The 278,470-nt window shown below is 47.4% G+C and overlaps 14 protein-coding genes and 1 long non-coding RNA gene across 42 annotated transcripts; 9 read left to right on the forward strand and 6 right to left on the reverse strand.

The window, feature by feature from the left end:
* Positions 1–6,182: 6,182 nt before the first annotated feature.
* Positions 6,183–43,664, reverse strand: SPPL2B (signal peptide peptidase like 2B). Of its 7 annotated transcripts, XR_012677584.1 has the most exons (17): positions 43,584–43,664; positions 31,993–32,112; positions 27,901–28,083; positions 27,113–27,202; positions 26,834–26,973; positions 25,851–25,993; positions 25,120–25,216; positions 24,847–24,963; positions 23,262–23,343; positions 22,481–22,555; positions 22,285–22,347; positions 20,717–20,816; positions 19,674–19,751; positions 17,163–17,323; positions 15,644–16,140; positions 13,079–15,235; positions 6,183–13,048 (listed from the first exon to the last, which is right to left on the reverse strand). XR_012677584.1 is itself a non-coding variant. In XM_075175774.1 (15 exons), the coding sequence occupies exons 1-15, from the start codon at positions 43,638–43,640 to the stop codon at positions 15,853–15,855; spliced, it is 1,794 nt and encodes a 597-aa protein (XP_075031875.1). In that variant the 5' UTR covers positions 43,641–43,664; the 3' UTR covers positions 6,183–15,852. The 7 variants fall into 7 exon arrangements, 1 of the variants encoding a protein (XP_075031875.1); XR_012677585.1 differs by having other exon boundaries at positions 6,183–15,235; positions 15,702–16,140; XR_012677583.1 differs by having other exon boundaries at positions 13,079–16,140.
* Positions 43,635–48,045, forward strand: LSM7 (LSM7 homolog, U6 small nuclear RNA and mRNA degradation associated). Its single transcript, XM_075175803.1, has 4 exons — positions 43,635–43,850; positions 44,219–44,309; positions 45,836–45,907; positions 46,924–48,045. Exons 1-4 carry the CDS (start codon positions 43,806–43,808, stop codon positions 47,064–47,066), a joined length of 351 nt encoding a protein of 116 aa, XP_075031904.1. The 5' UTR covers positions 43,635–43,805; the 3' UTR covers positions 47,067–48,045.
* Positions 48,046–48,134: 89 nt separating this feature from the next.
* Positions 48,135–53,022, forward strand: LOC142093997 (kelch-like protein 23). Its single transcript, XM_075175784.1, has 3 exons — positions 48,135–51,058; positions 51,791–52,202; positions 52,421–53,022. The coding sequence occupies exons 1-3, from the start codon at positions 50,080–50,082 to the stop codon at positions 52,731–52,733; spliced, it is 1,704 nt and encodes a 567-aa protein (XP_075031885.1). The 5' UTR covers positions 48,135–50,079; the 3' UTR covers positions 52,734–53,022.
* A 2,619-nt stretch (positions 53,023–55,641) lies between these two features.
* Positions 55,642–67,564, reverse strand: LOC142093671 (ceramide synthase 4-like). The gene is made up of 10 exons (XM_075175064.1): positions 67,398–67,564; positions 65,531–65,648; positions 63,742–63,860; positions 62,472–62,529; positions 61,887–61,937; positions 61,036–61,128; positions 59,573–59,701; positions 59,156–59,262; positions 56,946–57,090; positions 55,642–55,862 (listed from the first exon to the last, which is right to left on the reverse strand). Exons 1-10 carry the CDS (start codon positions 67,562–67,564, stop codon positions 55,785–55,787), a joined length of 1,065 nt encoding a protein of 354 aa, XP_075031165.1. The 3' UTR covers positions 55,642–55,784.
* Positions 67,565–70,675: 3,111 nt separating this feature from the next.
* CERS4 (ceramide synthase 4) lies at positions 70,676–117,153 on the reverse strand. Its single transcript, XM_075175195.1, has 12 exons — positions 117,068–117,153; positions 113,643–113,697; positions 98,165–98,338; positions 90,551–90,668; positions 87,851–87,969; positions 85,577–85,634; positions 83,040–83,090; positions 78,262–78,354; positions 77,253–77,381; positions 76,866–76,972; positions 76,279–76,435; positions 70,676–72,654 (listed from the first exon to the last, which is right to left on the reverse strand). The coding sequence occupies exons 3-12, from the start codon at positions 98,335–98,337 to the stop codon at positions 72,463–72,465; spliced, it is 1,197 nt and encodes a 398-aa protein (XP_075031296.1). The 5' UTR covers position 98,338; positions 113,643–113,697; positions 117,068–117,153; the 3' UTR covers positions 70,676–72,462.
* Positions 116,794–153,667, forward strand: LOC142093685 (uncharacterized). The gene is made up of 3 exons (XM_075175079.1): positions 116,794–116,881; positions 147,950–148,807; positions 152,256–153,667. Exons 1-3 carry the CDS (start codon positions 116,794–116,796, stop codon positions 152,378–152,380), a joined length of 1,071 nt encoding a protein of 356 aa, XP_075031180.1. The 3' UTR covers positions 152,381–153,667.
* A 2,452-nt stretch (positions 153,668–156,119) lies between these two features.
* Positions 156,120–164,561, forward strand: LOC142093686 (uncharacterized). The gene is made up of 3 exons (XM_075175080.1): positions 156,120–156,156; positions 158,844–159,701; positions 163,150–164,561. The coding sequence occupies exons 1-3, from the start codon at positions 156,120–156,122 to the stop codon at positions 163,272–163,274; spliced, it is 1,020 nt and encodes a 339-aa protein (XP_075031181.1). The 3' UTR covers positions 163,275–164,561.
* Positions 164,562–172,527: 7,966 nt separating this feature from the next.
* On the forward strand, positions 172,528–177,160 carry LOC142093687 (signal-transducing adaptor protein 2-like). The gene is given in 12 exon segments (XM_075175081.1): positions 172,528–172,620; positions 173,120–173,203; positions 173,785–173,848; positions 173,851–173,876; positions 173,978–174,144; positions 174,264–174,404; positions 175,114–175,183; positions 175,830–175,926; positions 176,535–176,683; positions 176,685–176,736; positions 176,812–176,883; positions 177,102–177,160. Coding segments are annotated over 12 exon segments (1,074 nt in total).
* Positions 177,161–177,464: 304 nt separating this feature from the next.
* FSD1 (fibronectin type III and SPRY domain containing 1) lies at positions 177,465–182,837 on the reverse strand. 3 transcript variants are annotated; one of them, XM_075175197.1, is made up of 13 exons: positions 182,759–182,837; positions 181,745–181,840; positions 181,503–181,613; positions 181,324–181,425; positions 180,655–180,677; positions 180,324–180,445; positions 179,607–179,816; positions 179,332–179,430; positions 179,039–179,198; positions 178,870–178,949; positions 178,404–178,655; positions 178,007–178,095; positions 177,465–177,903 (listed from the first exon to the last, which is right to left on the reverse strand). In XM_075175197.1, exons 1-13 carry the CDS (start codon positions 182,768–182,770, stop codon positions 177,793–177,795), a joined length of 1,467 nt encoding a protein of 488 aa, XP_075031298.1. In that variant the 5' UTR covers positions 182,771–182,837; the 3' UTR covers positions 177,465–177,792. The 3 variants fall into 3 exon arrangements, with proteins under 3 accessions (XP_075031298.1, XP_075031297.1, XP_075031299.1); XM_075175196.1 differs by having other exon boundaries at positions 181,503–181,634; XM_075175198.1 differs by lacking the exon at positions 181,324–181,425 and having other exon boundaries at positions 181,503–181,634.
* An 832-nt stretch (positions 182,838–183,669) lies between these two features.
* On the forward strand, positions 183,670–185,527 carry LOC142093688 (uncharacterized). The gene is given in 6 exon segments (XM_075175082.1): positions 183,670–183,712; positions 184,209–184,429; positions 184,431–184,563; positions 184,794–184,817; positions 184,921–185,013; positions 185,391–185,527. Coding segments are annotated over 6 exon segments (651 nt in total).
* A 702-nt stretch (positions 185,528–186,229) lies between these two features.
* SHD (Src homology 2 domain containing transforming protein D) lies at positions 186,230–189,349 on the reverse strand. The gene is made up of 6 exons (XM_075175364.1): positions 189,119–189,349; positions 188,387–188,477; positions 188,060–188,272; positions 187,375–187,513; positions 186,737–186,856; positions 186,230–186,502 (listed from the first exon to the last, which is right to left on the reverse strand). The coding sequence occupies exons 1-6, from the start codon at positions 189,347–189,349 to the stop codon at positions 186,316–186,318; spliced, it is 981 nt and encodes a 326-aa protein (XP_075031465.1). The 3' UTR covers positions 186,230–186,315.
* Positions 189,350–190,636: 1,287 nt separating this feature from the next.
* On the reverse strand, positions 190,637–196,858 carry YJU2 (YJU2 splicing factor homolog). Of its 2 annotated transcripts, none has more exons than XM_075175848.1 (8): positions 196,769–196,858; positions 196,121–196,221; positions 195,652–195,796; positions 195,163–195,297; positions 194,630–194,811; positions 193,964–194,084; positions 192,820–192,985; positions 190,637–191,680 (listed from the first exon to the last, which is right to left on the reverse strand). In XM_075175848.1, exons 1-8 carry the CDS (start codon positions 196,790–196,792, stop codon positions 191,595–191,597), a joined length of 960 nt encoding a protein of 319 aa, XP_075031949.1. In that variant the 5' UTR covers positions 196,793–196,858; the 3' UTR covers positions 190,637–191,594. The 2 variants fall into 2 exon arrangements, with proteins under 2 accessions (XP_075031949.1, XP_075031950.1); XM_075175849.1 differs by lacking the exon at positions 190,637–191,680 and adding an exon at positions 191,853–191,943.
* A 220-nt stretch (positions 196,859–197,078) lies between these two features.
* LOC142093745 (uncharacterized) lies at positions 197,079–197,911 on the forward strand. Its single transcript, XR_012677507.1, has 2 exons — positions 197,079–197,219; positions 197,621–197,911. It is a non-coding gene; the product is annotated as an uncharacterized LOC142093745 (long non-coding RNA).
* A 1,317-nt stretch (positions 197,912–199,228) lies between these two features.
* HNRNPM (heterogeneous nuclear ribonucleoprotein M) lies at positions 199,229–225,602 on the forward strand. Of its 16 annotated transcripts, none has more exons than XM_075175182.1 (15): positions 199,229–199,421; positions 203,835–204,004; positions 210,743–210,799; positions 211,734–211,827; positions 214,293–214,490; positions 214,885–215,038; positions 216,125–216,174; positions 216,486–216,546; positions 218,551–218,652; positions 219,238–219,282; positions 219,710–219,784; positions 220,263–220,361; positions 223,149–223,930; positions 224,230–224,281; positions 225,169–225,602. In XM_075175182.1, the coding sequence occupies exons 4-15, from the start codon at positions 211,750–211,752 to the stop codon at positions 225,330–225,332; spliced, it is 1,860 nt and encodes a 619-aa protein (XP_075031283.1). In that variant the 5' UTR covers positions 199,229–199,421; positions 203,835–204,004; positions 210,743–210,799; positions 211,734–211,749; the 3' UTR covers positions 225,333–225,602. The 16 variants fall into 16 exon arrangements, 8 of the variants coding, with proteins under 8 accessions (XP_075031283.1, XP_075031278.1, XP_075031279.1 ...); XM_075175181.1 differs by having other exon boundaries at positions 199,268–199,421; positions 211,734–211,851; XR_012677518.1 differs by lacking the exons at positions 203,835–204,004; positions 210,743–210,799 and adding an exon at positions 224,790–225,076 and having other exon boundaries at positions 199,242–199,429; positions 211,734–211,851; positions 225,169–225,255.
* Positions 199,815–256,938, forward strand: TIMM44 (translocase of inner mitochondrial membrane 44). 4 transcript variants are annotated; one of them, XM_075175187.1, is made up of 13 exons: positions 199,815–199,876; positions 229,829–229,936; positions 230,439–230,609; positions 231,110–231,190; positions 233,814–233,963; positions 236,470–236,609; positions 237,111–237,196; positions 239,033–239,125; positions 239,475–239,599; positions 241,218–241,268; positions 243,013–243,102; positions 248,163–248,273; positions 252,025–256,938. In XM_075175187.1, the coding sequence occupies exons 2-13, from the start codon at positions 229,847–229,849 to the stop codon at positions 252,142–252,144; spliced, it is 1,308 nt and encodes a 435-aa protein (XP_075031288.1). In that variant the 5' UTR covers positions 199,815–199,876; positions 229,829–229,846; the 3' UTR covers positions 252,145–256,938. The 4 variants fall into 4 exon arrangements, with proteins under 4 accessions (XP_075031288.1, XP_075031286.1, XP_075031289.1 ...); XM_075175185.1 differs by lacking the exon at positions 199,815–199,876 and adding an exon at positions 227,498–227,551; XM_075175188.1 differs by lacking the exon at positions 199,815–199,876 and adding an exon at positions 227,503–227,551 and having other exon boundaries at positions 230,444–230,609.
* Positions 256,939–278,470: the final 21,532 nt, after the last annotated feature.

Here is a 278,470-nt window from a genome sequence, read left to right on the forward strand (position 1 = left end):
TTAACAGTCCCATATGGCCAGTGCGAAAGTCCAATGGAGAGTGGAGACCAACAGTAGACTACCGTGGCCTGAACGAAGTCACACCGCCACTGAGTGCTGCCGTGCCGGACATGCTAGAACTTCAATACGAACTGGAGTCAAAGGCAGCCAGGTGGTACGCCATGACTGACATCGCTAATGCGTTCTTCTCAATCCCTTTGGCGGCGAGTGCAGGCCACAGTTTGCTTTCACTTGGAGGGGCGTCCAGTACACCTGGAACCGACTGCCCCAGGGGTGGAAACACAGCCCTACCATTTGCCATGGGCTGATCCACACCGCACTGGAACAGGGTGAGGCTCCAGAACACCTGCAATACATTGATGACATCATCGTGTGGGGCAGCACAGCAGAAGTTTTTGAGAAAGGGGAGGGAATAGTCCAAATCCTTCTGAAGGCCGGCTTTGCAATAAAACAAAGTAAGGTCAAGGGACCTGCACAGGAGATCCAGTTTTTAGGAATAAAATGGCAAGATGGACGTCATCAGATCCCAATGGATGTGATCAATAAAAAAACAGCCATGTCCCCACCAACTAGCAAAAAGGAAACACAAGCCTTCTTAGGCAATGTGGGCTTTTGGAGAATGCATATTCCAGATTACAGCCTGACTGTAAGCCCTCTCTATCAAATGACCAGGAAGAAGAACGACTTCAGATGGGGCCCTGAGCACCGACAAGCCTTGGAACAAACTAAACAGGAGATAGTTCAGGCAGTAGCCCTTGGGCCAGTCCGGGCAGGACAAGATGTGAAGAATGTGCTCTACACCACAGCCGGGGAGAATGGCCCTACCTGGAGCCTCTGGCAGAAAGCACCAGGGGAGACTCGAGGTCGACCCTTAGGGTTCTGGAGTCGGGGATACAGAGGATCCGAGGCCCGCTACACTCCAACTGAGAAGGAGATATTGGCAGCATATGAAGGGGTTCGAGCTGCTTCGGAAGTGTTGGTACTGAAGCACAGCTCCTCCTGGCACCCCGACTGCCGGTGCTGGGCTGGATGTTCAAAGGGAGGGTCCCCTCTACACATCACGCAACCGATGCTACGTGGAGTAAGTGGGTCGCGCTGATCACACAACGGGCCCAAATAGGAAACCCCAGTCGCCCAGGAATCTTGGAGGTGATCACGAACTGGCCAGAAGGCAAAGGCTTCGGAATATCCCCAGAGGAGGAGGTGACGCGTGCTGAAGAGGCCCCACCATATAACAAACTACCAGAAAATGAGAAGCAATATGCCCTGTTCACTGATGGGTCCTGTCGTCTTGTGGGGAAGCATCGGGGGTGGAAGGCTGCTGTATGGAGTCCTATACGGCAAATTGCAGAAACTGCTGAAGAAGAAGGTGAATCGAGTCAGTCTGCAGAGCTGAAAGCCATCCAGCTGGCCTTGGATATTGCCGAACGAGAAGAATGGCCAGTACTTTATCTCTATACTGACTCATGGATGGTGGCAAATGCCCTGTGGGGGTGGCTGCAGCAGTGGAAGCAGAACAACTGGCAGCGCAGAGGTAAACCCATCTGGGCTGCCGCGTTGTGGCAAGATATTGCTGCCCGGGTAGTGAACCTGACTGTAAAAGTACGTCACGTAGATGCTCACGTACCCAAGAGTTGAGCCACTGAAGAACATCAAAACAACCAGCAGGTGGACCAGGCTGCTATGGTCAAGGTGGCTCAGGTGGATCTGTACTGGCAACATAAGGGTGAATTATTTATAGCTCGGTGGGCCCATGACACTTCAGGCCATCAAGGAAGAGACACAACATACAGATGGGCTCGTGATCGAGGGGTGGACTTGACCATGGACACTTGCACAGGTTATCTGTGAATGTGAAACATGCGCTGCAATCAAACAAGCCAAGTGAGTAGAGCTTCTTTGGTATGGAGGACGGTGGTTGAGATATAAATATGTGGAGGCCTGGCAGATTGATTATATCGCACTCCCACAAACCCACCAAGGCAAGCGCTATGTGCTCACCATGGTGGAAGCAACCACCGGATGGCTGGAAACATATCCTGTGCCCCATGCCACCGCCCGGAACACCATCCTGGGCCTTGAAAAGCAAGTCCTATGGTGACATGGCACTCCAGAAAGAATTGCATCAGACAACGGGACTCATTTCCGAAACACCCTCATAGACACCTGGGCCAAAGAGCATGGCATTGAGCTAGCTCCGAAAAATTGAACCATACAATGGACTGCTAAAGACTACACTGAGGGCAACGGGTGGTGGGACATTCAAGCTTTGGGATACACATTTAGCAAAAGCCACCTGGTTAGTCAACACCATGGGATCTTTCAATTGAGCTGGCCCTGCCCAATCAAAACCCTTACGTATTGTAGAGGGGGATAAAGTCCCTGTCGTGCGCATAAAAAATATGCTGGGGAAGACGGTCTGGGTTATTCCTGCCTCGGGCAACGGAAAACCCATCCGTGGGATTGCTTTTGCTCAAGGACCTGGATGCACTTGGTGGGTCACGCAAAAGGATGGGGAAGTCCGGTGTGTACCTCAAGGGGATTTAATTTTGGGTGAAAATAGCCAATGAACTGAATTGTAATGATGTTAATTGCTACATAATACCGTATGTCATGACTTCTATGGTTGCTATATGTCACATCAATGGTATTGCAGTAAGAATCATGCAGATTAATGAAGAATGAACTCTGATGAAACCAAGCAAAGTGCAACAATAATAGAACCGGACGAGCGCAGTGATAATGGAACCAGAACTGGCCTCAGCATGCAACAGTCCAACACCACACACCATCTCTCCTGCCCTGAAAGATTGTTATGACAGATGCAGCCCAAAGTCATGGACTAAATGAACTCAATGGACATTTTAGAGGGATGGCCCATAGACTAAGGGAATGATATCTGTATGTGTACATATCAAAAGGCAGGAAAAGTGGTGGTGATTAATTGGAATGTATTGGAAAATACAGAGAGACCTGGTCATGACGTAGATGGTATAAAATAAGGGGTGGATACTGTCCTGGTTTCGGCTGGGACAGAGTTAATTTTCTTTCTGGTAGCTGCAGGGTGCTGTGTTTTGGGTTTGGTATGAGAGGAGCGTTGATGGCCCATTGATGTTTTGGTTGTTGCTGGGTGGTGCTTGCACTGGGGACATTTTGGCTTCCCATGCTCTGCCAGGTGCATGGGAAGCTGGGGTGGGAGGAGCATAGCCGGGGCGTCTGACCCAGCTGGCCAATAGGGTATTGCATACCATGTGACATCATGCGCAGTATATAATTGTGTGGAGGTATGGTCTGGGAAGGGGGAGCTCTCCTGGCACGGCACGGGCTGAGCGTCAGTTGGTGGGTGGTGAGCAGTTGCATTGTGCATCGCCTGCTTTGTATATTCTATTATTGTTGTTGTTATCATTGTTATTATTACTGTTCTACTTTGGTTTATTCCCATTATTAAACTGTTTTTATCTCAACCCGGGAGTTTTCCTACTTGTCCCCTCCTGATTCTCTCTCCCATCCTACCGGAGGTGGAGGGGGTGAGCGAGTGGCTGCATGGTGTTTAGTTGCTGGCTGGGGTTAAACCACAACATAAGGAAAAGAGGATTTCCCCTGCCCCACACAGAGGAAAACATGGAACATTTGAATGGCTGGACTATATGGCTATGCAGTAGCAGAGGATACATACGTACTTGACCATGATGAGGCTAAAGACCATATGAACATTTTGATGGATACCTGGGAAAGAACAATGGGAGATCATTTGCCCTCCTAACTTTTTTTTCCCTTAAAGCATCTAGATTTTTTATAGAAACCTCTTATGCAAGAACTAGTAACAGCTGTCCTGATTTCATGCGTCAACCCAAAAATAAGATATAACAGTAGATTACTGCTTCTGCTCCACTGCAGTTAACCAGTGAGGCAAAAGCTAAAAAAAGCAGTCCTTTAAAAATACCTGAGAAGATTGGAAGATTCCCCTGGGCGAGAGCCAGGGGTTGTTTTGGACTTGCTCAGAAGCACGCGCTGGGAACAGGATGATTCCTAGGACCCACTGGAGACCCATAGCACACCTCTTCCCAAAGCTGAATCTCTTTCCGAGGAACTTTTCTACAGAGAGAGTATGCAGAGGTGATCTAGAGAGTCAAGTCTATCTTGGAGATGATACTGAAGAGAAGGGATGTGGAGACTTGACAAACAAGAGTTTTATTTAAACAAAAAAAACTGAGATAAAAATTCAAAAATTTGCCTACATACAGTTCCCACAAAAAGAAAAATAACACAGATTCATACCTAATGTTATGCTTAAAGGCTAAAGAAGTTCAGAGCTTTGTATTTTCACTCATCATCACTATTTTTCTGTTGAGGTAACTTTCTTCCACCTCCTACTACACAACAGCACTGGGCCTATGAATGCCAGAAGTCTGGGCTGCTGCAGTTCATTATAGTGAGTGAAAAGCTCTCTTATTTGCTATGTATGATATGCAATCTTCATTCCCTTCTAAAATAGCAAAAAAAAATTAAAATAATTTGGGATATGTGGCAAGAGCTATGGAACTTGTTACAAGTTAGCTGTGAGTATGAAACTCAAGTGTGTCTTTTAGTTGTGGTATAGCTGGGGATCAAGGTTGTCCCTGTGTGCACAGCCAGTGCAGCTAAGTCATCAAGTCCCTAGGTGGTCCAGGAACTCCGTACTTAATCATCTGCACAGGTGAGATAATGAACTGTTTTGAGACAATGAACTGACTTGAAACTACCCAATGGACTGAAGATCTTCACAAGAAAGTATTTGAGCAATTGGTGCAGGGGCTCTCCAGGTGGGAATTTCAGTGTGCCCTGAAGACAACCTTCAGGCAGCACCTGTGCATAGACCAATTCCTGTGCTTAAATGAGCCATCGTCCTGGGTGGGGAATACAGCCTTTCTTTCCAGACTCCCTGAGGGGGTTCTTGCTGCAAAACTGAGCAAGTTGTACGTAGGTAAGATGCTTGTAAATAGTCAAAACAAACTGTTCCTACAGATGCAGAAATGGTCAAGTAGGACAGATCTTTGGTAAATATGTAAGATGGTTGGTAGATGCTTTGAATGTAAATAAGAAAATCGATGGTGATAGATCATGCACGTGTGGAACTGGTGGTAGAACCACGGGACAGCTCTACTGTAAGAATTCAGCGTAACAGCAGTTTAGGGTCTCACCCAATCCAGATGAAGACATCCTCCTGTTTGAATTATTTAATTCCCTATTAGAACATTACTCTGTGCCAAGACCAATACTTTAGGGTTTGGGTTTTTTGGTTTTGTTTTTTTTTTTTTAAAAAACCCAAATGCTCTGTCCATGTCTATGCAACAGATACAGTAATATAAAAGTCATACAACTTGTTCATTATGCTAATTTTGTTCTAGTATACAGGTGCATGTTTAAATCTAGAATACTAGTTACTGTTTCAACTAATATAGGATGAGGTTTAGAATACCTTAGGATGAGCTTTGTGGCCAGACTGTATCTTAATATTTACTACCCTTTATTTAACACAAAACCAGTCTTTCTGGTTTTGAACCCTCTTTGTCAGAATGGAAGTAGCAACAGCCCAAACAGAAAGGCTGTCTTGCTGCAACTTGTTTTTTTTTTTTTTTTTTTTTGGAAAGCCAGGTAACACAAGAAATTTCTCAATTTTTGTCTTCCTGGCTGTATTGCATAAGTGAAATGCAGGGCATACTGAAAACCATGGGCACAAAAACAGAGAGGGGAAATGTACCTGTTTCCAGTTTGTACCGTTCTGGAATACATCCATGACTTGCCTTGTAGTTCAGTAGGAATTCACTATTTTTTAAAAAGAGGGACTGTTAGTAACTACCTTCCTTACCAAGCAATAGCACAACAACATGCAACAGATTTGTCAAAACTGATTGTATCAATACAACGATCACATCAGGGTTATAAAAGCAGGAAAAAGAGATGACTTGCGTCATCTGCTTGGGGATATGAAACACTGTTTCGGGTATCAAACAGGTATTAACAGAAAACTTGAAAAAGCCACGGGCAAATTTTAAGAATTTTGCATGGAATCCAGCTCAAGACGGAAGCTGTGCGCAGTGATCTTTTAAATCACAGAAGACATTTTATCGCATCCTGGTGCAAACAATAAAAAGAAGTAAACAACTGGATTTCAAATGTAAAGATGATACAAACCAGCAAAATTCAGTTAAAAAATTAAGTATCTTTATTTTACAGTTTTAGAAAATTTTTACAGTTTTAAACTAAAACAGGCTAAAGGAAAGTAAATTCCAGTGTTTTTTAAAAGCAAAATAGAAGAAAAAAAACCACTGCAATTTCAGTTGACCAGTCATTTTCAAGTTTGTTTTCTTTCACCATATCTATGTATGCCTGAAATAGGGTTAGTTACTCCATGGAAAATTCACTCTGCAGAAACCCTTGGGGTATTTCTCATCTCTTGTCTTAAGATTCTGTTCCCCCAACTGTTAATTTTGAAATAGGGTTTTCCCCATGTTACATCACAGAAGGAAGAAGCAAATCTACATTTGGTCACTGGAGATGCTATGTATTACAATGTATTTACATATAAAAAAATATATATATATAATGATATGCTGTGCAATTGGATACAAGATTGTAATTCAGTCAGAGGGAGGGCAGATATCAAAACCATGAAGAGCTATATAGACATAGGGTGGAAAGAACTCATCCAGATTGAACTAAAATCTGATGCACGCATTACAGTAAGACGTACAGTTTTGGAAAAACAGAAATTGTTACCAAAACAGAAATGTTACCAAAAACATCTTTTACTACTTGAAAACGACATTACTTTTTTTCTTGGTCTTTGTAATGGCTCTATCCTATTGTCAGCACAGGAAGATATTAGTAAGGTGACATGTTCAGTTCTTTCTTATTATTTGCAAACACTAACCAAAAAAAAAAAATCTTACTTGTACCATGGATATAAGATACTTATATCATAGATAAAAGTCACAAAATTACGGATTTATCTATCCTTGTAGGTACCATGCACCAATTTTGCAAGTCATTACCTAGCAAATACTACACCTTCCACAGTCTGTGTGAAAGGAGAGTTACCCTCTTCACACAAGGGGGTGTACAATTCAGCAATCCAGTGAACTAAAACTATGAAACTAATATGCATAGCGTATGTGATTAACTGACAAGGTAAATGAGATACAAGATAAAAATCAGGGAAGGATATTCATTTTATCAGCATTCCTGACACAGCTGTTGATGACTGACTACATCCTTACGGAGAACTAAATCCCTCATTCTTTACATCCCATCTGCACTTCATTTCGTTTGGCAATAGTAGCCCCTGTGCAGGAAAAATACTTGAACTGAGTTTTCACACCAGTCTTCCTACGCTGGCCAACTCTCTTAGCTGGTGGGGTTTTTTTGTGTGTGTTTTGGTTGGGGTTTTTTGTTGGTTTTGTGGGGTTTTTTTTGTAAAGGGCCAAACTGCACAGATCTTAAAATAGCAAAAATATATCACAGGTTTTGGATCACAAGAAAATCTTTCCTTCAGCACCGTATGAAATGAGCTTAAGAAATTTATTCCTTATGCATACATATGCAAAGTTAAACGTATGCATTCGCAAGCGCTAAAATTAACAACCTTTAGAGTTTGCACTCTTCGTAACACTAGCCTATATACTATTATTTGAACATTATTACAAAGTCCTCCCACAAAGACATCAGACATTTAAAACTGTTCTACTTATAATGTTACCTCCCAAGAATAAACTTCCTCACTAAAAGCAGCTACTATCAAGCATCCAAGAAACTAGCATTAAGCAAATAGATATCTTACTTTCATCTCATAAATCCTCTTTATACTGCTCTAAATTTTCGCCTCCAGCCTCCCATCTGATCCACATACAAAGTACCACTAATTCAGTTTTAGTGAAGTAACACTAGCATTGTTCAAACGGGACTTGCGCATTGCTAGGATGTTACTAGAGCCTCAGGTTCTTCCAGCACTGGGCTAGATGGAGAAACTGAAAGAACATGGTTCAAAACAATGAGCAGACCATCCATGGTCAGGGCTGTAAATCCATATTTTTCTTTAAACAGTTAGGTTTTGCTTTCATACGTTGCTAGGCTGAAAGTATCAGAGCTCATACTTACTGTCAGTGACTTCTAGCATCAAAAACATTAATTTTTAGTGTTAAAATGTGACACCCTCCTACGATGAATGCAACACATGATCCAGGCATCAGGCTGGGCTACGGTGACCGATTCCCAGTTGCACACTTTTCAGACAGCACTAGGAGTGCACTATGAAAAAGAGATTTCTTTTTGCTCTCTCACAGCCTCTGCTGGCTCTATGAAAGTTTGAGAATCAAAAGGTTGTTGGAGAGGACAAGTGACAAAGCATGAGTTGAAGACAAACAGACAATAGATGTTCACACCAGCACATGCAGACCATTGCCATTAACTGGCAATTAGAGAGAAATAAGGTGCTCTCTGCCACGTTAGAGTTTGTGGTCACATCTGTGATACACTCATTTTTTTTTTGAAGTCTCTACCGTCAGCTATGAAAAAACCAGATTCTGACCCAAACCAGATTGAACTCCACTGTGGCTTTTTTTGTCAAACTAAATCTGAACCACTTCTTTGCAGTTTTTGTTCAACATGAACTGGAACAACTTCAGTCAGAGCAGAATAAAAAAACCCAAACTACTGGTTTCTTGCTGTGGAAAATGCATATCAAGGATTGTGCTCCTCCCAGACATCACCAGCTTCCTACCATCCCAGCCAATTAAAGCTTGGATCCACAATGAAGAAGTGGCAGGTTTATGGCATTTTCCTGACTACAGCTACACCTTTAAGATGGAAATAGCTATTCTATCCTTTACAAACTTCTGGCTAAGGAAAAGGTTATTGTATTGGAAAGAATATCAGCTATAACTCTTGTGTACAATCCAACACTGAAAGGCTGGTCTCCTGGAAGCACCACTGAACTAACTGCAGAGACTGAACAGGGTATTGCTGTTCATAAAGAGCGTGACACTCTCAGTACTGGAAATCTTTCAGCAGTACTTGACTATTAGGTGTTGTTTATCTGGTACTGCAGGGCACCTTATCAGCTCCAGTCACTAATTTTTTTTAGGAGCTATGATGTGCTTGTTTACTTTGAGACCCTGTCTCTGCATATTTTCAGCTAACCAACGTTTACATTAAACACCCAAAGAAAGTTCACAACATACAGTGCATGTGTGTCAGCAGTAAGATCATCTCAAAGATCTCCCAGAGATAAACACCTGGATTAAGTTTGCCATCTGGAGCTAAACTTGCATGCTAACATGCAGGAAAATATTGTGAGAAACTTGATAAACTGTAATGCCGCCTTCAGCTAAGGAAGGTGGCTCCAAATTATCCCAGGAGTATGCGCACTTGTAACCCTTGGCTACCAGCAGATCAACACCACGACCAAGAGTTGTAATATTCCCAACAGCTGCTGGGAAAACAGAACTGAAACCGAGTCACTGCATCACACAAAGTTAAGTCCTCTACTAATTCCTGGAATTACAGATTACTTTGTGTACAATATACTAGTTCCCAATTCAAGAAAATCCAACTTAAGCACATTATTTATCATCTATCACTAATCTATAGATGGCAAAACGTCATCTTTACTCCACATAATTTGAGTATTTACCTGCAAAACTGGAAGAGGAAAAGACAAAGGTGAAACACTCACGGAAGAGCGCATAATTGATAAATGCAGAAGATAAGAGGATCAGTGAAGACACAATTCTCTTGTGCCAGTGTCAAAGGAAGCTTCTGGTAGCACACAAAGCTGTCCTGTTCCGAAAACGTTCCAGGGTCCCAGAAACATTCAAGGCAATTCAACAAATTAAACATACATTTAAAAAACATTTCTTATCTCAGTAGAAAGAGCACTGCATCTATTTAACATGTGCTTTGATGTGGTTTCTTTCCAGAGGATTTATCGTCTTTAAATTAGCAAAACAAAACCAAAAGAGTCTTTGTAATACAAGATCTGAATTGTCAGTCACAATGCCTGCAAAACTCCATTACAGCACTTGTAAGATATAAACTGACTGCTACGTGATAAAGTTCATGCCATGATGGCATTGAATTATAGAAAGCCTGACCTTCAGACTACACCTGGACTAAAGTGGGCCAGGGCTTGTTTGCCAGTCCCTAATGCAAGTGGCATGACATGGCTTTTGTCTATGTGGTTAAATTCTTTACTCTCAGAACAAGATGAGCTCAGCAATAGCGTTGCGCTGGAAATAGCCCTACCCCGTAGAGGTTTCATACGCTTCCCATGGCTAACCACTTAAGTTGTTAGCCATTCTTAGAGATTTTTCTATCACCAGCCCCATAATTCCCTTACTGTAATTTAAGTCTATTAATTCTAATGTCATCCCTACTTGAAAAAGAAAAAAAAAATTTTGTTTGTTTTTCCAATTTGCAGTAGCATTTCAGATTTTTGGATATCTACCATATATGCCTTAGGTAAGATATATACTCTATCTATCTATGCCCTTAGGTCTTCTCTTTGGAGTAGTAGTTTTGGACCTCTCTGGAGTAAACTCTTCCATTGCCATTCTTTTTCAGTGTCTTCTCATGCTTTCTGAGCCACCTTCACTTTTTTATCTTTTCCCTCTCCATCTTACCTAGCACCATTGGCATAGAGCCTAAACTGAAAAGCCAAAGAGCTTGTTAATGCGACTCTGCTTCATGTGCTGCCGGCCAGCTGGGAAACCACACTCTAGGTAAAATACCTAAAGATTAATCTTTGCTTGCGGCTGATGTTTTCTGGACCTCTGATCATAGTTCCTGTTCTCTTCTGGACTCTAATAATAACGTCCTCATTTTCCTGAAGACGCAGCCCTTACACAGATTTTATTTTAAAACATCAGAGATTACATTTGTCATGGAAAAAGGCACCATCTCTGCAGGCTTTGGACAAATATTTGGATCTGCTGATATGTCTATATTTCAAACACTTACTTGTGTCAGTGTGATATGTGTCAAGTGTTAATATGCACTAGTTGAACCTTACTGCTTAGCCAGCTTATTTACCCATGAACGTACTACAAATAACATGCCGAAGGATGAAAGGATATATAAAATACTCTGTTTTGTTAACTGATAATCAACAAAGCTGCCATTAAAAAGAAATATTACAGGGCTTTACATCCTAAGCAGCCAGTGTAGTGCAAGAAACCAGAAATATATGCACTACCCAATCATGGGGCTAAAGAGAAGACAGACAAGAACAAAACTGCAGGATCTTGCACTAACATAGCTCCATGTAAGCATTTACTTCAAGGCAACACTGTTACCAAACACCCAATATAGGCTGCTGCTTTTTTTTTTTTTTTCCCTTTTTTTTTTTTAAAAAAAATTGTCTAGCCAGGAAAAGTTCTATAAACTGTAGGGTGAGATATCCAGGAGACACGGAGCATATATGTGGACCCAAGTATTGTGTTTTGAAAGAGCTTTCAAAGCAAGAACCTATAGGAGAACATGGTTTGTGGTTAAGTAGAAAACTACCTTTAAATTCTCTAAGCATTCTGTTGCCCATCAGATACTAGAGAACAAAGTAAGAGCTGCAGGTAAATACCCAGCATCTCCCAAATGGCATATTAATTCATTAATGAATGCAGCCACATTCTTAAAGCTCAAAATCGTATTATTTCAGTACTGTTTACTAGCTTTTTTTTTTCTGGCTCCACAGCCAATGCTATTTCCCAGCATACTTAGAAGTCTACAGGCACTACCATTATAGTCATGATATGTTCTCAGCCTGAGCAATGCATCACGGATGCAAAAACCAAATCTGAAACACAGAAACGTGCATGTCTGAAAAATGCTATCAAGACTTGCAAGGCATTCTTAACTAAAGGCTACCGTAAGAAAATATTCAAGATGTATTTGTAAAGTGCTGAGAACCTGTAAAGTCACTTCAATACAGAGGTGCATCATCATTCCAGTAATGCACAAGCCCCAAGAAACTGAAGCATGTGCATAGCTTTTAGTCCATGCAAAGTCCCACTGAAGTCCTGAGAAAAAAAGCTTCTGAAATCAAAGGGATTATCCAAGTTGCTAAAATGAAGCCTGTCAAAGCTAGGCACCCTGTGGAAACAGGTCCTGGAGTGAGGCATAGCCATTCATCCTATTCCCATTCATCATATTGCTTTCATTTCACACAGTGTGGATGAAATGGAGTCCAGTGCTCCACTGACAGATAGACCTCATGTTCATGGGACACGGTTTAGTGGGCATGGTAGTGTTGGGTTGACGGTTGGACTCAATGATCTTAGAGGTCTTTTCCAACCTTAATGATTCTATGATTCTATGATAAAAGAGCAGCTTCTGAAGGAAAAGCTTGACTGATTATCTGAGATCAAGACATCACATGAAAAGTTGAAGAAATTTGGTAGAGTTAATATAAAAGAAGGAGGAAAAAAATGAAACCAACAGTTTTCTAAATGAAGCTTTCTATTAGACATGTTAATAAACCTATTGGAAAATATGCTGTGCTGCAGATGTTTTGTCTTCTGGCATTTGTCCAAGTTTAGAGAAGACATTAAATATTTTCACAAGTATAATTCTTACGTATTTGGATGTGCTCTTTTTTACTGCCACTGGTAAAAACAGAATATGTTTTTGAATACATTTTTCCTGTTTCTTTTTTATATATTTCATTTAAAATGCTCTTCATTTGTGACAAGAAAAAAGAAATTCCCCAAATTAAAAGAGGTTTTGGGATACTTCTCCCTTACTTGTCACCCTTAGTAAAGTCTTTCAGGCTGCATTCTACCTTCAGCTGCATTTGTGCAACACTTGATCCAACACACTGATATTTAGTAATTTCAGACGCAGGAAAGAATCTGATCCTCACTACTGTGAACCAAAGAGGTTTTTTTGGTTTTTAGTGGGGTTGGTTGTTGTTGTTGTTTTGGGTTTTTTTGTTTTGTTTTGACTAAAACAAGTACTTTGCCTGAACACATAAGTTTTCAGAAATAGAATCCTTATTATTGAATTTTTAGATAGTTAGCTAAAGGCTTAGTACGTGAAAGATGTAAACAAGAAGCGCATCAACATTACTTTTAACATTAACATTACTTTCATTACTTTGGTGTGGGATGTGTATCTACAATCATCAAATAAAATCAGAGGCAGCTACACTGTACTTATCAACTGCCCAGAGTCCAAACAGTCGCAGCCAAACTGGTGCACCAGGGTTACCTGATTTGTACAGTACTGGAATAGTCAAAGTATGTAACTCATTGCCAGTTTACAGACTTTAACTGGAGATATTGCATTGACTAGCTATTGGGTTTTTTTCCACATTGATCTTTGTAGTTTGGGGGAAAAAAAAACAAACACAAAAACAGATGGAAAACCCCAAGAAACATGACGTGAAACATGTGCTCCAAGCAGAGCTATCTAGAATGCAATGTGAACAAAGCAACTGTTAAATGCCTACAAGTTAAGTTTTATGAATTCTTCCATTTTAATTGAGTTATAAACAATTTGAGAAAAACTGTTTCCTAATCCACAACATATGAGAACAAATGTTAAAATACACTTTCAAGTAGGTGATAAAACTTAATGCTTCATCATCAGAAAGCCACCAGCTTTTAAGTATATAAAAAGCTATTCCAAATAACATTATGACTGAAAGACAGTCAAGGCAAAAAAACATAGAACTTCGAGTCAGTCAGCCTCCAAACTTGTTTTCCTACTATTTGTCAAGTTCATTATTTAAACACAAGATTGCTTTCTTAATTTAATATACATACTCACACAATGGCTTAAATTAAGGCATAATCCAGCTGGCTGAAGTAAAATGTCTCTGTGGATTTTTATTAGTAATAATTGGTTCAGATTAATGCTGGCAAAAGTAATGTAGTCCATTAAAGAGGAGACTGAAAAACAGATCTCTTTAGTATTATCTTCCATTAGGGTGATTTGTAAATTAAATGTAGTGCAGGCCTTTGGACTCAGGAAGCCTTTCAAGAAACTCACCATTAAAACAACTTATCAGACAGGGCTTGAGGCTTTAAGCAGAAGCTGGTAAAACTCTGAAGCCATAGTGTGGTTTTACAGAAAGCCTTTCACATTCTAGAGGAAGAATACTATCCACGCAATGTGAAACAGATAAGAACAGAAGTTATCATCCAAAAAGCACAGGGCAAACTTTTGGAAGACCTAGCCAAAAAGACAATGGCTGAAATTTAACAGACGGACATTAAAGAAGAGCCCTTCAGAATCCAACTCAACGTGCCAACTGGTGACTCTTAATTTAAAAGCATTGCCTCTGATTGTGACACTATGATGATACTTTTGTAAATGACACTTTGGGCTCTCAAATACTCTGAAGAGTATTTCTTCTATACAATTTGGAATCATATTCTAGGATCCTAGAATACTTCCATGTTCTATTTAAGTTTTAATGTGAGGTGTTTGAGGCTTTCTGGGATTGCAATTTAAGTGTAGAACAGACACCTTTGATAAAGCCTAATGTTCTTAGAATAAATAATATGCAAATCATATCATCCCTCTCTGTGTACTAAAGTTGATGCATAAAAGACTCAATCATGTTATACAGGAAAAGATACAATTTCAGGGATATAAAGTAAGACCAGTTGCACCCCAAAAAGTTTTAAATTCATAAATTTAGTCCATCACAATGTCATGTAGCAAGAGGTGCAAAATAATAGGCTAGATCACAGCCTCCTTCCAGAACCTGACAAGCCATGCTTTGCCTACTCTTGGGACAAAGACAAAACATGACTGAGGCAGTTGATTAGTTACTGAGCATCAAGTAGCTTTAAATCACACCTTACTATAGCACCACATGTGCTCCATTGGGAATGAAAACACCAGATTATTTTCTTCAGAATTAGTAATTGCAATTATATTCCTTAAACAAATAACAAGTAGAAGCTCAAAACCCCAAACATATGAACTTTTACTGCTTTACTTTAATATTTTCCCAATGAAAATACTGCCTATTAAGCTTAGTATAGTGCTACTACCTATTTTCTTACCTATTTGGCTTGTATTTTATTCTAAAACATTAAACGTTCTTAATATGCTTTTGCTTCCAGACAGGGTTCTGTGACAAACACTGTTTATTTTCAGAGACAGCCCCTAGAGTTCATACGAGTGCTTAGAAAGCTTCCTGTAGCTCCATTCATCCTCCCTTTTAAACTAGACTAGTAGCCAACCCAGGTACCTGGAAGTAAAAATAAAGACAAAAAAAAAGTTAAGAGATGCATTTAATGCACCACGGTAGTATAAATCCTTTCAGAGGCTGGTAATTTAACCATTCTCTGCATTTCCTGAATGTCAGTTGATACTAAAGCATTCCCTTGTATCAATGGCTTTGACAAGTAGGGAAAAGTAAAGTAAAAGGTGACAATAGGGGAAGTGCTAAAAAAAACGATCATGTTCCTCTCAACTAAGCATTGTAACAGACTTGTTCAATGCTTTTCCTCCATGTTAACCTACACTATGCTAAAGCAGCAAAATAGCCACACAAACAGAGTACTGTGTAAATAAAGACTCTTAATACTACCCCTGGTATAATGAAAATGGAACGGTCAAAGGCATTCACTAATAAAATGATCATTGAAATCCATACATCAAAACCCTTGTAGAGCACCATATTTCAGAAAGATGTTTGAAGTGTATAGCTGTACCGAAGCTGGAGGCCGAACGTTCGTTGTTGGATTTGATGATCAGACTCCCAGTGAGGTTCCTCAATGAATGCAAACACTACTAAACCAGTCCTAAATACATACTGGTTTTATATGGATATGTTTGTAAGGGAAAATAACGAGTTCTTATCACTTATTCCAGCTGCTGTTGCTCTGCATTTAGGCATTTGCTTTCACGGTTGTCCTTATTCTGACCAGCTGGTTCCTCACTCTGTGCAACAGAAATTTCTGATCGGTCCATCTTTGTGTTGGTATCAGCCAGCTCCTCTGCAGCTGAGGTGGTGCCATGCAGCTCTTTCACATGGAGGGTAGGATTGGTCATTTGCTCTGTGTCTCGTTGAGAGGCTGGTACATTGCTATCTTTGGGAAGCTCAGGGCAGTTGACCGGAGCTATCACCAAGGGAGGCTGAGGTAGGTCTTTCTGTAAATGGAAGATCACAGTCAGAATGATGGAAAGCAGAAATTACTGTGTCCAGTTATCAGGAGTGATGGCCATACAAGATGAAGATTAAAAGTCCATCATCTCCAATATCATTCTCCAGTAGTGGACACACGCATACACAGTTATCCTGTCTTTGTGTTTTATAGTACACAAGGGGATTTTTCTTCCAGAAATGCGTTTAATTGCTTTCTGCCTGATCGTTCCTTGCTGATTTCAGATGCACTCTGCTGATAACACAGGAACAGGCAAACAGCAGCACTTTGGTACTTCGTCATTCTCTGGTTTTGCCCACCTTTACTATCAGTGTACAACAACTGGCAACTTTTTCCATCACATTTCAGATGATCTCAAATATTTTTCCAACCATTAAATTCAGTTCTCTAGAGGAAAGTTATGAAGGTTATCACAAATAGTTGAATAACAAAATAAAACTCAGTGGGGGGAACCTCTAGCTTGATAGATTTGCTCTTCAAGTAATTATTCGAAATCTATAATAATGCCTCACGATAGAAATTATTCTTTTTGGAATCAAATTAATTTCACTTGTATCACAGTGAAACAAAGTGATAATTTACTATATTGAACTAGATTTCTACCTTCATAAGCAGTAGGTTAAGAAAAAATATGAAGAAAAATATTTTAAGGATATATTTTATATAAGATTATAAAACATTATATTTTATGTAATATTTTAATATTTTACTCCTAATAATAACAACAACAACTTTCAACAGAGATCAAATGAGTAAAATTATGGCAGAATCAAGAAGGATAGACAAGGTCTACTTTACTTTTCATTAGCCAGTTTAAGTGGCCATAAACATTAAAAAAAGAAAACCTTCCTGAGGCAAAAAAAGTATGTAAAAAAGCAAACAATCAAGCAAAACAAAAATCTTTGGTTTTGTTTGATAATACTGCAATATTTTACTCAACTTTAATTCTAGTTAGGTTTTTATAATATTAGCATTTCTTGAAGACACTCATATCAAACTGGTATTCACCGCAAAGCCGCTGCCCGTCCAGAACATTGCAAGCTCCCTTCTCCAAAGAGCCACAGCTAAGCTTGTGAGCAGAGTACAGGGCACCAAGTAGAGAAGAGCGGGCTGGCCCATCTGCATCAATGCCAAGGCAACAAAGGTCACAAGAAGGCCTATGCCGTATGCTGGAAGGAAACAAAACCAGCAAAAACCAGTTATTCAGATATAGCTCTGCTCAAGAACAACTAAATAATTAGCTAGATGAGCATTCTAACAGGAACTTTTTTCAAGTAATATGTAAAACAACATCTCCAGAATTTTTTCAGGCCTCTTTAGACACAAGCATTATACACACAATGTAAACTTGGAATAGTGCTTTACTTAACAGAGATACTACAATCTTTCTATTGATAATAACATGTTGTGAAAGTAGTGTGATTGGCTTAGTCCACACTGTGCAATTAAATCATTACCTTAAGCAGTTTGAGAAAGGCAAAATAAACAAATTAAATATTGTGCCTCATATTGTATTTATGAATTCAACAGATACAGACAATTATTTTGACCATTATAACAGCTGCTTCTTGTTTGACTTGGCTTTGGCTGTTTCTTACTATCCTGCAACACCACTACAAAAAAACCAAACAAGCCATCTGTATGTTATAATTTGTTATTACTTTCTATTTAATTTCTGCATATATTTTGCAAAAATTATTAGGTAGGACAAAAGAGCAGCTAGGATTTCATATTGTAATTATTTTCAATTACATTTTCAGAACAATGAAGCTAAATCCGACTGATTTTTATTCAGGAACCAGATGAAGAAAGATATTGAGGTGCTGGAGCACATCTGAAGAAGAGCAATGAAGCTGGAGAAGGGTCTAGAGAATAAGTCTTATGAGGAGCGGCTGAGGGAACTGGGGTTGTTTAGTCTGGAGAAAAGGAGGCTGAGGGGAGACCTTATTGCCCTCTACAATTACCTGAAAGGAGGCGGTAGCGAGGTGGGGTCTCTTTTCCCAAGTAAAAAGTGATAGGACGAGAGAAAATGGCCTCAAGTTGTGCCAGAGGAGGTTTAGATTGGATATTAGGAAAAATTTCTTCACTGAAAGCGTTCTCAAGCATTGGAATAGGCTGCCCAGGGAAGTGGTTGAGTCACCATCCCTGGAGGTCTTTAAAAGGTGTGGTGCTTAGGGACATGGTTTAGTGGTGGACTTCGTAGTGTTAGGTTTACGGTTGGACTCGATGATCTTAAGGGTCTTTTCCAACCTAAATGATTGTGTGATTAGAATACTCAATACATTTTTACAGTTCTTCAATTTTTTTTTTCAGGGCACATTATGTTATTAGTGAGAGTTCCTTATATCTATATTTCTTCTTGTGACTTAAGTCCATTGCCTCCCATCTTATCCCTGCGCACCTGTATGAAAAAATTACGTGTCTTCTCTGCATCCTCACATTAGGTAGCTGTGGACAGCAACAGAATCTCCTCTTTGCCTTCTCTTCTTTTAAAATCATGCGTTTCCAGCCCTCAGCCATCTTGATGGCCTCCACTGGATCTACTCCAGTATGTCAATGTCTGTCTTGCACCAGGGATCCCCAAGCTAGATACAGTATTCCAGACTCAGTCTTAACTGCCAGATTAAGGGGAATAATCACTTCTCTCATACTGCTGGCTCAATCTTCCTAACACAGCCCTGTATGTAGTTAGTTTTCATTGCTGCAATAGTACACTGCCATCTCTTCATTGATACAACATTTTCTTATCAATTTCTTTAAACATGTTTTGAAAGTACCAGGTAAAAAAACAGTTTCATTTAAGTATATATGAGAGGAAATTATTTAAGATTTGGTACATCGAAATAAAAGCATCTCTCTAACCCTGCTATGTGTCCCAGAACCTAGCTATTTTTTCAAAAGTATTTCTAAAGCAGTTTTTCATTAAAATTTTTCATGACATTAACTGCAAGCATTTTAAGTCTTTGCTAGCATAAATACTTTGTAACAAAGCCAACAGAAATCTGCAAGATCCTATTTGTCAGTCGTCTTTAAGTCCATGACATGTAACTCTGTGGATTCTACAAACTAAAGAAGAAAACTAATTTGGAGGTGTTGCAGCCATCATAATGTAATTTGTTGTATTATAGGTCACGGATTTTTAGAATACACAGAAAGTTAAGAACAAAGTCAAAGGAAGATATCCCTGAACCTGAATTCTCATACGCAATAAACTCAAAGATTCATGAATCAAGAAACCAGAATGAGTAGCTAAGCATGTAAGGGTTATATAGTGAGACAAACCACGGTAACAAGAAGCTCCCCTTATATACAGCAGACAAAACAGCTTAGGAAAATGACATTAGATAACTTGGTGATGCAAGCTCTAGCCTCGAAAGCACTTTGCTAAAATATTTCTGTTTAATAATAAAAGGAGGAGAAGAATAAAAAAACCAAACTAGGTAATATGAGATCGATGGTATGCTTTTAAAGGGAGCAACTCCTGTAGTTATTGTGTTCAAGTGTTACTGTTATACGTACCTATTGTGCAAGCTACAAAGTAGACTCTGGATGACTGCACCTGAATATCAAATCTATGGCAATAAGCTACCAGTAAGCCTAGGAAAGGAAAGAAAAATTACAACGTGCTTTCAACCCATTCACGTATGAAGATACACAAAACTATCAAATTATCTAGGAACTTTTAAGATTTTTTTTCAACACTTGGGCACCCCAGTGTTTAAAGTACTATGACAGCATCATTCAGGAGGCTGCACAGCTTACAAAACAGTTATATGATAACACAAGGCCAGTACAAAAGAAGCACTCTAATAATAAAATTAACATCTACAAATACACAGATCCTAGATAAAAAATGTCATCCCATCCCTAATAAACAGTTGTAAAAATACAGTGTTCACAACAAGAATAAGGGTAAGTTCATCTCTTCCAGCTCCTGGTAAAGACAGTAGAAATTTATGGTTAATGACTATACCTATTATAGGTTGAGGGGGGAGTGGACACAGATGGGGATGACAGTTCATATTTCCCAAAATACAGGAAAATAAACAAATGATTTCTCAGAAGAAATCTGAAAGCCAGAAGATACATACTTGTTTTCACCTACAGTGGTGCCAGGCATACTTCTCCATAATATCTAAAGTCAAATTTGAGAGAAGGTGTGGTAGAAACACTGGATGTTGTGTGATTAACAAAATTATGAAGTTTTGAGTGGTCAGGTATGTGTGTACTCAAATAATGTACAAATGGACAAATAATTTCCTCTATTACCACACTATTAAAGATGTTTCACATTATAAAATTAGTTGCTAAATCAAGTCTTGAGATTTCTCTACATTTCTTGACATCACTGCATGTGAAACTGAACCATAAGATTAATGTGCATTTAATTTCTTACGGAAAAAGTGAATAGTGCAGAAAAAAGGACATAAAAGATATACTTACAAATTTATCAGGTTTATAGAAGTCAAATCGAACTTCCCACTTGAAGCAGAAGTACAAGAGGAATAAACTAATATGACACTGCAACAAGTAAAATTTTTAACATGCTAAACAAGAAATACCTGGAACTAGAATGTCTCCAAATCCTAGGAGAGAAAAAGGCCTGTCACACAGAGCCAACGGGGAGGAGTTCAGTCGTGGAACCTTCAGAACCATTGGGAGCTTGGAATGAGAGACATATATGCCTTATGACAAGCTGTTTTCTCTACATACTGATACCATCTACCAGAACTTGTTCCTGTTGTACTGAAACTGCAGACTTCAAATAGAGCAAACGTATCCTTTTTTACATTATAGATCCTTATGTTTATTATTAACATTACTGACAACTAACAAAACGTGTTTAAGATAGGAGTGATGAAATACTTTCTAAAAACAAACAGCCAAGACAAGTCCGCATGACACACATCTCAAAACACTATATTAATTTCAAAGTCCTCACATGCAATAGGGTATCAACTCTGCTTTAACTGCAGGAACATAAAAAATTTAGGTAAACTGCCATAGGCATAAGAAATCACCATTTATATTTCATTCTACTGGTTGCAATGAAAGTCTCAAAAGAGTAAAGACTTGATTAATTTTAAAAAGTGATTTTTCAAATCACTTTAAATACTTTTTTCCCCAAGTGTTCCTATTTATTACACGATTTGCAGTGTTGAGGCACAGTACAGCAAGGTTCATTGCAAATGTATTCTCTTTAATATAGTACATTAAAGAAACTTTATTTTCTTTTTTTTTTTCCTTATGTTAGCACCAGAATAATTTTATGTACTTAAACTATCATTATTGTTCTATACAATTCATTCGGTGCATAAAACTGAAACTAAAGGGGTACTAACGGGGTACAAAAAGACAAGAACATAAGAAGTTGAAGAAATTAGTATGGATTGTATGGATTGATCCACTCGTAGTTCATCCTGCAAACAACTATTTTCTTTACTGTATTTTCCCATGCAACAGTATTACATTCATTGCTGAAAAGAGACCAAACATCCTTAAATTAACGAAACCAGTTGTCCTACAGATTCATTTCTCATTTGTTTTCCACGCTGTATCTCACTATCTCCTACTTCTCACGTACTTTCCTCCCTGAGTAACAGCCACGTCATGTTGTACAGCTCTGTGCATGCAGCTGGCTGCTGTCAAACGGTACAGAACCACTGAATACTGACTTCCGTCTTCTGTCTCCAATTCATGTTTCTCTCCTTTGCCTATAGCCTCAGCTTTTCATAAAGCAATTATCAAAACAGGAGAGGAAAGGGAAGAGACAGATCGATCGTGTAAGTTTTATCTCTTTAGGTAAAAATGGATACGCTTCATTAGCAGTAAGTTATATTTACCAATGTGGTCACATGTTTTTGTGAAGTTGAGCTAACCAGCTTCCTTATACTGAAACCCTTTTAAAGCAAGATAAAGGAAGACCAAAGCTGTTGTGATGAACCACTAAAAGTCTGCTTTGCCCCCTGTGTTTGGTGTAGATTTCCAGAGAGCTCAGGAGTGCTTATCTCCACATTAAATTCTTTTCAGACTGGCAACTCCATTTCAGTTTTGTGGTCTTTGAATTTTAGAGAAGTTGAAAGTGTACTAGCTGGAAGGTAGTGCCATATTTTCAGACTACATACAGTACCTTTTCATGAGTGGCAGAATCAGATGGGCCTGCAGCCACCTCCACCATTATGCTCTCCCCAGTCTAAAGAAAAAAGGGGAAAATTGTAAATCAGCACTTCACTCAGCAGGTCTGGGATCATTTAGGAACACACAGAGAAACAGGTCATTACACTTTTCTCTGTGAACAGCAGGCATTAGAGAAATACTTTACTTACCTTTGTTAAAAAAGGTGTGATAAATACAAAGAATACATCATACACAAAAAGAACCAGGAGCAGCAAGGTACAACCCTGAAGGAAGAGACAAGATACTTGGTATTTACATACTACGCATTAGTAAACAGCAAAGAATTAATAATTAGCAACTTAAGACTATTCAAGGCAAAAGCTAACAAGGACTAAAACAAGTCACCCACATATTTTTCTTAATTCCTAAATGGAATTCCTTAATGGAATTTTTAGCTGGAGGAATTGGGTCTCACATGCACCATATAAAAGAAAGTAATTCTTATATACAAAATTACATGTTAGTCCCTAAAGTTCTTTATCTTGTAAAATCTGGAGATGGTGCCATTTCAGTTTGTTAGGAAATATTAAGAAGGTCTGCATTTTCTCTGGAGGATGCTAAGCACAGCTTGAAACAGTATCTGTACAGGGAAACAAATTTATAGGTGAAGATAACTTGAAACAGAGTTTGAAGAGCTGCCTAAGGAGCAACTAAATGACTAATACTGATTTTTATTTTAGGATACTGAATAAGTATTCTGGAATATTTGAAAAAACATCAGAATGAGGCATCAATTGTGTGTCAAATTTACCAAACACCCTGCATAACAATCTCATGCCACTTATTGGTCTACATTATACTCATTAAATCACTCTTTTCCAAGCTACTTATGAATGGAAGTGCATTTCCAAGCCAATGTACATAAGTAGCTCCTCTGTTCAGCTAAATACAGGCAAACATCCTCTTTTTACATCTGTTTAACTTTCATACCTTAAATGTAGGCAGGCGAATTGTTTTCAACATGTAAAGACAGAAAGCAATTCCTAAAGCATCTTGCAGAACCCAGGCCCACCTAAAGAAAGAGGAGAGTAACATTTTTTGCAGGAAACAGTAAGAAAGCCAGACCAAGCCTCACTAAGGACCTGCTTGGGACAAAAAACTTCTTTAGAAGTACTTGTTTGAAATCAACATTGTTGTCAGCATGGATTTGCAAATGGGAAGTTGTGCTTGATAAACCTGATAAACTTCTGCAATGAAATTATTGGTTTGGTAGATGAGGGAAGAGCAGTGGGGATATTGTCTACCTAGACTTTAGTAAGGCTTTCCACTGAGAATATCCCATAAGATCCTCATAGAGAAACTGATGAAGTATAGGCTGCACGAGCAGACAGGGAGGTGGATTGAAAACTGGCCGAATAAGGTCAGTGGGTACCAAAATGGGAAGTGCTGGGGTCCTTTGGCCTGTTGTATGTATGTACACCCTTGTGTGCTGATCGAAGCCTACAGCTGGGGCTGTTTCTTGATTGTGTTTTGCAAGTTAGGTATGGAAGTACCAAGGCTCTTTGCTTTACTCTCGATTGCTAGGATCAAACAGAAGTAGGATTAGAGATACAAAACACTAAGGTTTCCCTAAAATCGCTACGGTCTAGATGCACATGAGAGATTATGCTGTTGTGATCAATACCTGAGCACTTGCTGATGGAGCTTTGTGCAGGGGGACATTCAGATCCACTCCAGCTTTGAGGCAGAAACTGGGTTTCCTAGATCTAAATATCCCAGGTTGGAATAGCTCTATAGTACTTCTGTACTCATCAGTCTGACACTTATTTCTCTAAAAGGTGTTTCAGAGTTGATGCTTCCTGGATTTATGAGTTCTGTCAGTGAATGATCCACAGCCTTAACACAGAAAATGGACCCCACAAAGGCAATAACAGGCATTCAAGGCAGAAGCAAAACATCTTTGGTACCATAAGCAGAAACACTAGCCAGCATTTCAGATCCAACACAGAATCCCTGATAGAGGGACCAAGACGACGAACACATATATATGGGGAAATTAGAGCATCTGGGAGTGAGGTAAGGGTTAAAAAAAAAAAAGATATCTCTAACAAAAGTGGTAAGAATAACATGCTATAATTAGGTACCACAACAATACTAGACAAAGAGAATTATTTACTCATACCAGACAGTTGAGGGAAACTAAAGATCTGACAAACTTCATCGTTATTATTCGCTCTGAGCAAATGCACATGCAGACCATCACGCTGAGACAACTTGTGTCCAACTTTCCATACCACTTCTGAAAAGCTGCCTTAAGCCAAAGACATCAGAATATGGACTGGGACTCAGAGAAATTCAAGCTTAACATGAGACAGTTTTCTGTAACTTAAACCAACAAGACAAAGATGAAGTATGTAAGGAACAACTAAGGAACAACAAGAATTTCTGCCAAAGTCTCTAGTTTCTTTCCTGTCCCTCCTAAATTCTGGATAAGTTTAGGCTTCTACAGATGTCAGTTACTTATACTATACAGCATATTACAATTTCTAGCACAGAAACTAAAATATACACTTACTGATCTTCGTTTCTGAAGATTCCCCAGACTACGCTGACAGAGATAGAAAATACCGCCAATAGCAACATCCGGACCTGTGGACGCTTGTGAAAATAAGGCAAGTTGTTGTCTGGGATTCTGAAAACGAAACACACCAAAGCTACAGTTGTCTATGTAGTTACCCTCCTCCTTTATAAACATTTTGAAGTATGAAACCACCTTGTAAATCCCACACCTACCCAACATTATAAAAAATTAATTTTGCCTATTAAAAATTTAGAAGTTGCCACATACCTACACTTTCCCAAGGGGAATCTTCTTACAAAGGGAGACAGACAACTGTAAATACCAATTGAGGCAGCCAGGCAGAATATTCCTATGATAACATAGACTGAGAAAGAAAAAGTACTAAGTCCAAGTAGGATAAGATGCTTTTTTTCATATCCTAGCTGAATAAAGATCAGACAATCAAAAAGCCTGAATAAGAAATAAGGCTTACATTTCAACAGTGGAAGTTAAATTCAGAGAATTCAAATGATTTTGATTAGATTTATGCTCTTTAAGTATCTAATTCTAGCTCATTTTACACAGGTGTACTTTATGCAATAGCTACTTCAACAAATCAAAACCTATTTAGGTTCAGTAGAAACTTATCATCTTTATAAAGATAAAAAAATTGATCCTGGATCCCATAACTTAACTTCAAATTGAACAACAACAGAAAGACGAGTATAGGTTTGAGAACACCTTTGACAAAAATAAAAGGTAGAAGACATTAGGTCTCTATCTACTTAATAGGCTTTAACGTTTGAAGGAAGCTCTATGATCACCTAATGCAACCTCACTAAAAGTAGGTATAGAAATCTACTCTGGGTTTTCTTACAGGGTTTTAAATCATATTGGGATGAAAAAACATGGCACAAGACAGCCATTTCATAATTATTTTCACAGTAAAAATGTTCTTTAAACAATGGCAGCCTTGTGATATTGAAGATGTATCAATACAAATACAACTTTAAGAGTACCTAATTGGTCATAGAAGAAATAAAGGAGGACCAGCATTGAGCAGCACATCACTACAAACACACAGATCATTATTGGAGTCACATCAACTGTTTCATCATCATGTTTCTCTGCCCCATCATCACGTTTGTGCTTCATGTACCGCCTGAAAGAGTAACATGGCTATAATCAGTCCATTCCTTCTGCAACAAAATATAAAAAGGGCACTGAATCTTCAGCGTGAACTACATGGGGTTGGAAAACATGACACGACACCAATGCCTGCATTGATTTCCACTCAAGTCAGCAGAACTCCACATTTTACATGGATGTATGAACATCAGATATAACACACTGCATAAAACAGTAAATCGCTCCATTGGTTTATCAAGAGTACTATTTTTCATTCACTAACAACTCAACAGAAGCCTGAAAATTACTGCAGAATAATTTGCTGACTTCAGAAGAAATCCTAAAGTCAGGTTGTGTATATAAAGTAAATGTTAGAAATAAGTGTGGCACAGGCGACCTCCTCCCCCCAACTCCACTTACTGGCAAAAAGTAACCACAAAATTTCAATAAAAGGTTCACAATAAACATAGTATATGTTAGCCATCTAATCAGTTTGGTTTGCACTATACTAGTAAAAACAATTTAAATTATTTTTTTATAAAAGATTTTTATGGTGAATTTTTGCAAAAGCCCAAATAGGAAGCCTATTACTATCCAATTTTCTTTCTGAGCTTTTCAAATGTTTGGCTTTTTGACAAGGCAAAATACTAAAATACTCTACATGAAAATTATACTCAATAATTTCATACAGTGACAAAGCCAATACAAGACTCAGGGCCTTTCAAGTGGCACATCAGCATTTTCCCATTCTGGTTATATAGACAGTCTCCAAACCTCACTAGCAGAGCCACCAGGTGATCTTTAGATAAATACCATGGGTTTTTTTTCTGTGAAAAATACAAGAAAACTGAAATACTACATTCCAGTTACTCACTTTTTCACATCTCTGCTTCCTGCCCAGTAGCCTCCAATTGCAACTGTCCCCACAGCCATGACAAATATAATCACCATGTTATAGTCTAGCACAGGCTCATTTGGTGCATACATCGCCCCTTTCACTGAGCTGCCGAAACTCTGCGGAGGTAAGTACAAGTTACTTCATGCGTACAGCTCTCTATAGATTCAAAGCTCCTAAGATGGACTTCAAATACTGTTGAGCAATGACTCATTTAAATGAGATAATATGAATCAGAGCATTTAGTATCAAGTTTACCTTGCCAATATCTAACATATCAGTATAGCTGAGCAGAGCCACAGGAATATCAATTTCTTCATATTGACTCCTGTTACCCCCTGGAGGAACCTGAAAGACAGTTCAGACCAGGTAAGAATACATTCATTTCTGCAGATACTTCTACTACTTCAAAAGGGTTAAAGTTGCAAGTTCTGTTTCTGTTAATTTGGAAAATATTCTAGAAAAGAACATAATGACAGCAAAAAATCAAAGTCAAAACGTATGCCTGTTTCCAATAAAACGTTAGTCATTAAAGACTGTTAACAGCAAAATGCAGCAACGAAACTTCAAGTAGTATCTTTTGCACATCAGGGTCATGGTTTTATGACTGATGTGTGCCTCTAGTATTGCTACAGCATTCAAAACTAATTTTACAAAACATACACTGGTGATGCTTCAGCTGAATCTAAAGCACTAGATTCACTGTGCTCTAGATCTCATTGAAGGTAGCAATATGGGTCAAGAAATCAACCTCCTTCTTTGATTCCAGTATTTCATAAGGATAATTCTGAGCCTTTGACTTGAATGTTACATGAGGTCTATACAGCACACTTCCTACTTAAATGAGTACCTCCTCTTGTTTCATTAATCCTTCCTTCAGCTGTATTATCTCCACACATAGCTATGCAATGTACGTACATGCATGAACACACACATATATATTATTTCTTTTAAAGAAAAGCATTAAATACCAGCAATAAGCACTGAAAACAAGATATCTAACATCAGAGGAGTATCAGCAAATAGAAAGACAGAAAGAGTCTTACCAGTCTCTCTCTACTAACAATGAGCAGCCCACGAGCTCCATTTATCTGAGCAAGCCTCACTTTCTCATAGAAGGTGCAATTCCCTCGCATCACCATGGGGATTTGATTATTAAATCCCCCATCAGGTACATCAGAAGGAGAACACAAAACAGATGCTGTCTGATCCTGCAATTGCAAAAGTGACTGAAAAGAAAGAAATTAGTTAAATATATATATATAAAATAAAATTATAAAAGAAGTCAAGAGCAGAAACCACAGAGTTTCTAAAGGGTAATTTAGAACTTTCAAGTAATGGAGTGATAGAGTATTCTCAGAGAAACTTGAAAGCTGAAACAGTGCTGCCCTCTCTATAATATAGTGTCCTGCCTTGCTTCACCTTATTGTACAGAATTCTGCTGGTAATAAAAGTTGGGTTATGATCTGCACTTGCATTTGTTTTCTTCAGCACTGTTGCTGTTCTGATGCACGCATCCAGGATGTAGGAGGAGTACAGCAAAGTGTTATAATTGCTAGGGTGGCACAGAACGGCAGGCTGTGATGATGTAGGGTATGAACAGTTAGAAACACAAACACAGGCTGAGGTGAAGTACAAAAGCATGGACAACAAAAATACGCTTCCATTCTGAAACCAGCCATATCCAGTTAGGTGAGATTTTGGATCCTAAGCACCTGGATACTGGATTCTAAGCTGCTTCTCTCACTGCTTGCAATTCAGAGATGTTGTAGGCCTGCCCCAGTTCCTTAGTTTTGGCCCTCCTCAGACCCAAAGACATCTACTCTGGTATGTTTACACAGGAACAGCCCAAAGACACTTGAAGGTTTTAGAAATAACATCAGCACAAATTGTTCCTTGCAAAACCTAACAACAACGACCATCTTCGCCCAGTTCTATTTGCAAGTCACCTGAAAAATGCAATTATCTACCAAATAACTGATTCTTAGTGTGAGCTGTGCTAACAGAAGCAGGTTACAGCCCCACTCTTGCTAGGAGTTGAGCTGTTAGGTTTTAGAAGTGTCAGGGTGAAGTTTTAACTTGAAAAGCTGACACATGTAACACTTTGTATTAGAAATCCACGGGTACGTGATACAATACCAAATACCTGTATAACTGACTCTACTGCTTTAGGAGGGAAAGGTAAGGGTCAAGCTGTTAGTAGCTCCAAGCCTATTCAGAAAACTGCTGTCTCCAACCTGGCTCCTACTTTAGAGACAGTAAAATGTCTCTACACACATTTCCTGGTTGTCCAGGTTTCAGGAAAGCTTATCAGCTCTATCAGAGCACAAAACAAATGCAGAATGAGCTCAGGCTAGTGCACTGCATCACCTCAGTTAATAAATGGCACTGCTGGAGGACTGGAGAGAAGGAGGGAGAATGTCAAAGAAGGAAAAAGCAGAGGGAGAGCTGAGGAAGGAAATAGGGATAGGCAAGGGATATAGCATAGGCAACCCAAGTGCTCTGTGGAAGGCAGATCAGAACCTGTTGAGTGCTTCAGTTTCAGTTCAGTGCAAGCTATTCTGGACCACGTTAGCTCCTGCAGAGCTACCAAAAATGTCTCCAGTGAATTTTTATAAGACTGGTTGAAACAGGATGTCTAGAGTACAGTCCCCAGCTCTCACAAATCCTACAGTCTAGAATGCAGGAGGCTGCCTGGATCCAGTTGGATGAGACCCTAAGCCTCTCAAACCAGCTTTATGCACTTCTGCGTTCCCACTTCTGCTATTGAAGCAAAGGGATACAGCGCAGGTGAGGTCAAGTGCAAGAGTTACACAGAGTAAGGTCAAGTGCAAGAGTTTATTAGCTGGGTCTACACAAGGCAAAGGCAGCTGCAGCGTCTGAGTTATTTACATATTGTCCTGGTTCCGTCTGGGACAGGGTTAACTTTCTTCCCAATAGCTTGGGGGTGTGCTGTGTTTTGGGCTTAGTGCGAAAGGAGCCTTGATGGCCCATTGATGCTTTGGCTGTTGCTGGGTGGTGCTTGCACAGGGAGGGGGGAGCACAGCCGGGGTGGTGGACCCAGCTGGCCAATGGGGTATTCTATACCATGGGACATCATGCTCAGTATTAAAACCAGGTGTGGAGGGGGGCTCCCACAAACCCACCAAGGCAAGCGCTATGTGCTCACCATGATGGAAGCAACCACCGGATGGCTGGAAACATATCCTGTGCCCCATGCCACCGCCCGGAACACCATCCTGGGCCTTGAAAAGCAAGTCCTATGGTGACATGGCACCCCAGAAAGAATTGCATCAGACAACGGGACTCATTTCCGAAACACCCTCATAGACACCTGGGCCAAAGAGCATGGCATTGAGCTAGCTCCGGAAAAATTGAACCATACAATGGACTGCTAAAGACTACACTGAGGGCAACGGGTGGTGGGACATTCAAGCTTTGGGATACACATTTAGCAAAAGCCACCTGGTTAGTCAACACCATGGGATCTTTCAATTGAGCCCCCCTGTCCCTTACGTATTGTAGAGGGGGATAAAGTCCCTGTCGTGCGCATAAAAAATATGCTGGGGAAGACAGTCTGGGTTATTCCTGCCTCGGGCAAGGGAAAACCCATCCGTGGGATTGCTTTTGCTCAAGGACCTGGATGCACTTGGTGGGTCACGCAAAAGGATGGGGAAGTCCGGTGTGTACCTCAAGGGGATTTAATTTTGGGTGAAAATAGCCAATGAACTGAATTGTAATGATGTTAATTGCTACATAATACCGTATGTCATGACTTCTATGGTTGCTATATGTCACATCAATGGTATTGCAGTAAGAATCATGCAGATTAATGAAGAATGAACTCTGATGAAACCAAGCAAAGTGCAACAATGATAGAACCGGACGAGCGCAGTGATAATGGAACCAGAACTGGCCTCAGCATGCAACAGTCCAACACCACACACCATCTCTCCTGCCCTGAAAGATTGTTGTGACAGATGCAGCCCAAAGTCATGGACTAAATGAACTCAATGGACATTTTAGAGGGATGGCCCATAGACTAAGGGAATGATATCTGTATGTGTACATATCAAAAGGCAGGATAAGTGGTGGTGATTAATTGGAATGTATTGGAAAATACAGAGAGACCTGGCCATGACATAGATGGTATAAAATAAGGGGTGGATACTGTCCTGGTTTCGGCTGGGACAGAGTTAATTTTCTTTCTGGTAGCTGCAGGGTGCTGTGTTTTGGGTTTGGTATGAGAGGAGCATTGATGGCCCATTGATGTTTTGGTTGTTGCTGGGTGGTGCTTGCACCAGGGACTTTTCAGCCTACCATACTGTGCCAAGTGCAGAGGAAGCGGGGGTGGGGGGAGCATAGCCAGGGCAGTTGGCCCAGCTGGCCACTGGGGTATTCTGTACCATGTGACATCATGCTCAGTATAAAAACTAGGGGGGGGAGAGGAGGGCCCTCACGCATGCGGGACACGTGGTTGGTGAGCAGTTGCATTGTGCATCGTCTGCTTTGTATATCTGTTATTGTTGTTATTGTTATTATTACTGTTCTACTTTGGTTTATTTCTATTATTAAACTGTTTTAATCTCAACCCGGGAGTTTTCCTACTTGTCCCCTCCCGATTCTCTCCCCCATCCTACCGGAGGTGGAGGGTGAGCGAGCGGCTGCGTGGTGGTTAGTTGCTGGCTAGGGTTAAACCACGACAGCAGCAAAAGCTTGACACAGTTTCTGACTACTTATTCTTACACTTGACAGAACTATGAACTAATGAGAAAGCACTAAAGGTCACAGTTCAGTATATTAGCAAGGCCACGTGGTATCTTTTTGTATCATACTGACATACAAAAACTCCTTTCCAACCATAGGTAAGTCCAATTTTCATTTAATTGATCATGTTGTGCAAAAGGAAGATTTTTGTTTTGAACCAGAAATAGTCATTACTTCTGCATGCTGCTTGGAAAATAATATTGCATCATAGCACTGCCTAGGATATTCTTAACAGATAAAAATATTTTCTAAGTAGAGCAAACAAAGTAGTTGCTTCAAACTCTACTAATCCAAGTTAGAAATTAGAAGTTTCCCTGTAATAAAGGCATTTTTGAATACATTCTTCTGTCATTGCTTGGCTAGGTACTTACAGCTTTACCCAGATCATGTGGCAAATGGGCCCACTGAGAGTTGAAGAGGATACAGTAGTCTTTTCCTTTGCTGCTCCCCTTCTCTGAAAGGACATGTACCATCCCATACTCACAGTACACCTGAAAATGCAAAAAAAAATTCACTACAAGATTTTGGGTCACATGAAATAGCAGACTGATGGGCGTAACTTGCTGTTGACTAGCCTGCTTTATATTTTACAGAAAACGAAAGATTCTATAAAGTTTCAGTATCTGTGCAGGGAGTACAGTCGAATTTGTTATTTCCATCATACTTCAAAGACTTAGATACATTAGGCAGATTCCCTCCTACACAGGAACTGGTCAAAGAATCAACATCAGTGAGGTTTCATTTACTGGATATGTTTTTTAAAAAAAAAAAAAACACAAAACAAAACAACCCCAAACAACATAGCCAGAATGGCGCATATATGTATATAACCAAAGCAATAGAAAGAAGCTGGACTACTGCAGAACAGATAAGTGAGCTAGAATAAGAGGCCTGGCCCCTACCAACTGCTGAAAGTACAGCCTGAAGTAATGACCAATTCTAGATTCACAACGCTCCAAAATTCAGCCTTGCACACCTTTGCTGTAGGTCTGACGACCCCACAGCATCATCGGCTCTCTTTTTCTGTCCTAGGTAGCACATGTAGATTCTCAAGACTACATACTGCATATACTTTTCCCTGCTTCAGTGACCAGCAGTCACTGCTGTCAAACTCCAACAATATCTGCTACAAGTAGTGAAGATTACATAGCTAAGAGTTATAATTACAGGCCTGTACTGGGTCTGGCTGGGATGGAGTTAATTTTCTTCATAGCAGCTGGTACGGTGCTGTGTTTTAGATTTGTGACCAAAACAATGATGATAACAAACTAATGTTTTAGCTATTGCTGAACAGTGTTTGCACAGTGTCAAGGCCTTCTGTTTCTCACTCTGTCCCCCCATGAATAGATTGGTGGGTGCACAAGAGGCTGGGAGGGGATACAGCCAGACAGATGACTAAACAAAGAGACATTCCATGCCATATAATGTCATGCTCGGCAATGAAAAGTGAAAAGAGTGGATTTTTAAGGAGGTTAGCCATCTTTTGCTCAGGAACTGGCTGGGCATTGGTCTACCAATGGAGTTGGTGAGTGACTGCTTTTGCATCACTTGTTTTGTTTTCTTTCTTTCTCTCTTCTACTTCTCTTTTGCTTATTAAGCAATTTTCATCCCAGCCCACAAGTTTTCTGGCTTTTACTCTTCCTTTCTTCTCCCCTGTCTCAGTGGGGGTGGGAGGGGAAGTGAGCAAGTGGCTGTATAGTGCTTAGCTGCCTACAGGGTTAACCTACAAGGTCACAGAGGCAGAATGTGACAGCTTCACTCCAGTTGTTTATGGGTAAAATTCCTTAACATGAATAATGAATCATGAACTTTGGCCACCTTTAACTTGATGTTCATCCTCTGGAACAGAGCTCAGTTACAGTGGAAGGACCATCTGAACTCTACACTCTAGTACAGCCCAGGCTGCAGTCCTGAGTTGAAGAACTAGGAACACTACACTCAAAGCTGCGCGTGCACCTCATGCACAGTTAGTCACAAACTGGGTTTCAAACATAACAACCTGGCCTGCCATTCTTCACTCAAAGCTCTCTTAAAACTATTACCAATTCCTCAAAGCTTCAAAAGGTTAAAAAACAAACAAACAACCCCCCCCAAAACAACAACAAAAAAACCTGAAAAACAAACCACTCCACACGAAGCTTGAGTCTTCACCTAATCAAGGCATGCTTGTGGCATAAGTTACTTCCAGTTCGTACGCAGCCTGGCTTCCAGTTGGAGCTACACCAGCCTTTACTGCAGCTGCCTCAACACTGGGAGCAGCCCATGGTAGTAAGAATAATCCTAGTTGGCTTAACCATGGAAACATCACAATTCTCCTGAAGAACTCCAGGAAACTGAAGTAACAAAACCCAGATCCCATAGGAATTTGGAGAAAGAGAACAAGGACAGCAGAGAAAAGTAAACATAGTAACATCCAGCAAATACACCAGTTTAAGACATCTTCTCAATTGTGATAACACTGTATGTAGTCTGTTTATTCAGCTAATTGTTCTAACCACAACTGCAAGTCCTCCTTTTAACACAAATATTTTCAGCTTCCCACCCCTGCAAAATAATACATAGCTGTCGTGGTTTAACCTGGCAGCAGCCAAATACCACGCAGCCGCTCGCTCACCCCCCCTGCCGGGTGGGATGGGGGCGAGAATCAGAAGGGTAAAAGTGAGAAAAACTCGTGGGTTGAGATAAAGACAGTTTAATAGGGAAAGCAAAAGCCGCGCACACAAGCAAAGCAAAGCAAAGCAAGGAATTCATTCCCCACTTCCCATCGGCAGGCAGGTGTTCAGCCATCGCCAGGAAAGCAGGGCTCCATCACGCGTAACGGTTACTTGGGAAGACACACGCCATCACTCCGAACATCCCCCCTCCTTCTTCTTCACCCAGCCTTATATGCTGAGCATGACGTCATATGGTATGGAATAGCCTATTGGCCAGCTGGGCCAGCCGCCCTGGCCACACTCCCTCCCAGCCCCCTGCACATCTGGCAGGACATGAGAAGATGAAAAGTCCTTGACTAGCGTAAACAATACCTAGCAACAACCAAAACATCAGCGTGTCATCAACATTATTCTCACACTACATCCAAAACACAGCACTATACCAGTTAATAGGAAGAAAATCAACTCCATCCCAGCCAAAACCAGGACAGTATCCACCCCTTATTCCATACCATTTACATCATGCTCAGGTCCCACACTATCCAATACATTCTCATTACCCACCATCCCCCTTCCCATCTTTTGATATAATACACAGATATCATTCCCTTAGTCTATGGACCACCCCTGTAAAATGTTCATAAAATATCCATAAATGTCCACAAAATGTCCACTGCGTTCATTTAGTCCATGACTTTGGGCTCCATCTGTTATGGTGGTCACTCAGGTCAGCAGAGGTGGTGTGTTGCGTGGAGTTACTGGGCACCAAAGCCAGCTCAGGTCGGGTCACTGCTGCACCTGCGCTGCTTCTTGTAAAGTTTGTCCTCCGTTGGTTCAGGGGGTTCCTGCTATAGTAATTCCTATAACATGCAACTCAAATCATGGGTTTCAACAATTTAAAGGTATATCCATTACAATCTCCACCCCTGGTCCCTTTGGACCAGACCACAGGTTTAACATTGCAATGAACTCCTCCCCTTGCCCCTACTCCGGCTTGGACTCAGCCACAGGTCACAGTCCCTTCGACTCGAGTTCACACTGCAGTTCCAGCCTGTCCAGCACAGCAGCACAGAAGCAGCAGCGATGCCCTGGCCATCTGCCAGCCCAGGCACATCCCCATTGCTGTTATCAGAATGTTCCCAGGCACAGCACAGTAAGACGATAAGCAGCGCAGCAGTACAGCAAGCAGCGAGAGCAAAAAAGCAGCCACTAATGAGCACAAGACTCTTAATACACAGTAAGGCAAGCAAGCCCCATGGCAAGCACAAGAGCCTGCGAATTAATAGCTAAACAGCAGTAACAGCTATAAATTCAACCTAGCACATTCCAATCAAACCTGTCGTTATCTCGAACCCTTCGAGCCCCACGTTGGGCGCCAAAAAGGACTGTCGTGGTTTAACCTGGCAGCAGCCAAATACCACGCAGCCGCTCGCTCACCCCCCCTGCCGGGTGGGATGGGGGCGAGAATCAGAAGGGTAAAAGTGAGAAAAACTCGTGGGTTGAGATAAAGACAGTTTAATAGGGAAAGCAAAAGCCGCGCACACAAGCAAAGCAAAGCAAAGCAAGGAATTCATTCCCCACTTCCCATCGGCAGGCAGGTGTTCAGCCATCGCCAGGAAAGCAGGGCTCCATCACGCGTAACGGTTACTTGGGAAGACACACGCCATCACTCCGAACATCCCCCCTCCTTCTTCTTCACCCAGCCTTATATGCTGAGCATGACGTCATATGGTATGGAATAGCCTATTGGCCAGCTGGGCCAGCCACCCTGGCCACACTCCCTCCCAGCCCCCTGCACATCTGGCAGGACATGAGAAGATGAAAAGTCCTTGACTAGCGTAAACAATACCTAGCAACAACCAAAACATCAGCGTGTCATCAACATTATTCTCACACTACATCCAAAACACAGCACTATACCAGTTAATAGGAAGAAAATCAACTCCATCCCAGCCAAAACCAGGACAATAGCTAACATAGTAATTTCCTCTTTATTTTGGTTATGTCAGATTGTATCAGGCCATTTTCCAGCAAAACTGAAAGACCTAGCGGCTACATAGGGTGACTGGTCATCACAAGAATTACTTAAAGTTATTTGCTATAGCAGGTACTAGCAAATACTTCCTTATTACAGAGTTATTCTTCAATCTTCTTATTCTTCATCATGAGCTCTGTTCTTCTAAATATTTCCTCCCCCCCTTCCCTTCCCTGCGTATAGTGACACAATTTTGTGAGTACCAGATATATTCCTCATCTTCCACCCAAAAAAACAAGACCAAAAATGCCTACAAGACTATATATAGAACCCGCAAAAGTAAATATTTTTGTGGAGTTGACGCAGTTGTCTGCTTGTACACCAAGTCTTAGTAGGTATTTACCCAGGCAACCAGAAATCAGGAAGACAAACAAAGCAACCATGGAAGTACGTGCAACTTCCCTACCACTAGTGGCGGTTTTATTTAACTTTAATTAGTGGTGACTTCATTCTCTTATTAACTGAATGAAAATAACTGTAAATCCTCCCTGCCCTCAGAAATTGTTGAAGAAACACAAAGTATATCATGATATCTACTGTTACTGTTCTTGCAGTATAAGGGCTCTGATACAAATCCTCCTTCCTTCTTCCTCCCATTTCTAAGTGGCAAATGGGTGCCTTGTGTTGCTTCATTCTCTGACAATAGGGTCTTTTCCTTGCTGGAATGAGAAGGCGTGCAGAATTTAATTTTAACATCATGCAAGTCACCATTAAGTTCTATGGGACACTTCTATGCTCTATGCAACAATGGGGTTGCAGGCACTGTCTTGAGAGTACTGTCAGGCACTATCTTCACTAGTTGTAAAAGAACTCTTTGCTTCATTGAAAAAACTGAACTTCAGCTCCTTGGTACCAAGCCTGCTCACGTGCATTCTGCGACCCATCTGGTCAGGTTTCAACATCACCACATTAAGAATTCAAATTAAGATTAAGATCTGACCATTGCACAGTTGCAGCAAGAAGCTTTAAATGCTTCAGATAAAAAAAGTTCAGATACAAAAGAAATGCTCAGAAAGCAGGACAAACACTAACTTTTGAGGGTTGTTTCTTGGTTTGGGTTTTTTTTGTTTGTTTCGTTTGGTTTGGGGTTGGGTTTTTTTTCTTCTTTTTAAACTCAATTATACAAATCCAAATCAATGCTTCTTTTTGAAGAAGGAGAGTCTTGCTGATCTTTAATTACTGCTTCAGAGCCTCACAGTCCTCTTACAGAGCATCTTCAATGTTTAAATAGTGCTGTCTGGTAATAGACTATAAAAAGATGATGCTGAGAGCAAATGCAAGTTATATCTGTACTTAGCTTCATATGAGCTATTAGATAGTCAGGAAAAAGTTGACCACATATTAAATGTAGCATTCTGAAAATACTATTTTAGCCCAGTGATTTGGGAATCCAGTGCTTAGGAATACCAAACATTGTTAATGTAACTGGATTCTTCCTATTATCATTTCTGTGTTCCAAGAGCATTTGCTTCCTATTGTAAGGGGAAATTTCTCCATTTTACCAGCATTTTAAGTGAGAACTCACAATCATCCTTACTAGCACTTAGCACTTTGAAATTTGTTTTAAAAAGAAACCAACCAACCAAACAATCTGAAACATGTACAATAACTGACCCTGCTCTCACCTTAACTAGTCACACATTTTGTTTCTGGTGGAATGCTGCCCATTCATTAGTGACCCCAACACACAGGATGAGCAGAGACCATCAGTTCACCACCACCAACAGCAGCAGGTTCAGAAAAAAAAACAACTCCACCTCCCGCCCCCAAAACAAACACCCCCCCATCTAACTATCTTATCTTTCTACCACCCCTCTTCATGTCCTACTGTCCTCTGCCCGCAGACCCAACTCCTCCCTTCCCATTCTTCTTTGATTCTTTCTCCTGTCCAGCACTGTTAAACAAAACTGAAGTCATTGACTGAAGACACGATTAATTGCTCTGTTGCTCAGATTTAGCTTTCCCCAAGCAAATCACTTTGTGCGTACCAGAACTGGTGAAACCTTGTTCTGGAGAGGAACACAATGTAATATCCCTAACCATCGCTGCTACTGAATTAGACAGAAAGTTGTGACAGGCTAATCTGTCAACATCTAGTTTAACATTCATAAGCTAAACAGACTAATGATTTGATAATTATACAGTTACACTCTTACAAATACATCTTACACATTTGTTTCTCCAGGTAGCAGCTGAGAAACAAGATGCTAAAGATGACTGGAGGCAGCAGCAAAGTTGTGTCTTGATGTGTTTGTTCAAAAATACATTAAAAGAATCCATCATTCTCATTTCTCCCTCTTTACTTCAAACCCCACTACACAGAAGTTACCTGCAGCCCTAGGAGATACTCAGGGTAAAAACATGCTTTTTGGAACACTTCAAAGAATCGTCCTTTAAACATAAACTATCTCCACACTGCCTGAAGGATAAATGATGCCATTCCACTGCAAGATGTCAGCAAAGCAGTAAAGAAACATCATCCTAAAAATATACAGGAGATAGAGATTTTTATATTTAGCTCTTTTGTATATAATTGGTCTTTGATAACTCATGCAGCAACTTTTTCCTTTTTTTATAACATCAGTGTTCATTCAGTGCTCTAAAATCTATTACATTTGTCCTGAAGTGTGCTGGGCATGGCAGGTTACACTATTTCAGTGCAGATTAAAGCCACTTGAGCAAAGTGCAAGTTTACAAGATACAGCTATTTGTGGAGGAAGAGAGACACTATTGTGCATATGCAGTGAGGGAAAAGTGTGTTTAGCAAAAAACTCCAACTATTTGCCATAGTGGACTTTTTAAGTATCTGAACTATCCAACCATAGAACCTAAAACCCTTTTAACAAAAGGAAGAAGTATTGAAAAATAATCCATTATTATTATTATTATTATCATCATCTTGAATTTTACTTTCAAGAGTAACAAGCCACAGAGACCCAAATACAGACACAGTCCAAAGACCAGAACAAAAGTGCTTCCTGCTTATTATTACAAGATCCGATGGGGCTTAAAAAAAACCATTGAGTAGCTCAGTTTTGAATATTATGTGTACGCTGCCTCCAAAAGCTTCAGGTACTTTTGCAGGAGCTAGCTACCTGTAATTGAACAGCTTTATGCATTTGAGAAACAATCAATCTATACAGTTAAAAATTTTATGTTTATAAGTTACACATCTTTAAAACTAGAGAATAAGTATAGCGTGTGTTGCTACATTTCCATTTAGATAACCATTAGTGGAACTCAGTAATAATCCCCAAATGGCACACTGAAGCCAGTAACGCACAATTATGCTTTCTGAGCAACTTAACGGATGTTTTTTAAAGAAATATTAAGGGAATAAAAGGTTCCTAATGTGAAGTGCTCAAAACATTTAGAAGCTATGTGTTTTTGTGTGCCAAAAGCCAAGTAAAAATCAAGGATGAGAGGAATTAAAGGGAATATGAGCAGGGCTAAAAGCAGAAGAGGGTGTACAGTGTTTTAGAAAGTCCACGGAGACTGTGGATTAACAGACATTTTTACAAAGCAATTATCACTTAGCATCAAAGCATAGTTCTGAAGTCTGTTAACAGCCACTACAAGTTTGTTGTTATCCTCCCACCTAAGCAGAGCCATAGGCATCAGTTTCTTGTTTCAGTACCATAGGGCTTTGATGCTTCCAGTTTTGTTTTTATTTATGTCACTAGGTATCAGACAACAAAAGTAAGTTCAAAGCAGTGCAGGTGATGCACTGGGATGGTGGCAACATTTATGATGGTTCTTAGTTCCTAGAGATCACTCCATATTCTAGATTAACCCATAAGAAAATGTAATCTCCTGTGCAGATCCTATACAATGTTCCTACAAACTCCAAGGGCTCTTTTCCAAGTGTTTGGATATCAAGCCCAGCCTTTTTCAAACACTGACAGAAAAACAACAGCTGTTGTGACAATAAGGTGTTTTATGATACTTGCTTCTTACAGTACACATGATTAAGAAAGCAATACAACAAGCTTCAATAGTAATGGGCTTCCTAGCCTCAAACAACGGAAGTAACTTCTCCCAGTTAACTAGGGAATTATCTATTTTCCCTATATTAATAAGGTGAGAGTATTTGTATTTAAACATTGTTACCAATCAGGCATCCATATTCAACAACAGTGCCATGTCACAAGCAAGACCTCTGCAAAGCTGGAAATCTGCTAGAATCATAGCTTTATGAAGATTGTTGCATAATTAACATAAGTGAAGTGTTTTATATAAAGCTGCAAAACAAGAAAAAGGTTTTCACACAACAGAAGCTTAAAGTTTGAGGGTGCAACTTAACAGGCAACTGAGCCAATCTAATTGTTTGTGGCATTAGAAGAGCATGCTTTTTTGCTCTGAACCTCATCAGACCCTTCCATGGTTTATTGAATGCATTAAAAGAGCAGAACACTCCCCAGTTTTTTGCTAAGTTTTTTTTGTCATGTTGGTGAATTATTGCAGCTCAGAGACAAGCACTGGGGCTTGCAAGTTAATTATGGATGAAGGTAGAGAGGAGGAATTCAGCTCACCCATATTGCAGGAAACTGCTTGAGTGACTGAGCCAACCTAGTGGCTCATTCTTGTTTGTTCCTCCCTGCCTCTGTCCCCAAACTCACCTGGATGCCCCGTACACTTTTTCCACTTTCATTAGCTCTATCAGCTGATTTGATCACCTGAATTTCAGAGAGATTTAACAGACACTACAAGCTGTGTTCCTTGAAGAAGGAATGAACGAGCTATGCCTACTCTTACAGTATGTATCAAGCAAGACGCATAGAACAGCTCCCAAGAGCTGGGGTGCGTTCTTTCCCATGAACTGCACTGACCAATTTGGAGACCAGCAATAGCAAATTTGCACACAAAGAAAACACTGCTTCAACAAACACTGTACAGTGGAGAGAGTTTCCTATTCACAATAAAACAATTCCATGAGACTAAGTTGTCAACTACCATCTTAATCCAGAATTTCAGTCTTTTCAACTCTTTGGACCCACATCATAGAGTGCTCTGATTTTAAATACAGAAACCATCACTTCAATTCAATATTCTGCTGAAAGCTACATCCAACACACTCACTGCAGATCATGTTACTATATTCTTCATTAGTCAAAGGCTCATGTATATCTGCTATTGTTACAGGACAACGGAGAAGTAGCAATGACATAACAGAATGGTTAGAATGAGAGGGAAGTTAAATGAAAAGTGAGGACTCGGATACCAAAGCAAGACCTAAGTGCAGATTGTACTTGGATCTGTAAGGTCACACCCCTCTTCAGATGTTCCCAGATGAGGACCCAGATCTGAGAGACTCATGCTTCACTAGCCAAGGTGTTCCTTCTCCCTATATAAATCAGAGTTTAGAAGCAAATGTGGACACTACCTCCCCCTGCTCCAAGGAAAAAAAAAAATCCTATAGTCCACTCTCAAGGAGGGAGACAAAGATACATTCCAAATATGCCCAACAGCACTAAGACAAGAGTAAACCATTGATAATGAGCACAGGTGGTGCTCAGCAAATGCACACAACAGCTCATTGTGAGAGTTGTCAGCTTTGTCCCCCAGAATAACACCATCCATCAGTAATTGGTGTATCACGGTAGTACAAATGTATCGGAGCACTCCTCTCTACCTCAAGCTGAGGATGACGTACTACCTAAAACCATATCGACAAGTACAAGCACAAGGGATGTAGAAGTATTGCAAAATATGAGGTATTCAAACAAATTTTAAATGAGCCAGCTTGGCTAACAGAAACATATTAGCAACATACAGTAAATTCGCTTTTTGCTGCTGCAGCAGGACTGTTTCAGTACTCCGGCCAGCCTGTTCAAAGCTTGCTCAAGCACATTAACACTATTCCACTGCACAAATATACTAAATGACTTGCTCACAGAAAGGAAGTATGCTGCAATGCACGGAGCTGAAGCCAAGATCTCCAAGTATCCACCAGTGGCCTATCTTACTCGCTGTCCTTCCACATGGTGATATGCTCACCTTTTCCAAACTGATGGATCAAACTGACTCCATGCCAGTCCTTGACCATTCTTATATCTCATTAATTTGTGGGGCCTACACTGGCACTACCATTTGAAGCATTAATAGAGATGCCAAAATGTGGCATGTGGGGAATAAGGAAGGGATGATTCAGGAAAAGATGATGGGGGAAAAGAAAAAGGGGATGATGCAGAAATAAAAAAGAAGTTAACTGGCAACCAGACCATTCTGTAACTGAAGATCACTGGCAAGGAATCAGTAAGTAGATAGGTACAGAAGAGGGAAAAATTAAACTCTCATGTTAAGGTGTTACACCAATAATACTCAAGAAGACATACTAGCCTTCAAATTACCTAATAAACAGTTAAGAACTTCAAATGACACCTCAACATTTTCAGAACACAAAACACTTAAACTTAAAATACAAAAGCTATGCACCATGCAATGCAATAGCTAAAAATCCACTCCCCCCTTATCAGGATTACATGCCTAGTTTGTCACACCCTTAAAAATTTATCCCACAAAACTTATTAGTATTGTAAGTAATAAGAATGCAAGAAAAAAAGACAGGCTATGGGGTTAGGTTCAGGAGAAATCCCCTTTCTTTTCTGCTGGCTGCTTTCTCAGAGGGAGTTTGTCAGTCGGGATGAACCCAAAGCCAAGAGCCGCCTCTGCTGCGAGGATCCCAGCCCCAACCCCAACTGCTGGCCTGCGCACCCTTCCTGAAGGACTGCTTGGAGAAGGCTGCCGGCCCAACAGGGACCCGACGTTTTAAGAACTATGCGGAATATGCTGTTAACCATAGAAAGAAGAAGAAGAAAAAAAAACCCCAAGCAAACACAAATATATATACATCTATAAATACTGCTAAATGGCGGAGGACACCACACAGATGTGGGGGCGCAGCCTGGGGTACGAACGATGATGTCTTCTTTCCTCCAGAAAAAGCGGGCCGCAACTTGGTCATTAACACCCTGCGGGCGGCCCCCCTCCCGCTACGGAGGGCTGCGGCACCCTCCTGCTGCTGCCGGGCAGCCCAGGCTCTGCTCTGCACCGTAACTAGCCGTGAAAGGCAGCTCTCGGACCGAGAAACACCGTCCGACCAAGCGAAGCCATCCGCACCACAGCACCCGCCAGGGCCCTGGGACCAGCGTCGGGCCGGCGCCCGGCTTTGCCCGTGATCGCTCTCTGCCCCGTTGCTGCCCCCCATCCCAGCAGGGCTCCCCGCCCCAGGCGTGGGGCCCAATAGGCTCCGAGGGCCGGCGCAGCCCCTCACCTGCGGCAGAAAATGCAGGAGCAGCCAGACGCGGAGCCGGGCCCGTCGCGCTGCCATACCGGGCCCGCTACGCCGCCGCCTGCTTTGTTTCTGACCAGGCCGGGTCGGGCCCTTCCGCACCGGGTAACCCAGCAACTCGCCCCGGAAGTCCCGCCCCGCGGTCGTGAGCCGCTAATGGGCTTCACCGGGGGATAAACGTCACTTCTGGCAGCGGCGAATGAAATGGCGAGCGTCGGTGGAGGTGGCGGTGGCGCGAGCAAGATGGCGGTGAGGAGCGGGGTTTTCACGGGCGCGTGGCCTCGTGCGAGGCGGCGATCGGGGCCCGGACCATCTCCTGCTGATCGTGGCCGCCCAGGGGTGGGCCCGGCCCGGCCCCGGGGGCTTTTATGGCCGCGGGTGCCGTGGCAGTGCTGCACGGGCCCGCCCGTCCCGTGATGCCGGCCTGCCGCCGTGCTAGTCAGCCCTGTCCTCTAGCTCTTCCTTGGTGTGGAGCTCTGCCTTGGGGCGGTTTCCGTAGCCGTATTACAAACAGCGTTATAAAAAGAAGTGTTATGGAGTATATATGTAACTAGGGGGAAGGGCGGGGCAGGGGAGGGTTCTTTTTAATTCAGATTGCCTTTGCTCCTCTCCTTTAGGATAAGGAGAAGAAGAAGAAGGAGAGTATTTTGGACCTCTCCAAATACATCGACAAAACAATCCGAGTGAAGTTCCAAGGTGGGAGAGAAGGTGAGCCAGCGCTCGGCCCCGGGTCGGGGATGAGACATGTGCCTCTGCAGCGTGAAGCTTACTTTGTATTTTGGCGTTTTTCCTCGCCCTTTGCTTGTCGGCTTTTGTCTCCTGTGTGGGCACGTTGCTTTCTTTCAGTGAGAGACGATGAGTAGCGAGTGCTTTTATTTGTTACTGTTTGCTGTTACTCGTGTGAAGCTTATCTCCTTTGACTTCTCCATTAAGCTTCTGGCTGCAACTTTATGTTTCATCCGTGCACCTTTCTTTCATCTTTTATTAGTTGTCTTCAACTGTCTTGTTTCTTTTGGCTTTTTTTTTGACATTGCAAGGGTGCACTTAAAGCAGCAAAGAAACATTTATGGGTGTTACAATGAATACACCTGTCATCCCTTTCATCTCTTAACACGCTAAACGTGCCTGGAGTTTATAGATAGTTTCAATATATTTCACCATGTCTTTTCATCATTTTCGAGGCTTTTACGTCGTTTCCCCGACTTACTTGCTCCCTTGCCGTATCTATAGCTGTCCGTCCTGATGCAGCTGATAGTGCCACCTGCAGACTACTTGTTTGTCTGAAAGTTAACAGCTGCGTGAGAGACGCTCGGCAGATGCTTTTGCTAAAGCAAACTCGGTTTGCTTTTAAAAATCTCAAAACTCCACTGGGACCTGATGCTTACGATATTTTGGAAGTTACTTGGATGCCTTACTGATAAATGTGGGGTTTGGGGTTTTGGCGGTTTTTTTTTTTGTAGTTTTTGGGCAGTTGACAATTCCATTCAATCTATTGGTTTAGATTTTCTTCTCAAAAAATTCACGCTGAATTCCTTTATGATCTTCATATAACACCTGGGATTGTAAGAGTCTCTTCTTTGATTTGGGCTGTTAGCAATGATAGTAATGCTGATAATCAACAAGTATTTTTCAAACTGGGAGATCATTCTGTGTAGTCTTGCGATTTATTTAGTGACCAGTCTTGTGGAATCATGTTCTGTTTTAGGACAAAGTGCATGTCTGTCTGCAGTGCATTCCTATGAAGGCAGTGCTTATGCTAAAGAAATTATGTTCCAGGAGGGCACCTGGAAGATGGTTTTCTGAGGAAAACACTTCAAAATATTACAGTCTTGCCTCATTTTTTTGCCATACCCCTTCGCTAAGGGTATTTATTTGGTTTTGGGGTTGGGTTTGCTTTTTTTTGTGGTGTGACTTGTATTGATTTGTTATGCTGAAGTACTCTTAAAATACCCCTGAAATTGGCTGAAAACAAAAATGTTAGTGTTTTCAAGAACATCTTGAAGAATTGGTTGAAAAACCTTTAAGTTTCAGTTCGCACAACACAAACTGGGTTTTCGTGCATTTGCACTTTGATAAAGAGGGCACTGTTTAATATCTCTGGGCTCATTTGCTTGATAGCCTTGCTTGAAGGAGGGAACAGAGCTGGAGAGCTGAATGTGTCCTTCATGCAGTCTTGTGTTGCTGTATACCTGGGTTTGGTCTCTAATCATTGTTTTGTGTGTGGTCTTCAATAGCAAGTGGTGTCTTGAAAGGATTTGACCCTCTTCTGAACCTTGTGCTTGATGGCACCATTGAATATATGCGAGGTAAGTAATATGCTATCTGTGTAAAAAGCTTCCTCTCCCCCCTTCCCCCCCCACCAAGAATAATTTTCTTAACAGAAATCTTACCGCTCTGTGAGTGAATAACCAGAAACTGCAGGTTGACATCGTCTGAACTGAGACATGTTCGTGATAACTAAGTTGTAAAGAAAGGGATAAGGTAACAGAAGTTAGGTTAAGCACATTCCCTGTGGTGGAACATTCTTGGTAGTCCTTGCTTGAGCTCCTCTGTAAATCATTTAGTGCTCTTGTCCTCTAAAACTTGAATAAAGTACTTGTGTCTCTTCAGATAAGGCAATTGCCTTTGCCTTTGTTTATACTGCTGGAGGGTTGCCGGTTTGCTCAAAGCGGGAAAAGCATCTCAGCAAGAACTAGTATCTTACTGTCTTAAACTCTGCTGTAAATGCAATCTTTGCATTTCTGTGGAACTAAAACCTTCTATAGCTTCTTAGAGCTAATAGAGCTGTAGGGTTTTTTCTTATTTTTTGTTTCTTTTTCCCATCCAAGGATAAATACTACCATTTCCCTTTCTCCCTTCTGAAACGAAATTTATCATATGATAGCATAGCGTTTTTGAAGAGTTTTCTCATGCCTGCTTACAAGGAAGCACCTGAAGTTTTAATTTTGCTCTTAGAAGGGAGTTTTAAAAGATGAATGTAGTGCAATTTTATCAAATATATTGACATCTCAAGGAGGGTAGAATTGGCTATTGCTGTGTTAAGTGTTTGTCTGTCTGTCCCCATCCACAGCCTTGTTTGGCTTGGTCTAGGAAGAGACTAGTGCATCTTTATTGCTCACTGTGGCATGTGCTATTTTGAAAATTAGTAAATCAGTAATGTCTTCAGATATTACTGTTGCATCACTTTTTTAGTCCATATGTTCAACAAAACAATGCAGAGACGCTTGGAAAAAAAAACGGTATGTCTGTGCCTTTTGAAGTTGATGGAATTTGGTTTCTTTTCCTTGTGTTGCCATTGTAACTGTGGAGCTCTGCTTTTCAGATCCAGATGATCAATACAAATTAACAGAAGACACACGTCAGCTGGGACTTGTGGTCTGCAGAGGGACTTCTGTGGTTCTTATTTGTCCACAGGATGGAATGGAAGCTATTCCAAACCCTTTCATTCAGCAGCAAGATGGCTAATACTTTCTTTGGATTGTCTCTGAAGACTTCAAGGGTGCAATCATCGGACAAAACTATCATTGTGTGAGAAGCTTCCTGTTTTGGGGGAGGAGTTTGAATGTGTATTTGTTAGTGTGAAAGAATGGTCAACTTTTATTTTTGTGGCTTTTCATAAATGATGAGAGGATGGGGCATGGTGTGTAAGAAGTAAGTTCTGATTTCCCCCTCTCTCCCCACCCCCCACCACCCCCAATAAATGTGTAACTACATTGTTTAGAGCTGACATATTAGCTGAACATGATATATTAGGAGAGTATATTGTCATGGAATTGTCTGAGACCTTCTTGATCTTGTGAGTTTTGAAACAACCACATAAAATTAGTAAAAAAATGCCCTGAATATTGGTTATATTATTTACATTTTTAAATACATTAAAAATGTATTTAATCTAAATTGATCTAAAGCCGCAATACATTAGAACATATTTTTCTTCCTCTTAGATGTCAGTAGTCAGCTGGGAAGCATTGTGTTGTAGTCTTCCTGCTGTTGAGTTCAGTCTCTTTTGCCTGCTTGCTCCAGCACATGCAGGAAAATTACTTTCCTTGTATAGTACCTTGTCATCACCTGTACAAGCTGTGTAGCTAAGAAGATCTTTTCTAGCACTTGTTCCAGATCCTGTGGGCTGTGATCTATGTATCAGAAGGCTCCCACATTTCTACAGAAGGATTGGACTAACTTCTAGGATGATTCTTGGCTGAGTGACATGAACCTTACAGAAGTCTCTATTCGATAGTTGGAATTTTAGGGGAAGAATATTTGAGATCCTAATGTTCAGTTGTAGGCAGTGTCTGGAAATACTGCATATTTTTATATTGTAGCTATCTACTTGTGGTTCTGCTTGTTATAACTTGATTTGTAAGTAAACATTTTTATTTCTTTTATACTGCAGAAAGAGCAAGATTTGAGGAGTTTTGAGTGAATAAATACAAATTAATCTGTTCCTAAATGTCTGGTTTTTAGTCTGAAAAAGTGCTCTACAGCTGACAGTGCAGTTCTCCATAGCTGTAAATCTAAATGAAATTTATTCAGGAGGTGCATAAACACAGCAAAATCAGGAGGGACCAGATCAGAAGCTGTGCTCCACTCTAAGACAGGAAATCAATGAGAAATGACTGAGAGCATCTGGTCCCTTTTCTGAGGACTTGTGTATTTCTTTTAGGCATTTTAAAGACTGTCCAGTAGACGATATGTGCCCGTAGGCTGTATGTCACCTGCTTCTGCCACCTGCTTTTTCTGAGGACCCTTTATGAGGAGGCTGTGGCAGAGTAAATTGTTTTGGTGGCAGCAGCAGTCTTGTTCCTAGAGGTTGTCAAGAAAACATGCTAAGGACAGGTTGTATTGGCTGTTCATTTTGGCAACAGCACCATACTGCCATTCATAGCCTTTCCTGGGTCGGCTCTGAAATGGATGGGAACTTGAAGTAAATAAATTCCAGTTCAGTATACCTGACTTTTCCAGGAGGCTGTGAAACTAGGAACCAGTTGTCTTACATGGCATGTTGCCTGTGTAAACTTGAGTGCTTCTGGATTTTAATCTCCTAGGGGTTCATTCTTTAAATGTTTCACAGAGTCATGCTCCTTCCAACATAATTTGTTTCTAACACTGCAAAACTTGTTCTTCATGCAATTGCACAATTCAAAAGACATTCCTTTATTTAGAGTGTTTGGAGCAGAATTTGCTCACCATCGGCAATGTTGAACTGTCCCTTAGGTGGGAGAGAGACTGATGGTGATTGATACCAATAACACGCTGCACCATCTCTGCACTCTCTTGTTTTCTGAGTGTAGCATCAGAAACAGACCTATTGAAGCTCTCTTGAGTGGATTCCAGGCTCTAGATGCAGAGGGTACAGAGAGATCTGCCTGAAGACATGTCAAGTGCATAAACTCTGGGCATGTTCCCAGCATTTCCTGCTAAGTTAATAGGTTGCTCAGTCTTCATTGCAAGATACATGGCTGTCCTTTTCTGCAGTGCAGACTTCTGGGTTATATTTGGGAGTCAAGTACCTGAAAATAAGAATATGAAAATGATAGCTGAATTTTAAATGTGTATATGCTTTTTAAATTGGTTGCATTCCTAAATGTGACTCTCTATAAAACCATTTGTAACAGCAGTTTTGCAGAAGCCTCTTCCAGAAATGCAGGAGGGAACCTCCGGGGGGAAAAAAGGTTTTCTTGATCCAGGTAGCACTGTTCTGCTTGCTGCTCACCGAGAAATGGGACTGAATCTTGCTGGGAATGGGCTCTTTGGGATAAGGGGTGCTAGTTCAAGGTCACTATGCAGATCTGTGCTATGCAAGGTCACTATGCAAATCCAATAGCTTGTTCTAAGCACTTCGGAAAAATTCACTGTGTGGAATCAGTGAGCTGTTGCTTGTACTATGACTATATTTATTTAATGCATTGAGATTGAGGATGACCGAATATGTGACAGCCATCTGAGTTTGAATGGCGGCTCATTCTTTCCCTCCATCTATTACTAAAGTATAAATACTGAATACTGCAGGCAACCTGGAATTTGATATTAAACTTGAACTGATGAAGGATGTGGCTTTGGGGAAATCTGTTTTTTTTCCCAGGAAGTCTCAAGCTTTCCTATGTTTTTGATTTGCAGAAGTGAAAAGTATTGTAATGGCTACTTTTTTCCAAATGGGTTCAATATTCTTCTACAACTTCTTCATATTTAGTCAGTGCTTTGGAAGGTTTTGGTTGTTTCTCCTCTCTCCTCCTCATAGTCCAGGATCTTTGCCTGGCTAACAGCTCCCCTGATTCACTGTGGTCTTACCTGACTAAGGTAGATGCTAATTAAATCTGCGTTTTTTTGGTTATACAGCTCTCCTGCTATTGCTGCTCTGAAAGCAGCAGAGAAAGACTGAAGAGAAAGCAGGAGGGTAGAAAACATTCTATTTTTAGGACAAGATTGGCTTATCTTGTATTAATCCTAGCAAGGGGGATAATGTTTCCAGAGACCTCGTATGTGTAAAGGCTATATAAGGGCTGAGTTAATTTTAACTGCCTGGCAGTCAGCAAGCATGGAGCCTGCACAAGAACCAGAGGAGCTGGGACCTCAGACAGAAATGATTGCAGACACAATTCTTGAGGTTGGAGAGAGACTCTTTCAGGTCAGCCGTAGGGTACTTTCAGTACACAGTCGTTATTTTGAAGCCATGTTTTTTGGTGGGGCAAGAGAGAGCTCTGAACACCACATAGTGATCAGAGGGATTGATGCAGTGCCTTTTCAGGCGCTACTTGAGTTCACTCGCACAGCCCAAGTGCTTATAGGTCAAGAAAATGTGACTGGCTTACTGGAAACAGCTGATTTTTTTCAGTTTGACAGGGTGAAACTGTTGTGTGAGAAATTTTTGGAGAGAGAGCTGCATGTTTCCAACTGCCTGGGCCTGATGATCTACTCGCAGCAATTTGCCTTTATAGAGCTGTATGTGACTGCTATGAATGTGGCTCTCACTCACTGGGGGGATGTGATGTGCCAGGAAGAATTTAAGGCACTGCCCAAAGAAATGCTGATGCAGCTCCTGAGAAGTGATGACCTCTTCGTTCCACGAGAAGATGTGGTTTTTGACAGTATTATGAGGTGGATAATGGAGGACCCAGCAACGAGAGAGGAAGACTTTCTGGATTTGGTGGGCGAAGTCAGGGTCACTTTTCTAAGTTTATCCTTCCTCAATATCTTGGTGAAACGCAGCAAGTGCCCTGGAGAGACAGAAACCTTTTCCAGATTAATAAAGAAGTTAGACAGCTGTCCTCCACCCAGCTGGCAAAATATGGAACTGTGTCCTTATGCTGGTCGGAGCTATGACACCTTATATGTCCTGGGAGGAAAGCATGACAAGGAACAGCAAGAATTATTTCTCTTTCAACCTAGAACAGGGACATGGCAAGCCTGTTCTCCACTGCAGCGCAGGAACCTCACCCAATATGCAATGGCAGCAGTAGGTAACTTACAGAGAAGTGGAACTGAGCAAATACAAACAGAAGTTGAGGCTTAGAGACACAAATGCAGGGATTTCAGCTGCTTCTGTAAAACTGCGTTGTTCAGCGTTGCTGAAACCTCATTCATATTTGTGTTTATATTCGTTCAAAGAATGGTTTTGTTTTCCTTAGTTCTGGGAGAATGTTAGACAAAGCTGAATATTTCTTTTCATATAGCAGAAACTATTGAACACCTTACATTAGCTTTATCTGGAGTGAGTCTAATGACTTCATTTTAAGTAGCATTTTTTTTTTTGGCCTTCTCTTTCATGGTGGTTTTGACTGGTGACTTCTGATTTATAGTTGCCATTAAGTAAAACTTACCACGAATGTTGTGAAATCTTCATGCTTGGAGACTTTCAAGACAGCTCAATACCATGGCTTCCCTTGGTGTTGGTGATAGTCCCATTTCAAGTGGGAGTTTGGACATGAGATCCCCAGAGGTTCTTTCCAACCAGTGTTTCTGTGATTCTGTTCAAGAGTGGGAGCAGACTTGAAAGGACTTACCGCATCCTGTAGACCCAGCATATCTGTGCAGATGAGGAATCAAATACTGCAAACTGATACAAAGAGCAGTAATTTCCTCTGCTGATCTTGCACTTCATTGGTACAGCCCAGGGAGAAATGAGAACCCTAGTTCTCGGGAGCAATTTTGAGCTTTCATGTAACTGATACTTTTCTCTGCTGTCTTTCCAGGGAGCTTCCTTTTTGTGACAGGAGGATATTTTCGGGATGAGTTTGTGTGGTATAGTGTGGATTGGGTGCTTATCTACAATTGCTTGGACAATAGTTGGATGGAAGGGCCTGCCATGAAGAACTCCCGCAATAGCCATTGTGCAGTAGGAGCAGGGCTCTACTTGTATGTACTTGGAGGGAGCACAGATGAAGGGATAATCCCAGCAGTTGAGCGCATGGCTTTGATGGAGTCGGAGTGGGAAAGCATGAGTCCTATGGCTCAACCTGTGGAGAGAGGAGATGCGGTCAGTGTGGGAACCAGGATCTATGTGGTCTGTGGCCTGGATAAAAACGGACACGTATATGATGGAGTGCAAAGGCTGAACACAGAGACGGACATCTGGGATGTCATCTCATTCTCCCCGCTTCCAAGGTAAATAATCTTCTGGGACCTGGCAGGAGAAGAAAGGTTCTAGTGTTGGTCCTGCTCCAAGAACAGGTTGGACTGGAGAAATCCAGAAGTCCTGTCCCACCAATACTTCTGTGATTCTCTGTTTAAATGGGACACTTGATATGAGGACCAAGTTGCACTGAATATTTCAGGGGCTAGATCTTTCTATTGATTCTGATCAAGGGTTTCTTCTCTCCCAGGTACGACCTCTGCATCACATCACTGAATGGTGCTCTGTACACCATAGGAGGGGGAGCTTTTCGATTTGATGTGGAGACAGATGAATGGACCCAGGTGGATGAGGAATGCTTGACCCAGAAGTTCTTCATGGGATGCAGCACTGTGAATGGACGAATTTATCTCCTCGGACAGAGGAAGGGGAACAGTGCCCTGCCTGTTGTAGTCCTCTTTGATCCCTACGTTGATATGTGCCAAGTCATAGATAACAAACTCCCTTGCCCCCTTCCTATTCATGGGTGTGTCTCTGTGCGAAGATTTGATACATGGGCATGAGTGATGCCAGATCCAGCATAACCAAAAAGAAAAAGTCATGTGCTTTACAGCTGATGGGAGTTAGATTGTGTCACGTTTTGTCTGTGAAATTTTTAATTTTGAAAATAGATCTGTTCCTTGGTAACTTTGTCTTTTTTTCTATCTGGCAAATGAACTTGAAGCAAAAGCCAGTGAAACCTTTGTGTCTACCCAAAGGTTGCAGGTCATTATTGGAAATAGTGGTCAGTGTTATTGTGGTACATGAACTCCTCAGGGTTGATGCTAAATAAAGGGCTGCTCTGACTTGTAATCTCGGTGGCTCTCTGTCCTTTGAATAGCTGGGAGAGACAGGAAAGTCAGTGCATCAGTGTTAGAAAGTATTGTAGGAGTAAAATAATAAATCAAATGTGTGTCAAGGGAATGTTCAGCAGGATGTATGATCTCCTAATGCTGTAGGACAGAGCAAAATAAAAAAAAAATAAAAAAAAAAAACACAAACAACCACTGCAGTCAAGCCATACCCAGTATCAGTATCATTTTAGCCTGAAATAAGCAGGTTTCCCAGGTTATGTAATTATGGCTGAAATTACCTTTATTCCAGGCTGGAGAGCACCACAGAAGGAGGGAGGCTTTCTGGATTTATGCGTTCAGGTATGTGACGATAACCATTTGCAAACTGGGACATTTAAGAGTCTTGCTTCAGTTTCCTTAGTCCCCTTTGGGTTCATTGCTGTACAGACCCAGAATAAAAATCCCCATCCCAACGCACTGAAATGAGGTGCAAGGAGCAGGGACCTGCATGTGGCCTTAATTAAAGACTGCATATGAGGAAGAGGGTTTGATGGGCAGGACTATGGACTTAGCACAGCAATAGGGGATAGATCTCCAAGGGCGCTCAGGGCTCCCGAGGATGGACCAGCTGAGAGAATGGTTGCCACACGAGTCTGCTTGACTGGACGAGAAGGGGAGAGTGCAACAGCACCGACCTGGGAGGTTAGACTACAAGCATTACTGTCATCTGTGTTAGCAGAGTCTGTTCTTTCATGTGCAGCAACACTGAAAGGAAAATGCACTTAAGAGAGTTCCTGAGCTGAATGATTATCATCTCTGGAGAATGGGGGAGGCCTCAAAAACCGAGAGGTGTTGGTTAAAAGCAACCCTACCAGTGAGAACTATGTCAAGATGGCAGGAGCTACTCTATCCAGGTCTGCAAATGTGGAGCCCTCTCAATCCAGGCTGGCTTCCACTCCTTGGCTCTAGTCCATCTATCAGCCTCCAGCCAGGCTGTGGCATTGCCAGCTCCGTGAGCTGAGAGCAGAGTTGATGCTTCCCCCGTGACGAGGCTGGCAGCAATGGAAGGCTGGGTCTGTTCTTTGAATCGGATGGCCAGTGGTACTCTTGTGCCCTGAAGCTATATAAATCTTTTAAAAGCTGAGATTCTTGTGTATCATTTGGGGCTTTAAAAGAAAGCAGCATCCTTGATGGACAGGGTGAAATAATTCCTGGACAAACTCCTACACCCAACAGGTATTCTAATGAAGGGTCTTGCACTCCCAGCAAAGTACAGTTAATCAGGGCTAGGCGACATCCTTCTCAAGGCCAGTGTACCACTGAGATAGGTGGCTGGCTGCCTTTCAGCATTGCTTCCTGCAGATCTGAATGTCAAAATCCTCCAAGGGAATGCTGGCTCACTTCCTTCTGCCTTTCTCTCGCACATCTTTCCTGACTTCATTTATATTTTGCCTTGCGTAGGTCAGATGTGGGAGATGGACCATGGTTCTTCACAGCAGTGTATTGTAGTTACACCAGCCTTCATTCTCCACCTCTTTGCATTTCTCAGAAACAGTTTCCCCTAGTACCTGTGTAAAATGCGTCAGACCCCTTGGAAGCATACTTAAAGCCTGAGTAGAAAACATGTTTTAAAGACAGTGTTTGCAGGTTTCTGTATATTGTTTATGGACATATATGTATATGTAGATTTATCTGTCCTTTGTATTTTCTGAGCCTTTGAGTTAGCAGTGATGTCACACCTCCAGCAAGTTTCTAAGAAGATTTCCCTGCTGACATAAGATCTGATGTTCTAAAAAACCTTCTGTATCGTGCAAAATCTAGGTAAACCGGACTCTTTGGTTTAGATGTAATTCATTTTTACATTGACTTTAAATTTTATGTTCTACTATAAATTCTGAAAATTACATCAGGTAGAATATATTGCAAGGTGAAAAGTCATCCAACCCCTAAACTATCCCATTGAAAAATATTAGTATTTTAACACTTACTTTCCAATTTTGAAAATGAAACCTCAACAAAATGAATACATCCCTATGGAAAGTTTCCATTTAGACTAAATTATAATTTCTGGTGGAAAAGTCTGCTTTTGGAAGAGTTTCAGTTGCTTTCAATTTTAGGAGCCTTCTCTCTGAGTAGATATTCAGTTAGCAAAATCTTTCAGACACATGAGCTATTTTGTATAATTCATACAGCAAACGCAGCTTGTATTGTATTGTCTTATTTGCAGAAATGGTTTATCATTCCCCAAAGCCTGACCATTTTATACTATACAACTGAAAACTTATTTGCCACTTAAGCTAGTGTCTTTCACAGGCAAGTCCTTTCATGAGGTGGCTGGCAATGACTGCCAGTATCTTCTGAAACTGCAAGTCAGTTAAATCTTCAGCAGTTGTGATTTGTTATCTCATGAACCTATGGGAAGGTTTTGAGATAACCACAGTTAGGTGATAGGTCATAACTTCAGCAGCTTGTTCAACCCCTCTTCTCCTGTTTACAGTGAGACTTTGGCTGGTAGAGCTTTTTTCCCCTGGATAAATGATCATAGAGTAGTAGTAAAAGAATGGTCCCAACAGGAGAAGTGAAGAAAACATCTCCTAAAGTGACTTAACTGCCTGTAAAAGCTACGATGAAATTAACTTCCTTCTAGACATTGGATGATGCCTCAGGCAGCCTGCTGTGAAGCCATCTGTGAGCCTGTCTGGCCCCTGCCCCCAGGTCCTATTTTGCTACGCCGCTTTTAAGAGTCTGCCCGGCTCTTGGTGTTCTGCAGCGAGACCTGCATTACTCTTCGTTATTTGCCAGATCCTCTGCTTCGCTCCTGTCACTTTCCTCCGTGTCACTTCTGGCATCTTTTCTTTTCTGTGGGAAAGAAAGGCAATTTAAGTGAGCTGCAAAACCTGTATCATGGTATATATTGGAAGGGACTAGTCCTGTTTTCATTCACAGCACTGGTGTGTTAACCTGACAGCTAAACTAAAACTAACAGGTGTGATCATGTCCTCAAAGCCAGTGTTGCAGTTGTCCCTGCATTGGGAAGTTGACTTAAACTGCCAAAGGTTGACTTTGTTATGGTTTCACCTAACTTTTGAATGCTTTTTTTGTCACCCTAATAATGTTCTTGTAATGTGACCTTCTGAAAATAAGTTAGTATTTATTCTACATGTAGTTATTCTGCATATTTTCCTGTGCAGTTTATTACTGTCGAAGCTCTGAAAGTCAACACTTATTTGTCCAATGATCATATGGACTGGTCTCCTCATTTTGCAATCATTTACAAACTTGGTGAGAGTATGCTGCATCATTTCTTCCAGAAAAAATGTTTTTTATCTTAATTTAGCTTCAATGAAGGGGTAGTTCAACGTAAGCTGAAGGCATAACACCAACACTGCAGTGGGTTTTTTCCTGGCCATGGATCCCCAAAGCCTTCAGAAATCTATTCAGAGGCTACTAAGATGCCATCTGCTTACATTAGCAAGGCAGGCCAGGGAACTGGTGTCTCTGATGACAAGGTTTCTTCCAATGATCCCTGGCATGCATCAAAAGCCTGTGGAATGCACCCAAAAACTCAGATGTGCAAATACACAGCATGCTGTCTACCAGGCTTACCTGATTGCTCCTTCCTTACTCCGCTTTGGACATACCAACAGGTTCCTATTCTCCCAAACCGCATACAGAGAAGCTGTTAAGCAGTGAGGAGAAAGGACTGTGGATGGCTCCCATGTCAATAGGACACAGCTGCAAACTACAAGTGAGCTGCTGCTCTGATCTCCGTGAGTAAAGGTATCCACAAAACTCCCACCACGTGACTTAAGAAGCTCTCGGGCTGTTTATTGGGCAGTTCCATTTCTTCCACCCCTTCCCTGCAGATATGCAGGAGTCACCCTAGATCTCATGGTCTCTCATGAGTAGTGGTAGCACAGAGAAGACAAAGATTTTTCATACCGCACCATGGAGGATGACACCGAAGATCATCTGGATGATTAGATAGGACCAGAAAATGTGTAACAATTGCAGGATCATCAGGAAAGTGTTTATCAGACAGGTTATGAGAAACAATGGAAATTTTGTCACAAAGTAATAGTATGTGCTGCGGGAAAGAGAGAGGGAGAACAAATCAGAAGACACAAGACTAAAGCAGGCCAAGTACCTTCACACTTACAAGGTTCAAGTGTCTTTCTGGACAGCTACTTGGCTCATGTGTCTCCAGGGCAGAGCTGAGCTGTGCTAGGACTGCACCATCAGGCTTCATGCTCTGCCCAGCTCTTGCAAAGCATGTCCCAGGTCCCAAGGACCTGCAGAAACTCTGTATTACAATCACCAATGATGTGATAGTCTTTGCAGACAGGTTGGTTATCGGAAACCTGCAATGCTTCCCAGAACGAGCAGGAACTGGCAGCATTTCTCCTAAAATAAGTCTGGGGAGGAGCAATGGACAAAAATTAAACCATAAGGGGACCCGGCCACTGGCACTTAAATAAAAAGATTATAAATGAATTTTTAACGGTAGGGAAGAGTTGAGGGTACAGATGAGCAGTTGGGCAGGGCATTATTTTTGGCAGAAGTCACAGAAACTCTGTATCATCAGTGACGGGGACAGAAGGGAGGAGAGCACTGGTTTGGAAATGGAGAGCAAACAGAACAGAGAGCAGTTCAGTGCAGGAGAGAAATGACAAATGTTAGTATGTGTCCTCCTCCTCAAGTTATCTCAGACACGAAATCTAAGACATGTTGGAAGCTGGGAAATGTTGTTGGATATAGTGTGTATTTGCTCTGCTCTTGCCTTCCTAGACATCTGCTTCTTGCTGCTGATGCAGACAGGTGCTGATCTAGATGGACCCTTGGTCTGATCTGGGACATCTGTTATCTTCTTTGTCCTTAGGCTGTGATACAGCAGGTTGAGATACTGGGGCTTGACTTTTTGCAGTGGAGACAACTGAAGTCACGGTAATTCTAGTTTCTTTCTCAGGAAAGTTGCCTCAAGCTTTTATTGCTTTTTTCTCTAAGGGAGCCGTTTCATCACCAGAATCTGGGACTCGTTATGCAAAGTCAGCCTCACAGGCATCCAAACTAAATGGCAGCAGGACCAAAATTCAAAACTCAGCATCTTCAGTGCTGATATGGAGCCAGGGCAGGAGAACAGGACAGCAATGCAGACTTGTCCCTATGTGTGTATAACATGTCCCATTTTAAAAATTCTTCTGGGTGTAATAAATTAAATGTTTGGTTTTCAAAGAAAACAGAAAGCTTAGACTATAATGCAAGTGTTGTGGAATGAGTTTCTGGGAAGTTAACTGGGATCTGCTTTTCCAGGCGACTTGGCAGTGGTAAAGAAAGGGGAACAATTTCAGCATAGTTAAAGGCTGGGAGTGTGGTTAGATGTGTGGAGGCAAAAGCCATTCTCCAAGATGGGTGCCTGTGTGTGGCTTCTGGAGGTATTATTGCTAATACCCTCCCAGCATGTCAAGTATCCTACCTCCTGAATCCTTAGCTTGTACTTGATTTTCTTGTTTTATTTCAAATAGCTGGTGGGTCACCTTAAATTACTACGCCATTGTTTCTGTATTAATTTTATCTTAATAGAGCGTTGAGCACGGCTTTCTTAGTCTGCTAAGAAATTCTTAGGAAATTCTAACCAGTACAGTTTGCACCTTCTTTCTCTTGTAGGAACCAGTGTTTGCAACAGAAGGAGGCCACTTCCTACACACTGGGAATGTCTTGAGCAGGAATAGAGGAGAAGGAGGATTAACCTCAGACTGTGGTGGGGATGGCTTTAGGAGGATGGAGAAAGACAGTCCTAAAACATTCCCAGTGCCACTGAGCTCGTGAGAAGTCAACTGCTGTGGCTGCATGTAAGCATCTCGTCACAGCATGAGAGACAGCCCCAGGTGAGAGTCCCTGCCTAGGAAAGACATGGGAATGGAAGGGCAGAGGCTGTGGCTCTAGATTAATTAATATAGTTAATTAATTAATTATTATAGTTAAAACCATGGGGTTTTTTTCTTGGGTTCCTCAGTTCCAGTTGGATTAATCTTTGAGCTTACCTGTAGTGTCCTGTTCCCTACTTTTCTTCCCCTCGGCCCGGAGGGTCATCTATCCAGAAGCATAAATAGTGCATAACACCCATGTTCAGAGAACATTAAAATGTAACTCACATTAATGGGAAAATGACAAGCCGGGAGATGATGAAAACCACAGCGAAAACAATGAAGACTGCTTCACAGACCCGCTTCCATTTCATGTAATGGAGCATCTTGGCAAGCTGTAGAGAGACAAATTGCCGTATGTCCTGTGTGCCTGTGTTCTCCTTCTAGGGGGCTGAGGGGTTTCCCATGTCCTGCAAGGGTTACCAGGCTTGTGGGGATGTGTCCCAGTCCCTGTGCACTCGCTTACTTTTCCCCAAGAGCAGTAAATCTGATATTTCCTAAATGCACTGGCACTATAGTACACGTATAGCACAGTATTGTGTGGGCCACCGCGTCCACACGCGTCATGTGTAGTGAGGCACACAGTTCCCAGCACTACCCACAGACATGAGCACAGATCTGCATTTCCTGGTGAGGGTAACTCACCTCTAAAATATAATCGGAGGCATCATGGACCAGCATAACTATCATCCCAAACCGTATAAGATTGGCACAGTAGGAGACAAAGATCAGAGTGATGGTGGAGATGTGGTGGATGATCTGTTCCTTAAAGTCCTGGCATGAGAAGAGAGAATTGTGTGTCAGTCCTGTTCCTGGATGCTGCTGCCTCATGAGGACATGTCAAACACCTCGATAAAGCATCAGTGCTCCCCACTGTGCTACAGCTTTGTGAGGTCCTGCACAATCCCAAGAAGAGTGAACATCTTTATGCCCAGTTTATGGAAATACCGTAAATATTTATGGATATATACCAGTGAGGTACACATAGATGCAAACATGCTAGAAGACAGATTTTGTAAATTTTCCAGGAATCAATCTGCCCTTACAAAGTTCCTTTCTTAACCCCCCATATTTTCCTCCCAGACCCCGCCACTGTGTATTTAAGAGCTTTTTGTGAGGACAGTAGATTGCCCTTGGCCTGAGGCAATTGCTATCCACTAGCCATATCGGAAGCAGCTCTTCAACCTTCCTGTGCTGCCCATGGAGAGGGGCCAATGGAGATGGACTGGAGATACTACAGGTGGGAAATATGCCTTCTCACATGCCTCATGTAACAAGAGGACCTTCCTGGGTGGTTCATGCCTGCATGGACAAATCTGTACATGCAAAAAGGCAATTCTTTGAGGTATGAGAAGATGACTCTGAGTGCTCTGTGGAGGGATCGGGAAGGGCAGCTCTAGCTCTGGTCCAGGGAAGATCACTGCCAGGCGGTGCGTTCCTGCTTCTTCTGGGAAGCATTGCAGGTATCCAATAACCGACCTGTCTGCAAAGACTATTGCAGTGTTGGTAATTTTCACACAGAGTTTCTGCAGGTCTCTGAAGGGAGATGTGATTGTCAAATTAAACAATCAAATGAAGCTGAGGTTGAACCTCAGCTTGTGCAGTTGAACTGCACAGCTCTGTGCAGTCTCCACTGCAGAACGAGGTGAGGGCAATGGTGGATGCTGGATCCATGGGTCCCAGGAGGTCACCTCATCCCATGCTGCCACACATGCATCTACAGGACCCTCATCACAACAGCCCAGCTCCTTCCCAGCAGGAGGACACAGCCATCTGGTTCAGGCAGCACCTGAGACCAGAGCTGGGAAGGGCCACGATGCCATGTCCACCCAGCAGCTGTCCCTTGGCCAGGCGTGGGGACCCCCATGTTAGCCCCCAGCGCTTCCCCAGCCTAGCAGGCAGGAAGGCCACACTGCACACGAGCAGGACCCAACGTAAGGTGCAATGGTGCGATATGGGAACTGCAGGGAACTCATGTGCTCAGGGGTCTTCACAGCAGCATGTGTGCCTTGTCCTTTGCACTCCCAGGGCACTGACAGCAGGAGGGGAGACGCTCATGGCGGGGGCTGACCAAGCCAGTGGGTTGCAATTGTGCTGCTGTCACTCACCTTCCTCTTCATGTCGAAGGGCAGGGTGGCCACCAGCGAGCAGTAGAAGGAGAGCTCCAGCAGGTAGTACCAGCCCAATGCGGGCGGGAGAGGCTGTGAGACAAGCGACAGGCAGCATGACATCCCTGCCTAGCCCTGGGGGACGGGAGAGGGGAAGGGTCTTCCTGGGCAAAGCCCCTTCATTCAACCCACGTTTGGGACAGCAGGGCTTCGTCATGCCTAAATTTTCATGTTCCCTATGACTGAACTGTTTGCTGATGCACTGTGAAGCCTGGTCCAAAGCCAGGACCAACCCTGGCCAGTCTGCAGAGGGACAGAGAGGAGCCAGGGTCTCCCCTCTGTAGCGGGTCAGACACCTCTCATCTCCATCCCTGCTTCAAGAGTTCAAGGAATGTCCTGACAACCTGGTCCCTTTTGTGGCCACACACAGAGAGCTGCTTCCAGCCAGGCTGGGGTTACAGAGAAACTCGTTGAGAAGATGTGCCTGTTCAGGGCAGAGACTCTCCATCCGCTATCATAAGGAGTGTCTACAAGGAGCTTGTCAAGAGAGCTAAGCTGTTCACCATAGTGCATGGTGCGAGGATAAGTGACAGCAAGCACATGTTGAAACAAGAGAGGTGGATGCAAGGAGAAACTTTTTCATCATGAGGGCAGTCAAACAGTGGAATAGGTTGCCCAGAGAGATTGTGCTGTCTCCATCCTTGAAGGTTTTCAAAAATAGACTGGAGAAAGCCCTGGCTAACCTGGTCTGATCTTGCAGCTGAGCGCTGCGAGCAGGAAGTTGGACAAGAGACCTCCTGGTCCCCCTTCCAATATGAATTATCCTGGGATTCCACGTCCTTGCTGCTCACCTGTTGCGGAAATCTCAGCCAGCACACGGTGTGGTCCCAAAACCAGGGTTTCTGTGCAGAGAGAAGGCAGCAGTAAGAACCCATAGCCTTTTAACGACACGTAGTGACCCTGTGAAGAAGTACTTCAAGAAGTCAGTGTGCCCACGTTAGACCCAATCCGCCTTTGAGCTTTGGAAAAAGTGGTTGGCAAAATGCATTTGTCATTAGTGAATGCACAGGATGTCACACAGAGGGTCTCAATATGGGCAGCAGCCACAGCCAGGACAGGGTCTGCTCTTGGCTGAGATGCAAGGGCTGTGTGTGTGTATCAGTGGGGAACCACTTACGCAATGATCTAAGACAAGGAGAAAACCATGGTAACATCACTGACACCTAGCCAGGGAAAGGGGGATTGTTCTGCTGGATCAGGATTGCGGATGGTTCTGCTCCATGCCCCTGAATTTGTCCTTGTTTGGCTTTGGACCCATAGTCATGGCCACACATGATCTTTGGATGGGCTGTTTGAAATGGCGGGACCTCATTTGCGATGAACAAGGAACCCTTGAAAGGTGTCACTCTACAGCGTCATCCTGCTCACATACTTACATCATACAGGAGAGCCAGCCCAGAGAAGAATGAGGTGAAATAGAATGTAAATCTCCAGCTAAAACAGAAAAAACAAGGCATTAAAACTTCCTCCAGAATTGGAATAGCTCCCTAGGCTGTGCCCAGGACACTGCAAAGCCCACAGGGGAACCTACACTTGTTTGGACAGGGATTTGCAGAACCTCAGCTCTGTTCGCACATGCATGCGCGTCCTGTTAAGGCAACAGGGTATCCACAGCCCACCCAGGCTCTGCTGTGATCCACGCTCTGCCCAAACTCCTGGCATACTCCATCAGCATTAAACAGGATGCAGCATGACTATCAAGATGCCTCTACCTGTTTCCTTTCGTTATGTGGGTGTTTGTAGATCACCTATGCAAATACTTATATACCACAGCCTGTGGAAGGCACCTAATTTTTCCCAGTGGTGGCACAGAAATACTGGGGGTTTCATTAATTTCCTCAGAAATGCTGCAGTGTGGAGCATTGAGCAAGCTTTCAGGAGGAGAATATTTTTTAAAAAGTGTAATAACAGGATTCAAGCACTGAATAATTTACTTTTCAGAGGGAGAGGGAGAGTAGATCTCATACCTGATGGGGGTCTTTGTGTACATACAGCATTAAACCTCAGGTTGAGAACCTGAGATAACCTGATTCTTTTGATCGAGACACTTGGTGACTCCTCCCTCCACTCTGACTGACATATGCAGGGAGATTTCATATGAGAGCGCAAATAGCTTGAGGAAAAAGAATGCTATGAAAATTTCCGTGCTTTCTGGTGTTTTTCAGTTTTTACCTCCCTCTGTTCATGGCTTGCACTGCCTACTAACTGCACTTCATGGAATTTATTTTATGCCCAACGATCCATGCTGAGAATATTTTAAAATTTTAATTTCGTATCAAGATCATCTTGAAAAGAAGTTTGATGCATTTTGCAAATGGTGTTGCTCCTCAAAATCCCTCCAGCATCTGAGATTTAAACCTGATCTGCATCAAGGCCAGTGGATTCTTTTGAAGCAACTTTAACTTTTTAAAGTTAAAAGTGAAAAGGAAGGAAGGATGAAGCTGGTGGCGCTGCATGGTGGCTCTGTCGCCAGCGCCTGCAGTGGTGGGACCCAGCCTCATGGTACAAAATCTCCTTTCGCAGCTACAGCTGCAGTGGGCTCCTCTGGGAGTGTGTTTGGGGCTAAGGACAGGGCAGGGGGTGCTGATGGTGTGCAGACCTTGATGGAGGTCTCCATCACCAAAAAGCCTCTGCTGGCCCACCTACCTGGTCTCACAGAACTTCTTCATCAAGCTGGGCCGGTCCTGGGCCCGCCGGTGCTGGAACCAGGTCTTTACCTTTTTGACCGGCAGGTCACTTTGCTTGGCCAGTGAAATCAGGTCCCCCTAGAAAACAGAGCAGGGAAGCAGGACTCAGCCTTCCTCAGGCTCTGTCCCCGTGTGGGTGGAAGAGCTCCGTTCCTGCAGGCTGCCTCTGCTGCTGTGGGTCCATGTTTCCCCGAAGAACACCTTTCTTTGGAAAAAAAATCCTATCATCAGCTCTGTTTGCATTTGTGAACTACCAAATAATTTTGGCCATTTTAAAACTCCAATTCAGCCATATCTAAATGCAGGTTCAGAAGTAAGCACAGGCTCTCCCTGGTTAAATTTTGCCAGCTGTACACAATGGGATTCAATGTCTTTGCTATAAAAGTCTAAATAATTTTTTTTTTCCACTTCTGATGCAATTTTGACTGATAATTATCAACTACAGATAGCAAACTTGAAGATAAAAGAAGTTTTATCTTGTGATGATAAAGAAACAAGCACATAGTTCACTCAGTAATGTCAGAAAAAACATCCAGCTGTTTGAGTGACTGCACAGTCACAGGCTAAAAAGCATCATTTCCAACATGCTCTATTTTATGCATGAATAAAACTACCTAGCCTTAAGATTTATAAACTGTGATTAAAATTAATGTAAAGATGAGCTCATGAGCATTTTTTAATTAATCTGACAAAGCTTCGTACAAATTTAAATTAAAAATTATTTTTAAAATCCATGCATCAGTGTGAGTCATGATCCGGGCCCAAAGAGTTGTGGAATGGAGTTAAATCCAGTTGGCAGCCAGTCACAAGTGGTGTTCCTCAGGGCTCAGTGTTGGGGCCAGTTCTGTTTTATCAATGATCTGGACGAGGGGATCGAGTGCTCCCTCAGTCAGTTTGCAGATGACACCAAGCTGGGCGGGAGTGTTGATCTGCTGGAGGGTAGGAAGGCTCTGCAGAGGGACCTGGACAGGCTGGATCGATGGGCCAAGGCCAACTGTATGAGGTTCAACAAGGCCAAGTGCCGGGTCCTGCACTTCGGCCACAACAACCCCAGGCAACACTGCAGGCTTGGGGACTGGAAAGTGCCCAGAGGAAAAGGACCTGGGGGTGCTGATTGACAGCGGCTGAACATGAGCCGGCAGTGTGCTCAGGTGGCCAAGAAGGCCAACGGCATCCTGGCCTGTATCAGAAATAGTGTGACCATCAGGACTAGGGAAGTGATCGTCCCCGTGTACTTGGCACTGGTGAGACTGCATCTTGAACGCTGTGTTCAGTTTTGGGCCCCTCACTACAAAAAGGTTATTAAGGTGCAGGAGCGCATCCAAAGAGCAACAAAGCTGGTGAAGGGTCTAGAGAACAAGTCTTATGAGGAGCAGCTGAGGGAACTGGGACTGTTTAGCCTGGAGAAAAGGAGGCTGAGGAGAGACCTTATTGCTCTCTACCTGAAAGGAGGCTGTAGCGAGGTGGGGATTGGTCTCTTTTCCCAAGTAACAAGCGATAGGATGAGAAGAAATGGCCTCAAGTTGTGCCAGGGGAGGTTTAGATTGGATATCAGGGTGCTGGGATTGCAGCTGTTGAACATGTTGGAAGATGCTGAAATATCTGCTTATATATTTTCTTCCCTGGAAGGGTCGTTAACAGTAACTGCCTTGCCTATCAGGCTGGTTTGGTTGGGCTGAGGTGTCTGGACAGGGAGAAGGTGTTGCTGACCTGGGCTCTTAGGACACTGGGACACAGGGGACACTCACCTCCTTTGGGGTCCTGCCCAGCAGAACGTAGAAGCCTTCCAGCGTGGCATTGGGCTGAACTTTGGGCCTCAGCTTGTCATTCACACCCAACCTCCTGCCCAAGGGCAGAGCTACGGTTCTGCAAGAGGAGAGTTCAGCTAGGAGAGGACGTGTGTGCCCGCGCTGTAAGCCAGGGGCAGCTAACAGCAAGATCCTACCAGCGCTGTATCCTGTGCATGGATGCACTGCAGCAAGGGTCCAGCACTGCCCTCGGTGCTCACACATCCAGCCCAAGGGGTCCAGCACTACCCCAGCTACGCATGCACAGCCCAAGGGACCCAGTACTGCTCCAGGGGCACAAATGAAGCCCAGTACCTCTGCCAGGTCAATGCTCTTTCTTGAGAGAGACGCAATGGCACCAAAGCAAAGGTGAGGAATGCTGGATGTGCAGTGGAGACAACAATAACATCTACGAAGTAAGCAATAATTAATTCTTCTGCCAAGGCCCTGAGACACCTTGCATTTCTGTGTGTTGGAGTGCATGCTGGTCCCCTTTAAAACATTCCCAAGCAGTGCCGACTGTGCAATGAAACCAGTCTGCAAGTGTCTGAGTGCCCCATGTGCTCTGTGCCCAGGGTACCCAACTACTGGCTGCAGCAGGAGCCAAGGATAGAGCACATGGGGATATGCTGGTTCCTGCAGGAAACACTAGCTTTGCAGGAAACCCCAGCAAGGCTCTAGTGGGAGGGACTGGTTTCTAAAATCTTGTTTCTGGGAAGCCAGACAAGTGCATCTTTGAGGGAAGACCTGATGACCCTGGAATTAATTCTGGCTCTTCCTACAACCCATGTCTGCCACAGCTTCTCACATGGATGTGCACAGCAGGCAGAAGCCAGCTCTCCGGGGAGATGGCCCGGTGCTCTCCCAGCACCTGTAGGCCACAGGAGAAAGCCCACATCCCAGCTGAGGGCAGGTTTGCTGAGCACAGCCTTGCTGCTTCACTCCCCCCCCCCGCCTGAAGTCCTGCTCTGCCTGGTGGGGAAGCATCTCGCAAGTGTGCCCACACTAGCACACCGCCCCGCTTTAACTGATCAGCTCCCCGATTTCCTGTGTGTGAGGGTTGGTCTGTACCTCCCCACGTGTCAGTCTCTGTGTTCCTGGAAAAGGGGCCCAAAGACCAGTCTGGATCCATCTCCTGTGCTGAGCCATGTGGACCTGCCTCATTTCCACACGAGTCCTGCGGAGATGCCAGTTGGTCCTCAGGCTCCCCTGGGGAGTGCCATTTCCCTCAGCTGGGTGAATGCCCACAGCTAGGGCATTGGAGTACATCATCCCTGATTGAACTGGGGACCCCTGGGGCCGGGAGGAGAGAGCAGGGCAGAGCTGGGCAAGGAGGAGTGGTGTGAGCAAAGTGGTCCCACAACGAGCTACAGGAGCCATGGTCATCCCCTCCTTCTGCTTCTGTGCTTAGAGTGGGGGCTCACATGGCACCTTTGGGAGCATGCTCTAGGATCAGGCTGAACCCTGGCTCAGCTGGGGCTCCCAACACTGATGTATCCAACAAATCCCTGATCTGTGTTGCAAGCTCCCACTTGGACTCTCTCCAGAGGGACCCTCCACTCACAGCTGAGGTGTGACTGAGTGACGGACTTGTCTTTTCACACCTGCTGGTACAGGTTATGTTACAGGTACAGGAGAGAGGGAGGGCAGGGCAAAGAGCTGCCACGCACATACCATATACCACAAAAAGCAGAAAGATTCAGTATTCTTGGGGACAATCCTGTGTCCCCTTTGTAGTGGTCAGGAAGCAGGTAAGGATTAGTCTGGAGCAACCCTGCAAGACACTGGTGGCAACCAGCACAGGAGAAACCAGATTTGCTGCACTCACCTTTCAAAGACACACCGGACAATGATCAAGAGCAGGGCACCGGGGATGCAGAGTAAGAGGTCCTGAGCCTGTGGGTAGCAGATGTCTGCAGACTCCTTCATGTCTTCCCAGGTAGCTCCAGGTGGCAGCCAGTATTCATGGTGCCAGAATCCCTCTGACAATCCCATCCTGATCAAGATGGTGGGCACAAAGATCAGAGGCTCCAGGACTCAGCAAGCAGGTAGCAGTAATGCATAAAACTCACTCCTAAATCAGGATTCCCAGCTCAACAGCTCATCATTCACGCTCCCCACCTCTCACTTGATCCCATGAGTATGACTTCAGACTATTTGAAATAGCGTCACTTGTTCTGACCTGCCCGTGAGCTTGGAGGTGGGGTAAGATGTCCTAGTACAAAAAAGTAATTTAGTGGGTGTCAAAGAGGTGCCTAACTTCAATTACACTCTGCTGCACAGATGACTGAAGTCCCTACCTGGTGACAATAACAGCAGGGGCTTCTCTCTTGTCCCCTCTTTCTACCAGCCTTTTCCAGGCTGCAAAGCTCTCACCCATTAATCAGCTCTGACACCTGGCAGAGGGTGTGGATGGAGGTCCCAGGTGAGACTGGTCACATCCAGGAAGGTCTTCTGGCACCCTTAGGGCCCCAACAGTCTCAGTTTTGGTTCCGCCATCTTGCCCAGCAACATCCAAAATCCCATTTGCATTTTGAACCATCACATACTGAGCACTATGTTGATATACCGCTCCCCAAAACTATTTTGAAGTGCTAACACTCAGCCCAGCACTTGAGGAGACTCACTCATGTGCACCACATTGCTCTCCATATTCAATTTCACTTGTGTTTTATCAATCAGTCCCTCAGTACCATAAACCCTTCTGCAGCTGATGCAGTCAGTCAGTCTGCATCATAATCATCATCAAGAGTAACTTTCATTTTCAGCCAATTTTGCCGTCTGCCTTTCCCTCCCCCTTTTTGGAGCACCTGCAACAATACATAGCAGCAAAAAATCCCTGTTGGTCTCTCATGGTAACCTCAGGTGGATTTCTTTATGTCTGTGGTGAGGAACCTTTCTGAATGCTTTTGCGAAGCTGAGTAGGTAGCAGGCTCTCTCTGCACGTGCTCACTGACTCTTTGGGATAACTCCAGCAGAATGAGATATAATTTCCTCATATGCAACCCATGGGGATTCTTTCCTATAACAGTATGTTTATATGTGTTTCCACAAATTTCATCATTTATTACACTTTCTATGGGTCTGACCAGTCTGGATGTCAGACTACAGATGGCTGTAGCTCCTCACATTCACACTTGGAGCCTTAAATTTTTCTGATAACAAGATAATTTGAAACAAAAAATGGCATTCCACAGTTGGTAGTTTAACTTCTAATGCGAGTTTCCTCCTGATACTTGAGTGAACGCCACCCAGGTTTGAAGGTTTGCTATTATTCAGTCAGTCTGTTTGCTACACAACATCTTCGCACCCATCGGCTTGAGATGGATCCCCTTGGGATGTAGCCTCAGCAAGATGTCAGGTATTGGACCCCCTCTGAGCTTCTAAGCATGGAAGTCATATGCAGGCAGCTCATTGAATTTTTTGGCTGTAGGTTGATCTCAGTGTTCTTGCTATATGCCTCAATTATATATGACTCCTGCAGTCTTTCCAATGTTTCAGAGATTGCTATTGCCTTTCAAGTGGTTTCTCAAGATACTTCTTGGCCTACTTTATTGCATGTTCACATTAATCTGCCAAAGTTACATGTCCTTTCCACTTCCCTTGTTTAGACATGACTTCAGCTTTTTGAACAATGCCTTGCTGTTTCCCTTACCTGCAGGCACTGTGTCTGTTGTACATGTGCGAATGAGAAAAGCAATGATGTCTTTCTAAATGTAGCCATCCAAGTAAAGGTTCCCTTGGGTATATGTGTCTAAATGAAAAAAAAGGTGGTGGATGCACATCTCCGCTGTTTCCCGAGCACGTACAGGGGGAAGGGAACAACTGTGCAAAACTGCTCTTAAAACAAGATCCAAAAAGGCACTAGATGTCCACATCTACTGGAGTCAGCAGATTCATCTCAGCCATAATTTTGGGCTAGGATGGCCAGATGCCAGCCTGAGGGCTATGCTTTGCCCATCCTCGACTCACCCAGCACACAGCAGCATGGGAGCACCAGTAAATGTTCTTTTTCTCATAGTTCACCTGAAGCTGCACACCTCATCTCCCACAGTTGCTTGATAACATTATGTGATGCATGCACTCTGCGATGCACGCCTCCCCTGTGCACATGGGGTAACAAAGATAAGGGGAAATATAGATTCAGATTCTGCTGCGGTGCCCAGTGCTCCATCTGCTCTACTGGGTTTTTCAGCAGAGAAGTGACAGTCTTTCTGCAGGTTTTCTACAACAGCTTCTCTGTGTTGGGGGCTGCGATGGCCCTAGTATGGAGGGGGTGGAGGGAGTTGATACACTAAATTCATAAATACTATCACAGCACTCACAAGCTTCCCAACACTGGAGCAGATGTAAAGAGAGAAGGTGGAGCAATGTGGGGAAGAAGCTGATTACACACAGCTGCTTTAAGCCTTAGCAACTTGATGGCAAGAAAACAAATTCAGCAGATGATCCGCCCCAGTGACTCACCGCTGTCATAAAAGCAGCACTCAGTAGCATCCTTTCACAAGAACCAGATTTGCCTCCTAATGAGCTTATCTCAGTCTTCAGGGGGACAGCAAAGCCCTGAGGATAAAATTCAGCAGGTATTAACGTATGTCTGCACTGGCTCCACAGTGCATTGTGCAGTCTCTGGGAAGCATTCTGTTCCTCAGGTGAGAGGTGGTGTGATTTTACAACAGGGATCTTTCCTAGGCTTCTAAAACCTCATGAAAAAGAATAGACATTAATTTCTCTCCTCCTATCCTTGCAAGTCCAAAGCATCTCCCCAGTGCTGCAATTCTGGACTTGCTACTGCCCTGGCAGTACCAAATAACCTGGCCCGCCCCTAGGTCCAGTGTAGGGGTGCTCCGAAGTGTCCCTTGTTCCAGGGTCAAATGCAGCTTTACCTAGTAGGAGACAAATCGGGCAGCTGCAGTTCTCTACTGGCATGGCCCAGTATGGCTGCATGTCCTGGGTATGCAACATCCTCTCCATGCATGCTGCATGTTTATCGACCTTGGCAATGGCACCCATACGTGTCTCCCTCATCACACATCCACCTATAAGGTGCAACTAGCCAGGTTACCTCCTGCTAGTTAAGGAAGTAGAAAAGAGCCCAGACAATCAAACCTTTCAAAAGTAATTTATAAAGAACGTTTACATTCAGTAGTAGAAAATGATATATAACCATCCCGCCTGAACACATCACCTGCAGAGGAATGGCAAGCTTGTATACTCAGATTAAAGAAACATGACAGCATACAGAACATGTATTTTGAACTTCAAATTAGCTCAAGGTTTCAGAGACAAGCTACCTTCAGCAAATACAAATTTAAATGACAATGCAGGAACAGATGCTTTCCTCCCAGAGCATGTTACTGCCCTGGAATCACCCGCGCTGGAACCACTTTTTCCCCTCTGAAATTATCTAATGTATTTTGACTGAAACCTAAGATGAGCATATACAAGCTCAGAACACAGCTCTCTCAGTCACATCTCAGATGAACTGAGTGGATTGCTGAAAACTCTCTTGCCCTTCTATGCTGTCACTTCCTTTTAATTTTAAACATGTGCACCACCTCCTCAAATCAGGCATTTCCTTGGTCCATGTTCCCCCGAGGCAGCACTGGCCCTTACTGGGCACATATGGGGAAGTGTCTGCATGGCCTTGGCAGTCTAAGTGCCTGCCCTCATTACAGTGAATCTGTTAATACTTTGGTTTCATAGATTAATTGATCTATAAAATTCATGTCATACTAATTTAACTCTTTTAAGGGATTACAGAATCCAAAGTCTAAGACTACACAGGATATAAGATACAGGACATCTAAACAAGTTGAATCAGAACTGCATCATGACTTCATGGACTACTGCTTTAAACTATTGCTATTCTTGATATATCTAGGCAAAGGCCCTAGAGTTAGAAGGCTATGTTAAAGCATTATTCCATAAGGTTCAGCAGATCTTCTCTGGATCCTTTTCCTCTGAGGATAGGGGAAATGCATTCCCTTCTGGCCACAAGCTGACTCTGTAAACATTTCCCACTGTGCCAATCACATTAGGTGAAAACATGAGCACTTAATCAGTGTTGTCTTCTAGATTATCTAGTTTCTTGTCACCTCCCTTCTTCTGACTGCATTTCCTTCCAAGACAGGTTTAAAGGATTACCTGACACAGTTGAGACACAGCTGTCTGGATTTTCCAGCTCTGCCAACTATGATTTGGGTGGGTACTCTCTCCAATCTGGGTTTTGGAGTTCCCACCTTTGTGACAATAATGCTGACAACAGAAGGGACTGAGAGCCATACCATTACAAAACTGGTCATATGGCACACAGCAGCATTTCCTTTGAGAAGAAAATGTTTTCTCCTATGTCTTTCCAAAGCTTTCATTCCACTATGCTCAGTTTCAATTTTCTGAGTGTGTATGGGGCACCTGTCTTCCCAAAGAGGTGTCCCCATGTTAAGATTTAGTCTCACTCTTACTTGTTAGCCATAATAATTAGTGGCAATGGGCCAGGGCCCCCAGAGACTGATCGAGGCTAAACAGATTCCTACCAAACAGCACTAGGTGGTTAAGACTTGACGTTGCCCGAGTTTATCCACCTGTTTTTTAAAGTATTTTTCATGATTAACACATTTAACAACAACTATCGTACAGTCTAATACAAGTTAAATCATTTTGATCCCTTTCTATCTGCTTCAAGGCTACAACCTATAGTAAGCTTTTATTGAAGAAAGACCAAAACCTTCCTCCAAATATCACTGACTATAAACACTTCTGTTTACAGGAAGCAGGAATTCAGCTATGATACTGCAATTGCACTCCGTTTTATCTACACAACGAGCAAAACTGTTTCTAAAGACAGTGGACTGGATTCATTAAAGACCAGATCAGAAGGACGTGAACAGTAGCTATCTTTCCTTGACATGGCCATTGGTGAGACGGGTTCTGTTGTTCAGTGGCTCAGATCCATTCCTCTGGATATAATTGTTGCTTGTGACGTTGCTGAAATATGTGATCCCATTTTTCTCCTTTTCCCTAATCTTTTCTCTTTCTTCATCCTTGTCACTTTCTTCTGTGTCACTTCTCATGTCCTTTTCCATCTACAGAAAAACGTAAATGAGAAGCAATACAAATAGAATTCTGCACAAGAAGCAGTGCTAGCTGAGCCACAGGCCAAACATTCATCTGCTACTTCAGCCACTTGCCTTTGGCACACAGTTCTACCATGTCCTTTCAGCTTTTACATCACCTTTGGAAATAGATTCTCTCTGTCTCTTTGATTTCAGCCTCAGTGGAATCCTAGCTGTGATCCTGATAAACATTAGGAATTACTGTACAGGTTGAGAAGCAGCACCAAACCACTGATGCCCAGGACCGAGGACAACTGTGTAAGACTGAGGAGATCCACATTGCTGCTTTGGGCATTAGCACGTGGAAGAAGGATGCGGGGAGGCAGTTAATCAAGCTCTTTTACATTTTCCAAAAGGGACAAGGACATAGCTTCTGACCACACTTGGCCTGGTGGCTGCAGGTTGAGCACACTGCTTTGGACAGTTTGAAAGCATACGCTTTCATACAAACCAATAGCTCAATGCAAAGCCACTCAACTCTGATTACATTCAGTTTTATGTTCAGGTTTTTCCTCTTGCTATTGACTAAGGGATCTGTAATCCACTTTCGTAAATGTTTAATTCATTGTTTTAAAAGGAAGACAAAAAAGATACAATGTGATAAAATGACAGTTTAGAAAAAGCAGCCTAGCACTTGGTGGCTTCCCAGACTGTTTCTACTCTGCAATACAAGATGCCAAAATTGGGGACAAATTCACAGTGTCACACTCCTTATTGGAAAGAGTGCTCTGTGCGAAAGCAGCAAATCCCTTCTGTACCCTGAGCTTTGGAAACTGCTCAGGGGCGTGTCAGTTGGTGCATGGACACCTGTAGTCTCCATTTACTCTTGGATATCTCTTGGATCATATTAAGAAGTCTATTTAGTCTGATGCTCTTTCTAGAGATCACCACACCCAAATGCAGACAGGATTTATAAGAATCTAAACTTGCACTGAATTCAAACTGTCTCCAAGGAGAATATGGGTAGGAGATGCTATCTTCTGTGAACAACCTGGACCTCATATCATTCTGGAATTGGCAGTTCAGGAACTATGCAGGAGTCTTGATCTGCAGCATAAGGACAAATAGTAATCAATATTCCTAAGTTTATCCATTCACGGCCATAGAATGTGGCTGAGGCCTTAAACCTAGCAAGATTCACAAAGGAACTATATAGCTGCATGAATTGCAACGATGCATCTCAGGTTGCCTGTATGAAGGAATGAAACTTGTACTTCAGGATCTAGGCTGAGTTCTAATTACTGGGGATTAAGGGACACCACGTGAGGTGGTGGTGCAGATAATCCTGTCGCCAGAGAGGAAAACTGTGGAGATCAGAAAAGCCCATGAGAAGAATGTGAACTTCTGACTGGAGCGAGGATTCAGCGGCTCTCAAAAAGGGGAGAATGGCCTATATTCTTGCTGATACTGCTTTGGGCTACTAAATATCATCATTGAAACACCTGTTTAGGACGATTTTTCTTTGCTGTTCACTGCTCAATATGGAAAGCTCTCAAATATATTTTTGCATCAAATGTGGCAGATGATTTTTAGATCAAATAGGAAAAATTCTGGATATGCTTCAGTATTTTTCTTCCTGATGGTTCATTTCTTTCTAATAAAGCTATTTATTACCTCATCATTTTACACTGTAATAACTGCAATGGTAATTCAGCCCACAGTAGAATTAGGAAAACAATAAAAGGGTGTCTTCAGTTGCATCTTCATTTTCTGCCCTGTGTGAAGTTTCTGTTTCCTAATTTGCAAGTAATTTGCTCTGTGCTACCTTAGGGAAGGCAGATAAAGAAAATGGGGACAATATGGATGAAGATGAGCCTTTAATGCTTGTTCTCAGTTCCCATAAGACAGAATTCCCCAGTTGGATACTAATAAAACAATTCATCCTGGACTACTCCCACAAGGCACTGACTTGTTACTCCTGGCCTGTGTCCTTGGCATGTGGCCAATCTAATGCCTAACTTCTTTGATTTTTGGGAAGAATTTCATGCTGAGCAGCAGTTTGGTCTCACAGCAAATATCACAGGCTATCGTCAGAAAGAGTGGGATGCATTTCACTTAAGTTTATACAGCTGCATCTCAGACATTCATCTAGGGTTGCTCTATGACTGATAGAGATGAACAGCACTACCTGGGTGCAATCTTGAATGGATTACGCTTTGGGTATGCCTGTTTACCTCTACTGCTACGAAAAGAGTCCACACAGTTTAGACAGAAATATCTACTCTGTAGACATCTACAGCACTGTAAGACAAACCATACGAAACATGTGTTAATGATCTGGATGATGAGGCAGAGTGTACCCTAAGCAAGTTTGCTGAAGACACAAAACTGGGAGGAGTGGCTCATATGCCAGAGGATTGTGCTGCCATCCAGGGGGACCTTGACAGGCTGGAGAAATGGGCTGACAGGAACCTTGTGAAGTTCAACAAGGGGACGTGTGAAGCCCTGCATCTGGGGAGGAACAACCCCCTAGCTGGGGGCTGACCAGCTTTCCTAAGAAAAACCTGGAGGTCCCCAGAAGACACCAAGCTGAACATCAGTCAGCAATGTGCCCTTGTCCTTCCTGGCCTGCATTAGGAGTGTTGCCAACAGGTCGAGGGAGGTGATCCTTCCCCTCTACTCAGCATTGGTGAGGCCACACCTGGAGTGCTGTGTCCAGTTCTGGGCTCCTCAGTACAAGAGCGACATGGACATACTGGAGAGAGTCCAGCGAAGGACTGCAAAGATGATAAAGGGACTGGAGCACCTCACATATAAGGAAAGGCTGAGAGAGTTGGGACTGTTCAGCCTGGAGAAGGGAAGGCTCAGGGGGATGTTATCAATGTATATTAACTGAAGGGAGGGTGTAAAGAAGACAGAGCCAGGCTCTTCTCAGTAGTGCCCAGTGACAGGACAAGAGGCAATGGGCACAAACTGAAACACAGGAGGCTCCCTCCGAACATCAGGAAACACTTTTTTACTGAGAGGGTGACCAAGCACTGGCACAGGGTGCCCAGAGAGGTTGTGGAGTCTCCGTCCTTGGAGATACTCAAAAAAGCTATCTGGACAGAGTCTTGAGAAATCAGCTCTAGGTGACCTTGCTTGAGCCAGGGAATACGGACAAGACTTTCAGAGGTACCTTCCAACCTCAGCCATTCTATGATTCTGTGATCTCAGTAACGCTGTAATTAAAAATCCTGTACTACAAGGGAAGCACTTTTGCACTGGTCTCACCAATCATGACAACTTTCCCTGCCTTGATTTCTTAGTTTTGTTACAAATGCAAATCATACTGCACCAAGTGTTGGGATCCTTCCTCAGATGTCACTGTCTTTGTTCACGGAAATCTCCCTTGGAGTCCAATCCACATTTTTCTTGAATACAAGCATCAGAAGTGGACCCAATATTGTAGTGACTCATAAAAATTTTACTTTTTTTTGGTCAACTTTCCCAATAATATTGAGTGTTCCTTTCATCTCACTGATAGGAATGTACATGTATAATTTCACTAGGGCAAGGAGGAATCCATCCCGGATGAACCCCTGTGCTCCCAAGCAGTCTAGGTGGACCCTCCCTCCCCATGTGATGTACAGGTGACTACAAACTGATCCATACCGTGCCCTGGAGGATGAACTTGTAGACCATGTGAATAATTAGGCAGGACCAGAAGACATGGAGCAGCTGCAGAATTATCAGGAGAGCGTTCATGAAGTAGTATCCAAAGAAGGGTTGGAATATCTCCATGGAGTAATAGTAGGTGTTATAGAGCACTCTGCAAGAGAGAGAGAATTGCAGTGGAGGGAAAGCGTGTTGTTAGTAGGGCCATAATTAAGCTCTGTGACTAGAAAGCTCTAGTCACAGAGGAAGTTTCAGGTCAGTCACCTCTTTCTTACATATAACACATGTGAGCCAACTCTCAGTTCCCCACCAGAAATAAGCAGAGTAGAGCCACAGGCCGGGGACTCCTCCTCTGCAGTACACTTCAGGACTTTAAGACTACTCTATGAACTCCAAGGCAGACCACCCTAGTTTACCCCAAGGCAGGTGCAACAGCCATGTGGCACTGTAGCCTATGCAAAGGGCAGGGACATACGCTCAAGGATTGAAAAGCAAAGGCTGCAGCAAAAGATTCAGCACCCAGCTGAATTATCCTGTCTCTCAGAAGGCAGTTTTTCCATTTCCCTTGACTGCAGCAGACTCACGTGTAGGGGAAAATGACCAGGCGGCTGATGAGGAAAACAGCTGAGAAGATCATAAAGAGGCTGTCACAAGTTTTTTTCCACTTCATGTAATTGAATATCTTAGTTGGCTGGAAAGAGAAAGAACAATAAAACAGCAGGCCAAGACAGTGCATCTGCACATACTCCAGGAGGCTAACGTGCCAGATACGATACAATCTGCATGCAGGTCATCATGCCTCTTCCTGGCTCTCTGCGGGGCACCCTAGGCTGGGTCAGGAGATCAATACTGAGTTATCTGTGAAACACCATAATGCTTGGCCTGTACTGTGCTAGATCAAAAGATACCCTTTGGCTGAAGAGCACCATTGCTAACCAGGCTTTGCCTAGCATATAAGTTGTGGAGCTCACCTCTAGGAAGCAATCAGAAGCATCATGAATCACCATCACCAGTGTCCCAATGCGGATGTAATTGGCACAGTATGAGAAACTGATCAGGAATATGGTTGCAGCATGATGGACTATTTGCTCCTTGAAGTCCTGAAGAGAAAGGGGACAGCATAGAAAAAAATACATAACGTACCTTCTGCCCTGGTTAACGCATGCCTCCTGCAGGTAGCAATGAAATCTCTCTAACCAATGACTAAGAAACCTCCCACTATAAGGTCTGACCCGTATAACTCTTTTACCAAACACATTCTAGAAATGTAGGTAACCAAGAGACCCAGGAATGAAGAGTTTATGGTGTAAACTGAGGATCTCACAACAAAGAGAGAAAACTCCCTCCACCAGTCATGGTCCAATGATGGTGCAAATCAGAAGACAGAAGAGTAAGAGCCAATGATTCAGTACAGACAAATTCAACATAGAGAGCTTCCTTTCTGTCACAAAGCAGTGCCCATATCTATCTCTGCTCTGTGCCTCTGTACATGCCTACCTGTTTGCACAATCATCTCATACCCCCAGGCTCCCTGATGGAGAGTCACAATCACCCTTTACTTATAGGGATATATGCGCAGCCTCAATGCACGTGTATGCCTATGGAACCACGCACCACCCCGCCTGTCGGGGCACTGGCACCTAGGAACACATGCAGCTTAACTGGCAGAGAATCATCTCTTTTCCTGTCCCTACGATCAGTGCAGCCTAGAAGAGTCCCAGAAGAGCAATTTTTAAGTTTGGATTTTAAGTTTGGACTGAGAACTCTGCAGTATTTTGTACCTTTCTGTGTCAGGGTTTGTGTTCTCCACTTCCCAGAGGAGAGGAAAGCCATTAACTGGGAATGGAAATTCCTGGGAATGAGCAAGGACAGGACCAAAACCTCAGACTAGCACTATACAGGTGCTTTTGAAGATCAGTCTCCTGAGTGTTCAGCTTAAGTCCTGTTTGTGCTTGATTCTTCCCTGAGGCTGCCACTCACCTTCCTCTTCACATCAAAGGGCAGGGTGAAGACCAGTGACCAGTAGAAGGAGAGCTCCAACAGGTAGTACCAGAACAGGGAGGGTTGGAGAGGCTGTGAGAGAGGGAGAGACAGTGAAATACCCATCAGATAAAGTAGAGCAAGGGCTGGAAGTGAAGACTCTTTCCTAGGCAAAAGAATATCGGACAACCAAACCAAAAAAACTGGTTCTTGCAGCTTCAAGGGGAAATACTTCAATTGAACAATGTGGTTACTTACTAAATGTCATCTGTGCTGAGGCAAAAGCAAGTAGCAGGGGAAACCTCACTTTGCTGCACTATGTGGAACATTTAGGGAACCATTGGGAAGATCCTGAATATTTTTAGGATTTCTTCAGCACTGTGCAGGTTCCTGAGCAGTCAGTATAGAGCTTTAAAAACTATGTAAAACATTTCACTATGGTGAAATAGGTAAGTAGTAGCTGAATAAATCATTCCCTTTTTAGGATTCAAGGAGATGCTTCAGACACCTTGTACTTTATCACAGATTTTTCAGTTTAATCAAAATAATGGGGGAAAGTGCAATCCCAGTATGGTGTTCCCCAGGGCTCAGTTTTGGGGCTGGTCCTGTTCAATCTCTTTATCAACGATCTGGACGAGGGGATCGAGTGCTCCCTCAGTCAGTTTGCAGATGACACCAAGCTGGGCAGGAGTGTTGATCTGCTGGAGGGCAGGAAGGCTCTGCAGAGGGACCTGGACAGGCTGGATCGATGGGCCGAGGCCAATGTATGAGGTTCAACAAGGCCAAGTGCCGGGTCCTGCACTTGGGCCACAACAACCCCAGCAACGCTACAGGCTTGGGGAAGAGTGGCTGGAAAGTGCCCGGAGGAAAAGGACTGTGCTGATTGACAGCCGGCTGAACATGAGCCGGCAGTGTGCCCAGGTGGCCAAGAAGGCCAATGGCATCCTGGCCTGTATCAGAAATAGTGTGGCCAGCAGGAGTAGGGAGGTGATCGTGCCCCTGTACTCGGCACTGGTGAGGCCGCACCTCGAATACGGTGTTGTTTTGGGCCCCTCACGACAAGAAGGACATGGAGGTGCTGGAGCGTGTCCAGAGGAGGGCAACGAAGCTGGTGAAGGGCCTGGAGCACAAGTCTGATGGGGAGCGGCTGAGGGAACTGCGGGTGTTCAGCCTGGAGAAGAGGAGGCTGAGGGGAGACCTCATCGCGCTCTACAACTACCTGAAAGGAGGTTGTAGCGAGGTGGGGGTTGGTCTCTTCTCCCAAGTAACAGCGATGGGACGAGAGGGAATGGCCTCAAGTTGCGCCAGGGGAGGTTTAGATTGGACATTAGGAGAAATTTCTTTACTGAAAGAGTGGTCAGGCCTTGGAACAGGCTGCCCAGGGAAGTGGTTGAGTCACCATCCCTGGAGGTATTTAAAAGACGTATAGATGAGGCGCTTAGGGACATGGTGTAGTGGGCATGCTGGTGTTGGGTTGACGGTTGGACTCGATGATCTTAGAGGTCTTTTCCAACCTTATTGATTCTATGATTCTATGATTCTAACAGTAATCTGCATTCTTCTGGGTAATTTTTCTGGGGTTGGTTTTACCGCTCGAAAACTAAAAGCTTAGACCCACTCAGCAAGATATGTGCTATTTAACAAGTAATTTATCACTGTTGTGGCACTATATGGTCTCCTTAAACCTGAACCTATTTGATAAAAAAGAATTACTATGACTAAACGGGCTTTCCCACGAGGATTTTGAAAGAATCATGGAGTATGGTACTCCCAAATACCAATTTATTTGGGTTTTCTCTACCCAAAGTGTTGATTTATGGCCTTCATAGATTTTAGTTTGTTTTCCTTTGTAGCACAAGAGGAAGCACAGCTGGATGCACTGGTGCTACCAGGGGGGATATTAACATCTCCCAGGCTGTATGTGCTGTTCACATTCTGAAGGTTATCCAAACAGGAGTTCTGGGTCAGAAGGGATTTTTTTTCCCCCCAAAGATAAGATTATTTGGGAGAATTGGCATTTCTTTTGTCATCGTCTGTAGAACAGGGCATGGTCTGTTTAGTAGAAATTGTATTTAATACATTCTTTGCTCCTCCTAATACACAACTTTGTCCTTGACCTTTCTTGCTCTTTGCCAGTTGGACATTACAAACTCTGGTTTTGGTCTTTTCTGTTAGTTACAGATGTTGGAAGGTGCGTGTATTGGGTTTAGGTGGCAAGGTTTTGATAGCGGGGGGGGCTGCAGGGGTGGCTTCTGTGAGAAGATGCTAGAAGCTGCTCCATGTCTGACAGAACCAGTTCCAGACAGCTCCAAGACGGACGTGCTGCTGGCCAAAGCTGAGCCCATCAGCGACGGTGATAGTGCCTCTGTGATAACATATTTAAGAAAGGGTAAAAAGTGTTGTGCAACAGCAGCTGGGAGAAAGGAGTGACAATATGTGAGAGAAACAGCCCTGCAGACTCCAAGGTCAGTGAAGAAGGAGGGGAAGGAGGTGCTCCAGGCGCCAGAGCAGAGATTCCCGTGCAGCCCGTGGTGAAAACCATGGAGATGCAGGCTGTTCTCCTGCAGCCCATGGAAGTCCATGGTGGAACAGATATTCACCCTGCAGCCCATGCAGGACCCCATGCTGGAGCAGGTGGATGTGCCCAAAGAAGGCTGTGACCCCATGGAGACGAGCCCATGCTGGAGCAGGTCTTCTGGCAGGACCTGTGGCCCCCGCAGGAGACCCACACTGGAGCAGTCCGTTCCTGAAGGACTGCACCCCATGGAAAGGACCCACAGTGGAGAGGTTCGTGGAGGACTGCCTCCCGTGGGTGGGACCCCACGCTGGAGCAGGGGAAGAGTGTGAGGAGGAAGAAGCGACAGAGACAATGTGTGATGAACTGACCACAACCCCCTTTTGCCATCCCCCTGCACCACTTGGGGGAAGGAGGTAGAGAAGTCAGGAATGAAGTTGAGCCCAGGAAGAAGGGAGGGGTGGGGAGGAAGGTGGTTTTAGATTTATTCTTATTTCTTGTTATCCTACTCTGATTTGATTGGCAATAAATTAAATTAATTTCCCCAAGACAAGTCTGTTCTGCCCGTGATGATAACTGGTAAGTGATCTCCCTGTCCTTATCTCGACCCACAAGCCTTTCATCATATTTCCTCCCACCCGTCCAGTTGAGGAGGAGAGAGACAAAGCGGCTTCGTGGCGGCCAGCCAGGGTCAACCCACCCCAGTGCGGTTATGATGGCTTGGATTGTTTTTGAGAAGACATGTACTCCAAATATACAGAACAGGACGCAAGGACCCGAGTGATCCTTTTAGTCTTACATTCCTATTCAAGCACCACCTGTTTGTATGGTTTGACTTTTACGTTGAACTACAGATTTGCCCCTAAAATTTCTGCCTTTGAGCAACAGCAGACTGTTTGGAGTCTTGGCTTCAAAGATATTTCCTCATTCTTCATTCATTTGTTCTGTTGTTTTTCCTGTGGCTCACACTGTTGAAATTGTGCATTGCATTTCCCTTCATGGGTTTGCAACCTTGATGTACAGTCACAGGGTCTTACTCTAACTTTGACTGTCAGACCAAAAAGCCCTGGAACATAGGCAGTCTTCACTTTGTCTTGGTATTGGGATCAAGTTTCCTTCAGCCTTCAATGAATGAAAGATTTTATTTCCTACCCAGGAAATTCTAGTACTGTAAAATCCTGTGCATGGAAGCTCCCTACATGATAAAACAGGAGATTACTATCCTGCTAGAAACACTTACCAGCTGCTCTCATAGGATAGAGGAACCTCTTCCGAAGTTGGAATCAGACTTTTCACTTTAATGAAATTTAGCTCTCTTTACTACGTCTGCTCTGGCATCCACAGCAGTGTGATATAGGAAGGCTCCTGCTATAGAACAGGCAATAGTCATCTTCTCTAGAGAACTCAGAGCACATAAAAACATAAGCGGAAAGTCAGAGCAGGCAATAGCTCCTGGGTGCTCAGTGGGTGAAGCCCCTTTCTAACTCTTTCAAACTTTTCAAGTTATAGGAGTAGGAATAGCAAGGGAGGCAGCTGGGCAAAAAAGTACTTGGCTTTTGGTTGCTATCTTTGCTCCTTGTGTTGGTGAACAAGGAGCAGATTTTGTGCCTATCTGGCAGTTTTCATTGAGGTTATTCTGGTCTGGGCTGATAAGAGATGTATGCTTTCCAATCCACTGGACAGCTTCTCACAGTGCTGTTGTGAAAAAACTCAGAATATACATTGTAAAACTATAAGAGAGCATCCTCCAAACTTAATGGGAATGATGCTGTATTGCTACTGGCCATACTGCCAGTTCCACTGGGAAACAAACTCCTTGGGGAGTACTGTGGACATGATTCTTCAGTATAGCTGAAAGTACACAGTATTCAGAGCATGTCCTCTGCTCGACATACTCTCCACTGAAGTCTTCACTTCTCCTCAGGCAACACGTCCTTCTCTGGCCTCAGTCTCTTCTACAAACTAAACAACCTTGGAGCATTCCCATTTTTCAGTTTCTTGGCTCACCTGGTCAGAACTCTTACCTTCCCTTTCTTTCTGCAGTCTCCTCCTGTTTTCTTGACTCATCCTCTGTTGTTTTTAGATTACACCAGATACAAAGATGTTCTCCCTTGACGAGGATCTGGCTTTGAATTCTTAGAGCTCCTGAGTCTGAATTTAATTCAGTGCCCTCTCTTTTGTCACTAATATAACCTGATTTTCAAAAGATACCGAAAGACAACACATGATTTATAACAGCAATTTTCCCTCTTGCATGACTCACCTGTTGTGGATATCCTGTCCAGCACTCTCTATGGTCCCAAAGCCAAGGCTTCTGGAAAGAAAATGCAACATGATTGTGAGAATGTCAGAGGAATTCTTATCTTATCAACTGTCTAACTCCTTTAGTTTGTTACTTCTACAGACTTTGTTGTGGTTTATTACGGGCAGAGCTGGTCGCACTGTCTGGAATTCAGTTGCCACGAGATTTCCACTACAGGAACTTTCATTTGCTTGTGGCATTGTCAATTTATGGCTATTGCGCTGAAACTTCACATGCTGTTTAGCCGAATTCCAAATAAAATAGCTCAGGGAATTTTTCTACCAACTTGCTGCAGCCTTCTACAAGTTTGGGGGGCTGGTGGTTATGTTTTGAATATATTAAAATATTCTTACAACTATTTCATTAAGAATCTCTGTGGTTTGGAAAACACTTAAATGTGGTAAAAAGGCTGAAAACTTGTGTGTCAGGAACATGGTTTTTCCTCTAACGGTGAGGATCATCCTGCAGTCTGTTAAGTAATGAACCTCTGAAAAGATCCTACTTCGTTCACACTTCATATAAAATTGGTAGTTTAGAACTTGGTAGCTTAGAAACTTTCACAGAAACATGGCAACTAAAGTCCCCAAAAGTTCCTCCTGCATGGAGCATGCTCTGACCCTTCGCTGTGCCCAGATTTGATCAGAGCAAGCATGTCCTAGAGCATACAGTGATGGAACATAGTCTACGTCACATCTGTAAGGGTAATTTTCTGTAACAGTTCTACAAGGCTCCAGATATCAGAGCTAAGAACAAGAAGACAACATTTCTTGTTCTCTCACTGAGCACCTGCTGGCGCACGAGCAATAGGGAAGGGAAGCAGGAAGCAGTGTTTTTTATGAGCAGTGGTAATTAGGAGTAGACACAGCCTCCTGCTGGGAGTAGGATTTACAGTAAATACAGGTACAGAACCAGGAGAGATGTGTGATATAGAATCAGAGAGGACAAAGCAAAAACTCTGAGACAACTATGGCACACCGTGTTACCTAAACTAGAAAGGAACCCCGGATCCCTGAATTTCATCATTCCTCTACTTAGCAAATAAAGCTGTTTTCTCATGGCCTACTGTGAGATAACTTTCTATTGCTACCTGCTATTTCACTGATTCATGGGACAGAGGTTTTTGCGGTCAGTCTAAAGCTACTAATATAGAATTTAAACATTTGCTTTTTTCTAAAGAAAGAAGGGTGTTTCACAAAAACAAATGCATGTTAAAATACTACTGACATTACAAAGTAAAGATGCAAAAGTCAGGAAATGTCACATGCAAATACGCCCTGTCACATCAATTTTTTGTCCTTCTTTTTAATGTAGCCATTTTGGTACAATTTTAGATAACAGAATAACATGCTATTTGTTATGGGATCTAGAGGTGCTGTCCGTAGGACAGGTGCCTCCTCTTTTTGTGAAAATTGGAAGATGTGTACTGAATAAAGAAAAGACTTTCACAAAAAGTGAAGATTATCTTTCATTCCTAGAATGATAAGATAACATGCAGAATAACAGGATTCTGCCCTTTCTGTTGCCACAGGGGTCTTGTACTATGTTAAGCAGGTCATCCATACCAAACTTTCATAGCTGGCCTCAAAGAATAGCCTTCTATTCTGATGTACAGATTCACAAAACACTGCAGTTGGGATTTAGATACCTTCACTCCTCTGCTAGCTCATCCTATAATCCTATACTCCTACAGTACCTTAAATTCTGACTTGCAAGTCAGTGTAAGTTCAAAAGTTCTTCACTTGTTACAATAACGAGAAGTTACAAGCATAGTTTGTGCCTGCTGCCTTGGGATCTGCAGGTTTTCCATTACTTAACCCCTCAGAAGATGCCAGTGTAGAAGACTTTTGCAAAGCTCACCTAGTGAACTGAATTCAGCAAAAGAGCCAGGGGAACCTTTAAAACACAGCCAGAGGATGACCAGGGCCCCTCGTCCCAGCTTAGTGAACAGAGCTCAGTGATTAGAGCATATGCATGACTTCTATTACTGCTTCTGCCTGTTGAGGCAGTTCAATTTGTATCAAGAGAAATTATTATTTATCAAATCAGAGAAAAGGCAGAGGCATGAGCCTGAACCAATCACACCTTGGGTATGGAAAAGAAAATTCATAAATAAAATTATTAAATTGCAGTCCATGCTTCAAAGGAAGCCTGAGTTTTTTTACCTTAAACAGGTATTGGATACAACACATAAAAAGGCCCAGCAGCTTCCATATCAGGTAAGTGTTTCAACTCTACCCCACAGAAATGTATTTTCATACAATCCCAATTGTCTTCTGCTTTGCCAGAAAAAGAGGAAACCTCTTGGTTTTAAGCTGGAGTTTTTAAAATAAGCACGGTCCAATATGTTCGTGGTCTCATAAGTGTGCTGGGCAGAGGATACACACTGACCTGGTGGGAAAACCTCTATTAGAAGGTCTGAAAGGACATGTTTGACCACAAAATCTGCCATTCTTGCAGGCACTGGCAGGAACAGCAGGTGGCACCGCTTGTGTACTCACATCGTACAGGACAGCAAGTCCAGTGAAGAAAGAAATGATGTAAAATGTAAACCTCCAGCTACAAACAAACAAAACAAAGTACATTAGAATCCCATTCATTAACCACCAAGCTGCAATTCTATGTATCAATCACACTCGTTCAAAGAATGACACTGTTAAGGCAGACATATATGAATAAGTTCAAGGTTTGCCCAGATCATAACAGGAGTGGCTCTTTGCATGTCACTAGCACACCCGACAGACTTCACAAAGAGCAATTCTTCTGCTTTAGAGATGGCAGAAAATACAAGAATCCCGCTGACTAAAATCACCCAGATAATCATCCCAAACCTTCCCAGCACTAGCAGATGCATGGGTAAAAGTCAAACAATGCCAATCTCTCTCCTAGGCTTTTGGAGATTAGGCATGCTAAATTCATTATCATGTAAAGTAATTAATTACTGTCATGTTTGGTCTCAGTCAGGAGCTGACAGAAGTATATATGAACTGTTTGCCAAGTTCAGTGGACAGAGGCAGGTCACAGTGAATATACACACATATAGTAAGGAATGAGAGGAATTGCACCCCAACAGAATAAACAAGTTGTTAATAGACTAAACACAGGAAGTCTTCAAAGGAGTAAAACTGTCTAAATTAGTACTTTAATTTCCACAAATCTCCATAACAAATCAGAAGTAACTACATTTTGAGAGACTCTACCTGTCAATGAAACCCCCAGGAGGTCCAAGACAGACATAAACTATACAAAGCTACTACAGTCACATCAGAAAGACATTCTCTCTACAGACTGCAAATGGTGATAGAGGGCAGGTGGAAGTACACCATCCTCGGTGAGTTGAGTCAGCAAACTATTTACTGTTTGCTACTATTTACTGCAAGTCAGCTGAGTGCAGGGAGAACTTAGATTTCATCTTGATGGAAGCAGATTAAGCATGGTTGCTTTACAACTCCTTGTCCACAGATTTTGTAAATATTTCTAAGTGCAACTACCTGGAATATTATAAATAAATAACACACATCCTTTTTTTTTTTCTTTTTTCTTTTTCAATTAGGATTTTTAGGCAGGGGTTTTGAATTAGAGGTTGAGTGCTAAATGGAGCATGAGGTGATTAGCTCAAAGCTGATGCCTACCCTATGGATACACAGTTTTACACAGATGAATAGCACTGCAGGTATTTAATGATTTCTTTCATCCCTGTGGCTTTCCTGGGAGAACCTACTTCCTTACACGAATAGCAGAGCAGCCACTCATAAGTGGTTCAACCAAGCTCAGGAGAATCCTCCTTTTCTGTAGAAAGCTTAGCCAGGACTAACATTCACAGAACTGGCTGATGTGAGATTTCTTTTGTGCCTCCACATAATAAGGAGGATTTCCACAGCGCTGTTTCCAAGAAGAGTTTTGCTCTTTGGAAAACACAAGCTTTCACATAGGCCCCTTTTTCTGCCACTAAAAGGGTGCTGGTTTTTGACTTTCAGGATGCTGAAGTTAACTGACAGCAGAATACAATCTAGTCTGTGACTTTTGAAAGCAACAGCATGCAGAACAGTTGCAGCAGAAGGAATCAGCTTGCAGTGAGGCAAAGGGAAGTCATGGCAAAGGCAACAGAAAGGCTGACTATTTTGGAGGCACCGAAACAGAAGCAAAGCAGCAAGAAGCAGTAAGATATAAAACAATAGGGAGTTTTTCAGGTACAATTGTGTTTCAAAGCAGAATGCCAGTCTTAGAAAGTCAGAAACAGAGGCCCTATAAGGAATAAAGGTGAGAGAGGAGTAAAAGGAGACTTGGGAGTGAAAATAAAGGGGAAATGCAAGGAATGTTTCAGTAACTGAGCAGCAGCAGAACAAGGTGGGGCAGGGAAGACCTAGGATGCTCTCTGCATAGGGGTGGAGGGCAGGCTGGGAGGCAGCGGAGCTGGGATGCTCTCTGCGCAGGGGTGGAGGGCAGGCGGGGAGGCAGCGGAGCTGGGATGCTCCCTGCGCAGGGGTGGAGGGCAGGCTGGGAGGCAGCGGAGCTGGGATGCTCTCTGCGTAGGGGTGGAGGGCAGGCTGGGAGGCAGCGGAGCTGGGATGCTCTCTGCGTAGGGGTGGAGGGCAGGCGGGGAGGCAGCGGAGCTGGGATGCTCTCTGCGCAGGGGTGGAGGGCAGGCTGGGAGGCAGCGGAGCTGGGATGCTCTCTGCGCAGGGGTGGAGGGCAGGCTGGGAGGCAGCGAGCTGCCCGCGGAGCTCAGCTCCGGTGAAAGGCCTGTGCTGCTCACGGCTTGCGCTCCCACTCACCAGGCCTCGCAAAACTTCTTTGACAGGCTGGGTCGGTCTGTGTTCCTCCGGCGCCGGAACCACCTCTCCACCTTCCGCACCGGCAGGTCGCACTGTTTGGCTAAACTGATCAGCTCAGCCTGGAAAACAGGTGAGGCAGCAGGGTTCAGATCCAGGTCTGAAGGTCAGAAGGGGCATCTCGCCTGACCCTCCACAGAGCCCAGCTGGAGGCTCCGGGCAAGACCTAATCTGTTCAAGCTAAGGCATCTTTCAGAAAGCTGTCCGTTCTTAGTGTAAAGACCTCAGATAGTAGAAAATCTTTCCATTCCCCCCGTAAGGAACTGGTTATTAATGCTAAATGTTGAAACTTTGTATTTTTATGTGAACTTCTCCAGTTTCAACTTTCAAAATCTGGTCTCGTCTCCTCACAGGAGTTTGCTGTCAAATCACTTCCTCACTCTGTCTTCAGGGACTGAGTCCCTTAAATCTGGCACTCCAAGAAAGATTTACTGCAGCTTAAATAATTTTTAAAGTTCTGCACCAAATCTTGTCATGTCTTTCAGCATTCTGATGCAGTATCAGCCAATAACCTGACTGACGTCATGAGCAGAGGCAACACCATTTTCCTTCCGGGTATTCTCTGTTGTGGTAAACCTGTTAGGGATAATTTTTCAATAGGTTACCCATAGAAATCCTGCAATTACCTCCCTTCTTGTCCTTAGGTTCTTAAGAGTTTGGCATGTGACACGAAAAAAGTTTGTCATGTTTTATATTCCTTCTGGAAGTGTCACCATGGATAGCCTTATTTTTTAAGTAAAACAATAGTTTTTCATGGAATGCATTTACCTTAATGATATCACGTGAGAGTGACTTTTACATAGTCTGAGCATGTTGTACAAAAGTATGTTCACTATCATGAATTTTCAGACGTGCTTCTTTCCACTCTTATTTAGTGACTTCTGTTCTTGTGGAGGAGACAAATGGAGACACTGATTTATATTCTCAACTGCTCCATAATGTGTAAGGCTGCTGAGAACAGCAAAATCTCATCTTGTATTGGACAAGTAAAAGCTGATTCATAAGCAGGTGTCTGAGAGCACATGGGAGAGGGAGGGAGCTAGAAGGCTGGCTGAGGTGCAACCGGTGAACGGAGAGAGCAAGGCAGCAGCCAGCTGCACAGCTCTTGCTCCACATCACACTGCTGTCAGGAGTCTCATGGTGAGGATATGCTCTGGTATCACAGATTCTCTGGGATAAAAGTGCTGGCTTTAATGCAATGTGAGTGCAGGGAGAGCTGTGGGGAAATCCTGCTTGCAAAGCTAGGCCCTGAGTAAGATCTCTGCGGCAGAAATAGTCTTACTGAGAAATGTGTGGATTTCGCAGACAGACAGGCAAGAGGAAGGTCAGGGACCACCATACTGGCAAATGTTCCTGAGAACACTCCTTCCCACTGCAGGGGAGAAAGGCTGGCTGCACAACCCAGATGAATGCCTGCATTTTTATTTTTGCCTCCATTCTTTTACTTTTAACCTGGTACTGAATGTCCTGCAGCTTCACATGCCCCACTGCACTATGAACCATGCCGCAACAACCTTGTCAAGGCAGCAACATGTTCATGCTAGGACTACCCCTTGGGACTGGAACCCCAGTCTCCTGTTCATACACCCTTGACAAGGGTTAATAGCTATTGCTTCAAGGCCAAGAAAGCCTACAAAAAGGAGCTGAAAGAAAATCTGATTCCTCTCCCTGCCACAGGGGTCACATCCAGGGACTTCACTGACAAGGTTAAATGCTAATATTGCCTGACAATTCACAATGCTTTTTCCCTCAGCAGCAGCCATTATAAGTCCGGATTATCCCGCCAAGTTCTTCAATATCACTCTTTTTATCTCTCACGGGAAAACTACCCACCAGTGTTAGCAGTTTTCTGATGCTCCTTACAATCTCTGTGATGATGGCCAAGGCTTTAGTTGGCTTCCTGAAAGGCCAATCTCAAACTCATGGATTGCACAGCAACAGAACGACCCACCCCAGAACTAGGAGCATCAAGCAATTCACGCCTGCTGAGCTGCAAGGACTAGCAACATGGGAGTCAGTTCGAGGCAGATGTGACAGGGATTTGCTGATGTATGAAAAGAAGCCATTACAGAATCACAGAATGGCTGAGGTTGGAAGGGACCTCTGGAGGTCACCTGGTCCAACCCCCCTGCTCAAATAGGGCTACCTAGAGTTGGTTGCCCAGGACCATGTCCAGACGGCTTTTGAGTATCCCTAAGGATAGAGACTCCATAATCTTTCTGGGCAACCTGTTCCCAACACCCTCACAGTAAGAAAGTGTTTCTTGATGTTCAGACAGAGCCTCCTGTGTTTCAGTTTGTGCCATGTAAAAGGCAAACACAAGAGGGAACAGGAGTTGTCATTATTTCCTTTGGGAGAACAGTTTTCTGTCCGCAGAAGTTTGGGATTTACATTTTTTGAATGCCACCTATAGGAAGCTGCTACTCCCACATGTTCAGAAGCAGAACTGATAGCTGATGGGATTTGCAGAATGGCCCCTGTGGCCGGCTGGTCTCAGGTGGCCAGTGCATAGTGGTTCCTGCTGCTTTGTTGAGCTTCCAAATATGAGTGGCATTGCCAAACTTCAGGATTCCAGATGTGATTTTATTTGGCTAAAGACACAAGGGCTAAATCTAGAGGAAAGCAAAGGAAGAAAAGACTCACCTCTTCAGGGTTCTTGCAGCACGTACTGTAGAATGTTTCCAGCATGGGGTTGGGCTGAGCTTTTGGTCTCTGCTTGTCTCTCACACCCAGTTTGCTACTGAGGGGCAGGGCTATGGCTCTGCAAAAGAAAAGACAGAAGTTCAGCCAAAATAGAACAGTGATTTCTGACATTGCAGCACTGTTAAAACATGATGTAGCACATAACGGCTGTCTCCCACATTTTGAATCTATGCACAAGTATCATGTCAAGCAGATAAGATACATAAAAAAAACTGAGAAGAAAAAAACCCAAACTTACAGCAGAAACAGTGTATTCTGTATTCTACTGTCCTGAGCTCTGTGCTGTAATATCCAAAATTACATGAGGTTGGGAAATGCTATATCCTGCTTTGTCAACTTCTGAATCCACTGTGCTTGGGTGTCCGGGATTATGGCACAAAGCCCAGGCTTGCAGAGACAGCCATGATACCTATCGCTGGTCCTTGGCTTGCTTGCAGCTTAGGCAGAGTACCACATTGATGATAGGCCTAAATGTTTTTCACTGCTCAATCTAGAATACTGAATACACACGGCATCCACTTGAACTAAGGACTTGGCTCAGGATCAAGAGGGAGGCTCTATCAGATGTGTGGTATTAACGCAGAAGAAATGTCCTGCTGAAACAGGAGGCCACTTGGTCTTTACTGGAGTAACTTACCTCCATTTTTCCTAATGCAAGTCAAACATCGGTTGTAAAATGAGGACATAGCAACTAGAAACTTAGTCACAAGGAATGGATGCTTACGCTACCTGTGCATCTTCAGTCTTTCACAGTGAAACAATGCAAAGAAAAAATCTGCATAAATAGAAAAAAGTTATCAAGGGGCAACAAAACTGGGCATAGAATTGCTGTGCTCAACAATTCAACTCCTACACTACAAACACTCTTCTCTCTCTCGGCAGTAGGAAACAGCCTCATAATGGTGTGAAGTGAGGTCCTGCAGGGACACTGCACAAACAGGAAACTTGGCAAATCAACATTTAAAAAAAAGGCCCAAATTAACTGCATTCTCCTTGAATTTCTGGAGAATTAGTTATTCCTTATTAATTGCTACCTTTTACACACTGCCACTGGCATGCAATTAGTCTCATTAGAAAAAATTGCCTAAAAGCATTTTTCAGCACTTGCTAAACACCGAACACGCAACATCTCTGGAAAACCTTATCTCTGCATTTTGGAGTAAAAGTTTTTTGCTTAAGGTGCTAACAGCTTCCCTGAACAGTTATTGGGTTATCAACTCTAAATTGGTGTTGAGGGTGGTTACGAACTGACGAATACGATGTAGAGGAAGCGAGCGTGGAGAGCCAAGCCTGCTCTGCCGGGTCAGTCTTCACGCTGTTCAGGCAGGTCCTCTGATCAGTTATCCCTAATGATTCAGACACAGAACAAGATTTCTTTTTTTTTTTTTTCTTTTTTTTTGCTTTGCAGCAAAAAAGCTGCGGAAGCTACTTCACTATGTAGGTGTTTAAAGATGTTTTACTTAAAAATAGTATAGGATATATTTATGACTGTGATTATATGGTGTGGCTACCTGTGGTTTCTTCGAGCCATACAGCCTATGCTCCATATGCGCATGTGCTTAGGGACTATTCTAGATCAAGTATCCTTCCAGAAGGGTCTTTTGGAAGTTTTCTTTTCAAGAACCCGTTCCTTAATTTAATTAACAGGTACCAAAAGCAATTTTATAAACAGACCACCTACCTAAGGAATGTTGTAACTTCTATTATATTAAGGCATAAAACAGAATGGTTACACATTTTGCTCACTCGTGTAACAGCTGATTTCCATCTTTCTTTTGCACAGCCAGCCCACTGGCCTGTATATCACTTGTTCTTTTTCATCATCTCTGGGAAATTCCTTTGGCATCACTGGCTACAGGAACATTCAAAGATGTACCCAGACCAACTAAACAGATAACATTTCTGCCATGAGGAAAGGCCAGGGGTAAGTGTGCTTGCTAGCTACTTTCCACAAGACACATCGTTATCACAAAAGCTATGTGTAAGTGTTGATTAGTTTCAGTGAAATTCAGCAGCACGCTGGCATTGCCGCAACTGGCAGACTGCTGGATGGCAGAGGAATATAGCCATCATTGGGAATTTTGTTTTGTAGCTTTGATTGCTCTTAAGAAATGTTTCAATTATAACTTATGATTTGTTTAATATCAAAGGGGTTAACAGTGACATTGGACCAGCAGGTCCTGTGCTAAGAACAATGACACAGTATTTCAATGACACCCATAACTATACCAAAATTGAGAAAACATTTACCTTAAGCTCTGCACTAGGTCTTGGTTCTTATATTAAGCGGTTCCTTGAAGTGGGCCTGATCTTTCTTTTTCAAAGGTAAGTCATTCAATCCAGGCTCCTCTGAAGAGGAAGATGTAATCAAGTTCTGTTGTGGAAGAACCTTATTGCAGCTTCTTATCAGTCCACACTGGGAACTGAAAGGTCTGAAATTTTCCGGACACATTAAAAGGAAAGAGAATGTTTCTGCCAGGTGTCAGAGCAGCTTGCCAACAAGTTTTTTATTGAAAAACTATTTAAATTATCCTGATTGATTTCTTAATTTTGTTTAATCCCTGTCTTCTCTCTCTTTCCTGCTGGTTTGTTATGGTCATAGCATAAAATCCTACTATAACAGAAACAAGCCAGTTGCAGTTGATGAAGACAGGGTATAATTAACCAAAGTTACAATTACTTTGTTGTTGAGGTTTTGAGTTTAACCATGAATTATGGGACCAATCCTACTTTTATGAACATCATTGGGAAATCAAGGCCTGACATTCTTCCTACGGGACGTTTGTACATGTTGGATGTATGCGCTGACTCAGTTTTCAGTTAAATCTTTTTCCAAGCACAACCCTAAGCGGATGATGCTTGTACTGATTTCAACATCATAGATTCATCATCTCAGCTGCAGGGATGGTCTCATCATGGCAGTTTATCAGCTCTCTGGAAGATAGAAGGAGAAAGTCTGAGGACTAAACTGTACCACTCTCCACAGCTAGGTAAGGCAAGACACAGTCAGTGAGATGATTCTCATCTCAAGCCTACTTCTTCATCAGTGAGCTTCTCTCACTTCACGGTTTACACAGGAAAGTTCACGCTAAAGCATTTTATTCAGTAATCACCAAAGAACAAACTGTCTTGTGTGAAACCTGCTGAAGTTGAAACTAAATGGATTAATCGTGAAGGGGCATAAATTGACACTCCCCCACCTTGCAAGAGTGGGCTACACTCCTTCTGCAGAGGCTTTCAGAGTTAGCATGAGATACAAGAAAGAATTTAACTTTGGGGGGTTTTGGGGTGGGGTTTTTTTCCACAAATGCTTTTGAATTTATAAGGGTGCCACTCTGCAAGTATCTTCTAGTACTAAGAAATGCAGAACCAGTGACAGCAGCAACCAGAACTTCTATTCTTTGAACTGCACAATCTCTTTCAGCCTCATGCTTTCCTTTGGCAGAGGGCTATCCCTGTGCTCCTGGAATAGTCTCTACCTTCTCTTGCTTACAGGGGAATGCTTCACATCGAAGTTAAACTGACTGTTCCATTTGATACAAGATCTCAAGTCACTACAGCGCTACTGTCGAAGCTGAGTCAAGTCAGTTCACAGTTTTCAATTGAATACTACAATGTGTCCCACATCTTTGCGCAAAAGATGCCTATAGGACCTAACAGGAAGCTGTTTTCAGATCCTTCCTGATTACTGATCAACAAAAAGTCTCTGTGCAAAATGAATTTCAGAAATAAAATTTCAAAATAAAATACTTGAAAAGGGTGTCCTCTTCTATCTTTCTTCTGGTTCTGAGTTCAAGTATTTGTTCCCTGCAGATCAATAGTATCCCTTTCTTTTAACATACAACACATGGCTCACATACTGTCGTAACCCTCCTAAGAAAAGACTTAATCCTTCTGACTAAAATAGTGCAATTTGGGAACTATTTGGATTGAAATTCACTGACATTGGCTTTCAGTTCCCCAACATCCAAAAATGACTAGTCAAGTCCAAAATCAGACGACTAAATTGGATGTAAATTCTGTTTTTCAACTTTCTTCTTTACTAACCCTCAAAGTACTTCAGCTTCCACATTTCCTAACCATACAGGCAAGAAACACTTTGCAATAGAAGCTGTGATTCCTTCATAATCACAGCACTCCAAGAATCTGATTTTTATGGAAAAAGGTCTCAAACATTATAGTACTAGAAGAGAAGCCGACATCCGTCCTTGCAGGTATATGTCAAGGGAAAAGTTCTGATACAGGCGCTCAAAATCAGGCTCCAATTTATGGGTGCAGGACATATCTCCTAATCACAAGCACAATCTGGAAACATTAAGGAAGGGGAGAGGTTCCCAACTTCTAGGTCCTCTCTTTTGTCAGGACATCATTACCTATCTCCCCTAGCACCTGCTTCAGTATTGTGGCAAAGACTAGGAGCACTGCAGCGGTAACATGCTTTCTGCTCTCCAGCACTGAATGCCCTGATTTCCCACCTTCCCCAGAGCAAACTGGCTCACAGAAGAGTTGCTTCAGTGAAGTGTGAGCTGTTTCTTCTTCCCCAGGGCTGCACCCACAATCTCTTCAGCTCTCCCGGCCCCACCCAGCTACTGCACGTCCTCTTCCCACAGCCACCACCTAATCCACAGAGTAACTGGTTGTTAAAAGGATGTCACTCTCAGTTTTTCCCAGTTCAGCCAGCAGGTGCCAAGGAAAGTAAAATCCATGCTTGAGGAAGTGAGGTCTTCCCAGGTTTAATCTCCAAACCAAGAAGATAGAACCATTGGCCCAAGCACGGTGGCTGATGCAGTTGCTGAATGAGGGATTACAGAAAATCCTCTGGGCTTCTCCTGCCTTTTAGTATTTTCCTGGAGTTCTGACACAGATAAATGACATGAACACATTACAGCATTTCTGAAATCCCAGAGGAGGCACCACCAGGAACACAAAGTGTACCTAGAGAAAAAGATGCTTTGCACCCGATGCACAGTTGCGAGTAATAGGTGAGGGTAGAATAAATTGCTAGAGGCCAAGCTAAAGCCACCAAACTTGTATACTAGTTACATACACTCATTTTGACCCACGGACCAGATGTACAAAGCTACAAAGTTAAGGCCATCTACACGGAGAATGAGAAATAACACACACATCCTTTCAGTCTGCAATTCTCAAACTTTGTGCAAATTATTTTAAACAGGGCGAGTGCCACCATACACACAAGGTAACGGAGCAACAGAGGAGTTGATTCATACCTCCCATTCACTAGGGGAAGCTTTCTTCTCCAGGATGAACTGAACGTGAAACAGTAATGATTGAGAATGAGAGAATTTTGTGCTGAAATAAATGACTGCAGAGAGTTAGGACAAACAAGAATACAGCTCAGAACACTGGCTTGTAATTGGCATGGGTAAGATAGTGGTATGATTATAGGTTTCCTGGACCTGTAAAATGGGCTTGTGATGTTATCTTTTTTTTAAGGGTGTGACAAGAAGCTTTTATTTAATGAAGTCTGTGAATCAAAACAGCTTTAAAAATAATGAGTAGGACCAGGCCTGTGGAAACTCTCCCAGCGGAGGCAGCACTTAGATGGGAAAGAAAAAAATGTTTTTACCTGGCCACCGGCACCTTAAAGCAGATGGAAAAGATATTTAGATTGACTAAAGGTGGTATGGCAGGAGGAAGGGGAATAAAGGGACAGAGTCACAGAAACACAGAATCGATGCTGAAACATCTCTGGAGATCATCCAGCCCGCCTGTGCTGCTCAAGCAGGGTCAGCTACAGCAGGCTGTGGCGGGCTCTGTCCAGCTGGGTTTTGATTATGTCCACAGATGGAGACTCCACTCCCCCTCTGGGTAACCTGTTCCAATGTTTCACCACCTTCACAGAAAAAAGCATTTTCTTATGTTCAGATGGAGCATCATGCATTTTTGTTTGTGCCCACTGCCTCTTGTCCTGTCACTGGGCACCACGGAGAAGAGTTTGGCTCCTTCTTCTTCCTGTTCACGCCTGTACTGGGGAGCCTAGAACTGGACAGTCCTAGTCAATGCAGGACATGGAGACTAATCTCCAGCTTCACATTGCAAATGTGTCCAAGTCACTGACTGACAATGCCTACCTGAAGGAACACTGTATCCAGCCACGTCTTGCAGATCAGCAAGGAAGAACTGTGAGTCACTTGTGTTTTAATGGTTACCTACAGCACCTGGTTCCCACATCAGTGGAGGTAACAGAGACACCTCTGTCCCCAGGAAAGAGCAGGATAAAATCCATGGAATTTATGGAATGCACACTAAACGTATTGTTTACAAAGAAGAGATCTGGATTCCAATTTTGTATCATCATAAAAATGATTATTTAAAGAATCATTCATGCATTTGTGTTTACGCAAAAATATTGGTCACAATTTTTTTTTTTTAATTAAAAACGTTCTCACAGCAGAGTTCTGAATCATCTCAACTTCTATAAACTTTTCCAAGCTGTCCTTGTATCACAGAAAATCTGGAGAAGAAACATCTTTCTAGCCTACAGAGGTCTGCTTCCATTTTCTTGTGCAGCCACTTTTTTAAAAAAGATGACAAAAACATTTTAATTGTCTTTTTTCCCTCTTTCTAAGCTTAAAACCACTGTAGATTTGACTAAACTATTTCAAAAGATTACCTCTTCAATCAGCAACTAAGAATAGGGATTTTTCAATCCACTGAAGACCGCTTTGAGGAGTATTCAAAATCATGAAAGGGGACTTACTCTGCAGTACTGACAATGGCTGACACTATGGTAAATATCAGTTATCCACCAGCAAATCATGTTGTGTTGCAGACCACGCTAACTATCGACTAAACTGCATAAAGCAACAGCACCAGCTCAGGACCTTTATGAAACTCAGAGTCAATGAACCCTGCAGGATTTCTAGCTATACCTTTGCCATAACCTCCAAATTTTCTCTGCTGAAGAGTAATATGCAAAACACTCAAATGGCTCTGGCCAGAAAGAAACAGCTACAAATGTTTCTACATAGCACTCCCAAGGAAATGACACTCCTGAACCCAGAGCAGTGGTCAGTGAAATGCGCACGTTCATGTGGCTATGCAGTGCTGATTCTGAGGTCAGATGACTCAGCCCAATCTAATGCATCTTATTCAGACTTGTCTGTCAGGTGCGATACCCCAGATCCCCATTACCCAAGATAAAGGAGACTTAACTGTATTTGGGTAGCCTAAACACTATTTCTGCTGCACTCAACCCAGAAACAGCAAGTAATGTGCAACAGAACACAAAACAGTGTGTCTGCCTTCTGAAACACAAGCACAAACCTCATCTAGGGCCCGTCTGTTTTAAGTGTAGGAAGTCACATTGCTTATAATTAGCCCTTAAGGGTAGGGTTTGTGTGCCATATTCAACACACTTCTTTAGCCAGCACACAGGGCTGGAAACAAAGAGCTGAAAAATGTACCTCAGCAGACTTTATGACCTGGAGTTTTTTCAGTCATACATTGGCACAGACAATAAAGCCAGCTTTTGGACCCAAACTGCCAGCATTATCCCTAAAAAACCCCAAACAGTACCAAATAACTTACCTTTCAAAGGCACATCGAATAACAACCAAGATGAAAGCAAAAGGGATACTGAGCAGGAGATCACGAGGCTGAGGGTAATGGACATCTTCAGACTCTTGCATATCCTCCCAGGTGATTCCTGGGGGCAGCCAGAACTCGTGCTGCCACAGCCACGCATTCAGAGAGCGTGCCATCCTGGAAGGAAGAGAGACCAGGACAAACTGAGGACAGCCTCACACACAGCAAACCCGTCAGCACAAGCCAGTGAAGGATTACACCCTCGCTGAGGTTGCATCTGGCTGTGAAAGCAGAAGAGGTGTGGAACGCATCAGTGCCCAAGGAACTGATAACCTGCTCGCAGATTTTTATCGGGTGCTCGGTGACTGCTGACTCCTGGCACAGAATCAAAAAAGGACTAAAATGAAGATAAGTGCCTTGGAATTCAACAGAACATTAGTGTCATTCTCAGCAAGATATATCAGAAAGTTTTAAGTTTAATACTGCAGCTTCTCAGGTTCATAGGTTCCTTTCTACAGGACTGACAGCTTGGTATCATGAGGATGTGGCAAGTCTGCTCCAGGGCTGGCTGCCAGCTGTCCTTTCACATGTACATATCCTTATTTTTTAGACTTTGATCTTCTGTATTTATTTGTTTCTGTTTACACATTGGAATTCCACTGTATGCATGTGTCTGTATGTATGCATTATAATTAATATTATTCCGAGACTTCACCTTTAAAAAAAAAAAAGAAAAAAAGATCTACTGCTTTAAATTATTAAGGAAAGTACTTCCAGGTAAGAATTTTTGTGCTAAGTGGTAAGCTGGATTCTTAATGTAATTTTAAAGACCGTGCCTGAAGGTGGGATTTACATGATCAGACAATTTAGCGGCATAAAAGACTGTGGAATGGGTGTAACAAGGCATTCAACATGAAAATACTGTTGCTAGATAATTCTATCTCATACACAAATATGAGCTGCACTGCCCTCCAATACAGGCTGCTCGTTCTAGCCGGTAACAACAAATATCCCAAACACAAGCCCTGAACAGAAGTCAAACAGACTCTCTGCAGGCACAGAACAAGGAAAAGGGAAGCGTGGGAATGAGATGCCCACTGAGATCATCTGAACAGCACACGGGAAATGCCACCTTTCGAAACAAAGGGAAAAAGCACATAATTTAAGTGCCTGACCTGAGTATCATAAAGCATCTCACCTAGTGGAGGCCCAAACCATGGCCCATTTTCTGCAAGGAGAACTGTCTAAGAAATCGAAAATTAATCATACATTTGATTTTGAAGATACCTTTAATTCAGAAGTAGTTTCTTTGTTACTTAAACTGAAGATCTGCCTTATTCCAGAATTTTGCAGAGTCTGAGGGATATTGTCTGAATCACAACGTTTTTTCTTGATTTGGACTTTATTATTCATCTCAATGTGTCTTTTGATCTGACTACAACAGGGAAGAACAGGACCCTATTTCTTCAAATTTGACTGTCAGATCTCCTGGAGCATGCACAGCCAATTCAGTATGAAGGCAAAGCTGATTACAAATACAGGTGTAATTGATACCAAGTGGATGCAAACTTTCTGACCATTTAAGAAACACAAAGCAGGAAAACACCTTCCCTGTTTCCCCCAAAGAAAAAGGAACACTATCTTACTAAAAGTGCATTCTTTTTCTCCTCCCTGCATTCCCCGATTTCAGCTTTTGATACCAAAACCCACAACATAAAAATACTATCTAAAAATCAAGAGCCTGATTGTCCTGGTTTCGGCTGGGATAGAGTTAAATTTCTTCCTAGTGCTGTGTTTTGGATTTAGTATGAGAAGAATGTTGATAACACACTGAAGACTACAACCAGAAGAAGTAGCAGGAAGGCCAATATCCAACTTCACTAGCACTGAAAAGAACATCCAGGTCTTTTACCACCTTTCAGTTTGAAAATAATCACAGTATTTTCTTTCTGGTGCAGCTTCTGGGCTCTGGAAACTGCGGTTTTGCTCCCACTTCAGGAATGGGCTGTTCTCCATTCCTTCTGCTAGCTCTCTTCAAGTGCAATGTCTGGACAAAAATCATTGGCACATAAAATGATGATGAACAGGGTTTACAGACTCTTCAAATTCTGTTTTAAGAGCCTGTCAATCAAGATGCAACAGTTTTTAAGTTGCCTGCCAAATCTCGAGTCTCTACAACTCTCTGGGACCTAGAGTATAACCTAATCTCCCTCATCAAGGCTGTTTTAAGGTGGGAACATCTGCTACCCACTATCTGTCCCTTCTTCCTCTGGCTGGGCTGTAGGATCCTTTAGCGCTGGTTCCCTTTCCATCTTGCCTTTGGTGATTCAGCAAAGGCACCTGAAACCAGGACCATGGGAGAGTGGTGACAGGGCTCGCTGCGCGTTAAAAAGAGAGAAGGTAGCTGAAGCACACATACATACATGCTAGAGAAAGCTTTTCAGACTCCTCAATAAACATGCTGTTAACCAGTATAGCTCCAGTTGGGTGACACAGACATAAGCCCATGGGACAGGCTGGCTACTGTGCTGAACCTCAGAGCCTCGGAGAACCAGGTTTTCAGCATGTCCCTGAGTCTCCTGTAGACTGTGTGAACACAGGTTTCTGCACAAAACTCTACCGTTATAGAGCAGAAAGTGTCTACGTAAAAGCAAAGTGTACGCGTATGGGCTACAATGAATTCAACACACTGTCACTATGAAGCGTGGTGACAGTGTTCCAAAACAGCTTGTGCACTTCAGGTAAGTACTGGATACCAGCTTAGAAAAGTCAGATAACCTAAGCAAGGTGTCTGAATTACAAAGACCTTTACAAGACATGAAAGACACCAACCTCAAAAGTGTTGGTAAACTTTCTTAGCTGTTAAAAATCTCAGCTCCAGTCAGGAAAAGCATTAGGACATCAGGAATACTTAGGAGAACTACAGAGAGAAATTACACTTCCTCCCTGCCTCAGCTCTTCAGAAAACATTTCTTCAGTACCACAGGGTTACCCCACAGTGCAGAGACAGCAGGGACGCTGTCATAGTAGCTAGCTTTGCAATTACACAACCAAGGATTCTCCCTCCAGAACTCTATATATCTGGCAGCAACACAAAAAGATGCAACACGCACTTGGTAGAGGACAGCAGCTGAACTCTGCTGAGGGCTCTCTGTGGCGAGTATATAAAATAAGTCTTCCAATTTGCTAAGGGGGAATATTCTTAGATTCAAAGTGCTAAGGACGTAAACAGCCATTATCTAATCTACTCTCATGTGAAAACTATATACAGTCAGGATCACCTTCCTAGAAGATTTCTTTATCTCTGCAGCTATCTTTATACATCGCAAACATATAGAAAAGGGTACAGTATGAAGCAACATATTTCTCTTTTGCAATTTACACAGGCCAAGTTCCCAAGCTGAAGCAGCTGGAAAGCTGAAGACAATGGTGCATCTAAAATGCCCTTTGAGCACCCACAGAAAAGCATAAGCGGGCCCATTTCTTTCTCAAAAGTTCTTTATGCCTCACAGAGCATCCTGCGTTATTAGTTGTAGCTTTGTAATAACATAGAGGATGAAGCCCTCCAGCTCTGAATACCAGTGTAACAGAGAGACAGCCTCTCACGCAAAGAAGGGTTCAGCGAGAAAAAAGGAAAAAACCAACACTGCAAAACACTCTCCCATACCTGACACTAAACAGATCAGCATTAGGATTTCACAAACAGTAAGCAAAATAGTAAACGCTGAACAACATTAAGTTTGTTGTAGAATATACATGTAAGGATGAAATCAAGAATAGAGAAGTATCACAGCTACGCCATGGGGATAGGGAGGACAAGGCTTCAGCACTTACCAAGCCTATACTGTGACAGAATCAGGCACTCAATATATAATCTAACAAAGCTCCTTTAAGTTGACACAGCTAGAAGATCTTGAAGCAACTGGACTTTGTGCAGCCCTCCAGCCCTGTCCGCTGTATTTACTTTGTTAAATCTTGCCTTTCCTGATTTTTTTTTTTTTTTAATTTTAAAACTTGTTGATTTTATCTGAATCCTTAGAGTTACAAAGGTCTCTGCTGCCAGGCTGCCCTGAGATGCTCCAAGGAAAGCAGAAATTGCTGTGCTGGCCAGCAGGAATGCACCTGCAGTATCTGCACACTGCAGCAAAGACCAGCACTGCAGGGCTCCCTGAACCCTGAGCCATAGATCTGGAACACTACTATACTTAAACCCTTTAGGGACATATTTATATTCAGTTTCACTTTCAAAGCAGAACTCTTTGAGAAGAAGCACGGCTAGAAAGGTTACTCCTTGTCTCACAGGTAAAATGGCTAAGCAGGTTTACCCAGAAAACATAACTGTTGCTTACATCTTCAAAGAGTTATTCTGCTGCTTCACTTACAGAACCCATTCCCAAGCTAAACATTAATATATAGGTACATGAATACTCATGTAAATTTACACATGTGAATATAGGAGATAAGGGTGGAGGAGAAGCAGAGCGAGAGAAAAGACGCAGAAGTCTTCATAAAGAACTGGGTAATTACCGTCTCACTCTGAAGATGACTAGGTGTAGGTATCTGCCCTGCAGTTTACAGCTACAGCGTTATGCTAGCCATTACTGCATTAGCCACTGTTCACTGCTTATACTGTTAAGATAATATAAAGATCCATCATAAAAGATTACACTGGGGTTTTCAATTTGCTTTTAAAACAAGAAAAAGATATATAATTTTTTTTTTAAAAAAGCTTGCACTGGAGTTTTTAATTTGCTTTTTGACTAACCAATATTCCTTCCCCCAAGCCTCCTCCCCCTGCCTTAACCTCAGTGCAGCAGATCCTGGTAACATTGATGTGATGGTAATTTTGGTCTTTGCTGTAGGAATTCTGAACCCAATAGCACAGAACTTCCAACTTCTTTCCAAATTCCAACATACAAATCGCTGAGATGTTTCCTCCTCCTCTCAGGAACCTGTTAATTTTAGGAATAGCCAAGACTTCACTGGGCCACTTTCAGCTTTTTGCTATGACAGGCAACAATAATCCCTTCAATAAGGGTACCAAACTGTATTAGAGGTGTCTCAATGTTTTTGCATCAATTGCTCATACCTCTGGTGGATACAAAATAACCACAATAAAGAATTTTAATGCCATTTGTTTTTGCATTTACACTGGGTTTCACCACAAACAAGTTCTTCTTACTGTTTATAGAACAATACTTTTCTCTCATAGTTCATTGGCTAGGCTAAACAAGTCCACTGCTTCTAATCCTATATAATATATTGCTAATACAACTACCTATAGCCAGAGAAATGGAAAACCTTTCTTTGCACATTCCTCTGTTTCTCACAAGATTCTGTTTCTGAACAGGATTTGAGAGGTGGGCCTAGCATTAACACCCACATTTTTTAATACAAATTTCTGCTGTTAGTCCCCAAATACACAACTCTGCACACTGTGCTATTCAAGGTCACCACATTCCTCTTACTCTACGCTAGGCTACGAAGGCCTTCCAGTTCTTGATTATACCAGAGATGGTCCATTGTCTGCAGGCAGATTATACAGGTTTGTGGGTGGACAATGCCACAGGTACAAACATCCCCAAATTGGCTCTGGGCCAAGCCATTTAGGCCTGCCAAATCTTATTAGCTTAAGTGCAGCATCATGCTAATGACATCAGTGCCAGAACCTGCACAGATATTCCTGCAGAAGACTTCCTGGTATAGCCAGTTTTCCCAGGACTTAATTAACCACCAGCAGCACAGTCCTGCCACAGGGGAAATTATTAGTTAATGTGGAAGCACACCACAAGGATGCACTTACATTGCTTCTCGACTCAAGTTGCTTTATTTTTGACATGGGGCTATGGCTGAAACAATTAAAACAAAAAAAGCCTCTTAAATCTTGATATGCTGGAGAGCAAAATGGAGAAGCTTGTCCTATCTTTCTGAGAAACGGTTGGGGTCAAGAAACAGAGTCCTCTGCATATTTATAAAGGTTCCCTGTTACTTCAAATTGGAAGAGCCATTGTATTCTAGTCCTACTCTGGTCCACACTTCCTGAATTTGGGTTACCACTGCATATTATGCATTTGAACCTTTAACTAATTTTGCTAAGAAATCAATTATTCAAGAATTCCATGGGTAAATTCTCTCCTGATAGCTCTTCTAGGCAATTTCTTACCTATTTGATACTTCCCATAATCCTGATGTCTTCCACTTTTAACTAAAACTATCTGTTACAGCTACACAAGAGAAGTTACGAGTTCAGACATGAAGTTTACTGCACCTCTCTCACACAGAAATAAGTAATTTTAACAAAGAAAGCTCAGATTAATGTGACATAGTCTATCTTTTGAACACCCATATTATATTTAATCTCTTAATCTCAGTCTCTAGGATTTTTTTGTCCTCTTTTTTGTTTTCTGTAAAAACTTCACACTAAAGATCACAATATTGGGATTATAGTTGCTGGGATCATTTTTTCTTCATGTATTTTTTCTAACATTTTTCAGACATTTTTTCTAATATATATCAAGTATTGTCACTAAAGATTTGGTAAAATGTATAGATAAAAAAATCTTTACTCCAAAATTCTTAATTACATGTACTATTATTTTCAGCATGCTGACACGGAGGTTAGCTAGTTCCTGTCTCCTGCCTGAAGGGAATACATTAACCTTTTCAAATTTCACTTCAGCTTTGATATGTTCATTTCCACTTCCTCATCCCTGTTAGATACCCTGGTGTCATACCTGCTTTCTGATATTGCCTTATCCGTAACAACATTTCCTTTGCCTGAGATCCCTTCTCTTTCCCTATCCCTCTGTTGGTTCTTCACCATTTTAAGGCTTTTCTTATCATAAAGCAAATTTAACCACGGATGGAAGTGTCCAAGGGACTCAGGTGAAATTTATCAACTAAGAAAAATGCCTCTCTAACAATGTCCTTCCATGGCAAAAAAAAAAAAAAAAAATCTTTCCTTACGGTTCCAGGCCATGAACCACCTATTGACCTTCACTCTCTTGGCATGCCTTCTCCTCACTTTTTGTCAAAGTAACTTTACTACAAAACCCACCACCCTCTACACCTCCATTGCTTTGAACTTCTTTTGGAGATTACTATAAGCCTGCTTGCTCTGGCCATAACTGATGCAGAATCTCCAATCACATGGACGGATTCTGGTATGAATCTTGAGTACGAATCTCTTTTTACCTGCAGCTAATTCTGCTTTATTTATTTCTCCTCTGTTCCCCAGCTTTCTCATCTCCTTCTCTTGTGATTCTGAATGCCCTTATCTTTTCCCTTAACCCGCAACTTCTGGCAGAATCTCCCCTTTGTTTTTGCATGAAATAAGACTGTTTTTCAACTCTGACTAGTAGTGAAAGAAACAAAACCACAACCTCTTTCCCTTTGTAATCATCAACACTATGTTCTCCAGGCTCACTCTCCTCATCCAGACTTTGTTCTCCACATCCTCTTCTTTAGAAGCTGGCTGAAAATTTGAAATTGTTTGTGCAGCCTTGTTTCTCCACCAATGACCAGTTATCCTCAACTTCCTGGCTTTCAGATGTTCTCCTCACTTAGATCTACCAGCTGACATTTCCTATCAAATTATTTCACGTCTGCTGTCCACCCAAGAATAAATTCAAAAGGTGTTCAAAAACCACCTTCTCTGTTATGCCAGGTTCTCTCTCATCCAGCTTCTCTCCAATGCAGGCAATGACTCCAAGGCCCTCAGTTAGAGCATGAGCCACCTTCTGCCCAATCAACTCATCAGACTCTCCAAAAACATGCCTTCGCTCAGAGTGGCCCAGGATCACCCATGTGGCTTCAATATCTTTGATCATTGCTGGGCTGATTTTGCAGTTCTTTAACTTTTCAAGAAACTTTTCACTATTTGTTTACTTCCACTACTAGTCCAACAGAAGCTTGATTCTTCACTTCTAACTTTAAAAGCAGAAAGGCAAAATTAGCCTCCACAACCCCCTGACTAAGAAAATATCTCTTTTCAGCCCACTAAGACAGCGGGGTTGCTCTGCCTTGGTTCCTAGACTTTCCAGCTTTTCACCAACATTAACCCTAGCTCATACTTTGCTGCAGGCTGGTCATGTGCTGCTCTGTCCAAAGGCAACAATTTTCATATACATCCTCTTTTGGGAGACCTCTGTCCCAGAAAAAGCATAAAATGCCAAACAAACGTTAGAAGCTGCAAATAAAAGTTCAGCAAGCAGACAAACTTGCTTACCTAGATCATCTTTAGCCAGTATAAATTACTTACTAACTTCCATACCTTGTGCTCTGCTTGCCAGCTCCTTCGCTGCTAGGCTGCTCTGACTGCTGAGTGTTTGGCTCCCAAGCAGACTGCCAGGTATGACCGACAGCACAGGTTTCAGGCTGATGTCACTCATCCACGTCAGAATGCAAATCAGACAGCTCTTCTCGATCATCCCTCATTGAGGAGGATGAGTACAACTCCTTGGTTTTGCTCAGTAAAAAACAAGTACTGGTTTAACCAGTTAAAAACAAGGCCAGAAAAGGCACTGAGTACCTCCGGCTTCACCATGTCTTTGGTCAGGAGGTACTAAGAGCAGTGGGCTCAAATTTTTCTTAGCCTTCCTGTTGCTGCCAATGTACTTACAGAAGCCCTTCTGGTTGCCCTTCACATCCCTCACTGCAGCTGAGCTTTGGCTTTCCTACCTCTATTCTTGTACGCTCAGGCAACACTTCTATATTCCTCCCAGCCATCCATCCCCACTTCCACCTTCCTGATACTTCCATTCTGTGTTTGAGCTCGATCAACAGTTCCATGTTGCTGGCCTCCTACCATTTTTGTTTGCCTTCTTGCATGTTGCAATGGACTACACTTGTGCTTGGAGTAGGCTGTCCTGGAAGATCAACCAGCTGTCTGGGCCCCTTTGCCTGCCAGGAGAGTCTCCCATAAGATCCTGCCAAGCAGATCCCTGAACAAGCCAAAACCTACCCTCCTGAAATTTAAGAAAAACCCCAAAACATTCATGCACGTTTTGAAATACCACTGGGGCAAAAAGTGTAAAAAGCAGCAGAGACAAAAGCTGAAGACCTTTGCAGGCTCTGTCTGGCACTTACTCCATGGCTGTATTATTAAATGAAGTAACATTCCTTTATTACTTCCAGGGCAGGGTGAGGTAACATAAATATCATTTTCCCGACACTTGGGAACAATCAGTATTCTGCTACTGAACGCTAACTCTACAAACAAAAAAATTTTCAACAAAAAAACTGGAGACCGCACGCTGATTGTTTTGGTAAGGCACAAGTACACCAGGTTCTACCATCACTGTGTAAAACACTACAGACCATACTACATCTTAGAAAGAACATCAGACACGACTAGTGTCCAAGTAAGGCAACTAAGGCACCCAAAGTACCAGCTAGAACATCTCCACTAAATACATAAAGACACGTATTCCCAGATCTACGTGTGTTTCTTGAGAGAGACAAATGTAAAATGCAAGAAGGAGGCATCTATAAAATCCAAACGAGCTACTCAGCAATTTCTTTGGATTTTTTTCCTTCATTCTTTTTTCTAATGCCTGCTATTTCCTCCAGTCTTGCTGTAGTCACTGGCTGACATCACTTGATAGAGCTGAGGAAGAAAATCAAGTTATTGGCCTTAGGCCACAGTAAGCTAAGAACAGAGGTTGGACAAAGAAATCAAGAGGGAGCTTACTTCCACCTGAACTGCTCATCTCTCCTTTCTCTGAACTCATCAGTACCAAACAAAGCAAGAGTCAGGCAGTCTTAGTGAGACCTTCTCCTTCAAACCGAGTTAAGAGACAGTAAAAACTGCCAAAAAGCCCTCTAAGCAGAAATGCTATTTATCGCCAAAGACTGTACTAACAAGCAGTTTGTACACCAATAAAAGCATTTTTTCACATATTTTGGAAGAAGAAAGGGACAAAAAGGAATCACACACTGTAAGAATACACACTGAATAAGGTTCAAAACTTTAAGCATGAGCAACAATAACTTTGTGAGATCCTCAAAACTCTTCCAAAGGCAAGTTCTGGCCTTACAACCCAGGTCCTGAGGTTCAGGAGAAATAGAAAATATTTGCCCAGACCTTTCAATACGATACATACCCCAGACATCTTTTCTACTGCCGACTGAAATTTTTCAACTTATTATCACTCTCCCTATTACTCAACAATCACATATCAGGCCTCAAAAAGTTTAATTCTAACTTAAAAAATGGGAAAAATAAAAAGCAGGTAGTAGGTTCAAGTTTCCAAGCCATACTCAAGTCACATTAAAATACCGCACAGCTCTCAATAAAGTCTCTTTCACATAAGCTCATGGGACAGTGTAATGCTTGTCCAATGCATTACCTGATTCTTCAGCCCCTTCAAAGCATAAATATTCCTAAATAGTCGTATGATTCTGGTCTGATGGCCCTCTCCTAATCTGTCCTCTAAGAATCACCCTTTGGCAAGCCTTTCTGTTCCCTTCCAGGACAGCTATTGCTCTTCTGCCCTGCCACCTCTGGCCACGTGCTTAATTCTGCACTTTGTAGCAGCCCTCAGAAGCTCTTCACCCCCAGCTTCATCTAGAATTCCTACTTACTTGCAGTCCAAAGCTTCATCATTGCTCCTTATTTGTACAGTCAACCCCTACAGCGAATCAAGCACTCGGTTATCCTTCTCTCTCCCATAAATGGGCCATTTTCCCAAAGACGTGTTTTCTAATTCATCACACCAGCAACCGTGAGCATTCAGCTAAGTGAAGCACTGAACTCCTGAACTGCTAATCTTAGGTTAAAATGAGAGAATCCCTTGTGATAAAATAGGAAGACAAACGGACAGATGTGCGTGACTCCTCTGCCACAGATCTAGCAAAGATAAAACATCAAAGTGGAATTGGATCATTTTGAATGCCAACGCAGATTAGAAAAGCGCTTATCTATCAGTCAGGATGAATTTGTTTGCATGAAGTTGAGGGAGACATCCTATATTACAGCCTAGCACACCTACAAGATGCGGAGCATGACTTTTCACACAATCCTCGTTCTCCTCCCTCATGCAGGAAACACACAGGCTTTAATTACTCTGTATGAGCTGGCTTTGAATTTCCAGTTCCATCAGTTTCCCACGTATTTGTTCCCACAAACTCCCCAGGCTGTTCCAAAGCTTAGAGAAAAAAAAAAGAAATTTAATTAGTCTAAAATTAAGATTTTTTAAAATGATACTCTTATACCTCTAAAACTAGTGTTTTATTATTTTTCATTTCAAAACGCAAAACTTGAAACCTTATCTGAGAATGACATCTACATTCCCAACATTACCACAAAAGCAAAATACATTAAAAACACTGAAAAAGAAACAGCAACTGATAGAAAGATTTCCCTTTCTCCAAGATTAAAAAAATTGTGACTCACTTTTCACAATCATTACTGCTTAATGAGTAATGCAATCTATCATATGATGATGCGTATTTAAAAAGAAATTGAATATGAATTATTCTTGATTAGCACAGATAACTTAAAAGCCCTGTAATATGGATAGCTTATAAAGCAGAATTAAAACTCAAGTTCTTTCAACAGGTACTGTCCTTCTGTGTTTTTTGCTGGAATAGTATCTAACATCAAGAGAACCTGTCTCCAACTGAGCTTTACCTATTACATAATCAAATCATTATGGGACAGTATATTATTTGTCTTGATACTGAAGGCTGCAAGTGTTATTTATCCAGCAATTTTGGCGATAGGGGATAGTTTCTGAATTTGATGTACAACGGGACCATTTTAATGAGCGATCCTGCCAAATGCAGACAGAGTGTTTGTTTCAGATTCCTTAGCCTAGGTGGTCTTCTCGGTCTTCTCCTTATTAATACGATCACTCCTTAAGCTGCAGATTCCGCCTTCTGCTCTGCTAATGAGGAGTCCCTCTGTTATGCTGCAGGCGTGAGGGGACTGTGACAGATAACTCAAACACCGCATTTATTCCACACTGGGCCAACCTCTCTACCACATATATTAATTTACTTTCACTGCAGCCCTTTGGTCTGCCCTGCCTGAGCTGAGACAATTACACCTACACCAGCTGCAGAGGGGGAATACGCCAGCCCTGAGCACAGGCCAGAGTGATAGCCAGAGCCATTTGGATCCCCCTGCACAAAGTCATCACCTCCGGCTCTCACAGCACAGCCCTGATTCATGCTGGTTGAGCTCAGGGTTTATTTTTAAAATAGAGATATTAAGGGTCACCTTCTCCTTGCCTCAATTCACCACAAATAACTTTACAAGAAAAATCACATAGAAATTACCATTTCGGGAATTCTGCCTTCATGCTTTTACTTCAGCATCATCTCTAAACAGAAAAATTCCTCTCATCTTTTCTTTGAAAACATTAAACACAAAGTCAGACATAACATCTTTCAAATCCTCCAGAAGGAGGCTATCTTTCATATATGTATGAAGAAAGCCAGATGAACAATAAGGAAGCAGTTGCCCAAAAAGCTCCGATTTTTTTTTTTGCCTTACCTATTTTGATTCAAAGCCTTGGCACTTGTTCAGTTGGAAGGCGTATGCCATACTCGTGTCTGTGGCCATCTGTGCAACAACCTCACAAAGCAAAATATTTGCAGAATTTCTTGATTTTTGGAACTGACTTTTAAAACAAAGAAACTAGTTGTTATCAAAACCAATTTTGGTAAAAGCTGAATCAATCTTGAAGGTAACGGAATTACTGCAGTTGGTCCTCTTTGAGCATATTTCCTATTTTTTCAAATGAACGCTACTCTTGAATTAATTAAAACTAAAGCATATTGGAAAAAGGAGTGGGGAACATGCACCGGATTCTTGACATTGCTGTGTAATTATGGACAAATGTGCTGAGGTGTACTCCTCAGTAAACATGAATACACCACAAAAATTACCCCCAACAGACCAAACAGCCTTCAGCGGATTTTCAAAACTGGGAAAATGACAACATTTCATTTCTCTCTACTTAAGAAGAACCTGTCATGGAATGCCAGTGGAATTAAATATTAAACCTTCAATACAGATATACTAAAGGTGCAAACATGCATACAATAGAGACCCACAATAAAATGAAATCCTTTTTTTGAAAGAGGAGGGTGGTCAAGGACATGGAACAAGGACTTGCAATATATTTCAGCAATCTGTGGAAAACAGCCTACAGGTAGAAAGTCAGTGTGCGAGGCAGGACCACCACTGAGTCACATCATGAGTGTGTAGCAGGATCAAGGAGAATAGCTGTCCTATTCCTTTGATGGCAAGGATGCAACTGGTAACACTTCGCACACCTCAGCCCTTTATGGTAGCTTTGCACCAGACATCAGTCTGGGCTGGGTAATAGCTCCTGGAACTGATCTCCCCGACATAACGGAACAAGAACCTGCATTGTATATGCTGGGGCTTTATACCCTGCTGGGCAAGCATGCCCCCAGCTCTTGGCAGAGTTTCCTATATACCTCTTTATCAGGTGTACTCCAGGTCGAGAGATGCTGTTAGCTGGAGCTTTTACAACACAACCTGCAGTGTGTTGCACTGCAATGAAAATCGTGGTATAAATTCTAAACCTGTGACATATTCCATTGAAGTGTTCAATTACTCTATTAATATTAACTAGAATGAGGATAATTAATTTTACTAGTAAGAAATAATTTCACGATTTTGGCTTTCTAAAGAGCAATCTATTTTTAAGTAAGTTCTTGTATCAGATAAAGACTTGGCTTCCCCTTTCCCTTTAGATGAACGCATGGGTTTTCTCCTACAGGGAAGAAATCTGGAACAGACATTAGAAATACAAGCAGGAGAGAAAACACATAGAGCACAATAAGCAATCCTGACCCTGGAAATCTTATTATACTTTTGTTCTTATCAACAGGCTCTAAATTCACAGCTAAAGTAGAGTCAGTTCAAAACTGCACTCCCCTCTTTACATTGGATTTTAGTGTGTACTTGTTATGTCATAGCAATGTTTGGATGCATCCAGAGCCCAAATTTTAAAAAATATGATTTTCCAGACAGTGCTGTGAGATACAGACTCAATTTTCAGCATTTCAGAAGTACATGTTAGTTACAGCCCACAGTACAGAAGATCAAGACAGACTATTTGTTTTAACTTGTGGATGTTAGTCCTTTGAGATTCTGTAATTTCATTTCTTGTAAGTTTGCTTTCACCTGAACAAAGCCAAAGACTGGAGCACAGGCGACCACAGCGAGGAAAGAAACAGATGTGTTTCCTTTAAGATTGTATCCATGGGTGGAGAGATCCACTACAACCCTTAAAATGAAACTGCTGCTCCTTCCAGCATGAAAAGATTCCCCTGCTGAGACAGGTTCCTTATAACTTAGAGCCAGAGTAAACCAACACTGCCATCAAAGACTAGACCCTCCACCCATTCCGGACCAGCATTCCCACTTCATTGCCACTACCTCCCCGTACTCAATACAAGGATTTGTGAGGCTTCACAGAGAATCAGGCTGAAAAAAAGATTTGGGCTAAAACTTAAACTGTTTTTCTTTTTACTCGGGGTTGATTTTACCCCACACCGGTTCCTCAGTGCAATTCACTACCTGGCTTCAAAATCATTTGTGCAGGCTCAATGCAAGGTACAAGAGAAAAGCACAAGTGGCTTGGGGCAGGCAAAGGTGTTACTTCTTAGAATCATAGAATCATTAAGGTTGGAAAAGACCTCTAAGATCATCGAGTCCAACCGTCAACCCAACCCCCCCATGCCCACTACACCATGTCCCTAAGCGCCTCATCTACACGTCTTTTAAATACTTCCAGGGATGGGGACTCAACCACTTCCCTGGGCAGCCTGTTCCAAGGCCTGACCACTCTTTCAGTAAAGAAATTTTTCCTAATGTCCAATCTAATCTCCCCTGGTGCAACTTGAGGCCATTTCCTCTCGTCCTATCGCTGTTACTTGGGTCAAGAGACCAATGCCCACCTCGCTACAACCTCCTTTCAGGTAGTTGTAGAGTGCAATAAGGTCTTCCCTCAGCCTCCTCCAGACTAAACAGTCCCAGTTCCCTCAGCTGCTCCCCATCAGACTTGTTCTCCAGATCCTTCACCATCTTCATTGCCCTTCTCTGGTCATGCTCCAGCACCTCAAGGTTCTTCTTGTAGTGAGGGGTCCAAAAGTGAACATAGTATTCGAGGTGTGGCCTCACCAGTACCGAGTACAGGGGCACGATCACCTCCCTGCTCCTGCTGGCCACACTACTTCTGATACAGGCCAGGATGCCATTGGCCTTCTTGGCCACCCAGGCACACTGCCGGCTTATGTTCAGCCGGCTGTCGACAAGCACCCCCAGGACCTTTTCTACCAGGCAGCTTTCCAGCCACTATTCCCCAAGCCTGTAGCGTTGCCTGGGGTTGTGACCGAAGGGCACATTTCTCTCTATAGAAATGCAGCTCAAGCTGACCAAACTGTACTGTTGCAGAAAACGCCTCCGCTGAGCTCCAAATGTCCAACTGCTACACCATACCTGGAAATACTTGGATCCACGTCATCAGGTCCTTACTGGCCTCTGCAAAAGGAACCTGAAAAAAAAACCCAAACCACAAAATTAAGCTGAAATATATTATATATATAGCCCAAGGCAATTTCTGAGTGTACATATGCAACTAACCTGTAGGGACCCTCAGCATCACATCACATAAAACACTCTGTGCCTGTGTTTCTCCCATATTTCTCTTAAAGGTGAGTAGCAAGCTTATAAAACTTTCCCCTACTCATCTTAGACCTGAAAGCAGTGTACGATAACATTCTAACTGCTTTTTACTCTCTTGCAGAGAAATTGGCAATGAATTAAGATCTGAAGATTCCCTGAAAGATCTTTCGTTTAAAACAACTGCTTCCAAAGTCTTGACAAACCATCATAACCTGTACACGTAGCAACCCAGCTGCTACAGAACAGATGTTAGATCACTTGATCTGCTGCAAGCAGTTGTCACAAACCAAATTCTTTTATATTAGTTCTGTGTGCGGTGCTCTCCAGAAAGAAAAGTCCCATGGTTGTAACTACCTTGGAGGAAAATGAGGTAAAGCTCAGAAGTATGCCTAGATGGCTATAGCCTTACCACCTGCAGGTGCATTGACTAAACACTCATTTACCATAATGCCTATTCACAAGTAGAAATAACTGGTTTGCAGTTTAATTTTTGTGTATTGAGCCCATATATGCTGCTTCTTAGAATGAGACAAAGCTAAAATACATGATCTACAGAGGCTTTCAGTTCCTTCCCTGGCCTGTGAAGTATTGCTCTCTACCGTAAACATTTCAGAAAAGAAAAATCTGTCTAAATCTATGAGCCTGAAAGCATTTTTTCCCCCAAAAGCTCTGCAGGGAAGAGTTTAGAATATTATAGAAGCTGGTGTTATAATTCAGAATAAAAATTTAGAAAAACAGTATTAATTTTCTTGATATATATCTCAAAGGACAGAAAGCAATCAGACTTTCCTGGCACCTTTTTGCTTCTTGAGCCCTCTTGGGCTCATGAATATAATCAAAGATCCTCATCAGCTGCCTTTCAGAAAAATTCTCAGTTGCAGGAATGACTGATATAGTTGTTTTCCTGTTTACTGGACACTGCTAGACCTATAAAAAATTGGCTGTTGTTGTGATATTGACTCTTCAGACCTCGTGCTCTCCTTCAGGCCAGATACCATTTAAGTTCTGCTCTCAAAAGGATGTCAGAAAACTGCAAGTAGCCTTCAAAAACCACAATAAAAATGCCTTCCATCAAGCTGGTGATCTCATGAAGAGAAGAAAAGGAACTCCCTCAAGTGGACAAGTTTTTAAAAGAAGCCTTCTTTAGCTCTATTTCTGCCAAAAAAGTGCATACTAGAAAACCGAACTTTTAACTCTGATGATGTCTGCACGAGTACAGAACCTCAGGGCTTCAGAGTTCAGACAGGTCGGTGCCCCCAGGTAGATATGGGAGGTAAGAGCAGATAGTTTAGAAATCCCCAACCACCACTCTTGGGGTCTCTCTTTCTTGGTAGAGCAGGGCCTCCCCAGACGCTGTCTAAGAACTTGAGAAAAGGGCACCAACTCAGAACAGACATTCTTATTTTGATTAGAGCTGAAATACAGCATTAGGTCCTCAAGCATAGCCTGTAGAGTTGGCAGCAGAAATCTCATCTTTGCCACATGTGAACAGAGAAGCCAAGTCTCTCTGAATTAATTGTGAGACAGACTGCAAAAATAAATCCAGTTTCTGTGGATTTAGGTGGCCTAAAACAGAAGGACAATGTCATAATCATTTTTCATTGCAGGTATTTTTTCTCCTTCCTGCCTGGAAGCAGTTACCAATCTGAGAAATCTCTACTCTCTGCTTTATCTCCGTAATATAACTCTAACACGAGACAGGAATTAGATTAACAAAATTAATATTTTATACGAATGTCACCAGTTTGTAACAGCTAATAACCAGAACAGGTATTCCTCACTCAGCAGCATTGATTCAAGGTAAAAAGCACTTTTGGCTTAACATCAGATGCACTTTTCGATTTTGCCAGCTTCTTTGCTGCTCTGAACACAAGCATCTCACAAAGTCCGTAACTTTCCAACATATAACCTTAGGTTAACAACATAAAAGCTTCCTCCTTTTTTTTTTTTTAAACAGAAATGGGAAGAAAGCTCCATTGCATTTTTAAGTCTCCGTAAGTGTCCTGACTATCTCGATAAACCTGAGCTTGTACATACATCAATCACCAGCACAGTCTCACGTATCACAACCAGTTGTCCCTGTTGGCCAACGGAGAGATTGGCTCCTTTGGAGGACAAACATCACCGCGTTTGTCCTCTCAAACACACCTTCCATCTGACTTTTGCAAAACTTACCTCATAAAACTTCACATTACACTTGCAAAACAAGGAATTACCTTTAGATGCTGATACATGACGTAGATAAATAAGCAAGCATTTTCACATCTGGCTAGCTAAAAGTCAGATGTCTGACTTCAACACTAAGCACCATTATCTACCCCAGAAACACTCACCTCATGCTCCGATACCTGACTTTAGTCTTACTTAACTGCCAGCGCTTCCTAAATCCTACCATCCGACCTGGCTTTAAACAACTCCAAACGTGGAATTCACCATCATGCATTTGGTTTGGGTTTTTTGGCAACTTTAACCTAAGATGAATTTTTTTTGCCCTTATACTACTTGAATTTTGACCATTACACACATCTTTTTAAGAAGAATCATAATCACGAACACATTCTTTCAGCCTCGTGGCCAGCTTTGCCATCCTTTTCTCTGGCAACAGTCTTCATTGCCAGCAAGAAAATCTTCCCTCAATTTCATCATTTTTCATGCAAAGGGTTACGAGGGAAGTACTGAAGACTCAACTAAGAGCTGCCCACAGGAAGACAGAATGGCTTCTCAGAAAGTACCACTAGGCCGCCTGTAAGGACAGCTCAATATAACCCTTTATTTCTGTATGGATTCCATACGATCCGGCTGCGCCGTGCCAGCGGCGCAGAAATTCCTCTGAAAGAGCTGCGCGGAGGGTTTTTCTTCTCCTCCAGGTCGGCGCAGCCAACAAAAGCCCTCCCGGCCCCTTCCCCACCCCGCCGGTGCCCCTCGGCAGGCGGGAGCCAGCTCCTCGCAGCTCTTCCCTCGCAACATGTCTCCACCGGGGCGGGACCGGCGTGAGGAGCCGGGCCCCGAAACCCCCCTTCCCACCGCGGCTTCTGCAGACCGAGCGGGACCCCGTACCCCTCAGCAGCGCTCACAGCCCAAGCGCCACAAGCCCGCCACCCCCTCCCTCCTCGGGCACCGCCTGCTCCCCCGTTATCCTGTCAGGCAGCCCCCGCCCCGCCAGCGCCGCCTGCCCTCCCGGCACCGCCAGCCCCACGGGCTCCCGCCGTTACTTCACCCGCCGCCTGCTGCCCGCTTACCTCCAGCCTCCCCCGCCGGGGCGGCGCCAACCCGCTCTCCGCGGAGACCCGCACCGCCTCCGGCCTCTGCGCGCCCCGGGCGGAGCGAGGAGGAGGCGGTGGCCGCGGGGCGGGGCGGCCCAGGCGCCGCTCTGCGCCCCCCCGGCGCCGGCCGGGCCGGGCCTCTCCTGGCTCAGCCCTGCCCGCCGCCTTCCCGCCCCGGCCCCCCGGCCTCAGGGCGGCCGCCGCGGGGGGGTCTCGGCGCGGGCGGGAGAGTCCTGAGCTGAAAGCCCTGCGGCCCCCCGGGGCGCGGTCTTCCTCAGGCGTGAGGGCTTTGATGGGCCCCCAAAGCCAGCGGGCCATGAGCAGGGGCACCCAGGCCTGCTGGGGACGGGGCACGCAGGGGGTTTGGGAGGACAGGCAGGTGCTGGTGACCCTGGAGTGCTTCACCCTGCCGGAGCCTTGCCAAGAGCGATGGAGCACGCAGGAAGGCCCGGGTGTGTTACGATATTAAAGGAAAACTCGGCCTGTTCGCCTTCCCCCCGAGGATTCAGATGTCTCGAGGAGAAGGGCTGGAAGGGACTGCCCTGCTAGGACATGTGTGAGGTGACATAAATGACACGGCAGCCCTGATAACAGATGGAGTCTCGGCAGAACAACGTCACCAAAGACCCTGTTTTCTGTCATATGTCACTGCAAGGTAATACTGCCATTTGCCGGGTGCCATTTATAGCTGGCAGAGTGAGAATGAAATGCTAATGAACTGGCCTAACAGTTGTTTTATATGCACCTTTCATGAGTGCAAATGAAAAGATAAAGAAGGTGAATCTTGATCGTGAGACCCTTGCTCCTGTTGCAGTCTGGTGGAAGAGACAAGCTTCAGCCATCCTGCCGCTGCCCTGCTGAACCAGCTTCTGCTCCTTTTCTTGTCGTGCATGCTTCCCCCCCTCTTCTTTTGCCTATAACCGTCTTCTTTTACCTCCATTACTCTCCTAAAGCTCTTTACAACAAATCTGCTAATTTCATGTCCAAGCACCCGCTCTATCACTTGTGTAAAATTACATTTTAAATACAAGTATGAATGCATGCACACACAATTATGTTCTAAAATCTAAACATCATGCATCAAGCAGGACATATAGCAGCCTATAAACACTTGAGTGGATGGTGCTGGAACCCATCTCTGCCACTCCACATTTCATCTTTTGCCAGCAATGAATGTGTTTAGTTTAAGCCAGCATTTTCTTCACAAGTGAAGAAAAAAGGAAAAAAAAAAAGGTCCTTCGGCAAATTGCAGCTGGTCTTTATATGGAAAAACAGTGGTTAAAGTACTACATATTATTTCAGTCAAAACAAGGAGAAAGAGCTAATACTGTGGAACACAGCTTTGGAATCACTGCAGTACAGCTGTGTAGATTTTGAGGCCAGAAAAAAAGTCCTTAAGATGATCTACTCTGTCCTCCTGTGTTACATACGCCAAAAAAAATTCCACCCCATCGTTCTGGCTTTCAAGTCTTGGGACTACAGATCATGTGTACTGTTATTGTTTGCCAGTGTGCTATAATGCATTCTTGGAGCACTTAAGACTGTTCTCTCATCTTACTAAAATGCTGTCCATCAGCTCTTTATTTCCAGGCTTTTCTAAAGCCGTGGTCAGCATGGTTATGATGAGCATGGTTATAAATACCTGTGCAGGTAGAAATGTTAACAATTTTAAAACAAATACAGTCACTTGTTATAGCACATTTTAGTCCACATGCTCTGTTCCAATCAAGCAATAGACAATCAAGCTCATAGCAAACTGATGGCTTGAAAACAGTTTCTGCTCCAGTAGCCAGGTTGCCATGAACAGAGTAGTATCTGGGCAAATGTAGCAGTGAATATATTTGCATGAGGTAATAGGGGCCTGGAGTTACAATCATGTCAGGAATCTCTGGACATATCATAGCCCCTTGGGGGGATCCCATGGCTCCTACGTGCAGGTGGTGGTACTGTAGCTCATCGTGTGGCATCACTGAAACCAACTTAAAATAGTGCTTGACCTGCAGTGTCTGTATTTATAAAGCCAACTTTTCTGGGTCTGATCCAAAGCCCACTGACGTCAATGAAAAACTCCCACTGACTTTCAAAGGATTTGGATTGGGCCTTCCATGACCAAAAATCTGGACATTTCAGTGTGTGTGGAGGGGCAAACAAAAACATCTAAGACCACTGGAGCAAAGGAGGGGGCTGTGTTCAGGGTGTTACTTGTCTTTTTTTTTTCTTGGGTTAGTTGTGACTCAGTTACAGAAGTGTAATATGAGTCCTGCCACTCAGGAGGAGCAGTCTCTGCGTAATCACCAGAGAGGCACAGCACACAGACCCGCAGCATCGTCAACGCACAGCACAAACCTGCAAGGCTCCACACAGCAAAGCAGCTCAGAACACAAAGCCTTGGTGAGGAGCCCTGACCTGGTGCACAGGGATATGACCCTGTCATGCCTCGTCAGTTGTATAAACCATGGTGAATTTTGAACTGTGACTATGAGTGCTGAACACTGCCCCTCACTCCCACTGTAGGGAGTGCTCCCTTGAAACTGTAAAAATTACAAGTCTTTTTGGGATATGTACCTCGAGGCATCCAAAGGCGTCTGAAACACAGAGATGGACACACAGTCTCTAAATATCAGGCTTCTTCAAGCTGTTTCATGAAATAATTAGGATTTGAGGTACTTAAAAATCAGTTATCATTTTAGAACATAGGCTGCTGAACCCCTGACGGGTTAGTATTTATATTACAATACATTTATGAGTAAGAAAACCAGGTTTTTTTAAATGTAATCATTTATCCACCAGCTGCCCACTGCGAGCAGGACAATATTGTGTTCAGATGTCCAACAAGTCCTCTAGTCATAGTCTATGAAAGAGTCACTGTCTGAAATCCTGTTCAACAAGTCCAAATAAATCTCTGACCGGGCCTGATGGTCAGTTTGGCTATGATCTCTGGTGCGATGCTGGGTTATTATGTGCTCTGCTGGAAAACCTGAAGTGTGGCCTTTGCCAATGTGGACGGCACCCTCGTGTGGACAACCAAAGTTCCTGCACACCCAGCCCTGACTTGGTATAATCAAACTCCAAACATAAATGAACGCTGATAAGCGTGCAGCTGAGTGTGCACCAGGGTCGGTGATGGTGAGGTGAGTGCTCCTGCGTGATGTGGCACACGGTGTCGGACAGAGCTGATGGGGACTGCAGCCTTACTAGTCCATGTTCCCACCAACAAATCTCACCTCGGTTATAGTGTGGAAAATAGTTGGATTCTTACATTTGAGTTCAAGTCACACTGAGTCATGACTTTCTCATGACACCTCATCCTACATCTTCTTCATGCACCTCTCAATCCTAAGGATCCCAAAGCCATTATAATTCAAGACCAGGACACAGCATATCCATGGGAGTTATTCATCCACTCCTGAAATATATCCTGTTATGAAGAAAGAGGGAGGCTGTCTTCAGTAGATACTGCAATTCCTCAGACCTGAAGAGGGGACGCTGTGAGACAGTGTCTAACTGGAACTGCATAGATTGTTCAGGGAAGAGCATGCAATTATTTACACCTGAAATCTGACAAGATGCTGTTGCTAACTTGACTCTCCTTTTGAACATGCCTTTCTGATTATCACTTCATGTCTCTTTGTCAAAGCAGAGTATGTTGGGAATTTGGAAGGAGTCATCAGAAGCAGACAAACTCAGAAATCTACTTCCCTGTAGACTATGGTTAGACATGTGGTTATGGTCAGACAATGAGGGTGACAGTAGATAGATACTATGCTTCTCAAGAGGAGGCCCAACCATTATTAACTGCACCAAACCTTCCTTCAATAATTGCTCTTGTTCTAAATTGGTGACATTACTTATGCCAACACTCCTAACCCTAACAGGCTAAGGAGTCTCAAAGTCTTTATGTCATCAGCTAAGTTAAGTAATTCAAAATAAATCCTCATGTGTCTTCACAGAAAGCAGATAACTCTGTTCTGCTGGCAACCCCTTCTTTAGAGACTATGAATTCTAGTTCCACTTGGGTGCCTCCACATCTGCTTGGTCACTACACTTGACTTGGCACAGTTTCAGCATTGGCTGGGGTCAGTAGAGTAATGGGCATTTACATGATTAAGGCATACCAGAAGGAGTCCAGCTCCATTTGCAGTTCAACAAAATACAATGCAATAATATAATGCACTGCACACGTATATGTCTCAGATCCTGTTTCTCTGAAGGCCATCGGAACCTGCACATTACAACAGCAAGAGCTTAGTTTTACTTACAGCACCTTTACAAAGGACAACACACAGGTTGTTCTGATAGTGCAGTTGGTTTCTCCAGCTACTGGATGTTCACCATGCTGTCTTGCACTGGAAGCACTGACTTATATATAGCATGTGTTGTGGTTACATTGAAAAATCTTCGATTCAGCAACTTATACCCAGATCCTTGACTTATTTTTATATTCTCACAAAGTATAATAAGCAACATGAACACACCAAGAAAAACTCTTTCATGTACCCTCCTAGACATAATGTGCTTAGAGTGCTTTGAGCAGGTCTCTGCCATCTTAGTTACCCTGAAATACAGAATAGCTAGTGGGATTTAAACAATGTCTTGATTAGGAAGAGATTACATACATTTGCAAACCTTCTAGGTCCCTTTCTCTCTCCATCCACCAATAGCTATTCCTGTAAAACCAATGTCTTCTATGAATTTCCTGAAATTACAGCTCCCTTTTAAGGGTCAGCACCATGCCAAGAGATTCCAATACTATTGATCACACTATTCACTAGGAAGATAATGTGTAGCTCCCTGTTACCACCATTGTATGGATATTTTTGTTAATGTGTCCTGCTTTCAGCTGGGATAGAGTTAAATTTCTTCCTAATGCTGTGTTTTGGATTTTGTATGAGAAGAATGTTGATAACACACTGATGTCTTTAGTTGTTGCTAAGTACCCTGCTAGTTAAGGACTTTTCAGCTTCCCATGCTCTACCAGGTGCACAAGAAGCTGGAAGGGAGCATAGCCAGGACAGCTAACCCAACTGGCCAATAGGGTATTCCATACCATATGATGTCATGCTCAGTATATAAATAGGAGGCATGGTCCAGGAAGTAGCGATCACTGCTTGGATATCAGTCGGTGGGTGAGGAGCAATTGCATTGTGCATCACTCATTTTGTATATTCTACCATCATCATCATCATCATCATCATCATCATCATCATTATTATTATTATTATTATTTTCCCTTCCTTTTCTGTTCTATTAAACTTTATCTCAATCCACGAATTTTTCTTTTTTTTTCGATTCTCTCCCCCATCCCACTGTCAGGGGGGGAGTGAGCGAGCGGCTGTGTGGTGTTTAGCTGCCTTCTGGGTTAAACCACAACAATCTGCTTTCCTTTTTCCCACTTAGGTCATCCTCAGCTCTTGGTGCCATTCAGTTTCTTCACTTGTTTCAAGCCCAGTACAGAATTTTTTATTCGGGGACATTGGGTCCTCCCTTATCTGTCTCTCAGCAGCTATCAGCTACCTAGACTCTGCCGTAAATCCTGCCCGTGACAGATGATGGCCCATTGACACAGCTCCACTTCCTCTCTTTCCCACTGCCATCCCCACTCCAACCTCTGACATAGGTGTCTGCCCTTACTGTGCCGTTTGGTTTCTCAGCTCTAATGTTTAGGATGAGAGAGGGGCCTCAGACGCACCGTGCAGAGACAGCACGTCCTGGTGCTTATTGCAGTCCACTTACCCGCTTCTGCTGCCGGCGTCCACTGCGCTGCCTCACTCACACATTTTTCTTGCCGTGTATCAGCCCGGCTTGGCTGTCCTTGGGTATCCTTACAACCTCGGGTATCCAGAGAAGGTGGCTTATTGCCTGGTGCCAAAATTCAGTAGCCTGAGCTGAAGTTATGGCTTTGTGAGTGTAATAGAAAAAAGAGAGATGCAGGCACCATGAGCACTCTTGGATGCCGTGCAACCCCCTCCCCCCAATCCCAGGCCCTGTGGGGAGGCACATGGGAGCAGCTTTGTTCCTATTTTAAGTACAGAGCAAAGCAACCAAGAGCCTTTTTGTCTCCCTGTGCAGCCTGGCAGGATTTGTGTTACAAACCTCAAAGGACTGCTACTGCGTGTGCTGCTCCAGGGGATTACAGACAGGAAAGCTGTCCTGGGATCTCCGTCCTTCTTGAAAGGGCATCCAAAGTATACGATCTGTGGCTAATATTAGACACTGCAACTTCAGCAAGCAATCCAATGCCCTTTCTGTACTGCTTGGCTCTGCCCACTCCTGCTGTGATCTCAGCTTGCAGCACCATTTTCAGGGTGAACGTCAGGACCCCAGGACTCACGTCACTGGGCACTTAAGGGTCCCTTGCTGAGGTCCCTGCTCCTCCAGCCCCCTGCTCTGCACACCTTGAAGAGCGGGAAGTGTCCTGAGAGAGCCCAGCAGAGTGTCAGAGCATCTCCCCCTCCCCTTGCACAGACTGTGCAGCAAATCTCAGGGTGATACACTGAATAGGTGATTTTATTTTAAACAAAACTGCTTTCATTCACACTCATTCTCTCTTGAATGTCATTCACTGGTTCTCTGATATTCACATACAAGTACTGTGATGGATGTGTGCAAGTGGTTTGGCCAGGGTCACTTGCCATAACACCGAGTACAGGCAACACTAGTTGCTGAGTCCTCATCACTTCTCTCAGTTCTTTATGAATTGGTGGCCATGTGCTGTATTTTGCATACACCTTTCATACCCACCACAAGGCTCTTCCTCCAGAGAGCGCCAGGGCTTTCATCGGGCTTTGCCATGGCCCAGGTGGGACCCTGCTGCCCTCCAGAGAGCCCCAGGACCTGAATAGAATAGAATATTTCAGTTGGAAGGGTTCTATAACCATCATCTAGTCCAACTGCCTGACCACTTCAAGGCTGACCAAAAGTTAAAGCTTGTTATTAAGGGCATTGTCCAAATGCCTCTCAAACACTGACGGGCATGGGGCATCGACCACCTCTTAAGGAAGCCTGTTCCAGTGTTTGAACACCCTCTCAGTAAAGAAATGCTTCCTAATGTCGAGTCTGAACCTCCCCTGGCATAGCTTTGAACCATTCCCAGGGCATAAGCAATCCGGGAGGTTCCTGGAATGCATCAATGATAACTTCCTTCTCCAAGTGGTAGAGGAGAAAACGAGGAGAGGTGCTATGCTGGACCTTGTTCTCACCAACAAGGCGGGGGCTGGTAGGGAATGTGAAGCTCAAGGGCAGCCTTGGCTGCAGTGACCATGAAATGATGGAGTTCAAGATCCTCAGGGCACCGAGGAGGGTGCACAGCAAGCTCACTAGCCTGAGAGCAGACTTTGGCCTCTTCAGGGATCTGCTTGGTAGAGTGCCATGGGACAAAGCCCTGGAGGGAAGAGGGGCCCAAGAAAGCTGGTTAATATCCAAGGATCACCTCCTCCAAGCTCAGGAGCGAGGCATCCCAACAAAGAGGAAGTCGGGCAAAAATGCCAGGAGGCCTGCATGAATGAACAAGGAGCTCCTGGACACACTCAAACACAAAAAGGAAGCCTACAGAGGGTAGAAGCAAGGACAGGTAGCCTGGGAGGAATACAGAGAAATTGTCCGAGCGGCCAGGGACCAGATGGGAAAGCTGATAGAATTAAATCTGGCCAGGGACGTCAAGGGCAACAAGAAAAGCTTCTATAGGTACATCGGGGATAAAAGGAAGACTAGCAAAAATGTGGGCCCTCTCCGGAATGAAACGGGAGACCTGGTTACCCAGGATATGGAGAAGACGCTGGTACTCAATGACTTTTTTGCCGTGGTCTTCACTGGCAAGTGCTCGAGCCTCACCGCCCAAGCCACAGAAGGCAAAGACAGGGACTGGGAGAATGAAGAGCCACCCACTGTGGGAGAAGATCAGGTTCGAGACCATCTAAGGAGCCTGAAGGTGCACAAGTCCATGGGACCTGATGAGATCCATCCGTGGGTCCTGAAGGAACTGGCGTATGAAGTTGCTAAGCCACTATCCATCGTATTTGAGAAGTCGTGGCAGTCTGGTGAAGTTCCCGCTGACTGGAAAAGGGGAAACATAACCCCCATTTTTAAAAAGGGAAAAAAGGAAGACCCGGGGAACTACAGGCCAGTCAGTCTCTCCTCTGTGCCTGGGAGGATCATGAAACAGATCCTCCTGGAAGCTATGCTAAGGCACATGGAGGACAGGGAGGTGATTCGAGACAGCCAGCATGGCTTCACCAAGGGCAAGTCCTGCGTGACCAACCTAGTGGCCTTCTATGATGGCCATCAGTGGACATGGGAAGGGCTATGGATGTCGTCTACCTGGACTTCTGTAAGGCCTTTGACACGGTCCCCCACAACATCCTTCTCTCTCAACTGGAGAGGTATGGATTTGATGAGTGGACTGTCTGGTGGGTGAGGAATTGGTTGGATGGACACATCCAGAAGGTAGTGGTCAATGGCTCAATGTCCAGCTGGAGAATGGACACATTTTAAATTTCTTGGAAGCAGGACAAAAAAACCCAAAGATGATGTTGTGATTTATTGTAAAGCGCATCAAAGTGGAAACTCAAAAGTGATACAAGGAAATTGAAAGGCAGATGAAGCTGTCAAGCATGTGGCGCTAAATACTCCTATCTATGTTTTAATTCCATCAAAAGAAATTCAAAGAGAATCCCCAAATTATAATGAGAAAGAAAATAAGTTGGCTGAGCTATTACAGTGCAAAAAGAATGATCAAGGATGATGGATTACTTCACATGAGTCGCAAATGAGTGGTTTAGAGGCTGCTTAAAGAATCACCGTCAAAGAAATTAGCAGAAAGTGATTTTAATAGAGATTTATAAAGGTGCGACCTAATAGAATTCGATGGCAAGATTCACTCTATTACTTATTACATGGGTGAAACATATAAAGGAAAATCATCTAAGGGTTTGTATTTCAGGGGCAGTCTAGGTTTCATTCACAATCTAGCAACACTTAATTATCAACTAATCATTAACTAATTCAATATTTGCAAAGTGAGTTAGTAAGTCTACTACAATCACAACTTAATTACAGATTATGCTTACTATTAGTTCACACACACAGAGAAACATATATATATATAAATATACAGAAGGTATACCTGTTAAAAATTCCCCTCGATTTCAGTGAAGAAATATTCACGTCGAATGTCTAGGCATTCCCTCTCAACGGGCGAAGGGTTGAGCTTCGAAAGGGACTCACCCAGGACCCAGTGGTCCTCCAAATATCGTAGGTCTGAAAGGTCGCGAGCTCTGAGAGGCTCCCACTCAGAGGGAGATGCTGGGTGCAGCCGCTGCGGTCCAGGAGAGCTCAAAGGGCCTCACTTAGGACCACCATTTATAGATTCGCAAGACGGTTGACTTTAGTCGTCTGTAAATTTCCATCCTGGCCACAGTCCCAGATGGTAATTACTAAAAAAAATTCTCCAGGTTTCGGTGTTGTTCCACTGGACACCTGGGCCAGGCAGTAGGAGGACGTTCCCAGCCTCAGCTACGCAGAGTTTCTGATACAGTCAAGGAGCGCTCAGCTGCCAGACTCAATACACCAAGGCCGAGGTTTCATGGAAATTTCTGAGATCAACAAGCGGCCCAAATAAACAAGTGGCCCAGGGAAGAAAGGGGGGGTATGAATGCACCACCACAACATGGACAATATATAATAACTCCCGAAATCGTGAAGAAATTGATGGTCACAACCCATGGTGAGACACATATGGGAGCAGAAGCAATGGTCGAGTTGGTAAAACGATATACAATAGGGACTAAAAAGTTATTGATGGCTAAAAGTGTGAGTAATAAATGTGAGATTTGTCTTAGGAACAATCCGAAAATACAAATCCGACCCCCTCCTGGAGAGGTAAGGAAAGGCATAACTCCCGGTGAGTATTGGCAAATAGATTTTCAGAATTACCAAGGTGCAACCAATACCGATATTTATTGGTATTGTTAGATACCTTCTCTGGATGGCCAGAAGCTTTCCTCTGTCGAACCAACAAGGCAAAAGAAGTAACAAAACGCTCAGGTGAAATGGACTGAAGCTTTACCACTTGCCTTGTTAAGACTTAGGATGACCCTGAGAGCTAGAGAAAAAATAAGTCCATTTGGAATTCTGTATGGTAAACCTCATAATGTCAATCTAACAGGAAGGTTTGAACAAATGCACATAATAGAAGAAAAAGTGTTAACTGAATCTCTCTTGTCTTTGAGTAAAATAGCGAGTTCTTTACACAAATATGTTCTTTCGAGGACACTTTTACCCCTTGAATTTCTGGTACAGTCATTCAGTCCAAGAGACCAAGTCTACCTGTGAACGTGGAAGGACGACGCCCTTGAAGAAAAGTGGAAAGTACCCTTCCAAGTGTTACTGACAACAAACAATGCTGTAAAATTAGAAGGCGTAGACTCTTGCATTCATTACACCAGAATAAAGGAAATACATCCTAGACTGTGGACATCTATACCTAAGGGACCATTGAAATTAACTTTAAGGCGTACTTGATGAGTCAAGTGCTGGGTCTTGTGGGTGCTGGTTGTGTCCAGGTGCTGGGCATGTGCAGATGCTGTGTGCTCAGCACTTGGGGTTCTGGGTGGTGGGCAGTGAAGGTGCTGAGTGCTGGGCGCTGGTGATGCTGGCTGCTGCCATGCTGGGTGCTGGGCTCTGGGGCTGCTGGGTGCTGGGCATGTCCAGGTGCTGTGTGTTGGCGGTGGGTGTGTTGAGTTGTGTGCATGTTCAGGAATTAGTGCTGGGCCATGGGGGTGCTGGGCCCTGGGAGTGCTGGGTAATGGGCAGTGGGATTTCTTGGTGCTGGGTGGAGGGTGTGATGGGTGCATGTCATGGTTGAACCCCAGCCAGCAAATAAACCCAACGCAGCCGCTCGCTCTCTCCCCCTGCCACCCTGGTGGGATGGGGGAGAGAAACGGGAGGGCACAAGTAGGAAAACTCGCGAGTTGAGATAAAAGCAGTTTAATAATTGAAATAAAATGAAGTAGAACAGTAATAACAACAATGAGAAGAACAGCAATAACAGACTATACAAAGCAGGCAATGGACAATGCAACTGCTCACTACCGCCGGCCGCGTGTCTCGAGCGGGTGGGGCGTAGCCCCCCCCAGACCCCTGGTTTTTATAGTGAGCATGATGTCACATGGTATAGAATACCCCATTGGCCAGCTGGGTCCACCACCCTGGCTGTGCTCCCCCTCCCAGAGCTTCCCCTGCACGTGGCAGGGCATGGGAGGCCGAAAAGAGAAAACAAAAGTCTCCTGGTGCAAGCACCGCCCAGCAACAACCAAAGCCTCAATGGGCCATCAAGGCTCCTCTCACACCAAACCCAAAAGCCAGCACCCCCCAAGCTACTGGGAGGAAAGTTCACTCTGTCCCAGCTGGAAGCAGGACAGTGCAGTGCGCTGGCGTTCTGAGTGCCGGGTCCTAGGGGTGCTGGGTCCTGTGTATGTGCGGGTACTGGGCATGTCTGGGTGCGGGGTGCTGGGTACTGGGCACTTGGGGTGCTGGGTGGTGGGGGTAGTGGATGCTGGGTGTTGGGTATGCTGTTTTCTGGGCACAGGGGGTGCTGGGTGCTGAGTGCTGGGGGTGCTGGGCATGTCCAGGTGCTATGTGCTGATCACTGGGGACATTGGGGGCTGGTTTGCTGGGTTCTGGAAACTTGTATGTTGGGGGCTGGGCACGTTTGGGTGCTTGGCATGTCTGGGTGCTGGGTACTGGGCACTGGCGGTGTGGGGCAGTGGGATGCTGTGTGCTGGGCATGTCCGGGTGGTGGGTGTTGGGCAGTGAGGGTGCTCGGTGCTAGGTACTGGGGGTGCTGGGCTCTGGCATTGCTGGGTACTATGCATAACTGAGTGCAGAGTACCTCTTGGTGCTGGGTGCTGGAGGTACTGGGTGCTGGGTGTTGGGCATATGTGGTGCTGGGTGCTGGGCATATCCGTTGCTGGGTGCGTGCTCTGGGGTTGCTGGGTGCTGTGCTCTGGGGGTGCTGGATTCTTGGCATGTGCGTGTGCTGTGTGCTGGGCCCGGGTTGTGCTGGGTATGTGTGGGTGCTGGGTGTTGGGCAGTGTGGTGCTGTGTGGTGGGCGCTGGGTATGTCCAGGTGCTGGCTGCTGAGTGCTGGGGGTGCTGGGTGGTGGGCAGCAGGGAAGCTGCCTGCTGGGCATGTCTGGATGCTGGGCATGTCTGGGTGCTGGGTAGTAGGCACTGGGGGTGGTGGGCAGTGGTGGTGCTAGGAGCTGGGCATGTCTGGATACTGAGCAATGGTGGTGCTGGGAGCTTGGCTGTGGGGTGGTGGTCTCTTGTGGTGCTGTGTTCTGGGCATGTCTGGGTGCTGGGTTTTGGGCAGTGGGGGTGCTGGGTGCTGGGCATGTCCGGGGAGTGGGCATGGCTGGGTGCTGGGCCCTGAGGTTGCTGGGTGCTGGGCACTAGGTTTGCTGGGTGCTGGCTGGTGCGGGTGCTGGGGGCTAGGTATTGGGGGTGCTGGGTACCATGCATAAGCGGGTGCAGCGTATGTCTTGCTGCTGGACGCTGGGTGCTGGGGGTATTGGTTGCTGGGCACTGGGTGTGCTGGATGCGGGGAGCTAGGGGTGCTGGCTGTGGGCATTTCCAGTTACTGGTCATGACCGGGTGCTGGGTGCTGGGTCTTGTGGGTGCTGGGCGTGTCCAGGTGCTGGGCACGTCTGAATGCTGTGTGCTCGGCACTTGGGGTTCTGGGTGGTGGGCAGTGAGGGTGCACACCAAACACCCATCATCCAGCACACCCACAAGTCTCACACCCAGCACCCCCAGTGGCAGAAACCAGCATACCCAACACCCAGCTACCAGCACCCCCACTGCCCAGCACCTGCACACGTCCAGCACCCACAAGACCCAGCACTCGGCACTGGGTCATGACCAGCAACTGGGAATGCCCATAGCCAGCACCCGTAGCTCCCAGCACCCCAGTGCCCAGCACCCTGTCATGCCCAGCACCTGGTACCCAGTGCCCAGCACACCATACCCCCAGTGCTCAGTAGCCCCAGCACAGAGCATGCAGCAGCAAGACATAACCTGCCCCCGCTTATGCATAGCACCCAGCAGTCCCAGGGCCCAGAAACCAGCACCCCCAGTACCTAGCCCCCAGCACCTGCACCACCTAGGCACACTCAGCAACCCCAGTGCCTAGCACCCATCACCCAGCCATGCCCAGCACCCGGATATGCCCAAAACCCAGCAACCCCAGTGCATAGAACCCAGCACCCCCGGCACCCAGAAACTAAAAACCCCAGCTCCCCAACAACAAACACCCGCACACGCCCAGCATCCCTACCGCCCAACACCCAGCACCCAGACATGTCCAACGCCCACCACACAGCATCCACACTGCCCAAGAACCAGCACCCACACATACCCAGCACATAGCACACACACATCCCAAGAATCCAGCACCTCCAGAGCACAGCACCCAGCAACCCCAGCGCACGCACCCAGCAACAGATATGCCCAGCACCCAGCACCCACAGTGCTCAGCACCCTCAACACACACCATCCAGCACCCCACAGGTCTCCCATCCTGCATGCCCAGGGCCCAGAAAGCAGCATACCCAACACCCAGTATCCAGCACCCCCACCGCCCAGCACCCCCAGTGTCCAGCACACCGCACTTAGTTAGACATGACCAGCACCCAGACATGCCCAGCAGCCAGCAACCCCAGTGCCCAGAACCCAGCACCCCCAGTGCCCAGAAACCAACAATCCCAGTGTCCAGCACCCAGCACCTCCAGGGCCCAGCAACCAACACTCACACACGCCCAGCATGCAGCACTCCTACCGCCCACCACCCAGCACCTTGACATGCCCAACGCCCACCACACAGCCCAACACCCAACACCCACACGTACGCAGCACAGCCAGGGCCCAGCACACACACATGCCAGGAATCCAGCACCCCCAGAGCACAGCACCCAGCAACCCCAGCACCCAGCACACCCAGCACCGGATATGACCAGCACCGGATATGCCCAGCACCCAGCACCCAGTACCTCCACCACCCACCTCCAGTAGATACCCTGCACTCAGTTATGCATAGTACCCAGATGCCCAGCACCCCCAGTACCTAGCACCCAGCACCCCCACCGCCCATCACCTGGACATGCCCAGCACACAGCACCCGCACCACCCCATATCGCCAGTGCCCAATACCCAGACAGGCCCAGCACCCAAACATGCCCAGCACCCAACACAACAGAACCCAGCAAACCAGCCCCCAACATCCCCAGTGATCAGCACATAGCACCCGGACATCCCCAGCACCCCACTGCCCAGGAAACTGCATACCCAGCATTCAGCATCTAGCACCCCACGGCCCAGGAACCCCATTACCCAGCACCCAGACATGCCCAGCACCCAGACATACACAGCACCCAGGGCCCAGCACTAACTCCCGGACATGCGCACAACCCAGCACACCCACCTCCAACACACAACACCTGGACATGCTCACCAACCAGCAGCGCCAGTACCCAGCACCCTCACTGCCCACCACCCAGAACCCCAAGTGCCGAGCACACAGCATCCGGATATGCCCAGCACCTGGACATGCCCAGCACCCATAAAACTCAGCACCCGGTCATGTCCAGCAACTGAAATGCCCATAGACAGGGTTTCGGAGCTTGGCTCTGATGAAGGCAAGATGTAGGTTGATGTTTAGGTGGGAGAGCAAAGGGAGGGGGCCAGCGTTGGTGACGCTGAGAAGGGGCTGCCAAGGGAAGGTGAGGGCCAGCACCAACCTTGAGTCCTGGCTACTTCTGTGCCTGAGCCCCATGTGGTGCGTGGCCATTTCGGAGCTTGGCTCTGATGAGGGTAAGGGCTAGGTTGATGTTAGGAGGGAGAAAAAACACAGAGCCCCGGTGTTGGTGGGGCTGAGGAGGGGCTGCCAAGGGAAGGTGAGGGCCAGCACCAACCTTGAGTCCTGGCTACTTCTGTGCCTGAGCCCCATGAGGTGGATGGCAGCTTCAGAGCTTGGCTCTGATGGGGGTAAGGGATAGGTTGAAGTTTGTTGGTAGAACAAACGCAGAACCCTAGCGTGGGTGGTGCTTTGAAGGGGCTGCCAGTGGAAGGTGAGGGCCAGCATCAGCCTTCGGTCCTGGCTAATTCTGGACTGGAGCCCCATGTGGTGGCTGGCCATTTCGGAGCTTGGCTCGGATGAGGGGAATGGCTAGTTTGAGGTTAGGTGGGAGAACAAATGAAGATGCCTAGTGTTGGTGGGGCTGAGAGGGTCTGCCAAGGTGAAAGTCAGCATCAGTCTTCAGCCCTGGCTCCCTGTGAGTCAGAAAACACCACTCACCACATGGGGTTGCAACAGAGAAGTAGCCCCTTCTCAGGCCCAACACCACCGGCCCCCTTGCTTTCTTCTCCCACCTAAACATCAACCTATGCCTTACTTTCATCAGGCCCAGCTCCGAAACAGCCACCCACCACAGGAGGCTCCAACACAGAAGTAGCGAGGATGAAAGGCTGACGCTGGCCCCCAACTTCCCTTGGCAGCCCCACCAACACCGGCCCCCTCTGTTAGTTCTCCCACCTAAATACCAAGCTATGCCTTACCCTCGTCAGAGCCCAGCTCCAATACGGATTCCCACCCGATGGCGCTCCAACACAGAAGGAAACAGCATTGAAAGCTGTTGCTTGAACTTGCCTTTCGTGGCAGCCCTTCCAGGGAGCAACCAACCCCGGGGTCTGCGCTCACTGCACCACTCAACCATCAACCTTGCCAGAACCCAACTGCAGAGCAGTCAAGCAGCGCTTCGAGCTCCCCCATACAAGTAGCCAGGACAGAAAGCTGTCGGTAGCTCTCACTTTCCTTTGATAGCCCCTTCTCAGCTGCTCAGCACCTAGCCACCTCCAGCACCCTAAGTGCGCAACATCCACCACACCTAGCACCCATGGCTACTCATTGGCGGTGCTTGGTGCTGGGCATGTCCTGTTGCTGAGTGGTGGGGGTGCTGGGCATATCCGGTGCTGGGCATATAGAGTGGTGCGTTCGTGTACTGGTGTTGCTGTGTTCTGGGGGGTGCTGGATTCTTGGCATGTGTGTGTGCTGGACGTATGTGGGTGCTGGGTGTTGCCCTGTGTGGCGGGCCCTGGGCATGTCTGGGTGCTGGGTACTGGGCACTGGGGAAGGTGGGGGTTGGTGGTGCTGGGCATGTCCAGGTGCTGGGCAATAGCGGTGCTGGGTGCTTGGTGCTGGGGGTGGTGGTCCCTGTGGTTGATGGGTACAGGGCAACTCCGTGTGATGGGTGTTGGGCAGTGGGGGTGCTGTGTGCTGGGCATATGCGGGTGCTGGGCAATTGCGGTGTTGTGTGCTTGGCGCTGGGGGTGGTGGTCCCTGGGGGTGCTGGGCATGTGCGGGTGCTGGGTGTTGGGTGATGGGCGTGCTGGGCATGTGTGGGTGTTCGTTGCTGAGCCCTGGGGGTGCTGGGTGCTGGGGCGATTTGTTTTTGGGCTCTGGGGGTGCTGGGTTCTGTGCACTGGGGTTGCTGGTTGCTGGGCATGTCTGGGTGCTGGGCATGGCTGAGTGCTGGGCCCTGAGGTTGCTGGGTGCTGGGCCATGGACTTGCGGGGTGCAGGTGCTGGGGGCTAGGTACTGGGGGTGCTGGTTGCTGGGCCCTGAGGTTGCTGGGTACTATGCATAAGCGTAGTGGGTGCACCCCTGGGTGCAGGGTCTGTCTTGCTGCTGGATACTGGGTGCTGGCGGTATTGGGTGCTGGGCACTGGAGTGTTGGGTGCAGGGCATGTGTGGGTTCTTGGCATGAGCAGGTGCTGGGCACTGGGCGTGCTGGTTGTTGGGAGCTAGGGGTGCTGGCTGCGGGCATTTCCAGTTGCTGCTCATGACTGGGTGTTGAGTCTTGTGGGTGCTGGATGTGTCCAGGTGCTGGGCATGTGCGGATACTGTGTGCTCAGCACTTGGGGTTCTGAGTGGTGGGCAGTGAGGGTGCTGGCAGCTGGGCACTGGGGCTGCTGAGTGCTGGGAACTGGCGGTGTGGGTGCTGTGTGCTGGGCATGCCCAGGTTGTGGGTGTTGGGCAGTGGGAGTGCTGGATGCTAAGTACTGGGGGTGCTGGGCCCTTGTATTGATGGGTAGTATGCATAAACGAGTGCAGGGTAGGTCTCGGTGCTGGATGCTGGGTGCTGGATGTACTGGTGCTGGGTGTTGGCCATATTTGGTGCTGGGTGCTGGGCATATCCGGTGCTGGGTGCGTGCGCTGGGGTTGCTGGGTGCTGTGTTCTGGGGGTGCTGGATTCCTGGCATGTGCGTGTGCTGTGTGCTGGGCCCTGGTTGTGCTGGGTATGTGTGGGTGCTGGGTGTTGGGCAGTGTGGTGCTGTGTGATGGGCGTTGGGCAAATCCGGTTCCTGGCGCTGGGTGCTTGGGGTGCTGGGTGGTGGGCGCCGTGGAAGCTGTCTGCACGGCATTTCTGGGTGCTGTGCATGTCCGGGTGCTTGTCGTGACCGTGTGCTGGGTGCTGGGCACCGGGGGTGCTGGCTGCTGGGAGCATTTTTGGGTGCTGGGTAGTGGTGGTGTGGCACGGTGTGGGTGCTGTGTGCTGGGCATGTCCGAGTGGTGGGTGTTAAGAGGTGGTGGTGCTGGATCCTATGTACTGGGGGTGCTGGGCCTTAGTATTGCTGGGTACGCAGCACCCACAGTGCCCTGCACCCAGCACACCAAACACCCACCATCCAGCACCGCCACAGGTCTCACACCCAGCACCCCCAGTACCCAGAAACCAACATACCCAACACGCAGCATCCAGCACCCCCACCGCTCAGCAACCCCAGTGCCCACCACCCAGCACCCTGCACCCAGACTGTGTAGCACCCGGACATGCACAGCACCCCCAGGACACAGTAGTCAGAATGGCAGCACACTGCACCAATCATACCCTCTGCCCAGCACCAACAAACCCCAGTGCACAGCACCCGGCACCCCCACGGCCCAACACTAACACCCGGACATGCACACAACCCAGCACACCCACCGCCAACACACTGCACCTGGACATGCCCACCACCAAGCAGTCCCAGTGCCCAGCACTCAGCATCCCCAGCACCCACCACCCAGCACCCTCACTGCTCACCACCCAGAACCCCAAGTACCGAGCACACAGCATCCAGACATGCCCAGCACCCGGACACGCCCAGCACCCACAAGACACAGCAACAGCACCCAGTCATGACCAGCAGCTGGAAATGCCCACAGCCAGCACCCCTAGTTCCCAGCACCCCCAGTTCCCAGCACCCCCACCGCCCAACATCCAGCGCCCGGTCATGCCAAGCACCCGGACAAGCCCAGCACCCCCAGGGCCCAGCACATGGACATGCACAGCACCCAGCACCCCCAGGGCTTAGCACTCAGAATGCCAGCGCACTGCACCCATCATACCCTCCGCCCAGCACCAAGAAACCCCAGGGCCCAGCACTAACTCCAGCACCAGCACCCAGCATCCAGCAGCAAGGTATACCCAGCACCCGCTTATGCAGAGTACCCAGTACTCCCAGGGCCCAGCAACCAGCACCCACAGTACCTAGCCCCCAGCACCCCCACCAGCCAGCACCCAGCAAGCCCGGTGCCTGGCACCCAGTAACCCCATTGCCCAGCACCCCCAGCACCCAGTACCTGCAGCACCCAGCATCTGGCATGTGGACATGCCCAGCACATGAACATGCCCACCAGCCAGCACTCTTACTGCCCAGCACCCAAAGAGCCCTCCAGCCAGCGCACAGCACCCAGACATGCCCAGTGCTCAGCACCCCCACGACCCACCAGCCAGGATCAGGAAATGACCAGCAACAAGCACTCCCATGCCTACCACTGCTAATACCCAATAACCAGCACACAGACATGCCCAGCAGCCAGCATCCCCAGCACCCAGAACCCAGCACCCAGACATGCCCAGCACCCTGATATGCATATTCCCCAGCAGTCCCAGTGCCCAGGACCCATCACGTGGACATGCTATCATGGTTTAACCTGGCAGGCAGCCAAACACCACGCAGCCGCTCACTCACTCCCCCCCACCCCTGGTGGCACGGGGAGAGAATCCAGCACCCAGCAACCAGCCCCAAGAAATACCCTGCGCTCAGTTATGCATAGTACCCAGCAATACTAGGGCCCAGCACCCCCACTGCTCAACACCCACGACTTGGACATGCCCAGCACACAGCAACCCTACTGCCCCACACCGCCAGTGCCCAGTACCCAGCACCCAGACATGCCCAACACCCAACAAACCAGTGCCCAGAACCTAGTAAACCAGCACCCAACATCCCCAGTGATCAGCAAATTGCACCTGGACATGCCCAGCACCCACAGTACTCAGCACCCAACACCCCAGTGCACTGCACCCAGCACACCAAACACCCACCATCCAGCACCACCACAGGTCTCATACCCAGCACCCCCAGTGCCCAGAAACCAGCACACCCAACACCCAACATCCAGCCCAGCACCCAGCACCCTGCACCTAGACATGCCCAGCACCTGGACATACCCAGCATCCCCAGAGCACTCAGAACACCAGCGCACTGCACCCATCATACCCTCCGCCCAGCACCAAGAAACCGCAGTGCCCAGCACCCCCCAGGCCCAGCATTAACTCCTGGACATGCGCACAACCCAGCACCTGTGTTGACCGAAAAACGGATTCGTGCCCAGCGTGCAAGTAACCAATTCCACACGCTCAGGACAGAGAGTGTTTTCTTTGGGCCTCGGTCTTGGTAGACTTGCCACAAATCAAGCACCCCTGGTCTAATCACCTTTCTGTTTCTATCCATGCTTCTCATACATATTTTAAGTTTCTCTTTTACATATTCATTAGATTTCCGAGAACTAATTATAATATTACATCACCCTAGGCACATGCGCACTAAAGCCTTTAGGGTCTCCTTGGGGGTCTCGGGTGGTCTCTGGTGGTCGGCAGGGTAGTGAGCTCTTCGTGAACCTGTTCCTTTCTTTGCTTATAAGGTCGAGGTTTGTCTCCGAGCCGCGTCTGGACCACGTTTGTTTATGGGTCTCGTTTCCAAGGTTACTCTTCACTAGAGCCTAAAATGCTTCCAGGAGACACGATTTCTACTAGTTCCAATTCTACACACCTGCAAACACAACACCTGCCAGTTACCGGACTTCTAAGCAACAGGTCTTCATTGTTTAGAATTACAGAAGCGAGCAGTATGGAATAGTAGAGACTGTACCTACTGCATCACCAGCACCCACAAGACCCAGCACCCAGCACCCAGTCGTGACCAGCAACTGGAAATGCCCACAGCCAGTATCTCTAGCTCCCAGCACCCAGCACCCCCAGTGCCCAGAACCCAGCACCCGGTCGTGCCCAGGGCCCACATAGAGCACCCACACCGCCCAACCCCCAGAACCCACATAAACCCACCACAACCAGGGCCCAGCACACAGCTCACACACGCATGCCAGGTATCCAGCACTCCCAGAGCACAGCACCCAGCAACCCCAGCACAGCCACCCAGCACTGCATATGCCCAGCACCCAGAACATCCACCACCCAGCATCAAGACAGACGCTGCACTCAGTTATGCATAGTACCCAGAAATGCAAGGGCCAGCACACCCAGTACCTAGCACCTAGCACACAAGGTGCACAAGCACCCAAGATAAGCACCCAAACATGCCAGGCACCCAACACACCAGATCCCAGCAAACCAGCCCCCAACATTCCCACTGATCAGCACATAGCACCCGGACATGCCCACCACCCAGTACCGCCACCGCCCAGCACCCTCTTGCCAGACATGCCCAGCACCCGCACATCCACAGCACCCAGCACACCAAGGACCCAGCAACCAACACCCGCACACGTCCAGTACCCAGCACTCCCACCACCTAACACCAGCACCCAGACATGCCCTGCACCCAGCAGCCCCAGTGCCCAGTACCCAGCACACAAACATGCCCAGCACCCAAACATGCCCAGCACCCAACACACCTGTGCCTAGAACCCAGCAAACGAGCCCCCAACATCCCCAGTGATCAGCACATAGCACCCGGACATGCCCAGCACCCGCAGCCCTCAGCACCCAGCACCCCCAGGGCCCAGCAGCCAGCACTGCACCACCCAGTATCCCAGGCGCCCAGCATCACCAGCACCCGGTCATGCCAAGCACGAGGACATGTCCAGCACCAAACACCCAGTGCCCAACACCCAATACGCCCAGCTCCCAGTAGCCCCAGCACCCAGCACCAAGAGATACCCTGCACCTGCTTATGCATAGTACCCAGCACTCCCAGGGCCCAGCAACCAGCACCTAGCCCCCAGCACCCGCACCAGCCAGCACCCAGCAAGCCCGGTGCCCAGCACCCAGCAACCTCAGGGCCCAGCACCCAGCAGCCAGCCATTGCCCAGCACCCAGACATGCCCAGCACCCGGCAACCCCAGTGCACAGAAACCAGAAGGCCCAGCGCCCAGAAACCAACGGCCCCAGCACCCAGCACCGCTACTGCCCAGCACCCAGACATGCCCAACATACAGCACACCCACTGCCCAGTACCCAGCACCCAGACATGCCCAGCAGGCAGCTTCCCTGCTGCCCACCACCCAGCACCCCAAGCACCCAGCACCTAGATATGCCCAGGGCCCACCACACAGCACCCATACTGCCCAACAACCAGCACCCACACATACCCAGCACAACCAGGGCCCACCACACGGCACCCATACTGCCCAACAACCAGCACCCATACGTACCCAGCACAACCCGGGCCCACCACACAGCACACGCACATGCCAAGAATCCAGCACCCCCAGAGCACGCAGCCAGCAACCCCAGAGCACGCACCCAGCACTGGATATGCCCAGCATCCAGCACCTCCAGCACCCAGCATCCACCACCAAGACATACTCTGCACTCAGTTCTGCATAGTACCAGCAATTTCAGGGCCCAGCACCCCCAGTACCTAGCGCCCAGCAATCCCACCCTTACATGCCCAGCACACAGCACCCCCACTGCCCCACACCGCCAGTGCCCAGTACCCAGCACCAAACATGCCCAGCACCCACTACACCAGAACCCAGCAAACCAGCTCCCAACATCCCCAGTGATCAGCACATAGCACCCAGACATCCCTAGCACCACCAGCACTCGGCGCTCAGCACCCCCTGTGCCCAGAAACCAGCATACCCAACATTCAGCATCCACTACCCCCACCACCCAGCACCCCAAGTGCCCAGTACCCAGCACCCCGCACCCAGACATGCCCAGTACCCGCACATACACAGGACCCAGCACCCCTAGGACCCAGCACTCAGAACGCCAGCGCACTGCACTGTCCTGCTTCCGGCTGGGACAGAGTTAACTTTCCTCCCAGTAGCTTGGGGGGTGCTGGCTTTTGGGTTTGGTGTGAGAGGAGCGTTGATGGCCCATTGAGGCTTTGGTTGTTGCTGGGTGGTGCTTGCACCGGGAGACTTTTGTTTTCTCTTTTCGGCCTCCCATGCCCTGCCACGTGCAGGGGAAGCTCTGGGAGGGGGAGCACAGCCAGGGTGGTGGACCCAGCTGGCCAATGGGGTGTTCTATACTATGTGACATCATGCTCAGTATATAAACCAGGGGTGTGAGGTGGATCCCCTCCCTGTTCTTGACATGCGGTCGGAGGCTGTAAGCAGTTACATTGTGCATTGCCTGCTTTGTATAGTCTGTTATTCTTGTTATTCTCATTGTTATTATTACTGTTCTATTTCATTTTATTTCAATTATTAAACTGCTTTTATCTCAACCGGGAGTTTTCCTACTTGTGCCCTCCCGATTCTCTCCCCCATCGCACCCACTAATTCCTGGACATGCACACAACCCAGCACACCCACCGCCAACACAGTGCACCTGGACATGCCCAGCACCCAGCAGCCCCAGTGCCCAGCACCCAGCACCCTCACTGCCCAACACCCAGAACCCCAAGTGCTGAGCACACAACATCAGGACATGCCCAGCACCTGGACACTCCCAGCACCCTCAAGACCCAGCACCCAGTCATGACCAGCAACTGGAAATGCCAACAGCCAGCACCTCTACCACCCAGCACCCAGCACCCCCAGTGCCCAGCTCCCAGCATCCGGTCGTGCCCAGGGCCCACACACAGCACCCAGACATGCCCAACACCGAACACACCAGATCCCACCAAACCAGCCCCCAACATTCCCATTGATCAGCACATAGCACCCGGACATGCCCAGCACCCAGCACCCCCACCGCCCAGCACCCTGTACCCAGATGTGCCCAGCACCCGGACATACACAACACCCAGTACCCTAAGGACCTAGCAACCAACACCCGCACACGCTCAGTACCCAGCACTCCCACCACCTAACACCCAGCACCCAGACATGCCCTGCACCCAAACATGCCCAGCACCCAACACACCTGTGCCCAGAACCCAGCAAACCAGCACCCAACATCCCGAGTGATCAGCACATAGTACCCAGACATACCTGGCACCCAGCACCTGCAGTGTTCAGCAGTCAGCACCTCCTGTGACCTGCACCCAGCACCCAACACCACCAGTGCCCCGTACCCAGCACCCAGATATGTCCAGCAACCAAACATGCCCAGAGCCCAACACACCAGAACCCAGCAAACCAGCCGCCAACATCCCCAGTGATCAGCACATAGCACCCGGACATCCCCAGCACCCGCAGGACTCAGCACCCAGCACCCTCTGGGCCCAGCACCCAGCATACCCAGCACCCGGTCATGGAAAGCACCTGGACATGCCCAGCACCAAACACCCCAGTGCCCAGCACACCATACCCCCAGTACTCAGTAGCCCCAGCACCCAGCATCCAGCAGGAAGACATACCCTGCACCCGCTTATGCATAGTACCCAGCAGTCCCAGGGCCCAGAAACCAGCACCCCCAGTACCTAGACCCCAGCACCCACACCGGCCAGCACCAGCAAGGCCAGTGCCCAGCATCCAGCAACCTCAGGGCCCAGAACCCAGCCATGACCCAGCACCCAGACATGCCCAGCACCCAGCAACCTCAGTGCATAGAACCCCAAAGCCCGAGTGCACAGAAACCAACAGCCCCAGTGCACAGCACCCAGGACCACCACTGCCAAGCACACAGATATACCCAGCACCCAGGCATGCACAGCACAAAACACCCCAGGACCCAGCACTCAGAATGCCAACACCCAGCACCCATCATACCCTCCGGCCAGCACCAAGAAACCCCACTGCCCAGCACCCCCATGGCCCAGCACCCCTACGTCCCAGCATTAACTCCCAGACATGTGCACAACGCAGCACACCCACCACCAACACACACCACCTGGACATACGCAGCGCTCAGCACTCAGTATCCCCAGCACCCAGCACCCTCACTGCCCACCACCCAGAACCCCAAGTGCCAAGCACACAGCACCCTGATATGCTCAGCACCTGGACATGCCCAGCATCCACAAAACCCAGCACCCAGCACCCGGTCATGACCAGCAACTGGAAATACCCACAGCCAGCAGCCAGCACCACCAGTGCCCAGCACACAATACCCCCAGCACGCAGTAGCCCCAGCACCCAGCAGCAAGATATACCGTGCACCTTCTTATGCATATTACCCAGCACTCCCAGGGCCCAGCAACCAGCACTCCAAGGGCCCAGCCCCCAGCACCTACACGAGCAAGCACCCAGCACCCTCAGTACCCAGCACTCCCACCACCCAACACCCACCACCCAGACATGCCCAGCACACAGCACCCCCATTGCCCCACACCGCCAGTGCCCAGTACCCAACACCCAGACATGCCCAGCAACCAAACATGCCCAGCACCCAACACACCAGAACCCAGCAAACCAGCTCCCAACATCCCCAGTGATCAGCACATAGCACCCAGACATGCCCAGCACCCCCAGCACTTGGCAACCAGCACCCCCTGTGCCCAGAAACCAGCATACCCAACACCCAGCATCCAGTATCCCCACCACCCAGCACCCCAAGTGCCCAGTACCCAGCACTCCACACCCAGACATGTCCAGTACCCGCACATACACAGCACCCAGCACCCCTAGGACCCAGCACTCAGAACGCCAGCGCACTGCACTGTCCTGCTTCCAGCTGGGACAGAGTGAACTTTCCTCCCAGTAGCCTGGGGGTGTGCTGGCTTTTCTTTGGTTTTGTTCCTCAGCCTCTGGTTTTATTCCTTGGGCTGTAGTTTTACTCCTCGGGCTCTGGTTTTGTTCCTCGGGCCCTGGTATTGCTCCAAGGGCTCTGGTTTTGCTCCTTGGGCTCTGGTTTGTTCCTCGGGCTCTAGTTTTATTCCTCGGGCTCTGGTTTTGTGCGACGAGCGAGGGAAGGCAGGCAGTCGACTCAATGTGAGTGATAAGGCCAGCTTCAACTTTATTGTAAAACCCTACACATATTTATACACTAAGTTCTACCTTATGCATACTTGTCTCACAATCATTGGCTTAGCTCTAAAAATTACATTATCATATTCCTCCTACTTTCGGTTACTGCTACGTGGTCCGGGTTCCATCCTGTTTTTCTTATACTGTACTTTCTCAAAGTTGCTTATCTGCACAGAGCAAGGTCAGCATGACTTTCTTTTCTCCCTTCTCAGCATGACTCAGAATTTTCCCACCGCGGCCTAGTCTGGCTAACTTTCTCCAACAATTCCCCCTTTTTCTTTTTGGACCACCAATACATTGTGGTTCATTTTTACAACATTATTTAAAATACAGTGATATGCTATTTTTACTATAACTATAATTGTTAATAAAGTACCAAGCCAGCGCTTGCGCAGTGCCTATGTTAGGCACTACGGAAGCAAATACATTGGCTGCGGTTGACCATAATTCTATATTGTCATTACAATCTGCTTGCAATTGATGTATAGACCTTTTGTGTCGATTTGTCGCTACTGTAGTTATATTGAGCCAACTTTGTCGGCTAACTGTGAGCAGAGTTAATTTACCTACATAACAAGGCCCTCCAAAGGCGTTCTTTGGAATGCCAGGCCATGCTCGATCCCCACAGATCAAAAAATATCCGGGGGGAAGAGCTTTGGCCGTATCATTGTTCCACAAAGAGTTATTGGTTCCCTTCATACTCCGTCCATAGGCACTGAGTGTTTTGGAAGCGTTATAATTCCCACAATATTGGCCTATTTCGAATCCTTTCGTAAAAGGTGAAACAACAGTCCAACCGGTGGTATTAACAAAAGGGTTGTTATCATCAGTGCGGCTGCTTATGCCGATCAATGACTGAAAGGTCTGGGCCTGTGCAGCAAAGCGGCTAAAGCTGCCAAACACAAAACATGTCTGAGTAGTAACATTATCAGTTGCTCTGGTTTTGTTCCTCAGGCTATGTCTTTTTTCCTGGTGGTTTGGATTTGCTCCTGAGGCTCTGGTTTTGTTCCTCGGGCTCTGTTTTTTTTCTCGGGCTCTGGTTTTGTTCCTCAGGCTATATCTTTTTTCCTGGTCTTGGATTTGCTCCTGAGGGTCTGGTTTTGTTCCTCGGGCCCTGGTTTTGTTCCTCGGGCTCTGGTTTTACTCCTCAGGCTCTGTCTTTTTATCTCGGGCTCTGGTTGTGTTTCTTGGGCTCTGGTTTTGTTTCTCGGGCTCTGTTTTTGTTCGTCGAGCTCTGGTTTTGCTGGTCGGGCTGTGGTTTTTTTCTCGGGCTCTGGTTTTGTTCCTCGGGCTTTGGTTTTTTTCCTCGGGCTGTGGTTTTTTTCCTCGGGCTCTGGTTTTGTTCCTTGGGCTCTGGTTTTGTTCCTCGGGCTCTGGTTTTGTTCCTCAAGCTATGTTTTTTTTCCTGGTGGTTTGGATTTGCTCCTGGGGGTCTGGTTTTGTTCCTCGGGCCCTGGTTTTGTTCCTCGGGCTCTGGTTTTGCTCCTCGGGCTGTGGTTTTGATCGTCAGGCTCTGTCTTTTTTCCTCGGGCTCTGGTTGTGTTTCTTGGACTCTGGTTTTGTTTCTCGGGCTCTGGCTTTTTTCTCAGGCTCAGGTTTTTCTCCTGGGGCCCTGTTTTTTATCCTCAGGATCTGGTTTTGTACCTCGGGCTCTAGTTTTGTTCCTCGGACTCTAGTTTTGTTCGTTGGGCTCTGGTTTTGTTCCTCAGGCTCTGGTTTTGCTCCTGGGGCTCTGGTTTTGCTCCTTGGACTCTGGTTTTGTTCATCCGGCCCTGGTATTCTTCTTTCGGCTCTGGATTTTTTCCTTGGGCTCTGGTTTTGTTCCTCGGGCCCTGGTTTTGTTCCTCGCGCCCTGGTTTTGTTCGTCGGGCCCTGGTTTTGTTCCTCGGGCTCTGGTTTTGTTCCTTGGGCTCTGGTTTTGTTCCTCAGGATCTGATTTTGTACCTCGGGCTCTGTATCATTTCCTCGGGCTCTGGTGTTGTTCCTCGGGCCCTGGTTTTGTTCCTCTGGCTCTCGTTTTGTTCCTTGGACTCTAGTTTTGTTCCTCAGGCTATGTTTTTTTTCCTGGTGTTTGGATTTGCTCCTTGGACTCTGGTTTTGTTCCTCGAGCTCTGCTTTTGTTCCTCAGGCTCTGGTTTTCTTCCTCGGGCCCTGGTTTTGGACCTTGGACACTAGTTTCATCTCTCGAGCTCTGGTTTTGTACCTCGGGCTCTGGTTTTGTTCCTCAGGCTCTGTTTTTTTTCCTTGCGCTTTGGTTTTGTTCCTTGGCCTCTGGTTTTGTTCCTCGGCCTCTGGTTTTATTCCTCGGGCCTTGGTTTTGTTCATCGGGCCCTGCTATTCTTCCTCGGTCTCTCGATTTTTACCTCGGTCTCTGTTTATTTTCCTCGGGCTCTTGTTTTGTTCTTCGGGCTTTGCATTTGTTCCTCGGGCTCTGGCATTTTTCCTCGGCCCTGGTTTTGTTCCTCGGGCCCTGGTTTTGTTCCTCGGGCTCTGGTTTTGCTCCTCGAGCCCTGGTTTTGTTCCTCGGGCTCTGCTTTTCTTCGTCGGGCTCTGGTTTTGCTCCTCAGGCCCTGGTTTTATTCCTCAGGCTGTGGTTTTGCTGCTGGGACTCTAGTTCTATTCCTTGGGCTCTGTCATTGGTCCTCGGGCTCTGGTTCTTTTTCCTCGGGCTCTGGTTTTGTTCCTTGGGCTCTGGTTTTGTTCCTCAGGCTATGGTTTTTTTCCTCTGGTTTGGATGTCCTCCTGAGGGTCTGGTTTTGTTCCTCAAGCTCTGATTTTTTTCTTGGGCTCTGGTTTTGTTCCTCGGGCTCTGGTTTTGTTCCTCGGGCTCTGGTTTTGTTCCGCAAGCTATGTTTATTTTTCTGGTGGTTTGGATTTCCTCCTGAGGGTCTGGTTTTGTTCATCGGGCCCTGGTATTCTTCTTCGGGCTCTGGATTTTTTCCTCAGGCTCTGTCTTTTTTCCTTGGGCTCTGGTTGTGTTTCTCGGGCTCTGGTTTTGTTCCTCGGGCTCTGGTTTTGTTCCTCAGGCTATGTTTTTTTTCCTGGTGGTTTGGATTTGCTCCTGAGGGTCTGGTTTTGTTCCTCGGGCCCTGGTTTTGTTCCCCACCCTGGTTTTCCTCGTCGGGCTCTGGTTTTGTGTCTTCGGCTCTGGTTTTGTTCGTTGAGCTCTGGTTTTGCTGCTCGGGCTGTGGTTTTTTTCTCGGGCTCTGGTTTTGTTCCTCGGGCCCTGGTATTGTTCCTCGGGCTCTGGTTTTGCTCCTCGGGCTGTGGTTTTGATCCTCAGGCTCTGTCTTTTTTCCTCGGGCTCTGGTTGTGTTTCTTTGACTTTGTTTTTTTTTCTCGGGCTCTGTTTTTGTTCATCGAGCTCTGGTTTTGCTGGTCAGGCTGTGGTTTTTTTCTCGGGCTCTGGTTTTGTTCCTCGGGCTCTGGTTTTGTTTCGCGGGCCCTGGTTTTGTTCCTTGGGCCCTGGTTTTCTTCGTCGGGATCTGTTTTTTTCCCTTGGTCTCTGTTTTATTCCTCGGGCTTTGGTTTTGCTCCTCAGGGTGTGGTATTTTTCCTCAGGTTCGGTCTTTTTTCCTCGGGCTCTGATTGTGTTCCTCGGGCTCTGGTTTTGTTCCTTGGACTCTGGTTTTGTTCGTCGAGCTCAGGTTTTGCTGCTCGGGCTGTGGTTTTTTTCTCAGGCTCTGGTTTTGTTCCTTGGGCACTGTTTTTTTTCTTCGGGCTCTGGTTTTGTTCCTTAGGCCCTGGTTTTGTTCCTCGGGCCCTGGTTTTGTTCCTTGGGCTCTGGTTTTGCTGCTGAGTCTCTGGTTTAGTTCCTCGGGCTCTGTTTTATTTCTCGGGCCCTGGTTTCATTCCTCGCGCTCTGGTTTTGTTCCTCGGGCTCTGGTTTTGTTCCTCGAACTCTGTTTTTTTTCCTTGCGCTTTGGTTTTGTTCCTCGGCCTCTGGTTTTGTTCCACGGGCCCTGGTATTATTCCTCGGCCTCTGGTATTATACCTTGGCCTCTGGTTTTGTTCCTCAGGCCCTGGTTTTGTTCCTCGGGCCCTGCTATTCTTCCACGGACTCTCGATTTTTACCTCGGGCTCTGTTTATTTTCCTCGGGCTCTTGTTTTGTTCCTCGGGCTCTGCATTTGTTCCTCGGGCTCTGGCATTTTTCCTTGGCCCTGGTTTTGTTCCTCGGGCTCTGGTTTTGCTCCTCGGGCCCTGGTTTTGTTCCTCAGGCTGTGGTTTTCTCCGTCGGGCTCTGGTTTTGTTCCTTGGGCCCTGGTATTCCTCGTCAGTCTCTGGTTTTGTTCCTCGGGTTCTGTTTTTTTTCCTTGTGCTTCAGTTTTGCTCCTGAGTCTCTGGTTTTTTTCCTCGGGCTATGGTTTTTTTCCTTGCACTTTGGTTTTGTTCCTGGAGCTCTGGTTTTGTTCCTTGGGCTCTAGTTTTGCTGCTGGGGTTCTGTTTTTTTTCCTTGGGTTCTGGTTTTGTTCCTCAGGCTCTGGTTTTGTTCCTCGGGCCCTGTTTTGTTCCTCGGGCTCTGGTTTTGCTGCTGAGGCTCTGGTTTTGTTCCTTGGGCTCTGGTTTTGTTCCTTGGGCCCTGGTTTTGTTCCTTGAGCTCTGTTTTTTTACTCAGGCTCTGGTTTTGTTCTTCGGGCCCTGGCTTTTCTCCTCGGGCCCTGGTTTTCCTCGTCGGGCTCTGGTTTTTTTCCTTGGGCTCTGGTTTCGTTCTTCGGGCTCTGTTTTTTTTCCTCGGGCTCTGGTTTTGTTCCTTGGGCTCTAGTTTTGTTCCTCACGCTATGTTTTTTTTCCTAGTGGTTTGGATTTGCTCCTGGGGGTCTGGTTTTGTTCCTCGGGCCCTGGTTTTGTTCCTTGGGCTCTGGTTTTGCTCCTTGGGCTGTGGTTTTGATCGTCAGGCTCTGTCTTTTTTCCTCGGGCTCTGGTTGTGTTTCTTAGACTCTGGTTTTGTTTCTCGGGCTCTGGTTTTTTTCTCAGGCTCAGGTTTTTCTCCTGGGGCCCTGTTTTTTTTTCTCAGGATGTGGTTTTGTACCTCGGGCCCTGTTTTTTTCCCTCGGACTCTGGTTTTGTTCGTTGGGCTCTGCTTTTGTTCCTCAGGCTCTGGTTTTGCTCCTGGGGCCCTTGTTTTGTTCCTCGGGCTCTGGTTTTGCTCCTGGGGCTCTGGTTAGTTTCGCGGGCTCTGTTTTTTTTCCTGGAGCTCTAATTTTTTTCCTCGGGCCCTGGTTTTGTTCCTCGGCCTCTGGTTTTGTTCCTCAGGATCTGCTTTTGTATCTCGGGCTCTGGTTTATTTCCTCGGGCTCTGGTTTTGTTCATCGGGCCCTGGTATTCTTCTTCGGGCTCTGTCTTTTTTCCTCGGGGTCTGGTTGTGTTTCTTGGGCTCTGGTTTTGTTTCTCGGGCTCTGGTTTTGTTCCTTGGGCTCTGGTTTTGTTCGCTGAGTTCTGGTTTTGCTTCTCTTGCTGTGTTTTTTTTCTCGGGCTCTGGTTTTGTTCCTCGGGCTCTGGTTTTGTTCCTCGGACTCTGGTTTTGCTCCTCGGGCTGTGGTTTTGATCCTCAGGCTTTGTCTTTTTTCCTCGGGCTCTGGTTGTGTTTCTTGGACTCGGTTTTGTTTCTCGGGCTCTGTTTTTGTTCGTCGACTTCTGGTTTTGCTGGTCAGGCTGTGGTTTTTTTCTCGGGCTCTGGTTTTGTTCCTCGGGCTCTGGTTTTGTTTCGCGGGCCCTGGTTTTGTTCCTCGGGCCCTGGTTTTCCTCGTCGGGATCCGTTTTTTTTCCTTGGGCTCCGGTTTTGTTCCTCGGGCTTTGGTTTTGCTCCTCAGGGTGTGGTATTTTTCCTCACGTTCGGTCTGTTTTCCTGAGGCTCTGATTGTGTTCCTCGGACTCTGGTTTTGTTCGTCGAGCTCAGGTTTTGCTGCTCGGGCTGTGTTTTTTTTCTCAGGCTCTGGTTTTGTTCCTTGGGCACTGGTTTTTTTCTTCGGGCTCTGGTTTTGTTCCTTGGGCCCTGGATTTGTTCCTTGGGCTCTGGTTTTGTTCCTTAAGCTCTGGTGTCGTTCCTCGAGCCCTGGTTTTGTTCCTTGGGCTCTGGTTTTGCTCCTGAGTCTCTGGTTTTGTTCCTCGGGATCTGTTTTATTTCTCGGGCTCTCGTATTATACCTCGGCCTCTGGTTTTGTTCCGCGGGCTCTGGTTTTGCTCCTCGGGCCCTGGTTTTGTTCCTCAGGCTGTGGTTTTGCTGCTGGGACTCTAGTTCTATTCCTTGGGCTCTGTCATTGGTCCTTGGGCTCTGGTTCTTTTTCCTCGGGCTCTGGTTTTGTTCCTTGGGCTCTGGTTTTGGTCCTCAGGCTATTGTTTTTTTCCTGATGGTTTGGATGTCCTCCTGAGGGTCTGGTTTTGTTCCTCAGGCTCTGGTTTTTTTCTTCAGGCTCTGGTTTTGTTCCTCAGGCCCTGGTTTTGTTCCTCGGGCTCTGGTTTTCCTCGTCGGGCTCTGGTTTTGTTCCTTGGGCCCTGGTTTTCCTCGTCAGTCTCTGGTTTTATTCCTCGGGTTCTGTTTTTTTTCCTGGTGCTTCAGTTTTGCACCTGAGTCTCTGTTTTTTTTCCTCGGGCTCTGTTTTTTTTCCTCGCACTTTGGTTTTGTTCCTGGAGCTCTGGTTTTGTTCCTTGGGCTCTAGTTTTGCTGCTGGGGTTCTGGTTTTTTTCCTCGGGCTCTTGTTTTGTTCCTCAGGCTCTGGTTTTGTTCCTCGGGCCCTGTTTTGTTCCTCGGGCTCTGGTTTTGCTGCTGAGGCTCTGGTTTTGTTACTCAGGCTCTGTTTTTTTTCTCGGGCTCTGGTTTCGTCCACGGACTCTGGTTTTGTTCGTTGGGCCCTGCTTTTGTTCCTCAGGCTATGGTTTTGCTCCTGGGGCCCTGGTTTTTCTCCTTGGGCTTTGGTTTTGTTCCTTGGGCTCTGGTTTTGTTCCTTGGGCTCTGGTTTTGCTGCTGGGGCTCTGGTTTTGTTTCTCGGGCCCTCGTTTTATTCCTGGGGCTCTGGTTTTTTTCCTTGCGCTTTGGTTTTGTTCCCCGGCCTCTGGTTTTGTTCCTCAGGATCTGGTTTTGTACCTCGTGCCCTGGTTTTGTTCATCGGGCCCTGGTATTCTTCTTCGGGCTCTGGATTTCTTCCTCGGGCTCTGTTTTTTTTTCCTCGGGCTCTGGTTTTGTTCCTTGGGCTCTAGTTTTGCTGCTGGGGTACTGTTTTTTTTCCTCGGGCTCTGGTTTTGTTCCTCAGGCTCAGGTTTTGTTCCTCGGAACTGGTTTTGTTCCTCGGGCTCTAGTTTCATCCCTCGAGCTCTGGTTTTGTTCCTCGGGATCTGGTTTTGCTACTGGGGCTGTGGTTTTGTTCCTCGGGCCCTGGTTTTGTTCCTCAAGCTCTGTTTTTTTACTCAGGCTCTGGTTTTGTTTCTCGGGCCCTGGCTTTTTTCCTCGGGCCCTGGTTTTCCTCGTCGGGCTCTAGTTTTTTTCCTTGGGCCCTGTTTTTGTTCGTTGAGCTCTGGTTTTGCTGCTCAGGCTGTGTTTTTTTTCTCGGGCTCTAGTTTTGTTCCTTAGGCTGTTTTTTTTCCTAGTGGTTTGGATTTGCTCCTGAGGGTCTGGTTTTGTTCCTCGGGCCCTGGTTTTGTTCCTCGGGCTCTGGTTTTGCTCCTTGGGCTGTGGTTTTGATCGTCAGGCTCTGTCTTTTTTCCTCGGGCTCTGGTTGTGTTTCTTGGGCTCTGGTTTTTTTTCTCGGACTCTGTTTTTGTTCATCGAGCTCTGGTTTTGCTGGTCGTGCTGTGGTTTTTTTCTCGGGCTCTGGTTTTGTTCCTTGGTCTCTGGTTTTGTTCCTCAGGCTATGGTTTTTTTCCTGGTGGTTTGGATTTGCTTCTGAGGGTCTGGTTTTGTTCCTCGGGCTCTGGTTTTCCTTGTTGGGCTCTGTTTTTTTTCCTTGGGGTCTGCTTTTGTTCCTCGGGCTCTGGTTTTGCTCCTCAGGCTGTGTTTTTTTTCCTCAGGCTCTGTCTTTTTTCCTCAAGCTCTGATTGTGTTCCTCGGGCTCTGGTTTTGTTACTCGGACTCTGGTTTTGTTCGTCGAGCTCAGGTTTTGCTGCTCGGGCTGTGGTTTTTTTCTCGGGCTCTGGTTTTTTTCCTTGGGCTCTGGTTTTGTTCTACGGGCTCTGGTTTTGTTCCTTGGGCCCTGGTTTTGTTCCTTAGGCTCTGGTATTCTTCCTCGAGCTCTGGTTTTGTTCCTCGGGCTCTGGTTTTGCTGCTGGGGCTCTGGTTTTGTTCCTTGGGCTCTGGTTTTGTTCCTCGGGCCCTGGTTTTGTTCCTCGCGCTCTGTTTTTTTCCTCACGCTCTGGTTTTGTTCCTCGGGCCCTGGTTTTGTTCCTCGGGATCTGGTTGTGTACCTTGGGCTCTGGTTTTGTTCCTTAGGCTCTGTTTTTTTTCCTTGCGCTTTGGTTTTGTTCCTTGGGCTCTGGTTTTGTTCCTTGGGCCCTGGTATTATTCCTCAGGCCCTGGTATTATTCCTCAGGCTCTGGTTTTGTTCCTCGGGCCCTGGTTTTGTTCCTCGCGCCCTGGTTTTGTTCGTCGGGCCCTGGTTTTGTTCCTCGGGCTCTGGTTTTGTTCCTTGGGCTCTGGTTTTGTTCCTCAGGATCTGGTTTTGTACCTCGGGCTCTGTATCATTTCCTCGGGCTCTGGTGTTGTTCCTCGGGCCCTGGTTTTGTTCCTCTGGCTCTCGTTTTGTTCCTTGGACTCTAGTTTTGTTCCTCAGGCTATGTTTTTTTTCCTGGTGGTTTGGATTTGCTCCTGGGGGTCTGGTTTTGTTCCTCAGGCCCTGGTTTTGTTCCTCGGGCTCTGGCTTTGCTCCTCGGGCTGTGGTTTTGCTGCTGGGGCTGTGGTTTTGTTCCTCTGGCTCTCGTTTTGTTCCTTGGACTCTAGTTTTGTTCCTCAGGCTATGTTTTTTTTCCTGGTGGTTTGGATTTGCTCCTGGGGGTCTGGTTTTGTTCCTCAGGCCCTGGTTTTGTTCCTCGGGCTCTGGCTTTGCTCCTCGGGCTGTGGTTTTGATCCTCAGGCTCTGGTTTTGTTCCTCGGGCTCTGGTTTTGCTGCTGGGGCTGTGGTTTTGTTTCTCGGGCTCTGTTTTTTTTCCTGGGGCTCTGGTTATGTTTCTTGAACTCTGGTTTTGTTTCTCAGGCTCTGGTTTTGTTCCTTGGGCTCTGGTTTTGTTCCTCGGGCTCTGGTTTTGTTCCTCGGGCTCTGGTTTTGCTGCTGGGGCTGTGGTTTTGTTTCTCGGGCTCTGTTTTTTTTCCTGGGGCTCTGGTTATGTTTCTTGAACTCTGGTTTTGTTTCTCAGGCTCTGGTTTTGTTCCTCAGGCTCTGGTTTTCTTCCTCGGGCCCTGGTTTTGGACCTTGGACACTAGTTTCATCTCTCGAGCTCTGGTTTTGTACCTCGGGCTCTGGTTTTGTTCCTCAGGCTCTGTTTTTTTTCCTTGCGCTTTGGTTTTGTTCCTCGGCCTCTGGTTTTGTTCCTCCGGCTCTGGTATTATACCTCGGCCTCAGGTTTTATTCCTTGGGCCTTGGTTTTGTTCATCGGGCCCTGCTATTCTTCCTCGGTCTCTCAATTTTTACCTCGGTCTCTGTTTATTTTCCTCGGGCTCTTGTTTTGTTCTTCGGGCTTTGCATTTGTTCCTCGGGCTCTGGCATTTTTCCTCGGCCCTGGTTTTGTTCCTCGGGCCCTGGTTTTGTTCCTCGGGCTCTGGTTTTGCTCCTCAAGCCCTGGTTTTGTTCCTCGGGCTCTGCTTTTCTTCGTCGGGCTCTGGTTTTGCTCCTCAGGCCCTGGTTTTATTCCTCAGGCTGTGGTTTTGCTGCTGGGACTCTAGTTCTATTCCTTGGGCTCTGTCATTGGTCCTCGGGCTCTGGTTCTTTTTCCTCGGGCTCTGGTTTTGTTCCTTGGGCTCTGGTTTTGTTCCTCAGGCTATGGTTTTTTTCCTCTGGTTTGGGTGTCCTCCTGAGGGTCTGGTTTTGTTCCTCAAGCTCTGATTTTTTCCTTGGGCTCTGGTTGTGTTTCTTGGGCTCTGGTTTTGTTTCTCGGGCTCTGTTTTTGATCCTCGGGCTGTGGTTTTGCTGCTCGGGCTGTGGTTTTTTTCTCGGGCTCTGGTTTTGTTCCTCGGGCTCTGGTTTTGTTCCTCAGGCTATGTTTTTTTTCCTGGTGGTTTGGATTTGCTCCTGAGGGTCTGGTTTTGTTCCTCGGGCCCTGGTTTTGTTCCCCACCCTGGTTTTCCTCGTCGGGCTCTGGTTTTGTGTCTTCGGCTCTGGTTTTGTTCGTTGAGCTCTGGTTTTGCTGCTCGGGCTGTGGTTTTTTTCTCGGGCTCTGGTTTTGTTCCTCGGGCCCTGGTATTGTTCCTCGGGCTCTGGTTTTGCTCCTCGGGCTGTGGTTTTGATCCTCAGGCTCTGTCTTTTTTCCTCGGGCTCTGGTTGTGTTTCTTTGACTTTGTTTTTTTTTCTCGGGCTCTGTTTTTGTTCGTCGAGCTCTGGTTTTGCTGGTCAGGCTGTGGTTTTTTTCTCGGGCTCTGGTTTTGTTTCGCGGGCCCTGGTTTTGTTCCTTGGGCCCTGGTTTTCTTCGTCGGGATCTGTTTTTTTCCCTTGGTCTCTGTTTTATTCCTCGGGCTTTGGTTTTGCTCCTCAGGGTGTGGTATTTTTCCTCAGGTTTGGTCTTTTTTCCTGAGGCTCTGATTGTGTTCCTCGGGCTCTGGTTTTGTTCCTCGGACTCTGGTTTTGTTCGTCGAGCTCAGGTTTTGCTGCTCGGGCTGTGGTTTTTTTCTCAGGCTCTGGTTTTGTTCCTTGGGCACTGTTTTTTTTCTTCGGGCTCTGGTTTTGTTCCTTAGGCCCTGGTTTTGTTCCTCGGGCTCTGGTTTTGTTCCTCAGGCCCTGGTTTTGTTCCTCGGGCCCTGCTATTCTTCCACGGACTCTCGATTTTTACCTCGGGCTCTGTTTATTTTCCTCGGGCTCTTGTTTTGTTCCTCGGGCTCTGCATTTGTTCCTCGGGCTCTGGCATTTTTCCTTGGCCCTGGTTTTGTTCCTCGGGCTCTGGTTTTGCTCCTCGGGCCCTGGTTTTGTTCCTCGGGCTCTGTTTTTCTTCGTCGGGCTCTGGTTTTGCTACTCAGGCCCTGGTTTTGTTCCTCAGGCTGTGGTTTTCTCCGTCGGGCTCTGGTTTTGTTCCTTGGGCCCTGGTATTACTCGTCAGTCTCTGGTTTTGTTCCTCAGGTTCTGTTTTTTTTCCTGGTGCTTCGGTTTTGCTCCTGAGTCTCTGTTTTTTTTCCTCGGGCTATGGTTTTTTTCCTCGCACTTTGGTTTTGTTCCTTGGGCTCTGGTTTTGTTCCTTGGGCCCTGGTTTTGTTCCTTGAGCTCTGTTTTTTTACTCAGGCTCTGGTTTTGTTCTTCGGGCCCTGGCTTTTCTCCTCGGGCCCTGGTTTTCCTCGTCGGGCTCTGGTTTTTTTCCTTGGGCTCTGGTTTCGTTCTTCGGGCTCTGTTTTTTTTCCTCGGGCTCTGGTTTTGTTCCTTGGGCTCTAGTTTTGTTCCTCACGCTATGTTTTTTTTCCTAGTGGTTTGGATTTGCTCCTGGGGGTCTGGTTTTGTTCCTCGGGCCCTGGTTTTGTTCCTTGGGCTCTGGTTTTGCTCCTTGGGCTGTGGTTTTGATCGTCAGGCTCTGTCTTTTTTCCTCGGGCTCTGGTTGTGTTTCTTAGACTCTGGTTTTGTTTCTCGGGCTCTGTTTTTTTTCTCAGGCTCAGGTTTTTCTCCTGGGGCCCTGTTTTTTTTTCTCAGGATGTGGTTTTGTACCTCGGGCCCTGTTTTTTTCCCTCGGACTCTGGTTTTTTTCGTTGGGCTCTGCTTTTGTTCCTCAGGCTCTGGTTTTGCTCCTGGGGCCCTTGTTTTGTTCCTCGGGCTCTGGTTTTGCTCCTGGGGCTCTGGTTAGTTTCGCGGGCTCTGTTTTTTTTCCTGGAGCTCTAATTTTTTTCCTCGGGCCCTGGTTTTGTTCCTCGGCCTCTGGTTTTGTTCCTCAGGATCTGCTTTTGTATCTCGGGCTCTGGTTTATTTCCTCGGGCTCTGGTTTTGTTCCTCAGGCTCTGGTTTTGTTCCTCGGGCCCTGTTTTGTTCCTCGGGCTCTGGTTTTGCTGCTGAGGCTCTGGTTTTGTTCCTCGGGCTCTAGTATTCTTCCTCGGCCTCTGCTTTTGTTCCTCAGGCTCAGGTTTTCTTCCTCGGGCCCTGGTTTTGTTCCTTAGGCTCTAGTTTTGCTACTGGGGCTGTGGTTTTGTTCCTTGGGCTCTGGTTTTGTTCCTTGGGCCCTGGTTTTGTTCCTCGAGCTCTGTTTTTTTACTCAGGCTCTGGTTTTGTTCTTCGGGCCCTGGCTTTTTTCCTCGGGCCCTGGTTTTCCTCGTCGGGCTCTGGTTTTGTTCCTTGGCCTCTGGTTTTGTTCCTCAGGATCTGCTTTTGTATCTCGGGCTCTGGTTTATTTCCTCGGGCTCTGGTTTTGTTAATCGGGCCCTGGTATTCTTCTTCGGGCTCTGTCTTTTTTCCTCGGGGTCTGGTTGTGTTTCTTGGGCTCTGGTTTTGTTTCTCGGGCTCTGTTTTTGTTCATCGAGCTCAGGTTTTGCTGGTCGGGCTGTGGTTTTTTTCTCGGGCTCTGGTTTTGTTCCTTGGGCTCTGGTTTTGTTCGCCGAGTTCTGGTTTTGCTTCTCTTGCTGTGGTTTTTTTCTCGGGCTCTGGTTTTGTTCCTTGGGCTCTGGTTTTGTTCCTCGGGCTCTGGTTTTACTCCTCGGGCTGTGGTTTTGATCCTCAGGCTTTTTCTTTTTTCCTGTTGGCTCTGGTTGTGTTTCTTGGACTCGGTTTTGTTTCTCGGGCTCTGTTTTTGTTCGTCGACTTCTGGTTTTGCTGGTCAGGCTGTGTTTTTTTTCTCGGGCTCTGGTTTTGTTCCTCGGGCTCTGGTTTTGTTTCGCGGGCCCTGGTTTTGTTCCTCGGGCCCTGGTTTTCCTCGTCGGGATCCGTTTTTTTTCCTTGGGCTCTGGTTTTGTTCCTCGGGCTTTGGTTTTGCTCCTCAGGGTGTGGTATTTTTCCTCACGTTCGGTCTGTTTTCCTGAGGCTCTGATTGTGTTCCTCGGACTCTGGTTTTGTTCGTCGAGCTCAGGTTTTTTCTGCTCGGGCTGTGTTTTTTTTCTCAGGCTCTGGTTTTGTTCCTTGGGCACTGGTTTTTTTCTTCGGGCTCTGGTTTTGTTCCTTGGGCCCTGGATTTGTTCCTTGGGCTCTGGTTTTGTTCCTTAAGCTCTGGTTTTGTTCCTCGGGCCCTGGTTTTGTTCCTTGGGCTCTGGTTTTGCTCCTGAGTCTCTGGTTTTGTTCCTCGGGATCTGTTTTATTTCTCGGGCTCTCGTATTATACCTCGGCCTCTGGTTTTGTTCCTCAGGCTCTGGTTTTGCTCCTCGGGCTGTGGTTTTGTTCCTCAGGCTGTGGTTTTGCTGCTGGGACTCTAGTTCTATTCCTTGGGCTCTGTCATTGGTCCTCGGGCTCTGGTTCTTTTTCCTCGGGCTCTGGTTTTGTTCCTTGGGCTCTGGTTTTGTTCCTCAGGCTATGGTTTTTTTCCTCTGGTTTGGATGTCCTCCTGAGGGTCTGGTTTTGTTCCTCAAGCTCTGATTTTTTTCTTGGGCTCTGGTTTTGTTCCTCGGGCTCTGGTTTTGTTCCTCGGGCTCTGGTTTTGTTCCGCAAGCTATGTTTATTTTTCTGGTGGTTTGGATTTCCTCCTGAGGGTCTGGTTTTGTTCATCGGGCCCTGGTATTCTTCTTCGGGCTCTGGATTTTTTCCTCAGGCTCTGTCTTTTTTCCTTGGGCTCTGGTTGTGTTTCTCGGGCTCTGGTTTTGTTCCTCGGGCTCTGGTTTTGTTCCTCAGGCTATGTTTTTTTTCCTGGTGGTTTGGATTTGCTCCTGAGGGTCTGGTTTTGTTCCTCGGGCCCTGGTTTTGTTCCCCACCCTGGTTTTCCTCGTCGGGCTCTGGTTTTGTGTCTTCGGCTCTGGTTTTGTTCGTTGAGCTCTGGTTTTGCTGCTCGGGCTGTGGTTTTTTTCTCGGGCTCTGGTTTTGTTCCTCGGGCCCTGGTATTGTTCCTCGGGCTCTGGTTTTGCTCCTCGGGCTGTGGTTTTGATCCTCAGGCTCTGTCTTTTTTCCTCGGGCTCTGGTTGTGTTTCTTTGACTTTGTTTTTTTTTCTCGGGCTCTGTTTTTGTTCATCGAGCTCTGGTTTTGCTGGTCAGGCTGTGGTTTTTTTCTCGGGCTCTGGTTTTGTTCCTCGGGCTCTGGTTTTGTTTCGCGGGCCCTGGTTTTGTTCCTTGGGCCCTGGTTTTCTTCGTCGGGATCTGTTTTTTTCCCTTGGTCTCTGTTTTATTCCTCGGGCTTTGGTTTTGCTCCTCAGGGTGTGGTATTTTTCCTCAGGTTCGGTCTTTTTTCCTCGGGCTCTGATTGTGTTCCTCGGGCTCTGGTTTTGTTCCTTGGACTCTGGTTTTGTTCGTCGAGCTCAGGTTTTGCTGCTCGGGCTGTGGTTTTTTTCTCAGGCTCTGGTTTTGTTCCTTGGGCACTGTTTTTTTTCTTCGGGCTCTGGTTTTGTTCCTTAGGCCCTGGTTTTGTTCCTCGGGCCCTGGTTTTGTTCCTTGGGCTCTGGTTTTGCTGCTGAGTCTCTGGTTTAGTTCCTCGGGCTCTGTTTTATTTCTCGGGCCCTGGTTTCATTCCTCGCGCTCTGGTTTTGTTCCTCGGGCTCTGGTTTTGTTCCTCGAACTCTGTTTTTTTTCCTTGCGCTTTGGTTTTGTTCCTCGGCCTCTGGTTTTGTTCCACGGGCCCTGGTATTATTCCTCGGCCTCTGGTATTATACCTTGGCCTCTGGTTTTGTTCCTCAGGCCCTGGTTTTGTTCCTCGGGCCCTGCTATTCTTCCACGGACTCTCGATTTTTACCTCGGGCTCTGTTTATTTTCCTCGGGCTCTTGTTTTGTTCCTCGGGCTCTGCATTTGTTCCTCGGGCTCTGGCATTTTTCCTTGGCCCTGGTTTTGTTCCTCGGGCTCTGGTTTTGCTCCTCGGGCCCTGGTTTTGTTCCTCAGGCTGTGGTTTTCTCCGTCGGGCTCTGGTTTTGTTCCTTGGGCCCTGGTATTCCTCGTCAGTCTCTGGTTTTGTTCCTCGGGTTCTGTTTTTTTTCCTTGTGCTTCAGTTTTGCTCCTGAGTCTCTGGTTTTTTTCCTCGGGCTATGGTTTTTTTCCTTGCACTTTGGTTTTGTTCCTGGAGCTCTGGTTTTGTTCCTTGGGCTCTAGTTTTGCTGCTGGGGTTCTGTTTTTTTTCCTTGGGTTCTGGTTTTGTTCCTCAGGCTCTGGTTTTGTTCCTCGGGCCCTGTTTTGTTCCTCGGGCTCTGGTTTTGCTGCTGAGGCTCTGGTTTTGTTCCTTGGGCTCTGGTTTTGTTCCTTGGGCCCTGGTTTTGTTCCTTGAGCTCTGTTTTTTTACTCAGGCTCTGGTTTTGTTCTTCGGGCCCTGGCTTTTCTCCTCGGGCCCTGGTTTTCCTCGTCGGGCTCTGGTTTTTTTCCTTGGGCTCTGGTTTCGTTCTTCGGGCTCTGTTTTTTTTCCTCGGGCTCTGGTTTTGTTCCTTGGGCTCTAGTTTTGTTCCTCACGCTATGTTTTTTTTCCTAGTGGTTTGGATTTGCTCCTGGGGGTCTGGTTTTGTTCCTCGGGCCCTGGTTTTGTTCCTTGGGCTCTGGTTTTGCTCCTTGGGCTGTGGTTTTGATCGTCAGGCTCTGTCTTTTTTCCTCGGGCTCTGGTTGTGTTTCTTAGACTCTGGTTTTGTTTCTCGGGCTCTGGTTTTTTTCTCAGGCTCAGGTTTTTCTCCTGGGGCCCTGTTTTTTTTTCTCAGGATGTGGTTTTGTACCTCGGGCCCTGTTTTTTTCCCTCGGACTCTGGTTTTGTTCGTTGGGCTCTGCTTTTGTTCCTCAGGCTCTGGTTTTGCTCCTGGGGCCCTTGTTTTGTTCCTCGGGCTCTGGTTTTGCTCCTGGGGCTCTGGTTAGTTTCGCGGGCTCTGTTTTTTTTCCTGGAGCTCTAATTTTTTTCCTCGGGCCCTGGTTTTGTTCCTCGGCCTCTGGTTTTGTTCCTCAGGATCTGCTTTTGTATCTCGGGCTCTGGTTTATTTCCTCGGGCTCTGGTTTTGTTCATCGGGCCCTGGTATTCTTCTTCGGGCTCTGTCTTTTTTCCTCGGGGTCTGGTTGTGTTTCTTGGGCTCTGGTTTTGTTTCTCGGGCTCTGGTTTTGTTCCTTGGGCTCTGGTTTTGTTCGCTGAGTTCTGGTTTTGCTTCTCTTGCTGTGTTTTTTTTCTCGGGCTCTGGTTTTGTTCCTCGGGCTCTGGTTTTGTTCCTCGGACTCTGGTTTTGCTCCTCGGGCTGTGGTTTTGATCCTCAGGCTTTGTCTTTTTTCCTCGGGCTCTGGTTGTGTTTCTTGGACTCGGTTTTGTTTCTCGGGCTCTGTTTTTGTTCGTCGACTTCTGGTTTTGCTGGTCAGGCTGTGGTTTTTTTCTCGGGCTCTGGTTTTGTTCCTCGGGCTCTGGTTTTGTTTCGCGGGCCCTGGTTTTGTTCCTCGGGCCCTGGTTTTCCTCGTCGGGATCCGTTTTTTTTCCTTGGGCTCCGGTTTTGTTCCTCGGGCTTTGGTTTTGCTCCTCAGGGTGTGGTATTTTTCCTCACGTTCGGTCTGTTTTCCTGAGGCTCTGATTGTGTTCCTCGGACTCTGGTTTTGTTCGTCGAGCTCAGGTTTTGCTGCTCGGGCTGTGTTTTTTTTCTCAGGCTCTGGTTTTGTTCCTTGGGCACTGGTTTTTTTCTTCGGGCTCTGGTTTTGTTCCTTGGGCCCTGGATTTGTTCCTTGGGCTCTGGTTTTGTTCCTTAAGCTCTGGTGTCGTTCCTCGAGCCCTGGTTTTGTTCCTTGGGCTCTGGTTTTGCTCCTGAGTCTCTGGTTTTGTTCCTCGGGATCTGTTTTATTTCTCGGGCTCTCGTATTATACCTCGGCCTCTGGTTTTGTTCCGCGGGCTCTGGTTTTGCTCCTCGGGCCCTGGTTTTGTTCCTCAGGCTGTGGTTTTGCTGCTGGGACTCTAGTTCTATTCCTTGGGCTCTGTCATTGGTCCTTGGGCTCTGGTTCTTTTTCCTCGGGCTCTGGTTTTGTTCCTTGGGCTCTGGTTTTGGTCCTCAGGCTATTGTTTTTTTCCTGATGGTTTGGATGTCCTCCTGAGGGTCTGGTTTTGTTCCTCAGGCTCTGGTTTTTTTCTTCAGGCTCTGGTTTTGTTCCTCAGGCCCTGGTTTTGTTCCTCGGGCTCTGGTTTTCCTCGTCGGGCTCTGGTTTTGTTCCTTGGGCCCTGGTTTTCCTCGTCAGTCTCTGGTTTTATTCCTCGGGTTCTGTTTTTTTTCCTGGTGCTTCAGTTTTGCACCTGAGTCTCTGTTTTTTTTCCTCGGGCTCTGTTTTTTTTCCTCGCACTTTGGTTTTGTTCCTGGAGCTCTGGTTTTGTTCCTTGGGCTCTAGTTTTGCTGCTGGGGTTCTGGTTTTTTTCCTCGGGCTCTTGTTTTGTTCCTCAGGCTCTGGTTTTGTTCCTCGGGCCCTGTTTTGTTCCTCGGGCTCTGGTTTTGCTGCTGAGGCTCTGGTTTTGTTACTCAGGCTCTGTTTTTTTTCTCGGGCTCTGGTTTCGTCCACGGACTCTGGTTTTGTTCGTTGGGCCCTGCTTTTGTTCCTCAGGCTATGGTTTTGCTCCTGGGGCCCTGGTTTTTCTCCTTGGGCTTTGGTTTTGTTCCTTGGGCTCTGGTTTTGTTCCTTGGGCTCTGGTTTTGCTGCTGGGGCTCTGGTTTTGTTTCTCGGGCCCTCGTTTTATTCCTGGGGCTCTGGTTTTTTTCCTTGCGCTTTGGTTTTGTTCCCCGGCCTCTGGTTTTGTTCCTCAGGATCTGGTTTTGTACCTCGTGCCCTGGTTTTGTTCATCGGGCCCTGGTATTCTTCTTCGGGCTCTGGATTTCTTCCTCGGGCTCTGTTTTTTTTTCCTCGGGCTCTGGTTTTGTTCCTTGGGCTCTAGTTTTGCTGCTGGGGTACTGTTTTTTTTCCTCGGGCTCTGGTTTTGTTCCTCAGGCTCAGGTTTTGTTCCTCGGAACTGGTTTTGTTCCTCGGGCTCTAGTTTCATCCCTCGAGCTCTGGTTTTGTTCCTCGGGATCTGGTTTTGCTACTGGGGCTGTGGTTTTGTTCCTCGGGCCCTGGTTTTGTTCCTCAAGCTCTGTTTTTTTACTCAGGCTCTGGTTTTGTTTCTCGGGCCCTGGCTTTTTTCCTCGGGCCCTGGTTTTCCTCGTCGGGCTCTAGTTTTTTTCCTTGGGCCCTGTTTTTGTTCGTTGAGCTCTGGTTTTGCTGCTCAGGCTGTGTTTTTTTTCTCGGGCTCTAGTTTTGTTCCTTAGGCTGTTTTTTTTCCTAGTGGTTTGGATTTGCTCCTGAGGGTCTGGTTTTGTTCCTCGGGCCCTGGTTTTGTTCCTCGGGCTCTGGTTTTGCTCCTTGGGCTGTGGTTTTGATCGTCAGGCTCTGTCTTTTTTCCTCGGGCTCTGGTTGTGTTTCTTGGGCTCTGGTTTTTTTTCTCGGACTCTGTTTTTGTTCATCGAGCTCTGGTTTTGCTGGTCGTGCTGTGGTTTTTTTCTCGGGCTCTGGTTTTGTTCCTTGGTCTCTGGTTTTGTTCCTCAGGCTATGGTTTTTTTCCTGGTGGTTTGGATTTGCTTCTGAGGGTCTGGTTTTGTTCCTCGGGCTCTGGTTTTCCTTGTTGGGCTCTGTTTTTTTTCCTTGGGGTCTGCTTTTGTTCCTCGGGCTCTGGTTTTGCTCCTCAGGCTGTGTTTTTTTTCCTCAGGCTCTGTCTTTTTTCCTCAAGCTCTGATTGTGTTCCTCGGGCTCTGGTTTTGTTACTCGGACTCTGGTTTTGTTCGTCGAGCTCAGGTTTTGCTGCTCGGGCTGTGGTTTTTTTCTCGGGCTCTGGTTTTTTTCCTTGGGCTCTGGTTTTGTTCTACGGGCTCTGGTTTTGTTCCTTGGGCCCTGGTTTTGTTCCTTAGGCTCTGGTATTCTTCCTCGAGCTCTGGTTTTGTTCCTCGGGCTCTGGTTTTGCTGCTGGGGCTCTGGTTTTGTTCCTTGGGCTCTGGTTTTGTTCCTCGGGCCCTGGTTTTGTTCCTCGCGCTCTGTTTTTTTCCTCACGCTCTGGTTTTGTTCCTCGGGCCCTGGTTTTGTTCCTCGGGATCTGGTTGTGTACCTTGGGCTCTGGTTTTGTTCCTTAGGCTCTGTTTTTTTTCCTTGCGCTTTGGTTTTGTTCCTTGGGCTCTGGTTTTGTTCCTTGGGCCCTGGTATTATTCCTCAGGCCCTGGTATTATTCCTCAGGCTCTGGTTTTGTTCCTCGGGCCCTGGTTTTGTTCCTCGCGCCCTGGTTTTGTTCGTCGGGCCCTGGTTTTGTTCCTCGGGCTCTGGTTTTGTTCCTTGGGCTCTGGTTTTGTTCCTCAGGATCTGGTTTTGTACCTCGGGCTCTGTATCATTTCCTCGGGCTCTGGTGTTGTTCCTCGGGCCCTGGTTTTGTTCCTCTGGCTCTCGTTTTGTTCCTTGGACTCTAGTTTTGTTCCTCAGGCTATGTTTTTTTTCCTGGTGGTTTGGATTTGCTCCTGGGGGTCTGGTTTTGTTCCTCAGGCCCTGGTTTTGTTCCTCGGGCTCTGGCTTTGCTCCTCGGGCTGTGGTTTTGCTGCTGGGGCTGTGGTTTTGTTCCTCTGGCTCTCGTTTTGTTCCTTGGACTCTAGTTTTGTTCCTCAGGCTATGTTTTTTTTCCTGGTGGTTTGGATTTGCTCCTGGGGGTCTGGTTTTGTTCCTCAGGCCCTGGTTTTGTTCCTCGGGCTCTGGCTTTGCTCCTCGGGCTGTGGTTTTGATCCTCAGGCTCTGGTTTTGTTCCTCGGGCTCTGGTTTTGCTGCTGGGGCTGTGGTTTTGTTTCTCGGGCTCTGTTTTTTTTCCTGGGGCTCTGGTTATGTTTCTTGAACTCTGGTTTTGTTTCTCAGGCTCTGGTTTTGTTCCTTGGGCTCTGGTTTTGTTCCTCGGGCTCTGGTTTTGTTCCTCGGGCTCTGGTTTTGCTGCTGGGGCTGTGGTTTTGTTTCTCGGGCTCTGTTTTTTTTCCTGGGGCTCTGGTTATGTTTCTTGAACTCTGGTTTTGTTTCTCAGGCTCTGGTTTTGTTCCTCAGGCTCTGGTTTTCTTCCTCGGGCCCTGGTTTTGGACCTTGGACACTAGTTTCATCTCTCGAGCTCTGGTTTTGTACCTCGGGCTCTGGTTTTGTTCCTCAGGCTCTGTTTTTTTTCCTTGCGCTTTGGTTTTGTTCCTCGGCCTCTGGTTTTGTTCCTCCGGCTCTGGTATTATACCTCGGCCTCAGGTTTTATTCCTTGGGCCTTGGTTTTGTTCATCGGGCCCTGCTATTCTTCCTCGGTCTCTCAATTTTTACCTCGGTCTCTGTTTATTTTCCTCGGGCTCTTGTTTTGTTCTTCGGGCTTTGCATTTGTTCCTCGGGCTCTGGCATTTTTCCTCGGCCCTGGTTTTGTTCCTCGGGCCCTGGTTTTGTTCCTCGGGCTCTGGTTTTGCTCCTCAAGCCCTGGTTTTGTTCCTCGGGCTCTGCTTTTCTTCGTCGGGCTCTGGTTTTGCTCCTCAGGCCCTGGTTTTATTCCTCAGGCTGTGGTTTTGCTGCTGGGACTCTAGTTCTATTCCTTGGGCTCTGTCATTGGTCCTCGGGCTCTGGTTCTTTTTCCTCGGGCTCTGGTTTTGTTCCTTGGGCTCTGGTTTTGTTCCTCAGGCTATGGTTTTTTTCCTCTGGTTTGGGTGTCCTCCTGAGGGTCTGGTTTTGTTCCTCAAGCTCTGATTTTTTCCTTGGGCTCTGGTTGTGTTTCTTGGGCTCTGGTTTTGTTTCTCGGGCTCTGTTTTTGATCCTCGGGCTGTGGTTTTGCTGCTCGGGCTGTGGTTTTTTTCTCGGGCTCTGGTTTTGTTCCTCGGGCTCTGGTTTTGTTCCTCAGGCTATGTTTTTTTTCCTGGTGGTTTGGATTTGCTCCTGAGGGTCTGGTTTTGTTCCTCGGGCCCTGGTTTTGTTCCCCACCCTGGTTTTCCTCGTCGGGCTCTGGTTTTGTGTCTTCGGCTCTGGTTTTGTTCGTTGAGCTCTGGTTTTGCTGCTCGGGCTGTGGTTTTTTTCTCGGGCTCTGGTTTTGTTCCTCGGGCCCTGGTATTGTTCCTCGGGCTCTGGTTTTGCTCCTCGGGCTGTGGTTTTGATCCTCAGGCTCTGTCTTTTTTCCTCGGGCTCTGGTTGTGTTTCTTTGACTTTGTTTTTTTTTCTCGGGCTCTGTTTTTGTTCGTCGAGCTCTGGTTTTGCTGGTCAGGCTGTGGTTTTTTTCTCGGGCTCTGGTTTTGTTTCGCGGGCCCTGGTTTTGTTCCTTGGGCCCTGGTTTTCTTCGTCGGGATCTGTTTTTTTCCCTTGGTCTCTGTTTTATTCCTCGGGCTTTGGTTTTGCTCCTCAGGGTGTGGTATTTTTCCTCAGGTTTGGTCTTTTTTCCTGAGGCTCTGATTGTGTTCCTCGGGCTCTGGTTTTGTTCCTCGGACTCTGGTTTTGTTCGTCGAGCTCAGGTTTTGCTGCTCGGGCTGTGGTTTTTTTCTCAGGCTCTGGTTTTGTTCCTTGGGCACTGTTTTTTTTCTTCGGGCTCTGGTTTTGTTCCTTAGGCCCTGGTTTTGTTCCTCGGGCTCTGGTTTTGTTCCTCAGGCCCTGGTTTTGTTCCTCGGGCCCTGCTATTCTTCCACGGACTCTCGATTTTTACCTCGGGCTCTGTTTATTTTCCTCGGGCTCTTGTTTTGTTCCTCGGGCTCTGCATTTGTTCCTCGGGCTCTGGCATTTTTCCTTGGCCCTGGTTTTGTTCCTCGGGCTCTGGTTTTGCTCCTCGGGCCCTGGTTTTGTTCCTCGGGCTCTGTTTTTCTTCGTCGGGCTCTGGTTTTGCTACTCAGGCCCTGGTTTTGTTCCTCAGGCTGTGGTTTTCTCCGTCGGGCTCTGGTTTTGTTCCTTGGGCCCTGGTATTACTCGTCAGTCTCTGGTTTTGTTCCTCAGGTTCTGTTTTTTTTCCTGGTGCTTCGGTTTTGCTCCTGAGTCTCTGTTTTTTTTCCTCGGGCTATGGTTTTTTTCCTCGCACTTTGGTTTTGTTCCTTGGGCTCTGGTTTTGTTCCTTGGGCCCTGGTTTTGTTCCTTGAGCTCTGTTTTTTTACTCAGGCTCTGGTTTTGTTCTTCGGGCCCTGGCTTTTCTCCTCGGGCCCTGGTTTTCCTCGTCGGGCTCTGGTTTTTTTCCTTGGGCTCTGGTTTCGTTCTTCGGGCTCTGTTTTTTTTCCTCGGGCTCTGGTTTTGTTCCTTGGGCTCTAGTTTTGTTCCTCACGCTATGTTTTTTTTCCTAGTGGTTTGGATTTGCTCCTGGGGGTCTGGTTTTGTTCCTCGGGCCCTGGTTTTGTTCCTTGGGCTCTGGTTTTGCTCCTTGGGCTGTGGTTTTGATCGTCAGGCTCTGTCTTTTTTCCTCGGGCTCTGGTTGTGTTTCTTAGACTCTGGTTTTGTTTCTCGGGCTCTGGTTTTTTTCTCAGGCTCAGGTTTTTCTCCTGGGGCCCTGTTTTTTTTTCTCAGGATGTGGTTTTGTACCTCGGGCCCTGTTTTTTTCCCTCGGACTCTGGTTTTGTTCGTTGGGCTCTGCTTTTGTTCCTCAGGCTCTGGTTTTGCTCCTGGGGCCCTTGTTTTGTTCCTCGGGCTCTGGTTTTGCTCCTGGGGCTCTGGTTAGTTTCGCGGGCTCTGTTTTTTTTCCTGGAGCTCTAATTTTTTTCCTCGGGCCCTGGTTTTGTTCCTCGGCCTCTGGTTTTGTTCCTCAGGATCTGCTTTTGTATCTCGGGCTCTGGTTTATTTCCTCGGGCTCTGGTTTTGTTCCTCAGGCTCTGGTTTTGTTCCTCGGGCCCTGTTTTGTTCCTCGGGCTCTGGTTTTGCTGCTGAGGCTCTGGTTTTGTTCCTCGGGCTCTAGTATTCTTCCTCGGCCTCTGCTTTTGTTCCTCAGGCTCAGGTTTTCTTCCTCGGGCCCTGGTTTTGTTCCTTAGGCTCTAGTTTTGCTACTGGGGCTGTGGTTTTGTTCCTTGGGCTCTGGTTTTGTTCCTTGGGCCCTGGTTTTGTTCCTCGAGCTCTGTTTTTTTACTCAGGCTCTGGTTTTGTTCTTCGGGCCCTGGCTTTTTTCCTCGGGCCCTGGTTTTCCTCGTCGGGCTCTGGTTTTGTTCCTTGGCCTCTGGTTTTGTTCCTCAGGATCTGCTTTTGTATCTCGGGCTCTGGTTTATTTCCTCGGGCTCTGGTTTTGTTAATCGGGCCCTGGTATTCTTCTTCGGGCTCTGTCTTTTTTCCTCGGGGTCTGGTTGTGTTTCTTGGGCTCTGGTTTTGTTTCTCGGGCTCTGTTTTTGTTCATCGAGCTCAGGTTTTGCTGGTCGGGCTGTGGTTTTTTTCTCGGGCTCTGGTTTTGTTCCTTGGGCTCTGGTTTTGTTCGCCGAGTTCTGGTTTTGCTTCTCTTGCTGTGGTTTTTTTCTCGGGCTCTGGTTTTGTTCCTTGGGCTCTGGTTTTGTTCCTCGGGCTCTGGTTTTACTCCTCGGGCTGTGGTTTTGATCCTCAGGCTTTTTCTTTTTTCCTGTTGGCTCTGGTTGTGTTTCTTGGACTCGGTTTTGTTTCTCGGGCTCTGTTTTTGTTCGTCGACTTCTGGTTTTGCTGGTCAGGCTGTGTTTTTTTTCTCGGGCTCTGGTTTTGTTCCTCGGGCTCTGGTTTTGTTTCGCGGGCCCTGGTTTTGTTCCTCGGGCCCTGGTTTTCCTCGTCGGGATCCGTTTTTTTTCCTTGGGCTCTGGTTTTGTTCCTCGGGCTTTGGTTTTGCTCCTCAGGGTGTGGTATTTTTCCTCACGTTCGGTCTGTTTTCCTGAGGCTCTGATTGTGTTCCTCGGACTCTGGTTTTGTTCGTCGAGCTCAGGTTTTTTCTGCTCGGGCTGTGTTTTTTTTCTCAGGCTCTGGTTTTGTTCCTTGGGCACTGGTTTTTTTCTTCGGGCTCTGGTTTTGTTCCTTGGGCCCTGGATTTGTTCCTTGGGCTCTGGTTTTGTTCCTTAAGCTCTGGTTTTGTTCCTCGGGCCCTGGTTTTGTTCCTTGGGCTCTGGTTTTGCTCCTGAGTCTCTGGTTTTGTTCCTCGGGATCTGTTTTATTTCTCGGGCTCTCGTATTATACCTCGGCCTCTGGTTTTGTTCCTCAGGCTCTGGTTTTGCTCCTCGGGCTGTGGTTTTGTTCCTCAGGCTGTGGTTTTGCTGCTGGGACTCTAGTTCTATTCCTTGGGCTCTGTCATTGGTCCTCGGGCTCTGGTTCTTTTTCCTCGGGCTCTGGTTTTGTTCCTTGGGCTCTGGTTTTGTTCCTCAGGCTATGGTTTTTTTCCTGATGGTTTGGATGTCCTCCTGAGGGTCTGGTTTTGTTCCTCAGGCTCTGTTTTTTTTCCTCAGGCTCTGGTTTTGTTCCTCGGGCCCTGGTTTTGTTCCTCGGGCTCTGGTTTTCCTCGCCGGGCTCTGGTTTTGTTCCTTGGGCCCTGGTTTTCCTCGTCAGTCTCTGGTTTTATTCCTCGGGTTCTGTTTTTTTTCCTGGTGCTTCAGTTTTGCACCTGAGTCTCTGTTTTTTTTCCTCGGGCTCTGTTTTTTTTCCTCGCACTTTGGTTTTGTTCCTGGAGCTCTGGTTTTGTTCCTTGGGCTCTAGTTTTGCTGCTGGGGTTCTGGTTTTTTTCCTCGGGCTCTTGTTTTGTTCCTCAGGCTCTGGTTTTGTTCCTCGGGCCCTGTTTTGTTCCTCGGGCTCTGGTTTTGCTGCTGAGGCTCTGGTTTTGTTACTCAGGCTCTGTTTTTTTTCTCGGGCTCTGGTTTTGTCCTCGGACTCTGGTTTTGTTCGTTGGGCCCTGCGTTTGTTCCTCAGGCTATGGTTTTGCTCCTGTGGCCCTGGTTTTTCTCCTTGGGCTTTGGTTTTGTTCCTTGGGCTCTGGTTTTGTTCCTTGGGCTCTGGTTTTGCTGCTGGGGCTCTGGTTTTGTTTCTCGGGCCCTCGTTTTATTCCTGGGGCTCTGGTTTTTTTCCTTGCGCTTTGATTTTGTTCCCCGGCCTCTGGTTTTGTTCCTCAGGATCTGGTTTTGTACCTCGTGCCCTGGTTTTGTTCATCGGGCCCTGGTATTCTTCTTTGGGCTCTGGATTTCTTCCTCGGGCTCTGTTTTTTTTTCCTCGGGCTCTGGTTTTGTTCCTTGGGCTCTAGTTTTGCTGCTAGGGTACTGTTTTTTTTCCTCGGGCTCTGGTTTTGTTCCTCAGGCTCAGGTTTTGTTCCTCGGAACTGGTTTTGTTCCTCGGGCTCTAGTTTCATCCCTCAAGCTCTGGTTTTGTTCCTCGGGATCTGGTTTTGCTACTGGGGCTGTGGTTTTGCTACTGGGGCTGTGGTTTTGTTCCTCGGGCCCTGGTTTTGTTCCTCAAGCTCTGTTTTTTTACTCAGGCTCTGGTTTTGTTTCTCGGGCCCTGGCTTTATTCCTCGGGCCCTGGTTTTCCTCGTCGGGCTCTAGTTTTTTTCCTTGGGCCCTGTTTTTGTTCGTTGAGCTCTGGTTTTGCTGCTCAGGCTGTGGTTTTTTTCTCGGGCTCTGGTTTTGTTCCTTGGGCTCTGTTTTTTTTCCTCGGGCTCTAGTTTCGTTCCTTAGGCTGTTTTTTTTCCTAGTGGTTTGGATTTGCTCCTGAGGGTCTGGTTTTGTTCCTCGGGCCCTGGTTTTGTTCCTCGGGCTCTGGTTTTGCTCCTTGGGCTGTGGTTTTGATCGTCAGGCTCTGTCTTTTTTCCTCGGGCTCTGGTTGTGTTTCTTGGGCTCTGGTTTTGTTTCTCGGACTCTGTTTTTGTTCGTCGAGCTCTGGTTTTGCTGGTCGTGCTGTGGTTTTTTTCTCGGGCTCTGATTTTGTTCCTCGGGCTATGTTTTTTTTCCTGGTGGTTTGGATTTGCTTCTGAGGGTCTGGTTTTGTTCCTCGGGCTCTGGTTTTCCTTGTTGGGCTCTGTTTTTTTTCCTTGGGGTCTGCTTTTGTTCCTCGGGCTCTGGTTTTGCTCCTCAGGCTGTGTTTTTTTTCCTCAGGCTCTGTCTTTTTTCCTCAAGCTCTGATTGTGTTCCTCGGGCTCTGGTTTTGTTACTCGGACTCTGGTTTTGTTCGTCGAGCTCAGGTTTTGCTGCTCGGGCTGTGGTTTTTTTCTCGGGCTCTGGTTTTTTTCCTTGGGCTCTGGTTTTGTTCTACGGGCTCTGGTTTTGTTCCTTGGGCCCTGGTTTTGTTCCTCGGGCTCTGGTTTTGTTCCTTAGGCTCTGGTGTTGTTCCTTGGGCCCTGGTTTTGTTCCTTGGGCTCTAGTATTCTTCCTCGAGCTCTGGTTTTGTTCCTCGGGCTCTGGTTTTGCTGCTGGGGCTCTGGTTTTGTTCCTTGGGCTCTGGTTTTGTTCCTCGGGCCCTGGTTTTGTTCCTCGCGCTCTGTTTTTTTCCTCACGCTCTGGTTTTGTTCCTCGGGCCCTGGTTTTGTTCCTCGGGATCTGGTTGTGTACCTTGGGCTCTGGTTTTGTTCCTTAGGCTCTGTTTTTTTTCCTTGCGCTTTGGTTTTGTTCCTTGGGCTCTGGTTTTGTTCCTTGGGCCCTGGTATTATTCCTCAGGCCCTGGTATTATTCCTCAGGCTCTGGTTTTGTTCCTCGGGCCCTGGTTTTTTTCATCGGGCCCTGATATTCGTCCTCGGGATCTTGATTTTTTACCTCGGGCTCTGTTTTTTTTTCTCAGGCTCTGGTTTTGTTCCGGGGGCTCTGCATTTGTTCCTCAGGCTCTGGCATTTTTCCTTGGCCCTGGTTTTCTTCCTCAGGCCCTGGTTTTGTTCCTTGGCTCTAGTTTTGTTCCTCAGATCCTGGTTTTGTTCCGAAGGCTCTGGTTTTTTTCCTCGGGCTCTGGTTTTGTTCCTCAGACTCTGGTTTTGTTCCTAGGGCTCTGGTTTTGTTCCTCGGGCTGTTTTTTTTTCCTCGGAGTCTGGTTTTTTTCCTCGTGCTTTGGTTATGTTCCTCGGGCTCTGTTTTTTTTCCTCAGGTCTGGTTTTGTTCCTTGGGCTCTGGTTTTGTTCCTCGGGCTCTGGTTTTGCTGCTGTGGCTCTGTTTTTTTCCTCGGGCTCTGGTTTTGTTCGTCGGGCCCTGGTTTTGTTCCTCGGGCTTTGGTTTTGTTCCTTGCGCTCTGGTTTTGCCTCTGGGGCTCTGTTTTTTTTCCTTGCGGTCTGGTTTTGTTCCTCGGTGTCCTGGTTTCAGCTGTGATAGGGTTAAATTTCTTCCTAGTGCTGTGTTTTGGATTTAGTATGAGGAGAATGTTGATAACACACTGATGTTTTCAATTGTTTGCTAAGTACCCTCCTAGTCCAAGGACAGCTCCCGTGCCTACTGACTGAGCTAGGTACACAAGGTGGGAGGGAACATAATCAGGACAGTCAGCCCAGCTGGCTAATGGGGTATTCCATACCATGTGACGTCATGCTCAGTATATGAACGGTAGGCGTGATCCAGGAAGTTCCGATTGCTACTTGGTTATTGGTCAGCGCGGGTGGTGAGCAATTGCATTGTGCATCACTCATTTTGTATATTCTATCATTATTATTTTTATTTTCCCTTTTCTGTTCTATTAAACTGTCTTTATCTCAACCCATGCGTTTTTCTCACTCTTACCCTTCCAATTCTCTCCCCGTCCCACTGAGGGGGCAGGGGGAGTGAGCGAGCGGCTGCGTGGTATTTGGCTGCCTGCCTGCCACGACAGTCCTTTTTGACGCCCAACGTGGGGCTCGAAGGGTTGAGATAACGATAGATCTAACCAAAGTTAAGGCAAAATTGTTATAAGCATTCATTATATTGATTGGCCACAATGTTGATGTATTGGCTGTCAAAGTTGTGGGGCTGGCTCTCAATGTTGCGTCATGTAATACCTTGCTTGCAGTATATGTTCCCGTTTGTGCTGTTTATCATTATTCGGAACTGGGCCAAGATTATAATTTTGCTGCTGTTTTATGAGGTGATAAAATCATTGGTTGTAAGTCTAATCTGGTATCTGTACTCAGCACTGCCGTCTTTTCTGTGCCTCGGGAACCACCTCTTAGAAACTATTAGTAATTGCACTTTTTTCTCCTGAAAGAATGAATATAAGGGGGAGACAGAATGGGACACTTTCTCCCACTTGTTCTTCTTCCCTTCCATACCGTCAGAAACTCCTTTTTCTTCTATCCTCTTCACAAAGATGTCCCTGAGAATTTTGAATATCCTTGGGATGTTGAAACAAGCATGTTCATATTGCTATGTCTCCTGAATGTGGTTCAGGCCTTGTTTAGGGTTAAACAACTATTCAGGAATACTGTCCAGAGATCAACCCCGGCAACAGACACGGTGGCTACTCAAAACCCCACAACAGGCACTGCGGCTACTCCAACCCCCACAACAACCCCTGTGGCTACTCAAGCCCCAGCAACAGTCACCATAGCTTCTCCAACCCCTGCAACAGGCACTGCAGCCACTCAAACTCCGGCACAGTCACTGTAGTTACTCCAACCCCCATGACAAGCACTGCAGCTACCCAAACCCCAGCAACAGGCACTACAGCTGAACCAGAGGACCAACCCTTGCTGGTATCCGTTGCCCCTGTACAGAAGAGGAAATCTTGGAAGCGGAGGTCAGGTCATTTAGAAAGGGATGATGGAAGAGCAGAGCCATCACGAGGAGAGGAGGAGGAAGAGGAAGAACTCATAAACGAGATGGAAACCACCCTCTCCCTATCCCTGAGTGAGCTGCGAGATATGTGGAAAGATTTCAACTGTCGCCCAGGCGAGCATATTGTTACCTGGCTGCTCCGATGCTGGGATAACGGGGCCAGTAGCCTGGAATTAGAGGGGAAAGAAGCCAAACAGCTGGGATCCCTTGCTAAGGAAGGAGGCATTGACAAAGCAATTGGAAAAGGGACACAGGTCCTCAGCCTCTGGAGGCAACTGATGTCAGGCGTGAAGGAAAGGTATCCCAAGGAAGATGTTATATATTGCCTAGGCAAATTGACCAGTATGGAGAGAAGTGTCCAGTACCTGAGAGAACTAGGCGTGCTGGAGGTGGTTTATAGTGACCTGGATGATGACCAAACACCCAAAGATCCAGATGAAGTCCAGTGCACGCAATCCATGTGGCGGAAATTAGTACGGAGCGCACCAGCGTCATATGCCAGTTCGTTGCTAGTACTGTGCTGGAAAGAGGAAGAAGCACCAAGGGTAGATGACGTGGTTAGCAATCTCCGGGAATACGAAGAAACTGTCTCCTCCCTTGTCTCAGCTGTGGAGAAACTGTCCCGGGAGGTCCAGCAACTCAAAGAGGGTATGTCCTATTCTCCACCTGTATGGACCAGTATCTCAGCCATTAGGAGTCAGCGTTCTTCTGCTCAAGACAGAAGATATAGAAAGTACACACGACGAGGCACCCTGTGGTGCCACCTGCGTGACCACGGAGAGGACATGAGGCAGTGGGATGGAAAACCTACCTTGACCCTAGAGGCATTTGTACGTGAGTTGCAAGGAAAAACAACCACAGAAGGGGGTTCTCCCAGGAAAAATGCTGCTCCAGTTTTCAGGAAAAACCTGTCTCACGATGGTCCAGTTTCCAGTGAACAGTTCCCCAGACAGAGTAGAAGGGCTGGTCTTACTTGGATTGTAACGAAGGAATTCTTAACTCGCGTTTGCAAGAAGTGAGAAACAGATACTATGACCAGGACTAGAGGGGCCCTGCCTCCAGCCAGGTGGAGGAAAGGGACAACTGGGTTTACTGGACTGTGTGGATTCGATGGCCTGGCACATCAGAGCCGCAGGAGTATAAGGCTCTCATAGACACCGGTGCACAGTGTACCCCGATGCCATCAGGCTATAAAGGGGCTGGGACACCCGAGGTGGGACCCCTGGGATGGGACCTGTGGGTGGGACTCCTGGGCCAGGACCCCCCCGGAGTGAGACCCCCAGGGTGGGACCCCTGGGACCCTTCCAGGCTGCGACCCCAGATTGGGACCCCCCTTTAGGCTGGAACCCCAGAGACACCCCTGGGTCAGGACCCATTCAGGGTGGGCTCCCCCAAGATGGGACCCCCAGGTTGGGGCCCCCCAGGCTGGGACCCTGGGACTGGGGACTCCCCCAGGCTGGGACCTCTGAGACACCCCTGGGCCAGGACCCCCTCAGAGTGGGCTCCCCCAGGATGGGACCCCTGTGCCCCCTCCCAGCTGGGACCCCTGAGGTGGGACCCCCCGGGCTTGGGCACTCCCAGGGTGGGACCCCTAGAACTGGAACGTCCAAGGTGGGACCCCTGGGCTGGGACCTTTGGGTGACACTAGGAGGTGAGGGTGGGAGCCCAGCCCAGGGCAGGGTGAGGGGTGGGGGTAGCCCGGAGGGGGCTGAGGCCTGGCACACTCGTGTCCTCGGTGGCGGGGGGGCCCCACGCTCGGGTGCCCCCAGCCCCTGGAGATGCTGGACCTGGGCGAGCTGGTGGCCGTGCGGGCCGAGGGCGGGGGCCTTGTCCCCAGACTGCGGGGATTGGAGGTGAGGGGCACCCCATGGGGGGGCACCGGGGGGGCTGGGGGCACCGGGCAGTCTTGAGGGCACAGGGTAGCGGAGGGACACGGAGGGCAGCAGGCAGGGCAGAAGGGGGAGTTGGGGGGGGCCCAGTGTCCTTGGTGGGGTGTTGGGGGCCAGAGGGGACTGGGGACTTGGGGAGGCACAGGTGGGGGACACAGAAGGGGACACGCAGGCACGGAGGGGCAGAGGGGACAGAGTTTGGGGGCTCAGAGGGGCACAGGGGCATGGGGGGGGCACAACAGCTAGGGATGGGGGACATGGAGGGCAGAGGGGAGAGGATTTGGGGACTAGGGGTTCATGATGGCACTGGGGGGCACAGGGGGCAGGATTTTGGGGTACAGGGGACAGAGGGGGCAGGATTTGGGGGCTGGGGTACATGGAGGCACAGGGGGGACATGAGGCACAGGGAGCAGGATTTGGGGGTACTGGGGATGCAGAAGCAGAGGGACAGGGTTATGGGATGCAGGGGGCAGGCTGAGGGGGATGCAGAGTCTAGAGGGGGCACAAGGGACAGGGTATGGGGACACAGAGGGTGCAGGGGACAGGCCACCCTCATGTCCCCCACCCCCTGTCCCTGGCAGGCGGAGAGCCAGGAGGTGCAGGAGATGTGGCAGGATTCATCCTGACCATGGCGGAGGTGGGCACGGGGCGCTGGTCCCGGTGGTGGTGACCCAGGGTCCTGGTGGCAGTGACCCCGCTGTGCCCATCGCCCCGTGTGTCCTCCCCACCCCCCCGCAGATAAAGGTGCCCACCAACCTGGTGCTGCTGCCTGGCCACGTCTTCCAGCTCTTGGAGGTCCTGCGTGAGGAGCAGGACTGCAGGGCCACCCCTGGGTGCCCTGCCACCTCTGGGTGCCCTGCCACCCCCGGGTCCCCTGCCACCCCCAGCCCCCTTGAGCCACCACTGCCCCTGTGAGTCGGGTGAGTTGGGGTCCTCCATCCTCACTGGGGACCAGCATGGCTTGGGTGGCATGGCTGGGGGTGGCCAGATGTGGCTGGGGGTGACAGGACGGGGCTGTCCCCAGGGTGCCCAGCTGCTTCTTCGAGGTGACGCATCTGGAGGCTGAGCGGCTGCTGGACCCGAGTGCGGGCAGGGGAAACATGGTGCTGCGCCCCAGGGGGCACGGCCGGGGCGTCTCTGTCACCACACGCCGGGAGATGAACGGGTGAGCAGGGGGCACCGGTGGGGGGACAAGGGATGGGTGGCATCGTGTGTCCTGGTGTAAGGGGTGTCCTCCTGGCCATGGGTCCTCATGCAAGGAGTGCCACCAAGGTGCGGGTCCCCACGCAAGGGGCGGCATCAGGGTGCATGTCCCCTTGCGAAGGGTGTCCCCAGGTCGTGGGTCCATGTGCAAGAGGTGGTCCCAGTGCACAGGTCCCCGTGGAGGGTGTCCTCCCCAGGGCAAGGGTCCCCGTGGGGTGTGGGTGCCCATGCAAGGGGTGGCCGTGGGGCGCAGGTCCCCATGTGAGGGGTGTCCCCAGGGTGTAGGTCCCCATGTGAGGGGTGTCCCCAGGGTGTGGGTCCCCATGTGAGGAGTGGCCCCAGGATGCAGGTCCCTGTGCGAGGCGGTGCCCTGAGGTGTGGGTCCCAATGCAAGGGGTGGCCCCAGGGCAAGGGTCCCTATGGGGTGTGGGTGGCCATGCAAGGGCTGGCCCTGGGGTGCAGGTTCCCATGTGAGGGGTGTCCCCAGAGTGTGGGTCCCCATGTGAGGGGGGTCCCCACGATGCAGGTCTCTGTGCGAGGGGTGTCCCCAGGGTACAGGTCCCTGTGTGAGGGATGTCCCCAGGCTGTGGGTCCCCATGTGAGGGATGTCCCCGGGGCGCGGGTCCCCGTGCAAGGGGTGGCAGCCCCCGCTGACGCAGCCCCCGGGTCAGCACGGTGCTGCTGGAGCACTACAATGTGAATCACATGGACCAGGGCTATGTCATCGACGTGGACCCACAAGTGAGTGACATGGGACAGAGCTGGGCTGGCCCTGGGGACAAGGACAGCCACGTGAGCCCCTGGGACAGGCCCTACAAGGGCTGGGACCCCAGGGATGGGGTTCAAGGGATTGGGACCCCCAACAGCTAGGACACTTGGGGCCTGGGGCCCACAAGGACTGGGACCCAAGGGACTGGCACCCATGGGGTCTGACAACCCCAAGGCTGGGCACCCCAGGGCCTGGGCCCCCCAAGGTTCTGGGACCCCCAAAGGGCTGGGACTCAAGGGACTGGAACCCCCAAGGGCTGAGACCCCCAAGGGACAGGAACCCTGGGGGGACTGGGACCCCCAAAGGGCTGGGACCCCTAAGGGCTGGGACCCCCAAGGATCTGGACCTGCCAAGGCTAGGATCCCTGGGAACTGGGACACCCAAGGCTGGGAAAGCTAAGGGGTTGGGACCCAAGAGGGTGGGACCCAAGGGACTGGGACCCCAAAAGGAGAGAGACCCCCAAAGTGCTGGGACACAAAGAGACTGGGACATCCCAAAGGGCTGGGACCCAAGGGACTGGGACACCCCCCGCCCAAGGCCCAGGAGCTGTGGGCAGGGAATGGGGGATTATGGGGAGGACCAGTGGGGGTCCCCAAGTGACACCGTGTCCCCCCCCAGCATCGCTGCTCCTCACTGCCCCAGGTGGTGCAGTACTTCGTGGAGAGCAGCAAGGGCAGCCTGCAGCCCCTGCACCGGGAGCACAGCCTGCGGCTGGGTGGGCATGGGGGGCTGTGGGGGGGCTACGGGGGGCTACATGGTCTGGAGGGGTCTTGCAGGACAGTGTTGGGAGCAGTTATGGGTGGCTGGGGTGGTGGAGGGCATCTGGGGGGGGTCTTTGGGGTGCTTGGGGGGATTGCTGGAGAGTTGCATGAGCGTTGGGTGCTGCGGGATGGTATTGGGGAGAGCAGAGCTGCTGGGGTGTCGCAGGCTGGCACTGATGGTCTGGGGGGGGGTTGGGGGTGTCAGGGGCAGCAAGGGCAGCCTGCAGCCCCTGCACCGGGAGCACAGCTTGCTGCTGGGTGGGCATGGGGGGCTGTGGGGGGACTACAGGGGGCTATGTGGTCTGGGAGGGTCTCGCAGGACAGCGTTGGGAGCAGTTATGGGTGGCTGTGGTGGTGGAGGGCATCTGGGGGGGGTCTTTGGGGTGCTTGGGGGGATTGCTGGAGAGTTGCATGTGTTGGGTGCTGCAGGATGGTATTGGGGGGAGCAGAGCTGCTGGGGTGTCGCAGGCTGGCACTAGAGGTCTGGGGGGTTTGCGGGTGTCAGGGGCAGGGAGAGGGTCCGTGACGCACTCCCCACCCCCCAAACCCCACTCTGCTCCAGAGTTCGTGGAGACGGATGGTGAGAATGGGGAGGAGACCCCCATGCCCCTCCAGGCTGCCCCCACACCCCAGCCCTGTGGGCTCAGTGCGCTGAAGCTGTCCCCAAGCCCCCATAGCCCTGTGCTGCAGCCCCCGGGGCGGGGCAGAGGACCCATCCCCATTTGGGGCCACCCCGGAGGAGCAGACCTACATGAACAAAGAGGGTGAGGCCAGCTGGGTTTGGGGAAACTGAGGCAGGGAGGGGGCACTGCCATCCTGACCCCTGCCCTTCTCCATAGGTGAGCGAGACCCCCAGAGCTCGGCGCCCCGTCCTGCCCCCTGCCGAGCCCTGCTGCCGCCCCGTGACCACGGTGAGGGGGGGTCCAGATGCCTGAGTCCAACTGGTGGCACGGGAGAAGGGGGGGTGCCAGGATCCGGATGCCTGTGTGCTGTTACTGGCTCGGGGAGGACAAAGGGGACAAGTGGTGGAGCAGAGTGGTTCCTCTGGGGTCAGTGGCTGGGGGGGACGGAAGGGAGAGGGCCTGGACACCTGGGGCCTCTGCGGTCACCCCCCCCCACCGTGGCACAGACATGGCGGAGGAGCTCACCAAGAAGCTCCAGCTGCGCCGAGCTCTTGTTGAGGACTGATGGGTGCCAGCATCAGCAGAGGGGCCCTGGCTGCCCCCCTCTTTGTGCCAGCAACCAGCTGGAGCAGCGGTGCCCACCCCCCCCGCCCCGAGTCCCCCCTGGCCTGGGAACCCCCCTAGGGCTGGGGTGGCACTGGGGAGGGGGGACAGCAACGGACCCCCAACCGATATATTTGGGGGGCATCGCCCCAGGATGCCATCCCGAATAAAGACACTGCCCCGCTCAGCCCCATCCCAGCTCCTCGCGCCGCGGGGGTGGCACTGGGACCTTCCCCCCCGCCAAAAAAAAAACCCTTCCCCACCTTGGGCTGGTGCCACCCTGCGCCCCGTGCCCCAGCCACGGCCGCCTCACACCTACATCCCAATTTATTCTTCAGGCCAGAAGCAGCTCCCGATGGTGAGGGGTGACATGCCCAGCCCGGTGCCAGCGATGGGGTGGGGGGGTGGCACGGACTTTGGGGGGTGGGTGGGTCAGCTGGCAGGGCCGTGGGTGCTGGTGCACCCCAGCTCTGGGTGCTGGCACAGCCCTGCCAGTGCAGCGTATGGGTGGTGGGGCGGGGGTTTGGGGAGGGGGTAGGGGTACATTCAGTGCTCTTGCCTGGGGGGGTGCCCACGGGGCGGGGGGGCACGGCTCTAGGGCAGGCTGGCGTTGGAGCTGCTGGCCGTGCTGTTGCGTTTCTGGAGGCATTTCACCGCGCTGGGCACCTGCAAGCCCGAGGAGACGTGGAAACTGCCGCACCAGACCTGTTGGCACAGGAGCATGGCTGGGCTGGGGGCGGGGGCGGGGGGGGCTGGACCCCACCACCGGCAGCCCCGGAGGAGCTGCCCAGCCCTGCCTGCCCTTTACCGTGAAGGCAGGCAGCACCGGCTGCGTGAACTTCGCCTTGAAGGTGTGGAGAAGCTGCTTGGTCCTGGCATTGTAGAAGGACAGGAACCCTGCAGGCAAGGGGAGGGGGGCACAGGGGGGGTCACAGGTAGGCACAGAGCTTGCAGACCCCAGCACAGTGTCCATGGTGGTGGTGGTGCCCTTGGTGGACATGTTGGTGCCCATGCTGGTGGCAATGCCCACGGTGGACATGTTGGTGCCCTATAGTGGTAGCAGTGCCCATGCTGGACATGCTGGTGTCCATGGTGGTGGCAATGCCCATGGTGGACATGCTGATGCCCACGCTGGTGGTGATGCCCATGGCAGTCCCTGTGCCCACCCCTGACACTGCCCCATCTCCACGCTATCCCACACGCACCTTCGTGGAAGTTGCAGTAGACGCCAATACAGTCGGGCACGGGCACGTCCAGCACTTTGGCCTTGTTGGCATGCTTGGCGCTGAAGCTGACCTGCAGCCAGTTGTTGAGGTGGAGGCACCAGGAGGCCGAGGTCTTGCCCAGCTGATCGAATTTGCCCAGGCTGCGATATGCCACCCCTACGCCGAAAGCTTTGCTGTCCCGATCGTACCGCACCTCCCAGTAGTGGTCATCCCCATCGATCAGCGTGTCACCTGTGGGCACAGGGCACAGCTCTGCCTGGTGCGCCCACTGGGTGCCCGGTCCTGTCCCCATCCCCACCAGGTCCCTCTGGGTGCCCCATGCCCACCTACATCACCCCCTGCACCCTCAGGGTCACCCTCTCCTCTCCGTGCCTCCATCCCCTCCCGCACCCCTGGGTGCCTGTAGGGTCCCCACCAGCACCCACTGAGTGCCCCCAGCTCTCACCCAGAACCGTGTAGGACTCGGCGGTGAAGCGATCTCTGCCCCCGCGCCCTGAGGGCATCCTCTTGGGTGACTGCACCACCCTAGGACAGATGGACGCCAGCAAGGAGGGCTGGGTTGGCATTACCCGGGGCAAGGGGCAATGCTGGGGTGCCAAAGGGGGGGACATTACCTGGCAGGTGAGTTGGCGGGCGATGCTGTCCTGCCCTTGCCGTCCTTCTCACGCACCTTGACGTCCTGCACCTTGCCGCCCGTGGCGTCCCACTCCACGCTGAGCTCCTCCACCCGCAGGTTCTGGTGGCACGTGCTGGCGTCCAGCCGAAACATGAACGCTGGGGACAGCCACCGTCAGCGCATCCCCCCCCCCCCGCCTCGTCTGGCACCAAGGGGTCACGGACCCCCGGCACGCTTGGGGTGGGGTGGCTCAGGGAGTGATGGGTGCCCTGCAACCCTCCCAGTACCCACCTCTCGTTTCCAAAGTGACCGGCTCAGAGAACTCGCCCGCCACAGCCTTGTTACATGCCCGTACCCGAAAATTCATGTACTTCATGTCAAACTTCAGCCCTGTGGGCACAGTAGAGTCACAAAGTGGGGCAAGGGGGGGGACACTGTGACCCCCATGTCCCCTACAAAGCCTGGCACTGCCACCCAGCCCCCGGGACAGCCCCAGACCCCCACCACCCGTGGTGCCCGCACCCAGCCTGGCACATCTGGGGCTATTTTTGCCCCCGTGCCCTCACCGGAGAGGGTATACTCGGTGCCCTTGATGCCCTCGACCACCATCCAGGGCTGGTCCTCCTTGGCACGGGGCGGCCCCTCGAAGTTGGTCCTGCGGTACTCCAGCACGTAGTGGTCGATCTTGCTGTCCTCGTCGGGCATCCTCCAGGCCAGTGTCACACAGTTATCGGCCACCAGTGACTCCGCCAGGTCGATCTCAGGGGTGCTGGGCACTAACCGCGGGAGCAGCCATGCCAGTGTCCCCCCACTGCTGCAGCCCTGCTACCAGCCAGGGTGTCCCCAGCACCTCTGGGCACCCCTGGGGCACTCATAGGTCCCATGGGCTCGGCACCTCAGAGACCCCGGGCATGGCATCCATAGGACCCATGGGCACAGCACTCTAGGGACCCCATGTGTGGCAACCCAGAGACCCCGAGCATGGCACCCGCTGCACCCTTAGGCACAGCATCCAAATCCCCTCATCCCTGGCACCTTCTAGCCCCTCTGGGTGGGGTACCACAGGATGCCCCAGGCCTGGCATGCCCCCAGATCCTCACCCCATCCCCTGGCACCCAGCAGACCCTCCCTTAAACCCTGGACCCCCATCCTTGCGCTGTCCCCTTGCCAGGCTGGCACAGCCCTCTGTATCCCTGGCACAGCCCTTCCCTTGCACAGGGAGAAACCCACCCGCCGTGCCCTGTCCCCCCTTGTCCCCATCACCTGCTGCCCAGGGGCGATACCTGGCAGGAAGGCGAGGGCCTGGAGCAGGCGGCGTTCCTGGGCAAAATCCACCATCAGGTGGCTCATGTTGTCGCTCACCTTGGCTTTGAGCGAGAGGCGGAAGGCGGGTGCCATCGTCACGCTGCACGGGGGACACAGGGACAAGGGTCAGCGGGGCCAGGAGCCAGACACCCACCCAGCCCTGACTGCTCACTCCCTGCCCTGCGTGGCCGTGGGGAGGTGGGGAGGGTGGGCAGAGCCACCCCAGCACCCACGGGGCCACCCGCCACGGGGCTCTGGCTGGGAAGAGGGTGGGGGTTAGTGGGACTGGGGGGCACAGGGGTGCCGTACCTATCCTTGATCTGTTTGGCAGCCTTGCGAGCACAGAGGAAAAGAGGAGGAAAAAAAAAAGCAGTTGAGACAGCAGTGCCAGGAGCCATCGCGGTGCAGCATGCCTGGACCCCCTGCTCTGGTGCCAGCATGGCAGAGCATCCCTGCGTCCCCGCTGCGGTACCCCACAGCACAGCATCCCCGCATCCCCGCTGCAGTACCCCATGGCACAGCATCCCCGCATCCCCGCTGCAGTACCCCATGGCACAGCATCCCCGCATCCCCGCTGTGGTACCCCACGGCACAGCGTCCCCACAGCAGTACCCCTGTGGCACAGCATCCCCGCTGTGGTACCCCACAGCAGCATGGCACACCATCCCATACGCACGCCGGTGCCCCCTGTGTCCCTGCCCATGGTGTCCCTTGGTCTCGGGAGAAAGGTGACACCGGGCAGCTCCAGGCAGGTTGGGGATCACGCCGGGGAGGTCTCCGTGCTCCCACCCAGCCCCGCAGTGGGCACAGCCAGCCCAGCGTTGCCCCAGTGCCCAGCGCAGAAAGAAAGAAGGGTGCCTGCCCGGGGTGAGCGCAGCCCTAGGGTGGCATCAATCGGCCGGCAAGGGGGGGGTCAGGACACCCCCAGCGTGGGGGGCAGCTGGATGGGGACATCCCCCCGTGCCGGTGGGGACGCACCTGGGGGAAGTCGTGGTGGTTGGCCGTCCCCAGGGCCTGGTTGGCCGCCTCCAGCAGCTCCTCCGAGCTCTCCAGGGCCTTGGCGCACGCCGCCAGCTGGGCCTGGCGTGGGGAAGGGAGAGGGGCAGCGGTGGGCGAGGGTGCTGGTGGGTGGGGGGGTAGGCAGGACGGGTGCTGACCTGCAGCTCGTAGGTGCGGCTGGCGCGGTCCTGCTTGATCTTCATCAGCATCTCATCCTTCAGCTCGTCCAGCAGCGCGTACAGCGACTGGAACTCACCCTCCAGGTCCTCCTGCGCCCGCGACGAGTTGGCCTGGTCACAACGCCCGGGGTGTCAGCGGGTGCCACCCCAGCCAGGTGCGGGACCCCGGTGTGCGGGGCGGGGATCAGGGTGCCCAGGGGGGAGGGCAGGGTCCCTGGTACCTCCACATTCTGCATCATCTGCTTGAGGGAGTAGATGAAGTTCTGGATCTCCTCATTCTTCACGGCCAGGGTGGTGATGATCTTCCGCAGAGCCTCCTGCCCGGCCCCCCCGCCCGTGGTCAGCGCCCCCCGGCCCCCACCTCCCCTCCGCCCTCCCGGCCGGCCCTTGGCTCCCCGGCCCTGCCGGGCCCAGGCGTGCCAGGCGCCGCATGGAGCCAGCGCCTGGGGCTCCGCCGGCACGGCGGGAGCAGGATGACTTGGCAAGTGTGTGTGTGTGTATGAGGACAGCGAGGGGGGACATCCCTGCACCCTTCCCGCACCCCTCCAACCTTCCTGCACCCCTCCCTCCTGCACCCCTCCCTCCTGCGTACCTTCATCCCGCACCCCTCCCTCCCTCCTGCACCCCTCCCTCCCGCACCCCTCCGTCCCTCCCGCACCCCTCCCTCCCACACCCCTCCGTCCCCCCCGCACCCCTCCATCTCGCACCCCTCCATCCCCCCCGCACCCCTCCATCCCCCCCGCACCCCTCCATCTCGCACCCCTCCCTCCCTCCCGCACCCCTCCATCGCGCACCCATCCCTCCCTCCCGCACCCCTCATCCCCCCCGCACCCCTCATCCCCCCCGCACCCCTCCATCTCGCACCCCTCCCTCCCTCCCGCACCCCTCCATCCCTCCCGCACCCCTCCATCCCCCCCGCACCCCTCCCTCCTGCACCCCTCTGTCCCTCCCGCACCCTTCCATCCCTCCTTTGCCATCCTTAAGCCCTGCACCCCTCCTTCCTCCAGACCTTCATCCCCTCTAACCCCTCTTCCTCCTTCCCCATCCCTCTGTTCCTCCTTCCTCCATCCCTCCCTCCCTCCCCTCTTCCTCCCTCCCTCCCCCCTTCATCTCCTCTTCCTCCCTCCCTTCCTCCTCCCTCCATCTTTCCCTCTCCATCCCTCCATCCCCCCTCCCTCCTCACCCCATCCCTCCATCTCCCCCCCCACCCCTCCATCCCCCCGGGCCGGCCCCACCTGGTCGCCCATACCGGGCCGGCCCCGCCGCCGCTCGGCCCCGCCGACACCAACAAAGGGGGAGCGGCGCCCCCCGCCCCGCCCCGCCCCGCCCCGCCCCTCCCGGCCGCGGGGCACGACGGGAAGCGTAGTCCGGCCGCCCGGAACAAGCTGGGGGCGTGGCTTTGGGCACCGCCCCGCGGCATGCTGGGACATGTAGTCCGGGGATGGGTGGGCTGAGCCCCCGTGGGGCTGGGACCCGCCGCCCTCCGAGCGAGGGGGAGACCTGCTGACACCCCCCCAAACCATGACCCCCCCAGGTCCAGGACCCCCCCATCCAAGGCAGGGGCACCCCTGGGGGCCCCCAGGGTTGGGGCACAGGCGCCACAGGGGTGCCAGGGTGGGGGGCACTGCCACGTTGGGCGGTGGGTGTCTCCCAGTACGGGACCCCCACCCTCCCAGCTCTCCCTGTGAGGCCGTGCTGGGCCCCCCAGCCCGCTCTGGGGTCAGCATGTGTCCCCCTCTGGGGGGCTCCCAGTGGGGGTCCCCAGGTGACACGTCCCCACACGTGGGGCCAGGCTGGAGTCCACCCGGGACCCCTCACCTGAGGTGGGGGCCCGAGGAGGTGCCACCCCCTGCCCTTGCTCCGGATGGTGGCCCCCATTCCTCTCCCTATCCCCATCCCCGTCCTTGTCCCCTGTCCCCATCCCTACCCCCTGTCCCTGCCCCCATCCCCATCCCCCTCCCCTGGGCCACCCAGCGCAGTGGCAGGAAGCCGTGGCATCACGGCGAGTCAGCCTGGGTGGCGAGGGGCTGGGAGGCTTCGGGGACAGCAGCGCTTTGGGGGCGAGGACAGCTTGGGGCCAGGGACCCCTCAGGGCCAGGGACCCCTTTGGGGACACAGCCTCTCAGAGTGGGGTGGCTGGGCTGGCATGGGGTTGTGGGGGCTCAGGGTCCTCATCCCCCTCCTTGGTGGTGAGTGGGGGGGGCCCAGCTAGCTGGGGGGGACAGAGGGGACAGTGCGTGGGTCCCTATGGCCAGGCTGTGGGGTTGGGGACAGGCCATTTGGGGGGCACTGAGGGGGCACGGGGCTCAGGCTGGCCCCTGCGTGATGGCCGGGGCAGGGGGGTCTGCTGGGGACGTCCCCTGAGGGGGGACCAGAGAGGGGTTGGGGACACAGCGGGACTGAGAGACATAGGGACAGGATGGGGTTGGGTGAGTGGACAGAGGTGAGTGACATGGCTGTGGTGGGGGGACAGGACAGAGGCAGTGGGGACAGGATGGGGTCAGATAACATGTGTGGGGACAGGAAGGGGACAGAGGGACATGCAGAGCAGTGCATGGCCAGAGGCAGCGGTGAGAGAGGACACGCAGGCAGAAAGGACCAGGACCTTCAGCCCCATGGGTGGCCCTGGGGACCGCCGGGGTGGTGGGTGACAGCCTCCCATGACCCCGACGCTGTTCCCGGCAGCAGGTGCCCTGCGGGTAAGCCAGGATCCAGGCGAGGAGCGGGTGACGGTGGGCGGTGGGGTGGCCTTCGGGTGCCGGGTGATGGTGGCCAAGCCTTGGGACCTGCTGTGGCTCGAGTGGGTGAAGGACGTGGGGCGCGGGGTGCTGTGTGCCGCCTGCCTGTGCCCCGCCGCCCCCACACCCCCGGCTCCCTGTACCCCCCGCCTCTGCCTGGCCTGGCACCCCCCCCGGTGCCACCCTCAGCCTCCACAAGGGGCAGGGGGACGACGCCGGGCGCTACCTCTGCTGGGTCACCCTCGAGATCGCCCGCCATGGCACGGCCACCGGCAACGGCACCCTGCTCATCGTCAGCACAGGTAGCTGTGGGGGGGGCCCTTGCTCTGCCCCTTCTTCCCGGGGAATCCCCAAGGACATTAGAGGGGTCCCTGGGACATGGCGGCGTGGTGAGGGTTGATGGGGTCCATGGAGGGACGTGCCTGGAGGGTTTGGGGTGTCCACAGTGCAGGAGGGATGGGGATGGGGACAGGGACAGGGACAGGGAGGGACAGATGGGGACACCCCGACTCCGCTTTCCCCTCGCTAGCAGCAGCTGATGGAGGACATCAGGCAGGTAAGTGTGTTCCTGCTGTCCCCACTGTCCCCTCCATCCCAGCGTCCACGTGCCCGGGTGCCAGCGGTGCTGAAGCAGTGGCCCCAGCTGGCTGTTCTTGCAGGGCTGGCGGGGGGGCTGGTGGGGGCCCTGCGGGGCACGGCCCTCCTCCTGGGGCTGGACCTCCTCGCCCACCGGCGCTGGCGCAGGAACTCTGGTAACCCTGTCCCCAAATACCCCGTCCCCATTTGCCCCTCTGCCCTGTGCCCATCCTACCCCGTGCCCAAATATCCCCAAGCCCCTCTCCCCCCTCAAATACCCCACGCCACCTACCCTGTGCCCAGATACCCCCGTGCCCACCTGCCCCATGTACCCCCGTGCCCAAATACCCCCGTGCCCATACCCCCCCCGCTGCACCCTGCCTGCTCATCAGGGCTCACTCCAGGCACCTCCCGGGGCTGGGGGCACCTAATGGGTCCCCCTCGGGAGTCCTACAGAGGGTCCCCTGGCTGTGCCAGCCATCACGCCGTGTCTTGGGCGTCAGGGCTGGCCATGCCTGGCCCTGCAACCCTCCAACACCCACTGCCCCCCCAGACACGGGCATCTACCTGAATGTGCTGCCCCCCTCGGCACGGGCCCCCAAGAAGCCGTTGCCACCCCCCACGGTGATGAAGAACAGCACGTACCAGGGGAGGCTGCAGCAGGCACCCCCCAGCACCCACCGGCGCTGAGAGGAGAGTGCCCCGGTGTGCCACTGGTCCCCGGCTGGGGCGGGCACCGCCCCCGCCAGCTCTGCCTTTCCGCAGGGAAAGTCCCCAAAAAGCTGTTTTGCAGCATCCTGCCACCCTGTTCAGCGTCTTCTGTGCGGCATCCGCAGCACCCCCCCCACAGCATCGGGTGTGTCCCCCCTGCCCAGTGCACCCAGCCTGGCCCACTGAGCGTGGGCTGGTGTGCTGGGGGGGTCGGTGCCTGGCCGGGAGGGAGAAGGCTCCTGGGGCCCCCCCATTTCAGGTTAGCCGCTCTGCGGTCCCATGGCCTTGTTTCGCGCCCAGCACGCCAGGGCTGTGCCAACCATGCAGGAAGCACCCGCTCCCCCTGGCACAGACCCCCCCAGGGGGGCCAGCGCCATCAGCCCCCCATCACCATGCGGGCAAGCTTGTGTGTGGATGATGGCGGGTGACCCCAAGCAGTGCCACCCCCACGCTTTGTCCCCAAGGCCAGGCCCTGGGGTGGGGGCTCAACTGGACACCCCCCCTCGGCCGGACCCCTGGGCTCCTGGGGGCATGGTGGGAGTGGGGACAAGGGCAGGAGCCCATGTGGTGGGACCAGGATGGGACCAGTGGCAGGGCCACCATGCCTCCCCCAAAAGGCACCACAGAGTTGAGCCCCGCAAGAGGGACCAGAGCGTCGCCATGTCTACGTGCACACAGCGGGAGGGGCTGCACATCGGCTTTTAATGGGGGTGATCCACTGTGGGTCGCAGGGGGGCACAGCTGGGGGGTCCCTGGCAGCACTGGGCTCACAGGGGCTGCACGGCCACGGGGTAGAGCAGGGAGAGGTGGCGGGCACCACGGACGGGCAGTGCCCGTGCCGTGTAGTGCTGCACAGCCTCGGGCACCGAGGGGAAGGCAGCCCCGGCACGGCCAAGCATGAAATGCTGCTCCCGTGTCCGTGTGAGCTTCACATGTACGAAGCCATGGCTGCTCCTGTGGGTGGGGAGGGGAAACTGAGGCACGCAGCGCACAGCCTGGCCACCTTTGCGCATGCAGGTGCACATCAATGTGGATCACGGGGGAACATGCAAACACACGCCAGCATGTGGATGCAAGCAGCATACTCACAGCCCAGCCCCTCTGCCCAGGCACCCCCTCGTAACTCCCCCCATGCCTGGGTTGTCCCCAGGGCTGTCCCCGTGTCCCCCCCCCCAGCCCCGTGCTTACCTGAGGGAGAGCGAGTAGTCGTCGGGACTGGTCTCGCAGTCCCGCACCAGGAAGCTGCCCTCGCGGCACAGCGCCAGCAGCGTCTCGGCGCCCGCCCGCCCGATGGGGCCGTGGTACCACCTGCGCGGCAGCATGTGGCACCCCGGCGTCTGTCACCCCGGCGTGTGGCACCCTGCCACACAGCACTGGGGCCCTAGGACCCATCTGCACCATGGGGCACCCTCCATGCCATGGGGCACCGTCCCCACCACTTGGGCCCATCAGCAACGTGGGGCACCCTCTGCGGCACGAGGACCCATCCATCCCACAGGGACCTGTCTGTGCCATGGGGCACCTTCTACATCATGGAGACCGACTACGGCATGGGACACCCATCGGCGCCAAAGGGACCATTCATGCCATGAGGATCCTCTATGCCATGGCCACCCTCCACCCCATGGGCACCCATCCATGCCATGGCCACCCTCCACCCCATGAGGATCCTCTATGCCATGGGCACCCATCCATGCCATGGGGCACCCAACACCATGGGGACCAATCTGTGGGGGACCCTCCACCCCAGCGAGTTGCCTCCATGCCACGATGTGTGACTGGGATGTTGATGACATCCCATGGAGGAGGGATCCCCCCAGACTCACGCCTGCTTCTCCAGGGGCAGCGAGGTGTCCACGTGCCTGGGGCTGGGGGGGCAGCCTGGCCTGGCGCCTGCGGGGGACCGGGGGGGCCGCGGCAGCTGCCGGGACAGGCTGGGGGAGCGCTCCGGGCTCTCAAACTGCACTGCGGAGGCAAAGAGGGGCTGTCACCCTACCGCAGGGTCCCAGCACCCCTGCCTGCTGCTGGGGGGCACCCAGTGACCAGGCCACCAGCTCTCAGTGCCAGAGGAACGTCATAGAATCATAGAATCATAGAATCATACAGGTTGGAAAAGACCTCTAAGATCATCGTGTCCAACCATCAACCCAACACACCATGTCCACTACACCATGTCCCTAAGGGCCTCATCTACACGTCTTTTAAATACCTCCAGGGATGGGGACTCCACCACTTCCCTGGGCAGCCTGTTCCAAGGCCTGACCACTCTTTCAGTAAAGAAATTTCTCCTAGATGTCCTAGAAATTTCTCCTAGATTTCTCCTAGACGTCCTAGATGTCCCCACCGTCGCTCTGCCTTGCAGAGGTGTCCTCCCCCTGGGGAGGGACCAATGGGTGCTGGGGGACGTGGGGCTGGGGGTGGGTGGGGTACAGGAGTGGTACCCATGGGTGCTGGGGGATGCTGAGGCTGGGGGACCCCGGGGTGGCACCCAGCACCCCAGGATGCTGTCACCTGCAAACGCCCGCGAGATGTGATCCTTCTTCCACTCCCAGGGCTGGTCGTATTCGTCGGCTGGGCGCTCATCATCGCGGGGCAGGCGGCTCTCCCGGGTGGTGGGCACCCCCGAGCCCTCCCCTGCCGTCTCCCACTCTTCGTAGGGGGTGTCATAGAGCTGGGGTCCCCGCTGCGGCCTCGCCCGCTGGCCCTCGCCCTGCCGCGGGCACCCTGGGGACAGGTGGGGCTGGGAGACGCAGCAGGGACGGGACAAGTGGGAGGCACCCTGGCCGCGAGACCCCCGCGGGGCTGGGTGCTGGGGGGGGTGCCCAGGGTGTCACCCACCAGTGGCCTTGCCGGGCTCCTCGCAGCCACCCTCAGGTGCTGGGTCCTGCTCCCCCTCGAAGGGCTCCAAGTACTCACTCTCGCCAGGGCCCTGCGGGTGGGTGCCCTGGGTGGGAAGGGATCCCCACTGCTCCCCCCAGGTCCCCAGTCCCTGGGTCCGCTCCCTGGGATCCTGCAAGCTCCCCCACGTCCCTGATATGGGGGTCCCCAGCCCTTTCCCCACTCCCTCCCACCCGGTCCCTTTGTCCCCTGACCCCTTTCCTCTTCCCAGTGACCTCACCACCCCCAGCTCTCCCCCCCAGTTCCCTCTCCCAGTGACCCCAGTTCCTCCCCTGGGTGCCCCACTGCCCCCCAGACCCCCTGGCCCTCCCTGGTTCCCTGTCCCCAGTCCTACCCCCGGTCCCTCTCCCCAGACCCTCACGGTCCCCACCCCCTGTTCCCCATCTTCCCCCCAGCCCCTCTGTGCCCCCCAGCCCCCCCGGCTCTCTCCCGACTGCCCCACTCACACCTCTCCGGTCCCCCCCCAGTTCCCCCGGGTCCTGCTCCCCGGTGCTCCCGGTGCTCCCTGGTCCCTCTCGCCAGCCCCCCCCGCTGCCCTACTGCACCCTCCCGGTCCCTTCGCCGCGCTCCCCGGTGCCCGCGCTTCCCTCCGGGTCCTGCCCCGCTGCCCCCCCGGTGCCCGCCGGTGCTCCCCGGTGCCCGCCGGTGCTCCCCGGTGTCCCCCGCTCCTACCTGCTCCAGCCGGCGGGGGCCGCCCCCCGGCCCCGCGCCCCGCACCCGCACCAGCCGGTGCCGAGGGGAGGCAGCGGGGCCGCGGAGGGCAGCGCCGGGGGGAGCGGCGGGGGGGGGGCCGCTCCCGGTGCCGGTGGGGCGGCGCTCGCTGCCGCTGTAGTCGGGCTGGGGCGGGCGGGGGGGTGAGCGCCGGGTCCCCCGGCCCAGGTACTCCCGGAGCCACTTGGCCATGGCGGGGCCGCCCGGCACCGGCACCGCGGGCGCGCCGGGACCCCCCCGCCGCCGCCGCCGCCGCCGCCGCCGGGAGCCGCTTTGTGTCGCCGCCGCGCGCGGCGCGGACCGGAGCCCCCGGCCCCCCCCCCCCGCCCCGCGCCGGCCTCGCCGGTGGGGCACCGGCACGGGCGGAGGCGAGACCCGCGGGGGGGCGTCGGGGGGACACCGGGACCCCGTGGGGGACAACAAGGGGGACACGGCGGGAGCCCCGCGAGGAGAAGGTTGACCCCCCCTGCGGTGGCGGGGGTCACCGGCACCCCCAAGTGACACCGGGACGGCCCCCCCGCCGTGTGACAGTGGGAGAAGGGGGGGGTCACCGGGACCTCCGGACACCGGCGGGTGGCACACCGGCTAAGGACAACCCCCTCCCGGCCCCCTGGGCTCCTAGGGCTGCCCCGGGGCGGGGGGGGTCAGGGCAGAGGGAAAGGGCTGGAGGGGGAGCCGAGCCCGGGGATTTGAGGGGTCTGGCGGGAGCATGGAGTCCCCCCAGGTGCAGGGTCACCCATCCACACCCCCCCAGGGAGCTCGTCACGGGGGCAGGGAGGGTCCCGACTCCCCCTCTGCCCCGGGGTTTGGGGGGAGCCTCAGGGACCACGCTGGGGGGCAGGAGGGCTGGGGACCCCTCAGCCATGCCCCAACTCGGCTCCTGGTATTGTCTCTTCCCAGAACAAAGGTCCCTCTCCTGGGATCCCGGGCTGGTGCCGGGGAGGTGCAGGGAGCTGGGGGGGGGAGGCACATGTGTGGGAGCAGGACACGGCTCGGGGGTCTATGTGGCCAAGGGCCCCCCAGCTTTGCCAGCCCCCACAGAGCAGCTCCTGACAGACCCCATCCAACACAAACCCCAGGGCTGAGCCCAATAACCAGCATTAATATTTGAAGAGCCTAATTACAACACATGTGCGAGGAATGCTAATTGGGATGGGGGGAGCTGCCTTTTCTCCTCGGCTCTCAGAAATGCCCCACAAACCCCTGGCCCTGCAGCCCATGCCAGAGAGCCATTTGTAAGGCTCTGAGAGTGGGTTAATTAGCCAGAAGCTGCTCGTCAATTAGAGGTGAGTGCCTTGATAAGGAGGAAGTTAAGAGCCATAAGTGAGGGGAAGAAGAGTCTGAGCTCTAGTTGGGTTAGCTCTTCTGGTGGGACCTGTATCATTGGGGTGGGGGTCCTTGGGGCTGCCCCTGCAAAACTCACGTGAGCAGGACCCACTGCCCTGGACAAATTATTGCTCTGGAAGATGAAGAGGCAACTGGCTCTGACGCATCCAATTTATTACTGGGTCGTGGCTGCCAGTGAGCTGAGCAAACCCAATTGCTCTCCAAACGGTGGGGAGGGGATTGTCACCACGCTGCCCGGGATGGCTGGGGTGCAGGAGGACGTGGGCAGGGGAAGGAGGCTGGTGGCAGCCCAGCCAGCACAGACCTGTCCCTGCAGTGTGGGGCCAGATGAGCTCCCCATGTCTGTGCTGCAGAATGTGTCACCTCTAACAGCAAAACAACAGGGGATTCGGGCTCACCCCACAAAGGTGGGATCTGAGCCCCACAGCAGGATCTGGAGACGCTCAGGGACAGAAAAGTGGTGGCGGTGGTTCCTCCCGTGGCAAAAGAGGGGTGCTGAGCTCCTGCCTTCCCCCTGCTCCCTGCAGGGATGCAGGGCAAGAGGGAAGGGAGGCCCCAAGGTCTCTTTATTGCCGTGGGAGGGTCGGTGGGTCACGTACCCAGGCCCAGACACGACCAGCATGGGGGTGAGGGCAGCAGGCACCACCAGAACGGAGAAACTACACAGTCCTGGCCGGCCCCGGCGCTTCCGAACACGTTATGGGTGCAGGGCTGGGACACATCGTGCTCTGGGGCTGGCTGGAAGCTGGGTTTGGGCACAGCCAGCCTGGGACAGCGTTGGGGCTTTCTGCCGGCTGCAACACGGCAGATACCCTCCTCCAAGGAAGCTGTCTTCTCAACCGGCTCATCCGGGTTCAGTCTGCTGGCGGTGTTAGGCAGGGAGGGCAGTTGGGGCCTCGTCCCTGTTGGAGGATGGATGCACACCCTGAGCCAGACAGGTGAAGACGCCGGGACTCCAGATGGCCTGGAAACCCTGCCGGGCCCGCCGGCCGTGACGCCAGCTCTGCGCTGGGGCTCTGGAGAGCAGCTGCTGTCAGCTGGGAGGGGGGAACAGCCCGCGATCCCTGCTCTGGGCTGGCTCGGTCGCTCATCAGTCACTCGCGCTGTCCTCGCTGTCCGAATACGCCCCCAACAAGCCGAGAGAGGATGTGGTGCCCGTTGCTGTGGGAAACAAGCCTGGAAGCCGAGCAAGAGAGCAGACACCATCAGGTAGGGCCCTTCCTGTTGCCAGCAAACCCCGCCGGCTCGGCGCAACCAGCTGCATGGAAACACAAGCCCGCCTTGCCGCTCTGGCTGCTCGTAGCTGGAGACAAGACACCCGGAGCCAGAGCCCGAGCGGTGCCACGTCCCCCCAGCCTGAATCTTGATGAGGACAGCAAGGTTAAATCAGGCGGACAAGGAGACCCCGCGTCCCCTTGACTGCAGCCTCCAGCTTCCGCCTTGCGGCAACAGGAAGAAGCAGCAAGGTTGGCCCAAGGTCTGCAAAACCCCCTTCTCCCTCTGCAACCCTGAGAGATTTCAGCCGCTGGAAAGGAAGAGAGGAGCCAGCTCTTGGCTTTGACCACGCGAGCTGCCAGCTGCAAGCGCGAGGCAGCGTCACGGACAGAGAGCCCTGTGCCCGCTCAGAGCCGAGTCCTTGAAAGACGGGCAGCTCCTCCAGCATAATTTGGCTGAACAGACCCTCCCTGCAGCCAGGAGCAGGTGGCTGGGGAAAGCATATCAAAAATGGGGCAACTACAAGAGCTGTCCTTCCCCAGGGATCCCCTGAGGGCAGAGGGACTTATTAAGCCAAAGGCTTAGGACTAATCAGCCCAGAATCGATCAATTCATCAGCTCCTTCTGCAAACCCTCCGGCTTCCTGGGGCAGTGAACTATGAGGTGCTGGAAAGCCTTTCTGCTTGTTTTCACCACTTCTTTAAAGCTTCCAAATTCCAACAGTTTGGCAGGTTTTATAATCAGGCCCCAAACCAAAGCAATTTTCTTGCTTTTCCATTCATATCTTCCTGTTGTGACTGTTCCCAGCATCGTATCTGTGCACTGAGGTGCTGTTTTGAGGCTTCTGGCCCTAACAGTCTGTCTCCAAGGCCTCGGCTTACCGCCAAAGGCCAGGAAGGAACCCCTCCTCCATCAGGACACCTCCTGGAAACAGCGCCAACTCCCTGTTGTTACAGCATCACAGCCCCATCTGTCCCACAACAAGCACTTGACCTGAGAGCATTCAGGCTCTGAAGACAGAGCTAAACGCCAGTTGGGTGCTGCCAGACCCCTCCCTGATGGCCCAGCGCAGGCCACCCCATCCCCACGTGAGCAGTTACCGGCGTTGGCCATGGTGCCTTGGTTCTCTGTCCCATTAGTCAGGGCAGGACCTGGCTTCTGCTTCTTCACCGTGACCAGCCCGGCCAGCTGGGGCTTGGTGTTCAATTTGCCCACACTCCGCTCCCAGCTCTCCGTCTTCAGCTTCTTACTCTGGGGCTGAGGGTCCTGCAGAGTAGAGCAGGGGCGTTAGAGTGCTCTGGCCTTGGAGGGGAGGCAGAGGGATGGGGGAGAAGGAGGAGTGGTAAAAACAGCAGCACAAAGCACAAGAGACACGAGGATTGCTGCTCGGAGCAGGCAAGGGGGGTATTCTCCCCCTGCAGCGACTGGCACAAGCTAGACAAACAACAGGGATATGGATCTAAACGGCTGCAAAACAGCCCTTGGAGACAAATGTCCTGCTGTCTGTGATGGTCAAATCCAGCCTTGCACAGCCACGTGCTGGCCCAGGGATGATGAAGAGCCGGATACATGCCACAGGGCTGCACAGCCTCTGCCAACCAGGACCGCGTGCCTGCAGGTGGTCTAGCCACTGAATCAAACTCCCCCGGGCACGAGGATTAGTGCCGGGCCAGGGAACATCGCTCAGATTAACCCCAGCCCAGCTTAGAGACACGGCAGCTTTGATTCATCCAACCGGACAGAGGTCCCTGCAGACAGAGATCGACATCGGAGAGCAGCAGTGCAGGGGCCTGTCTGTGGGGATAATCCCTCCCTTGCAAGTCGGGCACTGAAAGCTCTTTTGTTCTGCATGTCTCCAACACGGACAAAACAGAACCAAAGGAGAGGTTGTCCCAGGCAGTGGTTTCATTGTTGTTATTTTCAGAGTGCTGAAATCATGCCTGAAATATGACCAAGGCATAGGTGAGCCCGTTCTTTTTGAGCTGAAAGGGAAGCCACAACCTGAGCGAGGACGGGGGCAGCTCCCTCCTAGCCTTTGTCAGCAGACGCAGTTTAAAATCACCAACTGATCCCCGTCTCCTTTCAGCTCAGTGCACAGGACACAGGCTTTCTAAGCTGCTCATGCGTGACAAGCATTAGAGCTCCACCATCGCAGGCACAGAAGAGACAACACACAGCCCAGGACAGTGGATTTGGTCTGGGGGAAGAGGTGCGATAGGTGGAAGAGCCTCTGCCCCCGCTCACCTCCTGCAAGATGTCCGTAGGTTTAATTTTTGCCACAGGCTTCGTGCGTGATTTCGCAGGCTCTTCGTCAGAGTCGGAGTCTACCAGCAGTCGCCGGTTCTGGGCCTGCTCCAGCATAGCTCTGCAAGGAGAAAGGCCGCGTGTGGAGGGTTAGACCTGGCTCCGTTCCACCACCATGCTGAGCTGTGCCGGCCGTGCATTGTGCCTGCGCTGTTTGCCATAAGTGGAGCTGGAATTCAGCAGCGGTGCAATGGGATCCACCTTCTCAGGTGCTTTTTAAGAAGTCATGTTCAAGCAGTGCCCGAAGGTTGAGAGCACTCAGATCTGCAGCTTCAGCCAGGTGCAGAAACTCTCTCTCCACGCGAGGACACTTCTCAGGGGGAGTGAGGCCCCTGCAGCAGCCCGAATCTCCCCGCCAGATGGGCCAGTGATACCAAAACCCCTCCACCTCCCTAAACACTTTGCCATGACAAACTGTCCCCAATCTCCTCACAACCCGCTCAGGACTACATCCCACCCACACAACTCCTGTGAACTCAGGGCCCTCAGGCAAGGCCCTCTCTTAAGTGCTCTCGGGCTGCTGAGGAAAGGGTGAGACGCAGCCCTGCTTGGCCAGGGCCAGCGTGGCCGATTTCACACACCCGTGAATGCTTCCAGCCCACTCACTTCATCTCTTGCTCATCCTCCTCTTGCTCCTTGCGCTTCTGCTCCTCCTCGTACTCCTTGTACTGCTTCAGCATGGCCTCAAAGTCCACGTTTGCCTGGCGCTGGTTGAGTTCCTTCAGCTCCTGCAGGTTCTCCAGAACCTCCATCTCCAGCTTGGAGTCCTTGGTTCGGTTCTCCAGGACCTGGGTGACCAGAGGGAAGCCGGGCTTATGTGAGGTAGCAGAGCCTGCCAGCAATCTTGAACAGAGCCTCCCCACCCAGGGGAGGAAGCACTAAGAGGATCATCATCATCCTCATTTTTGGGTCTTAATAGGACAGGAAAAACTGGGGCAAGATGCAGCCTGTCACAAATTCCAGCACAGGAGGAAACCTCCTGAGGGCAGAGAGTTGGCTCCTGCCTGTCCAGAGCACATCAACACCTCGGGAGCCTGGAGAACTAAACCAATGGCTACGAAGTCACCTGCTTTGCTGGGGAAAGCCAGCCAGGGCAGGAGAGAGGTTTGCCTTCTGCAGAGAAGGGCACGTTCTCGTACCTTCATGGGATTGTTGAGCTCTTCCTCTTCCCTCTCCTTCTGCATTCTTTTCTCCTCTTCCTCCAAGAGCTTCTCAGCTTGGAAGTTGCGAGTGGCACCATGCTCCATGGTGTAGTCTGTGTTCTCAGGATCTGTCTAATGAAGAAACAAGACAGCAAAATCATTGTACTGGGGCAATTCTGCTCCAGCCAACCTGTGACCGCTTCCAGAGCCGCGTGCAAACGTTTCCCAATTTCATTCACATCACAGAGCAGACAATCACCCACGGCCTTTTGTTCTGCTCCAGCTGATGTGCTGCAGCCCACGGATGGGCGAGACACTTCAGAACTACAAATGGCCATGAAAAGGGAAGATACCCCAAAGAGCACACACTCAGACTCGGTCTTTGCTGGGACACCCCTTCCCCATGGAGTCAGCACTCAGTCACATCCACAGACTGCACAGTCTCCCCAGAAAGCGAGAGCGCAGAAAATACAGAACATATTTCACCTTGAAAGTGATCTCTGCCAGGCAACGCGTGCACTTGATGTAGAACCGGAAGATGGGAAGTCCCAGGTACACCTCATTCTGAACAGTTTCCTTACGGGCGTTAAACTTCTTCCCCTTATAGATGTATTCACCACAGGTCTTGCATCTAGAAAAGGAGAAAGAAAAGTCTGTAACACATCAAAAAAAGGGAACAAACAGACGAAGAAAAGTCCAAGTGATTTTCAGGCTGTGTCAGCCCAGGTTCTGAGCGACGGTTATTTTCTCCTTTGGAAATCCAGTACCTACTCTTCAAAGAACCGCAAAATCACCCACAGCATCTCTTCCCTCTCCCTCACCCCTTCTCTCTGGTCTGTGTCACCTCTAATGGCTGCTGGCAGCACTCCCCTGCAGCATATGGAGGTGAAACAATTCCTAAGCAAACTCTTCTCTTCTACAGCTGCTTCCTTCTGACCTGTACAGCCCCTCTTACCGCATGTTGAAGGGGGCCATGAGCCGCACCACATACTGTCGGTCCTTTGGGAGTTTGAGCTTTGGGATTTTAGCAGGATCGAAGTCCGGTGGGTAGTATTTCTACAGAGACAGAGCAGAGACATGTGTGTGCTGGGTGCAGAGTCACCCAGAAGAGCGTGAATGTAGCAGACAGGCTCCCAGCTGCCATATCAGCCTAAGGCATCAACTCCACACAGCAGGAGCCAGCATGCCCCTGCTAACCAGGCCTGGTCTCAAGTGCCAAACAACCCCGTCCACCACTCTCCGCCAGAGCCAGGCATTGGGGGGCGTGTGTCTATCTGTACGTCCTCTGCCCCAGGCCCCCCAACCCTTGCATGATTTTAGGGCCTAACCCTCCTGCCTCTGCCAGCCTCCTCCAAGCGCCGCGAGGAGCCCCAGCCTGGAGATCCCCACCCCAGCCGCCTCCCTCCCAGCCTGAGAGTCCCCTCAGGGACCCCTCTCCGCCTCAGGACACCCCAGCCGACCAGGGACTCCCCAGCACCCTCGGTCTAAGGACCAACCTTAGCGATCAGGGAACCCTCCCCAGGATCAGCCCGGCCTGGGGAGCGCCACAGACCTCCCCCAACCCCCCCCCCCCAGCAGGGGAATTCCCCCCCCCACAACTCACGTTCAACACCTTCCGCTCCGACATGGCTGCAACCTCCCCCAACCACCAGTGCCACCCAGCAGCTGCCCCCCGCACCGCTCGCCACTTCCGGGAAATAGCCCCGCCCTCCTCCGCCGCTCATTGGTGCGACGAGCCACGGCCCGGCTGCTTCTCGTCTGTTACTGGCTGTCTCTGCCGTCCGTCAGCGAGCTGCGCCCACCTACAAGAGTCCTCCGGTGCGCGCGGCCCCATAAGAGGTTCCGCCGGCTTTGCTCCGCGCCCCGGGCGCTGCGAGGCCCCGGGGTGCCTCGGCTGTGAGGCGCTGGGGTCAGCTGTGCCCCGGCTGGGGTGGGGGAGCCTGGGGCAGTGCGGAGGCTGCGAGCTGTGGGGAGCTGGAGCTCGGCTTCCTCAGAGCGAAGCAGGATGTGGGCCCCCGGGCTGGCCCTGTGCTCCAGCTACAGATGTTCATCATGTGGGTAACGGGCTAAAAAAAGTCTGTTTTGTATAAGAAATATTCCCCCAGCTGCAGCTATTCCACCTTTGTTCTGTGAGATGTTTTCTGGTTAGTCTTTGGGGTGGGAAAAAATTAAATTAATTGTCCCTAATGCAGATATGGTAGTGCTTTGGTCTTGCAGAGAGCTTTCTGGTGAGTGCTCTGCTGTGCTTCCAAACGAAGGGAAGCTCCTCTGCTTCTCTTTACTGTTTTCCTGCTTGTGTGTGCTTTGGTGTTTCTTGCTGAAAACTGAGGATTCAGAGTCCTTCACTTACGGTTTATGGTTTTGAGTTTGTAGCTGATGGTTTCTTACTCAGGGGTTATAGTTTACAACTGTATTTTGTAAAAAATGAGCTGCGAGCTGTGAAAATTTCCTGCAGGGCTCTGTTCTGGAGGTCGGGAAAAAGTACAGATGGGTGAAATTGGGGTTTTTCCTCTTAAACACCACTGCTGAATCCTGTCCCTGAAGGAAAAAACAGGGGCGAGGTTGGCAGCTCCTTAGTTTCTTACCACATCACGGGCAGGAGCAGGAGCTGACCCTTTCCTACTGTTGATCCGGTAATGGCTCCTCAGGTGACGCAGGGTGCGTATGGCACTAAGCCGGGTGATAGACTCACTCCTGGGTGTTGTGTGTATGCATTAATTAATAAACAATTGTTTTATTCATTCAACTCGTGTCCCTGTACCTTTGCACTCAGTAAAAAGTGCCTCGTCGGGGTCCCCCTGGAGGGGGTTACCCACTGTGGGGCTCCCAGAGCACCCCAAGGCTCCTCGGCCTGCCAGGATGGCCCTGGGGCTGTTGGCAGGGCTGCAGGGGGGGTCCAGGCTGCAGCCAGGGCCCCTCCAGACCTCCTGAATGTGGGGGTGATGGCGGAGCGGGATCCAGGCCGGAGATGCAGTTGGCTGGTCGGCCATTTTGCCCCGCAAGGCATGCTGGGAGAGGTTAGTGCTGCGGCGCGGGGCTGCCAGGACGCCTCGGGGCTCTGCGCGTCCTGCCGGGAGGAGTTGTCTCTGCCTTGGCCTTCCCTTGTTCTCTCGCATCCCCTTCCGGGGCTGCCTTTTGCCCCACCGCCCTCCCACACCCCCCGGGACCCCTCTGGTTCCCTCACAACCCTCCTCCATCCTTCTTCGCGTCCCAGAACAGCTTTTTTTCTCTCTCCGCCAGCTAGGATGTCTCCAAGTCCCTCTGGACTCTCCTCACAGTGTTCCCCAAACCTCCTCGTGCCCCTGCAGCATCCTTTCAGGCCCCTCACAACCTGCTCTGTGTGCCCTCTGCCTTGCCTGGCACCCCTGTTTTGGCCTTTCAGCCCCGCCAGGACCTCCGTGCTGCACACGCAGCAGATGTCTGGACGTGCAGGTTGAGTTTGGGAGCGTGGAACAGGAGAGTGCCAGGTTTGAAGACAGAAAAGGGCCCTCTGGGCACAACCCTCTGATCTCAGTGCAAGGTGACACTCAGCAAGAGTTGGAGATCGCTGCTGAAACTTAGAGGGGAAAAAACAGGGAATGGGTAAGGGCAATAGCTTGAGTGAAGGAGTGTGCGTGTGTGAAGTGAACCATAGGGTAAGAGCTCTAATCCTTCCAAAGGTCCATCAGCAGCAGCGCACTACGTAATCCTGATAACTGCTGTGTGTACTGGTAAGATCCCCTGAGTTAGCTGTGGGTCTTCCATGCTGGTGGGGCCCCACCGGAGTTGCAGCGTCCATATAAGCATCACCCTACGCTTAAGCCTCACTCCCCCCCAAACCCTGAGGTCGGCTGAACCCGACCGAGGACTGACAGGCCCTGAGGGAGCGGGGGCCGCCCTGCCTTCTCGGCGGGGCAGCCCGCGGGGACGGGGCAGACGCAGCTCCCTCAGCCCGGGAACGGCCCCGCCGCCCCCTCAGGCGCTCGGACGCCGCCTGCCCCGTGCGGGAAGCGGAACGCCGCAGTGCGCATGCGCATCGCCGCCAGTCGCCGTTGCCGCCCGCCCCCCCGTCCCGGCGTGCCTCGCGCGCAGCCAGCGGGGCGGGCTCTCCTCACACAAAGGCGCAGCGCTGGGAAAATGGCGGCGGCGGCGGCAGTAGCGGCGGCCGCGGAAAGCGCCGGCGGCAAAATGGAGGAACCGGTGGCAGCCGCGGCGACGGCGGCGGCTCCGCCACCACCGAACGGGGCAGGCAGTGCCGGGGATGCGCCCCCCAAGAGGTAAGGTGGTCGCTGATGGGGCCGCGCTACCGCCTGGGCCTGCCGCGCCGCATGCGGCCTCCCCGCGCCGCGGGCCTGGCCTGAGCCGGGCCGAGATGGGGGGCCGCCGCCGCCGCCGCGCAGGGGGGGCTTTCGGCGGGGCCGGGACTGAGGCCAGGGCCGCTACCGGGGCTAGGGCCGCTGTTCGCCTCCAGGCGCGTCCCGGGAACCCGGGCGGGGCCTACCCGCTGCGGCGCGGAGACTGGCGGGCGCGGAGCCGCCCTGGGAAGGCGCGTCCGGGCGCTCCCGCGGTCTGAGATCGGAGCAGGGAAGGAGCCGGTCCCTCGACCTGGCGCTTTGTGCACCGCGCAGGCCCCGGGGTACGGCGGCCAGGGAGAGCCTGGAGATCTTTGCCTGTCCCGCTTGGGAAATGTTTCTGCTGGGCCCTAGTGGATAACTTAAAGACTCCCTTGGAGGTATAGGTAGTGCCAGCGGGATGGGTTTTGATGTTCTAAGTTAATTACTTTTTGTTCTATCAATGGCAGGTTGTAATAGTTAAGCTCTTCTTGGGCGGTCATCTCTCATACCGCTGCAATATTTGGAGCAAAGTGTGCTCTGTTTGAGGTTGATGATTTGCCTGTGGAGTGGGTTAGGAACACGAGAGACAAATGCCCCGAGGGTAAGAGCTTGAAGGTGATGCCGGGCACTAAGTAAGGGTTGTGTGTCTGATGTCAATAGAATGTAACAGAAATTTAAAAAAAATCTGTAGGGGTTACAATTCTAGGTCTGTAAATGTGGGAATTGTAAGCAGAAAAAGCTTGAACTGCTTGGCACTTTCCTATGTAAATGCTAACCTCATTTTGGAAAATTTCATAGTTAGCAAAGCTTTTTTTAATAGCAAATCTGTGGAATAGAGAACACATTTCTTTCAGTTAACTTTTGGCCCCAGGCCTTAAATGCCGTGGAGATAAGAATCAGCATTTTGAACCTGATGTTCTGTGAGCAATGTTTCTGACTTGAGGTCAGATTTGTTTATCTGCTGTTCCTGAGGTGTGTTACATAGTTGTGTGTCAGTCAGGCTGCCGGTTGCTGCAGGCTGTTACGCCCAGGCATGTTGCATATCTGTAGCCTGACCCAGAGCTGATAGATCTGAATAACAGAGGCCAGCTCGATGGTCTGTAGTTAATTCATGATAATATGGGTATGGTGAGGAGATTGGCGGTGTGTCTCGATTTGAAAGACCACTCTCATCTGCCTCTGCTGCCTGAGTTTGTGGACTCTGTTCACATGACCAGGAAGGTAGTCAGCTTTCCAAGTGACATTTTTTGGGAAGAATGTCCATATCTACATTTTTTCCCAACACAAAATAGTTAAACTGTGCTTATGGCAACCGAAGAAACATTAACATACGCAACTGTTTCTGTCTTCTTCCTGCCAGGCAGAAACGGGCATGCCTGTTCAGGAGTGGAGGCAGTCCTGATCCCGGAGGGTGGGGATCCCAGTGCCACCACGGCACATGATATGGTGACACATAATACGTTAGCCAGGGCTAGGGAAGGATCTTCCCATCATCTTCTCTCCTTCTCATGTTGGGTGGTTGGTACGTGGAGGATGTTCATGTCTTAGATTCTGTTTACACCTCAAAGCTCGCTCTTGGCAACTGTAGCAGAGCCTGCAGCTCTAGGTAATACACAATCAGTAATTTGTCTTATATGAGGAGACGATTTATTCCTGGAAGTATAAGTAAAGATGTCTACTTTGTTCTGATTTTTTTTTTTCCCTGGCCCCCATTGTATTTGGAGTGTCTCCAGAGAGCTTATCTTTCTTCCTAGGTGCAATTCTATTTGTAATACCAAGCTCCATGTGGCAAAGCTAACACGTCTATAGTGATAATGCCAACGTTCATGTGAATGTATTTTCAGTATCCTTGGCGGGGGGGAAGAGGGATCTGCCTATATTGGATTTTGATTCTTAGTTTCTTGATTTCTGGTACACTTGTTGGGTCTAGATGGCGTGTTGAAGAAATCTTGCAGAGGAATGTGCATAATAGTTGGTTTCTTTGGAGGAAATAAGAGCTTCCTTTTCAGTTCCTCATTCTACACACATCACAGACAGGATAATTTTTCTTTAGTCTTTCTTTAGGTGAAGCATTTCAGTTCTGTAACCCAAGGGAAAAAATAAGAGTAGATGAAATCTCTTCTGAAAGTAACTACTTGAAGTGCATTATCTTCTGTAGATCTAGGGTTAGCCTTGGTGTAAATGGATCACAGTTACTCAGAGTGGTTCCTTATTGGGATGGGCAAAGCTGCTGTGGGAATTTTATCTTGCCTGCCCTTCCAGCTTAGAGATGCTCACAGGCAGGTGTGAGGTGATGTGGGGCTCATTCCTTCCTGCTGTCTAGAACTCCCTTAAAAGAAGTCCTAAACGCTCAGTTGTTTTCATACTGGTAACCGCACCTTTTAAGCGATCTCTGTGGACCTGTGCCTACCTGTTCTTGTCCTTTCGGTGTGTGAAACCTACGGAGGTGGTGTCTGAAATCCTGCAAAAGAAAAAAAAAAACCAAAAAACAAAACTTACAAAACTTTGCAGCTGAAGTAGTTTCCTTGACACTTCTTTTGACCTGGCTGGATTTTGTTACGCTGAATATGATAAGAAATATGTTCTAGGGTAATGCTTGTCTTTAATGGCAGGTACTGTGGCTTGTCTGAATTCTTTACAGGTATATCAAAGCTGGAGGTGTTTTTAAGCTGACTCGGGAGCCTTAAATGCAGGATTGCAAAAAATGTCTGCATCATACCGCATTACTTCGAAGCATGTTATACAGCAGTTCAACCCAGGGGGAGTGTAAATAATTCCAGTTTGAGGAATAACCGTAAAAAACTGGGTGTAGCTTTTAACACAAGCACTACATTTTGTGTAATTTCTTCAGCCAAACAGAAGTTAAGGTGTTAGAAGGATTGTCCTATTTTGAATCTATTTTGGGGTTTTTAATTACTTCATGACTCAAGAAGCTTTAAAGAAGTTCCGTGAGGGAAAGTCTAAAAATTTCACTTTTTGATGAAATAAATATTGTATATAACTAAAGAACACTTTTTTTCAATAGACCTCTTTTCCAGCATATTACTTACGTGCAGAACCTATGTCTCTTTTGGCCTTAAGTGATACGTGATGGCCATTCTTAGAGCCAAATTCTGTTTGCGGTTATGGCTGTATCCATGAAGTACAATATTTTTGTGTGTTTGCTTGTAACATATTCTTGTGGCTGAAAAAGTGTAAGCTGCTATGTGGTAAAAACGGGGAACCCACTCAAATCTAAAACCTCATAGACGTCTGCATACTTGTCTCTTTTTTTCCCTGCAGGCTGTTGTATCTGTCCAGTGATTGAAATGGTTCTAAAGGGACGGACAGTGTTGATGCAGAAGTGTGTTCACATCAGAGCCAGAATTTCTGACGTGGCTTGGACTTTGCAGGGCTACTTAGGTCTTAAGTTGAGCAAAAGCTCAGTGTATGTACAGATGAGTTTTAGAAACTTTACCAGTTTTCTTTACCAGAACTAATGTGTTCTCATTAATTCTTTCTAAAGATGTATTTCTGCATCTTCTCAACCAGCACAAAGTGAACAAGGAGGTTAATTGGATTAGTTAAGGAAATCATGTCAGGCTGGGGCTGAAGTATTTCATTATCCTGTTTTTTTTAAATACTGTTATTCAGCAGCATTTGTGTCCTGTTAAGACCTGGTGGTCATCTAGGGTAGTTGAGAAATAGTCTTAATTTCTAATTTTACATTTTTGACCTGTTAGAGCTGATATTCTGAAATAGATAAAAGAACTAATTCAGTACATTTGTTGGAATGCACAGAGGCTTTGAATTTGTGTTGTCCAAAAACTGTATTTATTGAAGGAGAAAAAAAAGGGTTGTTAGGTAAGAGTCATTGACCTGAGTGTTTAGTTAGATACAGGATTATTTTGTTAAAATTCTTCTAGTGTAAGACTACAAATATGGTGGGTCAATGTATTATTTGACTTAAAGGTGTTTAAGTAGTATAGTGTGCTAAGCAGAAAATAAATAGGGTGGACGTCTGGTCTGGAGCATTATGAGGAGACGGAGTGAGGCTTGGTCGGCTTTAAAGAGATTCAGCTTATGAAATCGAAAACTTTGGTTACATTGGATAAAGGTGGGAGAAAATAGTGGGTCTTTGTGACATAATTTGTCTGCTGTTAGAAAATCTTTGTTACAGTACACTATGTAGCACTGGTACCGTGTGTACCAGCTTTGGTTGAAAGGTGTACAGTTTTGCAAATAATGTGAATGGATGAAACTTTGCAAGTTCTGATTTAGTTTTAAGAATGTAACAAGTTATGTTCCAAGAGGTGGTATGACATTGATCAAATGCCAGAGTAGTTAATGTGTGTGATTATCTTTCTTTGCTTGCAGTGAAGGTGAACGACCAAGCCAAAATGAAAAAAGAAAAGAGAAAAGTGTCAAAAGAGGAGGAAATCGCTTTGAGCCATATGCTAATCCTGCTAAAAGATACCGAGCTTTTATTACAAATATTCCATTTGATGTGAAGTGGCAGTCTCTGAAAGACCTGGTCAAAGAGAAAGGTAATGTACAACTCAGGTGGCCAAGTGATGTCTGTCATCTTACTTGTGGCTGACTTTGTTTGTAAACTTAAGAGTTGAAGTTCTGGGTGGACTTAGTGACACGAGTTTTGTAAAAGGTCGTCTTGAAGCCTTTTTGGATGTTGCACAACATCTGCTCCCTGGCAGCCTTCCAGATGGATAGTTCCTTTATAGGCATGTTGGCATATAGCTAATAGTGCTTCATCGGAGATCTAAAAGAGTATTCTTCTTAGGGGGGAAAAATGAGGCTTTTATCAGATTTTAGCCTTGACAGGCAACAAAACGTTCTGAAGCATTTTAATGTCTTTTGGGTAATAAAGGTAGTTATTTACTGCTGATCTGGTGTGTGTATATATAGCTGTGTCCCCAAACTTGGTAGTGATTTGTGCTTAGATAAAGATCCATACTGCCATTTGATAGCAGTAAAATGTATTTAAGGGTGACCTGCAAAAAAGGAAAATCAGGTTTGTGCTTTGGCATGTGCTGCAACACAGTTAGGGCTTTGGAAGTCATGTTCATGGTGTTTCCCCCTTCCCCACATCTATTTAAATGTCCCATGTGAATGGGAGCCGCCTTTGTTTGTTGACCTTAGCATCTTCATCTCTTGAAGAAGATGAAGAAATTGAGCTGACTACTCTCAGGTGGTGACAAGTCTAAATGTAGTGTTTTTTCTTAAGCTGATGCCCAACTTACTAGTTTTCAAGTCACCTTGGAAATGCAGCGGAGTGGCAAGAAAATGCTTGACTTCTCCCATCATTAAAATGTCTCAAAACAAGTTAAGAGTAACTAATACAACGATTCCTCTTGTGGGTCACTTCTAAAATACATAGCATCAGTCATAAATGTCTCGCAAAATAGTGATCAGTGTTCACTTGTGTTTGAACTAGGTAAGGAATGATAGTTAATGTGTTCACAAGGTGTGGCCTAATGAATGGGAAAACTAATTTCCAAAGGGTTTTAAAATGTTTGTCTTTGGAGGCAAAATGGAACTGAGTCTGCGTAACGAACTTCAGGACTATAAGCCCTGGGAAACTTCCATAATTAGCGACTGTGAAATGTTGATGCTTGAGATTCAGCAATGGTTTTCTGTAATATGAAGAATTACAGTCTTAAAGACTGCTGTAACAGGCCCTAATTATGAATGGTCCCTTGCCTTAAACTATGCTTTCACTTTGCTACACAAGATACATTGGTTAATAGGAGTATCTGTATGTGTAGATGTCTAATTTTAAGTACTATGTTGAATTCCGTTCCAAGTGTCTTGTGGTTTCTCTCCAGTTCACGTGGATGGAAAAGTCCGGTGTGAGATTGTTTCCTGCCTTGCTGTTCAGCTACTCAATTCCAGCAGATACTCCTAGGGGAACATTGAAACCTCTTCATTCTGTCTGCAGGGCTTGTTATGCTAAACATGGAGAAGCATTGTTCTTGGTTTTTGGGACTGCTTGTTAAAATAAAACAGTTTAGATTTGCTGTGTAGTTGCGATTCATTCTAATTAGTCACTGATTTCTACCAAATTGGTGCTCTTGTGCTGTGCTTGAACTTGCTCAATCGGTACTTCTTGATACAAGGCATAGTAGTTCCAAGAACCAGGAATGTGACCGTGGAAAAATCTGAACGTTAGAATTCTTGGTTTGTAAGTGTAAGAATTACAGGCCAAACGTTCAAGGTTTTGGGAGCATGTGAAACGGATCTGTACACAAAGGGTAAACATAGGCGTTTCATGACTGCTCCATCGCTTGGCAGTCGTGAAGACTTAAGCTGTTAGCAGCAATGGCATAGCAGGTTGCTGAACGTAGGAGGAGTTCACCTCAATCGGCTGTTTTGCGTCAGTAAGTATGGTTTAGGAGTCATGAGCTTTGAGGTCTGCTCATATTTCTGCAACCTGGTTTTTTCAGATGCGTACATCTGAAGTCTTCTAAAGGTGACATGTCTCTCAAGAGTAATGCCTTGGTTCAGTCATTTCAGTGTATTTGTTGGTGAAACTCAATTACAGGTATGCAGTATGACATAGTTATTAATGAAATAAAAAAATGTTCTTGTTTGAAACTCCCTTGTATTGGCTGACAAACACAAGGTTCTACTAAACTGACGTAATCAGCATTGATAACTGGCAATTGGTTAATGGCTTCAGGAAAAGAATGAGGCAGCAGTTCTTCAGCATGTAAGTGGAGTCTAAATGTAAACATGATTGAATGCTAAATAGCTGTCTTAATCTGTCCCCCAACGAATGGCACTGTTTTAGGGAGAAAAATAGTAATGCTTCATGGCAGCTGGCATAAGTGAGGTGATACCATATGATAAAAAAGAACTTGTATTTGAATTTCAGATATTTATCGGTTCCTTTAGGAAATACAGAATTTTGTATTTTAAACCTTTTTCCTGACCAGAGTAGCAAGATGGCATACAATACAAGGAGAAAGATTAGCTGTAAAATGAGGCAATAATTATTTCTGCTCTGTTGCAAAGCTGGGAGCAATTGCAGTCAAGGCCAGGCTCATGTCACATTCAAAGATTCCAGGACACCCAAGGGACTCTTTGTATTAGCGTGGTTGTACCCACGTTTACGTAAGGCAGAGCTGTAGTATGGAGCAGGCATGCTTTCCTCTTCATGTCAAAACCTGGATGTGTGAACAGATGTGAGGAAAAGAAGCAACAAAGCTTTCCCAGCTTAAACTTTCTGTGAAGAAGAGAAGCTGCTAAAGTTCATGTGCTGCCTTCTTTCTTGCTCCATCTCCAGAAATCTCTGAAACCTTTGTGGCCTCCTAAAGATGTAACTCATGCTCTCTTGCTATTGTACTCAATCCCAAATGTTAGTTGAGCACTTTTGTTACTTTGGTACTAACAGCTGTTACTCCAGTACTTGAAGACAGTTGTTACTGCAGAGTCCCCTGGATTTCAGTGCCCAAGATTCTGTCGCAGTGTGCCTGCAGACTGAAGTTTTAGGTGGGCAAAGAGAAAAGGATGAATAAGCAGTGTGGAAGTGCTGTTCCGCATCTGACTTGTTCCACCTTACTTTCAGTAGATGTGCTAATGAGTCCGTCTTTTCAAGGAGGCACTGTCCTTCATCAGTAGCTGCAACCAGCTTTTTTACTCCCTCTTTCCTGCCTGGGCTCTTAAAGAGCCAAAATTACCCATGTTTTTTCCCGGGTTCTCTCATACAAAAGTGAGATTTCCCTTCCCCTACTGTAAAAGAATAGCTTGCGAACTCTTCTCTGTCTCTACTTTGGGAAGAATGTTTTTTTTCTCTCCTTTTAACTAAAGCTTTGTACATGAATAAAGTTTGTTTCTCTTCTCTCCCCCCAGCTCAAGCCCCCCATGTAACTTTTTAGAGGTTGCCTGTCATGAGCTTTAAACACTGTAACTGAAGGAGAAGCTGTGACCAATTCTGAATTGCCTCAGGTTGAAAGTATTAGACTTTTGATGGCAGGGTCCTCTTGAATCAGTCACATTGCTTGTAGTTCTTTACTTCTGAAGATGATGGGACATCCATATAGTTTTGGTGATGTCTTGAGAGGCTTCCTTCTGTGTTTAGTATTTACTTTCGACCATGTAGGCCAAAGAAATTATCATGACATAAAGCATTTACCCCTTTTTCAGTTTCTGTGCTTCTCCTCTTGCTGAGACTTGCCTCTCTGCACCTTTCATGCCTTTCAGAGCTTCTTGGTTTGTCACTAACTATTAAAATCATATTGCCCAACTTTAGAATCTTCAAAGTTGACATCTACGTCTGAGCTTGTTATCCTAGTTACGTTCCCATGTATGTCTTTAGGGCCATGCCTCGAGTCACCATATGGACGTTCCTATCTGAGCTTCCTGAACAGTCATTGGAGAATATCTGAATGCTGGCAGTCCAACCTGGCTTGAATATCTTAATTTTCTGTGTAGATGAACTTTGGGAAGTGGATATAAAGTTTGAGGGGGGGGAAGAAAAATGACTGTAATGATAAGTAACACTGGAGATTCTGTTGGTTTGTTTTTCTAGTTGTTGCAATGATTTCTGTTTTAATCTCTTGTTTTAAGAAACATCGAGTTTCTGAACTTTCTCAAGCTTTAAGCCGTGAGGCTTAAAATACCAAATAAATCAGCCTGCTCTAAGCTAAGTCTTAAAGACACCACGGGGAACATGTTCCTTAATTATACTTGCATTGACTTAGAGCTAGTATTTTCTGCAAGTTTTATCTCCCTTTGGAGGCTGGTCCGCTAATAAACTTAAGTTCCTTAAGTAACAGTCTCTTGTGCTTGAATGAAATTTCTTCACTTGTGGATATAGGATATGTTTTCTGATATAAGCCAAGTGTTCTCTAGCAGAAAGAAAATCTGCCTGGATCACTGTGCTTTTCTTTTGCCCTCTGAAGCAGGTTTGGTGCATGGATATCCACTGTTGGTACTTTTCCATGGCTTAATTGCCTATGCACTATCGTAGGCTACCCTTGTCTGCTATTCTGCTTTATCCCCAGTGCCTGATGTAATGATATACTGTGGTTTCGGATCTAGAAAAAAAAAAACAAATAAAATGTGATCCAGCGTAGGTTGTTTTAAAAAAAAAAAAAATTTCCTTTGCCAGCCTCAAACAATAGTCTCCTGGAAGAAGTGTCATGTTGAATCGTTTTACATATTTTTCAAGTGAAAAAATGCATTTTTATTGCAGTTGTTCTGTACTCTGGACTTGGTGTCTTGGATACTGAGCTTTACACTATTTGTGTTGTTCCCTTCCCCCTTGCCTTTTTTTAATTTGGCTATTCAGGAAGTTCAGATGTCCTTTGAAGGAAAGCAGCTGCTTCAAGACGTATATTTAGTTTTTAATATAGGTGTCTATAAGGCTTGAATGTGAAGCACTGAGCAAAATTGGCACATGCTAGATTTTCCAAGTGACAAACAATTGCTGCTGTGATAGACTCCTGGAAATCTTGTGGTTCAGAGATTTGTTAAGAGTAAATGTTAAATCGTATTTAATATGTTATGTTCAAGCTTGGCAACCTTCTTTGGAAGTGTTTGTGTGGATCTGAAGTAAGAATTGTAGCTGAATTTGATTAGTGGTTGGGAGAGGAGAGTCCTTAATCCAGGGGCTCAGTAGTGTTATTAGGAGAAAAGTCATAGGCTTCTAACCTGTGACTTCTGGCCTCTGTGAAATGGAGTGGTTGTGTATTGTAGGTAATCTGGGAATTTGTTGTCTTACTACCTAAATTGTTGAATCACATTTGCATTCTTGATCAAAGTTTGGTTGGACTCTGGCTGCTGCTGTTGAGATGGATGGCTTCAGAATGTCTTGGTAATGCTGAATATTTGGACTCGGTGCACGGCCGCCATGTACCACCAAGGACTAGTCCGGAAGGGCTGTTTACAGTGCAGTCCCTTTCACTATGCAGAATGTGGAAACAATTCCATGTATACTACACGATCTCATACTGTTCAGATTATAGGATGGAATTAATTTTGTTAGGCTTTATTTCAAGAAGTATTGTTTAGATAGTGAAGCTATGGATAGTAATTGAATGCTCCGATCTGCTCTGTCCCTTTCAAAGGGACTTGCTTGTTAGCCTCTACCAGTCTCAAACACTATAAAAACATGAATGGATCAGAGTTTGTTTATTCTGTCTAGCTAACTGTTCTTTGCTGGAATGCTGATATTGCTAAATTATTTTTTTAAATAAGAAATGGAGATTAAAAAAAAGTAGTGATTTCATTAAGCATTCCTTTTCTTCCAGCTTCGAGAAGGACCTTTCAGGATGTTCGTTTTGCATAATGACACTAGGTGTCCTACAAATGACTGGTCCTGTGGGAGGTCAGGCTGAACACTGTCCCTTGCTAAGAGGTAGACTCTTGAGTGTGAGACTCCAGTTGCTCAAAGTATGCTATCAATATTTAGACTGGGATATGGTTTCCCGTGAAGGTTGCTTTCCACCTTTCAGATAATGCAACTTGGAGTCCTCCTGTCTTAAATTTAGGACTTCTAAAACCAGAAAGTAAAAGTAAAAAAATGTTTTCTTCGATGATTCTTCTGTATGCCAGTCACTTCAAAGGCAGCAGCCATTTTGGTAGTTGTATTCTGGAGGTACATGATATGGTTACGTGGTCGTAAAAAGGCAATCCTAATCTTGTGAGGAAGGGTGCAGGTGTAGTTTTCCAGTGCGTTTTGCCTGTTGCTGTAGGTGGTTTTGTCTTGAGAGCAACTACGGCAGACTGTTTAATACCACTTATTGAAGCTAAAAAATTAACTTTATTTTATTGTGGCTTAACAAAAGACTAAAAAACTGCTGAAATAAATAGTAGGCAGTCAGTGATCTCTTGGTCTCTTGGTTCAGTTTGACTCCCTTTTTGGAAGTTTGTCTTCAAATCCAGAGAAGAGCAAATAACTGTTCAAGTTCTGCACTATGGAGACAAGATTGCATACTATGTACAGTGAAGGAAACTTGTTCTTGCAGACTTTCCCATGGATTTGGATTGCCTCAAGTAATGAGTGGGTACTAAAGATCAAGGAAACTGATATTGTGGAAATAGCTGGCTTTTGAAGTGGAGGAAAATCAAGAACATGTTTAACTGTTTTAAGACGTTACTGCATACCTGTAATTGTCCAGTTTTGTGGTTTAGAGAACATGGAGTGTTTCTGGGCTTTCTTATAAGGCAGAGGCTCCATACACGGTTGTTGATTGTTCTAAATTCCCATTGTTTTCTTGGCTTTTCTCCCTTGGTATATGTGTCGTCTGGAATCTGATTTGTAGTTGGTGAGGTAACATACGTGGAGCTCTTAATGGACGCTGAAGGAAAGTCAAGGGTAAGTGTTTGAGAGATTTCTTCTGTGGATTTTCTACATGACAAATGTAACTGTATGGTGGCGTGGAACGAAACGAAGTCAGGAAGGTAGAGAGTGTGTATACTTAGTGGCTATAACATAGGATTGCTTAAAGCTTCTTTTGGGGTGGGGAGGAGGTGGGATGGGGCCTTGTAAACAGTGTTAGGGTGGTCTTCCACTGTGTTCAGTTGGCGTTGGCTGTTTGAATGACCCATGGACCCTAGCAGTATGTATAGTGGTACGGAATATTAAAGTAATACTTGCGTTTTGGAAAACGTCACTGTAGTGGTTTGCTGAATTTGTAAGGCCAGTGTGCAAAAGCAGGTTCTGTAAACTACACTTCCTGTGCCAGTAAACAGAATTCAATTCCTAAATGTAAATGTATATTGCCTTCATAGGGATTTAAGTCCTTTAGTCCAGCAACAGTATTTTACAAGGAAAGAATAGTAGGAGCACACTTAACTGTACTGAAGGATATGGATTTAGGGTGAGAGAATATGGCAAGGGTTTCGCTGTATGACAGAGAAGAACAGGTCACATGAAGCGTGTGGTATTTTTCTTGGAGAATCGGGACTTAGTTCTGTTTGTTACAACTTCAGAAACTACAGTTTAATCCTGTTAACGCATAAGAAATTATATCTTATGGAATTCAAGTATTGAAGGCTTTATTGGGTAAGATTACATTTATTTTTGCTATTAGGGCTAACTAATGTGTTTTGACTTAAAAAAAAAAAAGTGGTTTGTGTGTTTTGTGCTTTTACTTACTTTATTTCTTCTTTCTTCCCTCCTCTCCTCCCTGTTACTCGCCTGTGAAATCATCTCATCAGGGATGCGCGTAAGTTCACTTATGAATTTATAGCAAGAAATGAGGAAACTCTTAAAAAATAAGCAATGTTCTTAGATGTCTTGTATCCCCACAGTGTTGTTGAATTCAAGATGGAAGAAAGCATGAAAAAGGCTGCAGAGGTTTTGAACAAGCATAGTCTTGGTGGAAGACCATTGAAAGTGAAAGAAGTAAGACGTGCATCTGTTCTTTCAGTATGTTGAATTTGAAGGTGAAGGGGTAGTTCTTAGTCAAGATTTATGGCTGACTCATTTGCAGATAAGAATAACTGACAAAAGGCAGGACTCATCAAATAGGATTTAAAAAAAAAAAGTCAACCTTTTTTTACCATCAGCATGTACTGCTGAACTTGAGTTTGAATGTGATTATCAAGACTAAACTTGATTTAAAGAATAGGTGCTGATGGTAGCAGTGCAGAACTTGGACAAAGCAAGAGTTTGGCTTTAACTGCAGGTGTACTTTCTTGCTTAGTGATTTGAAGAAGGAACCTGCATAAGTATTGTTTGTTCTTGACTGCTTCCCCTTTTAATTCTGCATCATAATGAATGTATTCTACAAACAATTCTGTAGAATAAGCTGGTTTCTGAAATACTTCAAAGATTTATTTCCATTTTAATGGCTTTGCTATTGTCAACCAGTATGACATGCTCAACTGTACCATGAGTTAATTCTTAACCATTGACAAGTTTAAAGTTTTATTCCAGCAGTTTGGAACCTGTAGCTGCATTGAAGGTTCAATTAAACAAAAATAAAAAGGGACTTACCTTAAGGCCAAGAGTTAATGCTAACACTGAAGTAAGTGAGCTACGTTCTTGGCTAAGCAGGCTTCATGCCCTGCCCACTTAATGGTGGGGGGTGAAAGACATCTGCATGAGTTTAAGATAGAGCGTGTGTGCAGAAGGTCTGCCCTTAGCAACCGGTTTCTTGCTGTAGTCTGAGGAGCACTTGGGAAGAAGGATGGGGACAGCAAGTGGCAGCACTTCTCAGTTCTGGCAGATTTTGAAAGTAGAGTAATGAATTCTGGGGGCAGCAGCCTGCTTCTGGGCATAAGCCATCTTCTGGCACTATTGACCTCTTGCTACCCTTTAAAAGAAGGAAGAGGTGAAATGGAAGGTTAGAAAAAGTTGCACCTGGAAGTCATCAGGCACTGACTTCTCTAAGGGGACCTTGGAAGAAAAAACTGTTGAGAGCGGGCCATTTTTCTGGGTCAGTTTTCCTGTTAATGATACACCGTTAGTACTGGAAGTCAGGTTGCCCTTTGGTATCAGTCCTTGAGAAGAGGTGGTTGTAATTTGCCCAACTCTTCATGAAACTGTTGTCATACTTGAATATTTCTGTCTGTGTCATACAGACAGAAATACAGAAATGATACCTGAAATTGATGAAGAAGCATTTTACCAGTATCAGGGACTTTAGCAACACTTACCCCAGCCAAGTGCCCCAGTCTGAATTAAGTTATTGTGGATGCCCGTTAGCATCAGTTTTGCCGAGTGTCTGGTACATACCTCTCCTTGTTGGCTGTCTCATTGCTGAGGAGCATGAAGGCCTTCAAGTGACATAATAAAAATTTATGGCAGAATAGATAAAGCCCTTTGCTTGATCAGAAGACTGTAGTTTGTATGACAACCACTCTTGGCTTTCTATTGGAGCAATACCTTATTTTAACAGTGAAATAGGAAATTTAAATTGAGAAGTGACTTGTATTCACTTTAATGTGTTCTCCACCTCAGACTGCTATGATTTTCTGTAGCTGAAATAATCATATGAAAGCTATCCTTTCTTCTGTTTCCAAAAATGTGCTATTGTTTAGTCTTAAAATTCAGATCAAGATTCAAATTAAGTCTAATAGCTTTTATTTTTAAAGCATCTGTATTTCTGACTAATTAATTCCATTTGACATTTTACTTTCTTCAGCAGTCTTGCAGTGCTGGTGCATTTTGCTCACTGAATACAGTGTGATGTTTCCAACCTAAGTGACATAAGTTCACCTTGTATTGTGAAGGTGCTTACGTTCACTTTCAGAATAAAGTGAACTGACAATAATTAATCTTATTTCCTTCCTTGAATTCTTCATCCTATACTTCATGTTCTCTAGCATGTCCTAAAATCGTAAGATTATGTAGTAATAGGGGGATACATCAAAAGGTTTTTTTGGGTTAGAAAGCCAGCGTGGGGGAAAAAAAAAGCTTGCCCAAACCAATCTTATTGAAATTTTACAAACTGTATCTTGTCTTGTGCAAGTCCAAGTGCAAGGTAGATGAATTGTTGCCTTGTTTTGAAGATGCCAAGAGTTAGTTGGCATTTGTTTTCCAAAACTGTCCCAATGCCATTCTGGGTTTATCAGTCTTTGGAACAGATGTAACTGTGAGGTTTATCATTGGTATTGAATAATAGATAAACACTTTCAGAATCAGGGGAAGTGCATGAGTAGGGGTAGCTTGCTAACTTGAAGGGTGCTGGCGTATTGGTTAAAAGAAAATAAACTAGTGGATGGCAATGATATGTGAAGTAGTTGGCTGGAGATCTATAGGGAGCAGATAGCCCTGTATAAGGGGAAACCCCTTCTTTTGACTGTTTTAGCCATGCATTTAGTGGAGTACAGAGGGAACCGGGTATGTTGTTTCTGTTTTTGCAGGATCCTGACGGTGAGCATGCCAGGAGAGCAATGCAGAAGGTCATGGCAGCAGCTGGTGGAATGGGTATTGGTCCAGGCCCGGGCGGCCCCGGCATGATCAATATCCCGCCTAGTATACTCAACAATCCCAACATACCCAACGAGATCATTCATGCTTTACAGGCAGGGAGACTTGGAAGCACTGTCTTTGTTGCAAATGTAAGTGCTGTGTAATCTGTGAACAGAATATCTGGGTCTTAACTGAGTTAAATCTAACGAATTAGAAGAAAAGCCTTAGACTTTCAGCTCTATTTCAGTAAAACTGAGTAGTAACTTATTCTGTGGCTAGTCTTGTTGATTCTCTGTGCTAGTGAAGGTGTAAATTAAGATGTATCGTATACATTATGGTGTCTGTTAATTTGTATTTTTGAACAAAGCCAAGAACGTTGCATTGAGCTCTGTAGCATTCTTTATGCTATTTAAATTTTATCCTGTCTCTTTGAAGACTCTTTGTTTCTTAAGATCGCTGATATTGGGAAAGGAAATGTAAGAATACTAAAGCTGTTTTTTGATGGAAATCTTTCTCATAGTTGCAATATCACTTATCTTCCAGTTGGATTACAAGGTTGGCTGGAAGAAACTGAAAGAAGTATTCAGCATGGCCGGTGTTGTGGTTCGGGCAGACATACTAGAAGATAAAGATGGCAAAAGTCGTGGGATCGGCACTGTCACTTTTGAGCAAGCTATAGAGGCTGTTCAGGCTATATGTATCCTTGAAGAGTAATGATGGTAAATAGTAGGCAAATAACTTGGTAAACAAAGCAGAATGAAAATATAAATTGTAGTATTACAAGTGAGGATATTGCCGTGTCACAGAAAGTCAAGCCATTGCAGTGCATGGAAGACGTAAGGAAAACTGAAAAAGAGAAAAACTTCCATCTTGAAAGAATTGTTGCTGTTTGCTCAGAACCATTAACAAAGTGGATTCTCCTTCTCGTGTGGATATATGTATTTCCAGCCCAAATACTAAATTTCTGTCTCTAGGTAGTAGCTAGTATTAAAATGCAATTTCTGAGGAAAAGATTTGTCTTAAATTCCTGTAATGGAGGTAAAGGAGGAATGCAACAAATCCATTTGCGATGTAAGATGGCTTGACATAGCGTGTTCCTCTGTTCCCTCTATCCTTACACTATGCAAGTGATGGTTAGCTAATAGCAGTCTACAAAAAACAAACCAAACAACAACAAAGTATAGATACTACTGTGTGCATGGTCTCTCAACTTGTGACTATGGTACGGAAAGGAGGAAAATATTTCCCTCGTTCCCCTCCCAAAGTTTCTCTTTCTATTTGAATGTTAATTCCATTCTGCATGTGCACCTAATAAGTTAAGCCTTGTGGGAGCAAGACTTACACAAATCTCATGATTCACTGGTGTGGCATACTGCAAAGTTTGGCTACTTGTTGATTTGGAATTGTTGAGAACTTTTGCATGTTTTCTCCTGTTTTGAATGGCTAAAGTTACTGATGAAACATTTAAACACCTAGGCTGGTTTGGAGACACGTTTTGAGCGATCTCTTAATGACCTTAATCTTAAGCAGAAGAGTATTTTTAACTCATGTTTTAATTTTAAAAAGCCATTCTTTGAATATTCAGTTAACTTGGATTTCAAAGCTTTTTAGTTTTGGAGAAGGCAGAACGATTTTTGATAATCTGAGAATGATAGCTTAAGAAGCAACTTGGAGAGGTGTGGTTTTCTGACTGGGTTTTTGTACTCTGCATCAGATAGCACTTAGAGCTTTAAGACTTTGTGTGGTTCTAGCGCTTGAACAATGATCCTTAATGAAACAATAGCAATGTTTAATGGGCAGCTGCTGTTTGACAGACCAATGCATGTAAAAATGGTAAGTATGTTCAAACTCTTACTGCTTTTTGAACTGGTAATTGTGCTCCTGATTTTGGATGATGTGTGGTTTCAAGGTTGGGTTGAAATATGGGGGGGGAGATGTGTGACTTGCCTAACTCCTAGTGATGTCAACTCACGCCATGGGGGAAGGTTAATTCTGATTATTTTGCTAAAAGACAATCATAAATACAGTGAAGATTGCTTGAGCTTTAAGTTTCTGTATTTTAATTTATTTAAAAAAAGAAAAAAAGGGGCAAGAAATAATGTCTTTCTTTTCTCACAAACTTTAATGTATTGAATTGTGTTTAGGACGAACGAGCCTTTCCCAAAGGAGATTTCTTTCCTCCGGAGCGACCCCAACAACTTCCTCGTAAGTCTCTCCTGCATGATTGAACATGTTATGTTTTTTGTTTTGCTGTTCAGCAACTGGGGCCTGATCCCAGCCCCAGTAAGACTGGTTCAAACTTTGGAAAGCTGGGATCCAAATGGTCTGAATAATACCAAAGGGGGAAATAGTAAAGAAGAGCTGCTCAGTCTTGTCTCTTTTTTTTTTTTTGGATACTTCTTTCAGCTCATAGCTAGAAGCTTGTCTTAAAACAATATCCCATTCACGTTCTCAAGGCTTCCAGATCTCTCAGTTGCAATTCAAAGACCCTGATGCCTTGTAAAACTACTGTTAATAGTGGGATTTAATGGAAACATAATTAAATCAGTCAATAGGGAAAAGTGTGCCTCCTTTTACGTGATGATATTCTGGATATCTAATGTTCCTGCAGTTGAAACGGCTGAATTGAGGACCTGAGAATCTTCCAGGTCTTCAGGTTTCTAAAAGGGGATCCTATCAATGTATATAAATGTCTAAAGGGGGGGTATAGAGAAGAGGGAGCCAGGCTCTTTTCAGTGGTGCCCAGTGACAGGGCAAGAGGCAGTAAGCATAAACTGAAACACAGGAGACTCCATCTGAATATAAGGAAACGTTACTGTGAGGGTGACTGAGTACTGGAACAACAGGTTGCCCGGAGAGCCTGTGGAGTCTCCATCCTCAGAGATACTCAAAAGCTGTGTGGACATGGTCCTGGGTAACCAGCTCTAGGTGACCCTGCTTGAGCCAGAAGGGTTGGAGCAGATGACCTCCAGAGATCCCTTCCAACCTCAACCATGCTGTGATAAGATACTGAAAGTATTGCACAGGAAGGGTCTGGGTTGGAAGGGAAGAGCTAGAGGTGGGAGGACACAGGCTTGATTTGTTTAAATACAGCAAAAACGTAAAGTGTGGCTGTTAACGTAATCCTGTTAATTCAGCCAGTTGCTGTTTTCTTAGGCATGGGAACCAAACCTGTTGTGTGCTGCTAACTTGCACAATTTTAGCAATCATCAATCAATCCATCCTTTAATTAGCTCAGTTTTCTGTGTATCTGTCAAAGCTTTATTCAGCAGCAGTATCATTCAGGGGTTTTATTGCTGCCTTGACTTTCTATAATGGTATACCTCTTTTTCAAGAGAAAGTCATTAGGTTCCAACTTAATTATCTTTGTATAAAACTCAACAAATACCAATGGAAGCCTGTTTCTTGGCCTTTATTGGGGCAGGGAAGGGGTATCTTGTGTTGTTTTAAAACAAGATTCAATGCTTCCTGTGTTTATTATGCTGAGCTGTAAAGGAGGAAGTCCTCTTCTCATAGGCAGAGAATGCCATTAAGCTGTTGTTTGATGCAAGTGCAAGCAGAGAACTCTTTCTTCTTGATTAACTCTAAGGAAAATATGAGGGCTTTTTCTTCTTTCTTTGGACTGGGGAATCCTTAATTCATTTGGGTACAGGAAGATTCAAAATTGTGCGTGGGAATTATATACTTTGTTTGCTCAGAGAAGAGGCTGGCTGTGTGCTCTGAATTCTATAGGTGGCTATCATAACGACAGGTCGAACTTTGTGGTTAAATTCTTACCTACAAGGGAAGAACCTTGGCAAAGGTGGAAATAAGCCATTTGTCAATCAAGGGTAATATTGCGGAAAGGTTAGAAGATCTTTATACTAAATTGCCCACTCTATTCTCCTTAGATTGAGGAGTTGCACAAAATAAGCAGTGTTCTAGCCAGTTATTTTTCAGGAGTCAGCTTAAAACCAACCAAACAAGCAAGTTTTCTCAGCAGTAAGATGGAAAATGGATGATGAGAAAAAATACTTGAGATAGTTTTTAGTATATTTCAAGACACATCTACTCTGGATTTATATACACTTTCATGCTTTACGTACACACCCCAAAGTGGGAACACAGCAAGCTTTTTGGAGAATGGAAGTCAATTACTTAAGAATAAAACTTGCTGTTTTGTCAAACTATGGAAAGAAGGCTTTTTTGATATCTGAATATTTTCTTCAGATGGTCTTGGTGGTATTGGCATGGGATTAGGACCTGGAGGTCAACCTATTGATGCAAATCATTTAAACAAAGGCATGGGAATGGGCAACATGGGACCTGGAGGTAAGAAGATTACTCCTATGCTTTTGTTTCATGAGAGCTTTAAGCTATGTAGAAGGTAGATAGCTTTGTTTTGCCTACACAAAAAGTTGAAGTGTATTAGGAGTGTTAAAGCCAAATGAGTTTTTGTTGAGCTAAGTAATGAGCTTGATAATGGAAACTTGAATTTAACCAACTGCTCCATTTTTTTTTCACTGTGGTCAAGGCACAGCTCTCATTTTCTGACTCTTGAGCATGAGCAGCAGACACTGCAAATATACATTAAACTTTTAAAACCATCTGTCACTTTTAACACCTATTAGTGGGCTTGCAAATCTTTGTTTAGGATATGTTTAAATAGCACAAGTTTTAAAGAGCCACCTAAAAAGTAGCACACATTCAGCTTTCAATTTATAAACGCCTATGGGTTTTTCCCCTTTGCTGCTTTATTTTCTGAGAAGGAATGTTGCAATCTACTCAGTTATCACATGTAAGCTCTTCAGTCCAGAGAGTGGACATGTTGTATGGTCTCTACTTCTACAGCCAGTCTAATGGCTGAACTTTTGTAGAATTACGTCTGCTATATAAAGCTTTCTCTTTTATTTTGAGGAATGGGAATGGAAGGCATGGGCTTTGGAATGAATAAAATGGGAGGTAAGCTGTGTTTTTTAACATGTATATAGCTTGGGCTTTCTGAAAGTCATGTAAACTTAGCCATATATGTCTAGGAGGCATTTGTGTTCTTTGAACACAATTTAATACTTTGAACGCAATTAGTCACCAATTTAGTAATAACTTGTTCCTTTTTGAGTATTAATAAAGCTGCTGTAGGTGTATGGGGAAGGGTTAATACCTGAGATAAAACATGACCAATGTTTTTGTCATGTGCCTTGTTAAAACTGCCCTTGGCTTAGGAGATACGGTGTGATCAAATTCTGACCAAATTTTGTTTTGTGAATGTGTGATACAGAGTTGTCTTGGTGCCTGTGGAAATGTTCTGTGAAAGCAGCTTATGTGGGTAAAGTGCAGTGTTAAGTTGAAATGCATTGCTAAAGAATCCTTGAAAAATATTTTCTTTTAGGAATGGAAGGTCCTTTTGGTGGCATGGAAAACATTGGTCGCTTCCCAGCTGGAATGAACATGGGCAGAATGAGTGGTAGGCATTAGTTTTTTGTATATCCAACTCCTGACTTGTGTTCTCTGAGAGTGTAACACTGGAGCGACTCTCTAGACTGGTCATTTTCCTCTTCTCAGCTTTTATTGGAAAAACTTAAAGCTTACAGCTGACGTGGTGTCCACAAGTCACTCATGGCCTCTGAGCTGCAGAAAACAAGTGATTCGTTGAGGTTGTCTTGAAGGGCTAGTTTAGAAAGAGATAAACTGTGCTCTTTCTGTATTCACCAGAAGGACTTCTCCAGAGCAAAGCGGCTGCCTCAAATGTGTTTGTCCATATTGAGATGAGTCTTGCTTTTTGTTGGTTTTTTTGATCTCAAGAAGACGTGATAAAGTGGTCAGGAGAACATAATAAAAAAACTTGCCTTGCTGTTAATCTTTAAAAATGATGTTCGTATTAAAACATTCTCTCAGGAGTCATTTAAACACCTTGAAGAACATCTCAAACTTAATCTTTTCAGAAATGGATCGTGCCATGGGTGGAGGATTTGAAAGAGAATTTGGAAGAAATGAAATGGGAATGTCTCGTAGTTTTGGAGAGACCTTGGAGAGAGGAATAGGTAAGTACACTAAGCTAAGTACTTTTACTTCCTGCTTTTCATACCTGAACTGTACAGAAAAATCACACATGTTTTGTTATAACAAAACAGGCTATATTTTCTGTGTACTTGCTGTAATAGTTTGGTTTTGATCAAACTCCCAAGAGCTGTACAGAAGGCAGATGGATACGCTAGTAGTGATCTGTGAGGCTGTGTAATGGAATTTCAGATGTGACAGGAAACCTTCTGACAGTCTTAATACACTGCCTTGTGTCTTGAAACTTCATGCTAAACTTCCATATACGTGTGTGGCAAAGAGGAAGGTTCTGAATGATGCATGACCCAATCCTGTCACTAAAACGTAGTCTGCGGCCTAGACAGTAGGGAGGAAAAATAAGGTGAAACCTTAATTTCCTTCCCTTCCTCCCAGACATTTTAGGAATCTGGTATAGACTCACACATCAGATGACTGAAGAGAATGCCTTACTGTGCAACTCATGCAGCACTAAAATGAGTGCTCTTCTGTTGGTCTTCCCTTTTGAACCCCAGTGGGAAAAGGAAGATACCAATATAGCAAATAACTTGGTGTAAAATATTCCTTGAACTGAGCAAGGATAGTGCAGTGCTGTTCTGTCTGTAGCAGCTTTGAGATGGCAAAAGGTATTAATCATGTTTCGCGGAAAGGTTCAGAACTTAAACATTTTTAATGTCTTCTGTGAGCATCTGTTCTGTGTGTGTACAGCTTGATTTAGCCTGTTCCTGAGATTGCTCTGGTACTGCTGTTCTCTGTTAATTTAATATAACTTCATTTTTAAAGAAAGTGAAGAAAGTACACTCTTTCTGATACAACTCAGATGACTCTTTATAAAATTGGATCTTGTATGCAAGGAAAGGTGATCTTTTTTTATAAGTGATCAAAAAAAAGACAAAAATATCCTTACCTTAAAATTAAGGTTGCGAAGCAAATACAGCCTTCAAAAAACAAAAAGCACTTAAAGCAGCAGTTCAGTTATGCTAACTCACTGTGGTGTGGGGGGGGCTTTTTTTTAATAGCATAATACAATAAAAATAGTTTTGAGGGAGATAATCTTTAAATAGATAAGCAGTATTATGCATTAAAACACTTCTGAAAAAAGATTACTGGAAGAGTAGGAAAAATAGTATTTTTAGTGTCAGCTTCTCTGGCAGTTTCCATTTTTGAAATGCTACTGGTAAGATACTAAATTTTTTTTCAGTGAGAACAAAGTCCTGCTCCTTCCCGCTGCCTGTATAACGTTTAGCTTCCCAGCAAGTTGCCCAGTGACTCTCTGGAAATATGGACTATTTCAGTAATGACGTTCTCAAAACGGCAGAATTTCTGAAACAAAGCTAAACCCAAATATCTCAAAGTAGGCAGACCTCCCCCCTTTCCCAATTTACAGAATTAATTTTATTTGCTTAATGACTGAATCACAACATTTAATAACCAAGAGTTGGCTCTGCCTGCCTGCACAGGATTAGCCCTTTTCTGAGAGACTAAAACCAAACGCACAACGCTGCTGGCTTTCAGCTGAAGAAATACTAAATGTTTATTGCTGTTGTTTCTTCATTTTAAAAAAAAAAGAAGGAGCCAATTTGCTTGCACAGGTACAAATGTCACATAACCCAAAACCATTCTGTGTTATTTAAGGTACTACGGAAGCTCAAAATACTGAAGCAGGATGTGTGCTGTTCGTAAATGTGGTTGCTTCAGTTCTCTTGAGCATAGGCTCATCCTAGGGTTACACAACTTGTTTCTCTTCGTTAAACATATGTAGATAATTTAAGTACGCACTTTCTTCAAGGCTTTTTCCCCTCAAATAGGAATCAAACTCAACATGATTTTTTTTTTTTTACAGTGCTGCAGTGCTAAACTTGATTTGATAGATAAGCTAAGATCCTTCAAACAACAGCAAAATGGCCTAAACTATAGGGGAGTGATCCTCCTCCTGCAGGAACTCGAAGACTCTGTAGCAGAGTCAGGACAACTCAGTCAAGGGATTTTATGTGGCAGATATAGAAACCCTATTCTTGCTTGTGTTTTATGGCACAGGCAACCTTTTTATATTTCTTTCTACATTAAAAGGCCAAGCATGCTCTGTGACTTTGTAATGATCATTCTGCTTTGGTTTTTGTGTGGAATTTGCTTTTTTTCTCTTGGAGTTCTGGCGATAAGAGGGCTCTTAGGTTTGAGCAAGCTTTTGTTATAAAAGTCTCTCCCTGGCTTGGCAGAAGCAATCTTTGAGTTGCATGGCACAGATGATGTGGTTTCATTCCTCTTCCAAGCAATCTGTATTTGAACTGTAATTTCAGTTACTAAATCACTACTCTTGCTGTGTAATCCCCAGGGTACTGCACAGGACAGCTAGCAGCTAAGATTGTATTTAAAATACTACTTTTGCCACCTGATCTTCTTCTAGGTTTGCATATGCCTTCAAAATTTTCTGCTTTGTTTTTTCTGGAAGGCTTTCTTTGTGCGTACAGAAGTTAAGTTCCTTAGTGAAGGGGTAAACTTTTCTCCATCCCAGCTATAGCATGTGGCCTGATGAGATGACTGCTCCCCTAAATCATGTGTTGTAGTCATGATGGTCTGCGTAATCGACAACAGTATTCTTCTTGCAATCTGAAATAAAACTTTTGCTTCATATTCTGCAGCAACAGAGCACATAGTGTGCAGTCACTGTTCTGAATGATGGTAAAGCTTAAAGCATTTCAGCAGTGTAAGCATGCATTAGTTGCTTTTTTTTTTATCCCTGTATGATTACTGATAATCTGTGTGTTGTGTTCCAGGTGGTGGAAATGCCAGCATTCCTGGGATTGAGAGGATGGCACCTGGCATTGATCGTATGGGCTCGGGAATAGAAAGAATACCTTCCGGGATGGGGCATGGGATGGAGAGAGTAGGGTCAGAAATAGACAGGATGGGTCTTGTTTTGGATCGCATGAGCTCCAACGTGGAGCGAATGGGTTCAGGAATTGACCGAATGGCCCCTCTGGGCATAGATCACATCGCTCCTAACATTGAGAGGATGGGCCCAGCTATTGAGAGAATGGGTTCTGGCATAGAGAGAATGGGTTCTGGAATAGGCTTTGGTATTGAGAGAATGGGTGCTGCCATAGACCGCGTTGGCACCACTATGGACAGAATGGGATCAGGCGTAGAACGTATGGGTTCTGGCATGGATAGAATGGGTATAGGTATGGAGCGTATGGTCCCTGCTGGAATGGGAACTGGAATGGGTCAGGTCATAGAGAGAATGCCAGCTGGTTTGGATCGCATAGGTGCCACTCCTATGGAAAGAATAGGAATAGATCGTATGGGTGCTGCTAGCATGGAGAGAATGGGCTTGGAGCGCATTGGAGCCACTAATATGGAAAGAATGGGTCCTGCTATGGGACAGGGCATGGGAGCAGGCATAGATCGAATGGGACTTGCAATGGGAAGCAATTTTGAAAGAACAATGGACATGGAACGTGGAAACTTTGCAGGCAATTTTGCAGGCTCCCTTGGAGGAACTGGAGGACCTGCAGCTGGGGTGGCCAGAAAAGCCTGTCAGATATTTGTGAGAAATGTGAGTAGCCTTCTTCCTACCTCTCCTTCCTCCTGAAATGAATTGGTACTGACATGGTGATCTCATCTGTGCTCGGTTGACTTCAGTCAGGATATCTAACATTGGGTGCTGCCAAAGGCGGAGTTAGGTAGGGTTTTGTAAGTTGAAGCCATTTCCTTAACAGAAGAGCTCTCTGCATCTGTAAATGAAGATGCTGAACAATGGCTGTCCCCAGATGGAAGACGTGTTTTGAAGAGTTGGCAGTGCTTGCAAGTTGTTTAACAGATCCTCAGTAATGGTTTGTTCTTCTCTTTTCACAGCTGCCTTTTGATTTTACATGGAAAATGCTGAAAGATAAATTTAATGAATGTGGTAAGTTACTTTATCACTGGTAATTACTCTGAGAATTGAATATGAATTAAACAGTAACGCCTGGCTCTTTATGTCCCTGACACTAGTATCTTAACTAAAGTTTCACTCAGACTTACTGAAATACTATATCTTAACATTGACAAGTGTTGTGAAGATGTTTTACCATCTCTGCTATACCAGCAAGAGTTCTGCAGTGTTGAAAAGAAATAAATGCCTGGCCAGTTGATAACCCGGTTAACACATGCTTTTTCTAAGCATTTGTTCCCTTCTCCATCTCAGGGACTGGGTTTATCATGTGGATAGCCTCTTTCTAGTTGCAGAAAAAGATAGGAATAGAGCTATGGAAGTCCTGAGAACCGTTGAAAAGCACCTGCACAGATTCTTTCTATCTAAATTAACATAGTTGTCTGGGAAAACTATCCTTAAAAAAAAAACTGAAAAAATTCTGAATTCAGCTACTGGCTGTTGAGGTGTGCTGCTCAGCTTTGGGGATTTTTTTTCATGGCAGCGGTTGCTGTGCCCAGAACTTGCTCCCCAATATCGTGTGCAGCTTGTCTGATGGCAAAACAAAGTCCCAGCCTCATCAGTTATGACGTGAAGTGTGAGTTGACAAGTTGGACACGGCTTGTTAGCTTGTGCTTTGCTCCGTTCTCTACTTCTGATGCTGCTGCTTGAGTGAGAATTGAGAGAACCAGTCTGAATTAATTAATCTCAACCAAGAACACTTCTTTCAAACAATGACTTGGTAAAGTTGTCCCGCAGCTTTAAGTTTCAAAGTAATGTTAGCTTCTAAAGGTATACTTTCTGTGGCTTAAGGTAGAGAATTGTGATTTGATAGTTACGTGATACCTGCTAGGTTAAACAAGACCCTTTCTTTTCTTTTTAAGGTCATGTGCTGTATGCTGATATCAAGATGGAGAATGGGAAGTCTAAAGGATGTGGTGTGGTTAGATTTGAGTCCCCAGAAGTAGCTGAGCGAGCCTGCCGTATGATGAATGGGATACAGCTTCGTGGGAGGGAGATTGATGTGCGAATTGATAGAAATGCTTAAGTAGTTGCCTTTTTAACACTGATACCAGATTTTTGAATTTGTATTTTTTCTTGTTAACCATTTTAATTTGACTGGATGTAAAGGTGTTAAAACAATTCAGTTGCTTTCTGGAGTAATTTTAATTACTTTTTTAACAAATGGATTTCCATTTTACTGTTTTTTGCATTGAAACTGCAATGTGCACAATCTTTTTTTGTAGTTGTGGCATCTTGTTGACATTACAGATGTAAACAGTATGACTTTGATAATAAATGCAAGTTAAAGATTTCAGTCACAGCATCCGTTACTGGCAGCACATCCTATGCTTGCAAAAATATCTGTAAACTGAGCTCAGTAAACTAGAATTTGTATTCTCTTGTGAAGTGTCAGGAAAGAATGTTCCTCTTGGTTGCCAGTTTATGACGGTATGAATCGGTCTTTAAAATGATGCATTTGCGCATTTGCATTAGCATTGGAATGTCTTTGGGGTACAGGGGGACTTCCCTTTCCTGTATTCAGACCTAATCGATGACCACTCTTAGCAAAAGGCTGGTAGCTTAATTTTTCTCCAGTGGCAATGCTGATTTAAAGAAAAAATAATAAAATAAAATATCCTGTACCTTCAGTTGTGTCAGTGCCATTCTGAAGGCCTGAACTGAAAAGAGATTTAAAAACCTTGGGTTTTTTGTGTTTTTTTTTTTTTTCCCCCCCAAATATGAAGCCTTTCAGTGGGGGCCATGCACAGAGGTGTGTCGGTTCTGGTCAGGGGCAAGGTGCAGGTGAAAGGCAGAAGGTGGGATATTTCACCTTCTCCTGCAAGAAATGTAGTTTTAATGACACAAATTGAAAGGGATTATTTTTGAGTGGGAATTCTTGTGGCAGGAGAGCTGAAGCTTTAGCCAAAGACAGGATTTCTTGCCCTTACCTCAGTTCGAGAGCTGCCTGGCCTCCAAAATTAAATTCTTCTGACAGCAATGGGAAATGAAAAGACGTTCTTGTTGTGGGCTTGGTTCTGCCAGCAGGACTTTGCTGGCTCAGAGGCAGTGGGATTGATTGCCTCTTGATGATCTCTCTTGCTGAGATAATCAGTATCATCTCAATGGTACTGAGCAAGTGAAGAGTGAGGACCAACAGGCTTTGTTGCACAAAGCTGTTACAATCCCCTCAGAAAGCCGTTTGAAGTATAATCAACTGCAATTATTAAGCTAAGGTTTATCTGACTTGTCTTCTGGTGAAAGGCCACCTGATGGTGTCTGTGCTCTGCTTTGCGATACTACTGAATTGTGCTGGGAGAGCCAGAGTGGTGTCAGAAATCCTATATGGGGAAAAATAGTTTGAATGAGGTGTTCTAAGAATATAGAGCTACTATATAGGAAAAAAAAAAAAGGTCACAACTTGATCTTGGTCTCTTAACCCTTTCTCCCCTCCAACCTCAAGATAACATGCTCTCAAGAATGCCTTCTGCATGCTTCAAACCATTGAGTTTTAGTTCCACCTTGGCTTTCTCCATCAAGAACATCTTGGTAAGAGGTTCCTGCCCTTTCCAAAGCCCCTTCTCTCTTTACGCTGATGGAAGTACTTGTGCCATGAAACTGCTGAATTAAACTCAGTTGTAGTTCACCACTTTTTGTTGCAGTTCATTAACTTCCTTTTGCACAAGCTTCCTTTTGCACAGCTGTGCTGATGAAAGGGACACTGAAGCAGGGAATCGCAGGAACCTCCAACCAGCCCGGCTATTGCAGAAAATGCAGCCGTGAGCCTGAGCTGGAGCGGGGATGTTCACCGCAGCGCTCGCTGCCACGGGAAGAGCTGGAGGAACGCTGCAGCGTCCTTGTGAGGAGAGACAGGGGACGCTGCCGTGCTGGAGGAACAGGAGGAGCCGATACTTCACTTGCTATTTTGTACTTTGGAGAAAAAAAAACCCCAATTCTCCTGCATTTTGCTTCACAATAAAAACGTCAGTTAAAGCGTTGTTGGGAGTTTCCTTGCCGGTAGGCCGGGCAAGCCGCCTCGCGGGGCGTCGGCGCAGCCCCGGAGCAGCCCGGGCCGTGCCGGGCTAGCTCTGCTCGGTGCGCGTCGCCTCCCGGGGCCGCCCCGCTCCCGCCGCGCCCGGGGCTCCGCGCCCCCTCCCGCTCTCCCCGGCCACGTGGCGGCGCGAGGGGGTGACGTCACTGCGCGGCGCGAAGGTGACACGCTGGGCTGGGAAGATGGCGGCGGCGGCGGGGGCCGGTGGCTGCCGGGTGAGCGTGGGGCGGCGGCCGGGGGAGCCACTGCCCTCGCCGAGGGCCAGGCCGGTCCCGCGGGCCGCAGAGGCGCCGTGGGGCTGTGGTGGGGCGGTGGGAGACAACGCCGGGCCGCGCCCGCCGCCCTGTGAGGCGCGGCCTGGAGCTGGGGATGCCGTGAGGGGGAGCGCCGGGGCTGAGCGCCTCGGCGGTGCCGGGCCGGCACGGAGAGCGCCCGGTGCTCTGGGCCGGGATGGCGGGTGCCGCCTAGTGCCAGCTCCCTCCTCTCCCCTCCCTTCTCACTCCCTGCCCGGCCGCACCGGAGCTGCCGAGGCACCGGAGCTGCCGAGGTGGGGGCACCGCGGAGGGACCTGCCCGCCTTGGCCCGGCTCAGGCCCGGCCCTGAGGGCTCTCAGGCCCGTAGTGAGGGCGTCTGGGGGCAGGTGGAACCAGGCACTGGCTCCTCTCCCCGCTTCAGTGTCCCTGATGCGCTGCCATCAAGCTCGGCAGGGGACAGCTCAGGCCAGTTTAGCCCAGATCGATCTTAGAGCTTGCAGAGAGTCTTCACAGAGCTGTCTGTGACGCTGAGCTGCTCCACGGATGGCCTTTTGCAAGGTTTAAATTTAAACATGAGTTTTTTCCATGTGTTGAGCAGGTGAGCGGCTGTGTGAACTGAGTGCATAGGTTCTGGCTTTAGAAGCCACTTTGTAATGTGACATGTTTTGAGGATGGTTGATCTTCTTTTGTGCCCAAAGTTAAACATGGGATTAAGCATTTCTGCTCAGTAGTGTGGAAGAAATGTGCCTTTTAGTCAAGAACTGCAATCGGTTAAATCCAGAAGGCAGCCTGCCTCAAGTTTTAATGGTGTTCTTACAGTTAATACAGATTTTTAAGGTATGCATATAACATCTAGCTTATTCATGCTTGCTACAAAGCCTGGCCTCAGTGATGACTTGGGCAGCAAGGTTCAAAGGTAGGCTGTGGAGAGCGTTTCCTTCCTTGATATAAACTTGACACTTTAAAGTTCAGCAATCCAACATGGGTCTGACTACAGAGGCAATAAATAAGGGGGAGCTGAATTTAAAAGATGTGACTTCTTAGAAATGTGGAAACCAGTGAGTTAATGTAATTCATGTCTTTGGGCCAGCAGGATATATGGGGCAATTACACCATTGCTTCTTCTCAGATGTAACGTCTGGATTTAGCTTGTGGTGTTTGGCAATGCCGTCACTGAAGCCACAGGACCGGATCGTGCGGCTCTTTACAAAACCTTTTCAACATCTAGGAGCCTGATAAAGAGGTGGACTTGTTATTGTTAGCTTGGACACAGAATTAAATATTCTCAGCTTACAAATCGTTTTCCAAAGTCTTTTAATGGCAAAGCGCATTTGATATGTCCATGTTTGTGAGGTTTTTTAATTTTTTAGGGTGAGCAGTTTGAGAGATGGCCTTGCAGAGAAGGAGCTTGGGTCGCACGATTTGGTAAGACAGGCCCATCAAGAACAGGAGGTTAGTTTGGGGTAAAAGGTGCAGCTTTTGCCTGACCGGAGGCCACGGATAGGCTGAAGAGATTATCCCAGAATGTGGGAAAGAGAAGCTAGTGCAGTGCTGAAGAACCATTTTAAGGGAGTAAAGACAAGAATCTATGAGACCTGCATAGTCTGCTTTCAGTATAGGATGGTGGACTGAAGGATTAGCCACGTGATGCAAGAATTTACAGCTTGTGATCTCAGCAAGATGCAGCAGAATTTCTCAGTGATCATTCTGTGATCTAGTGTATCTTTTCTGTTCTGTGAGTTGAGGCAAAAGGTGTTCGTCTCTGACTTCAGGCAGCACAAATATATACAGAGGGGTCCTGGGTTTCCTCCACAGTTGGGAGAAAGTTATGTTTGGAGCCAGTTTTCCTAGAAAAAATAATACGCTTCTCATCACTAACAGATGTTTCAACTCAAGGCTGAATTTATGCATCACCGTTTTCATAAAATCAGGGTTCTGTGAAGCACGTACGTTTTCTCAAGTGATTGTGAAAAGTGTATTGCCCCGTTTTGGACGGCAACTTTAGTTTTATCAAAATGAACTTGTAAGTGGATGTAGTGCTGCTCAAACACATGACAGAGCCTTCATGGATGACTTTTATCAAACCAGCCTCCAATGTGTTTCTTGGCAGCACTTAGGATGTGTTCCCGGAAGACCAGTGAATGTCTATTTGCAGTATTCTTTCCTTTCTTCCTTGGCTCTTTAAGACTGCTGTCATCCTGTATTGTGCGCTAACCCGATCTTATGTTTTCCTTGCAGAAATGTCTCATCAGTGGCATGTGGCTTATATCCAGAAGGTACCCAGTTCCTGCAGTCCACAAGGGTACAGTGTATAGAATGAGCCGGCCTGTTTTAGAGATCCATCAGGTTGGTTCATGGCTGAATTTTTTTTATTTCGGGCTGCAAATGGTTTCCCATTAGAGTACTGACCTACTAGGTGTGGACACGTTTCTGAAAAGCACCAGTTCTAGGTTGAAAGCTTCCACTTTTTAAGATATATCTGACGAATTCAGGGATCTTTGTACTAGCTGAGTCCAAGTGACAGAGTTCAGAACTGGTGATCTAGTAACTTCATCTACCGTATTGTTTCAAGCCTGATTAGTGTTGAACTAACCTCTGGAGTTAAACTTCCTCTGGAGAAGCGGCTTTTTTAATGGCTATATAGATGTACTTCACAGGGCATTCGAAATGTGTTGGACACCTGGCTGTTTTGAGGGTAAGCTGCTTCTTTTTCAAGGTAGCTGTATGTTTTCCACAACATTTAATACGTTAGAAGTGACCCAGTGCTTGGCTTAAGTAAATCTACCTGCGGGGTTTGTTTTACATTAATGTCTCTTTGGATTCTACAACATGTAATGATTTTCTTTAGTCTAGATGCTACTCTTCTGGAGGAAGAAAGGGTTTTATATCAGGTTTTGTTGAGAACATCAAACAGGAATTAGCAAAAAACAAGGAGATGAAAGAAAGTATTAAAAAATTCCGAGATGAAGCTAAAAAGCTAGAAGAATCTGATGCGCTTCGAGAAGCAAGGAGGAAATATGTAAGTCTTCCTCATGAATTCCTTTGATGTTTTCATTGCCCAGCCACTGAGCTATTACTGTTCTGAGTGTAAATTTGAATCTTTCTGCAAATGAACTGTTTAGTTCAGCATGCCTATTTTTATGAGAAGTTCTGCTTGACTGGAAATACTGACTGGTAAATGCATGCCTTCGAGTGGTTTTGTTTTTTTTTTTCCTTAGTGGAAAATCTTTCCAGCAGACCCTTCACTAGATTTCCCAAATAACGAGGAGATAAAATAATGAGACATTAAATTTAACGTTGGCAGTATTTAAATACTTTTGCATTCTTTGAAGAACTATAAACAGCATTACTTGCAAAAATGAAATGACGCTGGTTACTCAAGCAGCGTGCTCCCTAAAATGTAGCTCTTTTTGCTCTCAATTACAGCGTTAATGGGGTGTGCTATGTGCTAACCTGTTTTTGAGTATTTTCTGTCCTCATAGTTACATAGTTACATGAGGCATGTTTTTTTTTCCACAGAAAACCATTGAATCTGAAACAGTGAAGACCTCAGAAGTGATTAAAAAGAAACTTGAAGAAATAACTGGTACAGTTAAAGAGGTAAAATGCAGCTATGGAAGAACCTTTCCCTAAGGCAGTTCTGCTCTAAGGTTGTGTGTTTTGCGTGCATTTGAATTGTCATCCTTTCTTTTTTCTTGGTGAAAACTGCTTGCTATTCCAAAGGTGATCACTATTCTGAATCTTTAAGGTCAGAGTCGTTAACAAAATTGCAGCAATAATGTATGATAGATTTCTTATTCACTTAGTGTATGGTCAGAGGACAGGCACTGTCCAGTGATTTTTCTCAGATTTGGAGACGGGAGATGGTCCTTACGGTTCTGCATTGTCTAGCGGTAAAAAAAACCTTAAGGTGGCTCTTCCACTGGAGGGCAGTTAGAGCAATGCTGGAGGATCACCTTGGAAAGTTGTTCAGGAGATGTGATGCTCTTCACACTGACACGTTTTGCTACTAATGTGATAAGGCTTCTGGCTTATGGCTGCATGTTGAAAAAGTCTTGCAACATCAGAGGCTTCAGGTGTTGTAAGTAGAAGTGCTGGTGGTATAGTTGAAGTGTACTCCTCTAAGTTAGCGTGCTGTAAGTGATCCCACGGCTCTGTGTGTCTTGGGAATAACAAAATGCCTGGAGGAGCAGGCATTGTTCATACCTGACACACATGAGCGTCTTCCATTCTAGGCTCAGACTTTAAAGATCACTGTGTTTATGCGGATCTGCTTTTAAGCAATTGAATTCAAGTTATTTTTTAGGCTGGGACTAAGCACTGCAGCTTGTGCTCATTTACTTCATTTCTTGTCCGAGTTCATGCAGGCGGCAGATGTATTTGAGTGTTTAGTATGCTTTGCCTTTTATCTCTGGAATAAATTTCTGAGGAGTCTTCCTGATAGTATTTTAAAATGGAAGAAATCAGGTGCATGTGGCACCTGTAGAAGCTCATCTGCAGTGTTACGGTATGTGTGAATTCAGCTGGTACAAAACTGGGCTGTTTGGGCAGTCCTCAGTGGGGTGCAAGACCTTTTATTCCTTATTCCTTCTTTTCTGTCCCCTTCTCAGCGTGGGCACCATTGTGAAGTCAACGAGTCCACATCTATTCAGCATCTCTCCCCATTGCTTCCAGAGGAGACAGGGAATGACTCACGGGACAGGGCCTGCTGCTCTGGTAACCCCGTGATTCGTACGTGCTCAGACTGCACCAACTGCTGTGAGTCTCCAGAGCTGCCACGAGGAGGAGAGAGCAGATCCGGGAGAGGACGCTGCCAGTCCTACTCATTCCTTTGTGGCGAAAGCACCTGCTAGTCAGCAGGCTCTAAGACCTGCTGCTGGGTTTATCGTTAGCCTTCCTTCTGCTGTAGACCTGTCAGTACCCAGGAGGTGGCACTGAGCTAGAAGAGTTGGAGAAGGGCTGTTGTTGCAGTGTCTGCCACCCTGACAGTTACTCCCAGGCACCTGAGTCTTGTTCTTCCCTCCTGCTGATTAGAGCAATTAAATTTTCAACCAGCAGTGACTGAAAAGTTATGTCCCTTTCTCTTAAAAGCGGGTACAAGATTTTCTGCAGTAAGTTACAGCTGAGAGGTGCTTTAGGAGGCTGTTCCTTTTCTGTCAGCTGAGCTGTATGGACTTCATACTTATAGGTAGGCCGCTCCAGAGTGGAGTGAACTAGGCTGTTTTCAGCTGTGGTTTAAGACCAAAGCCGGTGTGGTTGTTCCCAACACTTGCAGTCAGGTGCAGGATCCCCGCTGGGAAACAGCCAGCCAAACACTGGACTTAAATTCTGTGCAATATGAAGTTTGTGTGGAGCCGGTCCTCGCTCTCTGCTGTGCTCCTTCCCTCTATTCTGTCTAAACGGGCTTTGGTGTAAGTGGCTTAACTGTGTGTACAGTTATGAGCTGGACGTAATGCTCTTTGCTAATGTGGACATAACCAATAACTTTTCGGTACTGTTGAGGATGCTGTAAGCATCTTTATTAGCCAAATCCCATTGAAAAACAGGGAAAAGCGTTTGGTGTTGTTATCCTGTCATTTCTTTTCCTCTGAGGTTGTAGCTTGTGACCCACCCAGGATTGGTTGCCTGCTGCCGGTGAGATTTCCGAGATCCTCGAGGATCTGATGTGTGACCTAATGTGTGCTGCTGCAGAATGAAAGGGTCCTTTTAACCTCTTGCATACGAGATCCTGGCTCTGTAAACACAGCCACATATGAAGATGTTGAATTGAGAAAAGCGTTTGCTAATTTTGCAGGAAGAGTTGCATAGCAGAGAGCTATCTCAACCACTTCTGTACCTTCTCTTAAGAAGCAAAAAGTACCTGATTGTTTCAAAGGAAAGGGCTGGGGTATTTTAACTCTGACATCATTGGTCCTTCTCTTTGATGTCAAGAAAAATATTTTTTTAAATGTATGGGTAGCAGCTATTACAAATGCATATGGTCCCATGAGTAGCCAAAATCGTTGTTCTGCACTGAGTTGTTGGCTAATGCTGCAGCTCCAAGCCACGGTGTCCTGGCAAGTCTCACCTGTGACATGTGACTGTGTGTTCACCTTAGGTTTGGTTAGTCTGGTTGTGTGTGCATTAGGAGGTCTTCAGCATTCGCCAAGAGGACTTACTCAAAATAAGTTTTCACCTGTTTCACCTGAAATTACCTTTTCTTTCCTGTTTTGTTTTGCTACAGAGTTTGGATGAAGTAAGTAAGAGTGATATTGGCCGAAAGATAAAAGAAGGTGTGGAAGAAGCAGCAAAAACAGCAAAGCAGTCTGCGGAGACAGTGACAAAAGGAGGGGAGAAACTAGGCAAGACAGCAGCCTTCAAAGCTATTTCTCAGGTACATAAGTCCCATGCCTCTCTAGGACCCAGTTCTGTGGGCACAGCTCATTAACATGGAAGTTATGTGCGAGTTTGTGCCGAGTATAAAATTAAATGCAAAACTCTTATAGCAAGACCTTGTGAGCCATTGGAATAAGCTGATAAATTCAGGAGATGTATTTTGCAGGTCTAGCATTCACTCAACAACCCTGGAAAAGTGTAAGTCTCGAGTAGCTGAGCTTCTGCTAAAATGCGTTACTGGAAAAACTGGTTGCTCTGCTTGTGGAGTAGGGTAGTAAATGTTTTCTGTAGGCAGGTACTGGTGGTACTCTTGGGAACAACTGACTGACAAATTGGCTTGCTTAAAGCTCTCCTTTTCTAGAAAATATATAAGTGCTCATATGTGTTGATGTTACCCAATCGACTGGCAATTAACCTAGTAAGAAGCATTCCCCTTGACTGGTTTCTCCTGCCTCCTCTGAAGCATTGGCTTTAGCCCTTGTACGAGGAGATACCAGGCCAGATGGAGTATCAGTCACATCAGTCATGTCAGTTCCCCTCTTTCTGTGTTTCTAATAAGACATCATCTACTAAAGGTCACTTCTAGCCATAGCTGCAGATCACATTATACGCTATTATTTTTTTTTTCTTTTTCTGTAATGAAACCTGTTATCTTACTCCAGCAGCCTCCTAATCTAAGAACTGCTTGTTCCTTCTATGAAACACACTGCTAGGCCAGACCTTATAAGCAGGGAATGATTTTATAGGACCTTAAAGTAAATTTTTTGAGGCTTAAAGATTTGTTTTCCCTATAAACGGATAAACCTTTTGATTCGCTGTCAGATTTAAGTTAACTGATTCACAGAGCTTTTATAGGCTGTGAGCAGTTCTTGTAGCTTTGCTATACTTTCTAGTATGTATGTAGAATTTAGAATATTCAGTCTACTGCTTCAGAAAACCAAATACATTATCTTAGAAATTGTAGTAGTAGTCTCATTTTGAGATCCCCATTGCTTCAGTATTTAGGAGATATTTTATCTGTATAATGTAGAGCTAGATGATATCCACGGGGGCTTATGTCTTGTTCTGTTCTCTGCCAAGTCCCTCAGATGGGCTTTTGTAGTCAGTAGGAACAGACTGAGCTTTGAAGCTTTTTATTTGCTTATCCTTGATGTTTAAAGTCACTTAAATTTCAATTTCTGCTTCATATCAGATCTCTGGCCTCTATTCTGACTAGGCCCTGAGCACTGTTGTAACTTTCTTGAGGAAGGAGTCACATTGACTTTCAGTAGGGGAGAATGGCTTATCCTGGCAAAGCTGCGTTGGACACTTGGTGTGTTCTCCAGAAAATTCCTGCATAAAATAAAGTCGAAAAATAACAACCCCCATAAAGCCACATGGTGCTTTGGGCTATATAACTTACATGTCCTCAATAAAAACGCAGATTGGGAAAAAGCTGTATATAGAGATATATATAAAATCCCTTTCTGCCTGCCTGTGTCTAGTTGTAATAGGAAAGTGTACTTGTTGTGCAATCGATCTTTTTTAGGTACACTCATTAGAGAAAGTACTGTTCAAAAGTTAAGTAATAAAAGTAGAGCAGCCAAGATGAAGGAGAAACAGTAAAAATGCCTTTTAGTCCCAATCCCTAGTGAAGTGCACGACAAAATTCCCAGCAATGGTTGCAGTAGGATGCAGCTTCCTTTTGGTAAAATCTGAACTGAGGATGTAGCTGTTCACTGATGACATGTGTGTCAGTCCAGATTTATCAAGTCCTTTTTCTTGATGTAGCCTCACCCAAGAGGGAGAATATCTCCTGTCTCTACTTTAGTATAAGCTGCTAAAAAACTGTGATTTTTTTCACATCTCTTGTCTGGCAAAAACTAGTTTGCTTCAAAGCTACTTACTCAGCTATAAGGTGTGTAGAATTCTGTAAAAAGGGAGGCTCCTTTTTGTTTTGGGGAAAGCAATACTTCTGTTTGTTTAAGCTTGGGCCTAGCACCTGGATTTTACTGACCTTTCAGGTGACTTTGCAGTTAGTTGTTGGTGTCCTGAAGTCTTTCTTTTACTCTGCTTTTGGATACTAGGAATCATTCTTCCTTTTACCTGAGGCTTCTCATTCTGTCAGCAGCTGCTGGCTGCTGTTGTGGGCTGATACATCTACCCTCCTTTGACTTGATTTATTCCAATTTAAACTCTGTAAAGGTTACCCCTTATCAGCTGTAAGGTTTGACTGTGTCCATAGCTTCTACTATATTGGTTTTTTTCTTTAGGTTGATTTAATACAACCATCCATTTGCTGTCCTTGACTGTTCTTGAGCAGAAGGCCTTGGTACTGGTGTGTTTGTCAATAGACATCAACAAAGAAGCATTTGCTGAGTAAGGGAGAGGAGAATAACCGTGGTCTCTTATGGTTTTTTTTCTTTCTTTTTTTTTTTTTTTTCCCCTTCAACAGAAGCGATTTTCAGTTTCTGGGAAAGGGCGGGGAATGGTAAATCAACCTAATAGGGATATTTTCCTTTCAGGGAGTAGAAACCGTTAAGAAGGAAATAGATGAAAGTGTTTTAGGGCAGACTGGTCCTTACAAACGTCCGGAGCGACTACGAAAAAGAACAGAATTCTCAGGCGAGAGGATTAAAGAGGAGCGAATATTTGAAGCTAATGAGTACGTATTGGATGTAATTTAGGGCAAATATTTCTGTGTATAATTTGATAAAAAGTTTAAAACTTAACTACAGGTCAGGAATGGTTAAAATCCAAGTGCTGAAGTGAGGCTGTGGGGTGAGGTGTAACCTAGCAGAGCAGGTAGGTCTGAGAGCAAATTTCCAGCATAAGTGGATGATACTGAATCTTCCGATAGTGAAACTGGGCACTTAAAATTATAAAGTGGGTACATAATGTTCTGACCTGAAATTTTGACTTGCACATATGTTAGGTTTTCTCAGTTCTAACATCTTGCTATTGAATTACGTTTGGCAGGGCTAAGCCTGAGCTCCTTTGCTTTCCCTACTGCCTTGCTCCACTAAGGCGTGTATCGTTTATGTGGTGTATCAGCCTCAGTGATACTGCATGCTGCAGTGATATTCATCAGGATGTCCTCCTTTTTATTCTCACTCTGTAAGTTACTTGTTCACAAGTACCCATCCATGTCTTCTGCACTTTCTAGGGAGGCCATGGGTGTGGTGCTGCATAAAGACTCAAAATGGTATCAGCAGTGGAAAGATTTCAAGGACAACAATGTGGTCTTCAATAGTAAGTGTTCCAAAGACAAAGGAGTAGCACATTATTTTCCCTGTTCTGATTCTTGCTGTGGTGAATCTGATGCCATCTGTGCAACTAGTCTCAACATAATGCAAATCATAGCCATTTTTTTGTTGTTGTAGCTGTTGCTGTGAGGTGGTGTGAATGGGAGGTAGGTGTAGTTGACAACATTGCAGCTTTTCCAAGCTGCTCCATCTGTGTTCGGACCCTTCCCCCAGTCAGGCATTGTTTTTGATCAGTCTCTGCTCCCTGTAGGTACCGCAACCTGCTTTCGCCATTGCTTAAAGAGAACTGAACTCTGTTCTTTTTTTCTATTTTTTTTTTTTCTAGTCAGATCTACTCTGGCACTGGGAAGAGGCCAGGGCATGCATGCGTGCATGTCACCAGGGAGAGGGCAGGCAGATCTCTTCTTGCTGACCTTGAGCTTATAATGAGGAAAAATCTTGTCTTCAGTGAGCTGGTTTCTGTTGTCATCTGCTTAGAACTCTGGAATGTGTGGGACTTTGCCTCCTTTCTGTTTTTATTGCAAAACCTAAAAATACTGAATATCTGTACTGCAGTGGGCAATAACTTTTGATAGTTATTTAGACACTTAATGTTTCTGAAAGACATAAAGAAGCCTGAGACCAGAGTCCTTCAACAAATCAAAATAATTGCTGTCAGTGTAATGCAGGGTAACGACTTGTTAAGGAACAAAAAGATTGTGTAAAAGTGCAACATAATTAATTAACTTTGGATTGTGTTTCTTCCCAACTTCTTTTAAAGCAGAGCTCCTTGAGAAGTATCCAAGAATGGGTTTTTATATCCCATTTGTTAGCCTTTCCAAGGAGGGATGCTCACAGCTCCTAAAACTCCCCACATGTTGCATCCTCCTGTGCCATCTGTTCGAGCTGTCTGCATTCTCTAGATTTTATGCATCTTTTCAAGACTGGTTTTGCAATTCAGGCAACATTGCAGATGTGGCTGCACTGGGCTCTAATTATGTGTGCTCTCCCTTTATGTACCACCTGTACCAAGAACACTGTGTGTTTTTTGGAAGGAGCATAAGCTTCAGGGCAGGATTCCAATTGTTAATTGACGTGGTGGGAAGAAGCTTCCCTGCAGGGTCCATTATCCTGCAACTACCTTCTGCAGTTCTGGTTCATCTGATGATGTCCAGAGACATATAATGAGTTGGTTGAGCTCTTAGTTTGTTGCAACAATGCCTGCTTGCTTAAATGGCTTTTTTTTTTTTTCTTTCCCCCTTCACCTCCTGCCCTTCTTTCTGCCTTTGAGATTTTGCTTTGCCAGAGTTGTTCTTCCCCATCAATGACTTCTGTAGTTTTGTGACATGCTTGGCTTGCTTTATTATCAAGGTTGAGAAGTACATAGAACTGCTTAAAAACTGCATCCTGCAAAACTGATGTCTTGCTCTTTTATTAAAAATTGGCAAGGTTTAAGGTCTATTCTAGATTCCTCCACCCCAGTTAAACTTTCTGTGTTGGTTTCACATTGCTACATCCTGCTACCCTATGTAGCAGACTGAATGAAGGGGTGCAAGCAGACTGTTACTGATGTAAGCAAGTCTAGTGTATTTTCTGTCTGAAAACCTGTGTAGAAGGTCTGGAGTTTCTGGCAGCTGAAGTCAGAGAAACCATCATTCTCCTAGTGACAGTTATTGATAGTTAAGAAAATTGCAGGAAGATAAGGAGAAAAGTAATTGTTGAAATTGAAACTTGTTAATCAACAAAGATTCAGAAGAGAACTAGGAGGTTTAATCTGCATGTTGTTTCCTAATTCAGGAATGCAGTGGAAGGACACTGCTGCTCATGTCTCTTCTCCTTTCAGGGTTCTTTGAAATGAAAATGAAGTATGATGAAAGTGATAATGCATTCATTCGAGCTTCCAGAGCTGTCACAGACAAAGTTACTGACTTAATAGGTAATGTTTCATCATTGCTGTGAAAGTGCATCTCTAGCCTTTTAGCTCTGTTCCTAGCGACTGTCAGTGCTGTTGTCCTCCATGTGTTACTAACCTTTGGGACACATTCTGGAGCTTTATAATATTTTGCGTGGATCATTATCCAGTATCATGCAGCGTAGCAACCTGCTACCGGATCAGAAGTGCAGTGTGATGACAAGAGCTTGTTTGGGATAAACTCAAGCTTAACTTAAAGTCTGCAGTTGTTCCCAGGTGACTCTTCCTTCCTTCTGGTATATAACCAAAGGTCTTTCTCTTGTTTTCTGGTGACAGTTATCGTGCCACCAGTCTCACTGAATTGTTTTATTAGGTGGATTGTTCTCGAAGACAGAAATGTCCGAAGTTTTGACAGAGATACTCAAAGTGGATCCATCCTTTGACAAAGATCGGTTTTTAAAGCAATGCGAGTATGATATAATCCCCAATGTCTTGGAGGTAAGGTGGGGGTAGAGTATGATATTTTATTTTTTTCCTTTACTATAACATGGAAGATTTTTCTCTTAGTTTTCTGATGCTAAAATTAAAAGGTGGTGCTTGTCGAGCATCCAGCTTTGCGCAGAACATGAGATAACCTTGGGAAAAGGAAGGATCCCACATAACAATTGGGTTTAAAACCATTTCATAATTCAGTAGACTAGCAAATTCTTTTTTCTCGCCTGGAAATAAACTAACCGTCTTCTCCCATGAGAAATGATGTGGGCATCAGAGGAATCAAACTGACGTAGGTGAATGAACAGTACTGGGAAAATGATGATATCAAATATTGACGAGGGAAAGAATGCACTATGTACTACTAAATTCTAAGTGTTCTGTAACTGCTTGGGAAGAAGACCAGGTGATGATAAATGGTTCAGTGAAAATATTTCTGGCACTAGTCAAGGAAGTATGTGGAACTTAATATTTTTAAAGACTAAAGTATGAAACCACTCAGAGGAAAGCACTGATGAAGGATGTGACCTCAAGTATAAATAGATATAGTTCCTCTCATTTTAACAGTATGTTAAAAAAGACAGAGTGAAAGTAGGAGATTTGAAGAAGTACAGCAGAAATTGTTTTGAGAGATTTGTATGAGACTGGAAAAACTGAGGCTGGAAGAGATAAACAAATGCTAAGAGAGAGCAAAGTGTTATTTTCTCATCCTACAAAACGGTGCAGTGAGTGATCGTATCTCAAATTGATACATGCTAATACACATGTAGAAATATTTATGATACTCCTAGTCATGAGGTAGCATTATAGAATGAATAATTTGATGCTTACAGATACAAACATTCAAACTGATGCATAGATGGGTTTTGTCACTGCTGTCTTTGTAGTGACTGACTTGTGAATCAAATCCGTGACTGGAACTGTAATGTCACCAGTGAAATACGACAGACCTGTCATGGTGAATCTGCTTTTCCTAACGGTGCCATGTCACTAAAGCAAGCTGCAAAAAATGTGCTCTTGACTCTTGGAGAATGAATTTTTCAAGGAGAGGTTTTTTCAAACTATAGGCAACCAGCTTACAGATGCTATCAAGTATGAAGATTTATAGGCATTGTATTGAAAAATGCCCTGCCACGTATAACTAACTTTACTTTGAGATCTGCTGAATTCCCAGCATCTGTCTTGTTATGAATTCCAGGTGTTTATTACACAGTGTTTTAAAGATAAACCTTTTCATGAGTTGCAGTGTGATTCTTCTGTTCATTCTGTGCCCTGAATTTTTTGCAGTCTTGAAAACTGTAGATCTGCTTCTGGTTTGTACTCCTGCTTCTGTTAGATCCCATCTCCCAGGATTTCTGGGTAGTGTGCATTCTGCTGACTTTTTGGACAGGAAGGTTTAAGATAGGTTTTGTCTTAATTATCGAAAGGTTTATGTACATCTCACTCAGTACGTGTGTGTTTAAAGTTCTCATTGCTGTTCCTCTTTGAAGCTCCTATCCTTCTTCAGGGTTTCACAAGATGTGGGATTTAAAGTAGTTTACTGCTGAAAGTGCTGATAATTTCAACTCTCTGATATAGGAGGGGTTTTAAAATGTCCATATTTTATTTGATTTTTCTCTTTTAGGCTATGATGTCTGGAGAGCTTGATATCCTTAAAGATTGGTGCTATGAAGCGGTAAGTAGAGCTACTAAAAACGTCTGAAAGGTTATGATTCTCTCTTGTAAGTAGGTGTATTGTGCTTTCTTTGCTTGCAAGCTTTCCACCTGTTGTATCTATGATGTTGCTTACCTGCTTTGCCCAGCTGCTTCCCCATCTAACATGTTCATACTATAAAACACCAATGCAGTCAAGCATACGTGCTGGACTTCTGGAATAGTCTGGATATGAGAGGAGAGCTGTTTAGAGACAGATAGTGAATCGAGAGCTAAGCTCAAACTAGTCCAACTAGTTCCAGTTCTGCACTGCCCTTCTTGATTTGGATGGGCTTTAGGAGAGCATGTATCCCAGGTATGGGGTGAGAAGGTGCAGAGACATTTGAGCTGACCCAAAAAGGTGATGCTTTTCTGCTTACAGAGTCAAGTTGTCCATGGAGCTACTATACAAACACAACTCCACTGCAATATCCCAGCAAATAATCCTGGCAGGCTGAAGTTTTTCTGAAATTGCAGCACAGATAATCTGCAGCCTGGATAATCTCACTGCAGAAAACTGAATTTCGTTTTGTTGAATGTTCTCCTTACTGATCACCACCACCAGAGGGCTGGAAATGCACACGCTGGAAGAGGCAAATTTTTGTATTTAATTTTTTGTGATTAACATCTTTGTAACAATATTGCAGTATGTAAGAGGAAGATATTTAAAGCAGTCTGAAAGTAAAGAAAGTTCTTTATTGGTTCAAGCAACCTTTGAAATGACACCATAGAATTCCTCTCAAATCTCTAGAGGGAGGTAGCAGATTCACTGCAGTTTATAAGACAAAAAGCAAACCCTTCTAAGCTAGTTGTAGTTATAAATTTAGCTCGTAAGTCAAGAATCATCTGTAAAATAAGCCAAGGGAGGAAATGGGAGTCCTGTTAATGAGAATCCAGGAGATAAAGGCTCTTGAACAGAATCATGCCACAAGTATTAAGTTTGTGATACTGGTCACTAAAGTGTTGGAATACAAACCAGTAAGGCAAAAACTTACTAAGTGGCAGATATACCAACCAAGCTGCAGGTTGCTGCCAGCCCACTGACTTAGATATAGTTTGTGGCTCATAGATCTGTGTCTGCCTACTGTCCTCAGAATCCCTGATCTGTAACTCCAACTTCACTCTCGTGACTTTGCCAGTATACTTCTGTAGGGTATTTGCATTTAAATGCTTGTGATGAAGGTTAGAAGATCTGTGGAGGGGAGGTAGGTAGGGACTGCCTCCTGTTTGTGTATACCTGCCAAGAATGTGGTGATAATGCTGGAAGCAAGTAGAAATTTCACTATCCCCCACAACAGTTCTCGATGCATAAATAATGAAGCATATGTGCATGTGCCTAAAAGGAGCCAGGAAATGCTGGTCTGCCTCCAGGGTCTGGCTGGGTATTAGGAAAATAGCTCCATTCCCAGACTGTTTCTGCTTGTCTACTGTCAAATCAGAATCATAAGTGCCTTGGCTATCAGGTGCACTTGGTGTACATATTCTGTTGTGAATGATGGATCTCCTGTTCTGCCCAGGGGCGATGGGGTTTTTAGTGAGAATTTGGTTATGTGAAGCCCAGAACATTTGATGTAGCTGTTTGATACCTTGCAAGACGTATGTGTTCAGCATATTTGTGAAAAACTAACTTTTATTCTTTTTTGATGATTCTCTCTAAGCAGAAAATCTCTTCTTCTTTGTGACAGAAAAAATTCAAATGTGTAACATAAGTTTGTTGCTTCATTTAGACTTACAGTCAGCTTGCTCATCCAATCCAGCAAGCCAAAGCCATGGGTCTCCAGTTCCACTCCAGGATTCTTGACATTGACAACATTGATGTGAGTGTCTTTTTCTGTATTTCACTTTGGGGGATGAATTAGAAACTCCAGACCTGAGGAGGGTTTTTCTTCTTTGCTCTGATTGCTGGTTTTTTTGCCTCATGCTACTCTGGTGTTTGCCGTTTCTGCTAACAGAGGAACAGATCACTGCTGCTGGAAGGGAGAGCTCATGGGACAGATTTGCTACTGTGTGATCAAGCCTAAGTTACAGCATTGTGGTTTGTCTCCTCTCCGTCAGGGCACCTTGGTCTTAATCACCAGCATATAGATTGAGAAAGGCTAATAATAAAGGCAAATAGCACTGATCCAGTGCTTTCATGAAGGACTTTGTTGTTGCATAGTCTGGATGGTAATGCGCAGTACTTCTGCGACTCAAGGTTGTGCGGCGCAGGAATGGCTGTTAGGAAGACATAACTGCTATTCTGGATGGCTCTTGTTGAGTAGGGAGGTCGTGGCTGTGAGTGGAGCCATTGCCTCCTTAGGAGCCGTGTTGGTATTTGGGGACTGTGGCCAAATGTCTGTCCAGTCTAATGCTCTCCGCGTTCTCCTTATTGAGGCGCCAGAGGTGTTATTGTTCTAATTAGCAGTAAGTCTACAGTAGTACTTTCATTTAATTAAGTCTTTAGTGTCATCTGTCACTGGCCCCCAAGTTTTCCTGCAGGAAATGTGCAAGGGGAGGAGGGGAACAGGGCAGCTGTACACTAGTGCTTTAAAACATGCATGGAAATAGTCTCAAGTCAGATCAGCTGTTTGCCTTTGTCATCAAAGGTCCTAACTCAAAGGCAGCAACATTCACTACGTGCTTCTGTTGGAACCAAGTGTTATGGTATACTTGTCCAACATACTGTAGCTGTGCAGTGTTATCCTCGATACAATTACACGCTGGATCCATTCAGGCAGTTACTGTAAGGCCAACCGCAGGGTCATTCCTGTAGGAACAGTGAACGCAGAGCTACTTAGTAGGACCCAGAGGTGATCTGGTCCAAGGTAAGGAAGCGGCGGATTGGAAGCTTTCGGGTGGAGATGGAAATGGAGCATAGTGATAAAAGGATGCTGTTCAGAAAGTGGGATGTTCCAGATGTTGTTGGGTGTATTGGCTGGCCAGATGTTTCTTACTTGCGGTCACACCCCTGCAAGACAAGAAGTCAGGAAGAATTCAGCAACCATCATAGAAAACCGAGAGAACGAAGTCTGATGCTGTTGATGGATTGCTGAAAGGAGAACTACTGATGGTGATTTTTCTCTGTCTGCAGCCCTATGCAGGAGTCTCTCTTTTTGTGCCCACATCATTAAAAAACTGGAGTGGGTGCAGGAAAAATCTGAGCGAATGCCCTACAGCAAGAGTCTTAGTTTGACGTGTGTAGCCCTAGAAAAGAACAGTGGGAACTGACTTGATTAATGACCACATATCTTCACAGGGAGCAAGAATATAATCTACAGGGCATCTCCTAACACAAAAGGCTAGTGTCTGGTCCTCTTCTTAGGACTGTTTTGCCTTTTGGTTTTGATAGGCTTCTCATTTTCTCTCATCCATCTGGGTTCAGAGGAAGCCATTCCTACCTCTTTGGTAACTCTGGATATTAACTGCAAGCATGTGCCAAATGAGCAGGAAAATTTCTGTGGCATCTGCAATTCTCTTGATTATCTTCAGCAATAAATAATTAGTTCTAACAAAATTAAAGCTATGGAAGTAATAAACATGATTGCTTTTTTCTAAGCATCTTATTTAAATCAAAGGTTTTTCTGTATTGCTCATTCCTAGGAGACTTGATTTCATTGTATGCTAAATAACTTTTTTCCTCTGTAGGTGCTAATTAGTATAGAGCTGTGCATGGATTCTGAGTGGTGGCTGGAAAGACATTTCATTATTAACTTGTTTTAGATGCCTGTTTGTTTGCATGAAGTTTCTCAAGAAAATGGCATCTTCTTAGCTGGAAAATGATTGATATGGAACATAAATGAGTGCAGTTCTTGTTATGCTGTCTGTATTGCGAGAAAGGAGGATAAAGAGTGTTGTGTGTTTAAATTTTTAAATGTGTTTCCCTAGAGGAGATTTATGGGAGTATGTTGAGTGATCTCATCCAGAAAAACAGTTCTGTGAGTTTGGAAAAAAAAACATTTAGAAGATTTAAGGGAATTCACGTGCTGCAAAGTTGGCAGCATTAAAATTAAAATCAAGTCTTTCAAACATAAGCATCTGAACTCATGTTCCAGGTACTTGCTTAAGCACTCTCTACTTAGTAGTGCTTAAGCACTTCTACAAGAAGGACTGGAGGGAGGATCCGGGGAACTACAGGCCGGTCAGCCTGACCTCGGTGCCAGGGAAGATCATGGAGCGGTTGGTTTTGAGGGTGCTCACGAGCCATGTCCGGGACAACCAGGGGATCAGGCCCAGCCAGCATGGGTTCATGGAAGGCAGGTCCTGCTTGACCAACCTGACCTCCTTCTATGACCAGGTGACCCACCAGTGGATGAGGGAAAGGCTGTGGATGTGGTCTACTTGGACTTCAGTAAAGCCTTTGACACTGTCTCCCACAGCATTCTCCTAGAGAAGCTGGTGGCTCACGGCCTAGACAGGTGCACTCTTCGCTGGGTGAAAAACTGGCTGGACGGCCGAGCCCAGAGAGTTGTGGTCAACGGAGTTAAATCCAGTTGGCGGCCGGTCACGAGTGGTGTTCCCCAGGGCTCAGTACTGGGGCCGGTCTTGTTCAATATCTTTATCAATGATCTGGACGAGGGGATCGAGTGCTCCCTCAGTAAGTTTGCAGATGACACCAAGTTGGGTGGGAGTGTTGATCTGCTCGAGAGTAGGAAGGCTCTGCAGAGGGACCTGGACAGGCTGGATCGATGGGCCAAGGCCAACTGTATGAGGTTCAACAAGGCCAAGTGCCGGGTCCTGCACTTCGGCCACAACAACCCCAGGCAACGCTACAGGCTTGGGGAAGAGTGGCTGGAAAGTGCCCAGAGGAAAAGGACCTGGAGGTGCTGATTGACAGCCGGCTGAACATGAGCCGGCAGTGTGCTCAGGCGGCCAAGAAGGCCAATGGCATCCTGGCCTGTATCAGAAATAGTGTGGCCAGCAGGAATAGGGAGGTGATCGTGCCCCTGTACTCGGCACTGGTGAGGCCGCACCTCGAATACTGTGTTCAGTTTTGGGCCCCTCACTACAAGAAGAACATGGAGGTGCTGGAGCGTGTCCAGAGGAGGGCAACGAAGCTGGTGAAGGGCCTGGAGCACAAGCCTTATGAGGAGCGGCTGAGGGAACTGGGGTTGTTTAGCCTGGAGAAGAGGAGGTGAGGGGAGACCTCATCGCGCTCTACAACTACCTGAAAGGAGGCTGTAGCCAGGTGGGGGTTGGTCTCTTCTGCCAAGTAACTAGTGATAGGACAAGAGGAAATGGCTTCAAGTTGCGCCAAGGGAGGTTTAGATTGGACATGAGGAGAAATTTCTTTACTGAAAGAGTGGTCAGGCCTTGGAACAGACTGCCCAGGGACGTGGTTGAGTCACCATCCCTGGAAGTATTTAAAAGACGTGTAGATGAGGCCTTTAGGGACATGGTTTAGTGGACATGGTGGTGTTGGGTTGACGGTTGGACACAATGATCTTAGAGGTCTTTTCCAACCTTAATGATTCTATGATTCTATGATTCTACTTCACTAGACAACTACTGCCTTTAAATTTAATGGAATTTTGGATCCTTGATATTTCTTAGGACTATTTATTTGGCTGCCTACATGTAGTTTTAAGTATGTGACTTGTGAAACGGCGTTTCTGAACTTAGTGTGGGAGGAGTGATACGAATACTGTCTTGATTATACAGTTGTTTTGGGATCATAGTACTAAAAAGTAAAGCAATACCAGTATGGAAGTCTTGGTACCTATAAGGGATACAGCTAGTCAGTGATATGGTCCTCCTCCTCCTTGAAACCCACATGCAAATTTATGTTGTCAAATGATAAATGCCAAGGGGTGTCATATAAAATATCTGTCATGGAAATTGGTCTGACAAAGAGCTGTGAGATCTGGGTTTTGGTACTTGGGTGGAAGGCATTATGCATTGCTGAATGAGTCAGGCCAGTTCCAGAAATGCAGTGTGGACTGGGATGGTGTGAGTTGCTGCAGAGCTAGGCAACTGATTCCCTCAGATTAAGCAAAGGAGCATTGCAGTAGTGCTGAGTTTTCCTCAGGGGAGAGTTAAAAAAAAAAAAAAAAAGGCATCTTTGTAAATGATGGGATGGTCTTGTAACTCTCTTGTGATACATTCTTTATTATGTGATAAAATGCAATGTTTTTGAAACAGTATCTCTCATATACAAAAGAGTATAATCATGATAGTTTGAGGTGGTATGATTACCTTTTTGGGTGACATAGCCAGTAACTCCAGAGTTACTGAAGAGCAAGATGTTCTGTAGTATACTGCATTCCCACAAAAGAGGCAGAAAGAGGGTTATATTTTTTTAAGAGCAGCTTTGGGAAACAAAACTTAATTCTCCATTCCTCTTTGCATTTCAGTTGATAAGTTCTTTAAATGTTTAATGAAATGACCTTAGCATAGAGAAAAAAATCCTGTCAAACAAAAGGTTCTCATCTTGAAGTCTCTCTGTTACTTAGTTCTTTTTATCTAGTTCAGTACAACTTTATGTCGAAGATTCATTTAAAAGCAAGAGAAAAAACTTCAGTTAATGTACTTCCTTCAGAAAATATCTTTTTTTTTAAGAGCAGGGTTTCTTTTATTTTTGGTTTCTAATTTGGAAATAATGGAACAGAGCTTGTTCATGTTTCCCAGATTTTTAGACTTGGAAAAACTATGAAAACTTTCAGAACAATTTTGGGAAGGCTTTTAAGTACAGGGAAAGTTTTCGAGAAGATGCTTTGCAATAATGTCTACAGCATCTGTACTAACAGAGCAGGTATAACCTGATTAAAATAACTAGATTTGGCTTGGGAGTAGATGGGATCGTTAGCTGTGTCAAGCCGTAGCAGTTGTGTTAAATACTTGATGCTTTTACATTAATCTGCAGAAATCATCTGTTTTTTAATGGAATTTTCTTTCATTGCAGCTGGCTATGGGGAAGATGATGGAGCAGGGACCAGTATTAATCATCACTTTTCAGGCTCAGGTCGTGATGGTAATTAAGAACCAGAAAGGGGAAGTGGTGGAAGGTGATCCGGTAAGTGATGCTCATCGGCTGTGTACAGTTTCCCTGGGTCCCCTGCTAGCCATCTCAGTTGTTATGGATTCATCTAGGTGAATTCTTCTAGAGCAGCGGGTGTCCACGCATACCACATTCACTGGTATGCATAATATTGCGTCTTGTGGGTAAGGTCTTGGTTCAGCTCAGTGTGGACTATTTATTCCCATTAATCAAGAATTAGTGTATATGAGGAGAGTCTGCAAACATCTAGAATGAACAGAGGAAGGGATATTTTAAATTCACGGTGAGGAGAGGAGCTGGAGCTATGACCACCAGCAGTGCTTTCTCTTCCAGTTGTTGCTGTGCCTGGCCAGCATGCTCCCTGCCTGCAGTTACCTCCTGTGAGTTCTGCTCCTTTGGCACCCTCTGGGACAGAATTGAACTATCCTGCTCTCGATTAAAGCTCCATCACACAGTTTCCACCTGATCCTCCTCTTCTTGTTCTCCCTTTTCTTTTCATAAAGGGCACTGTAAGAACAGAGCACAAAGATGTTTGGTAAACAGGGTGGGAGCTGGAGTAATTTTAAGTCATTTGCAAAAGATTGGGAGAATCACTATAAACAACTGGAAGTAGAAGTTCATGTTTTTGGGTGCTGCCTCCCTACACTAGTACAAAATATCTTACAGTGCTGCAAGCCTTTACTTCCACGAAACTCTCCTATATCCAGTTGTGTTAAATCCTGTACATGGTACAAGCTTCTAATGGGAACCTCTGACACAGGGTGATTTGTGCAGCAAATCTGTGGCATGTCTGTGGATTGTACTTCACTGTGGTTTAGCTTTTAACACTGCGAGTCCAGCCTGCAAGTCCTGTTGTGAGCGATGCTAGACTGAGCCTGTCAAATGTAACCACAGAATATGCTTGTTGCCAGAGTTAATGATACAGCAGGCTCGAGGAGCCCGTGCGTTTTCTGGAATACCTTTGTTCTCAAGTGACTCGCTATCCAGACAGCTCTGGCTTGCATTGTGTCTGTGCAATGTTTAAGGAGCTTAATGATAGATAATGGTGGACATTGTGAGATGCTTGGAGCTGGCAGTTTCTAGCAGACTCCCATTAAAATTAATACATGCATTTAATAAGTATTGGCTATTTGCAACCATTCTCTTTAGTCCAGGCTGTAAGGTTACAAAAAAAGGGATTAATTTTAATGATGGGGCCCATCTGGACTGATTTACAACCTGTCACATCAACTGCAAGGGAGGAACAGCTGATACAGTGATTTCTTGCATTAAATTACTGCATTCCTAGAAGATAGATATTGATGTGATAATTATTGAACAGGATATCAAAGTCTGTTTGCTGTCTGATTTCTCTGGAGCAGCAATAAATCAAGGAGATGCATTAAAATTCTCCATTGGAAACAAAACTTCAGCTTTAATCAAATGTCAGTGGCAGGCTGGCTGGTAACTATGATTTGGTGTTAACTGCTGAGCTGCTCCTGTGGAGTATCGAACAAATGACGTTCTAGGGAAAAGGAACCTCAAATTGTAAACTCTCTAAATAGAAATCATATGCTTGTAATTGCTGTGGTATTTTACCTGGTTGCAATTGTTCAAGTTCCCACTGCTGTGCTGCAAGCTCACCCCCTGTGAGACCCGGGGAGACCAGGCAGCCTGTGACGGGGGTGGACCAGGTGTTGTGGTAGTTAACATAGGAGATCCCCATGGAGCACCACGAAATCAGTCTGGGAAAATGAGGCCTTAGACAACCCATTGAGCAATGCTGCGAAGTCAAGGGAATCTTTTTAAAATTAGGTCCTGAAGGACTGTGGGACAGGATGCTGTTTGTCATAGCAGACTGTGGGATTAAAGGACAAATTTTCACCTTGCATGCATGGCCATGATAGAAATCTGCCTTTGGGAGTCCACACATATTTGCTGTCCTACTTTCTGTGAATATATACAGCAGCATGCGCTGCATGTTGAGGATTAAGATGTACCCTATTAATAAAAGCACCAGATCAGAAAACCAGAAATATCTCCGATTTGGAAACACATAATTTAATGTTTCATCACGTCTCATTTCCAGGAAGAAAGCTGTGCTGCTTGTTCAGTACTGCATGCTGCGAGATCACCAACAACTCTAAGTTTATCTGCTATTCATCCCTTCAGAAATCCTATGTTCAAGAATATAAACTTTTCCAGATGTAGCAGAGCTTTGATGCTGAAGTGTATGATTAAATTGCCTTTCATACACAATCTTATGAAATGGACTTTGAAAATCATGAATCACAAGTCATACAAATTAAGATTCCACTGGCAATGTTAAATCAATTATGTTACCCACTTCATCTTGAGCTTATACTTAGTGTTTTGTACTCAGAAAAGATCTGTCATCATTGCTGTGGCTAGTACATCAATGTACAGCCTGTCTCCAGCAGGCAAAAGTTTTGTTGTTTTTCTTCTCTTGTCCCCTCTGCTCTTCCTTCTGACATATCCTAAACATCTGTATGACTCAAGTTTTCAATCACTTTTAACACTTCGGAGCAGAGCTGAAGCAAGTTAATCTTCTGAAACACTGGGCAAGAAAAAAATGACTTTATGATATGTGATATTTCTAAAGCATTAGTTTTCTAATGACTGGTCTGGTACAGAAAGTCTCACCCCTCACATTTGTGTACCTAAATTATAACCTATAAAGATTCATACATTTGATAAAAAATGTAGTAGTTAAGTACACATTTGGGAGCTGAGCCAATGCACAGTCTGATCCCTCAGTAATACTTCCTTATCTGAGGGAAATACTCTCCACAGTTAATGGTTAAATGATAAAATCAAAATAACCTTTGATTTGCAGAATGGGTCTGTGATGCTGTGCCAGATTTGGGCTCCTGGCAGCCCAGTCTCTGATGGGCAGTGTCACCTCTCCTGGGAGAGGCAGAGACTTTGTCACAGGTAGCTGCAGTGACTGTTCAGGGACTTGTTTTTTTTGTAAGACCTTGAGTGATGGCCTCAGGATGTGCTGAGATACGGCTTTCATCCTTATTCACTTACTATGAACAAAACTGCTGGCACTCTCATTACATGCATCAAGGATGGAAAAGCTTATAGTTCTGTTTCAGTCTGTAACCTTGAATGGTGAAAGCACTATCTGCACAGCAAAGATTTGATTGCAGAATTAGTGTGTGTCTGTGGCTAACGCTGTGGCTGGACTTGGTATGATCTGATTTTCATTGATAAATGTTGGGTTTTTTTACTCACTGTCTCTCCTCAGACTTGGTGATGATAATTTCTGGTTGATTTGAGCTGCTCAAATTGAAGTGTGAAGTGATGTAGCTGTGGGGAGGGGATGCAGCTCACAGGCTGATGTGGGAGAGGCAGAGTTATAGCCCCAGGAAAGAGCCTAAACTTGATTGAAGGTTACAGAGAGCAGGACAGTCTGGCGGCCGAATCAATTTGAAACCAGAAATTTATATTTAAAAATAAGGTCAAATATTATCAAATTTGGCAATGGTGCCAGTTAATGTATGTCAGCCAGAGATATTTGGAAACCCTAATTCTGTTTTTGGACATCAAAAGTTTATCTGTTCCTGACTGTGATAAGTTTCTAACCGCAATCTAGTAGATGTTGCTGGAGCTATCCTTATTTGGGACCTTCAGGCTTAGAACCAGAGAGCAAAGTGACAAGAACAATCTCTGGAGGAAGTGTGGAGCATGTCCCCCTCAGCTCTGAGCTAGGAGGTCTGTGACCATCACGCACACTCTAACGACAGGATTTTCCTTCCAGGACAAGGTTCTGCGGATGCTGTACGTGTGGGCACTCTGCAGAGACCAGGATGAACTCAACCCATACGCTGCATGGAGGTTATTGGACATTTCCTCATCGAGCACTGAGCAGATTCTCTGAGAGAATTGCATCCAAGGGCTTCCTGTACCTCTCTCGAAGCAACGCCATCTCTGAACTTGCACCAATCTGCTGTATGATGGACTGTGGGGGAAGGAGGCTAGACTGGTTCCTTTTCAGAAGAACAGACTATTCGGTGTGCCCTCATTATACCAATCCCTGGACTGGACGAGTCTGACATATCTGCCTTACGCTTTGCTGTGTAGTACTGCACTGTAAGGATGTATGGTAGATTTCAATGTGAATGGTCTAAGACACTAGCAGCTGCTGTTGGCTTCTTTTTTAATTGTGGCTGAAGGAGGCTGGTTTGGGTCCTGTATGTTTCCCAGCGCTTCCAGTGATGGACAGAGGTGGGTATCAGAGGGTGAGATGTGACAGGTCTAGTTCCCATCTGCTGTCATCCTCTGGTGGCCTCAAAGCATCACTGAAAACATTGTAGAGGTGCTTTTAAGGCATGTTGGTCTTAGCTAACAAAACATCTTTTGCACAAAGTTGCACCAATAAGCCTTCTGTTGCTGCAGTGTCTTGCACTTTACCAAACCAAATACAATCAGGACTTCGCACGTGACTCTCTGTTGGTGTGGAGCGGAGCCAGGATGGAGGTGTTGGCATCAGCGGGCAGGTTCTCGAGGCCGGTTGCAGGGGTGGAGTTTGCTGCCAGTGATAATATTTATATATCCACAGCTTTGCAGGGGGAACGTTATTGTTCCTGGTGTTCTGTTCATTGTGTCAGCTGGTCCCACTGAAGAGCACATAACTGCATTTCTTTGTTGGGTTAATCTGATGGTGTGGAGGAGACAGGCTGTAACTGGCTATGAGGAAGCAGGCAGAGTGCTAGAACAGTGGTCAGGAGTAGGGATGGACAGACTAGCAACTAGTAAACGAAATGCAATAACGAGTAGAGCATCACTTCTTGTAGCTCAGGTATTTTTTCTGTGAGATGAGAAAAAAGGGTGCAGTTCACACACCTACTGCGTAAAGCGCGTTATGAGCATGGCTTTCTTCACCAGAGGGACTTGTGCTGCAGGGGGGTGGCACACCTGGCCTGGGGGTCCCAGGGAGCAATTGGAAGACGTCAGAGGGTGAGCTGCTGGCACACTTACACAGACTCTAGGTTTTGGGCTTCTGCTGGAGACTCGATTTGGGAGCTGTGGTGTGGGTTGATTTGTCAGCAGTCTCCTCTTAATGGAAAGCGAGGTTAGGGGAAGAAAAATTGATCGTGGAATAGGAAATCAAAGGACTGATCTGCTGCTGTGTTCTGCCTGTGCACAAAACAGGGTGATGCAGGACAGCACTTCCTTGACATTATGATTAAAGAGAATAATTGCCAGTTCTTCCTTCTCTTCTGAGTGTCCAGATCAGTTCCTTTGAATGTAAATGGGATTATCTCACAGCCCTTGGGTGAGACATTTAACTCTAGCAGCTTTCTTAGAGTGAGAGGTGATGAGTGCAGCAAATGCAATAGCCGAGTCTGCCCAGTCTCCTTAGAAGATGCCCAGACCTGCTGTCTGGCTGCCACGCTAGGTATTTCTGCTGCTCTTGGGGCAGGCTGTGGGTGGGATGTGGTCCTTGCTGCCTCCCTCATCGTGCAGTTTTCTCGTTGGTGCTTTTGCCAGTGAAATAATTTCTGATTTTTACTCAAATATCTTAAGCACTAGTACACAGCCTAAAGATCTGAACAGAATAAATTCTACAATGCAGAAATCGACTATGAAATAGGGAATCCCTGTATCTGACTGCCTTCAGAAATGGAGGAATGTTTGATGTGAGCCTCATTCAGTGAGGCTCTTTCTGGGACAGATCCCATCTGACATCTCTGCACACAGGCTGTATCATGTGTGCAGAGACTTATCCTTTATTTGAACACCTGGACCACTGAGTGCAAAGGCAGTGTTGACAATGAATGTCTTTGAGATGCTTCTTGAACCTCATCAGGCATGGGGAAAGTCTCATCACCAAGACCATGCAGAAATAGAGTCAGTGCCCTCCGAAAATAAAGACTGGTCAACTCCTGCCCTGCTTCCTCAGTAGCTGGATGCAGGCAGTCGCCGATCAGACAGCAGTCTACAACAGCCTGGGTATGTATGTGCAACCTGTTGTACACGCCTTTTGGGATGCTTCTATGAACCATGTGCAAAACTTCTTTTACTCAGTGTGCTTTTCACTTTTTTTAACTGATGTTGGGGAAAAAAAGTTCTGAATTAAGAGTGTAAAAGTAATTGGTCTGCCCAGGACAGCTGCAGTAACCTAGCCTTGGTGGATTAGCAGTATGTCATGTTAATTGGCTTAACCTGTGAACGCTGGGTGACAGTTTGCACTGGCAGTCAGCCCTGCCTGTCCCCAGCGAGCAGAGGGGCCAGAGCTGGTGGTGCCGCAGCGATACTGCTGATACAGAAAATCCTTCCCTGCACAGCAAGTTATGCTGGCTGCTCCCTGTGGGGGCTTCTGGCACATACGTGGGATGTTTCCTTCAGCTGCTGTCTTGTTCACTGCTCATTAGCAGCTTTTCTCCAGAGATGCAGGTATGAAGGCAATTACTGAAACAAGATTTAAGCCATGGAGGAGGAGTGAGGGTTAACCACTGTAATACTGGTGACTGCTGCAACTGCCAGGCGTTCACCATAGTCTGGTCTGCAGCGTGGGTTTGTTGGTCACCTCGGGATTCAAGGTGACTCTGCGCTAAACCCACCTCTTGGTTTTTCAGCAAAATTGTTGCATGATACAGGGCCAGGGAAGCTGGGGGTTGCTTCTCCCCATGAGCAAGCTGGTGAGCTGGGTCAGAGAGCCCCAGGACCCGAAAGGGAGCTTCAAGAAGCAGCAGAAATCACAACTGCTAAAATGAACCATCTTTAAGCTCTGCTCAACTCTAAGAGATCCGTAGTAGTTGTGGGAGAGGTGGAGGCTGTCCCTGCCTGGCTCTTCCCCTCTCAGACCTTTGCCCAAGCTCAGACTCGGATGGAACCAGGGACTCCACACCCCGCGTCCCTTTTGGATGCCGTTAGGGGGTCAGGTGGACCTCTGGGCGTCTTAGATGTGCCGCTTTGCTTGGCAGAGCCTCACTGGGATGGGGTGGGAGTGGGAGCCTAGCTGCTCACCAGGCTTTGGAAACCTCTTTCCCCAGATCTTGTGGGTCATGACAAGCATCCTCTATAGGCTGTGGGAAGGTGTGTCTGTGGGCAGGATCCTGCCCAAGGAGGAACTCATTTTCTCCTTGCCCTGGGACATCCCTCATCCCCAAACCCCAACTGCTCTGCGCTAAAGGGACAATGGAGAGACTTCACTTGCTGCGTCTCAGAGGGAAGTGTAACTTAATTATTTTTTTAGCTCTTGGGATAATTAATTATCTTGGGATTTTATGTTTTTTTAAGTAATTACATGTAGCAATCTCCTGGGAGGTGCAGATAGTTTGGATAGAAAGGCAATGCTCAGCCTGCACATAGCAGGAGGAGGATTTTAAATTATTTTTAAATACTTCTCATGAGTGAGCAGATTTACAGTGGGCTGTAAATATTTTGCAGCACTGAGTTGTAGGAGCACTGCACAGGCCCGAGCTTGCTGGCAGCCACCACAACGGCACTGCTGTAAAGGCATTGTTGTGTGGAGAGATCTTCGTGGTGCTTATAAATCTCTCTAAAAAGATAATGAGTCAAACTGGTACAGGGAGAGCACCCAGGATGGGGAGATGGGCTGCATCTCGGGGCTCAGCCTCTACAGCCTGTTCCACTGGGGATTAAATACAGTGATAATAATAATAATAATAATAAATAATAATAATATAAACTGCTCTGGCCCCAGTGCAAAGGGCAGAGTTTCATGGGGATGAAGGTCTTGCACGGGGCTCTCTAAGATGGGGCTGGGGTTGAGATGGAGCCCGGTTAGATAGCACTGGTAGGGCAGGATCTCTGAAAGCGCTAGTCCAACCTCCTGCTTGGAGCAGCGTGGTGCAGTTTTGGAGATGCCAACGGATGGTTGGGGGACCTGGAACTGGTTAGTCCTGAGGCCACAGGATCACCGTGGTGCGCTTTATCTGCCCAATGCCTCACAAGCCTCAGCTGATGAATGAAGTTGCTGGTACTACAGTAACCCTGCCCTTTCTGCTTTCTCCTACAAGAACCAATGCAAAGCCAAAAATACGTACACGTAAGTGTCACCGTTCAGCGGTCACGCGTGGGCTGTGGGTATCTGGGGTGCGGGGTCTGAGCCAGGCGGGGAGGGAATGGTCACTGCAGAAATGTGACTGCTAAAAGAGTAGAAATACCTGGAAAGCATCACATCTTCCTGCTGAAGGGCTGGAAATGGCGGGGCGGGGGGTTACCATTGGGTACCAATGGCTGGGGGAGGAAGGCCAGCACAGCGATTAGGGCATCTGTGTTGTTGCTTTGAAGCACCAACTGCCCAGTAAATAGGAACATGAGGGTTGTGGTGAGACCCAGGGGCGTCCTCCGGATCCCACAGCAATCTGTTCCTGCACGTGGGGAGAAGCCTTCCTTAACTACAGGTTCTGTGTTTGGCTTCTAATATTTCCTTTATTCTTTTGCACAGAGGTGTTTGGAAAACTTTTCTGCTTGATAAAGAGATTTGGGATCATTGTGACAACACCGTAAATCTCTAAGTCAATACCGCATTACCCACTTTAATAATTTTACCACCACATTGATTCTATATATTGAAGAAAGAGATTTATGTCTTTTCCTGGATTACCTACTGCAGAGAAGCTGTCATTACTGCTGTTTCTCACAAAAAGACAAAAAATTTTCATGTCCTTCCTCCAACACTAGAGTCCCATTTCACAGGTCTTGTGCAGAAGTTTAGATAATTGCTATTTTTCTTGGCTATGCTCTGCAAACATATTTAATCACTTGCAGTAGTATCTTTTGCCAAGTACCGCATGTGTGTTTGTGAAGCCTGGTTTAATTCTGTTTTAAATATTTAAATACCATTTGTTGTATAGCTGGTTACTCACTGTACTCCGTCAATATGAAAATGTGCAGTTCGCTTGACAAGTGCTTTTCAAGTCGGAGATCTATCAGTAGCTGGCTGAAACCGCGTGTCCCCAGCTGCTGTTTCTAGAGATGCATTCAGCAGTCTGCATCGGTGGGGAAGCGGTGGTGATGGAGTCCTGGGAGAGAGATTTAGTGGTAAACCCCTTGTGCCAGCACGTGAGACAGTCATGGTGACAACGGATGCTATTCAGCCATCCTTCTTGGGGAGAGCACCCTGAACCCAGATCATCCCAGCCATCGTGCTGGAAAGGCCAGGGGAGCAGGTCCTTGTCACAAAGGATGTCACGTCCCCAGGTGGCCACAGCCAGAGCCTCCCTAGGTCTTTGCAGGGCTTCCCGAGACGGACCATCATGGCGTGGGATGGAGCTTGTAGGTGTCCTCAGCTCCCTGGAGCGATTGCAGCTCATGGTGATGGGACGCTGGAGCCAGTTTTTGTGGTCTTGGCTGGTCAGGGCAATGTGGCTGTGGAGGAAGCGTTGGAGCATGCTTTAAACACGCACCCCCCACCTGGGCTCTAGCTCCTGGGCTGAAGAGCCCGGCCACTGCCTGAGCACTTGGCTGAGCAGCAGCACAGGGCTCGACTGCGGGACCCTGGCCCAGCAGAGACGAGGCAGATGCAGAAACAATTTTGGCCGGTGATGTGAGTTCCCTGTTCCTCAAGCAGGGCTGGGTTTGCACCCGGGTCAATGCTGACCCACCGGTGCCTTGCGGCGAGGGGCAAGCTTGTCCCTGCAGTGCAGTGAACTGAGTCTGTCGTTTGCTTGAAGGTTTTGGCCTTGGAAAGGGCAACTTTTTCTCCTTTTCCCCACCGAGGAGAAGAAGCTGGCAGGAGAGGATGCTCAGCAGTGGGACACGTCTGCTAGCAGTGTGTCACCAGAAGCACATGAGATCTAGCATTGTCCAGCCTGCGGGGATATTTGATTGAACGAGGGTGAATTAACCCAACTCTCTGGTGTTTGGGGACATTGCTGTCCTTGTCACAGGCCAGCCGTGAGCCTGTTCTGGTTCCTGGCAGCCCTTCGGAGCTGCCGCTGCTTCGCTCGGCACAGGGGGTTATTTAATGCATGTCTCTATTAACAGGGTGTCAGATCAGGGCAATAGGAATTACAGCCTCGCGGGCTAAGCCTGCTGTATCTGGGGGCTCAGTTCTGCTCCACTGAGCCTGTTCCCAATTACCTGGACGTGATCTGCGCTGTAAGGTGCTGGCAGACACCTCGCCCTGTTCCCCGCAAGCCTCTGCGGAGGCACCGCACATCAGCACCTTCCCATGCTGCGGGGCTGGAGGTGCTGGGGGTTTTGAGAGGCTGTGGGACAGGGGAGCAGGGTCTGCCCCAGGCAAGAACCGGCAAGCTTGGACCAGGGACCTGAAGGAGACCTGGGTGTATCCACTGTGTCCTTGATGGAAACCCCCAGGCAGGAGGGTTGCTGCTGGTGCTGAGGATGGTGATGGTGGGACCTGTTTCACTAGTGTCCAGCCCCTCACCAGAGACACATCCGAGGAGGCCATGCATCCTCTCTGGCCCTGAGCAGCACCCTTCTCCATCCTGGATGCTGCCTGAGGATGGTCAGCCAGCCTCTCTCAGAGAGGGAAGTCCTCTCTCACCTGCTGAGCTCCTCGCTCACGTTCTCTGTATGGAAGCTGGGTTGGGGTACTTCGTGGAGCAGCTGCAACGTTGCAGGGGGCTCACTGACAGGGCTGGCAGGGCTCTTGGGGGGCTAGCAGAGAGAGCACTGCATTTTGGGCCAGTAATATCCCTCTTGGGGAGAGGGAAGCAGAGAGTTGTTGGAGCCCATGGTGCCATCACTCTGAGGACCACAGCTGTACCCTCTGCCAGCCTCAGCCAGGCTGTGTCCGAGCAGCTGGATTTGCCCTCGGGGAGGGCAGTGCCATGGCATAGCAGAAAGAATAAAGCTTTGAGAAGGCAAAGCCCAAACTGGAAAGCAGAAGAGGGACTAGAGCAGCCCAAGGTGTGGACAGAAGTATCTGTGGGTGCCATCTGGAGGGGATGGGATGGACAGCTCTGGGCATAGAGCAGGGTGCTGGCAACGCTGCCGGGGCAGCCTGGCTCCCCAAGCCTGGCATAGCCTCCCTCCCCTCCTTTAATGCCCTGGTGAATGGCACCAAGACAGCGCAGACCCCACCAGCCTGCCACCAGCGGTTTGGGGACACCAGCGGTTTGGGGACACCAGCGGTTTGGGGACCATCCTTCCCTTCAAGAGCTGGCAGTAGGAGACACCACAGCCCTGCATCCTGAACCCTGGGGAACTCTTTGCTCATGTGAATTTGCATTTCATTAATAATGAATGAAGGATAATTTGCTGTAATTAGAGCCTGAACCCTGCCAAAGTGGAGGGTTTTTGGGCTAAGCCAATTAACGGTGGCGCGTTGCAGTGTTTAACAAGCTTGGGGAGGCCGAGAGCTGCAGGGCACGAGGCAGCGCTGAGGTCACTGCGGGGAGGGACAGCAATTACCCTGGGTGACGAAGCGCTGCCCAGTCACTCAGGTAACTGTACCCAGGTACAAACAGGCTCTTGCATTTATCCCGAATGACTTCTGGAGGGCCTGGGCAGGAGTAAGGGGGAACGAATCTGAAGCAGATTGAGCATGCAAGAGCCCATCGGGGCTGTTTGACACCCTGGATGAGCCCCATCCCCAGGTGGGGGGTCCTGGTCACCCCCCCCCAAGGAAGGATCCAGCCCAGGGTGCAGCTAACCCTGCTGAGGATGGGCTTGAGGGGCACCCACAAACTTCTGCTCCCCATCCCTGAGCAGGGACATGGGGTGACTCGCTGCTGGTCCATGGCTCCATCAGCTGCCAGCTAGCAGCATCCCGCAGTGGGGGGATGCAGGACTGCGCGCACGGCCCCTGCACCCTGATTGATTTTTTTTTTTTTTTCTTCCCAGTATTTGCCAAAACTCTCAAAAGATGGCTTATTATTTTCAGGAAATTAAATAATTTTTATGGGCAGAGGCTCTATTTAGAAATCATAAAGAAAGAAACAAATAAAAATGTGTCACTACAGCTGTTTGGAATTAGCTTTTCATATAAAATTTTGATGGAAGTGGCAACATTTGTTACAGACATTTTCAGTGGAAAATTTCAATCTTTCGTAGAAAAAAACCCCCACTTCCCTGCATGGATGTATTTGACCCAATATGGGAAATGTGTTGGTATTGAGGAAATGATCTCATTGGGATATTCCCATGAAAACTGAACGATTTCAAGGCAAATAGGAGTTTCAGGAGATGACATTAGTTTGATTAGACCCCCCATTTTCTGTCCTTCCCTAAAACATTCCCTTGGCACAGTCGGTTTTCTGTGGTGGATGCAGGTCCTCCTAGCCAGGCTGGGGTGTCCCCACATCACCCACCATCCCTGATGGTTTGGGCTGCTCAGGCAGTGAGTGCTGCTCGAGTTAAACCGGAGCCAAAGCAAAGTGAGATGCTTTCCTTTGACCTGGGGAGCGGGACAGGCTGGGGCTGGGGCTGGTCCCACATGATGTCCTTGGGAAGGAGAGGATGGGGCAAGACCACATCCCGCATTGCCTCTGCTCCTGCTCAGAAACACGGTTGGCCTCTCTGTGATGAGACCTTTTGCTCCCCAGTGTTGCCAGTGGCCGCTAATTAGACAGCTTGGGCAGATTGATTTGTGGGACTGGTAGAAGCAATTGATGTGCTCATTGGGAGACAGCTGGGATTGAAGCAAAATGCTCCTTGTGGTAACTCCGCTGCTTTTCTCACAAAGTAAGCTCTCTGGGCAGCTCACCCTCCGGGCTATGCCTGCGCAGAGGCGTGTGAGCACCCACCACCACCAAAGCCCTGGGCTGGAGAGGGAGACCAAGGCTGCAACATCTCACTGGGGAGCCCAGCTGGCACCAAACCCGCTGTTCCCTTGGCAGGGGCTCTGCCAGGCTGCAGCCCCAACACCTCTCTGGGGCATGTTGCGATAGGGAAAGGCTGGGAAAGGGCTTCTCCTCAAGTGTGAGTTGGAGGGTATCGATGCCATGGCTAGCGTCCCAGGTGGGGGGATTTGGCAGCCCCTCATTCCCCTCCGCTGCCCACCTTCTGTCTTGGGCTTCTGCTGGCTTGTGGGCCCCATCACCAGGCATGGGGTTGTGGTAGGCAGTAAGGGCACGCAGGGTTTAGATGGCAGTGATAAAGCTTGTGATGCTTGTCCCCCAAACAGTGTCCTGGTTCCACTCCCCGTCAAACCCTGGCCAGAGGTGTGCAAGGGCAGGTCAACAGGGGAGGTTGATTCTGGAGGACCAGGCTTGGTGTCTTTCCTAACTTGGCCAGAGCACAGAGCCCTGGCTGCTCTTCCGTTTTCCTCCCTGATGGCTGTCTCTGAGCATGGTGGGACTGCTCTGAAATCCCACCTCCAGACAGGGCATGAGCTTTGTGTCCATTCCCAGGCAGAAGACTAACACACGCTCAGGGAGTTTGCTGTCACACTATTGATCCAGCCATAAGCTGGCCCTGGAAGGTTGAACTTGACTTATTCCTGTTTTTTCTCATGACAGCAGGGTAATCGAGAGACCCTCCGGTAGCAAGGAGGTGGGAAGAAGGTGACAGTCATCCCAAGCACCTTGGCTCCTTGGTGCTCAACAGGCTGTGGTGGGTTTGTTCTTCCATGCAGCTTTGCGTTGCTGCAGCATGGCAGGCAGCTCCCTGCACCGCACTCAGGGTTGTGCTTGGCAAAACGCAGCGAGGACTGAGCTGGGAGCGATGGCCTCATCCCCTGCATCCCCTGCACGGTTGTGCTGTCAGTGTGTGACTCCTCCGAGATGAATGGAATTACTTCAGCTCATCTCAGCGGTGTCAGAGTGATAAACACATCCTTTCGTGGCCTTTGACAAATCCAACCCCGCGAGGCGTGCCTGAGGAGCTGGCAGGATGAAGAGGAGGGTGTTGGGTTCATCGGGAAGCTGCTGTCATTTGGAGTAACTGGTGGTGACGAAGCTGGGTTTTGTGAGGGCCATACTCAGAAATAAGCCAGGCTCAAGAGGTGGGATCACCTGAGGACGTGATTCCCCCACGGGGGCTCTGCATGAGCAGGAGAGCTGGAGGAGTGGTATAGACACAGCAAAGCGTCACAGTCACTTTGGACACGGGATGCCCTTGCTCCCTGGCACCGGGTTGCCAGAAGTCAGGCCAACATTCAGGGACTTGGGCGTCTGGCCCCAAAATTCACATGTGAGATTTGGTGAATATGATCTGGCTTTCAGATGCTGGGCACTTCCATCTGCCCCCCGAAGTCCTTGCTGTCAGGTATCAACGTCAGTACAGTTACAGCCTTCCATTCTTGATGGCTTTCTCTTTGGAGAAGACAGGAACTTCAGGATGAAAACTTCCTTAAGGAATGAGTTCAATATTTTTTTTAATGCATGGAAAAATCAAACCCAAATTGGTTACTCACAAGCCATTCCCACAAGATTTTGCTCTTTGGCCCTGGGCTATGAGGTTCTGCTATGAATATTCATAGTTCATCCCATTCCTCCTGCTGTTGTAACTCTGTGATTACCGTTGTTATAAATAAATCTTTCATTTGCTGAAAGCAGTGGCTTGTGCAAGATCCAGGACTGCCCAGGGTAGCTCTGGAGTTGTGCTGGCTGGATGCTAGCTCATATCTCTGGACCAGATCAGGGATGCTCCTGCCCTGTGGGATGGGTGTGAACACCTCAGCTCAAATCTTGCACATGAGAAATTTATAAATCCAAAAGAAAACAAAATGACTGTTTCAGTGAGGTGACTTATCTTGGTCCTTGCCCCCTCCTTCTGGCACGCTGATTTCCAGTATTTATCCTGATCTATCCTGAAGCTGACACACAACGCTGGAGGGTTCTGGAAACTGTGGAGCTCTTGGCCACATGCTGCTTGATGGGACAGTCAGCCACGAGCTCCTCAAATAACTCCTCTGGCTTTCCTTGTGCGTCACCTGAAACTGAAAAATATTTTCCTTGGTCATCTCCAGACTCTAATCTTTCTTCATTTATCTTTGCCAGCTAATTCTTAGACTGCCTGCAATGGCTCTTGCACTGCGTATTCGGATCAGACACAGCCATGATTCACTGTAATAGCTCCTAAATACTCATTTAAGCCAGTTAAGTGACCATGACTGTAATAAACAACCTCTTGTGCTGTTTCTGCTCTGGCTTGCTATGGATCCAACCATGCCCGGAGCCTTGCAAGGTGCTACCACCACCCAATGTGTGGGACCATATTCCATCGCTGAGTCAGGGGCTTTGGTGGGCTGGCTGCTGTGGGAGGGGGATTTGCCCTGACTCTGTCCATCCTGGGCTAAGCCTCTTCCCCACCGGACTCCTGGCTGTACGGGTGGGATAGCAAGCCCTGCACTACTCTAGGACAGTGGAGTGCACGAGCCTGCCCTGTCCTGCACCAAAAGATGATGTTGCTGCAGTGCAAGCAGAGCAGGGGCAGGAGCAAGCTCAAACCTTTTCTGTCTGGCTCCTGTTCTCCCTTCTTAGCATTGCCACCACTTCCAGATCCTCTCTCTGTGGCCATAATCAACCTTCTCCAACTTCTACAGATGACAGGAGACACTTCTGCTCTCCAAGAGGAAGAGGCCAAGCAGTGGAGCCTCTCTGCAACCAAGACAAACCCAAGCCCCTTGGGCTTGTCCTTTGCCTTTTTGAAGAGGAAGATGGAGGAAGAGGATCCATTGCTGAAGACAGTCACTAAATGAGAGTCATTTCTATGCTGCCAAGGCTCATTCCAGGGCTAAGTAGGGCTCTCCTTTTTCTGTTTGCTCTGAGATGCTCTTCACGCCCTACCTCCCAAAGGGTTCTCTCTCCAAGCAGTGTTTGATGGTAGGTAGCTCATGGGCACCTCTCCTCACCTCGTGCTGCTCTACAGCTCCTCTGCAAAGGCTGCCATGGCAGCTGATACAGCTTTACTCCATCCTCCAGAGCTTTCTTTTTTCCTTTTGGACAGCTGTAGAGATAAGAAGTTCCTGGCCTTTGCAATGAATCTCAGTACTCGGGACAGATTTATACCATTTGACCTTTCATATTTTCCTCAGTTCTTTTTTTTCAGCAGTGCTCTGACGTCCATCTGCACCTTTGGTGGGTTTCTAGCCTTCATGCCATATATTAAGGTAGAAATCAAATCAGAGACGAACAGTCACAGTTTGCCCTGTAAATTACAGATTTTCCATGACCGAATCAATTGAAGATGGTGGCTGTGGCTGCCCTTTGCTGGAACATGACTGGGTTTCCTTCTAGACATTTCCGTTGACTGAGATGTTGTGCCAAGTTTCATGACTTATGAAGGTCAGTGCAGCTCCAATGACTGAGAGCCTCCTCAGTGGTGTGATTTCTCCTGGTGAAGTCCAGCCTGCTCTCCTCTTTGATGTTTTACCTTTATTTTGCTTCAAGGAATGTTCAGCGGAGGCGGTGTGTCCCTGACAAGAGCCCAGTGGTCCCTGCTTTCACTGCTTCATTTTGCTGTTTGACGTCATGGTTCCTCTTGCTGTGGTCTGGATGTTTCAGGGGGGCTCGAGGAGCTCTTGCCATCACTGGTCTCATTGTTTCCAAAATGCTAACTTTGCCTTCCCATGCGACTTCCCCCAAACCCATCATTTGTTCTTTGCTTTGGGGTCAGTGTGATATCTCAGCTCCTTCAGTCCTCTGCAATCACAAACCCTTATCTGCAGACTTGGGGTCTATCACCCTGGGACACTTATGGGTCCCTTCCAACTTGAGATATTCTATGATTCTATGACACTGTGGGGCTGCCATCCTGCAGCCAGGAGCAGCGTGGTGGGGCAGTGACTCTTGGGGCCATGGCCAAGCATCTTCTGGGGGATCTCTTTTTCACAGAAGGCTTCTCTAAGTACCAATGTCATCCCTAAGCCCTGTAAAGACAAAGTGGCTTTGGGACATCTAGTCTGTTAGAAGAGCCCTGAGTTAAAAAGCTGTTCTCTGGCTGGGGGTACAAGAGGCGCAGTTGGATGCAAGGAGATTTTGGTGACCAGATGCCAGCTACCACACCAAGGCCAGCACCAGTCATAGTCCAGCAAGACTTGCTCTAGATCTTTTTCTCCTCTTAGATTGCTTAGGAAGTTTAATTTTAAAAAAAAAGGTGTGTCCAAAACGGTTGACAGTGCAGTTGGGACAAAGCACAAACAACTCGGATAGCCATGTTGGGGACTTGAGCAGGTTATTTACATCCCAGTCAGCCATGTAGCATGTTATTTAATATACATCGGTACGAGAGGTGCCAGGGACAGGAGGCATGCACTAGAATCAGTTACTGGCTTGTCCTGGCTGACACTGCTTGTCTTGGGAGTCGGGAGGTGGTCCCAGGGTCGCTCTGGGCTGAGCAGGGTGCTCCAAATCCTCACTAGTAGCCCCCATGGGACCCATGATGGGTCAGGCCAAGTCTACCTGCAACGGTCCTTCTTTAGGCTGTGCCAGGTGTCTCAGAGCTCATTACTGGGGCTCTGTTTAGCTCGACCACTCCTAGAACCCATCATGGTCCAGCCAAGGAAACGTTAAGGTGTTGGGTGTCCAGGAGCGATACCATGGCTACTTCAATGCCAAGGCATCGTGGAGGGGAGATGATGGAGTCGGGGAACTGGAAGGTGACTCTGGGAGGGCGAGTCCCCTTCCCAGAGCAGGCCCTCTGTGCCAATTCCTCAGCCCCTGACACTTGCATCCTTGGGTGAGTGTGGAGGAAAATGGCTCCAGCCAACGGTACTCTGAATTCAACCTCTTTCGCACTGTAAAGAGTATCCTGGACTGCAGAACTGTTTGCCACGTGAGTGCTTCAGCGCCAGGGCCATTGCACCAAAGGGTTGGTTCACTGGGACAGCATCGCCTGTGCCTGGGGACTCTTGCTGGCCACGTGCTGGGTTTGGCAGAGATGCTCAGGCTCATGGAGCGGAGCAGAAGGAGACCTGGGCACCTCTGTGCCCATCTCTGGGGCTCAGCAGAGGTTAGTGCCTATGTCCTCAGAGAAAGACTATCCCAAGTATATGCAGAAGACTTCAGTTTTGGTCTTTAGGGAATTGTATGACCCGAAGTGAAGGTGCCACATGATTTTAGAGGCCTCCGGGGCTAAATGATGATTGTGTGTTGGTGGTCCAGGTTGTTCTGTAAACCTGAGGTGCCATCACCTGCTTAGGCTGAAATCTAGATGAAGTGGTGTCTGTGGGACATGGCTCGGAGGCTGCATCTGGGGTGATGGTGGGGGCCCATGTTTCAGTGCTAGGTCCCATGAGCACCTTGGAGCTTGCAGGGGATCTGTGTGGACCAGTTCACATCTGGAGCGGCCAGGTCAAGCCACGAATAGCAGCACCAGCAGCAATGTGGCTTCTGCCAAGAGGGAATTTGCCTTGAGAGTCATGCTGGAGGCATGCTTGAAACTGCCAAGTGCTTGGGCAGAGCTGGCAGCGACTGACGGAGGCTGGCAGGAATGGAGCCCTGGCAGGGACCTGCCAGCTGAGCCTGGGGAGAGCCAGGCTTGAGCTGCCTCAGAAAGAGCATCCAGATTCCTGGGGGAAAGCGAGGCCCTAGTCAGCCAAGACAACTCTTTAAGTATGTAGTTATGGTTAAACAGACCCAAAGCAGGGTGTCGCTCGGAGAGCAGCCTGAGTCAGTGGCTGCCGGCTCGGCTGGCGGGATGCCTGGGTCTCATCCCGGGTTTGTCTGTCTGCAAGCTGCAAAGCCTCCCCGGGGTTTTCTCTTCCTCTCTTTCTGCCTAGCAGACTATGAGGGCTCAGCCCAATCACCAAATGTTGGACCGGGGTATCTGAGACATCCCTATGAGGCAGGTGGTCACAACAAGGGCCACCAGCAGATCCGTGACTTGTTGGATGGGCACCTGGAGACTTGGCTCGATGTCCCAGGGCATGAAGTAGCACTGAACCGTTGTGTTCAAGCTACTGCACTGAGCCCAAAGTTTTCTGTGAACACACCTGAGCCAGGGTCTTCATCACCTTCCCAAGTGCTACAAATGAAATGGAAGCTGGTGGAAAGGCCGTTATATAGACCTGCATAGACCTGGGTGTGAGCTGGGGCTCTCGAGCACATGGGGACAGGAGCCTGAGCAGCCATGTCAGTGGTCCCTGCTCAAAAACGGTCTTTGCTCCTGGAGGATGACCTTCCCACCTGGGATCAACCATCTCCTAACGGATACAGCTCCTGTACCACCCAATTCTTCCTCTGCCTGTGCAGCACCAAGACCATGGGCCCCATTCCTGGTACCTACCTTGACACACGTGACATCAGTGCGTGCTGTGGTCAGGAAGGGGAGGCGTGGATAGGGAGGAGTGTGCTCAGGTCTGCAACCCTTGCTGGTTGTGCAGAACTGTGTCTGCACCCCACTGAAGAGCCGTCGCTGTGCAAGGGACAGCAGGACCTGGAGAGCAAGGCTTTCCAGCGGTCAACCGAGCAGAGTGTTCCTGCACAGCACAGCTTTGAAATTGCCTGGTGAGAGAGAAGGCACTGAGTCCTCTCTCCAGTGGGAATTTATGAAACGGCTTCTGATTGTCGTGAGTCAAAAATAGTGCCTGGAACCCGGTTGGAAGTTTGAGAATTTGAGTGCAATCCAAATGGTTTTCCAGCACAGAGTAACAGATTTATCTGACGACACCGCATTGCAGCTCACGGCTGCTGCACAGAATGTGTTGCAGAAATGTCTGTGCCTCTCCCCAGTGATGTATGAATCAATTGACTGCACATCCGCGGCTCAAGAGCTTATTTTCTTCCATGGAGTAACAACAAATTAGGAAGTGTCTAGAGCACTTGTGAGCCTCCGTGAGCCAAGCAAAGTCCTTGGTGGCTCAGACATGTGACCCCTTGTACTGACTAAACTGAGACGGAGCTAACAACGGTTGGGGTCCCCTTGTGTTTCCCATCCAGGAGGCAATGAAGAGTGCAGGTTAGTTATTGCTCACTGTTGTGAGCAATATTGTCTCCTGTCCTGGTTGTAAGAGTCCTGATTGCACACTTTGGGTTCTTGTTCTGGTTTGAAGGTGTGTAGACCGTGCTGTAATGCAGTGGTGCAGTGATGTCTGGGAAGTTCCTCTCCTCTGGGGTAAGACTGTTGATAAAATGAGATCCATTGTGAGCTGGGGGTCTCAAACACGACGTTGTAAAGCTCTCCTGGGCAAGCTGAGATATTTGAATCAGGATATTCAAATCCCAGCTGGGTGAAGCCCCAAGCAACTTAGTTTTAACTTCAAAACTGGTGTTGCTTTGGGTAGAACAGTTGGACTGAACACTTATAGAGGTTTCTTTTAACCTATATGATGCTTTGAGTCCAATTCCAAGCTGATATGATGAAGTGCTCTCTGCGTTGAAGTTCAGCTGAGTGGTGGGCAGGGACCTTGCAAGTGATACATGGCTCATCTCCTTAAAAGCATCTCACAGCCCTGGATACACATTTAGATGACATTTAGACATTGCACAGTTAGATGCCTTCTGCCCTGGATTGTATGTGCATCACTTGAGCAAAAGCTTTGTCCATAATTATTCCATGCCTGGAGACCAAGAAAGACCTGAGCCTCACCACCCCGATAAAACCATGGGTAATTTGAGCAGGAAATATTGGATATGTCAGAATAGACCCATATCATACGATGGACCTGTGTGGTGGGACAGGGTGCTCAAGGAATTTGATAGTCACTCTGCTGAGCAGTCTGTAAGATCCAGGGACACTGGGAAAAAAGCAAACACAGCGTTTGCTTTCAGATGAAAAAGGGAATGAAACCAGTTTCTCAAGCTGCAGGCCCCTAAGTGTAACTTCTGTTACTGGCAAAATAATGGCACAAATATTAAAATGCAAAATTTCCACAAATAGCAACAGTAACAGAAGCTGGAGCAACAGGCGGTTCAGGCCAACTGGGATACATTTTGCCAGAAAGCCCAAATACTTCAGTGAAACAGCTTTGAGGAATCTGTGAGTGAGGAAAATGCAGCAGACGTGGGAAATTCAGATCTGAGAAAAGCATTTGGTACTTCAGATACAGAACACTTAACTGAGAAAATATTTCAGGCGGGAACCATTTGGAATCTAAATTGGATGGAGGATGGCAAAAGGAAGACAAAAGGTAATGGCAGCTTTTCAGGTGCTTGCGATGGGGTTTGGACTCTTCTCAGGCTGTGTCTGAAATCGTGGTACCCGGCCGTCACCAGATCCATCATGAGAGACTCTCCTGAGGGAGCAGCTTTCCTTGGAGTCTCTATCCGTCCACTGGTGTTCGTCGTTGTCTCTCGTGTTGTCCTTGAGTCTCTCCGTACACAGGTCAGGCATGTGTTTGTCTTTCTGTGCCTCTGCAGTGCCCAGTACTGTGTGCTCCCGTCCACGTGTGCTCCCATCCACGTGTGCTCCCGTCCATGTGTGCTCCCGTCCATGTGTGCTCCCGTCCACGTGTGCTCCCATCCACGTGTGCGCCCATCTATGTGTGCTCCCATCCACGTGTGCTCCTGTCCATGTGTGCTCCCAACCACGTGTGCTCCCAGCCATGTGTGCTCCCATCCATGTGTGCTCCCGTCCACGTGTGCTCCCATCCACATGTGCTTCTGTCCACGTGTGCTCCCAACCATGTGTCCTCCCGTCCATGTGTGCTTCCGTCCACGTGTGCTCCCATCCATGTGTGCTCCCGTCCACGTGTGCTCCCGTCCACGTGTGCTCCCATCCACGTGTGCTCCCATCCACATGTGCTCCCATCCACGTGTTCTCCCAGCCATGTGTGCTCCCGTCCATGTGTGCTCCCGTCCATGTGTGCTTCCATCCACATGTGCTCCCGTCCATGTGTGCTTCCGTCCACGTGTGCTCCCATCCACGTGTGCTCCCGTCCACGTGTGCTCCCATCCACATGTGCTTCTGTCCACGTGTGCTCCCATCCACGTGTGCTCCCATCCACGTGTGCTCCCGTCCACGTGTGCTCCCATCCACATGTGCTTCTGTCCACGTGTGCTCCCAACCATGTGTATTGCATCACCAAGATGATGCAAATGTAGGTAGCAGTAAAAGACAAATAACTTGGATGCAGCCAGGAGAAGCTGCGCGAGTAGGAGCAAAGGGAGGACGCAAAGGCTGGTGTGAGGCCAGGCGGAAAGGGGAAAAGGAGCGAACATGATCCAAGCTTGATGTGTGAAGCAGCCGCTAGAAGACTGTGAAACTCTGATTATCCTTTGGCTGTGTTACAGTGGAGCAGCACGTCTCCAGCTCTGCCCTGGCACCATCCTCAAGATCCCTGCTGGGACCTGCTACTCCTCTCACCCCCAGAGTCCCAACCCACAAGAGCTGGGGGGTGCATCTGCTGTGGAAATAAGGCGAGAGAGAGCAGCTCCCTTACATGCTCCAAGTGACAGGTCTGACCCGCTCGTGGGAGTGGACCAGCCCTCTATGCCTATAACCACAAGGGCAGCTTACAGAGCAACTGGTGCTCTTGACATCCTTTGGGCTCTCTAGATGAAAGACTTTTCCTGGGTTTGGCCAGGCTCAGCAGCAACTTCAGGAGTGTGGTTGTCCAGCCTGGCTCTGCAAGTGAAGAGCAGACGGCCAAAAACTGGCGGCAGCAGTTGTCCATGATATTCAGGTGGAGCAGCGTGCCAGCCCTGCCATGCCAGGAGGAGCATCCCTGTCCTGCTCTAGCCTGACCTCAGGTGTCTGGGGAATGGGGGTTCATCGCTCCTCCTGTGGGTATCTACAGCTGAGCTCTTTGCATGTGGCTCCTCCACCTTCGATGGAGGCCTCACTGATGGATTCTACCTGTCTAGCAAGAGGTGAATCCCAGCCAACACTTACTGACCAGGTCAACTAAATCTCACTGGTAAAGCCCTTCCTCCCTACATCCCCTCACTACTAGATGAGGAAGGATTAGGGAATCCAGCTCACATGCTTTGTAGACACCTTTGGGCATTTGGGTGGCTCCGCTGTTGGTTCTCCCCTGTGGGCTTGTGAATCCTATGCTCCCCCAGCTCTCTTTCATTTGAAGTAGCCCATGGACTACCTTCCTTCCCCTAATTTCACGTAAAACCTACAGCTGCATTGTACATGGCAGTAAAACATGCCTTGGCTGCATGTAGTCAGGTGGGAAATGGACAATTTAAGAGTTTTCCCAAGGACTTAAACCCCAATTCCCATTGAGGTGCAACAGGAGATGCATGTAATGGCACAAATTGCCACGGCAGAGACTGACCCGAGTCAAGGAGCATGGGGGCCAGCTGCACAGAACCAGGGGTATAATTAACTCAGGACAGCTCAGAATTCAGCATAGTCACTGACACTTAGCTTATTGATTTTTTCTTAGGAGAAATCTAGTTATGTTTCATGAGATCAAGCAGGCACCAAGCCTGGGAGAGTGTAATTTGATCAAGCTGAGCTTTTCATGCCTGCTGTGCCTAAAGCTCTGTCTCAGGGAAGTGCAGCCGCTGTTCTGCTTGGGAGGGAGAGGAGAGGGCTTGAGACTGACAGACTCTTTGGGGAGGATGCTTGGGGACATCATGCTGCACCCGAAAATGTTTTAAACCATTTAAGACCTACATCCTTCAAACGGTGCAAGAGAAGTCCTTTCATTTGTCATTGAATGCCACCACACTAAGTGCTTGTCCACCACGGGTGATTGGGAATGATGTCATGGCCATGGTAGCTACCTCTGGAAGAGGATATCTATGTGTAACTGGTTGCTCTGGTCCAAAGGAGCTGCTGTGTTGTTGCATTGAGTGCTGTTGTTGCATTGAGTACCTCAAAAGGAAGCCCTTGGCTTTTGGATCAAGCCCCTGGGTTGCTTGCTGAGGTGCAGCTGATTTATGGAAAGAAAGCAGTGGTGGATTCACACCACCTTGTGCTCCGCAGCCTTCCTTGGTGAATCTGTTCAGCAGGAGAAGGACAACAGCTGCACACAGATGAATCTCCGTGTTTTCTGCAGATGATATCATGTCTCTGGACAAATCAAGGGGTTAGTGAGAGATGTTCTGGGTCTCTCTGATCTAATTAGCCCCCTTTCTCTCTGCTCCGGCACTTCCATGGTTCATGTAGATGCTTCAGTTGTAAAAGGGCTCGAGGGAGCCTGGCATCTTGGGGACCAACAGCTCAGGTGGGCAGCTAGAATGTCCAGTCTTGCAGACAGGGATCCATCTTTGGGAAGACTTTAGAGCCAAATGCCAATAGTCAGGAAAATGCTGAGCCACAGGACACTGCCTGGGCTTGCTCTGAACCCCTCTTCAGCAGGTGCAGTGGTTGTGAGTGGATTTCCTTGCATTTCTATCCTCTGCCAGGCTTTTTCTGCAGCAGAACAATCACTTCAGAGTGGTATTTTGGAGCCTGTGCTGGGCTGGAGTGGGACACCAGCTGCTCTCTGCAGGCACTGAGCTATCCTGCACCCTGGATGTACACGCTGTACATCTTCTGTGCGCACTTTGCACCAGCCTTGGCCTTCTGGCAAGGGCAGGGAGCTCTGCCAGGAATGTCCCTTGGCTGGGAGGACAGTCCTGGTAGGGATAAGGGCACCTGTGACAGCAAGAATTGGTTTTGATGCACGGGGAACTCCCAACCTCCCATATATTTGGGTGTCTTCTCTGCTACAGAGGGCTCTGAGAATCCCGTCTGCCTCACCCGTGGGAGGTGGGATGGGAGCTGCGTGGGACAAGGGATGTGGGGTCGGATGCTTCCCCATCTGCCAGCGAAGGCAGGGCAGAGGTCTTAGTGAAAGGTGCAAGGGGAGGGGTCCCTTGGTTGATGGGTGGAGGGGTCCCCACATCACAGCTGTGTGTGACCTGTGCTTCACTGCCTGAATGTCCCTCGAGAACACAGCTCCCTCTTCCCACCCTTCAGCTTCTCCTGCCTGTCTTTCCAGGGCCTCTTCCCAGCTGTTTGGGCACAAGGATGGGTGAAGGAGGGGCCATCCTCACAGCCTGCATCCATCAGCATACCCCCACCACCTATGTGCCCATGGCTTTAATACTCCCAGCTCGCTGTCCTGCTATGTCCCCCCTCCCTGCCTGCTCCGGTGGTCATTTTGTCTTTTCATGGCGGTAGCTGAAATCATGGACACCCTTTTTTGTGAGGGGTCCTGAGTAGCTGTGCACATCATTGAGCATTTCCCACCTCCCTACACTGCAAAGGATAAAAGAGCCACCAGCCACCAGCCCAGATACCCTTGGCAAGATGAACGGCCTTCGCTTTGCCGAGCGTGGTGTTTCACTGCATCTGCCTGGTAATTAAATAGCATGGACTTGCCACCAAGTCTCGTCTGACCGAGACGCATGCGTGACGAGTATTTTGGCCTCTGCTCCGTCAGAGACAGCTCTGTGGCCAGATTTATCCCTGAGCAGTCCCAGGCAGAGGTGATCTCAGCAGGAGGCTGTTCAAGGGGATAAACAGAGCAGGGACAGAGGGAGGCAACAGGGATATGCTAACCGTATGGACCAGCTCTTGGACATTGGGGGTATCAGATGGGGGTATCGGATGAGAGAAAGAAGGGTCCCACTGAGCAGGGGAGCCAAGGAGACCAGGGCTGTGACACCCCACGCTGTGTTCAATGCCATGTTAGCTCTCCAGGCCACCCCTCTCCACTGCAAGCCTGAAACTGCAGAAGCGCCAGGTGCTGCTGACTCCAGGGGCTCCATCCTGGGGCTGCCTCCTTCTTCCCCAGCCAGCTCCCAGCAAAATTGTTGGGTTGAGGGTTGGACACGATGATCTTAGAGGTCTTTTCCAACCTTAACGATTCTATGATTCTATGATCACAAAATAATACAGGTGGGAAGAGACTCTGGGGTGCCTGATCCATCCCTCTGCAGTTGAACTTTAATATCTCTGAGGATGAAGACCCCCCCCCAGATCTCCTTGACCTCTCTGGTCTCCTGTCTCAGCGTTTGGCCATTCTCACAGTGAAAGCTTTTTTTATATATAGTGAGAATTTCCCATGTTCCAACTTGGGCCAGTTGCTTCTTTTCCTTTCACTGTGCACCTTCTCACCCTCCCGTTAAGCGGCTGAAGAAGCAATAACAGCATCATAGAGTCATAGAATGGTCGGGGTTGGAAGGGACCTTTAAAGGTCATCTAGTCCAACCCCGTGACATGGGCAGGGACATCTTCAACTAGATCAGGTTGCTCAGAGCCCGTCCAGCCTGACCTTGAATGTTCCCAGGGATGGGGCATCCACCACCTCTCTGGGCAACCTGTGCCAGTGTTTTACCACCCTCATCGTAACAAATTTCTTCCTTCTATCTAGTCTAAATCTCCCCTCTTTTAGTTTAAAACCATTCCCCCTTGTCCTACGGCAACAGGCCCCACTAAAAAGTCTGTCCCCATCTTTCTTACAAGCCCCCTTTAAGTACTGAAAGGCCGCAATAAGGTCTCCCCGAAGCCTTCTCTTCTCCAGGCTGAACAACCCCAACTCTCTCAGCCTTTCTTCACAAGAGAGGTGTTCCACCCCCCTGATCATTTCTGTGGCCTCCTCTGCACCCGCTCCAACAGGTCCACGTCTGTCTTGTGCTGAGGGCTCCAGAGCTGGACGCAGCACTGCAGGGGGGGTCTCACCAGAGCGGAGCAGAGGGGCAGAATCACCTCCCTCGACCTGGCCAGGCTTCTTTTGATGCAGCCCAGGGTACGGTTGGCCTTCTGGGCTGCGAGCACACATTGCCGGCTCATGTCCAGCTTTTCATCATTCAAGTCCTTCTCCGCAGGGCTGCTCTCAATCCCTTCATCACCCAGCCCGAATAATCTCATCTCTTGAACAAGCCCATTTCCCTCAGCCTCTCCTCATCCGTCTTGTGCTCCAGCCCTTGACCATCTTGGTGGCCTCAGCCAGACTCACTCCAATTTTTCACTGTCTGTTTTATACTGTTCTTACAGCTGCATCCTCCCAGGAAAAGCCCAGGGCAAGACACAGAAGAGCAACTCTGTCAGGATTTTCCTGCCTTTCTCCCCACAGGAGAGTGAACCTTGCAGCCCCTGCCCACCTCCATCTGCTCCCCCCTGGACCCATGGGGATCCTTGTGCTACAGGGCTGTGCAGGACCAGCCGGTGTGTCCTGTGTTTGCCCTCTGGTCCCAGCAGCACTGGGAGGAAGCGATCCAGCTCCATCTGCCAGGGTGCTGGGCATTCACCGATCCATGATGGTAGCTTCCATCCCCAGGATGTCTTTAAGGTAAGTGGAGTTGCCATGGGAATAGTGACTCACTGCTTTGCCAGCAGTCGGCTGCTAAAAAGCCGCTTCGTGCGGGGGTCTGACATTCCCATGGGCTGTCTCCCAGCATGGTCCCACACACGTCACCAGTGCTGTGGGATTTGCCTGGCTGCAGAGGCTTGGTTGCCCCCGTCCGGGCTCCTGGGAGCAGAGGGCTTCCCAGCTTTGTCTCCGGCTGGTTGCCCCATGCTCTCTTCCCTTTAAGCTGTGGGGTTTCTCCAGCAGGAACCCAACTGTCCAGGCACCCCACAGGGGTCTGCGGGCAACTGAGAGGGGGGTGGAGGGACCAGCACAAAGTTAGGGCCAGCCAGCAAAGTAAATCTGTTTACTTTCCCTTAGCACAAGCTCAGTGTGGCTGTCACTTCTGCTCGTGTGAGATGCCTGAGGCGGTGGTGGGACGTCAGTGTGAGACCAGAGGGCAGAATGAGAGACAGTGAGGAACGAAACACGGCCGGAGCAGTGTGGTAGGCAGAAGGTGGCCAATGTGACACACATGTTCATTGCTGCGAGCTGTTGCTACCACCTTGAATGGGTTGGGGAGCATCAACATGACTGCCAAGTCATGTATTGTAAATGTTTGGGTGCTAGTTAAAAAGGAAGGAGACACCTGCCACATCCCCTGGAAAAGAGACCAAAGTCATTGTGGAGGACGCAGACTTTCAACCTGGTATGTCCTGAGGACCTGTGGGAGCTGTGAAGGATGGGTGGTCCTGGGCAGGCTGCCCTCCCACTGCTGGTGATGAGGTGAGTGCTCAGCATGTACCAGGGAGGCTTTGCTCTCATCTGCCTCCTGCCGATGTTTGAAGCTGGATTGGTGACATCTCCCTTCTGAGCCCCAACAGCCTGCAGAGGGGAGAGCTCTGGGGTCTTCTGCATGTCCCTTGCAGGGACTTGTTGTTGCTCTGGCTGCACTGGCACATCAGCCCAGCAAAGCAAGAGTTGGAAACCAAATGTAAGAGAAGACGACAAATCTTTAAAGCAGCAGAGTGTTCCTCTAGCCCCATGAGATACAGCTCAGCCACAGGAGCCAAAGGAATGACTCAGGAGCATTTTTCCTCCTCAGTGCTGCTCATCAGAGCCATGCTGGGCTTGGGTGGGTGGCTGGGGAATATGTCCTCATGTCCTGATGTGCGATCAGAGTACCGGTCCCACCACTTTGCCCTTTTGCCTAGCAGGTAGAGGGTCTCCCCACCAGCCACCTGTACCTTTATGTAGTCTGACACCTTTGAAAAATCCTTCCTCCATCTCAACCTTTTGAAAGTGTGAACCTGTCCACTTCTGTCGGCGTGTTGAACGGTGCAAGATGTTTGATGACCTTGACCTTGGCTCTCACCCCAGACAGCAGCTGCTGCTGGGTGTCTACCACGATCAGACACCCAGTGCACAGAGCATGGCCAGGACACAGAGGGTTTCTGTGGTGTGCTCATGTGAACAGAGAGTCCTCTAAAATCTGCTGCATCGTAGTGGTGCGAGATAGATGGGGACCAGCCCAAAGCAATGTCATTAATTTGTTAATAAGCCAAAGGAGTCCGGCTTGTGCACCAGTAGGCATGTGCGGTGTGGGAAACAAATGCAAAGTGCACAGAGAAGTCTGAGGCAAAATCATTTGGGCTTTGGGGCCAGAATGGGGCTGATCAGTGAAAGATCAGGTGTCTTGTCACTGAGGGGGAAGGCTTGGCCTTGAGCGCAATTCTCCCCTTGCAAGAAACTCTAGTTAAAGGAACTCCAATTAGCAGAGCCACTCATTATCCTGCCAGCCTCCCAGTGCTGAAAGCAAGAATCATGCAGTCACCATGATTATAGACACAGTCGATTGCAAATTGAGAGCAATTTGCAGCAGGGAATTTGCCTGGCTCTGTAATGCAATGTGTATATTTACAGTGCCACATACAGCAATACAGTCATTACGTGTTATTAATAACATGGCCTGCTTTTATGAATAAAAGTGAATCTCTCTCTCTGGGTTTGCTGCTTTGCAGTATAGCTTGAGGCATGGAGCTCTTGTCCTGCTGACATCAGGAGTGTGAGGGGCTTTCCTGGTCCCCCTCAGACGCCCTCAGTGGGGTAGCCTCAGTTTTCTGGTAAATGGAGTGTCATGTACCATGTGCAGGGTGGCAGACGCTTCAGGTGTTGATGTGAGATGGTTGGGGCTGGCCATATAGGTGTCCGACCTCCCAGCCCCAGCCCCTATCCTCCCAGCTCTTCACCTGAATGCTTCCTTGGATTGCCTCCTCCTCACTTCACCCGTAAGTGATGCTTCTCTCTGTTGGCTCCAGCCTGGCTGATCCCTGGGAAGAGCCATCCAAGGCAGCTCCTCCTGCCACCAGGTGCTGCCAAGCCCCTCACCTGCCTCCCACTCCTCTCCAGAAGGTGCTGGGACTGCTGAGACCTGGGGGAAGATGGAAGATGGTGGCAAACGTCCAGGGACAGCACCGTGTCTGTCACACATCACCCTCTCCCCCGTAAATTCCAATAAAACCATCCCCAGCGATTTTATGACACTGGTATTTCCTTCCTTCTCTGTTCAGCATCTCCTGTTGGAGCAGTTTAACTTTATTTGAATAGGTAAATACTCATGGGACAGATGGAAAGCAGCTCTGTTACTTGTGCTCCTGTTCTCACAGCAATGACTGATTTAGCTGTGCAAAGAGGAATCGCTCCAGCAGGACAATATATCCAGTGGCTGATGTCTCAGGCGTGCCTGCAGACTGTGGGAAATGGGGAACATCAATTTGGCAACAGCTTCGTGGCAGATCACACTCACATCCTAACGAAGGTTGGGATCAGGTTAAAATCAGGGCAGAACTTCTCCCTCTGTAAGCAAGAAGCCTTCGTTGCAGTAAGTTGGATTTGGTGACTATCTCTTCTCCTGAGGTCCCAGGGAAGGAAACTTTTGAGGGCTATTCCCTGAGTTTGGCGTGCAACCTTAGGTGAGATACAGAGTAAGAAGTCTTATCTCTGGAACTGCTACTCCTCTGTCATGGCATGCTCAGGCAAGCAAGCTGTTTTGATAGCTCCTGCACATGGATGCCAATGCAGAGTGAGGAGACTCTCCAACATGGAGCATCTGCCCATGGGAAGACCGTAGAGGTTAACTCTCCCTTAGCTGTGCCCTGCTGAGGGCTGCTCCAGCAGTAATCTGCTCTCCAGGCCAGAGCTGAGTCTG

Source organism: Calonectris borealis, chromosome 28 (genome assembly GCF_964195595.1).
Source record: "Calonectris borealis chromosome 28, bCalBor7.hap1.2, whole genome shotgun sequence".
Lineage (NCBI taxonomy): Eukaryota > Metazoa > Chordata > Aves > Procellariiformes > Procellariidae > Calonectris > Calonectris borealis.

What these genes read in the sequence shown, in the direction of transcription:
- SPPL2B (XM_075175774.1), bottom strand. Translation starts at nt 43,640, where the DNA reads ATGGCAGCGCGACGGGCCCGGCTCCGCGTCTGGCTGCTCCTGCATTTT. An exon ending in TCCTGCATTTTCTGCCGCAG is followed by an intron (nt 32,113 to 43,583) that starts GTGAGGGGCTGC and finishes TTGCATTTTCAG; the next exon opens with GTGTACTGTGAGTATGGGAT. An exon ending in TTGTTAGTAGAGAGAGACTG is followed by an intron (nt 27,203 to 27,900) that starts GTAAGACTCTTT and finishes ACTGTCTTTCAG; the next exon opens with GTTCCTCCAGGGGGTAACAG.
- LSM7 (XM_075175803.1), top strand. Translation starts at nt 43,806, where the DNA reads ATGGCGAGCGTCGGTGGAGGTGGCGGTGGCGCGAGCAAGATGGCG. An exon ending in GTGGCGCGAGCAAGATGGCG is followed by an intron (nt 43,851 to 44,218) that starts GTGAGGAGCGGG and finishes CCTCTCCTTTAG; the next exon opens with GATAAGGAGAAGAAGAAGAA. An exon ending in GTTCCAAGGTGGGAGAGAAG is followed by an intron (nt 44,310 to 45,835) that starts GTGAGCCAGCGC and finishes GGTCTTCAATAG; the next exon opens with CAAGTGGTGTCTTGAAAGGA.
- LOC142093997 (XM_075175784.1), top strand. Translation starts at nt 50,080, where the DNA reads ATGTGTAAAGGCTATATAAGGGCTGAGTTAATTTTAACTGCCTGGCAG. An exon ending in ATATGCAATGGCAGCAGTAG is followed by an intron (nt 51,059 to 51,790) that starts GTAACTTACAGA and finishes CTGTCTTTCCAG; the next exon opens with GGAGCTTCCTTTTTGTGACA. An exon ending in TCATTCTCCCCGCTTCCAAG is followed by an intron (nt 52,203 to 52,420) that starts GTAAATAATCTT and finishes CTTCTCTCCCAG; the next exon opens with GTACGACCTCTGCATCACAT.
- LOC142093671 (XM_075175064.1), bottom strand. Translation starts at nt 67,564, where the DNA reads ATGGGATTGTCAGAGGGATTCTGGCACCATGAATACTGGCTGCCACCT. An exon ending in TGGGCAGGACCCCAAAGGAG is followed by an intron (nt 63,861 to 65,530) that starts GTGAGTGTCCCC and finishes TCTGTTTTCTAG; the next exon opens with GGGGACCTGATTTCACTGGC. An exon ending in CCTTCGACATGAAGAGGAAG is followed by an intron (nt 59,702 to 61,035) that starts GTGAGTGACAGC and finishes TTCTCATGCCAG; the next exon opens with GACTTTAAGGAACAGATCAT.
- CERS4 (XM_075175195.1), bottom strand. Translation starts at nt 98,337, where the DNA reads ATGGCACGCTCTCTGAATGCGTGGCTGTGGCAGCACGAGTTCTGGCTG. An exon ending in AAGAAGTTTTGCGAGGCCTG is followed by an intron (nt 85,635 to 87,850) that starts GTGAGTGGGAGC and finishes GTTTGTTTGTAG; the next exon opens with CTGGAGGTTTACATTTTACA. An exon ending in AGTTCATCCTCCAGGGCACG is followed by an intron (nt 72,655 to 76,278) that starts GTATGGATCAGT and finishes GTTTTTCTGTAG; the next exon opens with ATGGAAAAGGACATGAGAAG.
- LOC142093685 (XM_075175079.1), top strand. Translation starts at nt 116,794, where the DNA reads ATGTCTCCACCGGGGCGGGACCGGCGTGAGGAGCCGGGCCCCGAAACC. An exon ending in TGCAGACCGAGCGGGACCCC is followed by an intron (nt 116,882 to 147,949) that starts GTACCCCTCAGC and finishes TTGTTCGCTGAG; the next exon opens with TTCTGGTTTTGCTTCTCTTG. An exon ending in TGGTTCTTTTTCCTCGGGCT is followed by an intron (nt 148,808 to 152,255) that starts CTGGTTTTGTTC and finishes TGTTCCTCGGGC; the next exon opens with TCTGGTTTTGCTCCTCAAGC.
- LOC142093686 (XM_075175080.1), top strand. Translation starts at nt 156,120, where the DNA reads ATGGTTTTTTTCCTCTGGTTTGGATGTCCTCCTGAGG. An exon ending in GTTTGGATGTCCTCCTGAGG is followed by an intron (nt 156,157 to 158,843) that starts GTCTGGTTTTGT and finishes TTGTTCGCTGAG; the next exon opens with TTCTGGTTTTGCTTCTCTTG. An exon ending in TGGTTCTTTTTCCTCGGGCT is followed by an intron (nt 159,702 to 163,149) that starts CTGGTTTTGTTC and finishes TGTTCCTCGGGC; the next exon opens with TCTGGTTTTGCTCCTCAAGC.
- FSD1 (XM_075175196.1), bottom strand. An exon ending in GCCAAACAGATCAAGGATAG is followed by an intron (nt 180,446 to 180,654) that starts GTACGGCACCCC and finishes TCCCCCGTGCAG; the next exon opens with CGTGACGATGGCACCCGCCT. An exon ending in GGCCCTCGCCTTCCTGCCAG is followed by an intron (nt 179,817 to 180,323) that starts GTATCGCCCCTG and finishes TCCCGCGGTTAG; the next exon opens with TGCCCAGCACCCCTGAGATC.
- SHD (XM_075175364.1), bottom strand. Translation starts at nt 189,349, where the DNA reads ATGGCCAAGTGGCTCCGGGAGTACCTGGGCCGGGGGACCCGGCGCTCA. An exon ending in GCCCCCGCCGGCTGGAGCAG is followed by an intron (nt 188,478 to 189,118) that starts GTAGGAGCGGGG and finishes ACCCACCCGCAG; the next exon opens with GGCCCTGGCGAGAGTGAGTA. An exon ending in GGAGCCCGGCAAGGCCACTG is followed by an intron (nt 188,273 to 188,386) that starts GTGGGTGACACC and finishes ACCTGTCCCCAG; the next exon opens with GGTGCCCGCGGCAGGGCGAG.
- YJU2 (XM_075175848.1), bottom strand. Translation starts at nt 196,792, where the DNA reads ATGTCGGAGCGGAAGGTGTTGAAC. An exon ending in TGGCAGAGATCACTTTCAAG is followed by an intron (nt 195,298 to 195,651) that starts GTGAAATATGTT and finishes TTTCTTCATTAG; the next exon opens with ACAGATCCTGAGAACACAGA. An exon ending in GAGGATGAGCAAGAGATGAA is followed by an intron (nt 194,085 to 194,629) that starts GTGAGTGGGCTG and finishes TTCTCCTTGCAG; the next exon opens with AGCTATGCTGGAGCAGGCCC.
- HNRNPM (XM_075175177.1), top strand. Translation starts at nt 199,282, where the DNA reads ATGGCGGCGGCGGCGGCAGTAGCGGCGGCCGCGGAAAGCGCCGGCGGC. An exon ending in GGGCAACATGGGACCTGGAG is followed by an intron (nt 218,653 to 219,237) that starts GTAAGAAGATTA and finishes TTTTATTTTGAG; the next exon opens with GAATGGGAATGGAAGGCATG. An exon ending in GACCTTGGAGAGAGGAATAG is followed by an intron (nt 220,362 to 223,148) that starts GTAAGTACACTA and finishes GTTGTGTTCCAG; the next exon opens with GTGGTGGAAATGCCAGCATT.
- TIMM44 (XM_075175185.1), top strand. Translation starts at nt 227,519, where the DNA reads ATGGCGGCGGCGGCGGGGGCCGGTGGCTGCCGG. An exon ending in TAACTGGTACAGTTAAAGAG is followed by an intron (nt 231,191 to 233,813) that starts GTAAAATGCAGC and finishes GTTTTGCTACAG; the next exon opens with AGTTTGGATGAAGTAAGTAA. An exon ending in TTGACATTGACAACATTGAT is followed by an intron (nt 243,103 to 248,162) that starts GTGAGTGTCTTT and finishes CTTTCATTGCAG; the next exon opens with CTGGCTATGGGGAAGATGAT.